This window comes from Pollachius pollachius (genome assembly GCF_949987615.1).
Source record: "Pollachius pollachius genome assembly, chromosome: 10".
NCBI classification, from domain to species: domain Eukaryota; kingdom Metazoa; phylum Chordata; class Actinopteri; order Gadiformes; family Gadidae; genus Pollachius; species Pollachius pollachius.
The window spans coordinates 5,174,196-5,426,841 of record NC_136943.1 but is presented as its reverse complement, the minus strand read 5'-3'; the positions used below and the strand labels follow the sequence as shown (position 1 = coordinate 5,426,841).

The 252,646-nt window shown below is 42.9% G+C and overlaps 28 protein-coding genes, 1 long non-coding RNA gene and 2 pseudogenes across 31 annotated transcripts; 30 read left to right on the top strand and 1 right to left on the bottom strand.

Annotated features, from left to right (window-relative positions):
* Window positions 1-13,049: 13,049 nt before the first annotated feature.
* On the bottom strand, window positions 13,050-14,239 carry LOC307081291. Its single transcript, XR_013812137.1, has 3 exons — window positions 14,109-14,239; window positions 13,352-13,992; window positions 13,050-13,249 (listed from the first exon to the last, which is right to left on the bottom strand). It is a non-coding gene; the product is annotated as an uncharacterized lncRNA (long non-coding RNA).
* Window positions 14,240-18,200: 3,961 nt separating this feature from the next.
* Window positions 18,201-24,262, top strand: LOC307081619 (protocadherin alpha-3-like; the record flags this gene model as incomplete). Its single annotated transcript, XM_079744867.1, has 3 exons — window positions 18,201-18,590; window positions 22,094-24,031; window positions 24,176-24,262. 3 exons carry the CDS (start codon window positions 18,201-18,203, stop codon window positions 24,260-24,262), a joined length of 2,415 nt encoding a protein of 804 aa, XP_079600993.1.
* A 780-nt stretch (window positions 24,263-25,042) lies between these two features.
* LOC307081618 (protocadherin beta-15-like) lies at window positions 25,043-30,762 on the top strand (the record flags this gene model as incomplete). Its single annotated transcript, XM_079744866.1, has 2 exons — window positions 25,043-25,720; window positions 29,023-30,762. 2 exons carry the CDS (start codon window positions 25,043-25,045, stop codon window positions 30,760-30,762), a joined length of 2,418 nt encoding a protein of 805 aa, XP_079600992.1.
* A 571-nt stretch (window positions 30,763-31,333) lies between these two features.
* LOC307081617 (protocadherin alpha-8-like) lies at window positions 31,334-33,646 on the top strand (the record flags this gene model as incomplete). The annotated part of the gene is made up of 1 exon (XM_079744865.1): window positions 31,334-33,646. One exon carries the CDS (start codon window positions 31,334-31,336, stop codon window positions 33,644-33,646), a length of 2,313 nt encoding a protein of 770 aa, XP_079600991.1.
* An 824-nt stretch (window positions 33,647-34,470) lies between these two features.
* Window positions 34,471-117,558, top strand: LOC307081616 (protocadherin alpha-10-like; the record flags this gene model as incomplete). The annotated part of the gene is made up of 4 exons (XM_079744864.1): window positions 34,471-34,549; window positions 35,432-35,956; window positions 114,781-115,469; window positions 117,448-117,558. The coding sequence occupies 4 exons, from the start codon at window positions 34,471-34,473 to the stop codon at window positions 117,556-117,558; spliced, it is 1,404 nt and encodes a 467-aa protein (XP_079600990.1).
* LOC307081547 (protocadherin alpha-3-like) lies at window positions 37,998-40,492 on the top strand (the record flags this gene model as incomplete). Its single annotated transcript, XM_079744800.1, has 2 exons — window positions 37,998-40,333; window positions 40,474-40,492. The coding sequence occupies 2 exons, from the start codon at window positions 37,998-38,000 to the stop codon at window positions 40,490-40,492; spliced, it is 2,355 nt and encodes a 784-aa protein (XP_079600926.1).
* Window positions 41,285-43,645, top strand: LOC307081545 (protocadherin alpha-8-like; the record flags this gene model as incomplete). Its single annotated transcript, XM_079744798.1, has 1 exon — window positions 41,285-43,645. The coding sequence occupies one exon, from the start codon at window positions 41,285-41,287 to the stop codon at window positions 43,643-43,645; it is 2,361 nt and encodes a 786-aa protein (XP_079600924.1).
* Window positions 44,639-53,590, top strand: LOC307081544 (protocadherin beta-15-like; the record flags this gene model as incomplete). The annotated part of the gene is made up of 7 exons (XM_079744797.1): window positions 44,639-45,938; window positions 49,257-50,348; window positions 51,285-51,437; window positions 52,248-52,381; window positions 52,622-52,981; window positions 53,099-53,299; window positions 53,513-53,590. The coding sequence occupies 7 exons, from the start codon at window positions 44,639-44,641 to the stop codon at window positions 53,588-53,590; spliced, it is 3,318 nt and encodes a 1,105-aa protein (XP_079600923.1).
* Window positions 54,239-57,137, top strand: LOC307081543 (protocadherin alpha-3-like; the record flags this gene model as incomplete). Its single annotated transcript, XM_079744796.1, has 2 exons — window positions 54,239-56,637; window positions 57,110-57,137. 2 exons carry the CDS (start codon window positions 54,239-54,241, stop codon window positions 57,135-57,137), a joined length of 2,427 nt encoding a protein of 808 aa, XP_079600922.1.
* Window positions 57,243-59,636, top strand: LOC307081542 (protocadherin alpha-3-like; the record flags this gene model as incomplete). The annotated part of the gene is made up of 1 exon (XM_079744795.1): window positions 57,243-59,636. The coding sequence occupies one exon, from the start codon at window positions 57,243-57,245 to the stop codon at window positions 59,634-59,636; it is 2,394 nt and encodes a 797-aa protein (XP_079600921.1).
* Window positions 60,537-69,257, top strand: LOC307081541 (protocadherin alpha-3-like; the record flags this gene model as incomplete). Its single annotated transcript, XM_079744794.1, has 3 exons — window positions 60,537-62,897; window positions 68,657-68,749; window positions 69,246-69,257. 3 exons carry the CDS (start codon window positions 60,537-60,539, stop codon window positions 69,255-69,257), a joined length of 2,466 nt encoding a protein of 821 aa, XP_079600920.1.
* LOC307081540 (protocadherin alpha-3-like) lies at window positions 69,448-75,239 on the top strand (the record flags this gene model as incomplete). The annotated part of the gene is made up of 3 exons (XM_079744793.1): window positions 69,448-69,618; window positions 72,627-74,747; window positions 75,195-75,239. The coding sequence occupies 3 exons, from the start codon at window positions 69,448-69,450 to the stop codon at window positions 75,237-75,239; spliced, it is 2,337 nt and encodes a 778-aa protein (XP_079600919.1).
* On the top strand, window positions 75,469-77,847 carry LOC307081539 (protocadherin alpha-2-like; the record flags this gene model as incomplete). The annotated part of the gene is made up of 1 exon (XM_079744792.1): window positions 75,469-77,847. One exon carries the CDS (start codon window positions 75,469-75,471, stop codon window positions 77,845-77,847), a length of 2,379 nt encoding a protein of 792 aa, XP_079600918.1.
* Window positions 78,473-84,394, top strand: LOC307081538 (protocadherin alpha-3-like; the record flags this gene model as incomplete). The annotated part of the gene is made up of 3 exons (XM_079744791.1): window positions 78,473-80,764; window positions 83,608-83,769; window positions 84,377-84,394. 3 exons carry the CDS (start codon window positions 78,473-78,475, stop codon window positions 84,392-84,394), a joined length of 2,472 nt encoding a protein of 823 aa, XP_079600917.1.
* On the top strand, window positions 84,470-90,161 carry LOC307081537 (protocadherin alpha-8-like; the record flags this gene model as incomplete). The annotated part of the gene is made up of 3 exons (XM_079744790.1): window positions 84,470-84,910; window positions 87,765-89,651; window positions 90,105-90,161. 3 exons carry the CDS (start codon window positions 84,470-84,472, stop codon window positions 90,159-90,161), a joined length of 2,385 nt encoding a protein of 794 aa, XP_079600916.1.
* Window positions 90,339-93,110, top strand: LOC307081536 (protocadherin alpha-8-like; the record flags this gene model as incomplete). Its single annotated transcript, XM_079744789.1, has 2 exons — window positions 90,339-92,743; window positions 93,077-93,110. The coding sequence occupies 2 exons, from the start codon at window positions 90,339-90,341 to the stop codon at window positions 93,108-93,110; spliced, it is 2,439 nt and encodes an 812-aa protein (XP_079600915.1).
* Window positions 117,559-118,179: 621 nt separating the features above from the next.
* Window positions 118,180-120,854, top strand: LOC307081615 (protocadherin alpha-3-like; the record flags this gene model as incomplete). Its single annotated transcript, XM_079744863.1, has 2 exons — window positions 118,180-120,594; window positions 120,849-120,854. 2 exons carry the CDS (start codon window positions 118,180-118,182, stop codon window positions 120,852-120,854), a joined length of 2,421 nt encoding a protein of 806 aa, XP_079600989.1.
* A 1,092-nt stretch (window positions 120,855-121,946) lies between these two features.
* On the top strand, window positions 121,947-124,358 carry LOC307081614 (protocadherin alpha-3-like; the record flags this gene model as incomplete). The annotated part of the gene is made up of 1 exon (XM_079744862.1): window positions 121,947-124,358. One exon carries the CDS (start codon window positions 121,947-121,949, stop codon window positions 124,356-124,358), a length of 2,412 nt encoding a protein of 803 aa, XP_079600988.1.
* Window positions 124,359-125,213: 855 nt separating this feature from the next.
* On the top strand, window positions 125,214-127,767 carry LOC307081285 (protocadherin alpha-2-like; the record flags this gene model as incomplete). The annotated part of the gene is made up of 1 exon (XM_079744397.1): window positions 125,214-127,767. The coding sequence occupies exon 1, from the start codon at window positions 125,368-125,370 to the stop codon at window positions 127,765-127,767; it is 2,400 nt and encodes a 799-aa protein (XP_079600523.1). The 5' UTR covers window positions 125,214-125,367.
* A 799-nt stretch (window positions 127,768-128,566) lies between these two features.
* LOC307081613 (protocadherin alpha-2-like) lies at window positions 128,567-142,165 on the top strand (the record flags this gene model as incomplete). Its single annotated transcript, XM_079744861.1, has 3 exons — window positions 128,567-128,633; window positions 129,286-129,656; window positions 140,222-142,165. 3 exons carry the CDS (start codon window positions 128,567-128,569, stop codon window positions 142,163-142,165), a joined length of 2,382 nt encoding a protein of 793 aa, XP_079600987.1.
* Window positions 130,194-135,009, top strand: LOC307081535 (protocadherin alpha-10-like; the record flags this gene model as incomplete). Its single annotated transcript, XM_079744788.1, has 2 exons — window positions 130,194-130,280; window positions 133,693-135,009. The coding sequence occupies 2 exons, from the start codon at window positions 130,194-130,196 to the stop codon at window positions 135,007-135,009; spliced, it is 1,404 nt and encodes a 467-aa protein (XP_079600914.1).
* LOC307081534 (protocadherin alpha-2-like) lies at window positions 135,822-139,616 on the top strand (annotated as a pseudogene). Its single transcript has 3 exons — window positions 135,822-135,844; window positions 136,210-138,743; window positions 139,581-139,616. The product of its transcript is annotated as a protocadherin alpha-2-like (transcript).
* Window positions 142,166-143,595: 1,430 nt separating the features above from the next.
* LOC307081612 (uncharacterized protein) lies at window positions 143,596-152,071 on the top strand (the record flags this gene model as incomplete). Its single annotated transcript, XM_079744860.1, has 3 exons — window positions 143,596-143,994; window positions 147,086-149,065; window positions 149,759-152,071. The coding sequence occupies 3 exons, from the start codon at window positions 143,596-143,598 to the stop codon at window positions 152,069-152,071; spliced, it is 4,692 nt and encodes a 1,563-aa protein (XP_079600986.1).
* A 1,757-nt stretch (window positions 152,072-153,828) lies between these two features.
* Window positions 153,829-169,363, top strand: LOC307081610 (uncharacterized protein; the record flags this gene model as incomplete). Its single annotated transcript, XM_079744858.1, has 8 exons — window positions 153,829-153,857; window positions 154,131-154,378; window positions 155,153-155,674; window positions 156,588-157,120; window positions 160,813-160,966; window positions 161,774-162,582; window positions 163,686-163,898; window positions 167,585-169,363. 8 exons carry the CDS (start codon window positions 153,829-153,831, stop codon window positions 169,361-169,363), a joined length of 4,287 nt encoding a protein of 1,428 aa, XP_079600984.1.
* Window positions 169,364-170,459: 1,096 nt separating this feature from the next.
* On the top strand, window positions 170,460-176,209 carry LOC307081609 (protocadherin alpha-3-like; the record flags this gene model as incomplete). The annotated part of the gene is made up of 3 exons (XM_079744857.1): window positions 170,460-170,825; window positions 174,238-175,893; window positions 176,195-176,209. The coding sequence occupies 3 exons, from the start codon at window positions 170,460-170,462 to the stop codon at window positions 176,207-176,209; spliced, it is 2,037 nt and encodes a 678-aa protein (XP_079600983.1).
* Window positions 176,210-176,795: 586 nt separating this feature from the next.
* Window positions 176,796-188,558, top strand: LOC307081608 (protocadherin Fat 4-like; annotated as a pseudogene). Its single transcript has 5 exons — window positions 176,796-179,171; window positions 179,857-180,176; window positions 183,424-185,402; window positions 185,614-185,617; window positions 186,199-188,558. The product of its transcript is annotated as a protocadherin Fat 4-like (transcript).
* A 9,575-nt stretch (window positions 188,559-198,133) lies between these two features.
* Window positions 198,134-216,252, top strand: pcdh2ac (protocadherin 2 alpha c; the record flags this gene model as incomplete). Its single annotated transcript, XM_079744378.1, has 4 exons — window positions 198,134-200,722; window positions 204,336-204,400; window positions 207,288-207,373; window positions 215,378-216,252. 4 exons carry the CDS (start codon window positions 198,134-198,136, stop codon window positions 215,686-215,688), a joined length of 3,051 nt encoding a protein of 1,016 aa, XP_079600504.1. The 3' UTR covers window positions 215,689-216,252.
* Window positions 216,253-226,174: 9,922 nt separating this feature from the next.
* On the top strand, window positions 226,175-228,553 carry LOC307081607 (protocadherin beta-15-like; the record flags this gene model as incomplete). Its single annotated transcript, XM_079744856.1, has 1 exon — window positions 226,175-228,553. The coding sequence occupies exon 1, from the start codon at window positions 226,181-226,183 to the stop codon at window positions 228,551-228,553; it is 2,373 nt and encodes a 790-aa protein (XP_079600982.1). The 5' UTR covers window positions 226,175-226,180.
* Window positions 228,554-230,535: 1,982 nt separating this feature from the next.
* On the top strand, window positions 230,536-232,878 carry LOC307081606 (protocadherin gamma-A11-like; the record flags this gene model as incomplete). The annotated part of the gene is made up of 1 exon (XM_079744855.1): window positions 230,536-232,878. One exon carries the CDS (start codon window positions 230,536-230,538, stop codon window positions 232,876-232,878), a length of 2,343 nt encoding a protein of 780 aa, XP_079600981.1.
* A 976-nt stretch (window positions 232,879-233,854) lies between these two features.
* Window positions 233,855-240,655, top strand: LOC307081605 (protocadherin gamma-A11-like; the record flags this gene model as incomplete). The annotated part of the gene is made up of 2 exons (XM_079744854.1): window positions 233,855-234,851; window positions 239,286-240,655. Exons 1-2 carry the CDS (start codon window positions 233,879-233,881, stop codon window positions 240,653-240,655), a joined length of 2,343 nt encoding a protein of 780 aa, XP_079600980.1. The 5' UTR covers window positions 233,855-233,878.
* Window positions 240,656-242,492: 1,837 nt separating this feature from the next.
* Window positions 242,493-249,932, top strand: LOC307081604 (protocadherin gamma-A12-like; the record flags this gene model as incomplete). Its single annotated transcript, XM_079744853.1, has 4 exons — window positions 242,493-242,580; window positions 242,821-243,080; window positions 248,634-249,455; window positions 249,897-249,932. The coding sequence occupies 4 exons, from the start codon at window positions 242,493-242,495 to the stop codon at window positions 249,930-249,932; spliced, it is 1,206 nt and encodes a 401-aa protein (XP_079600979.1).
* Between the last annotated feature and the right edge of the window lie 2,714 nt (window positions 249,933-252,646).

Genomic DNA, 252,646 nt, shown 5'->3' with positions numbered 1-252,646 from the left:
TAGGTCACAAAGCTACACTAATGAAGCATAATAATAAGACATGGCAGCGTGGCTGATAATTTAACTATAATGATTACTTATTATTGGCCACATACTCTATGTTTAGGGCCAGCATTAGACAAACAGGTAATGTATTTGCAAGGCAAACAGTTTATCCTTTTAACAGCCACATATTATTATACATTGTCTGTTTGTTTTTATTTAACCAAATAGCGCTATCTGTTTATGAGAAAAATTGCGTGTTGCCCTTAACTCTATAACTTGATACAGAAACAGATATTTTTTGATATGTCTGAAGGAAGAGAGAAAGAGAAAGATACAAGGCCCATGTCTTATGTAGCTTATCAAATGTCCTTCCTTTCTGGTTTGACCACTGTTTCAGCATAGTGGGCAGTAAACATGGAGTGTTTACCCAATGGTTATATACTGCGGTTTGCAGTTTCCTAGAGGCTTGCAAAATGCTCATTCTCCTCCACCTTCATCTGACCCATATAAAAAGACTGCATCCCCTCAGCTACTCTGAGCCAGGGAGAGGCTGATTCACTGGTTCCTAGCACAGTGGAGCAGCACCTCGCAGCAGCACAGTAACACAAGCACCAGCTGGCCAGAACAAGCAGGCAGCCACCACGGCACCAGGGCCGAGAAGGCATCAACTGCTGCCTCTCTGGGGACGGGCGGCTTTTTATTATATTGTGAGGAAATAAATATAGATTTTTTTTTTGTATTGCTATGAATTAATTATGTGTGTGTCAATACTTTAATAAAGCTTTCAAATCAACACATTCGTTTGCTGATGGGAAATATAAATAGGATAAAGGTATAGTATAGACTAATGGATAACAATATAAATTGGTAATACAGCGATAATAGCTTTGCTTTCCATGTGTATGCTAAAGGATATAGCATCCATTAGAATTCAAAAATGGCGATGGCACATGTGCAGTTTGAACAATGGATGAGGCTGATTTGGTCTATTAGAAACAGCCGGGTACCCCTCCCCTCGCCTACCCTTCCCTGCTTACAGCACCATGGAGAGGGGCCTGCCTCTCGAGCGCCGTTGCCAAGGAAACAAGACGTCTGCTCGCTGCAGTCCGTGGCGTGGTCTGAAGCAGCCTGTCATTGGATCTTCTGACAAGGAACAGAGCACAAGCCCAACACTGTACATCCTGGTGTTTGCTAATAAGGGCATAACCATTGATTAATGTACGTATATCACGTAACAAATGTAGGCCTATCACATTATTTTTTGGAAGAATTAGACGTAGCCGTATATGGAAAAAGCAGTAGGGTAGACGTGTCTATTTTTTTGTATTTATCAATGACATATTGATGAAGTGAGTAAAAATGTCTCATTTTAATTATTCAATAAAATATTTGGAATATTACGTAGAGCTGTCAGTGCCCCACAAGGGGCACTGATTCGCATAGACCGCTTTGTTTTACTAAAAAAAAAAGAGACGAAGAAAAAAGAACTACGTCATCGTACACAAGGATAGTTATTCACCATTTATTCGCATGATGTCGCTGTCCACTCTTGCAAAGGGCATGGAGAGCAGGACAACCCACCCAACTATTAACAACGCAAAGGGTTCTTCCTGCTAGCCGCTTTGGTGTAGATGTGTGTACTATCATAATATATAATATAATATAACACAATACAATGTAATGTAATATAATAAACTATTTTATTATATAATAGTCCTATAATATTAATAATAATACAAAGTGTACAAATAATTATTATGATAATGATACAAATAATCAAAACGTTATAATATAAATAATAATAATTGCAATAATATACTTCATATTTGACTATTATGGAATAATATCACATAGGCCCCTAGATATAAATCACATAATAGTATAGTAATAGTAATACAAGCTATGGTTCACGGCTAAAGTGACGCAAGGAAGCGCTGCTTAACGACAGATTCTGAAGCTTACCGGCGGTGCCTTTTTCGGCGACAGCTACCACCCCTCAAGACGCGTCAGATGTGTGCGATTCAACACAATAGCGATGAAGTGGCATTCGATGATTTAGGGTGAATGTTTGGATGTATCCCCTGATAAGAAAATGGGTCAACACTTTTAAGAATTCTGTTTTCTGCATTCAGTTATTGTATTCGCACGTCCGTGGGAAATGATGGGACCGCTCTACTCCAAACGATGGTTGCTTGGGTCGAGGAATATATTCTGCCTTGTTCTGCTGCTTGAGCTTCAACTGAAAGGAATATCAGCTCAAATTCGATATTCAATCCAGGAAGAACTTCACGTCGGGACATCGGTTATTAATCTAGCCAAGGATCTCAGATTAGATATTGGAAGAATATCAGAAAGAAATCTCTGCATCGTGTCTGGAACAAAGCAAGAGCTATTTGAGGTAAAGCAAAGAGATGGCGCTTTCTTAATCAACCACAGGATAGACATGGAGGAATTGTGCGGCCAGACCGTCCCGTGTCTCATAACCCTAAAGGCCGTGACTGAAAACCCTTTGGAAATGCACCAAGTATTAATTGATGTAATTGACGTAAACGACAACTCACCAACATTTCTCGAAACAAACCATACATTAGAAATATTAGAGTCGGTTACGGTCGGGGCTCGATTTCAAGTGGAAGGAGCCCACGACCCCGATGTTGGTTTGAATTCTTTGCAATTGTATAAATTGAATAATAACCTATATTTCCGGCTAGAGATCGAGGAATTTGGGGAGGATGGAAAGGTTCCATTTCTAATATTACAATGACCATTGGACAGAGAGCAAATCGCTCAGCACAGTTTAATTTTAACAGCTATAGATGGAGGAAAACCACCGAAATCTGGAAACCTTAATATCACGGTCATTATTTCTGACGTTAATGACAATTCCCCGGTGTGCGGCAAACAGAAATACACTGTCACAATGAAGGAGAACGCAGCACCGGGCACGTTTCTGATAGGTATCAACGCTAATGATTCAGATTCCGGTGTAAACGGCGAAATTGAATATTCTTTGCGGACTAGATTCAGGGGATTAACATTTCAGCCCTTTGATTTGAACAGTGGAACCGGCGAGCTAACGGTAAAGGGTGGTCTAGATTATGAACAAAAGCAGGTATACGAGATGAAAGTCCTGGCCACGGATAAAGGGGCGGGGTCTCTCTCGACTCACTGTAACGTCATAGTCAAGGTGGAAGACGAGAACGATAACCCCCCCGAGATAGACATAACGTCCATATCCAGTCAAATTCGTGAGAATGCGCCCCCCGGCTCAGTAGTGGCTCTCATGGCCGTCACAGACCTCGACTCCGGGGTGAACGGACAGGTGGTCTGTGCTGTACCCACGCACTTAACCTTTGACCTGAAGCAGTCCCCCGATGGACAATCATACTCTCTCGTCACCAAGGACTCCCTAGATAAGGAGTCTTCACACTCGTATGACATCACCATAACCGCGAGGGATTTGGGGAGTCCGGCTCTTTCCTCTACCAAAGTGATTAAGGTGAATGTGCAGGATGTTAACGATAACCTTCCGTCGTTCGCACGAAACCCGTATACCTTCTACGTTGTTGAAAACAACAAGCCCGGGATGTCCATCTTCTCAGTGAGCGCCTCCAATGAGGATGAGGGGGATAATGCTGCGATTTCATACTCGCTCGACCGTAAAAGTTCCGGCCCCAGCATCAGTTCCTTTCTTAATATAAATGATGCGAATGGGTCGATATATGCACTTAAGAAATTTGACTTTGAAACCCAAAAGACATTCCAGTTCCACGTCATTGCCACAGATGCTGGGAACCCGCCACTGAGCAGCAACGTCACAGTCACAGTGTGCGTGTACATTTTGGATCAGAACGACAACGCGCCAGTTATCTTACATCCGGTCAGCTCTAACGGTTCTGCTGAAGGAGTAGAGGAGGTTCCCCCCAATGTTCCTGCAGGCCACCTGGTGACTAAAGTGAGAGCCTACGATGCTGATATAGGATACAACGGCTGGCTGTTATTCTCACTACAGGAAGTGAGTGACCACAGTCTCTTTGGTTTGGACCGCTATACTGGACGGATAAGAACACTGCGCTCATTCACAGAGACAGACGAGGCTCAACATAAACTGGTCATACTGGTCAAAGACAATGGGAACGTGTCACTCTCAGCAACAGCTACTGTGGTTGTCAAGCTGGTGGAGCCCAAAGAGGCCATTTCAGCTTCTGATGTGAAATGTGCAGCAGCTGACCAGGGCGAAAATGATATTCCATTTTATCTGATTATAACTTTGGGCTCTGTTTCAACTCTTTTTCTTATCAGTATTATTGTGCTGATTGCAATGCAGTGCTCTAAAACCACGGACGTAACCTCCAAGTATTTACCAGAAACCAACTACGACGGAACTCTGTGTCACAGCATCCAGTACAGATCTGGAGAGAAACACTACATGTTAGTTGGACCCAGAATGAGTATAGGATCTGCTATAGTCCCGGGGAGCAATGGGAACACTCTAGTGGTCCCTGACAGGAGACGTACCCTCGAAGAGGTATGCACAGTGTCTTAAGTTTATTAATAATTCAACAGAATAAATTTGTTTAACCAAAGTTATAATCGATGTTTGGATCTTATGGCACTTTCCAACCATCCAATTTTTGTTTTCGTGTTTATCTATCCATCTATTTATGTATATATATATATATATATATATATATATATATATATATATATATATATATATATATATATATATATCGATCTGTATGAAACTACTATCTATCTATCTATATATATATATATATATATATATATATATATATATATATATATATATATAAAGAATTGCCTATACGTGCATCTGGTTTTAACGACACAGGGTGTCATTGTGACATAGCTTTTGTCTGTCGTGTGGTAGGCCGAGCCCATTTCTGAGTTATTTCTTTCATTGTAACCGGAGACATAGCCGACGTTCACGCAATGTGACCGAGCGCTGGAATATACTACATCATCAACCACCGATAGCCTTTCTAAACATGGATATTAAAATAACCGTTGTTTGACTGCACAAATAGCGCCGCTTTCTGTGTTTTTTCTTCGAGGAGCAACTATATTTCCATGTATTGATGAGAGACTGAGGACAAAGACGCAGAATGAGGTGCGGGTGGTTATCTGGCGTTTTGCTTCTGTGCTTTGTGGAGCTGATTTGGGCCCAACTAAGATACTCGATTGCAGAACAAGGCAGAGTCGGGGCTGTGGTTGGTAATGTCGCCAAGGATTTGGGACTAGATATCAGTACTTTGGTTAGCCGACGGTTCCGTATCGTTTCTGGGACGAACCACGGCCTATTTAATCTTAATCTGAACAATGGCATCTTGCATGTTGAGAAGAAGATCGACCGCGAAGAGCTCTGTGAGACAAACGCATGCGTTATAAATCTCAAAGTCGTCGTTGAAAATCCTTTGGAAATACACTACGTTGCTGTGGAAATAACGGATGTCAACGACCATTCTCCCACTTTTCCGGACACTGAGCAGCATTTGGAAATCCCAGAGCATATTCCTCCAGGTACTCGCTTCCAAATCCATGCGGCTCGGGACCCAGATGTTGGCATAAATGCAGTCTGTTTCTACCGACTAAGCACAAATGACCTTTTTGATGTTGACGTTACAGATAGTGAAGAGGACAAGATTCCGTTTCTAGTGTTGAAAAAGCCATTAGATAGAGAGAACCAGGCAGAACATTTCTTAGTGCTGACGGCTCTTGATGGGGGAAATCCTTCCAAAAGTGGGAAACTCAACTTGACTATAACCGTTTTAGACACCAACGATAATCGCCCTATATTTAGTCAAGATACATATACTGTCTCGTTAGTTGAAAATGCCCCTTTTGGTACTCTCTTGGTCAAATTAAACGCCACAGATTTGGATTTGGGTTTGAATAGTGAAATTGAATACAGCTTTGGCAAAACGCAAAAGAAAAAAGTGCTCGACACCTTTTCGTTGGACAGAATTACAGGCGAGATTCGAGTGAAAGGAACCGTGGACTTTGAGGACACGGAGATTTATAGAGTGGGCCTCCAGGCTTCCGATAAAGGCCAGCCACCCTGGAACGCAGAAGGGAGAGTTATTATTAAAATCAAAGATGTGAACGACAATAATCCAGATATTGAAATCACGTCCCTGTCAAACATTGTCCCCGAGGATGTAAAAGCAGGCAGTGTGATTGCACTCATCAGCGTGACGGACCGGGATGCCGGTGTTAACGGGAAAGTAAAGTGTACAATCTCACAAAACGTGCCGTTTGATTTGACCCCTTCAATTCAGGACAATATGTATTCTCTGGTCGTAAAGGGACAGCTGGACCGAGAACTGAAGTCCGATTATGAAATTACAATAACAGCTACTGATTGCGGTCAGCCGCCACTTTCCGCTGTAAAGTATTTAAGTATTCACGTATCAGATGTGAACGATAATGCTCCAAAGTTTATCCGTAGCCCAATAGAACTGTACCTAGTGGAGAACAACATCCCCAGTGCCTCGATATTCTCCGTCAGTGCATTTGATAACGATCTGAATGAAAATGCGGCCATTTCGTATAAAATTGTAAGGGGAGATGGGCCCAAGAATGAAATAGCCTCTTTCTTGAATATAAATAACGATAATGGCCAGATTTCTGCAATGAAAAGTTTTGACTTTGAATCTTTAAAGTCGTTCCAATTCAAAGTGGTTGCTATCGATTCTGGAACCCCGCCCCTAAGCGGCAACGTCACCATTAACACGTTTATCCTGGACCAGAACGACAATGCCCCGGTCATTATGTATCCCGTGAGTAGTAACGGGACTGCTGAAGGGATTGAAGAAGTTCCCCGCAATGTTCCTGCAGGCCACCTGGTGACTAAAGTGAGAGCCTACGATGCTGATATAGGATACAACGGCTGGTTGCTATTTTCATTATTGGAAGTTACAGACCACAGTCTCTTTGGTTTGGACCGCTATACTGGACGGATAAGAACACTGCGCTCGTTCACAGAGACAGACCTTGTCGAACATAAACTGGTCATACTGGTCAAAGACAATGGGAACGTGTCTCTCTCAGCAACAGCTACGGTGGTTGTCAAGCTCGTGGAGCCCAAAGAGGCCATTTCAGCTTCTGATGTGAAAGGTTCAGCACAACATAACGACGAGGACAATTTATCTTTTTATCTTATCATTACTTTGAGCTCGGTCTCTGCCCTTTTTTTAATCAGTATAATCGTGCTGATTGCAATGCAATGCTCCAAAACCACGGACGTATCCTCCAAGTATTTACCAGAAACAAACTATGATGGAACTCTGTGTCACAGCATCCAGTACAGATCTGGAGAGAAACGCTACATGTTAGTTGGACCCAGAATGAGTATTGGATCTACTATAGTCCCGGGGAGCAATGGGAACACTCTGGTGGTCCCTGACAGAAGAAGTACATCTGCAGAGGTAAGAAATAACTTACATGTGTAATTTACATTATCTATTGTATTATAAAAAATAATGAATATAAATAAATACATTCATATTTTTGTTGAATATTAAAATAAATGTGTATAGAGTTTATATTTAGGAATATATATGTTACATTTATTGTGTCAGATCCTTCTTTCTGGTTAAGGAGTCAAACTATCGGATACGACGCAGCACTCTCCATGGTGCTGAATCAACGTGGTTTCTATTGAACCGCGTTATATGCTCATGTCAGTGTTTATTTTTAAATGTACAAATGTGCCTTATTTCCATTGGGTGGCAGTGCAAACTCGTTAAACAGAACCCTAGGTTAAGCCCGGCCCCTGACGAACATAATGATTTGTGGCTTGGTAAGGAGGAAAGTGTTTCTTAAATCAGTGTTGATTTCACTCCAGTATATCTAAGGAAACGTATGTATTTTGGCGGCGTCGGCGACTCTGTTCTGGATGTAGCCTCACTTCAACCCTTGTTGTGACCGTTGGACCTGGTAGACAAAGAAGGAAAATGGAGTATTGGTCGTTTGTCTTGCGCTTTTCTTTGCTGGTGTGCTGCAGCACGGAACACGTTTCAGCTCAAATCAAATATTTCATCACAGAGGATGTAAAAACTGGTTCCGTTGTTGGAAATGTTGCAATAGATTTAGGACTTGAAATCGGCGTGCTTAAGGACAGACGGTTTAGAATAGTTTCAGGATCGAATGACGCTCTCTTTGATATCAACCAGGACAATGGGGTCCTGTACGTTCATAAGCATGTCGACAGAGAGGAGCTATGTAGGTCCGTGTACTTTGCGGCCAATGGATTTTCGTTTTGAAATGAGAAAACCAAAATCGGGAAACGAGCTGTTTCCCGATTACCATATAGAGATAGGAAAACAAAATTCCGAATATGACCCATTTTCCGAATTTTGTTTTGATAATAGAAAACGGAAAACGGTAAAACGACCAGTTATCTGATTTTCTTTGATGTGCTTAAACATGGACATCGGGAATTAAAATACTGCGTGGAAATCTTCTTTCTCAATTTTGCGAAGATTTTGTGTTGTGACCCGGAAGTTGCTCTCACAAGCTTAACCGTTACATTTAATTAAGCATGGAATGGAAATGGAGAGCTTCATATTGTTTCGCGGACCCAAACGGCTGACTATGAAGCAAGAGGACATGTCTACAGACAGAATTTGCAGGATTTTTCAGGTGATGTTACTTTTCAACTTATAATTGACACTTTTATCCATTGCAAAAAAAATGCTCACACAGTTCACAACGCCTTAGATTGGTGGCATGTCATTCTACGACAGGTAGAATGAGTTAATGTTAGCATAGCCGCGGCTATTTTTTGAGCGCAAAATAGTTTTTTGACTTCCCACATGCAATTTTACAAACGTTAACATTAACATTTTGATTTTAACATTAACTCATTTGTTGGAGAGACTAGTGATGTACTAGTAGTGGTAATAATACTAGTTGACATGACATAACTGTTTAGGGATGTTCTCTCAACTAGATTGATTTGTTAGCATAGTTCACTAAATATCTAACTGCCAGGGCTCGCAAATATCTAGCCACTCCTTCATCCACGATGCCGTGTGAAAGACGTTGTTGTCACTTGTCAGTCACAGGACACATGGTGCTAAAGAAGCCGTCAGCTTTACTGTCAGGGAATGTGAACAAGGTAGTTTGCCACACCAGCTGGCGAAAGGAAGACTAAATTGTGTCATGGTGTGGTCAATGGTTGTTTGACAATAAAGATACATTTTCAACCATCCACTAAAACAATAGCTAAGAAGCCCAAATCATTTCTGTTTGATTTGAAAAGATAAGAAACATTTGTATTCAACCAAACAATAGCTAAAAAGCCCGAATTCTTTTTGGGATGATGATATATTAATGTTCCATATGGAAAAGCAAAGAGAACTGCTAAAGACTTGGCGCTCTGAGATTCTTCTGAACAAACTTCTGAAGAGTGCGTTACAAATAAAATTAATTATTATTATTATTATTAAAGAACTGCTGAGTTGCAGCACCATTGTTTTAGTTTTTCATTAATGAAAAAAGAAAACATGTTCAATGTATTTTGTCTTTTGTCATGCTTAATATACAGAGAAAATCGGTAATATGTGATAAATCATGATTAATCCACAGATTAATCCACACTTTTTTTTTTAATCATTTCACAGCCCTAATATATATATGAATTGTTTTAAGTATGTTGACCTGTGATGTATATTTGTTATGGAAACACGGGATTAGCATTAGTATTTGTACTATTTAATTACAATGTTTTTTAATCCTTTATGGTATTTTTCATTTAATTCTATTAAACAGGTCAGTTGCAGCAGTCTTTATATCACGGACGACTCCAACACGGCAATATTTCCAGAGCCAGCAGGCCATTTTTCCATAATTAATCTAACTAATCGCAGTCATTATGAGGTCCACGGCGATGCAGAGCACCTTCCACCCGCTGCTGGTGCTCCTGCTTTTGGGTTCATGCGCCGACCCTCACTGGCTTCTGCTTCTGCCACATCTTTTTCTGCGTCTGGTTTTTCCACTGAAACACCACCACCACCACCACGAGCTGGAAGTCCACGAGGTAGTGGAGCTAGCTTGTTCCAGGGAAGATCATTCCAAAGGTTACTTGTTAAATATGTAACTGATCTCTGCTGCTAAAATCTCGTCCTATAATATATAAATATCATTTTAGGCCCATAGGTGTGATTTTAAGACGGTCTGATTTATCCCCAGGACAATCCATCTGGCAGAAATTGTTAATGAGAAACTCAGTCCTTCCAGGACAGTAGTTGTGCGCTTTTTGGAAGCTGAGGCCTGCGTTGAACGAATTTCGGTCAAAGTTCAAGATGCCGTGGGCTCTGATAAGCCTATTACCTTGACGGACACCCAAGGAAACGAAATAATGGACTCTGAGGGCACAAGAAGTAAGATGTATGATCAGAAACTTGCTTCTAATTTGTGATTTCTAATAAACCTTAATGTTGATTTTAAAGGAGTCATTGATTGCAAAAAACAAATTTACCTTGTCACAGTTGATTAACGACAGTTCAGTGGGTAAAATGTACGTACAATGAACCCTTAAAGTCCATTGACACTTCTTTCATATGCAAATCTCACAATTAAAAACCGGTAGGTATGTAAAGCAGGATTTGCTAAGAAGATGTATCTGAAAAGGTGCTGTTCTGACCCTTTGTTCATTAAAACCGCAAGCTGTAGTACTATGTTGTTTCTAACGTATCCTCCCTGTTTCTATTATCGGTAGATGTGATGGTTTAGTTTATTGGCAATGTGGCTAACGTTATTTCATGTCCCTGACTGTGTTTCATTCAAATAAATAACACGTGTTTGTATACAGCCCAACCAATGTTACATACCCTATTCGGAGACCGTAAGGAACCGTGTGAAATACCCCCAAAAAGTCAATGACCCCTTTTAAAAACAGAAGTGAAGTTAATGTTTTCTGACTTCTTAGGTTCCCAGTTCTGGAAACAGAACTCAAGAAAAATATATGCTGTGCCTGAAAGTGACTTTGTGGAGTTTCAGAATGGGAGAAGAGCTAAAACAAGGTAATACAACATTTGATCTGTAGGCAAATTCATATATGAACTAAAACTTCCTGAAGGAAATACCAGTGTAATGCAAAAGTTAAGAAAGGAAAAAGAAAAGAAAGTAGAGTGGAAGAATAATTATTATTTGAACTTAATTTGGTCTGCTTTTTTGAGTGATGATCATGAATGAAGTCATTATGATTCAATTATATGACAACAATGTGTCATAGGTTGACGCTTTTACAGAGTAAAATAAAGATGTATAAAATATTCAGAAAGATATTCAAACATTTGTTCATATGCACCATTTTAAAAAAATCTTTAATCCTTTCTTTTCTGTTCATACATTTAAGTCGAAGGGATGGAGATTCAAGCCTGCAGAAGGTCCTTGGACGTGTTGACCAGCTGAAGCAAGCCGCCGGGAGTCTCCAAGAGGTCACTAATTCAATCAACCAGCAGTCTCAGCTGGCCAAGTCTCAAAAGGAGGAGATCATGGCAAATGTCGGTTTGCAGCCCTTAAAGGAAGCCTTTGCATGTCTTGTGTGTAAAGGTACGTGTAAGATATGTAACAGTAGGTCATTCTACAGTACAAAACATAGCCGCCTGCCACCCTCAAGCACTGCGCTGACCAGCTGTCACGGGTGTTCATCGCCATCTTCAACATTCACTCGGCGATAAAACACACTTCTGATTGCTTACAGTTAATTTCCTTCTATATTGCAGCTAACAATTAAATGTTATTTTCTGCATCAATTTATAATATATATTTTTTTAATCTTGCAGTTGTAATGGCAGATCCCATGTTTGCCACATGCTGTGAATCGATAATTGGATGTCGTACCTGTGTGGAGCTGTGGTTAGTCACATCAGACCACTGCTTGAAATGCAGGGCAGGAGACTTTGAAAATAAAATACATGAAGTGAAGGGTCTCTCTGCTGCCTTGTCACTTTTCAAGGAGAGAATAATTGAATAGATTTGATTTGATAGATAATTGTTTGTTATTGTTTGTTATGTTTGCATTACTGGAACTACCTCAGTTTGTTTGTTGGATGTTATTATGGGTACATGACCAGAAAGATGTTGTTTGTTGTAATGTTTATATTGTGTGTGACCGTTTTAAAAAAAAAAAAAAAGAAGAAAAAAAAGACAACTTCCACTTTATCATTGTTGTAATAAAATGTTATTTTTGGTATACTGCTTCTTCATTGACCATTGCAGGTCACTGTGTAACAGGTCGCACATGTCTTGAGGTGATATCAATCAGAGACCTCACCGCATTTTTAAAAGGGCCATAGTTATGGTTAACCACATTTTGGTAGAGGGATAGCAAATCAAAGAGAGAACCAAACTCAGTTTCAGTCCATTGTTGGGCTTCTTCAGAGGGGAAAGGATCACTTCCATAAATGGATTCTCTTTTCAAGGCTGATCCCATTTCCTGCTGATACAGGTCAGCTGCAACTGCACCGACTGGCAGAAGGTCCTCAGAAAGTTTTGCAGGACACCCTTCTTTAGCCAGTTCGTTTGGTAAGAAGACAAGACAGTAAAGTGAGTAGTGAGATTAAAGGGGTTACACTTGTGGGGAGGTAATCATTTTGCCAATGATGTTTTGACTTGTTATTTTAGTTGTCTTTCACAGCATATTGGAGTTGACAATAATGACTAAGCTTCATTCAGATGAGGGTCATTCCTACAAAATTCACCCAATGTAAATGCCCTCAAATTAAAGATGAATGTCTGTGCTTTGAGCATGTATTCATTTACATTCAACTCCAAACCTGTAGAAGTCACCTAAAATAGCAAGAACATGGTCAATGTCCAAAAAACTTGATTCTAACTAATAACATGTTTTACTAATTGAATCTGCCCCTCTACAGTAAGTACTGGATTTGCAGTGTTGCAATTTGAGCTACACATTTGTGAATCCATTTCAGATTGAACTCTACAATAGAACATCAAAATTAATTTACACTGCTTTATTAGCAAGTTATGCCTGTAATACAGCCAGCAAAATGAAATTAATCATACCTGGGATCCTGTGTGCATTCCATGCCTGTACGACATTTGTGATGCCAATCCTAGCCAGCTGGCATGTCAGGTTTGACACACAATACCTGGATGTGTTGTCCTCCATGTCCAGTTCCTCCTGGTCCACCAGCTGTACCAGAGCTGTCTTCAAAGGGTAGTTGACTCAAGCATTCACCTCCGACCACATTCTCTCTATCACATGGTTCTGTGCAGGTTATAAGGATAGTGTCAGTCTGCATGCCCTCATTAGAAATACGCCTCAATGGCAAGAAACCAGGATTCATTTTTAACAACACATTTATTTTACCCTTGTAGAAGGTGTCTGAAGGTAGGGCTGCCTTTGAGTATTGTGTCGATGTTCTGCCAGTTTTTCCTGGATGAATAAAGCCAGATATAATTCTTTCCCACAGTCAACTCTGACCTGGTCCCATAGTCCATAGGAAAGAACAGCAGGCCTGAAGATAAATCACCGACAAACATAAAATATACATAAACAGCATCAGTCTCTTAGCCATGGCCAGCTAAAGTGACAATTACATTTTTTTGTCAAAATTGGAATGATATCAATAATAGTAAAACTGGAAAATGAACTAAGAAACTGGAAGAGGGAAAAAGTTTTTTGTTTTTTCCAAATTAATTATTTCCATATTACAAATCTAGGTTTTAACCTTTTTTAATGTACTTGTTCAAGTCTGGGTCCTCCTAAGGAGACAACTTTGGGTTCCACCTTACAAAGTCTGTGAAGTTAATTTACCAGTACACTTCCTCATAAATCACGATGTTGTTCTTTATTGGCATGGTGGAGTGACCGACCACCTTCTTGCTGAAACCATCGATAGCCATAACATGAGTCACTCCAAACATAACAAGCTTCTCATTCTGATCTACATGCAGCTTGTGACCCATGTATTCTGCATTGTAGGGTATGGGGTTCAGATTCCGGGCACCCTAAAATATAAGAATTACATTATAATAAAAACTCAATAATCTTTCATTCGTATGATTAGAATCTCAACACGTATGTTCTATTGAAATGTAGAAAACACAATGCTATTTGACCTTACCTGCTGTCTTGCAATGTGGTAGGGTTGATGAATACTTCTCAACACATTGCCCACTCTGCCTTCAGAAGCTTTAACCCCTTTTGCGGATAGATATCCAGTCATCATTTTTCGACCAAAAGACGATCCAGTCTGGGGGGGGGGGGGGGGGGGGGGGGGGGGGGGGGGGGGGGGGGGGTAGGTATGATGTTTGGCATACATAATATATATACATATTATAAAACAATTGGGTTCTATCGAGTTATTAAGCTGTTTCTGATTGGACGAGAGACGTTCCATGAGTTGGAATATCCCAGGACATCCCAACTCGGACTTTCACAGCTAATAATAAATCACTCTGCGATGATATTCTAAAGCGCGTTGATGATAACTGTTAGTTCTTGTAATTCCAAACCAAGACGTTGACTGGAACTATTTTTTGTTGCGGAGAAACAATGGTGAAATTAACATTTTTTAAATCAATAACTTCGTGTTGAAATGTTAATTGGTTGAATATAAAATTGTTTTATAAAAGCAATATAGTACTCGTGCGAGTGGGGTAGGTAAGGGATATTGTTACCTTCTGTTACCTACGGCCGAACACCACCCGTGGGAATATCCCTTACCTACCCCACTCGCAGCCTACTATATTGCTTAAATATATATATTTAATTATAAATAATAAATCATCTTAGTTTAAATGTAAATTTTATGCTAAATGTTACATTTGATAATAATGTGATTAAGACGTGCATTTTTTAAAAATACAGAAATATTTTCTGTTGATTAACAACCAACGTGTTTATGAATTAAATCCAAAAATTGCATTAGCACCAGTCAGATGCCCGACTTTGCCTATAACTGTGGTCAGCTTTTTATGTAAGAGTAGCATTCCTTTGTATGTTTTACAAAAGCGGTAATCGTGAAAGGTGGATGATAAAAAAAAAACCTACCTCGAGAGTACCTTCAGCGACTTCAACTTCAAGTTGACTATCAGGGCAGAAGTCCCTGACAAGCCCCTGCTCAGCACACCACCTCCGCACATTCCTCTCGGAAAACCCCCGTGTAGTTCCAAACTGGGTGCATAACGCAGTGGCGATATCCCCACAGGACATTCCATTATTTCGGTGTTCTGAAATAAAACCTGCTTATTCGTGCAATGCCATTTTGAGGTGCGTCTCAAGGATGTCTGGCTCCAAATTAAATACACCGCCAACTACTGATAGCTTGGCTCCAAATTAAATACACCGCCAACTACTGATAGCTTCCGGGTCACAACACAAAAATCTTCGCAAAATTGAGAAAGAAGATTTCCACGCAGTATTTTAATTCCCGATGTCCATGTTTAAGCACATCAAAGAAAATCAGAAAACTGGTTGTTTTACCGTTTTCCGTTTTCTATTATCAAAACAAAATTCGGAAAATGGGTCATTTTCGGATTTTTGTTTTCCTATCTCTATTTGGTAATCGGGAAACAGCTTGTTTCCCGATTTTGGTTTTCTCATTTCAAAACGAAAATCAATTGGCCGCAAAGTACACCGACCTATGTAGTAGAAATGCTGTTTGTTCGATCAACCTAAAAATCATGGTTGAGAACCCTTTGGAAATACATTACGTTGGCGTCGATATTACGGATATAAATGATAATGCGCCCAAATTCCAAGAGGATGATAAACTACTGGAAATATCCGAGTCCACCAGCCCCGGTAAGCGTTTCCAGTTGCCAACGGCTCGTGATCGGGACGCTGGCTCAAACACCGTGCACGCATATAAACTAACCCAGAACGAACATTTTAATTTGCAAATACGAGAAAGAGGAGACGACAAGATACCGTTTTTGGTTTTGCAAAAGGCTCTAGATAGGGAAAAACAGTCCGTGCACACATTGATCCTCACCGCTATTGATGGCGGGGTTCGTCCCAAATCAGGAACGCTGAACGTCACAATCACAGTGCTTGATTCAAATGACAACCCTCCCGTATTCAGCCAAGAGGTGTACACCGCAACCATACCGGAAAATGTTGAGTATGGAACCATTGTTTTAAAGGTGAATGCAACCGACGAAGACGAGGGGGCAAATGGAGATGTACAATACTTTTTTGGAAGTGAACTTGACTCCCAGATGTATGACACATTTGAATTGGACACACTAACAGGTGAAATTCGTATAACTGGTCATGTTGATTTTGAGAATGCCGAAGTGTATAAACTAGACCTCCATGCCTCGGATAAAGGACAACCACCAATGAGTACGGACTGCAGGGTTATCATCAAAGTACTGGATGTTAACGATAACAAACCTGATATAGAGGTCACATCCCTGTCAAGCGTTGTCTCAGAGGGCTCAAAACCAGGTGCAGTCGTTTCTTTGATCAGTATTACCGATGAAGACGTAGGAAATAACGGCAGAGTTGTATGCAGTCTATCAGAAAATGTGCCATTTGAGTTAAAGCCCTCATTTCAAGAAAATTTGTATTCGTTAGTAACAAAACAGAGGCTGGATAGAGAATCCGTCTCGGAATACGACATCACAATAACAGCGACTGACTCTGGCGAACCCGCCCTGTCCACGTTCAAAACTTTACACATTCAGGTGTCGGATGTAAACGATTATAGTCCGGAATTCCCACACGATACAGTGGATGTTTACCTGTTTGAAAATAATGTCGCCGGCACTTCGATTTTCTTCGTTAGCGCTTTCGATAAGGATTTAAATGAAAATGCTGCATTATCTTATAGTTTGGTTAGAGGAGAACGGAAACTGGAAGATGTATCATCCTTCTTGAATGTTATTTCGGAAAACGGTCACATTTCTGCGCTCAAAAGTTTTGACTTCGAGAAGTTGAAAACATTTCAGTTCCAAGTTCTCGCTGCGGATTCTGGGACGCCATCACTCAGTAGCCAAGTTACGGTGAACGTGTTTCTTCGGGACCAGAACGACAACCCTCCAGTTATCTTACATCCGGTCAGCTCTAACGGTTCTGCTGAAGGAGTAGAGGAGGTTCCTCGCAATGTTCCTGCAGGCCACCTGGTGACTAAAGTGAGAGCCTACGATGCTGATATAGGATACAACGGCTGGCTGTTATTCTCACTACAGGAAGTGAGTGACCACAGTCTCTTTGGTTTGGACCGCTATACTGGACGGATAAGAACACTGCGCTCATTCACAGAGACTGACGAGGCTCAACATAAACTGGTCATACTGGTCAAAGACAATGGGAACGTGTCACTCTCAGCAACAGCTACTGTGATTGTCAAGCTCGTGGAACCCAAAGAGGCCATTTCTGCCGCTGATGTGAAAAGTGTTACAAATAATGATAATGACACCAATGTAACTTAATATTTGATGATAACTTTAGCAACAGTTTCAACTCTTTTTGTCTTCAGCATCATTGTGCTGATTGCAATGCAGTGCTCTAAAACCACGGACGTATCCTCCAAGTATTTACCAGAAACCAACTATGATGGAACTCTGTGTCACAGCATCCAGTACAGATCTGGAGAGAAACGCTACATGTTAGTTGGACCCAGAATGAGTATAGGATCTACTATAGTCCCGGGGAGCAATGGGAACACTCTAGTGGTCCCTGACAGGAGGAGTACATCTGTAGAGGTAAGAAATGTTTAACTATATATATGTTGCTTACTATATATTTATTTCCATATACTAACATGGGTTCATAGATCTGCATTGTTTGGTAAAGGACTTGAATTGAAGTCTTTCTCACACTGAGGGTTTGGCGTTTTTGTGTTAGCTGTCCATGGCGCTGAATACTGTTTTTCACAGGCCGAAATAATAATCATAAATTACACATCATAATTGGAAGGTATTCGTTGTATGAGACGTAGTCCTACATGGAGCGGCCCACAGGGTGTCAGTGTTACATTATTCGGTCTGCCAGGCTGTGAGAGAGGCTCAGCCATTAACGAAGCTCATTGTTAGTCCCCTGTTGGAGGATGAACAGGCAAGTGAGGCGCTAATGCGAGTTTTCTATCGTAACCTTTTTATACTTTAATGTGGAGTACATGCTGGATGATGTGATTTTTGAGGATTGTTTCTTCCATGATCGAATTTAACTTATTGGACGTCCATCTTTAAGGGAATATAGTGGCAAAATGGTTCCTTTGTCAGGCCTTCATATTTTCGTTGTTCTGTTATTTTTTGGTGCGCTTGCTTCAGCTCAAATACGATACTCCACGCCAGAAGAGGCTAAAGTGGGATCTGTTATTGGGAATGTAGCCAAGGATTTAGGGCTTGATCCAACGACTTTGAAGGAAAGGCGATTCCGCATCGTGGCTGGAACTAAAGATTCGCTATTTGAGGTAAACCAGAACAATGGTGCTCTGTACAATACTCAGAAGGTGGACCGAGAAGACATTTGCGAACACAGCGGTGCGTGTTTAGTGGAGCTCAAAATTGTTATTGAAAATCCACTTGAAATTCACTACATAAGCGTGGAAGTAACAGATAGAAATGACAACGCACCCATGTTTCCGGAGAAAGAAAAGGTGATCGAGATCGCAGAAAGCACTCTGCAGGGGGCGAGATTTCAACTGGCAGGGGCCCACGATCCAGACGTCGGAATTAATTCGGTACAACGTTATCTTCTGAGTCAGGACGATCATTTTCAACTCGAAATTAGAGATAGGGGAGAAGACAAAATTCCGTTTTTGGTCTTGCAGCGGCAATTGGACAGGGAGCAGAGAACGAATTACAGCCTGGTTCTTACAGCTGTAGACGGAGGAAAACCGCATAAATCGGCACATCTCAATGTTACTATACTAGTTCTTGATAACAATGACAATAGACCAATATTTTCTCGAGAGGTTTATTCAGTTATGTTACGAGAAAATGTTGACATTGGTACTGTTGTAATAAAGGTAAAGGCAAATGATTTAGACGAGGGGACGAATGGGCAGGTTGAGTATGCATTTGGAACTGACAGTACCGCTAAAATAGTAGAACTATTTTCCTTAGATAAAATAACTGGAGAAATTCTAGTCAAAGGAAAGATTGACTATGAGACAATGGATGTTTATAAAATAGATATCCAAGCCTCTGACAAAGGCCAGCCTCCAATGACAACAGATTGTAGAGTTATAATAAAAATAGAAGACGTTAATGACAATAAACCAGCGATAGAAGTGACGTCGATTTCTGACAGCGTGCCGGAAGATTCAAAACAAGGGACAGTCATTTACCTTGTAAGTGTCACTGATATTGATTCTGGACTGAATGGAAAAGTGATATGTAGTCTGAACGAAAATGTACCATTTGAATTGAAACCGTCATATAAGGATAACATGTACTCATTGGTTGTCAAAGAGAAGTTGGACAGAGAAACCATGTCCCGTTATGACGTCACATTAACGGCTACCGACTGTGGTCAGCCCCCTCTCTCCACTTTTAAATCTCTGAGCGTTAAGATTTCTGACGTAAACGACAACAGCCCCGAGTTCGCACAAAATCCTCTGGAGTTATATTTACTGGAAAATAACGCTCCCAGTACCTCTATATTTTCAGTCAGTGCATTCGATAAAGATTTAAACGAAAACGCTGCGATAATCTACCAAACAGTTAGAGGGGATGGAAGTCGGAATGACATGTCATCTTTCCTAAATATTAATTCGGATAATGGCCACATTTCTGCGATGAAAAGCTTTGACTTTGAAACGTTAAAGAAATTTCAGTTCCAAGTTGTGGCCCTAGACTCTGGAAGTCCCCCACTAAGAAGCAACGTCACAGTCAACGTATTTATTCTGGACCAGAACGACAACCCTCCGGTTATCTTACATCCGCTCAGCTCTAACGGTTCTGCTGAAGGAGTAGAGGAGGTTCCTCGCAATGTTCCTGCAGGCCACCTGGTGACTAAAGTGAGAGCCTACGATGCTGATATAGGATACAACGGCTGGCTGTTATTCTCACTACAGGAAGTGAGTGACCACAGTCTCTTTGGTTTGGACCGCTATACTGGACGGATAAGAACACTGCGCTCATTCACAGAGACAGACGAGGCTCAACATAAACTGGTCATACTGGTCAAAGATAATGGGAACGTGTCACTCTCAGCAACAGCTACTGTGGTTGTCAAGCTGGTGGAGCCCAAAGAGGCCATTTCAACTTCTGATGTGAAAAGTGCAGCAGCGGACATTGGTGATAGTGGGGTGACATTTTATTTAATGATAACTCTGGCTTCAGTTTCAACTCTTTTTCTTATCAGTATTTTTGTGCTGATTGCAATGCAGTGCTCTAAAACCACGGATGTATCCTCCAAGTATTTACCAGAAACCAACTATGACGGAACTCTGTGTCACAGCATCCAGTACCGATCTGGAGAGAAACGCTACATGTTAGTTGGACCCAGAATGAGTATAGGATCTACTATAGTCCCGGGGAGCAATGGGAACACTCTAGTGGTCCCTGACAGGAGGAGTACATCTGCAGAGGTAATTAATGTTTAACTATATATATGTTGCTTACTATATATTTATTTCCATATACTAACATGGGTTCATAGATCTGCATTGTTTGGTAAAGGACTTGAATTGAAGTCTTTCTCACACTGAGGGTTTGGCGTTTTTGTGTTAGCTGTCCATGGCGCTGAATACTGTTTTTCACTGGCCGAAATAATAATCATAAATTACACATCATAATTGAAAGGTATTCGTTGTGTGAGACGTAGTCCTACATGGAGCGGCACACAGGGTGTCAGTGTTACATTATTCGGTCTGCCAGGCTGTGAGAGAGGCTCAGCCATTAACGAAGCTCATTGTTAGTCCCCTGTTGGAGGATGAACAGGCAAGCGAGGCGCTAATGCGAGTTTTCTATCGTAACCTTTTTATACTTTAATGTGGAGTACATGCTGGATGATGTGATTTTTGAGGATTGTTTCTTCCATGATCGAATTTAATTTATTGGACGTCCATCTTTAAGGGAATATAGTGGCAAAATGGTTCCTTTGTCAGGCATTCATATTTTCGTTGTTCTATATATATTTTTTTGCGAACAATTTATAACTACAGTTTCGTAATGCATCGTGATCTTTGGAAAAGTTGAAATACATGTTTATTAGGGATTCAATTTAACGAATTTGCATAAAAATGCCAGATAGAAGTTACTAGTCAAGGTAATACAACTATTACTAATAGTTAGGCCTTTAACAAATGAATACAAAAAAATACAAAAATTACTATAGACCTCTTAAATGATATTATGGGCCTGCTTGGAGAGGGCTTGTAATGAAGTGAAAATATTGGCTTGCAAAATGAAGATGAATCGGATTATTAATTTGTTGCATTGCCTAACTATGTCACCAGAAAGGCATATGAAAATTAACAGGAGTCATCGTTTGTTAAAGGTGAAACAATTTCACCTCTGGGTGTCAGTATGCCACCACGAAGGCTCTGCACGATTCCGTTCCTCCCATCGCCTTTTGTTTGAGAACGGCATAGAGGAGAGGTTGGAGTCAGAACGGATTCGGAAGGACGAGGTGCGCTTTATTTTACCATGTTGGACCTGGCGTTTTGATCTGAAAGCTTTGCACCGCAATCTTTTTAGCTATAGATGCTCGTTGTTTTTTCATCTAAACATGGGGAGTAAATACCTCGTACAAAATACTATCTTTGTTCGGCCTGTTTTCTATTGGTCCCTCCTATTGCTATTTTTCCAAGAAAAGGCTTCTGCTCAGTTAAGATACTCTATTCCAGAAGAAGTAAAACATGGATCTGTCGTTGGGAATATTGCAAAAGATCTTGGCATTGACATAGCTTCTTTGATTGATCGCCGCTTCCGAATTATGTCGACTTCTATGGATTCTCTTTTTGGCGTGAATCAGAACAATGGAGACTTGATCGTGAATGGGAAAATCGACAGGGAAGAGTTGTGCAGTGAGGACAGCGCTTGTCAATTGGAGCTAAAGATTGTTGTTGAAAATCCGCTTGAAATCCACTATCTAGTCATAGAAATTACGGACGTTAATGATAACTCCCCTCGTTTTCCTGAAAATGAGCAAACGTTTGAAATAGGCGAGCAAACGTCCCCGGGAATGAAATATAAACTACAAGCTGCTCGTGATCCTGACGCCGGAATAAACTCAGTTCGCACATATACATTGACGTCTAACGATCACTTTGAAATAGATGTGCGGCAAAGTGATGACGATAAAATACCATTCTTAGTTTTGAAGAAGGCATTAGACAGAGAGCAAATAAGCGAGCACATGCTGATTTTAACAGCCATTGATGGAGGTAAGCCTCGCAGATCTGGTACTCTCAATGTGTCAGTCATTGTGCATGACACTAATGATAACCGCCCTGTTTTCAGTCAAGATACATACCATGTAACAATGCAAGAAAATGTTCCAATTGGAACTGAAATTATAAAAGTAACAGCAATAGACAAAGATGAAGGGGTCAATGGGGAGATAGAGTATAGCCTTGGGAAAGCCTTGCACAGAAATATCTATGACATTTTCGAACTGAATAGTTTAAGTGGAGAAATTAAAGTGAAAGGAGGAGTGGATTTTGAAAAAGCAGTGGTTTATAAGATAGATGTGCAAGCCTCAGATAGAGGGACCCCACCACTATCATCCGAGTGCAGGGTAATCATAAAGGTACAAGACCTGAATGATAATCCACCAACTATAGAAGTTACATCCCTCTCAAACACAGTGCCAGAAGACACCAAACCTGGCACAGGTATTTCCTTGATTAGCGTGTCGGATAAGGACTCTGGTGTGAATGGTAAAATAATTTTAAGCCTCACCAAAGACCTTCCCTTTGAACTGAAACCCACCTATAAAGACAACGTCTATTCCGTTGTCACTAAGGGCTTGCTGGATCGAGAGACGGTGTCTCATTATGATATAACAATCACCGCGGCAGACTGTGGGGACCCTCCGTTGTTAGCCTCCAAGACCCTCGGGGTTCAGATAGCGGATGTGAATGATAACAGTCCGTCTTTCCTAAAGAATCCAGTAGAGTTGTATCTAGTAGAGAACAACGCAGTGCTAGCCTCCATATTCTCAGTGAGTGCTTCTGACCGGGATCTGAATGAAAATGCAGCCATAACGTATCATATTCTCAGACAAGGGGGTCCCAAAGATATGGCCTCATTCCTCAATGTGAACTCAGATAACGGACAGATTTCTGCACTGAAAACATTTGACTTTGAGTCTCTAAAAACATTCACATTTAAAATAGTGGCCTCTGACTCTGGAACGCCAGCGTTGAGCAGCAACGTGACAGTGAACGTGTTTCTTCTGGATCAGAACGACAACCCTCCGGTTATCTTACATCCGGTCAGCTCTAACGGTTCTGCTGAAGGAGTAGAGGAGGTTCCTCGCAATGTTCCTGCAGGCCACCTGGTGACTAAAGTGAGAGCCTACGATGCTGATATAGGATACAACGGCTGGCTGTTATTCTCACTACAGGAAGTGAGTGACCACAGTCTCTTTGGTTTGGACCGTTATACTGGACGGATAAGAACACTGCGCTCATTCACAGAGACAGACGAGGCTCAACATAAACTGGTCATACTGGTCAAAGACAATGGGAACGTGTCACTCTCAGCAACAGCTACTGTGGTTGTCAAGCTGGTGGAGCCCAAAGAGGCCATTTCAGCTTCTGATGTGAAAAGTGCAGTTACTGACATTGGGGATAGTAGCGTGATATTTTATTTAATGATAACTCTTGCTTCAGTTTCAACTCTTTTTCTCATCAGTATTATTGTGCTGATTGCAATGCAGTGCTCTAAAACCACGGACGTATCCTCAAAGTATTTACCAGAAACCAACTACGACGGAACTCTGTGTCACAGCATCCAGTACAGATCTGGAGAGAAACGCTACATGTTAGTTGGACCCAGAATGAGTATAGGATCTACTATAGTCCCGGGGATCAATGGGAACACTCTAGTGGTCCCTGACAGGAGGAGTACATCTACAGAGGTAAGATTCATTTCAGTCTTTAGTGTTTTACTTTTGCCAGGAAAGTACGTTTTGAACATGAACATTTTAATTGAATTGTAACTTCCCTATGGTTAATATATTGATGGGTGTCTATGTTCCAAATGTGATACGCATTCAACTCAGAATCCTATCCTTGTCTTGTCGCTGTCCATGGTGCTTGAAGAGACCGCTGCCGTCCATGATGTCCATGCGGTATTGCGGTTCTGCTAAATGCTTGTTAATAAGTGGTTTGAGTGTTCTGCTAAATTTTAAAGCTTTTCTTCCTCAGTAAAATAACTTCACAGTGTGCTTTGCGGGTATGGATCGTGGTTCATAAACCTTGGCTTCAGAAATTTCCTCCAAACTGCATTAATTGTTAAAAGGATATACTTAAATATATTTCATCCACTCCAATGTACAGTTTGATTAAGAAAAACACAAAAACATATTATTCATCAAGATTATTTTTTTAATATGGGAAATATATTATTTCCTTTTATATCAAAATACATGTTGTATCAAAATAATAGTAAACATGTGATTATAAATTGAATAATTATACATTAATTATGAATTTTAATATTCATATTATTATGCATATTCTTCTTCTTCTTCTTCTTCTTCTTCTTCTTCTTCTTCTTCTTATTATTATTATTATTATTATAGGCCTACAATTATGAGTCGTAGTAGCTGCACCAGTATTGTCTGAATATATACGAATCACGAGTCTCTGTTACCCAATGTTAGAATGGCGTTGCACGTGAACGATCACTGGGTGTCAGTATACGAGTACAAATGTAGTTTTCGACATAACCCTTTGTTAAAAAGAGGGGTCCACCCCTCTGCTGCGCCTGCACGGACTAGGTGGAAATAGGAGCCGATGGCTAAGGTTCAATCTGACGGTGGAAATATTATCATAACCTACTAGAGATCGAGTGGACTATTTTTTCGTTGATCTCATATATCCTCGATTCACCTTTGACGGTGTTCAAAAGGAAGGATTGGAACATTATGGAGAAAAATGAACACCCGGCAAGCATTGCTTATGCCGTCGGTTTTCTCTTACTTTTGTTGTGCAACGTTTCGGCGCAGATCCGCTATTCCATAACCGAGGAAGTCAAAAAAGGAACGGTGGTTGGTAATATCGCAAAGGATTTGGGACTGGATACGAATTCATTGAAGGAGAGAGGATGTCGAATCGTGCCCGGGTCTACGGAGTCTCTGTTCCAGGTCAACCAGCACGATGGTTTATTGTACGTCAAGGAAATCATTGACAGGGAGGCCGTGTGCGAACGAACCATTCCGTGCTTGATCAATCTGAAAACTGTTCTGGAAAATCCTCTTGAGATTCATTATGTTGTTGTCGAGGTGCTAGACGTGAACGATCACTCTCCCAGCTTCTCGGAGAAGGAGGCTCGTTTAGAGGTTTCTGAATCCAGTCAGCCAGGATTACGAATTCAACTCCAGGCCGCTCGAGACTCGGACGTTGGTCAATTTACAGTTCAAGAATATAAACTGAGCCACAACGACCACTTCCGTTTAGAAATTAAAGATCGTGGAAAAGACGGGAAAATACCCGTGTTGAATCTGCTAAGGCCGCTCGATAGGGAAACAAAGGCCAGTCATAGATTACTTCTTACTGCCATCGATGGAGGAAAACCCCCGAGATCAGGTTCAGTGCAAATCCAAGTGGATGTTTTAGATGTTAATGATAATATGCCAATTTTTACCAAAGAAGTTTATGCTGTTAATTTGAATGAAAATTCCCCTATAGGCACCACCGTAATACAAATAAATGCCACAGATATAGACCAGGGATCGAACGGAGAAATCCTCTATTCTTTCGGTAATAACGTGGACCGCTCAATACTAGAGCTTTTTCATATAGATCTAAATACAGGTGAAATTATTGTGCAGGGTTTACTAGATTTCGAAATGGCAGAGAGCTATGACATTGATATAAAGGCATCAGATAAGGGACCGGCTCCTTTCAAGACAGACAAAAGTGTATTGGTTAATATTGTTGATTTGAACGATAATGTGCCAGAAATAGAAGTAACTTCGTTTTCAAGGGCAGTTTCGGAAGATGCTCGACTAGGAACGACTGTTGCATTAATAAGCGTGAATGATCTAGATTCTGGGCTTAACGGCAAAGTCGTTTGCTCTTTAAGTGATGACATTCCTTTCACGTTATCACCTTCTACTCAAGACAAAATGTATTCGTTGGTCACGAAAGCCCCTTTAGACAGAGAGAAGCAGTCTGGATACAATGTTAGAATTATTGCCAGCGACTCAGGAGTGCCAATGCTATCTTCAGAAAAAAATATACACATTGTTGTATCAGATGTAAACGACAATAGTCCTACATTCCCATTAAGCCATTACACATTCTATATCACTGAAAACAACAACCCAAGTGCTTCCCTTTTTTCAGTCAGAGCCTCTGACCCAGATGAAGATTCAAATTCCCTCATTTCATATCATATACCAAGAGAGGAACGGGACCATTCGTCCTTTCTTAACATCAACCATGAAAGCGGCGTTATAGTGGCCCATAAAAGCTTTGATTTTGAAACTCTTAAAACGTTCCCATTTCATGTTGTTGCCACGGATGGGGGAACTAACTCACGAAGCAGCAACGTCACTGTTCATGTGTTCATTCTGGATGATAATGACAATCCTCCGGTTATCTTACATCCGGTCAGCTCTAACGGTTCTGCTGAGGGAGTGGAGGAGGTTCCTCGCAATGTTCCTGCAGGCCACCTGGTGACTAAAGTGAGAGCCTACGATGCTGATATAGGATACAACGGCTGGATGTTATTCTCACTACTGGAAGTGAGTGACCACAGTCTCTTTGGTTTGGACCGCTATACTGGACGGATAAGAACACTGCGCTCATTCACCGAGACAGACGAGGCTCAACACAAACTGGTCATACTGGTCAAGGACAATGGGAACGTGTCACTCTCAGCAACAGCTACTGTGGTTGTCAAGCTGGTGGAGCCCAAAGAGGCCATTTCAGCTTCTGATGTGAAAAGTGTTTCAAAGGCAGACGATGAGAGCAATGTCACTTTTTATCTGATGATTACTCTGGGCTCTGTCTCCGCTCTCTTCATCGCCAGCATCATCGTGTTGGTTGTAATGCAATGCTCCAAACCAAGGGAACTTAGTGCTGCCAAGTATTTACAAGAAACAAACTATGATGGAACTCTGTGTCACAGCATCCAGTACAGATCTGGAGAGAAACGCTACATGTTAGTTGGACCCAGAATGAGTATAGGATCTACTATAGTCCCTGGGAGCAATGGAAACACTCTAGTGGTCCCTGAGAGGAGGAGTACATCTACAGAGGTAAGATCAATGAGATATTGAATTGTTTGATTGTGTTGCTTATTTTGATAAAGGGAATAATTAAACCCAAAATGAGTATAGCATCTAAAATAGCAACAATATAGGGCAGCAATTGGAATACTTTGTGGTTTCACAGACCAGACATGGTTCTGAAGGGCTAAGAAGACTGTTGTCTTTATCATCATCATATCAATGCTGCAAAACCTCACCATTTAAAACTTTGAACATTCATACGTTCATTTCGGTAATTTGTTTTTTCGTTTTAAATAATCAGAACGGCACACTCCACGGTCCTGATGAAGGTCTTTCTGCTATATATCGATATAGCTATACATCTATACATTTATAGAATTATACATATTTTTTCTATCTATCCATGTATCTATCTATCTTTAGATCTATATTTTTGTAACAACAAGGGGGAATGACTCACGCATGCCTATAATGCATTACCGTGCTCTCCGTGGTACTGTTTTCAAATGCCATCTGGTTAAGTCGGTATCTATATGCTGCCGTCTATGCTTTTTCTAAAGGCATTCCCCCAATACGATTCTTGTTCACATTTACAAAGCCATGTCAATATTTGGTGCCACATGTACCCATACTTGGGGATATTCAGAGAGCGTTTCCGTTGTCTCACGGGCCGCTGCAGTCTGTCTGGTGGTCGTGGGATGGCAGTGTAGCCAGCAAATGAAAACACGGGGTCTCATCACAGCCTCTCGTCATTCATAGCCGCCCACCCCCTTGCCATTCTGTAGTTGTTTCGGTCGAAGCATTCGTTCGTGTGATCTAGGCTATTTATTTGAATGAAAAACAACAGCCGTAAAAAAAAAAGAAGATAAAGATAATTTGACAGAATCGTTTGAATTCAGGAATATGGTGGATACCACTCATTCGAGGGATCGGTTTTAGTTCTAGGACTTTGGACTACATTAGATTGTATTAATCGAACGATGGAACAAAGACGACGGGAGCCATGGAGGCTGCTCCGGCGCCTCGATGCTTTTTTGGTCACGTTGGTTTTTATTTTTCATACTGCCTCTGCACAGGTTCGGTATTCCATATCCGAGGATATTAAACGAGGAAGCATTGTGGGAAACGTCGCGAAGGACCTTGGACTTGATGTAGCTATCTTAAAGGACAGAGGATTCCGTATCGTTTCTGGCTCGAACGAACCGCATTTTGAGATCAACCAGAAAGACGGCAATTTGTATGTGAGCCAGGCTGTGGACCGGGAGAGGATGTGTGAGCGGAGCAGTGTTTGTCTCGTCAATCTGAAAACCGTTCTAGAGAACCCCCTGGAAATACACTACGTGTCAGTGGAGGTGGTGGATGTAAATGACCATGCTCCCGTTTTTTCAGAGAAAGTCCAACGTCTTGAAATATCTGAATCTGTATTACCAGGTGCTAAATTTACATTACAGGCTGCACATGACCAAGATGTTGGGTCATATTCTGTCCAACATTACAAACTGAACCAAAATGAACATTTTCGTTTGGAGATCAGGGATAGAGGGAAGGACGGTAAAATACCTATTCTCAATCTGCAGAAGCCACTCGATAGAGAGTCAATGAGTAGTCACAGATTACTGCTAACGGCTTTGGATGGAGGAAAACCTCCAAAATCCGGTACTGTACAGATTATAGTGAACGTACTAGACGTTAATGACAATTACCCCGTTTTTACTAAAGATAGCTACTCCGTTATGTTGAGTGAAAACTCGCCTATTGGCACCACCGTGTTACAAGTAAATGCAACGGATCTAGATGAAGGATCCAACGGTGAAGTAATTTATTCGTTTGCTAATCATGTCAACGAACAAATCCGCAAAGTATTTGAAGTTGACGCCAACAAAGGATTCATAATTGTAAAAGACGTGATAGACTTTGAGACAGACGACAGCTACGAGATTGATATACAGGCGTCGGACAGAGGATCCGCTACACTTAAAACAGACAAAAGCGTATTGGTAAAAATAGTTGATCTTAATGATAATGCACCCGAGATAGAAGTGACATCCTTTTCCACTGCTCTCCCCGAGGATTCCAGAATTGGAACCACGGTAGCATTGATCAGTGTAAGTGACAAAGACTCCGGTCTGAATGGAAAAGTAGTTTGTTCTATGACGGCAGGTTTGCCTTTTACAATAATGCCATCGTCCCAGGAAAACATGTATTCTGTCGTTACCAAGAGCACCCTGGATAGAGAGAAGCGATCCCAATACGACTTAACAATTATGGCTAAAGACACCGGTGAGCCAGCACTCACGGCTGACAGGAAGATTAGTGTTCTTATATCAGATGTGAACGATAACCATCCGGAGTTTATATTCAGCAAATACGATTTTTATATCAGTGAAAATAACGTAGCGGGAGCTCCAATGTTTTCAGTCAAAGCGGTTGATTCAGATGAGGGTAGCAATGCGCTTGTTTCTTATCGCATTCTCAAACCTGAAGGTGACATTAACAAACTGGCCTCTTTTTTAAATATAAACCCGGAAAATGGCGAGATATTAGCTCTGAAGTCTTTTGATTTCGAAGTGGAGAAAACATTCCAGTTCAAGGTGTGTGCCTCGGATTCTGGAACTCCGTCGCTGAGCAGCAACGCCACAGTCAACGTGTTCATTCTGGATCAGAACGACAACGCGCCCGTTATCTTGTACCCGACCAGCACCAACGGTTCCGCAGAAGGTGTGGAGGATATTCCACGCAACGTGAACGCGGGTCACTTAGTCTCCAAAGTTAGAGCTTATGACGCCGACATTGGATATAACGGATGGTTATTATTTTCCATACAACAAATCACTGACCACAGTCTCTTTGGTTTGGACCGCTATACTGGACGGATAAGAACACTGCGCTCATTCACAGAGACAGACGAGGCTCAACATAAACTGGTCATACTGGTCAAAGACAATGGGAACGTGTCCCTCTCAGCAACAGCTACTGTGATTGTCAAACTGGTGGAGCCCAAAGAGGCAATTTCAGCTTCTGATGTCAAAAGTGCAGCGGCAGACATTGGGGATAGTGGAGTGACATTTTATTTAATGATAACTCTGGCGTCAGTTTCCACTCTTTTTCTTATCAGTATTATTGTGCTGATTGCAATGCAGTGCTCTAAAACCACGGACGTATCCTCCAAGTATTTACCAGAAACAAACTATGACGGAACTCTGTGTCACAGCATCCAGTACAGATCTGGAGAGAAACGTTACATGTTAGTTGGACCCAGAATGAGTATAGGATCTACTATAGTCCCGGGGAGCAATGGGAACACTCTAGTGGTCCCTGACAGGAGGAGTACATCTGCAGAGGTAAGAACGATCAAATATTTAATTGTTCGATTTTTTTGCTTATTTTGCTCACAACAACAACATTAAATCCGGTCAAACGAAAACAAGCTTTTTCCACATTACACCTTCTTTGTCATGGTTTATGTCGACAAATTGTTTTGAAATAGCGTCACATATATTTTCTTATCAACCGAAAATAGTTATCTATATTTTAGTTAATTCTACGAAGATGTGTGTTCATTAAAACAACTAATTGTATTTAGTGTTTTGATTGTCTTTGTCTCAGTGCTTACCACACAGTTAAGGCTTACATATTTCCACTTCAGGAAGTGCTGGCAATGTTTCTCTGAATCGTTTGGTGTCAGTATAGATTTAGAAAATATCGTATTTTGAACGACCACCCTCTGCCTGTAAGCCCGCCTCCATAACCCATTTCGTTTACAATATCAGTGAAGCAGCAGCTTTCCCTGGATACTACTACATTGTAATTACACGATAATTGTGGACAACATCTAAGCTTTTCAAATGGCAAAATGAGAATCGATTCAATTCCATTATAGTTTTCTCCCACTTTGTATTTTTTACATTTTTTTGTTAAATCATGGAACAAAGAGGGTGTGTAGCCGCGCGCCTCAGACAATGGCGATGGCTCGTCTGCATGCTTCTGCTGTTATGGACCGTGGCCTCCGCGCAAATACGATATTCCATTTCGGAGGAGGTCAAAGAAGGGACCGTGGTTGGAAATATAGCCAAGGATTTGGGACTCGATACGAAAACACTGAAACACAGAGCGTTTCGTATTGTGACTGGTTCTACGGACACACTGTTTCGAGTAAATCTGGAAGACGGAATATTGTATGTCGATCGACAATTAGACCGAGAGGAGATATGTGGACAGATCAGCGCTTGTGTGATCAACTTGAAAACCGTTTTAGAATCCCCACTTGAAATCCATTACGTATCGGTAGAGATTCTGGACGTGAACGACCATTCCCCCACCTTCCCGGAGAAAGAGAAGAGATTAGAAATCTTTGAGTCAGCGCTACCCGGCGCTCGGTTTCCACTGCAGGCGGCCCATGATCTGGACAGTGGCGTTCACTCTATCAAACAATATAAACTCAGCTCTAATGAACATTTTCGTTTAGAGGTGAACGATAGAGGGGAAGATGGCCTGATCCCTATATTACATTTACTGAAACAGTTAGATAGAGAAAGTATGGGAAGCCATAAATTACTGCTTACTGCTATGGACGGAGGAAAACCTCCTCGATCAGGGGCTATTGATATTCTTGTTGACGTTTTGGATGTGAATGACAATTGGCCCATTTTCACAAAAGACTCGTATACCGCAGAATTACAAGAGAATTCTCCTATTGGTACGACAGTTTTACAAGTAAACGCCACAGACCTCGACCTAGGATTGAACGGGGAAGTGGGTTATGCATATGGTAGCAACGTCAAAGAAAAGATACGGAATCTTTTTGATGTAGATATTAATACAGGTGAGATCGTTGTGAAAGGAGTCATTGATTATGAAGAAAAAGATAGATATCAGATTGATATACAAGCATCTGACAAAGGAAGTATTCCTTTGACAACTGACAAAAGTGTAATTATTAAAATAGTAGACTTAAACGACAATGCCCCAGAGATTGAATTAACGTCATTTTCTAGCACGATACCAGAGGACTCCCGACAAGGAACCACAGTGGCTTTGATCAGCGTTAACGACCGGGATTCAGGGGTCAATGGGAAAGTGTTTTGTTCTATTAAGAACAAAGTCCCATTCGAATTGACCACATCGTTGCAGGATAACATGTACTCGGTGGTCACCAAATCCGTCTTAGACAGAGAGAGAGAGTCTCACTATGACATTGCAATCATGGCCAAGGATGGAGGGGATCAGTCATTATCATCAGAAAAAAACATTAGAATTGATGTGTCAGATGTGAATGACAACAGCCCCAATTTTTTAATCAGCCCTTATACATTCTATGTTCCTGAAAATAATAACCCAGGAGCATTGGTATTTTCGGTAAGGGCCTCTGACCGCGATATAGGAGACAACGCTCTAATTTCATATAGCATTTTCAAAGACGAAGTTCAACATAACAAGCTCACCTCCACTCTAAACATAATTCCTGAAAGCGGAGACATTTTTGCACTTAGAAGCTTTGACTTTGAAAGTGTAAAAACCTTCAAATTTCAAGTGATTGCCCGAGACTCTGGAAGTCATCCACTTAGCAAAAACGTCACTGTGACTGTGTTCGTCTTGGACCAGAACGACAACCCTCCAGTTATCTTACATCCCATCAGCTCTAATGGTTCTGCTGAAGGAGTAGAGGAGGTTCCTCGCAATGTTCCTGCAGGCCACCTGGTGACTAAAGTGAGAGCGTATGATGCTGATATAGGATACAACGGCTGGCTGCTGTTCTCACTACAGGAAGTGAGTGACCACAGTCTCTTTGGTTTGGACCGCTATACTGGACGGATAAGAACACTGCGCTCATTCACAGAGACAGACAAGGCTCAACATAAACTGGTCATACTGGTCAAAGACAATGGGAACGTGTCACTCTCAGCAACAGCTACAGTGGTTGTCAAGCTGGTTGAGCCCAAAGAGGCCATTTCAGCTTCTGATTTGAAAAGTGCAGTGACTGACATTGGGGATAGTGGAGTGACATTTTATTTAATGATAACTCTGGCATCAGTTTCAACTCTTTTTCTTATCAGTATTATTGTGCTGATTGCAATGCAGTGCTCTAAAACCACGGATGTATCCTCCAAGTATTTACCAGAAACAAACTACGATGGAACTCTGTGTCACAGCATCCAGTACCGATCTGGAGAGAAACGCTACATGTTAGTTGGACCCAGAATGAGTATAGGATCTACTATAGTCCCTGGGAGCAATGGAAACACTCTAGTGGTCCCTGACAGGAGGAGTACATCTGCTGAGGTAAGGGGATAATAATTAACTATTGTTTTGTAATATATCATGATTTTGGGAAGGTTTATAAATCTATTAGATATTATATAAAATATAATTGAAATAAAACGCCCAAGTATTTCTTCAGAATATTCCAGCAAACGAATAATGGCGTTATTGGTAATATTACTAATGATTCGTCCTACAAATGATGAGATCGATATTTAGGCATCAAACAAATGAGGCCTTTTGAAGGACTACTACAAATATTATTGATATTGTAAGCATGCTTGTGTGGGTTATTTTAATGCAATGCACATTGCTAAGGGTTAGGAAAAAGAAGACATCGTCAATCATTTGACAGCTGTATCACCAGATAGACATCCGTGATTCAACCAAGAATATTGTTTTGCAATGCGGGACAATTGCCCCTCAAGAGGTCAGTGTTACACCAGGAGCACGTAGAACGATTCCCATCCTCCCATCGGCTTTTGTTTGAGAACGGAATAGAGGAGAGGTTTGAGTCAGAACGGATTGGGAAGGACAAGGTGCGGTTTATTTTAATATGTTGGACCTGGCGTTTTGAACGGAAAGCTTTGTACCGCAATGTTTTTAGTTATAGATGCTTGTTGTTTTTTCATCTAAACATGGGGGGTAAATCACTCGGACAAAATACTACCTTTGTTAGGCCGGTTTTCTATTGGTCCCTCCTATGGCTGTTTTTCCAAGAACAGGTTTCGGCTCAATTAAGATACTCTATTCCAGAAGAAGTAAAACATGGATCTGTCGTTGGGAATATTGCAAAGGATCTTGGCATCGATATCTCGTCTTTGATTGATCGCCGCTTTCGAATTGTGTCAACGACTATGGATTCTCTTTTTGGCGTAAATCAGAACAATGGAGACTTGATCGTCAATGGGAAAATTGACAGAGAAGAGCTGTGTCGTGGGGACAGCGCTTGTCTAATGGAGCTTAAGATTGTCGTTGAAAATCCTCTTGAAATCCAGTATCTAGTCATAGAAATTACTGATGTTAATGATAACTCCCCTCGTTTTCCGGAAAATGAGCAAACGTTTGAAATAGGAGAACATACGTCTACGGGAATGAGATTTAAACTCCAAGCTGCTCGTGATCCTGACGCCGGAATAAACTCAGTACGCACATATACATTGACGTCTAACGATCACTTTGAAATAGATGTGCGGCAAAGTGATGACGATAAAATACCATTCCTAGTTTTGAAGAAGGCGTTAGACAGAGAGCAAATGAGCGAACACATGCTGGTTTTAACAGCCATTGACGGAGGTAAGCCTCGCAGATCTGGTACTCTGAATGTTTCCATTATCGTCCTTGATATTAATGATAACCGCCCTGTTTTCAGTCAGGATACCTATCATGTTACAATCAAAGAAAATGTTCAAATTGGATCTTCTGTCATATCAGTGACTGCAATAGACCGAGATGAAGGGGTTAATGGTGAGATAGAATATAGTTTTGGCAAAACCTTGAGCCGAATCGTTTATGATATTTTCGAACTGAATAGCTTAAGTGGAGAAATTAAAGTGAAAGGAGGTGTGGATTTTGAGGAAGCAGAGGTTTATAAGATAGATGTGCAAGCCTCTGATAAAGGGACACCACCATCTTCAACCGAGTGCAGGGTCATCATAAAGATACAAGACCTGAATGATAATCCACCAACTATAGAAGTTACATCCCTCTCAAACACAGTGCCAGAAGACACCAAACCTGGCACAGGTATTTCCTTGATTAGCGTGTCAGATAAGGACTCAGGTGTGAATGGTAAAATAATTTTAAGCCTCACCAAAGACCTTCCCTTTGAACTGAAACCCACCTATAAAGACAACGTCTATTCTATTGTCACTAAGGGCTTGCTGGATCGAGAGACGGTGTCTCATTATGATATAACGATCACCGCGGCAGACTGTGGGGACCCTCCGTTGTTAGCCTCCAAGACCCTCGGGGTTCAGATAGCGGATGTGAATGATAACAGTCCGTCTTTCCTAAAGAATCCAGTAGAGTTGTATCTAGTAGAGAACAACGCAGTGCTAGCCTCCATATTCTCAGTGAGCGCTTCTGACCGGGATCTGAATGAAAATGCAGCCATAACGTATCATATTCTCAGACAAGGGGGTCCCAAAGATATGGCCTCATTCCTCAATGTGAACTCAGATAACGGACAGATTTCTGCACTGAAAACATTTGACTTTGAGTCTCTAAAAACGTTCACATTTAAAATAGTGGCCTCTGACTCTGGAACGCCAGCATTGAGCAGTAATGTTTCGGTGAACGTGTTTCTTCTGGACCAGAACGACAATCCTCCGGTTATCTTACATCCGGTCAGCTCTAACGGTTCTGCTGAAGGAGTAGAGGAGGTTCCTCGCAATGTTCCTGCAGGCCACCTGGTGACTAAAGTGAGAGCCTACGATGCTGATATAGGATACAACGGCTGGCTGTTATTTTCACTACTGGAAGTGAGTGACCACAGTCTCTTTAGTTTGGACCGCTATACTGGACGGATAAGAACACTGCGCTCATTCACAGAGACAGACGAGGCTCAACACAAACTGGTCATACTGGTCAAAGACAATGGGAACGTGTCACTCTCAGCAACAGCTACTGTGGTTGTCAAGCTGGTGGAGCCCAAAGAGGCCATTTCAACTTCTGATGTGAAAAGTGCAGTGACTGACATCGGGGATAGTGGGCTGACATTTTATTTAATGATAACTCTGGCTTCAGTTTCAACTCTTTTTCTCATCAGTATTATTGTGCTGATTGCAATGCAGTGCTCTAAAACCACAGACGTATCCTCCAAGTATTTACCAGAAACGAACTATGATGGAACTCTGTGTCACAGCATCCAGTACCGATCTGGAGAGAAACGCTACATGTTAGTTGGACCCAGAATGAGTATAGGATCTACTATAGTCCCGGGGAGCAATGGGAACACTCTGGTGGTCCCTGACAGGAGGAGTACATCTGCAGAGGTAAGCAATAACATAAATGTGTAATTTACTTAATTCATCGTTGCTTGCCTTTGAATATAATCCAATATTTATTCATAAAGCATAAAAAGTATCACAATGTCTAAGTTGTTTTCCTTCACATCTACAAAGTATTGTTTTAAAAAAGCTTTCTAACACTTAGGCTACTGAAAGTGTATTACATTTCTAAAAATGTGGAATCCAATTCAATAGATGTCTAATAGGAGATGTGTTTTCTTTTGTTGCTATTAAGACATGCATCTTCGTACACCTGCACACTTTATACGTTATAATTCCTTACTGGAGGTATCACCTTTTCAACGTCATGCCTGTCCGTGGAGGTGGTGGTGACGATGGCGCAGGTGGAGGTGGTGGTTAAGGGGGTGGTGGTGTAGGAACAAGAGGTGGTGGTGGTGGTGATGATGGTGGAGGTGGTTGTTAAAGGGTGACGGTGTTGGTGGTTGAGGTGGTGGTTGTGGTGATGGTGGTGGTGGTGGTTGTTAAAGGGTGACGGTGTTGGTGGTTGAGGTGGTGGTGGTGGTGATGGTAGTGGAGGTGGTTGTTAAAGGGTGACGTTGTTGGTGGTTGAGTGGGTGGTGGTTGTGGTGATGGTGGTGGAGGTGGTTGTTAAAGGGTGACGTTGTTGGTGGTTGAGTGGGTGGTGGTTGTGGTGATGGTGGTGGAGGTGGTTGTTAAAGGGTGACGGTGTTGGTGGTTGAGTGGGTGGTGGTGTTGGTGTTGGACGGAGGGGGGGATAATGGTGAAGGTAGGATGCAGGTTCACCAGTCTCACATTTAAAGATACTTGTTATTGCGACTGGATGCTTCTAATAATTAGGAAATACACCTTTTTAATTTAGATTTTGTCCATTCATGTTCAATTGAACATGCTGTGTTTCAATGTCACAACAACATGATATACTTATGAATTTATACACCGTTTATTCAGCTTGAGGTTCTCTATGTTATCCCCAAAATTTGGTAGCCATAGCATACATACTGTTGTGGTGCAATGAGTTTTCTGTAACAATCACTTTGACCGCGAGTGAAAGGATGTATTTTACTTTAACATCGCGAGGTGGCACTGCTCTACTCTATAAACCTTGCTCAGTTTGGTCATCATTGGGAGGAGACCGTCTCTCCCGTGTTCAGCGATACACAATGCTGTGATTACAGGGGTAGCAGCCTACTCTGAATGTTAAAACTGTGTAGAGTAGGCCTTTATCACCGCCCTTGTTGCAGCTGTGCTGGATCTAACCTAATCGGGATATAAATGCACTGGTTTTAAATATACGTTTTCGGTATTCGTGATTCAATTGCATTATGGAACAAAAAGGACATCATCCATGGCGACAAAGAAGACCGTTTGCATTCTTTGTCTTCGCGTTCACGATGCTTCTTGCGGAGACATCTGGCCAGATAAAATATTCTATATTTGAAGAAATTAAAGAAGGGACCGCAGTTGGGAATATCGCTAAGGACCTCGGACTGGATCGGAACATGTTGAAACAGAGGAGATTTCGCATTGTATCGAGTGCTACCGAGACCCTTTTCCTGGTTAATCAAAACGATGGCATTCTATATGTGAACCAGAGCATAGATCGCGAGAAAATATGCGACCGGGCCAGTGTGTGTTTGATCAACCTCAAAAGCGTGCTGGAAAACCCTCTTGAGATCCATTATGTCGCAGTGGACGTGTTGGATGTAAACGACCACTCGCCGCTTTTTCCAGAGGAAGACAAACGAATAGAGATTTCAGAGTCGACCCTACCAGGAGCAAGGTTCCAATTACACGCTGCCCGGGACCCAGATGGGGGGATACATTCTGTACAACATTATATGCTCAGTGCAAATAATCATTTTAGGTTGGAGGTCAAAGATCGCGGGAAGGACGGTAAAGTCCCTATTTTGTATTTGCAAAGCCCACTTGACAGAGAAAAATCTAGTTTTCATAAACTATTACTTACGGCAACGGACGGTGGGAAGCCTGCCAGGTCAGGGACGGTTGAAATACACATTGATGTTTTAGATGTGAACGATAATATGCCTGTTTTTACAAAAGACGTGTATTCTGCGACTTTAAACGAAAACTCCCCGATTGGCACCACTGTCCTACAAGTAAATGCCACGGATTTAGATGAAGGGTTGAACGGCGAAGTTATATATTCGTTTGGTAACGTCAATGATAACGTGCGAGAAGTGTTCGCCGTTGATCAGATGACAGGTGACATAACAGTGAAAGGAATTATAGACTATGAAATTGAGGACAGTTATGAGATTGATATTCAAGCATCTGACAGGGGATCTGTACCATTCAGAACGGATAAAAGCGTCAGCATTCAGGTCGTGGACCTAAATGACAATGCACCAGAAATTGACGTGACATCGTTGTCTAACACAATTTCCGAAGATTCTAGACCAGGAACCACGGTAGCATTAATAAGCATAACGGATTTAGATTCCGGAATCAACGGAAAAGTTACGAGCCTTGTAAGCGGCGATGTGCCTTTCACACTCGCACCTTCCATTCAGGACAACATGTACGCGGTGGTCACAAAGTCCCCGCTGGACAGAGAGAAGCAGCCCTTCTACGACTTAACAATAGTGGCCAAAGACGCAGGGAATCCACGCTTGTCCTCTGAGCTTACATTAACAATCGCTGTCTCAGACGTCAATGATAACAAACCTGAATTTTCCCGAAACCTTTATACGTTCTACCTTAATGAGAATAACGCCCAGGGGACATCGTTGTTTTCCGTGACGGCGACGGATCGTGACGAAGGAGAAAACGCGCGTATTACGTACCATATCATAAGAGACGATAGCCCTGACAGTAAGATAACACCAATTCTAAACATTAACCCCGAAAATGGAGATATACAGGCGCTTCAATGTTTCGATTTTGAAAAACTGAAAATGTTCAAATTCGACGTTCTTGCCTCGGACGGGGGGATCCCAAGAATGAACAGCAACGTCACAGTCAACGTGTTCATTTTGGATCAGAACGACAACGCTCCGGTCATCTTGTATCCACTCAGCTCCAATGGTTCTGCTGAGGGCGTGGAGGAGACGGCGCGTAATATGAAAGCAGGCCACCTGGTGACTAAAGTGAGAGCCTATGATGCCGATGTGGGATATAACGGCTGGCTGTTATTCTCTTTCGAGTTGGTTACGGACCACAGTCTCTTTGGTTTGGACCGCTATACGGGACGGATAAGAACACTGCGCTCATTCACCGAGACAGACGAGGCTCAACATAAACTTGTCATACTGGTCAAAGACAATGGGAACGTGTCACTCTCAGCAACAGCTACTGTGGTTGTCAAGCTGGTGGAGCCCAAAGAGGCCATTTCAGCTTCTGATGAGAAAAGTCTTTCAAAGGCAGACGATGAGAGCAATGTCACTTTTTATCTGATGATAACTCTGGGCTCTGTCTCTGCTCTCTTCATCGCCAGCATCATCGTGTTGGTTGTGATGCAGTGCTCCAAACCAATGGAACTTAGTGCTGCCAAGTATTTACAAGAAACAAACTATGACGGAACTCTGTGTCACAGCATCCAGTACAGATCTGGAGAGAAACGCTACATGTTAGTTGGACCCAGAATGAGTATAGGATCTACTATAGTCCCGGGGAGCAATGGGAACACTCTAGTGGTCCCTGACAGGAGGAGTACATCTACAGAGGTAAGATTAACTTCAGTCTTCAGTGTTTTACATTTGCCAGGAAAGTACGTTTTTAACATGAACATTTTAATTGAATTGTAACTTCCTTATGGTTACTATATTGATGGGAGTCTGTGTTCCAAATGTGATACGCATTCAACTCAGAATCCTATCCTTATCTTGTCGCTGTCCATGGTGCTTGAAGAGACCGCTGCCGTCCGTGATGTCCAAGCGGTATTGCGGTTCTGCTAAATGCTTGTTAATAAATTTAGAGGTTTGAGTGTTCTACTAAATTAGAACACTTTTCTTCCTCAGTAAAAAAACTTCCTAGGGTGCTTTGCGGGTATGGATCGTCGTTCTTAAACCTCTTGGCTTCAGAAGACTCACCTCCAAACTGCATTAATTGTTAAGAGGATATGCTTGAATATTTCATCCATTCCAATGTACTGTTTGATTAAGAAAAACACAAAAACACATTATTTATTAAGATTATTTTTTATTATGGGATATACATTATTTCCTATTATATCAAAATGCATGTATCACAATAATAGTAAACATGTGATTATAAATTAAATCATTATACATTAATTATGAATATTATTATGCATATTATTATTATTATTATTATTATTATTATTATTATTATTATTATTAATAATAATATTATAGGCCTACAATTATGAGTCGTAGTAGCTGCACCAGTATTGTCTGAATATATACGAATCACGAGTCTCTGTTACCCAATGTTAGGATGGCGTTGCACGTGAACGATCACTGGGTGTCAGTATACGAGTACAAATGTAGTTTTCGACATAACCCTTTGTTAGAAAGAGGGGTCCACCTCTCTGCTGCCCCTGCACGGACTAGGTGGAAATAGGAGCCGATGGCTAGGGTTCAGTCTGACGGTGGAAGTATTTTCATAACCTACTAGAGATCGAGTGGACTATTTTTTCGTTGATCTCATATATCCTCGATTCACCTTTGACGGTGTTCAAACGGAAGGATTGAACATTATGGAGAAAAATGAACACCCGGCAAGCATCGCTTATGCTGTCGGTTTTCTCTTACTTTTGTTGTGCAACGTTTCGGCGCAGATCCGCTATTCCATAACCGAGGAAGTCAAAAAAGGAACGGTGGTTGGTAATATCGCAAAGGATTTGGGACTAGATACTAATTCATTGAAGGAGAGAGGATGTCGAATCGTGCCCGGGTCTACGGAGTCTCTGTTCCAGGTCAACCAGCACGATGGTTTATTGTACGTCGAGGAAATCATTGACAGAGAGGCCGTGTGCGAACGAACCATTCCGTGTTTGATCAATCTGAAAACTGTTCTGGAAAATCCTCTTGAGATTCATTATGTTGTTGTCGAGGTGCTAGACGTGAACGATCACTCTCCCAGCTTCTCGGAGAAGGAGGCTCGTTTAGAGGTTTCTGAATCCAGTCAGCAAGGATTACGAATTCAACTCCAGGCCGCTCGAGACTCGGACGTGGGTCAGTTTACAGTTCAAGAATATAAACTGAGCCACAACGAACACTTCCGTTTAGAAATTAAAGATCGGGGAAAAGACGGGAAAATACCCGTGTTGAATCTGCTAAGGCCGCTTGATAGGGAAACAAAGGCCAGTCATAGATTACTTCTTACTGCCATCGATGGAGGAAAACCGCCGAGATCAGGTTCAGTGCAAATCCTAGTGGATGTTTTAGATATAAATGATAATATGCCCGTTTTTACCAAAGAAGTTTATGCTGTTCATTTGAATGAAAATTCCCCTATGGGCACAACAGTGATACAAATAAATGCCACGGATTTAGACGAAGGATCGAACGGAGAAATCCTGTATTCTTTCGGTAATAACGTGGACAGCAAAATATTAGAGCTTTTCCGTATAATTCCAACAACAGGTGAAATTATTGTGCAGGGTTTACTAGATTTCGAAAAGGCAGAGAGCTATGACATTGATGTACAGGCTTCAGATAAAGGATCGCATCCTTTCAAGACAGACAAAAGTGTATTGGTTAATATTGTTGATTTGAACGATAATGTGCCAGAAGTAGAAGTAACCTCCTTTTCAAGGGCAGTTTCGGAGGATGCTCGAATAGGAACGACTGTTGCATTGATTAGCGTGAATGATCTAGATTCTGGTATTAATGGAAAGGTTGTTTGCTCATTAAGTGACGATATTCCTTTCACGTTATCACCTTCTACACAGGACAAAATGTATTCGTTGGTCACAAAATCCCCTTTAGACAGAGAGAAGCAGCCAGGATACAATGTTAAAATTATGGCCAGTGACTCAGGTGTGCCAATGCTATCTTCAGAAAAATATATACATATTGTAGTATCAGATGTAAACGACAACAGTCCTATATTCCCATTAAGCCATTACACATTCTATATAACTGAAAACAACAACCCAAGTGCTTCACTTTTTTCAGTCAGGGCCTCCGACCCAGACGAAGATTCAAATTCCCTCATTTCATATAATATACCAAGAGTGGAACGGGACCATTCATCCTTTCTTAACATAAACCATGAAAGCGGCGTTATAGTGGCCCACAAAAGCTTTGATTTTGAAACTCTGAAAACATTCCAATTTCATGTTGTTGCCACAGATGGGGGAACTAACTCACGAAGCAGCAACGTCACAGTCCACGTGTTTATTCTGGATGAAAATGACAACCCACCGGTTATCTTACATCCGGTCAGCTCTAACGGTTCTGCTGAAGGAGTAGAGGAGGTTCCTCGCAATGTTCCTGCAGGTCACCTGGTGACTAAAGTGAGAGCCTACGATGCTGATATAGGATACAACGGCTGGCTGTTATTCTCACTACTGGAAGTGAGTGACCACAGTCTCTTTGGTTTGGACCGCTATACGGGACGGATAAGAACATTGCGCTCATTCACAGAGACAGACGAGGCTCAACATAAACTGGTAATACTGGTCAAAGACAATGGGAACGTGTCACTCTCAGCAACAGCTACTGTGGTTGTCAAGCTGGTGGAGCCCAAAGAGGCCATTTCAGCTTCTGATGTGAAAAGTGTTTCAAAGGCAGACGGTGAGAGCAATGTCACTTTTTATCTGATGATAACTCTGGGCTCTGTCTCCGCTCTTTTCATCGCCAGCATCATCGTGTTGGTTGTGATGCAGTGCTCCAAACCAAGGGAACTTAGTGCTGCCAAGTATTTACAAGAAACAAACTATGACGGAACTCTGTGTCACAGCATCCAGTACAGATCTGGAGAGAAACGCTACATGTTAGTTGGACCCAGAATGAGTATAGGATCTACTATAGTCCCGGGGAGCAATGGGAACACTCTTGTGGTCCCTGACAGGAGGAGTACATCTACAGAGGTAAGATCAATGAGATATTGAATTGTTTGATTGTGTTGCTTATTTTGATGACGAGAATAATTAAACCCAAAATGAGTAGAGCATATAATATAGCAATAATATAGGGCAGCATTGGGAATACTCTTGTGGTTTCACAGACCAGACATGCTTCTGAAGTGCTAAGAAGACTGTTGTTGTTACCATCATCATATCAATTCTGCAAAAACCTCAACATTTAAAACTTTGAAAATTCATAGGTTCATTTTGGTACTTTGTTTTTTCGTTTTGAATAATCACAACGGCACTCTCCATCGCCCTGACGAAGGTCTTTCTGCTATATATCGATACATCTACCTATATATACACACATATATATATATATATATATATATATAATTATACATACTTTTTCTATCTATCCATGTTTCTATCTATCTATAGATCTATATTTATGTATGTAGAAGTTTCTTTATATTCTTGAGTTTTGAAGACTCACCCATGCCTATAATGCATAACCGGGCTCTCCGTAGTACTGTTTTTGAAGGCCATCTATTTCAGTCGGTATCTATATGCTGCAGTCTATGCTTTATCAATAGGCATTCCCCCGGTACGAGCCATGTAAACATTTAACACTTTTATACATATCACGAGTGTGTTAAAGGCATGTAAATATTTGGTGCCACATGTAGCCATTCAATATTTTGAATATTCATACAGTGTTTCCGTTGTCTCACGGGCCGCTGCAGTCTGTCTGGTGGTCGTGGGATGGCAGTGTAGCCAGCAAATGAAAACACGGGGTCTCATCACAGCCTCTCGTCATTCATAGCCGCCCACCCCCTTGCCATTCTGTAGTTGTTTCGGTCGAAGCATTCGTTCGTGTGATCTAGGCTATTTATTTGAATGAAAAACAACAGCCGTTTTTTAAGATAATTTGACAGAATCGTTTGAATTCAGGAATATGGTGGATACCACTCATTCGAGGGATCGGTTTTAGTTCTAGGACTTTGGACTACATTAGATTGTATTAATCGAACGATGGAACAAAGACGATGGGAGCCATGGAGGCTGCTCTGGCGCCTCGATGCTTTTTTGGTCACGTTGGTTTTTATTTTTCATACTGCCTCTGCACAGGTTCGGTATTCCATATCCGAGGATATTAAACGAGGGAGCATTGTGGGAAACGTCGCGAAGGACCTTGGACTTGATGTAGCTATCTTAAAGGAGAGAGGATTCCGTATCGTTTCTGGCTCGAACGAACCGCATTTTGAGATCAACCAGAAAGACGGCAATTTGTATGTGAGCCTGGCTGTGGACCGGGAGAGGATGTGTGAGCGGAGCAGTGTTTGTCTCGTCAATCTGAAAACCGTTCTAGAGAACCCCCTGGAAATACACTACGTGTCAGTGGAGGTGATGGATGTAAATGACCATGCTCCCGTTTTTTCAGAGAAAGTCAAACGTCTTGAAATATCTGAGTCTGTATTGCCAGGTGCGAAATTTCCATTACAGGCTGCGCAGGACCAAGATGTTGGGTTGTATTCTGTCCAACATTACAAACTGAACCAAAATGAACATTTTCGTTTGGAGATCAGGGATAGAGGGAAGGACGGTAAAATACCTATTCTCAATCTGCAGAAGCCACTCGATAGAGAGTCAATGAGTAGTCACATATTACTGCTAACAGCTTTGGATGGAGGAAAACCTCCAAAATCCGGTACTGTACAGATTATAGTGAAAGTACTAGACGTTAATGACAATTACCCCGTTTTTACTAAAGACAGCTACTCCGTTTTGTTGAGTGAAAACTCGCCTATTGGCACCACCGTGTTACAAGTAAATGCAACGGATCTAGATGAAGGATCCAACGGTGAAGTAATTTATTCGTTCGGTAATAATGTCAACGATCCAATCCGAAAAGTATTTGAAGTTGACGCCAACAAAGGATTCGTAATTGTGAAAGATGTGATTGATTTTGAGACAGAAGACAGCTACGAGATTGATATACAGGCGTCGGACAGAGGATCCGCTCCCCTTACGACCGACAAAAGCGTGGTGGTTAAAATAGTTGATCTTAATGATAATGCACCGGAGATTGAAGTGACATCCTTTTCCACGGCTCTCCCCGAGGATTCCAGAATCGGAACCACGGTAGCATTGATCAGTGTAAGCGACAAAGACTCCGGTCTGAATGGAAAAGTAGTTTGTTCTATGACGGCAGGTTTGCCTTTTACAATAATGCCATCGTCCCAGGAAAACATGTACTCTGTCGTTACCAAGAGCGCCATGGATAGAGAGAAGCGATCCCAATACGACGTGACAATTGCGGCTAAAGACACCGGTGAGCCAGCACTGACAGCTGAGAAGACGATTAGTGTTCTTATATCAGATGTGAACGATAACCATCCAGAGTTTATAGTCACTAAATACGATTTTTATATCAGTGAAAATAACGTAGCGGGAGCTCCAATGTTTTCAGTCAAAGCGGTTGATTTAGACGAGGGTAACAATGCGCTTGTTTCTTATCGCATTCTCAAACCTGAAGGCGACATTAACAAACTGGCCACATTTTTAAATATAAACCCGGAAAATGGCGAGATATTAGCTTTGAAGTCTTTTGATTTCGAAGTGGCAAAAACATTCCAGTTCAAGGTGTGTGCCTCGGATTCTGGAACTCCGTCGCTGAGCAGCAACGCCACAGTCAACGTGTTCATTCTGGATCAGAACGACAACGCGCCCGTTATCTTGTACCCGACCAGCACCAACGGTTCCGCAGAAGGTGTGGAGGATATTCCACGCAACGTGAACGCGGGTCACTTAGTCTCCAAAGTTAGAGCTTATGACGCCGACATTGGATATAACGGATGGTTATTATTTTCCATACAACAAATCACTGACCACAGTCTCTTTGGTTTGGACCGCTATACTGGACGGATAAGAACACTGCGCTCATTCACAGAGACGGACGAGGATCAACATAAATTGGTCATACTGGTCAAAGACAATGGGAACGTGTCACTCTCAGCAACAGCTACTGTGGTTGTCAAGCTGGTGGAGCCCAAAGAGGCCATTTCAGCTTCTGATGTGAAAAGTGCAGCGGCAGACATTGGGGATAGTGGCGTGACATTTTATTTAATGATAACTCTGGCTTCAGTTTCAACTCTTTTTCTCATCAGTATTATTGTGCTGATTGCAATGCAGTGCTCTAAAACCACGGACGTATCCTCCAAGTATTTACCAGAAACAAACTATGACGGAACTCTGTGTCACAGCATCCAGTACAGATCTGGAGAGAAACGCTACATGTTAGTTGGACCCAGAATGAGTATAGGATCTACTATAGTCCCGGGGAGCAATGGGAACACTCTAGTGGTCCCTGACAGGAGGAGTACATCTGCTGAGGTAAGAAACGACAATTACACACATTTTTTTGAGTACAGTTCTCCACTAACCTTTTGGAAGACTGCCTCATCAATTATTCGTCATTTGATTTTAAGTTGTTCTCAGTTTTAATTCCAAGTGACTTCGTATATATATTTTTGTTCTTGTGGAAACTCCCAGAAGAATCAACGCTGTCAAGGGTTCTGAAAAATACTTATTAGATAATTAGTTACTTGATTGTTCATGCAACTATGGTGTGAATGTATGGTTATCCATTTTCTAACCACGTTAAAGGATATATATATATATATATATACAGGGTGCGATTTGCCGGTGGGGATGGTGGGGATTATCCCCCCCTCTGGTTTACACGTCCTACCCTCTGCTGAATTATTTTTATCCTCGGTGGGGATAAAAATTATCCCCCCCACCCAAAGTATTTTCACCATTACATCGTAATAATTAACAACCAAAATACACAGGGTCCGTCTTCATTTTGAAACATTTTAAAATGTTTCTCAAAATGATCCCCCCCTCTGTTTTTTTCACAAATCGCACCCTGTATATATATATATATATATATATATATATATATATTTTTTTTTTATTATTTTTTTTTGATGAGTTTGAGTTGTTTTCACTGGGTTTTTTCTCCATTATTATTCGATACACATTGTAAAAGTCTCTGACCTGCAATAATATTGAGCATCACTTGGTGTCAGTAAGAAGCCAGATAACGGTTCTGCAGAGTGTTTGCCACAGATGACAAGCCCATCCTTGTTCAAGTCGAGGTTTTGGAGTGCGCTCAACCATTGTGCGGTAACGGCGTTTGAGGAATAACTAGAATCCGTACAGCTCCTAAATATTTGTTTGATAATTGCCTATAGGCCTACTTCTTTTCGAACTACCATGATAGCAAAGGATATTCAGGCTATGGAATATATGTTTTAGATTGAATTTGTCGTCTACTATTCAATCGCAATGGAACAAAGAGGACGGCGGACGTGGAGGAAGCGATGGCTGTGGCTTTCCTGTTTTTTCGCTATGGTTGCCTTTAAAAGCGTTTCTTTCGCTCAGATACGATATTCCATCGCTGAGGAGGTTAAAGAAGGGACTATTGTTGGACACATCGCTAAGGATTTAGGACTCGACAAGAGCACATTGAGAAGCAGAGGCTACCGTATTGTCCACGGCTCGACGGAGCCACTATTCCAGGTTAATCAAGACGATGGCATTTTGTATGTGAACAGGAAAATAGACAGGGAGGAGGTATGCGAAAGAAGCAAAGCCTGTGTAATTGAACTGAAAACTGCTTTGGAGAACCCACTAGAGGTCCATTATGTAGCGGTGGAAGTGTTGGATGTGAACGACAACGCGCCAATCTTTACCGAAAATGAGCAATTGGAGATTTTTGAATCTGCGTTAGCAGGGGCGCGATTTCAGTTGCAAGGAGCACGTGACAGCGACAGTGGATTATTATCTGTTCAGCAGTATAAAATAAGTCAGAATGAATATTTTCGACTGGAGGTAAAAGATCGTGGAGAAAACCGTAAAATTCCGATTTTAATTCTTCACAAGTCATTGGATAGAGAATCAGCAACAACCCATCATTTACTTCTGACCGCGATTGATGGAGGTAAACCTCCGAAATCTGGTGAAATGAAAATAACCATACAGGTTCATGACGTGAATGATAATGCCCCAGTCTTCACCAAAGAATCCTATTCTTTACAATTAAATGAAAATACTGTCATAGGGACTATAATTATGCAAGTTAATGCAACAGATCTTGATGAAGGTTCAAATGGTGAAGTTGTGTATTCATTCAGTAATAACCTGGATGGAGAGGTGAGGACACATTTTGACTTGAATGCAAATACAGGAGAACTAAGAGTAATAGAGAACCTAGACTTTGAAGAACGTAACAGATATGAGATCGATATCCAGGCATCAGACAAAGGGGCAGTTAAATTGACAACTGATAAAACAGTGATTATTGATATAATTGACGTCAATGACAATGCTCCCGAGATAGAAGTGACATCCTTTTCAAAAACCCTCCCAGAAGATTCTAAGTCAGGGACAAAAGTGGCTGTCATAACAGTAAAGGACCCAGACTCCGGTATCAACGGAAAGGTGCTGTGTTTTTTGAGCCAAGAAGTTCCGTTTTCACTGACTCCATCTGTACAGAATAACATGTTCTCCATAGTAACCAAAACCCCTTTAGATCGAGAGAAAAAATCTCAATACAATGTTACAATCATTGCTAAAGACGCAGGTGAGCCATCCTTGTCCTCTGAAAAGACTATCCAGATCGATATATCAGATGTGAACGACAACAGCCCCCAGTTTCTACTGAGTCCCTATACTTTCTATCTTACTGAGAACAATTCTCCTGGAGACTCCATATTCAAGGTGCAGGCGACTGATCAAGACGAAGGGAATAACGCGCTTATTTCCTACCATATTTTTAGGGGCGGAGACAATTTGTTATCTTCCTTTTTAAACATTAACCCTGTAACCGGAGATATCTCGGCTTTAAAGAGTTTTGACTTTGAAAAATTGAAAACGTTTAGATTCAACGTTGTGGCAACAGACTCTGGAAGTCCGTCTTTAAGCAGTAACGTTTCGGTGAACGTGTTTCTTCTGGACCAGAATGACAACCCTCCAGTTATCTTATATCCGGTCAGCTCTAACGGTTCTGCTGAAGGAGTAGAGGAGGTTCCTCGCAATGTTCCTGCAGGCCACCTGGTGACTAAAGTGAGAGCCTACGATGCTGATATAGGATACAACGGCTGGCTGTTATTCTCACTACAGGAAGTGAGTGACCACAGACTCTTTGGTTTGGACCGCTATACTGGACGGATAAGAACCCTGCGCTCATTCACAGAGACAGACGAGGCTCAACATAAACTGGTCATTCTGGTCAAAGACAATGGGAACGTGTCCCTCTCAGCAACAGCCACTGTGGTTGTCAAGCTGGTGGAGCCCAAAGAGGCCATTTCAACTTCTGATGTGAAAAGTGCAGTGACTGACATCGGGGATAGTGGCGTGACATTTTATTTAATGATAACTCTGGCTTCAGTTTCAACTCTTTTTCTCATCAGTATTGTTGTGCTGTTCGCAATGCAGTGCTCTAAAACCACGGATGTATCCTCCAAGTATTTACCAGAAACCAACTATGATGGAACTCTGTGTCACAGCATCCAGTACAGATCTGGAGAGAAACGCTACATGTTAGTTGGACCCAGAATGAGTATAGGATCTACTATAGTCCCGGGGAGCAATGGGAACACTCTAGTGGTCCCTGACAGGAGGAGCACATCTGCAGAGGTAAGAACCGTTTATTTTGGAAGGTCCCCCCCTTACAGTTTGGTTGACTGTATCATTCATCATTTGTCGTTTAATATCAGTTGTATTTGAAGTTAATTTCAAGATACATACAATAGTTACATTTGTTTGTGTGGAAACTCCAAGAAGAATCAATGCTGTCCATGGATCTGAAAATAAGTAGTTGTGATTATTGATGACTTGATTGTTCCTGCTATAATCGCACGATTAAAAAGTGTGCACTTTATCCATTTCCTAAATATTTAAAGGAAATACTATTATGAGAACAACAAATTAAATGAGTTTGAGTTTTAAACAGATTTTGATTCATTATAATTAGTAAAAGTCTATACCCTGCAATGAAATTGAGCATCACATGGTGTCAGTAAGAAGCCGGATAACGGTTCTACAGCCTGTTAGCCACGGCTGATAAGCCCATCCTTGTTCACGTCGAGATTTTAGAGTGTGCAAAACCATTGTGCGGGAGCGGCTTTCAGGAATAACTAGGCACCGCTCAGCTTCTAAACATTTGTTGGATAATAGCATATACATTTTTTTTAAACTACGATGGTGGTAGAGGATATCCTGTTTGTGGAATATATATTTTAGATTGAAGTTGTCATCTGCATTTCTCTCGCAATGGAACAAAGAGGACGGTGGACGTGGAGGGAGCGATGGCTGTGGCTTTCCTGTTTTTTCGCTATGGTTGCCTTTAGAAGCGTTTCTTTCGCTCAGATACGATATTCCATCGCTGAGGAGGTTAAAGAAGGGACTGTTGTTGGACACATCGCTAAGGATTTAGGACTCGACAAGAGCACGTTGAGAAACAGAGGCTATCGTATTGTCCACGGCTCGACGGAGCCCCTATTTCAGGTTAACCAAGACGATGGCATTTTGTATGTGAACCGGAAAATAGACAGGGAGGAGGTATGCGACAGAAGCAAAGCCTGTGTAATTGAACTTAAAACTGTTCTAGAGAACCCATTGGAGGTTCATTATGTAGCGGTGGAAGTGTTGGACAAGAACGACAACGCGCCCATCTTCCCCGAAAAGGAAAAAATAATCGAGGTTTTGGAGTCTGCGTTACCGGGAGCACGATTTCAAATACACGCAGCGCACGACGGGGACAGTGGGTTATTATCTGTTCAGCAGTATAAATTAAGTCCTAATGAACATTTTCGGTTGGAGGTTAAAGATCGTGGTGTAGATAGAAAGACTCCATTTTTAATCCTCCAAAAGTTACTCGATAGAGAATCAGTTAATACCCATAATTTACTTCTGACTGCTATCGATGGAGGTAAACCTCCTAAGTCCGGAGAAATGAAAATAACAGTAGTAGTAGTTGATGTCAATGATAATCACCCCGTCTTCATCAAGGACTCTTACTCTGTTCAGCTGCAGGAAAACACTGCTATAGGCACTACTATAATACAAGTTAATGCAACAGACCTGGATGATGGTGCTAATGGCGAAGTTGTTTATTCATTTAGTGATGATGTTCACGGAAATGTGGGGGAATATTTTGCTTTAAATGCAATAACAGGGGAATTGAAAATTTCAGGAATCATCGATTTTGAAGAGAGTAACAGATATGAGATTGACATCCAGGCATCAGACAAAGGGGCAGTTCCATTAACAATGGATAAAAGTGTTATAATTGATATAATTGACATGAATGACAATGCACCCAAGATAGAAGTAATGTCATATTCCAAAGCCCTTCCTGAGGATTCTAAGTCAGGGACAACAGTGGCTGTCATTACAGTAAAGGACTCAGACTCCGGTATCAACGGAAAGGTGCTATGTTTTATAAACCAAGATGTTCCGTTTACACTGACTCCATCTGTTCAGCATAACATGTTTTCCATAGTAACCAAAACCCCTTTAGATCGAGAGAAACAATCTCAATATGATGTTACAATCATCGCTAACGATGCAGGTGAGCCATCCTTGTCCTCTGAAAAGACTATCCGGATCGATATATCTGATGTGAACGACAACAGCCCCCAGTTTCTACTGAGTCCCATCTTCTATCTTACGGAGAACAATTCTCCTGGAGACTCCATATTCAAGGTGCAGGCGACTGATCAAGACGAAGGGAATAACGCAATTATTTCCTACCATATATTTAGGGGCGGAGATAATCTGATATCTTCCTTTTTAAACATTAACCCTGTAAATGGAGATATCTCGGCTTTGAAGAGTTTTGATTTTGAAAAATTAAAAACGTTTCGATTCCACGTTGTGGCAGCAGACTCTGGAAGTCCGTCTTTAAGCAGTAACGTTTCGGTGAACGTGTTTCTTCTTGACCAGAACGACAACCCTCCAGTTATCTTACATCCGGTCAGCTCTAACGGTTCTGCTGAAGGAGTAGAGGAGGTTCCTCGCAATGTTCCTGCAGGCCACCTGGTGACTAAAGTGAGAGCCTACGATGCTGATATAGGATACAACGGCTGGCTGTTATTCTCACTACAGGAAGTGAGTGACCACAGTCTCTTTGGTTTGGACCGCTATACTGGACGGATAAGAACACTGCGCTCATTCACAGAGACAGATGAGGCTCAACATAAACTGGTCATACTGGTCAAAGACAATGGGAACGTGTCACTCTCAGCAACAGCTACTGTGGTTGTCAAGCTGGTGGAGCCCAAAGAGGCCATTGCAGCTTCTGATGTGAAAAGTGCAGCGACTGACATTGGGGATAGTGGCGTGACATTTTATTTAATGATAACTCTGGCTTCAGTTTCAACTCTTTTTCTCATCAGCATTATTGTGCTGATTGCAATGCAGTGCTCTAAAACCACGGACGTGTCCTCCAAGTATTTACCAGAAACAAACTATGATGGAACTCTGTGTCACAGCATCCAGTACCGATCTGGAGAGAAACGCTACATGTTAGTTGGACCCAGAATGAGTATAGGATCTACTATAGTCCCGGGGAGCAATGGGAACACTCTGGTGGTCCCTGACAGGAGGAGTACATCTGCAGAGGTAAGGCCAGTATTCGGATTACTATTTTTGACTGCATGATATTGCACTGACATTAACTAAAGTAAAATACATGAAACTCTCAGGAAGGCTTAGATTTGCTAGAACTGACCACGGTACTTCAAAAGTCCTCATTGCTTATTCCTTTTGAAAGATATTATTCAACCAACACAATATGCGTATAGTGTCTTTGCGGGTGTGAGTATTTCGTGAAAGTATGGATTATCAGTCAAGCTTAGACGTTGGTTGTTTGAGCTGTCCGTGGTGCTGAAACTGCAAACTGCCATGGTTTAGGCATGGCATTTGATAGCGTTCTGACGAGATAACGAAAATGAATGGCAACGATACTGATAATGGCCACACATAATAACACTAAGAATAGGCCTACCAAAAATATTAATTTATAATAATAAAAGCAATAATACAAATTAGCATTATGTTATTTTTGCTATTATAATTATTATTAATGTTATAATTATCATGATTATTGGTTTGATTCTTATTATTGTTTATAATGTAATTATAGTTTGCAATATATTTATTATTATTGTTATTATTACAATAATTATACAATAATAATACTTACCTAATATAAGCCTTGAAATTGTCGTGTTATTTTGAAAATAACGAAATGTTGATCATGAGAGAACGACAGTTATCCTATCCTGACGTTTGGTGTCAGTAGTGTCTCGAGGCGTCCCTCTGAGTTCTGTTTCGTCATCGACATTGAGGTCCGCCCCCGAATAGCAGTTCTGTCCTCAGTCAGTCTACGTGTTAGTCTACGGTGGAAAAAGACGTTTTAAGACGTTTTTCTATCATAGTAATCGAGATGGGAAGGACATACTTTCGACTACCTCGGATTTGACACAGTGCATATTTTCTACAAGTCAATTATAGGCCGTTTATAGAAGGACCCGTCTTTGTATTTAGTAGGCTACAACCATGGAACAAAGAGGACGCGAGGCGTCGAGACAGCGATGGTGGTGGCTTGTGTTGCTCGCTGTGCTGAACCTTTTGAGGAGTGGGGCTTTAGCACAGATCCGCTATTCTGTGTATGAGGAGATGGACGAGGGAACGGTCGTTGGGAATATAGCGAAGGATCTGGGCCTTGATAAGAGCACGTTGAATTCCAGAGGATATCGTATTGTTGTGGGAACAAACGAACCCCTTTTTCAGGTCAACACAAATGATGGAATATTGTATGTGAGCAGGAAAATCGACAGAGAGGAGGTGTGTGAACGAATCAATCATTGCTTGATCAACCTGAAAACCGTACTTGAAAATCCTTTGGAGATCCATTATGTGTCCGTGGAAATACTCGATGTAAATGATCACTCTCCAAGTTTTCTCGAAAAAGAGAAAAACCTTGAGATTTCGGAGTCTGCGCTCCCGGGAGCAAGATTACAGCTCCAAGCGGCGCGCGATCCCGACGGAGGACCGTTTTCTGTTCAGGGGTATAAACTCAGCCACAACGAACACTTCCGAGTGGAAGTCAAGGATAGAGGAGAAGACCGCAAAGTGCCCTTTTTAGTTCTGCAAAAGCAGTTAGACAGAGAAAGTGTTGCGAAACACAGGCTTATGTTGACAGCGTTTGATGGAGGAAAACCGGCTAAATCAGGCGCTATAGAAATCAATGTTGATGTGCTCGATGTAAATGATAACTCGCCTGTATTTCAAAAAGACGTTTATTCTACCACACTTATCGAAAATGCTTATTTTGGAACGATAGTGATCCAGGTAAATGCCACTGACTTAGATGGAGATGCGAACGCTGAAGTACGGTATTCATTCGGCAACGAAGTCGACGAAAAATTAACGGAACTTTTCAGTGTGGATTCACTTACAGGCGAAATACGAGTAGTAGGTCTGATAGACTTTGAGAAAAGCAAGAGTTATGAGATTGATATTCAGGCTTCTGACAAGGGGCCAGTTCCTTTAAGCGCTGACAAAAGTGTAATAATAACCATAATCGACGTTAATGACAACGCACCAGTAATAGAAGTGACGTCATTTTCTAGCACCGTTCCGGAGGACGCACGCATCGGAACCACGGTGGCTCTTATCAGCGTGAGTGACCTGGACTCGGGGGTGAACGGGAAAGTGATCTGCAGCATCACGGAGGACGTCCCGTTCACCCTGTCTGGGTCTCTACAGGACAACATGTACGCCCTCGTCACAAAGACCAAGCTGGACAGAGAACACATGTCTCGATATCACGTCACAGTCGTAGCGAGAGACGCAGGTGTTCCATCTTTGTCGTCTGAAAAGACCATAAGCGTTCTTGTGTCTGACGTGAATGATAATTATCCGGAATTTTCACTCAGCCCCTACAACTTTTATATTACTGAAAATAACGCTGCGGGTGGCTCTGTTTTCTCGGTGAAGGCCTCGGATCGTGATGAAGGCGATAATGCTCTCATTTCCTATCAAATCCTGAGAGACGGAGGCGAGAGAAGTAAGATAGCGTCGTTTCTGAACATTATCCCAGAAAGTGGTGACATTTTAGCGCTAAAGAGCCTCGACTTCGAGACATTGAAAACATTTAACCTTAAAGTCGTGGCCACCGATTCCGGCTCACCCTCTTTAAGCAGAAATGTCAGCATTAACGTGTTCGTTTTGGATCAAAACGACAACACCCCTGTTATCTTGTATCCTGTAAACGCTAATGGCTCTGCAGAAGGTGTGGAGGAGGTTCCCCGTAACGTCCACGCGGGTCACCTGGTGACTAAAGTGAGAGCCTACGATGCTGATATAGGATACAACGGCTGGCTGCTATTCTCACTACAGGAAGTGAGTGACCACAGTCTCTTTGGTTTGGACCGCTATACTGGACGGATAAGAACACTGCGCTCATTCACAGAGACAGACGAGGCTCAACATAAACTGGTAATACTGGTCAAAGACAATGGAAACGTGTCCCTCTCAGCAACAGCTACTGTGGTTGTCAAGCTGGTGGAGCCCAAAGAGGCCATTTCAACTTCTGATGTGAAAAGTGCAGCGACTGACATTGGGGATAGTGGCGTGACATTTTATTTAATGATAACTCTGGCTTCCGTTTCAACTCTTTTCCTCATCAGTATTATTGTGCTGATTGCAATGCAGTGCTCTAAAACCACGGACGTATCATCCAAGTATTTACCAGAAACAAACTATGATGGAACTCTGTGTCACAGCATCCAGTACAGATCTGGAGAGAAACGCTACATGTTAGTTGGACCCAGAATGAGTATAGGATCTACTATAGTCCCGGGGAGCAATGGGAACACTCTGGTGGTCCCTGACAGGAGGAGTACATCCGCAGAGGTAAGAAACGACAATCACACACATTTTATTGAGTCAGGGTCTCCTCTAAAAGTTTTGTCAACTGCATCATCCATAATTTGTTATTTAATTTCAGCCGTATTCAATGTTAGTTCCAAGTTACTTTCTATATTCATTTTCGTTTGTATTTAAACTCCAGGGAACAAACGCGCTGTCCATGTTGTAGAAAAATACATATTTGATAATTAATCATTTGATTGTTCATGCAATTGAAACATGTACACGTTATCCATGTTTAAAATCGTTGAAAGTTCATATTATTTTGAGAAATATAATTGGAATTAGTTTAAGTTTTTTTAACAGGCATTGTTTCATTATAATTCCATACAATTTGTTAAAGTCTATACCCTGCAATAATATTTAGAATCACGTGGTGTCAGTAAGCAGCCGGATAACGGTTCTGCAGCCTGTGGGCCACAGCTGATAAGCCCATCCTTCTTCACCTCGAAATTTTGGAGTGCGCTAAACCATTGTGCGGGAACGGCGTTTGAGGAATGAAAAGGACCCGCACCACTTCTAATTATTTTGTGGATAATACTATTTTCAAAGATCGTTTGTGGAATAGGACAGTCTGGTTGTGGAATATCTGTTTTAGATTGACGTCGACGCCTACATTTCTCGCGCAATGGAACAAAGAGGACGGCAGGCGTGGAGGGAGCGATGGCTGTGGCTTTCCTGTTTTTTCGCAATGGTTGCCTTTAAAAGCGTTTCTTTGGCTCAGATACGATATTCCATAGCTGAGGAGGTTAAAGATGGGACTGTTGTTGGACACATCGCTAAGGATTTAGGACTCGACAAAAGCACATTGAGAAACAGAGGCTATCGTATTGTCCACGGGTCGACGGAGCCACTATTCCAGGTTAACCAAGACGATGGCATTTTGTATGTGAACCGGAAAATAGACAGGGAGGAGATATGCGAGAGAAGCAAAGCCTGTGTAATAGAACTGAAAACCGCTGTGGAGAACCCGTTAGAGGTCCATTATGTAGCGGTGGAAGTGCTGGATGTAAACGACCACGCTCCGAGCTTCCCCGAAAAGAAAAAAACGTTAGACATTTCTGAATCTGCGTTACCAGGAGCCCGATTTCAACTACACGCCGCGCACGATGGGGACAGTGGCTTATTATCTGTTCAGCAATATAAGTTAAGTCCTAATGAACATTTTCGTTTGGAGGTTAAAGATCGTGGTGAAGATAGGAAGACTCCAATTTTAATTCTACAAAAATCACTAGATAGAGAATCTGTTAAAATACATAATTTACTACTGACTGCTGTCGATGGAGGTAAACCCCCAAAGTCTGGTGAAATGAAAATAACAGTAGTAGTAGTTGATGTCAACGATAACCACCCAGTCTTTACCAAGGAGTCTTACTCTCTGCAGCTGCAGGAAAACACTGCTATAGGAACCACTATTATACAAGTTAATGCAACAGATATGGATGATGGTGCTAATGGAGAAGTTGTGTATTCATTCAGTGATGATGTGCACGGAAAAGTGCGGGAATATTTTGATTTAAATTTAAAAACTGGGGAAATAACAGTGTCAGGAAACTTAGATTTTGAAGAACGGAACAGATATGAAATCGACATCCAGGCATCAGATAAAGGGCCAGCTACATTGACAACAGACAAAAGTGTGATTATTAATATCATTGACGTCAATGACAATGCACCCGAGATTGAAGTGACGTCTTTTTCAAAAACCCTTCCAGAAGATTCTAAGTCAGGGACAACAGTGGCTGTAATTACAGTAAAGGATTCAGACTCCGGTATCAACGGAAAGGTGCTATGTTTTATTAACCAAGATGTTCCGTTTACACTTACTCAATCTGTTCAGAATAACATGTTCTCTATAGTTACCAAAACACCTTTAGATCGAGAGAAACAATCTCAATACGATGTTACAATCATCGCTAAAGACGCAGGTGAGCCATCCTTGTCCTCTGAAAAGACTATCCGGATCGATATATCAGATGTGAACGACAACAGCCCCCAGTTTCTACTGAGTCCCTATACTTTCTATCTACCTGAGAACAATTCTCCTGGAGACTCCATATTCAAAGTACAGGCGACTGATCAAGACGAAGGGAATAACGCGCTTATTTCCTACCATATCTTTAGGGGTGGAGACAATCTGTTATCTTCCTTTTTAAACATTAACCCTGTAAACGGAGACATCTTGGCTTTAAAGAGTTTTGACTTCGAAAAATTCAAAAAATTTAGATTCAACGTTTTGGCAACAGACTCTGGAAGTCCGTCTTTAAGCAGCAACGTGTCAGTGAACGTGTTTCTTCTGGATCAGAACGACAACTCTCCAGTTATCTTACATCCGGTCAGCTCTAACGGTTCTGCTGAAGGAGTAGAGGAGGTTCCTCGCAATGTTCCTGCAGGCCACCTGGTGACTAAAGTGAGAGCCTACGATGCTGATATAGGATACAACGGCTGGCTGTTATTCTCACTACAGGAAGTGAGTGACCACAGTCTCTTTGGTTTGGACCGCTATACTGGACGGATAAGAACACAACGCTCATTCACCGAGACAGACGAGGCTCAACATAAACTGGTCATACTGGTCAAAGACAATGGGAACTTGTCACTCTCAGCAACAGCTACTGTGGTTGTCAAGCTGGTGGAGCCCAAAGAGGCCATTTCAGCTTCTGATGTGAAAAGTGCAGCGACTGACATTGGGGATAGTGGCGTGACATTTTATTTAATGATAACTTTGGCTTCAGTATCAACTCTTTTTCTCATCAGTATTATTGTGCTTATTGCAATGCAGTGCTCTAAAACCACGGACGTATCCTCCAAGTATTTACCTGAAACGAACTATGATGGAACTCTGTGTCACAGCATCCAGTACAGATCTGGAGAGAAACGCTACATGTTAGTTGGACCCAGAATGAGTATAGGATCTACTATAGTCCCGGGGAGCAATGGAAACACTCTAGTTGTCCCTGACAGGAGGAGTACATCTGCAGAGGTAAGGCCAGTATTCGGATTACTATTTTTGACTGCATGAAATTGCACTGACATTAACTAAAGTAAAAAACATGAAACTCTCAGGAAGGCTTAGATTTGCTAGAACTGACCACGGTACTTCAAAAGTCCTCATTGCTTATTCCTTTTGAAAGATATTATTCAACCAACACAATATGCGTATAGTGTCTATGCGGGTGTGAGTATTACGTGAAAGTATGGATTTTCAGTCAAGCTTAGACGTTGGTCGTTTGAGCTGTCCGCGGTGCTGAAACTGCAGACTGCCTTGGTTTAGGCATGGCACTTGATAGCGTTCTGACGAGATTACGAAAATGAATGGCAACGATACTGATAATGGCCACACATAATAACACTAAGAATAGGCCTACCAAAAATATTAATTTATAATAATAAAAACAATAATAAAAATTAGCATTATGTTATTTTTGCTATTATCATTATTATTAATGTTATAATTACCATGATTATTGGTTTGATTCTTATTAATATTTATAATATAATCATAGTTTGCATTATATCTATTATTATTGTTATTATTACAATAATTATACAATAATAATACTTACCCAATATAAGCCTTGAAATTGTCGTGTTATTTTGAAAATAACGAAATGTTGATCATGAGAGAACGACAGTTATCCTATCCTGACGTTTGGTGTCAGTAGTGTCTCGAGGCGTCCCTCTGAGTTCTGTTTCGTCATCGACATTGAGGTCCGCCCCCGAATAGCAGTTCTGTCCTCAGTCAGTCTACGTGTTAGTCTGCGGTGGAAAAATACGTTTTTAGACGTTTTTCTATCATAGTAATCGTGATGGGAAGGACATACTTTCGACTACCTCGGATTTGACACAGTGCATATTTTCTACAAGTCAATTATAGGCCGTTTATAGAAGGACCCGTCTTTGAATTTAGTAGGCTACAACCATGGAACAAAGAGGACGCGAGGCGTGGAGACAGCGATGGTGGTGGCTTGTGTTGCTCGCTGTGCTGAAGCTTTTGGGGAGTGGGGCTTTAGCACAGATCCGCTATTCTGTGTATGAGGAGATGGACGAGGGAACGGTCGTTGGGAATATAGCGAAGGATCTGGGCCTGGATAAGAGCACATTGAATTCCAGAGGATATCGTATTGTGGTGGGAACAAACGACCCCCGTTTTCAGGTCAATACAAATGATGGAATATTGTATGTGAGCAGGAAAATCGACAGAGAGGAGGTGTGTGAACGAATCAATCATTGCTTGATCAACCTGAAAACCGTACTTGAAAATCCTTTGGAGATCCATTATGTGTCCGTGGAAATACTCGATGTAAATGATCACTCTCCAAGTTTTCTCGAAAAAGAGAAAAACCTTGAGATTTCGGAGTCTGCGCTCCCGGGAGCAAGATTACAGCTCCAAGCGGCGCGCGACCCCGACGGAGGACCGTTTTCTGTTCAGGGGTATAAACTCAGCCACAACGAACACTTCCGAGTGGAAGTCAAGGATAGAGGAGGAGACCGCAAAGTGCCCTTTTTAGTTCTGCAAAAGCAGTTAGACAGAGAAAGTGTTGCGAAACACAGGCTTATGTTGACAGCGTTTGATGGAGGAAAACCGGCTAAATCAGGCGCTATAGTAATCAATGTTGATGTGCTCGATGTAAATGATAACTCTCCTGTATTTCAAAAAGACGTTTATTCTACCACACTTATCGAAAATGCTTCTATTGGAACGATAGTGATCCAGGTAAATGCCACTGATTTAGATGGAGATGCGAACGCTGAAGTACGGTATTCATTCGGCAACGAAGTAGACGAAAAATTAACGGAACTTTTCAGTGTGGATTCACTTACAGGCGAAATACGAGTAGAAGGTCTGATAGACTTTGAGAAAAGCAAGAGTTATGAGATTGATATTCAGGCTTCTGACAAGGGGCAGGTTCCTTTAAGCGCTGACAAAAGTGTTATAATAACCATAATCGACGTTAATGACAACGCACCAGCAATAGAAGTGACGTCATTTTCTAGCACCGTTCCGGAGGACGCACGCATCGGAACCACGGTGGCTCTTATCAGCGTAAGTGACCTGGACTCGGGGGTGAACGGGAAAGTGATCTGCAGCATCACGGAGGACGTCCCGTTCACTCTGTCTGCGTCTCTACAGGACAACATGTACGCCCTCGTCACAAAGACCAAGCTGGACAGAGAACAAAGGTCTCGATATCACGTCACAGTCGTGGCGAGAGACGCAGGTGTTCCATCTTTGTCGTCTGAAAAGACCATAAGCGTTCTTGTGTCTGACGTGAATGATAATTATCCGGAATTTTCACTCAGCCCCTACAACTTTTATATTACTGAAAATAACGCTGCGGGTGGCTCTGTTTTCTCGGTGAAGGCCTCGGATCGTGATGAAGGCGATAATGCTCTCATTTCCTATAAAATCTTGAGAGAGGGAGGCGAGAGAAGTAAGATTGCGTCGTTTCTGAACATTATCCCAGAAAGTGGCGATATTTTAGCGCTAAAGAGCCTCGACTTCGAGACATTGAAAACATTTAACCTTAATGTCTTGGCCACCGATTCCGGCTCACCCTCTTTAAGCAGAAATGTCAGCATTAACGTGTTCGTTTTGGATCAAAACGACAACACCCCTGTTATCTTGTATCCTGTAAACGCTAATGGCTCTGCAGAAGGTCTGGAGGAGGTTCCCCGTAACGTCCACGCGGGTCACCAGGTGACTAAAGTGAGAGCCTACGATGCTGATATAGGATACAACGGCTGGCTGCTATTCTCACTACAGGAAGTGAGTGACCACAGTCTCTTTGGTTTGGACCGCTATACTGGACGGATAAGAACACTGCGCTCATTCACAGAGACAGACGAGGCTCAACATAAACTGGTCATACTTGTCAAAGACAATGGTAACGTGTCACTCTCAGCAACAGCTACTGTGGTTGTCAAGCTGGTGGAGCCCAAAGAGGCCATTTCAGCTTCTGATGTGAAAAGTGCACCGACTGACATTGGGGATAGTGGCGTGACATTTTATTTAATGATAACTCTGGCTTCCGTTTCAACTCTTTTCCTCATCAGTATTATTGTGCTGATTGCAATGCAGTGCTCTAAAACCACGGACGTATCATCCAAGTATTTACCAGAAACAAACTATGATGGAACTCTGTGTCACAGCATCCAGTACAGATCTGGAGAGAAACGCTACATGTTAGTTGGACCCAGAATGAGTATAGGATCTACTATAGTCCCGGGGAGCAATGGGAACACTCTGGTGGTCCCTGACAGGAGGAGTACATCTGCAGAGGTAAGCTAAATCAAATATGACGAAACAAATTTAGGGATTTTAAAGTATTACAATTGTGTTTGATGCTGTGCTGCAAAATGTTTCATATTCTCTCTATATACTGATGGCTGTCATTTGTCCTGAAAAACATTTGGACATATATGGACCACATTGCGATGTATTTTGCTTCTCATGCTTTCAATTAATTCGTTTTTTTAACTCTCTGCCCCTCTGCCAAATACGTAAATCCGTGCATTGGTAGTGCAATAAATAATCCTATCAGTGGGTGTCAGTATATAACAAGTAGATCATGTTTCGTGTAGCTGTTCCCAGCAGCCGATAGTCCCACCGATTGATGGTTTGGATATTCCTTGCAGTCACAAAATCGTTGCTTTCGGCATGCAAGCAAGACCTAGTCTCCATAGAATCTCTCTTCCTTTTTTTAATTAAAAAAGGATTTTGTCAAGGACAATGTTGACCTTCTTGTGATTGTACAATACATTTTGCCGGGATTTGAATTTTCTGGTTTCGCTCACAATGGAACAAAGAGCACCGCAGCCGCGGAGGGAGAAATGGCGATGGGTCGTCTTTATGCTCTCCACGTTCGCTCTTCGGAACGTTGCTTCAACAGATATTAAATATTCTATCGCCGAAGAGGTAAAAGAAGGGACGCTTGTTGGAAATATAGCTAAGGATTTAGGGCTCGATGTACACACACTGAAGGGCAGAGGATATCGCATCGTCTCTGGATCCACAGATTCTCCGTTTCATTTGAATCCGGACGAAGGCATATTGTATGTCTCCCGAAAAATTGACAGAGAGGAGCTATGTGAACGTATCAAGGTTTGTTTGATCGAATTGAAAACCGTCTTGGAGAATCCGCTTGAGATCCACTATATAGCAGTGGAGGTTTTGGATGTAAACGACCACGCTCCCGGCTTTCCTGAAAAGGAGAAGTTGTTAGAGATTTCTGAATCTGCTTTACCGGGAACACGATTTCAGTTGCAAGCTGCACGTGACGCCGACAGTGGATTATTATCCGTGCAACAGTATAAAATAAGTCAGACTGAACATTTTCGTTTGGAGGTTAAAGACCGCGGTGAGAACCGCAAAACGCCGATTTTAATTCTCCAGAAGCAGCTGGATAGAGAATCAGTTAAAAACTATGCCCTACTTCTGACAGCAATTGATGGAGGTAAACCTCCAAAGACAGGTGACATGAAAATAAATATTGATGTATCTGATGTCAATGATAACCCACCTGTGTTTACGAAGGAAGCATACTCCTTACAACTAAATGAAAATACCCCGATAGGTACTACTATTATGCAAGTTAATGCAACAGACCTGGACGATGGTGTTAATGCAGAAGTCGTATACTCGTTTGGTAATGATGTCGATGGAGATGTGCGTGAATATTTTAGTCTGAATTCATTGACAGGACAAATAACCATTTCGGGAATTCTCGATTTTGAAGAGCGTAACAGATATGACATTGATATCCAGGCATCAGACAAAGGGGTAAATGCATTGACAACCGACAAAAGTGTCATTATTAATATAATTGACCTTAACGACAATGCACCCGAGATAGAAGTGACGTCTTTTTCCAAAGCCCTTCCAGAAGATTCTAAACCTGGAACAACAGTGGCATTAATCACAGTAAAAGACCTAGACTCAGGTGTAAATGGAAAAGTAATGTGTTCTATAAAACAAGATGCTCCATTTACACTTACTCCAGCTTCAAAAAATAATATGTATTCTGTAGTAACGAAAACCCATATAGATCGCGAAAATAAATCACAATACGATCTGATTATATCTGCCAAAGACGCAGGTGAGCCATCCTTGTCCTCTGAAAAGACTATCCGGATCGATATATCAGATGTGAACGACAACAGCCCCCAGTTTCTACTGAGTCCCTATACTTTCTATCTTACTGAGAACAATTCTCCTGGAGACTCCATATTCAAAGTGCAGGCGACTGATCAAGACGAAGGGAATAACGGACTTATCTCCTACCATATTTTTAGGGGCGGAGACAATTTGTTATCTTCCTTTCTCAACATTAACCCTGTAAACGGAGATATCTCGACTTTAAAGAGTTTTGATTTTGAAAAGCTTAAAACGTTTAGATTCCACGTTGCAGCAACAGACTCTGGAAGTCCATCTTTAAGCAGTAACGTTTCGGTGAACGTGTTTCTTCTGGACAAGAACGACAACCCTCCAGTTATCTTACATCCGGTCAGCTCTAACGGTTCTGCTGAAGGAGTAGAGGAGGTTCCTCGCAATGTTCCTGCAGGCCACCTGGTGACTAAAGTGAGAGCCTACGATGCTGATATAGGATACAACGGCTGGCTGTTATTCTCCCTACAGGAAGTGAGTGACCACAGTCTCTTTGGTTTGGACCGCTATACTGGACGGATAAGAACACTGCGCTCATTCACAGAGACTGACGAGGCTCAACATAAACTGGTCATACTGGTCAAAGACAATGGGAACGTGTCACTTTCAGCAACAGCGACTGTGGTTGTCAAGCTCGTGGAACCCAAAGAGGCCGTTTCAGCTTCTGATGTGAAAAGTGCATCGACTGACATTGGGGATAGTGGCGTGACATTTTATTTAATGATAACTCTGGCGTCAGTTTCAACCCTTTTTTTTATCAGTATTATTGTGCTGGTTGCAATGCAGTGCACAAAAACCACGGACGTATCCTCCAAGTACTTACCAGAAACAAACTATGACGGAACTCTGTGTCACAGCATCCAGTACAGATCTGGAGAGAAACGGTACATGTTAGTTGGACCCAGAATGAGTATAGGATCTACTAAAGTCCCGGGGAGCAATGGGAACACTTTAGTGGTTCCTGACAGAAGGAGTACAACTGAGGTAAGAAACGACAATCACACACATTTATTGAGTCAGGTTCTCACCTCATCGTTTAGTCGATTGTATCATCCATCGATCGTCATTTAATGTCAGCCATATTCAAAGTTAATTCCGAGTTGCTTACTGAATTTATTTTCGTTACTGTGAAAGCCCCCCGTGGTGCTAAAAATACATATTTGATAATAAATATTTGATTGCAACTATCGTGCGATTCAAAAAACGTATACGTTACCCATTTATGAATATTTTAAAGGATATATTATTTTGAGAAAAATACTTAAATCAGTGTGTGTAGTTTTAACAGGTTTTGTTTCATTATAATAAATACTCTTTGTAAAAGTCTATACCCTGCAATAATATTGAACATCACTTGGCGTCAGTGAGAAGCCGGATAACAGTTACGCAGCATGTTGGTCACAGATGATAAGCCCATCCTTGTTCACGTCGAGATTTTGGGAAACGCTAAACCATTGTGCAGGAGTGGCGTTAGAGGAATAACTAGTATCCGCACTGCTTCTAAATATTTGTTAGATAATATCCTATGCATTTTTCATGCTGGGATGGTGACAGAGGAACATTTTGTGGAATATATGTTTTAGATTGACGTTGTCGTCTACATTTTTCTCGCAATGGAACAAAGAGGACAGCGGACGTTGAGGGAGCGATGGTTGTGGCTTTCCTGTTTTTTCGCTATGGTTGCCTTTAGAAGCGTTTCTTTGGCTCAAATACGATATTCCATCCCTGAGGAGGTTAAAGAAGGGACTGTTGTTGGACACATCGCTAAGGATTTAGGACTCGACAAGAGCACGTTGAGAAACAGAGGCTATCGTATTGTCCACGGCTCGACGGAGCCCCTATTCCAGGTTAATCAAGACGATGGCATATTGTATGTGAACCGGAAAATAGACAGGGAGGAGGTATGCGAGAGAAGCAAAGTCTGTGTAATAGAACTGAAAACATTTCTGGAGAACCCCCTAGAGGTCCATTATGTAGCGGTGGAAGTGTTGGATAATAACGACAACGCTCCCAGCTTCCCTGAAAAGGAAAAGAAAATCGAAATTTCTGAATCTGCGTTACCAGGAGCTCGATTTCAAATACACGCCGCGCATGATAGGGACAGTGGATTATTATCTGTTCAGCAGTACAAATTGAGCCCTAATGAACATTTTCGGTTGGAGGTTAAAGATCGTGGTGAAGATAGGAAGACTCCAATTTTAATCCTCCAAAAGTTACTAGATAGAGAATTAGTTAAAACCCATTCTTTACAACTGACTGCTATCGATGGAGGTAAACCTCCTCAGTCCGGAGAAATTAAAATAACAGTAGTAGTAGGTGATGTTAACGATAATCACCCCGTCTTTACCAAGGACTCTTACTCTGTGCAGCTGCAGGAGAACACTGCTATAGGCACTACTATTATACAAGTAAATGCAACTGACCTGGATGATGGTGCCAATGGAGAGGTTGTGTATTCATTTAGTGATGATGTGCACGGAAAAGTGCGGGAATATTTTGATTTAAATGTTAAAACTGGGGAAATAACAGTGTCAGGAATCTTAGATTTTGAAGAGAAAAACAGATATGAGATTGACATCCAGGCATCAGACAAAGGGGCGATTGCATTTACAACCGATAAAAGTGTGATTATCAATATCATTGACGTGAACGACAATGCACCCGAGATAGAAGTAAATTCATATTCCAAAGCCCTTCCAGAAGATTCGAAGTCAGGGACAACAGTGGCTGTCATTACAGTAAAGGACTCAGACTCCGGTGTCAACGGAAAGGTGCTCTGTTTTATAAATCAAGATGTTCCGTTTACACTGACTCCATCAATACAGAATAACATGTTCTCTATAGTTACCAAAACACCTTTAGATCGAGAGAAACAATCTCAACACGATGTTACAATCATCGCTAAAGACGCAGGTGAGCCATCCTTGTCCACTGAAAAGACAATCAGGATCGAAATATCAGATGTTAACGACAACAGCCCAGAGTTTCTACTGAGCCCCTATACTTTCTATCTTACTGAGAACAATTCTCCTGGGGACTCCATATTCAAAGTGCAGGCGACTGATCAGGACGAAGGGAATAACGCACTAATTTCCTACCATATCTTTAGGGGCGGAGACAATCTGTTATCTTCCTTTTTAAACATTAACCCTGTTACTGGAGATATCTCGGCTTTAAAGAGTTTTGACTTTGAAAAATTGAAAACGTTTAGATTCCACGTCATTGCAACAGACTCTGGAAGTCCGTCTTTAAGCAGTAACGTTTCGGTGAACGTGTTTCTTCTGGACCAGAACGACAACCCTCCAGTTATCTTAAATCCGGTCAGCTCTAACGGTTCTGCTGAAGGAGTAGTGGAGGTTCCTCGCAATGTTCCTGCAGGCCACCTGTTGACTAAAGTGAGAGCCTACGATGCTGATATAGGATACAACGGCTGGCTGTTATTCTCACTACAGGAAGTGATTGACCACAGTCTCTTTGGTTTGGACCGCTATACTGGACGGATAAGAACAGTGCGCTCATTCACAGAGACGGACGAGGCTCAACATAAACTGGTCATACTGGTCAAAGACAATGGAAACGTGTCCCTCTCAGCAACAGCTACTGTGGTTGTCAAGCTTGTGGAGCCCAAAGAGGCCATTTCAGCTTCTGATTTGAAAAGTGCAGCAACTGACATTGGGGATAGTTGGGTGACATTTTATTTAATGATAACTCTGGCTTCAGTTTCAACTCTTTTTCTCATCAGTATTATTGGGTTGATTGCAATGCAGTGCTCTAAAACCACGGACGTATCCTCCAAGTATTTACCAGAAACAAACTATGACGGAACTCTGTGTCACAGCATCCAGTACAGATCTGGAGAGAAGCGCTACATGTTAGTTGGACCCAGAATGAGTATAGGATCTACTATAGTCCCGGGAAGCAATGGAAACACTCTAGTGGTCCCTGACAGGAGGAGTACATCTGCGGAGGTAAGAAGCGACAATAGCACTTTTTTGTGACAGGTACTCCCCTAACATTTTGGTCGACTGTATCTTCCATGATTTGTCATTTTAATTCAGCCTTATTCAAAGTAAATGACAATTTAGTTACTTCATTTATTTTCGCCCTTGTTGAAATTCGCAGAAAAAAATTACCCTTTCCGAGGTGCTGAAAACTATTTGATAATTAATAATATGATCGTCATGCAACTATTGTGCCACTATGACATGTGCACGTTATGAATTTTCCAAACATTTTAAACGATATATTATTTTGAGAAAAATTATTTTAATCAGTTGTAGTTGTTTTAAAAGGTTTTGTTTCATTAGAATTCGATACACTTTGTATAAGTCTTTGCCCTGCAATAACATAGAGCATCATGTGGTGTCAGTAAGAAGCCGGATTACAGTTCACAGCTCGTAAGCCCATCCTTGTTCACTTCGAGATTTTGGAGTGCGCTCACCCATTGTGCGGGATTGGCGTTAGAGGAATAACTAGGAACCGCACTGATTATAAATATTTGTTGGAAAATATCCTATACATTTTTCATACTGGAATGGTGACAAAGGATATTCTTGTGGAACATATGTCTTAGATTGACGTTGTTGCCTACATTTCTCTCGCAATGGATCAAAGAGGACGTCAGACGTGGAGGACGCGATGGCTGTGGCTTTCCTGTCTTTTCGGTATGGTTGCCTTTCAAAGCGTTTCCTTCGCTCAGATACGATATTCCATCTCTGAAGAAGTTAAAGAAGGGACTGTCGTTGGACACATCGCTAAGGATTTAGGACTCGACAAGAGCAAATTGAGAAACAGAGGCTATCGTATAGTCCACGGCTCGACGGAGCCCCTATTCCAGGTTAATCAAGACGATGGCATTTTGTATGTGAACCGGAAAATAGACAGGGAGGAGGTATGCGAGAGAAGCAAAGCCTGTGTAATAGAACTGAAAACCGCTCTGGAGAACCCGCTAGAGGTCCATTATGTAGCGGTGGAAGTGGTGGATGTGAACGACCACGCTCCCAGCTTCCCCGAAAAGGGAAAAACGTTGGAAATGTATGAGTCTGCGTTACCAGGAGCTCGATTTCAACTACACGCCGCGCACGATGGGGACAGTGGCTTATTATCTGTTCAGCAATATAAATTAAGTCCTAATGAACATTTTCGTTTGGAGGTTAAAGATCGTGGTGAAGATAGGAAGACTCCAATTTTAATTCTACAAAAATCACTAGATAGAGAATCAGTCAAAACACACAATTTATTATTGACTGCTGTCGATGGAGGTAAACCCCCAAAGTCGGGAGAAATGAAAATAACAGTAGTAGTAGGTGATGTTAACGATAACCATCCAGTCTTTACCAAGGACTCTTACTTTGTGCAGCTGCCGGAAAACACGGCTATAGGTACTACTATTATTCAAGTTAATGCAACGGATCTGGATGATGGTGCTAATGGAGAGGTTGTGTATTCCTTTAGTGATGTAGTGCACGGAAAAGTGCGGGAATATTTTGATTTAAGTGTTAAAACTGGGGAAATAACAGTGTCAGGAATCATAGATTTTGAAGAACGGAACAGATATGAAATCGACCTCCAGGCATCAGACAAAGGGGCCATTGCATTTGCAACAGACACAAGCGTGATTATTAATATAATTGACGTGAACGACAATGCACCCGAGATAGAAGTGACGTCCTTTTCCAAAGCCCTTCCAGAAGATTCTAAGTCAGGGAGAACAGTGGCTGTGATTACAGTAAAGGATTCAGACTCCGGTGTCAACGGAAAGGTGCTATGTGTTATAAACCAAGATGTTCCATTTACACTGACTCCATCTGTACAGAATAACATGTTCTCCATAGTAACAAAAACACCTTTAGATAGAGAAAAACAATCTCAATACGATGTTACAATCATCGCTAAAGACGCAGGTGAGCCATCCTTGTCCTCTGAAAAGACTATCCGGATCGATATATCAGATGTGAACGACAACAGCCCCCAGTTTCTACTGAGTCCCTATACTCTCTATCTTACTGAGAACAATTCTCCTGGAGACTCCATATTCAAAGTGCAGGCCACTGATCAAGACGAAGGGAATAACGCGCTTATTTCCTACCATATATTTAGGGGCGGAGCGAATGTATTATCTTCATTTTTAAACATTAACCCTGTAAACGGAGAAATTTCGGCTTTAAAGAGTTTTGATTTTGAAAAATTAAAAACGTTTAGATTCCACGTTGTGGCAACAGACTCTGGAAGTCCGTCTTTAAGCAGTAATGTTTCGGTGAACGTGTTTCTTCTGGATCAGAACGACAACCCTCCAGTTATCTTACATCCGGTCAGCTCTAACGGTTCTGCTGAAGGAGTAGAGGAGGTTCCTCGCAATGTTCCTGCAGGCCACCTGGTGACTAAAGTGAGAGCCTACGATGCTGATACAGGATACAACGGCTGGCTGTTATTCTCACTACAGGAAGTGAGTGACCACAGTCTCTTTGGTTTGGACCGCTATACTGGACGGATAAGAACACTGCGATCATTCACAGAGACAGACGAGACTCAACATAAACTGGTCATACTTGTCAAAGACAATGGAAACGTGTCCCTCTCGGCAACAGCTACTGTGGTTGTCACGCTTGTGGAGCCCAAAGAGGCCATTTCAGCTTCTGATGTGAAAAGTGCAGCGACTGACATTGGGGATAGTGGCGTGACATTTTATTTAATGATAACTCTGGCTTCAGTTTCAACTCTTTTTCTCATCAGTATTATTGTGCTGATTGCAATGCAGTGCTCTAAAACCACGGACGTATCCTCCAAGTATTTACCAGAAACAAACTACGATGGAACTCTGTGTCACAGCATCCAGTACAGATCTGGAGAGAAACGCTACATGTTAGTTGGACCCAGAATGAGTATAGGATCTACTATAGTCCCGGGGAGCAATGGGAACACTCTGGTGGTCCCTGACAGGAGGAGTACATCTGCAGAGGTAAGAAACGACACCACAAACATTTTATTGTGTCAGCTTCTCCCCTAACAGTTTGGTCGGCTGCATCATCCATCATTTGTCCTTTCATTTGAGCCGTATTCAAAGTTAATTCCAAATTGCTTACTATTTTTATTTGTGTTCTTGTGGAAACTCCCAAATCAGAAAAATCAACGATGTCCATGGTGCTGGAAAATACAGATTTGATATATAATTATTTGACTGTCCATGCAACTATCGTGCGATTGAGACATGTGCACGTTATCCATTTCCTTCATATTTGAAAGAATTATATATTTTGGGAAAAAATAATAGTTTGAGTGGTTTTAACAGGTTTTGTTTCATTATAATTCGATACACTTTGTAAAAGCCTATACCCAGCAATACTGTTGAGCATCACGTGGTGTCAGTAGGAAGCCGGATAACGGTTCTGCAGCGTGTTGGCCACAGCTGATAAGCCCATCCTTATTCATGTCGACAATTTGGTGTGTGCTCAACCATTGTGCGGTAGCGGCGTTTGAGGAATTACTAAGATCCCCACTCCTTCTAAATATTTATTGGATAATGCTGGTTTCCGAGGAATGATTACGAAATAGGATAATGAGGTTTTGGAATATATTTTTTAGATTTACGTTGTCATCTACATTTCTCTCGCAATGGAACAAAGAGGAGGGCGGACGTGGAGGGAGCGATGGCTTTGGCTTTCCTGTTTTTTCGCTATGGTTGCCTTTAGAAGCGTTTCCTTCGCTCAGATACGATATTCCATCCCTGAGGAGGTTAAAGAAGGGACTGTTGTTGGACACATCGCTAAGGATTTAGGACTCGACAAGAGCACATTGAGAAACAGAGGCTATCGTATAGTCCACGGTTTGACGGAGCCCCTATTCCAGGTTAATCAAGATGATGGCATTTTGTATGTGAACCGGAAAATAGACCGGGAGGAGGTATGCGAGAGAAGCAAAGCCTGTGTAATTGAACTGAAAACTGTTCTGGAGAACCCACTAGAGGTCCATGATGTAGCAGTGGAAGTCTTGGATGTGAACGACCACGCTCCAGGCTTTCCCGAAAAAGAAAAAAAAATAGAAATCTCTGAAACTGCGTTACCAGGAGCTCGATTTCAACTACACGCCGCGCACGATGGGGACAGTGGATTATTATCTGTTCAGCAGTATAAGTTGAGCCCTAATGCACATTTTCGTTTAGAGGTTAAAGATCGCGGTGAAGATAGGAAGACGCCAATTTTAATCCTCCAAAAGTTACTAGATAGAGAATCAGTTAAAGCACATAATTTACTTTTGACTGCTATAGACGGAGGTAAACCCCCAAAGTCGGGAGAAATGAAAATAACGGTAGTAGTAGGTGATGTTAACGATAACCACCCAGTCTTTACCAGGGAGTCTTACTCTGTGCAGCTGCAGGAAAACACTGCTATAGGGACTACTATTATACAAGTTAATGCAACTGACCTTGATGATGGTGCCAATGGAGAAGTTGTGTATTCATTTAGTGATGATGTTCACGGAAAAGTGTGGGAATATTTTGATTTAAATGTTAAAACTGGGGAAATAACAGTGTCAGGAATCTTAGATTTCGAAGAGAAAAACCGATATGAGATTGACATCCAGGCATCAGACAAAGGGGCGATTGCATTTACAACCGATAAAAGTGTGATTATCAATATCATTGACGTGAACGACAACGCACCCGAGATAAAAGTAATGTCATATTCCAAAGCCCTTCTAGAAGATTCTAAGTCAGGGACAACAGTGGCTGTAATTACAGTAAAGGACTCAGACTCCGGTATCAATGGAAAGGTGGTATGTTTTATAAACCAAGATGTTCCGTTCACACTGAGTCCATCTGTACAGAATAACATGTTCTCCGTAGTCACCAAAACACCTTTAGATCGAGAGAAACAATCTCAATACAACGTTACAATCATCGCTAAAGACGCAGGTGAGCCATCCTTGTCCTCTGAAAAGACTATCCGGATCGAAATATCAGATGTGAACGACAACAGCCCCCAGTTTCTTCTGAGTCCCTATACTTTCTATCTTACTGAGAACAATTCTCCTGGAGACTCCATATTCAAAGTGCAGGCGGCTGATCAAGACGAAGGGAATAACGGACTTATTTCCTACCATATCTTTAGGGGCGAAGACAATCTTTTATCCTCCTTTTTAAACATTAACCCTGTAAATGGAGATATCTCGGCTTTGAAGAGTTTTGACTATGAAAAATTGAAAACGTTTAGATTCCACGCTATTGCAACAGACTCTGGAAGTCCGTCTTTAAGCAGTAACGTTTCGGTGAACGTGTTTCTTCTGGACCAGAACGACAACCCTCCAGTTATCTTACATCCGGTCAGCTCTAACGGTTCTGCTGAAGGAGTAGAGGAGGTTCCTCGCAATGTTCCTGCAGGCCACCTGGTGACTAAAGTGAGAGCCTACGATGCTGATATAGGATACAACGGCTGGCTGTTATTCTCACTACAGGAAGTGAGTGACCACAGTCTCTTTGGTTTGGACCGCTATACTGGACGGATAAGAACACTGCGCTCATTCACAGAGACAGACGAGGCTCAACATAAACTGGTCATACTGGTCAAAGACAATGGGAACGTGTCCCTCTCTGCAACAGCTACTGTGGTTGTCAAGCTGGTGGAGCACAAAGAGGCCACTTCAGCATCTGATGTGAAAAGTGCAGCGACTGACATTGGGGATAGTGGCGTGACATTTTATTTAATGATAACTCTGGCTTCAGTTTCAACTCTTTTTCTTATCAGTATTATTGTGCTGATTGCAATGCAGTGCTCTAAAACCACGGACGTATCCTCCAAGTATTTACCAGAAACGAATTATGATGGAACTCTGTGTCACAGCATCCAGTACAGATCTGGAGAGAAACGCTACATGTTAGTTGGACCCAGAATGAGTATAGGATCTACTATAGTCCCGGGGAGCAATGGGAACACTCTGGTGGTCCCTGACAGGAGGAGTACATCTGCAGAGGTAAGAAACGACAGTAACACACATTTTATTGAGTCAGGTTCTCCCCTAACAGTTTGATCGACTGTATCAGCCATCATTTGTCATTTAATTTGAGCCGTATTCAAAGTTAATGACAAGTTACTTACTTTATTTATTTTCGTTCTTGTTGAAACTCCCAGAAGAATCAACGCTGTCCATGGAGCTGGAAAATACATATTTGATAATCAATTATTTCATTGCCAATGCAGCTATTGTGCGCGGGAAACTTGTGCACGTTATCCCTTCTCTAAATATTTTAAAGGAAATAATATCTTTTGAACATCATTTAAATTAGTTTTAGTGGTTTTAACAGGTTGTGTTTCATTACATTTCGATACAATTTGCATAAGTATGTGACCTGCAATAACATTTGGATCACGTGGTGTCGGTAAGAGGCCGGATAACGAATCCTCATCGTGTTGGCGACAGCTGATAAGCCCAGCCTTTTCCACGTCGAGGTTTGGAGTGCGCTAAACCATTGTGCGGTAGCGGCTTTTGCAGAATAACTTGGCCCTGCACAGCTTCTAAATATATGTTGGATAATAGCCGAAACTGCTTTTCAAACTAGGATGGTGGCAAAGGATATTCTGTTTTTGGATAATACGTTTTAGATTACGTCGTCGTCTACATTTTTCTCGCAATGGAACAAAGAGGAGGGCGGACGTGGAGGGAGCGATGGCTTTGGCTTTCCTGTTTTTTCGCTATGGTTGCCTTTAGAAGCGTTTCTTTGGCTCAGATACGCTATTCCATCGCTGAGGAGGTTAAAGAAGGGACTGTTGTTGGACACATCGCTAAAGATTTAGGACTCGACAAGAGCACATTGAGAAACAGAGGCTATCGTATAGTCCAAGGCTCTAAGGAGCCCCTATTCCAGGTTAATCAAGACGATGGTATTTTGTACGTGAACCGGAAAATAGACAGGGAGGAGGTATGCGAGAGAAGCAAAGCCTGTGTAATTGAACTGAAAACTGCTCTGGAGAATCCGCTAGAGGTCCATTATGTAGCGGTGGAAGTGCTGGATGTGAACGACCACGCTCCCAGCTTCCCTGAAAATGAAAAATTGTTAGAGATTTTGGAATCTGCGCTACCAGGAGTTCGATTTCAGTTGCAGGCTGCGCGTGACGCCGACAGCGGATTATTATCTGTTCAGCAGTATAAAATAAGGCAGAATGAATATTTTCGTTTGGAGGTTAAAGATCGTGGCGAAAACCGTAAAACACCCATTTTAATTCTTCAAAAGCCACTTGATAGAGAATCAGTTAAAACCCATAACATCCTTCTGATTGCTACCGATGGAGGTAAACCTCCTAAGTCTGGTGAAATGCAAATTACAGTAGAAGTAGTGGATGTAAACGATAACCACCCGGTCTTTACCAAGGAATCTTACTCTGTGGAGCTGCTGGAAAACACTGCTATAGGCACTACTGTTATACAAGTAAATGCAACAGACCTGGATGAAGGTTCTAATGGTGAAGTTGTGTATTCGTTTGGTAATGATGTGGATGGAGAGGTCCAGGCATATTTCACCTTAAATTCATTAACTGGAGAACTAAAAGTGTCAGGAATAGTAGATTTTGAAGAGCGTAACAGATATGAGATTGACATCCAGGCATCAGACAAAGGGGCAGGTACTCTGACAACGGATAAAAGTGTGATTATAAATATCAATGACGTAAACGACAATGCACCTGAGATAGAAGTGACGTCATATTCCAAATCCCTTCCGGAAGATTCTAAGTTGGGGACAACAGTGGCTGTCATTACAGTGAAGGACTCAGACTCCGGTATCAACGGAAAGGTGCTATGTTTTATAAATCAGGATGTTCCGTTTACACTGAATCCATCTGTACAGAATAACATGTTCTCCATAATAACCAGAACACCTTTAGATCGAGAGAAACAACTGCAATACGATGTTACAATCATTGCTAAAGACGCAGGAGATCCATCCTTGTCCTCTGAAAAGACTATCCGGATCGATTTATCAGATGTGAACGACAACAGCCCCCAGTTTCAACTGAGTCCCTATACTTTCTATCTTACTGAGAACAATTCTCCTGGAGACTCCATATTCAAAGTGCAGGCCACTGATCAAGACGAAGGTGATAACGCGCTTATTTCCTACCATATCTTTAGGGGCGGAGACAATCTGTTAACTTCCTTTTTAAACATTAACCCTGTAAACGGAGATATTTCGGCTTTAAAGAGTTTTGACTTTGAAAAATTAAAAACGTTTAGATTCCACGTTGTGGCAACAGACTCTGGAAGTCCGTCTTTAAGCAGTAACGTTTCGGTGAACGTGTTTCTTCTGGATCAGAACGACAACCCTCCAGTTATCTTACATCCGGTCAGCTCTAACGGTTCTGCTGAAGGAGTAGAGGAGGTTCCTCGCAATGTTCCTGCAGGCCACCTGGTGACTAAAGTGAGAGCCTACGATGCTGATATAGGATACAACGGCTGGCTGTTATTCTCACTACAGGAAGTGAGTGACCACAGTCTCTTTGGTTTGGACCGCTATACTGGACGAATAAGAACACTGCGCTCATTCACCGAGACGGACGAGGCTCAACATAAACTGGTCATACTGGTCAAAGACAATGGGAACGTGTCACTCTCAGCAACAGCTACTGTGGTTGTCAAGCTGGTGGAGCCCACAGAGGCCATTTCAGCTTCTGATGTGAAAAGTGCAGTGACTGAAATTGGGGATAGTAGCGTGACATTTTATTTAATGATAACTCTGGCTTCAGTTTCAACTCTTTTTCTCATCAGTATTATTGTGTTGATTGCAATGCAGTGCTCTAAAACCACAGACGTATCCTCCAAGTATTTACCAGAAACAAACTATGACGGAACTCTGTGTCACAGCATCCAGTACAGATCTGGAGAGAAACGCTACATGTTAGTTGGACCCAGAATGAGTATAGGATCTACTATAGTCCCGGGGAGCAATGGAAACACTCTAGTGGTCCCTGACAGGAGGAGTACATCTGCGGAGGTAAGAAATGACAATCACACACATTTATTGAGTCTGATACTCCCCTTACAGTTTGGTCGACGTTATCATCCATCATTTGTCATTTAATTTCAGCCGCAATCAAAGTCAATTCCATGTTACTTATTTTCGTTCTCGTGGAATCTCCCAGAAGAATCAACGCTGTCCATGGTTCTGAAAAATAAATGTTTGATTGTGAATAACTTGATGGGTCCTGCTACTATCATGCAATTAGAACATTTGCACATCGTCCATTTCTACATATTTCATTGATTACTTTCAATTACAAAAAAACATTTTAAAAGAGTTTGAGTCAATTAACAGGTTTTGTTTCTTTATAATTCCATGCATTTTTGCAAAAGTCTATACCCTGCAATAACATTGAGCATCACGTGGTGTCAGTAAGAAGCCGGAAAACGGTTCTGCAGCGTGTTGGCCAACGCTGATAAGCCCATCCTCGTTCAAAGCGAGATTTTGAAGTGCAGTAAACCATTGTGCGTTTCGGTATTTGATGAATAACAGGATCTCCACGGCTTCTAAATATTTGTTGGATTAAAGCTTATACTTTTTTCATCCCACGATGGTGGCAAAGGGTATTCTGTTGGCGGAATACATATTTTAGATTTACGCTGTCGTCTACATTTCATTCGCAATGGAACAAAGAGGACGGCGGACGTGGAGGGAGCGATGGCTTTGGCTTTCCTGTTTTTTTGCAATGGTTGCTTTTAGAAGCGTTTCTTTGGCTCAGATACGATATTCCATCGCTGAGGAGGTTAAAGAAGGAACTGTTGTTGGACACATCGCTAAGGATTTAGGACTCGACACGAGCACATTGAGAAACAGAGGCTATCGTATTGTCCACGGCTCGACGGAGCCCCTATTCCAGGTTAATCAAGACGATGGCGTTCTGTATGTGAATCGGAAAATAGACAGGGAGGAGGTATGCGAGAGAAGCAAAGCCTGTGTAATAGATCTGAAAACTGTTCTAGAGAACCCGCTAGAGGTCCATTATGTAGCGGTGGAAGTGTTGGACAAGAACGACAACGCGCCCATCTTCCCCGAAAACGAAAAAAAAATCGAGATTTCTGAATCTGCGTTACCAGGAGCTCGATTTCAAATACACGCCGCGCACGATGGGGACAGTGGATTATTATCTGTTCAGCAGTATAAGTTGAGCCCTAATGAACATTTTCGCTTGGAAGTTAAAGATCGTGGTGAAGATAGGAAGACGCCAATTTTAATCCTCCAAAAGTTACTAGATAGAGAATCAGTTAAAACACATAATTTACTTTTGACTGCTATAGACGGAGGTAAACCCCCAAAGTTGGGAGAAATGAAAATAACAGTAGTAGTAGTTGATGTTAATGATAATCACCCCGTCTTCACCAAGGACTCTTACTCTGCGCAGCTGCAGGAAAACACTGCTATAGGAACCACTATTATACAAGTTAATGCAACGGATCTGGATGATGGTGCTAATGGAGAGGTTGTGTATTCATTCAGTGATGATGTGCACGGAAAAGTCAGGGAATATTTTGAATTAAATACAATAACAGGGGAATTAAAAGTTTGCGGAATCTTAGATTTTGAAGAGCGTAACAGATATGAGATTGACATCCAGGCATCAGACAAAGGGGCAGTTGCATTTACAACTGATAAAAGTGTGATTATTAATATAATTGATGTGAACGACAACGCACCCGAGATAGAAGTAATGTCATATTCCAAATCCCTTCCAGAAGATTCAAAGTCAGGGACAACAGTGGCTGTAATTACAGTAAAGGACTCAGACTCCGGTATCAACGGAAAGGTGCTATGTTTTATAAACCAAGATGTTCCGTTTACACTGACTCCATCCGTGCAGAATAACATGTTCTCCGTAGTTACTAAAACAGCTTTAGATCGAGAGAAACAACCATATTACGATGTAACAATCATCGCTAAAGATGCAGGTGAGCCATCCTTGTCCTCTGAAAAGACTATCCAGATCGTAATATCTGATGTGAACGACAACAGCCCCCAGTTTCAACTGAGTCCCTATACTTTCTATCTTACTGAGAACAATTCTCCTGGAGACTCCATATTCAAAGTACAGGCGACTGATCAAGACGAAGGGAATAATGCGCTTATTTCCTACCATATATTTAGGGGCGGAGACAATCTGTTATCTTCCTTTCTAAACATTAACCCTGTAAACGGAGACATCTCGGCTTTAAAGAGTTTTGACTTTGAAAAATTCAAAACTTTTAGATTCAACGTTTTGGCAACAGACTCTGGAAGTCCGTCTTTAAGCAGCAACGTTTCGGTGAACGTGTTTCTTCTGGATCAGAACGACAACCCTCCAGTTATCTTACATCCGGTCAGCTCTAACGGTTCTGCTGAGGGGGTAGAGGATGTTCCTCGCAATGTTCCTGCAGGCCACCTGGTGACTAAAGTGAGAGCCTACGATGTTGATATAGGATATAACGGCTGGCTGTTATTCTCACTACAGGAAGTGAGTGACCACAGTCTCTTTGGTTTGGACCGCTATACTGGACGGATAAGAACACTGCGCTCATTCACAGAGGCGGACGAGGCTCAACATAAACTGGTCATACTGGTCAAAGACAATGGGAACGTGTCACTCTCAGCAACAGCTACTGTGGTTGTCAAGCTGGTGGAGCCCAAAGAGGCCATTTCAGCTTCTGATGTGAATAGTGCAGTGACTGACATTGGGGATAGCGGCCTGACATTTTATTTAGTGATAACTCTGGCTTCAGTTTCAACTCTTTTCCTCATCAGTATTATTGTGCTGATTGCAATGCAGTGCTCTAAAACCACGGACGTATCCTCCAAGTATTTACCAGAAACAAACTACGATGGAACTCTTTGTCACAGCATCCAGTACAGATCTGGAGAGAAACGCTACATGTTAGTTGGACCCAGAATGAGTATAGGATCTACTATAGTCCCGGGGAGCAATGGGAACACTCTAGTGGTCCCTGACAGGAGGAGTACCTCTGCTGAGGTAAGAAACGACGATTACACTGTATTGTGTCAGGTTCTCACCTAACAGTTTGGTCGACTGTGTATTCCTCCATTAGTTATTTTTTTTCAGCCGAAATCAATGTTTTTTTCTAGTTACTTGCTATATTTATTTTCGTTCTCGTGGAAACTGCCAGAAAAATCAAAGCTGTACGTGGTGCTGAAAAATACATAACTTATCAATCATTATTTGATAAATGCAAATAATAAGCGAATAAAGCATTTGCAGGTTATCCATTTTCTAATTTAAAGTATACATTATTATAAGAACAATAGTTGATATGAGTTTGAGTTGTTTTAACATATTTTGTTTCATTATAATTCAATTCATTTTGTAAAAATCTACGACCTGTAGTAACATTAAGCATCACGTGGTGTCAGTAGGAAGCCGGATAACGGTTTTGCAGCGTGTTGCCCACAGCTGATAAGCCCATCCTTGTTCACGTCAAGGTTTTGGATTGCGCTACACCATTGTGCGATTGCGGCGTTTGAGGAATAACTAGGCTCCGCCCGGATTCTAAATATTTGTTTGATAATAGTCTTTATTTTTTCCAAACTATGATGATGGCAAAGGATATACTGGCTGTGGATTATATGCTATAGATTGACGTTGTCGTCTACATTTCTCTCGCAATGGAACAAAGAGGACGGCGGACGTGGAGGGAGCGATGGCTTTGGCTTTCCTGTTTTTTCGCTATGGTTGCCTTTAGAAGCGTTTCTTTGGCTCAGATACGTTATTCAATCGCTGAGGAGGTTAAAGAAGGGACTGTTGTTGGACACATCGCTAAGGATTTGGGACTCGACAAGAGCACATTGAGAAACAGAGGCTATCGTATTGTCCACGGCTCGACGGAGCCACTATTCCAGGTTAACCAAGACGATGGCATTTTGTATGTGAACCGGAAAATAGACAGGGAGGAGGTATGCGAGAGAAGCAAAGCCTGTGTAATAGAACTGAAGACTTTTCTGGAGAACCCGTTAGAGGTCCATTATGTAGCGGTGGAAGTGGTAGATGTGAACGACCACGCTCCCAGCTTCCCTGAAATGGAAAAAACGTTCGAGATTTCCGAATCTGTGTTACCAGGAGCGCGATTTCTCTTACAAGGTGCGCAGGATTCTGACAGTGGCTTATTATCTGTTCAGCAGTATAAAATAAGTCATAATGAATACTTTCGTTTAGAGGTGAAAGATCGCGGGGAAAACCGGAAGACTCCAATTTTAATTATCCAAAAGCCACTGGACAGAGAATCAGTTAAAACCCATAATTTACTTCTGACCGCGACTGATGGTGGTAAACCTCCTAAGTCTGGCGAAATGAAAATTGCTATTCATGTATCCGACGTCAATGATAACCCACCTGTCTTCACTAAGGATTCATATGCCTTACAAATAAATGAAAATACCGTGATTGGTACTACTATTATACAAGTGAATGCAACAGATCCCGATGAAGGTTTAAATAGCGAGGTTGTGTATTCGTTTGGTAATGACGTCGATGGAGAGGCACGTTCACATTTTAACTTGAATCCATCAACAGGGGAAATAACGGTGGTAGAGATGTTGGATTTTGAGGAGCGTAACAGATATGAGATTGACATACAGGCATCAGACAAAGGGGCAGCTACACTGACAACAGACAAAAGTGTCATTATTAATATTATTGACGTCAACGACAATGCACCTGGGATAGAAGTAAATTCATATTCCAAAGCCCTTCCGGAAAATTCCAAGTCAGGGACAACAGTGGCTGTCATTACAGTAAAGGACTCAGACTCCGGTATCAACGGAAAGGTGCTATGTTTTATAAACCAAGATGTTCCGTTTACACTGACTCCATCTGTTCAGAATAACATGTTCTCCGTAGTAACCAAAACACATTTAGATCGAGAGAAACATTCTCAATACGATGTTACAATCATCGCTAAAGACGCAGGAGAGCCATCACTGTCCTCTGAAACGACTATCCGGATAGATATATCAGATGTGAACGACAACCGCCCCCAGTTTCTTCTGAGTCCCTATACTTTCTATCTTACTGAGAACAATTCTCCTGGAGACTCCATATTCAAAGTGCAGGCCACTGATCAAGACGAAGGGGATAACGCGCTTATTTCCTACCATATCTTTAGGGGCGGAGACAATCTGTTATCTTCCTTTTTAAACATTAACCCTGTAAATGGAGATATCTCGGCTTTAAAGAGTTTTGACTTTGAAAAATTGAAAACGTTTAGATTCCACGTTATGGCAAGAGACTCTGGAAGTCCGTCTTTAAGCAGTAACGTTTCGGTGAACGTGTTTCTTCTGGATCAGAACGACAACCCTCCAGTTATCTTACATCCGGTCAGCTCTAACGGTTCTGCTGAAGGAGTAGAGGAGGTTCCTCGCAATGTTCCTGCAGGCCACCTGGTGACTAAAGTGAGAGCCTACGATGCTGATATAGGATACAATGGCTGGCTGTTATTCTCACTACAGGAAGTGAGTGACCACAGTCTCTTTGGTTTGGACCGCTATACTGGACGGATAAGAACATTGCGCTCATTCACAGAGACAGACGAGGCTCAACATAAACTGTTCATACTGGTCAAAGACAATGGGAACGTGTCCCTCTCAGCAACAGCTACTGTGGTTGTCAAGCTGGTGGAGCCCAAAGAGGCCATTTCAGCTTCTGATGTGAAAAGTGCAGCGACTGACATTGGGGATAGTGGAGTGACATTTTATTTAATGATTACTCTGGCTTCAGTTTCAACTCTTTTTCTCATCAGTATTATTGTGCTGATTGCAATGCAGTGCTCTAAAACCACGGACGTATCCACCAAGTATTTACCAGAAACAAACTATGATGGAACTCTGTGTCACAGCATCCAGTACAGATCTGGAGAGAAACGCTACATGTTAGTTGGACCCAGAGTGAGTATTGGATCTACTATAGTCCCGGGTAGCAATGGGAACACTCTCGTGGTCCCTGACAGGAGGAGTACATCCGCGGAGGTAAGAAACGACAGTCGCACATTTTTTGAGTCCCTAACACTTTGGTCGACTGTATGATCCATGATTTGTCATTCAGCCTTATTCAAAGTAAATGACAATTTAGTTCCTTCATTTATTTTTGCCCTTGTGAAAATTCGCAGACAAATGTACCCTTTCCGAGGTGCTGAAAACTCTTTGACAATTATTAATATGATCGTCATGCAACTATTGTGGCACTATGACATGTGCATCATATCAATTTTCCAAATATTTTAAAGGATATATTATTTTGAGAAAAAATATTTAAATCAGTTTCAGTTGTTTTAAAAAACGTTTTGTTTCATTAGAATTTGATACACTTTGTAAAAGTCTTTGCCCTTCAATAACATAGAGCATCACATGGTGTCAGTAAGAAGCCGGATGACAGTAAGGCAGCGTGTTGGCCACAGCTGATAAGCCCATCCTTGTTCACGTCAAGATTTTGGAGTGCGCTCAAATATTGTGCGGGAGTGGCGTTAGAGTAATAACTACGATCCGCACTGCTTATAAATATTTGTTGGATAATATCCCATACATTTTTTATACTGGGATGGTGACAAAGGATATTCTTGTGGAATGTATTTTTTAGATTGACGTTGTCGTCTAAATTTCTCTCGCAATGGAACAAAGAGGACGGCGGACGTGGAGGGAGCGATGGCTTTGGCTTTCTTGTTTCTTCGCTATGGGTGCCTTTAGAAGCGTTTCTTTCGCTCAGATACGATATTCCATCGCTGAAGAGGTTAAAGAAGGGACTGTTGTTGGACACATCGCTAAAGATTTAGGACTCGACAAGACCACATTGAGGGACAGAGGCTATCGTATTGTCCACGGCTCGACGGAGCCCCTATTCCAGGTTAATCAAGACGATGGCATTTTGTATGTGAACCGGAAAATAGACAGGGAGGAGGTATGCGAGAGAAGCAAAGCCTGTGTAATAGAACTGAAAACATTTCTGGAGAACCCGCTAGAGGTCCATTATGTAGCGGTGGAAGTTCTGGATGTGAACGACCATGCTCCCAGCTTCCCCGAAAATGAAAAAATGTTAGAGATTTCTGAATCTGCGTTACCAGGGGCGCGTTTTCAGTTGCAAGCTGCGCGTGACGCCGACAGCGGATTATTATCTGTTCAGCAGTATACGATAAGTCAGAGTGGACATTTTCGTTTGGAGACAAAAGATCGTGGCGAAAACCGTAAAACACCCATTTTAATAATTCAAAAGTCACTTGATAGAGAATCAGTTAAAACTCATAATTTACTACTGACTGCTATCGATGGAGGTAAACCTCCAAAGTCTGGTCAAATGAAAATATCAGTGGTCGTAGTTGATGTGAACGATAACCATCCAGTCTTTACCAAGGAGTCTTACTCTGTGCAGCTGCAGGAAAACACCGCCATAGGCACTACTATTACACAAGTTAATGCAACCGACCTGGATGATAGTGCTAATGGAGAAGTTGTGTATTCATTCGGTAATGATGTTGATAGAGAAGTGCAGGAACATTTTGAATTAAATTCATTAAATGGAGAATTGACAGTGTCAGGAATCTTAGACTTTGAAGAGCGTAACATATATGAGATTGACATCCAAGCATCAGACAAAGGGCCAACACCATTAACAAGTGACAAGAGTGTCATAATTAATATCATTGATGTCAACGACAACGCACCTGAGATAGAAGTAAATTCATATTCAAAAGCCCTTCCAGAAGATTCCAAGTCAGGGACAACAGTGGCTGTCATTACAGTAAAGGACTCAGACTCCGGTATCAACGGAAAGGTGCTATGTTTTATAAACCAAGATGTTCCGTTTACACTGAGTCCATCTGTACAGAATAACATGTTCTCCGTAGTAACCAAAACACCTTTAGATCGAGAGAAACAATCTCAATACGACGTTACAATCATCGCTAAAGACGCAGGGGAGCCATCCTTGTCCTCTGAAAAGACTATCCGGATCGATATATCAGATGTGAACGACAACAGCCCCCAGTTTCTACTGAGTCCCTATACTTTCTATCTTACTGAGAACAATTCTCCTGGAGACTCCATATTCAAAGTGCAGGCCACTGATCAAGACGAAGGGGATAACGCGCTTATTTCCTACCATATCTTTAGGGGCGGAGACAATCTTTTATCTTCCATTTTAAACATTAACACTGTAAATGGAGATGTCTCGGCTTTGAAGAGTTTTGATTTTGAAAAATTAAAAACGTTTAGATTCCACGTTGTGGCGACAGACTCTGGAAGTCCGTCTTTAAGCAGTAACGTTTCGGTGAACGTGTTTCTTCTGGACCAGAACGACAACCCTCCAGTTATCTTACATCCGGTCAGCTCTAACGGTTCTGCTGAAGGAGTAGAGGAGGTTCCTCGCAATGTTCCTGCAGGCCACCTGGTGACTAAAGTGAGAGCCTACGATGCTGATATAGGATACAACGGCTGGTTGTTATTCTCACTACAGGAAGTGAGTGACCACAGTCTCTTTGGTTTGGACCGCTATACTGGACGGATAAGAACACTGCGCTCATTCACAGGGACAGACGAGGCTCAACATAAACTGGTCGTACTGGTCAAAGACAATGGGAACGTATCGCTCTCAGCAACAGTGACTGTGGTTGTCAAGCTGGTGGAGCCCAAAGAGGCCATTTCAGCTACTGATGTGAAAAGTGCAGCGACTGACATTGGGGATAGTGGAGTGACATTTTATTTAATGATAACTCTGACTTCAGTTTCAACTCTTTTTCTCATCAGTATTGTTGTGCTGATTGCAATGCAGTGCTCTAAAACCACGGACGTTTCCTCCAAGTATTTACCAGAAACTAACTATGACGGAACTCTGTGTCACAGCATCCAGTACAGATCTGGAGAGAAACGCTACATGTTAGTTGGACCCAGAATGAGTATAGGATCTACTATAGTCCCGGGGAGCAATGGGAACACTCTAGTGGTCCCTGACAGGAGGAGCACATCTGTTGAGGTAAGATTGCTGACCTGTGATTTTAAATCAATATTTCAAACGTACGTATTGGATTGATTTTCATTTGTGGCTCATTTTTGCACGGTGACAGTCTTGGTTTCTCTCTCAATGTTCGTCAACGCTTGACGTCTTAATGACTTAAAGCCGCTGTCCGTGGTACTGAAGTAAGACGTGCAACTACTATCTATTCAGGTCCACAAATTTGATAATTTGTTAAACACAATAAGACGAGTAGTGGAGAGGCTCATTGTACTTTATATTATTCACCAAAGGGTCGCATGGTGTCACTGTACAAGAGGAGGGGCGACGCCAGCATTCATTCCAGTCGTTGAATTGTGCGCCCACCCCTTAAAAGGCGTATTGTTTCGATGAGGGCAGAATGATATCTGATAGTACGAGCAACAGTAGGACTATAATCTTACATTTTACCGTTTGTTGAGCATATTCATTTTCACGTGTATGGCTATATGGACCACAACAGCGGCTAATATTCTATTGAAGGAGTTTGTGCCGTCTGTCCGTCATGGAACAAAGAAAGCGCGAGCTGTGGATTGCCTTCGTGTTTACGGTGATTATTTTGTGGAGTACGACATCGGCACAAATACGATATTCCATTTCTGAGGAAGTGAATGAAGGAACTGTCGTTGGGAATGTGGCCAAGGATTTAGGGCTGGATAAGAGCACATTAAAAGAAAGGAAATATCGCATCGTTTCTGGTTCTTCCGATCCACTTTTCTACGTGAATCAAGTCGATGGCGTTTTGTATGTGAATCGCAAGATCGACAGGGAAGAGGTATGCGAGAGGACTAGTGCGTGTTTAATCAATCTGAAAACGGTGCTCGAGAATCCACTGGAGGTGCATTATGTTGGGGTGGAGGTGGTGGATGTGAACGACCATTCGCCAAGCTTTCCAGAGAAAGAGAAAACGTTAGAGATTTCCGAGTCTGTTCTACCTGGAGCGCGCTTTCAGCTGCAGGCGTCACGGGATCCAGACGGTGGTCAGTTTTCTGTCGAAAAATATAAACTGAGCCATAATGATCATTTCCGTTTGGAAGTGAAAGATAAGGGAGAAGATGGCAAAATACCAATATTAGTTTTACAAAAGTCGTTAGATAGAGAAGTGGAAATAAGTCATGCATTGTTGCTGACCGCTTTGGACGGGGGAAAACCACCGAAATCTGGTGAAATGAGAATTCGAGTGGATGTACTGGATGTCAATGACAATACCCCGGTTTTTTCTAAAGATGTTTATTCGGTGCTTCTCAATGAAAACGCGCCGATCGGCAGTACAGTAATTCAAGTAAATGCAAGTGATTTAGATGACGGTCCAAACGGAGAGGTAATTTATTCATTTGGAAACAGTGTGAATAACAGACTATTCAAGCTCTTTGATATTAATCAGCTAACAGGTGAAATAATTGTAAAAGGCCTCATTGACTATGAACACAAGGACAAATATGAAATTGAAATACAAGCATCGGATAAAGGGCTTGCGCCCCTCACCTCAGAGAAGAGCGTCATTATTAAAATAGTTGACGTAAACGACAATGCGCCAGAGATTGAGGTGACATCATTCTCCAGCGCCATTGCTGAGGATTCCAGGCCGGGGACCACAGTCGCCCTCATAAGTGTGATTGATTCTGACTCCGGCCTCAACGGGAAAGTGACTTGTTCCATTAGAGAAATTACCCCTTTCACCTTATCCCCCTCCTTAGAAGAAAACATGTATTCGTTAGTGACCAAGTCGCTGCTCGATAGAGAGAAGCAGGCACATTACGACCTAACGATAGTCGCAAGGGATGCGGGCAAGCCTGCCCTATCATCCGAAAAGTCAATGAGCGTTGTCGTGTCGGATGTGAATGACAACAGTCCAGAGTTCTCACGGAGTCCGTATACGTTTTATCTAACTGAGAATAACGGCCCGGGCGCTTCCATATTCAACGTAGGGGCCATTGATCGAGACGAGAACGAAAACGCAGCAATTTCATTTCACATCGGGAGGGCAGGCCGTGAAGACGATAAGCTGGTGTCTTTTCTAAATATAAATTCGCAAAATGGGGATGTTTCGGCATTAAAAAGCTTTGATTTCGAAACGTCGAAGACATTTAACTTTCAAGTTATTGCAACAGATTCTGGAAGGCCGCCACTGAGTAGCAACGTCACCGTTAATGTGTGCATCCTGGACCAGAACGACAACACTCCCGTCATCCTGTATCCCCCCAGTACTAACGGCACAAGCGAGGGGGAGGTGGAGATTCCCCGTAACGTCCACACGGGTCACCTGGTGACTAAAGTGAGAGCCTACGATGCTGATATAGGGTACAATGGCTGGCTATTATTCTCACTACAGGAAGTGCGTGACCACAGTCTCTTTGGTTTGGACCGCTATACTGGACGGATAAGAACACTGCGCTCATTCACAGAGACAGACGAGGCTCAACATAAACTGGTGATACTGGTCAAAGACAATGGGAACGTGTCACTCTCAGCAACAGCTACTGTGGTTGTCAAGCTCGTGGAGCCCAAAGATGCCATTTCAGCTTCTGATGTGAAAAGTTCAGCTACGATTGATAACGACAATAATCTATCGTTTTATCTCATAATAACATTGGGCTCAGTTTCTGTGCTTTTTATCCTCAGTATTATCGTACTGATAGCCATGCAGTGCTCGAAATCTACAGACTGCTCTTCAAAGTTTATACAAGAGCCGAACTATGATGGAACTCTGTGTCACAGCATCCAGTACAGATCTGGAGAGAAACGCTACATGTTAGTTGGACCCAGAATGAGTATAGGATCTGCTATAGTCCCGGGGAGCAATGGGAACACTCTCGTGGTCCCTGACAGGAGGAGTACATCTACAGAGGTAAGAACATTAATGGCGATGCGTGTGTGTGTGTGTGTGTGTGTGTGTGTGTGTGTGTGTGTAGGTGTGTGTGTGTGTGTGTGTGTGTGTGTGTGTGTGTGTGTGTGTGTGTGTGTGTGTGTGTGTGTGTGTGTATGCGCTCGTGTACGTGTGTGTGTGTGTGTGTGTGTGTGTGTGTGTGTGTGTCATTGCTCGTCGTATGGTATAATAGTTAATTTGGGGCACCCTCAAGAGTTACCTTCAATAAACAAAGAATACTCAAGCAAATATATGAAGAAATGAATACCCTATACCCACCGACCAGGTAGCGTAACCAGGCACTGGACATAAAAAATATAATAATGGCAGGGCATCGTTCCATCGGTCTTATTCGCGCGTAAAATGTGTGACAGACACCTGTATCGTGCAATGAAACGGGAGATCGCGTGATGTCAGCGCGCATGTGCCATGACGTTTTTGTACCCATTGCATCAATAGGACTATATCAAAGTAGAACCCTGGCCAGTCAGTATCGTGCCTCATGTCTACAGTTAAAGCTGAGTTTGAGTTGTAGGAGTACAGTCACATTAAGGACAACATCTATTGGCGTTCCTCAGGACATACACGCGTTGTGTATCTGGACTATATGATGGATTTTTGTTTAGATTGTGTGGGGTTTTAACATAGCCTACGAAGCATTTGTTCGTGTGGATGATTCCTTATTTCAGCAGCATGGCAATATCGCGACACCAAGCATGGCGGGAGCAACTCGCCACGATTATCGCTGTATTCGTTCTGTTCTGGAACGTCACCTCCGGACAAATCAGATATTCCATCACCGAAGAACTCAAGGGGGGCACGCTGGTTGGTAACGTAGCGAAGGACCTAGGGCTGGATGTCAGTTCGTTAAAGGTCCGGGGTTTTCGTATCGCGTCTGGCCCCAACGACGCCTTGTTTCAGCTAAACCAGAATGGTGGTGTTTTATATACCAACAAACAAATAGACCGGGAAGAGGTGTGCGGAAGAAGCAATACGTGTGTGATCAACTTAAAAACCGTGCTTGAGAACCCACTGGAGATCCATTATGTCACAGTTGAGGTGCTAGATGTGAACGACCACAGCCCCAGCTTTCCAGAGAAGGAAACGCTGTTGGAGATTTTCGAGTCGGCCTTACCGGGGGAACGATTTCAACTGCGCCCTGCGCGAGATCCAGACAGCGGTTTGAATTCAATCCATCAATACAAACTCAGCCAGAATGATCATTTTCGTTTAGAGGTTAAGGATAGGGGCAACGATGGTAAAATTCCCGTTTTGCATTTACACAAATCGCTTGATAGAGAAACTGCCAGACGTCATCAATTAACGCTGTCTGCCAGCGATGGAGGAAAACCTCCACGTTCAGGGTCCACAGTAATATTTGTAGAAGTTTTGGATGCAAATGACAATATGCCAGTGTTCACTAAAGAATCATATTCAGCCATGCTAAAGGAAAATTCACCTATTGGCACAACAGTGATTCATGTGAACGCCACGGATTTCGACGACGGTCTGAACGGAGAGGTATTCTATTCACTAGGAAACAATGTCAACAGCAAATTGCTGGAGCTTTTCGACATAAACACCAATACAGGCGAAGTAACTGTGAAGGGCTTGATCGATTTCGAACAAACGGATCGTTATGAGATCGATATCAGGGCATCGGACAGGGGGGTCATTCCTTTAAAAGCAGACACGAGCGTCGTCATAAAGGTTGTTGACGTAAACGACAACACACCTGAAATAGAGGTAACCTCTTTTTTAAACGCCATTCCAGAGGATTCTAAAACCGGAACTACCGTCGCACTCATCACACTCAGTGACTTGGATTCTGGTTTAAACGGGAAAGTCCTCTGCTCGATAAAAGAGAACGTGCCTTTCACGTTAACGCCCTCCTTACAGGATAACATGTATTCCGTCGTCACCAAATCGTTGCTGGACAGAGAGCATCAGTCTTATTATGAGGTCACAGTGGTGGTAAAAGACGGTGGTTCTCCCGCGCTCTCCTCCCTGAAGACCATAGCCATCGTTGTGTCTGACGTCAACGATAACGGCCCTGTGTTTTCACACAGCCCGTACACATTTTACATGAGTGAGAACAATGCTCCGGGCGCCGCTATATTCTCGGTGATGGCCTCAGACCGAGATAAAGGTGATAATGCTGTGGTCTCCTATCATATTCCAAGAGAGGGAAGAGATGAAAACAAACTTGCATCCTATCTTAATATCAACCATGAGACTGGAGAGATATTGGCAGTGAAAAGTTTTGACTTTGAAAAATTGAAAACGTTTAGATTCCACGTTGTGGCAGCAGACTCTGGAAGTCCGTCTTTAAGCAGTAACGTGTCAGTGAACGTGTTTCTTCTGGACCAGAACGACAACCCTCCAGTTATATTACATCCGGTCAGCTCTAACGGTTCTGCTGAAGGAGTAGAGGAGGTTCCTCGCAATGTTCCTGCAGGCCACCTGGTGACTAAAGTGAGAGCCTACGATGCTGATATAGGATACAACGGCTGGCTGTTATTTTCCCTACAGGAAGTGAGTGACCACAGTCTCTTTAGTTTGGACCGCTATACTGGACGGATAAGAACACTGCGCTCATTCACAGAGACGGACGAGGCTCAACATAAACTGGTCATACTGGTCAAAGACAATGGGAACGTGTCACTCTCAGCAACAGCTACTGTGGTCGTCAAGCTGGTGGAGCCCAAAGAGGCCATTTCAGCTTCTGATGTGAAAAGTGCAGCGACTGACATTGGGGATAGTGGCGTGACATTTTATTTAATGATAACTCTGGCTTCAGTTTCAACTCTTTTCCTCATCAGTATTATTGTGCTGATTGCAATGCAGTGCTCTAAAACCACGGACGTATCCTCAAAGTATTTACCAGAAACAAACTATGATGGAACTCTGTGTCACAGCATCCAGTACAGATCTGGAGAGAAACGCTACATGTTAGTTGGACCCAGAATGAGTATAGGATCTACTATAGTCCCGGGGAGCAATGGGAACACTCTGGTTCTCCCTGATAGAAGGTCTGCAGCTGGAGAGGTAAGACAAGGCCACTCAGAATGTCTGAACACAATTGTCCCAGCAGTTGGGTTAGTCTGAATATTAATTATCTGATTCATTTGTGCAATGATTGGGTTGAAACCTGAATACAGGTTTTGTTATTCTTGTGTCTTGATATGTTAAAACAAGTCAACCAAGTCTTAATTTACATACCACTGTTTCAAACTCAAATAAATAAATGTCCTGTGGAGAATGGCAGAATATATATATATATATATATATATATATATATATATATATATATATATATATATGGGGGGTTTTATTACCACATTTAGTGTCCACTCACAGGCCTTATGAATGACCTGCTGAGCTGTCTTCAGGCTGTGTACTGGTTAGCTCTCTGTGTTTCTGGTTCCCAGCCTGGCAAAGACCACACTGGGGCACTGTCACTAAGTGAGGCGTTATCTGATGGGGCGGTTCTGTGTGCTCTCCCGGGGCTCTCATATAGGTCTCCTCCTGGTTCATGTACCCCTCCTGGGTTAAAGGAGGTGACATGGTGAAAGCAGTGACTACCATCCTCCATGTAGAACATAGTGATGCTTCCAAGCTCACTTCTGAACTACTGAGGAAAATAGATGTCATTAACGAGCCATTGATAATAACAAACACCGTGTTACGTATCATCACATTTATTGTGATCACTATTGATCCCTATTCAAACCCATTTGCTTGTTATGATAGTGTATCTTTTTATTTCATGTTGTCTCTTTGCCTTTGTGTTGTTTCAAGTTTGTAGGACTAAGTCTTGATGTCACTAGGGGTCTGGGTGTTGTAATAAATGAAGTGAAAGTGAGCAGCTACAGATAATATCCAGTAACCTGAGCTGACAGTGCTCTCGTGCTTTGGGCTGATGGACTGTAGATGAGACCTGCATCCATGTTCTCTCTCTCTCTCTCTCTCTACTAGTATAGTAGATTGCTCTTATACCATCCATACACTAGTAGAGTGGATTGCTCTACTTCTCTCTTACCAGTCCATACAGTAGTGCAGTGGATTGCTCTACCACTCTATCTGTGCATTGGATCTCTCGACTACTGTACAACCAGTCTATACACTAGTGCAGTGCAGCGATATGTTATTTATTTATTTATTTCATTGCCACATCTGTTCTCTCCCTTCCTTTGTCTCTGCTCTGGTGTTGCAGTGTTGGCATTTCCTGAGAGAGCCTTTGACTCCTGCTTGGTTGAGCCCCGACTTGTACCGATAATGTGCATGAGCATTATAATTGGCAGAACAGGCCTCTATTTGTTGTTCCCTTTAAGCCTCCCTTCGTACTTCATTAAGATAATAAACCATTCAACTGAACATCGAAGGCAGACCCCTCTGAATAACTGTGCTCCCCCTGCATTATGTGCACAGCACATTTGAATGGATGCAGCGTGTTGCCTATAGCAACACACCGGCGTATCCCCCTCTATAAATGCGCTGGTTTCCATTGTAGGCGCGTGCTGCCAGCGGTCCTAGCAACAGCCACAGAGAGAGGCGGGGAGGGAGGGAGGAACGGATGGAGAGATCAGCCGAGAGTGGGGGGAGGGGATGTCTTTGCCATGGCTCCTGTGTAGCCGTTTCACAGGATTTCGTTAAAAATTGTAGCTATTGGAAAATGACACATGGGGTGTCATTCTGTCAGTGAAGTCCTCATCCCAAGTCGTCCAACAGATGGAGCAGACATATATAGTAGGCGAGAGAAAACACGCTTGAGCTGAGCTCCTAATGAGATTCATTTCACACTCCTATCGATTGTCTATTCCCCTCAACATCTGGGTCACCCGCTCACTGCTTGCCTATGAGAAAACCTAACAGAGAATAGTGTGCAACATCGTCCTATTGTCTTTCACTCCTTCCCTCTTCATAGATGGCTCATAGCAGGATGCGGGGATTGTGTCTGAAGTGTATGCCTGATCCCGGAGACATAGGGCTACTATGCTAGCTGGAGAGAGATAAGCCAATGATGAACTAAATACAAAACCACAAACCCTTCTATCGATCTCTGCAATGTTGTTCAGAACCACAGTGTGCTAATCCGTCACACTGTTTTGTGTGACAGATTGTGTGAGAGAGTGCGTGCGTGTGTGCAAAGCTGTGTCAAAGCTGCCCTCGGACAGCCGACCAGTCCATATGAGATCCACTGCAGTGATTAAACAATCGCATTAAAGCTAACAAGTCATGTTGGGCCCTGAGTGGATCGTGTTCTTCTGTCCACTCTCCGTTCCGACTCTCTCTACCTGACTCATGTACCTACTCTACCTAGCTTTGTGTTAGCACTCTCTAGAATGCTTGGTTGCTTTTTTTTTCTTCTGCTCTTTGACACATGCAGTAGGCATATTGAGTGAGGCGTTGTCAATGTTATATATTTTTAAACAGTGTGATCATGGATCTAATTTACACAGTTCCACGCTCCTGTTGTATTTTTGACGTGGCTGCCTCGAGCCTTCTGGTTTGGATGTGGGAGGAGGACGCTTGGTTTAGCTTAGCAGTGCAATTGTGTTAGCATGCCATGTGTCTGCATAGGTTGAGGCTCACAGCTGAGTGCTCCTTGTAACTCTGGCTTCACCCTGGGTTGCTTTGGTAGAAGTGTGTTATCCGTGACTATAATAAATAGGAAATGATTGTGGAAGGACTGATCAAACGGACACACTTTTAAGTGTGACTTCCTGTAATTCGTCTAGAAATTACTGTTATGCATGGCAGATTTAATGCGTGCATGCACACTTGTAGACAATTACACACACACACACACACACACACACACACACACACACACACACAAGCACACACACACACACACACGTCTCTTGAAGCAGATATGCTCTTGGATTCCATTTTCCTTTCTTTCATTCTGTTTCACTCAGAGACTAGCCCCTGGTCAGTCTCTCTCTCTTCATCTCTGTGTGCGTGTGTCTCCCCCCTCCTCTCTCTCTCAGCATTTGCCCTAATTTTGTGTTAAGACCGTTCTTTCATCCATTCCCACTGCCTCCCTATCTTTCTACTCCCTCTTTTCTGCAGCATGCGTAGCCTTATCTATAGAATGGCTCTTTCATTGGGCACAAAAATACTATTGACCATTTATACCACATGCTCCCGTGACCTATTTCCTGTTCTGTCTCTCCTCGGTTCCGTAATGTGTTTCTCTGATTAGCCAAAGTGCTTTTCGAGAAGCTGATTTTGTGTGTCTCTCTCCCTCCCTCCCCCACACCTCATCCTGATATCGTTCTCCATTTGCTCCCTCTTCAGTCTCCCTCTACAGCTCCCTCATCTCTGATCCCCCCTCCCCCATCTCTCTCCTCCTTGCCCGCTCTTCGTCGTCTAGTAGCTCCACCACATAGACTCATTTCCTCTTCCGACTGCAATCCTAATCAAGCCTCTCTGGCACACGGAGACACTGACCTCCATGTGCACACTCGGAGGTTAGAACAGTCTGAGGTGTGTTCGCTCTCGTGCTGTAGATGAGCCTTCTCTCTCTCTCTCTCTCTCTCTCTCTCTCTCTCTCTCTCTCTCTCTCTCTCTCTCTCTCTCTCTCTCTCGCTGGGCTGTGTGCTGCAGTAGGAGCTGTGAGCTGTTGTGTGTCAGTGGGGCACATGCTCAGTGTTGCCCGGGCTTTGTTGTCAAGTGGGGTATGGCAGTTCTCGCACAACGAGGTCAACTCTGTGATGCTAATCTAATTCAGACACAGCAGCTCAAAGCCAAAACCTCCACTAGCTCAACGTTCCGACGGCTACATGTGTGTGTGTGTGTGTGTGTGTGTGTGTGTGCATGATCAAATGGATAAAACCTCACTAGCACGCACATGGGGGGTCACTTTCACCGAAGCAGGAATGGACACACAAAGACGCATACACACATACGCATCTTTCACCTTGGTCAGCATAATATATGTAATAGCCTCTTACAAAGAGGGGACATGATAGAGAGTCTGTGTCTGCATCTGCTTTCTCTCCATTTTCAGAAGAAACATAAGGCACAAACTGGAACGAATCATCTCTGGTTGCCTGAGGGCACCGGGACAACCAAACAACATCCAAACACCAAACAACTAAATGATTATCTATTCTATCGCTCACAATTATGTCACAGCACAATAAGGCTAATTCCATATTAGTTCCTCTGTATTTGGTGAACGGGTCGGGACAGGGCAGGAAAAAACAAGTTGAGATGTCTTTTTATGTATGGGCCGATTCAAATTTTAAAAGCTGAACCAAGACCATTGTTGTTTGGAAACGGAAAATGTAACCCTTATCTACGTGCGGTTATGTTTTGTGCTGGATTGTTTTGGTGCTGCATTTGGCCTGTCCCAATATGCTTTTTCATGAATTTATTTAATGGCATGCCTTGCAATTTAGGCATTTTGCAAGGTCTTTAAGGGTATTTTAGTGTCAGACTGGCATCAGCTGTGATGCAGTGGAAAATAGACTCAAATATTAGCCATCTCATTTGTGTGTATGTCTGAGTGAGAGATATAGAGAAAGGCTAATGAGAAAATGTGAGACCTGGCCTAACACTTTCTGTTCATCTTACAATGCATCACTTGGGATGCATGCCTAGCTAACCATGTGTAACTTGTGTACCCGGTGAAAAATTACCTGCAAGCTGAATCTGCATTTGAAAATTCCATGATGCAGTATGCCATTATGAGTATACACGTTAATATCTTGAATTCTTGTTAGTCCTTTATTTTATATCCCATGTCTTATATAATCATAAATATCATAATTATTAGAATTTCTTTTTTTTAATGTTGCTATTATCTTATCTCATATTTCTACAACCAATTGGTGATTCATGGACTGATGTTATCAGAATGACCAATGGCATTATAGAAAACCTATAGCATCCTACGAGTGACCTCCTTCTCCCTGTATCTCCTCTCTGAACTACCCCTTCGACCCACTGGGTTTCAACACACTCACAACACAGAGTGCTCTAGTGTATATAGTTCCTGCTAGCATATTATATGCTTACATGCTGGTGGCTAACTGTACTCTAGTATTACACAGCATTGATAGGATAGCTGAATTGTTGACACATTTAGGAACTTGTGGAAAACGTATATTATCTAGGGCTAGGCTGACGGGGCCTTCTGTATTGTTAAGTTGGTGCCATTTAATGGCATGGCTAGCATGAAAACAATTGCTAATTAAGAGCATAGCCTATGAACATAATGATGGGCAAGGCTATCAGAGCAGTACAGATGCTAGGTTCCTGTGTGTACTAACCCCGCTAATTGTGAGTCGCTTCTCTCTACTTCCACTTTCATAGCTTGTACTGCCTGCTTTGCGATCCTAACAGTGGTTCCAAACATATTTGAAATGAAATATATGAAGACTTGACGCAATCGACCTGAGGGTGGATTCATTCCTTTCAAACTTAGTGCTGTGGCAAATACTGATATCTCAGCTTACTCCACAGCATTTGGAAGATTACAAACACACACACAGCCGAACACACACACACGCAGCCACATGCACATACACAGTCACACACACACACACACACACACACACACACACACACACACACACACACACACACACACACACACACACACACACACAGAGCGGTTTGCAAAAACAATTCAGATTCTTGCTGACTTTGCTTGTGAGGTTTTCCTCTGCATAAAACATCCGAATGAGTGTGTCACTGTGCAGGTGTGAGTGTGCCAAGGTGCTAAAGCACCTCCTCTGGGCATCCCATCCTGCTTCTGTGTTATCTGGGAATCGGGTAGTTCTGCTTATTGTAGAGGTCATTGACTGCAGCCACTGCGGCAAGAGCTGCCAGTGTATCCGTTGGCCCAGCAGACTCTAATGGGATGGTTCGTGTGACTAAAGACCGACTGCAGAGGCAGAGCGTGCCATAGTAGGGCGGGTAACAATGGAATAGTACCGATGGTGCAATATTTCAGGAACACAATGTATTTTATTGCTGTGATGTTTATATATATATAATCGCTGACCTTCAATTTAATTTCCAGAGAAGTCCTCTTATATCACACTATATATCCCTTGGATAGCTGCTATTTGATTATAAACACATACAAGATAGTGATTGGTAATTCAATAAAACTGGTCTAGATAGAATTGGTGCCACACACTCATGATCTTTTTTTAAATCTTTAACTATTAAGAAGAGAATAGGAACAAATTTGAGAAGTAATTTCTGCCAAGTCATTTGGCGGGATTATTGTGTTTTAAGGCTGAGCCGTAGAGAAGAGTAGGTGTTTGACTGTCGTGGAATATTTTAGACTGGTTTTCACAGTAGGAATCAGACCCGGTTTTGCAAAGGTGATGTTGAACCATGCTTGCATGTGACTTCAGTGCAGAACCCCTGAATTGGACATTTCTGTGGGTTTCTCAAGATGTGTACCTCAGTGGGTCCTTTCTCTTTTCAATTATGTAAAATCCTCATCACCCTGTCTCTATCTGCACCTCTCTTCCATTTATAACTATCTATGTCTGTCTATATCTGTCGTAATCTCTCTCTATTTCCGTCTCTGTCCTTATATCAGAATCTCTGTCCTTATTTCTTTATCTCCATTCTCCTCCATCTCTCTTTCCTTATCAAACCTCTTCATGCAGATTCTCTCTCTCTTCAGCCTCCCTGGAGTGAGTAGCTCTGACCTGACAATCGCTAATCTCCATCCCAGAACGCTATCCAAGTCCCTGGGTTGAGTGTGTCTTGGTCTACTGCTTCACTGCATAGTACATGTATGAATGGGCCAATCCTCCACTATATCAAGGCCGTGCCTCTCTGAGCTATCGACTCACAGCACTGAAATCAAATCAGGGTCAGTAACAAAGCGGTTTCCCCAGGGTGCTGGCCTGGTCTATTTGAGCAAATAACTTTAAAATGCTGAGCAAATCTATAAGAAAGTGTTTATCTTTTCACATCTTTTTTTATGAAGAGATAAACTGACCAGAACATTTCCATTCATGGTACACGCAGAGGGCTTGCCCGAGATGATGTTGCTGGTACCCGGGATCATAGACCGGTCATTTGAGCTTGTTGTGCAGCTCAGTCAGTGTATTTATAGGGTGAGCATCTTTCCTCTCAGTCATCAACAGGGATGTGGACATATGTAGCCATACGCAGCTCTGCTTAAGCATCTGCGCTGCTCAAGCCCCGACAGATGCTGCTGTACTTAAGATCATGACCGTGTGCAGTGTTGAACTGACTGCAGGGGTCACCGCCAGGCCCCGGCTGAGACAGGAAGCTGTGGAAAGGAGGACAGCCCGTATGGTCGGATGCCTACTTGATGCTCCGTCCGGTGGTTAGGTTGAAACCACCGAGAGAAATCTCGTCTACTTCAAGATAGTTATTACTGAGGTCGTGAGAACCTCCGTCAGAGGCAGATGTTTGGGAACATCAAGTTCTTTTCTGAATAAGAGGATTGCCTTTCCCAACTAGTATCCGTGGCAGAGCTCACAGCAGGGGGTCCAGGCTGAAATACGACCACCGTTGCCATGCACTTGACTCTGGGATGCGAGAAGCTAAATTCAGCCTGGGACGACTCGAGTCTGCAGGCCTGCAGGACTCCAGTCCCTGGTGGAAATGTGCCCGTTTCTAGGGCATGTTGGGGAATTGCTCAGTTTGGATTGCAGGGGACTTTGTAAGCCTGTCACAGATGAAAGACCTAGGTCTAGGCTTCCCGAGATCACCTAGGCTATATATTATAACTTGCATGCAAACAAATACAAAGAGGTGTCAAAAGACTGCTGACCTATCTTGTTCTTCACATGTATGTTCTTGTTTTAAATTATCTGGGCTGTGTTTGGTGGCTGGACATTCTTTCATCTACGGTATCTGATTTATATTTTTACCTTTGTGTAATATGCCCAGCATTGTATATTATATTGAGGGTTAAACAGGCCTGGATAGTCTGAAAGAATGTATTTATTTGCCCTTTGATGTGACCTTATTTGTTACCCTCCTCACTGTAATGTTTTTCTGCCCCCTCTGGAGAAATCTAAACTCAATGAGTAACATAAGACTGTCCTCTCCCCTCCCCCTCTTCTCACCCACACCAGCCCCAAACAACCCCCACCCCTATAGAGATGAACACCTGGAGCTACAGGGGAAGGCCGACATAGTAGCAAGCTGAAGCTCGTCTCTTGTTTGTGTTGACCCGGTAGGTACTCTTAGCTGCATTCACAGATCCACAAATACGAGCATAGGCTGCAGATTTTGATGTACAACTTTCATTGGACCTAAGTTAATGCTAAAAGTCGAAACACAGTAGCTTTTGTTGTTTTTAAGTGCGAAGTATCCATATGACACTGGATACTTTGGAGTCCATGCAATACAATTAGTTCTACACTCAAATGAGGTCTATTGCACATGCAGCTTTAACATTAACATCACCATGACTGTGTGTTTATTTCCCAGTCCAACATGGAATGAGGAGAGAGAGATGGAGGACAAACGATGAAGAAGATGATTAATGGCGGAGGAGCAAATGGCACTCCATGTGCTTTAGAGCCGGTGTCATTATCATCACATTCAAGTGATCAACACATATGGACATTGTGTGCAACAGAAACAAATGTGAATAGTAATAGTTATTGATATTTAAAAAAAAAACAAGTGTATCGGAAACTCTTTCAGTTGTCTTTCCTAGTTGCATATCTGCAGGCTTCATTGTAAACTTAGATTACTGATGCATGCATTGTTGTGTAAGTGTGCCAATAAATGCAAAGTGCTTAGTTCAAAGGATGTATCATACAATGAATACATGACATTGCATGATCAGTGTAGTTTATAGTATTGTGGAAAAAAAAAACGACTGTAATGGAGTGATGTGCGGTGGAGTGGCGCAGGTGTTGGTCAGTGGTCGTGGTAATTGTTTCAGATTAGGTTAGAGGTAGCGGTTAACAGTATGCATTTAGGTGAACACACCTGGCCTGTTGTACCTAGTATCTGTCGTCAAGTCAAACTCCACTTTTACAGTGTACTTAAGGGGTGGATATCATTTTATTTGTCCTGCATAACATTATCCATTCAACATGCATTCTACCTGCTGCACATGTATATACTGCTAACTCTTCCAGTCAGTGCTTTAAATCTGCGGAAATAGTAAATATTGTGTCAAAATATAGCCTTGAACTGTTTTCTGTATATATATATATATATCTTTTCTACTGTGTTTTAATCCTCTCTGTGTCAAATCCACATTCCCTGTGTTTCCCAGCGTAACAAGCATGGTTCTCCGGACCACTAATGATCATGTCTGTGCCGTTCAGCCAGAGAGTTCATGTTTGTCAACCGTTTTATCTTATTATGGCATGTCCACTGAATGTTCTCTATTCTGTGTATTTTCATTGATTTATTTAGTGCAAGAGAAAACATTTCTAGAAAAAAAAAACATTTTTTGGAACATTGTATTACAATCGAACAAATACAAATAAAAATGCCATGTTTAAACCTCCCTGTAATCTGTAGCCAGTTAGTCCTGGAGGGTTAGTCATCCCGCACACATGGAGCTTTCTGAAGCCTTGTTTTGTCCAAAAGCGAGTCTGCCTTGCACACGGGGTCCATCTGTCCTCATAACGAAATAACAAGTGGAATCAGACATTGGGGATGTCTGTAGTCACGCTAGCGTTGTGGATGTTTGAATCTATTCAGAGATGCTAATGTGATGGCCCATCAGCCACACGTGACTGGGTGAGTGCGTGAGTAAGTGCGTGAGTGATTGAGACACAGAGAGAGAACGACAGAGAGAGAGAGCGACAGAGAGAGAGAGCTCTGTGATCAGTATCTCTCTTTGCTACCAGACTGCATCTTATCCCGTTGGTGTCGTCTATGAATTAAACAGGGAGATAGGAGTGCGTAAGAAGTGCTGCACCACTGTTCGCCTGGATGAGTCACAGACACAGCCTCCCTCCCTCTTCCTCTCTCCCCTCCCCTCTTTGCTCCAGCAACCCACACCAACCACCCAAAGTCTATTTCCACCCCACCTGTTCTTTGTCTCCTTCTCCACTCACGCTTGATCGGTTGCTCTGCCTCCTTATGTCTGCAGAGCTTAAGAGTTTTACCTGCATCCTCATGCTCCCCTCTTATCGTATCACTGTGTTCTTTATCTCTCTTCCTCACACAAAGGAGGTCGTTCTCCCGCTCTCTCCTTCCCTTGCCACCTCCCACACTTCCAGCTTCTCCCCTGCTTTCGAGACCCTCTCTTGTGCCCCCCTCTGTTTCTTGTCGTCAGTGCAGGCTGGTAGAAAATGGCTGAAAACGTTCTACTCCTCCTCCCTGCTGGTAAACAGCTTCTTAATCCAGTATCACACTTTAACTTTTTTTTACATACATTTTTTCTTGCATGAATTGCATATAAAGAGCTTCACAGGTTATCTTCAGAGACTAAGTGAATTTGGTATCCTTCATCGTTCAGCTGAATGGAAAAACAGCTTTCTGTGACTGCAGATGGTCAGTTAGAATAGGGACGATGTTTGAGCTCTGTGTGCTATTTGGAGAGGTTTGAACATTATTTCTATAGTTAGTTTGCGTCCCTAAATGAGTGTGTGTCTGAGTTTGTGTGTGTGTATAGACTAAGAAACAGAGAGAGCGAGAGAGAGAGACAGCAAGAGCGAGAGAAAGAGAGAGAGAGAGAGATGGAAAGAGAGAGGGTGTGCACATGGATGCAAGTCTCATCTACAGTCCATCAGCCCACAGCACAACCGGGGGTCTGAATGTGTCGCACTCTGTGTGTGCGTCACAGTGAGTTCCCATAAATGTCAACCCCTACATTCAGCTCAGAGCAGTGTGTCATGGCCCATAACGAGACCACACACTGGGCTGTGTATGGTTGTGTGTATGTGAGCTGCACCAAATACACCTCAAGATTCCCCTCCGCAGATACGCAGGAGCACATCACCGATGCAGTGTCCTGGAGGATTCAAATCAAGGAACAAGAGGCAGCTTTGCAGACTGCAGACCAGTGGACATTAGCATGCCCGCTCCCATGGGGAGGAGTTGGCTCTGGCTGGCTTGGCTGTCCCTCCATAAGATTAGTCCTTGACTGAATTACAACCTTGTTTACGCCCATGACACCACCATAATCCCGTCCTCTCCGGTCTACTTGGTTTCTCCATAAAACTTGCAGTGAGTGGCTTGAGGGATTGTGTCCCACTGAAGACTTTCTGTGACCTTGCTTTTTTAAAATCAGAACGTCAGAAGTTTGTCTCTCGTCTGTAAAAGTATTTACAGAACTTAACCTTGTAACTTTCCCCCGAGCTTCATCCTCCCATTCTCTCTGAGCCTGTCTGGTTTGCCGGGATTAGAGCATCCGCTAACAGTGTGTAAGGGGATCATTCTATTTCTCTGTGCCCGTCTAATGCGATTAGAGGGCGTCTTAATAACGCTAGGGAGAGTATAGCTTTGTCAAAACAGCAGGTGCAGAGGGTTATAAAATGGGACGCTTCCAGCATCATCAACTCAGAGGAGGCTGGTTTGGCCCTCCTTCAGACCCTATATATAGGATATGAACGCCGATCTGTTGAGCACTATCTCTGCGTGCGATGATTTCATTGCAGCCCACTGTAACTGCGTCTCATCAATTTCTTGCCTCAGTGACTATACTGCCTTTCACTGTGTCCCTCTCTTGCTGACCCTGCAGGCCGAAGAACACACGCTAATCATTTGATCATGTGAGGATGAAGCTGTGATCAAGCTTCCTCCATAATCCATAATAAGTGTTCATAATCACCAAAGGTTGTCCGTAAAGATAGACCACGTCTGACTAGGTTAGGGTTAGGGTAAACGAGATCACGCATCACGAGAGTTCAAAGGTCATTAATGTTATGGTCAATGTTTAAAGAGATTCTTTCCTCAAACCTTTAACACCCCGGTCATGAGTGGGTGAACACACACGTACGTACACAGACACCCACACACACACACGGTAAACGGGTTCATCTATTAATACAGAGTGAGCACATCTCGCCCCCCGAGACTATAAATAGATGATGTCTCCTCTTCTACCAGAGAGACGTACCATGTCTCTGATGAGCTTTAGACGCTGATGAGAGTAGAAGGCTCGGTCTGGTTCTCAAAGGGCCCAAGTAGCCCGCTTTGCCTTCTTTATAAATAGTACAAGATGATGTTCAAATGTTACTTTTCTCTTTACTTTTTCCTGCATAAAAAACATAGAACAACCTCAGAAAAGCTTGACTCCAACCACTGCCTCCGTGCTTTGAGTCTCTGCAGACCAGCAGTTCTATTATTCAGGCCCGCTTCTGAGGAAGTGGGCCAAGGCCTGGTGAATCAGGGGCGGACCTGCCGAGCACTGCACTGCACTTTACCGCGTCGCATGCTGAAAAGTCAGCGGCGCATGGCAATGGGAAGAGGGTTAAAAATAGGTATGACACAATGCTGCTGTCCCACGCTGCCCCTCGCCTGTATAGGCACTGACCTTTAATGTCTCGGATTAAAGAAACCTAAATCAGCTCTAAAAAAGTGTGGGTGATGAGCAGGCTTATGATTACACCATCTGACCAGGATCATTGTGTTGTTAAGCTTGTGTAGATCACTGTCTACTGAAACTCACTAAAAATTTACACTTGAAGTGTTCATGTGTCTGCTTTAAGGCTGTCGCGATATTCATCAGACTAATTTGACAAAAGAATCCTTCCCTGGATCTCTCCATTTCTTTATCTTCCTGCTGTGAGGCGCAGTGTAAATGTGTATTCCAGCTGTATGCTGGTGGGCTAGGAATGTTAGCACACAATCACAGATGCGTCATCATCCCATTTTTTTTTCTTTTTCATTTCCGTGGGCAGGTGAGATATGCCACAGACAGCCAATGTGTCCTGTAATAATCCTGTTGTGAATGTGCTCAGGTGAAATTGAAACGGAACAAATGTATTGTTTTCCTCTCACTCGTGCAAGGAGGTGCACGTGTGTGCGTGCACGTTTACGCGCTCCCCCCCGCTACTGCAAAGCAGCTCTCAATAGCGCCATAAAACAAAGAGCCGGGAGAAACGAGAAAAACAATCTCCCCCTTGTGGCGAAATCTGGTAGTAAACCAGCCACTCCTTTTTGTTTTGTGTCAATGCATTCAATTATTTAGCATGCGCCGACTCCATATACTACGTGTTACAGTATTGACTAATAACGCTCTTGTGAATCTTTAACTTTATTGATCCTACACAGTGTGGGCCATCACATTCTGTGTCAAAAACACTCCTCAGCCACAATACAAATCCAGGTTCGCCTCTCTCCTCTGATTTATACTTAATGCTACACAAAAAATGGTTTGGCCGTGCCTGTGTATTTGAGAGCATGTGTGTGAGGAATAGTACATTAATTTATTTATTCATTTATTTATGTATTTATGGCTATAGACGTTATATTTTTTCAGGTACATTATGTTGTAATACGTTTGTATCCACAACACCCCGGAGTTTCAGCAGTGAATACACACAGGACTGTGTTTGCTCTCCACTGGCCTTGTTTATCATGTCTTTCTGCCAGCCTGGTCCTGTCCTTGGCAGATGCTCACAGTGTTTATAGAAGACAGGGAGGGGGGTATCGCCATGGATACCGGAGGAGAGGTAGTGAATCAATTATGATGGAGATCCCTTTTACTCAAATCAAGCAGCTCCCCAGGGAGGAGCGAATCCATCGGACATTGGCTTTTTGTTGCTAGGCAAAATGTGGAGCCAACCGGTTGCGCGGTCGCTGCCTTGCTGAATTTAGGTGTCCAATCAGGGAGCGCTATGCTGCCTTTGTTGTTTCCGTATCACAATACATCAGCCAAAGTATTCATCAGAAATGGTTGATCTGGTTTCATACGCTGCAGTGGTTGTGTCTGCTACAGTTCATCCGGGTTATCTGCGGTGTGTTGGTCTAGCACAGCTCCTTTTCAATTGCTTTATATAGGTACAGAACATATACGTATATATATATACATGTATACATATATATATATATATATATATATATATATATATATATATATATATAAATATGTATATTTACACACATCTTTATAAATATATATATATATATATATATATATATATATATGTATTATATTATATTAATATAATATATATTATATTATTATTATAATGCATTATAACCACACAAACAAATATGGACAGATAAAAGGGATAGCTAGACACAAATAAAGACACATTCACGCAGGCATATTAATCCCTGTTAGTGATGTAGGTGCCCCTTTCCTGAGTGAGACAGAGAGCTTTCTGTGTGTCATCCATAAAATACAGACATGTCAAATGGCATGCCGTTATTCAGAGGCCTTTGTCTCGTGTGGTAAAGGGCTGAGCTACTGAGCGGCGAATCAACAGAGAGCACTGCTGATCAGACCACTGCCTGTTACTCATGCCATCCCTCTACAAACGTAGTATGACTCAAACACATCCCTACTTAATACCTAATACCCACGTCGTCAATGAATTTCTAGGTTACGGTTTGGCTTTCGGGAAAAACCGTCCCGCAATCATGCCAATAATATTTGTGATCTGGAAAGCGCCTTTCAATAATCCCTAAGTGCTAATGCCGAATGACTCTGTATTGCAAGTTGATAGACCAGAACCAAAAATCCCTGTCATCACTGATATTAACACAGCTCCACCATCTTGCTGCCTGTATTTCACATGATAACCAATCAACTTGGTTGATAAGACTTTGCAGTAAGTCTTAAGTCTTTAAGTCACCATGTCTGCAATGAGTCCAGTTGGTGATGAGAGGACTGACATCATGTCTGAGTCTATCTGGGGAGTATAGCTGCAGGGAGACATGCAGATGACACAGGGAAACCTTTATTTGTGTCAAGCTGTCCAGCTATTAAGTAGAGATGTGTTTGAGTCATACTACGTTTGTGAAGGGACGGCATGAGTAACAGGCAGTGGTCTGATCAGCAGTGCTCTCTGTTGAATCGCTGCTCAGTAGCTCAGCCCTTTACCGCACGAGACAAAGGCATCTGAATATCATCATGCTGTTTTACATGTCTGTATTTTACAGTAGAGTAGCTAATTGTATGCCCCCTCCACCCCAGGGCATTGTGCAATCATGTTCCAAGTGAGTGAACATTGAGTTGGTCTGGCTCCAATGTTATCTCAGAATCATCTGTGTGCGTGTGTGTGTGTGTGTGTGTGTGAATGTGTGTTTGTGTGTCTGTGTGTGTCTATGTGTCTTTGTGTGTGTCTGTGTGTGTGTTTGTGTGTGTCTGTTTGTGTCTGTGTGTGTCTGTGTGTTTGCCTGCGTGCATTGTGCGTGTGCGTCTGTGTGTGTGTCTCTGTATGTGTGTGTTCGTGCGTGTGTGGTGCGTGCGTGTCTGTGTGTGTCTGTGTGTGTCTGTGTCTGTATGTGTCTGTGTGTGTCTGTGTGTGTGTGTGTGTGTGTGTGTGTGACCATGTTTGTGTGTATTCAGTATTTCCAGGCCCTTGTTTTCCTCCAGGTCCGTGTTCTGTGACTCTAGACCCGCCCATGTCTGTCCTACTGCAGAACTGGTGGAGACTCAGATTTGGACATAAATGATGAAGTGCTTGCCTGCTTAAATACTGAACACAACTGCTGTCTCCATATCCTCCAGCTATCAGGATTAATTTTAGTATGCGTGTGTCATTACGCACACCGGCCTCGAATCTGTTGTGCGTCTACGGGAGTGCGCACACTTATTCAGTGCCAATGTGTTTGGTTCTGATTCAATATGTGATTGGATAAATGCGCAGACTCCAATAAAAGGAAAATCCTCACGGATGTTAAGACAATAAATTGCAAGGGGAGAAATATTTCACACTGCACACATCCAATGTTGCATGTTCAAGCCTTACCCTCATTAATAATGATAGAATTTCCCCTGCTATTTTTACCTCTTCCTCTCTTGCCAGAGGCTTATCCCCTTTCCTCACCCACTCCTTCCTGCAACCTAGATTCATGTTCCACCTTCCCCTTTCAATTCATACAACCCCTCTACACTTCTCTCCTTACACACTCTATCCCGCTATATCTCTGTATCGCCCTACATCTCTGGTCCATTTGATTAGCTATTTAATATGCCCGCCCTCCGTCCTCTCTCACTCATTCACTTCCTGTATCCCCATCATTAGCCTGCTACGAACATATTAGGGTGTGGTTCCTCTAGTGCTGCACACAGGCTCTGGTGCAGCAGCTGTTGAGATAAGAACTTAGGGGCTTGGGGGGGGGGGGGGGGGGGGGGGGGGGGGGCGGGGGACTGCATACAATGTCTGGTTGCTTTGGGCCCTAGTCCCTTATACAGCACTATTGGTGATATTGTTCTGCACCTGAACCCTAAGTGGCAGGACACTAGGAGGAGGGGATACAGGAGGGCCAAGGGGCTCACATTGGGGGAAAGGGGAGGAGAGAGGCTCTGCTTTAAGCCATATATTTCACATTGCGGCAGGGCTCTTCACGCTGGTGTCTGCTGCCCTCTCTTGTCCTATTGGCTGGAGCTACACTTCCTCAAGCCAAGTGTGACGTCACCACCCGCCGACAGGAGGAAGTGGGGTGAGGGAGAGAAGAGGCAGGGAGGGGGAGAGGGCGTGGTCTCTAGAGCTCTGCTTCTAGATGGTAAAAGGCAGCCAGGCATGGCACAGGGAGAAGGTCAGCCTCTGCATGAGGTCTGTTTGTGTGTGTGTGTGTGTGTGTGTGTGTGTGTGTGTGTGTGTGTTTGCGTAGGCAAGTGTGTGAGGGGGTGGTGTAGAGAAGCAGACACTGCTGTTAAAGTAGATCTGTCACAGCAAATATGCTGCTGCAGAGAAACATTACCAATGCATGAGCAGCCATGCTGCTCTGTGTGTGTGTGTGTGTGTGTGTGTGTGTGTGTGTGTGTGTGTGTGTGTGTGTGTGTGTGTGTGTGTGTGTGTGTGTGTGTGTATTAACTGCAGCAGATAGCATCTCTCCCTGAGTAGGAGAGCAGGAGATGGAAACACAACAGCAGATGTTTTACCTTCAAACGTGTCTCCCGAAAAAATTCAAATAAAGACCAGCCGTGTATAACAGTGTGTGTGTTTTTTTCATGCTTGTGTCTATGTGTGCTTCTGCATGCATGTGCATACTCACAACACCCCCACCCTGAAGAGAAGGTTACCATGGAGACGAGAGAGAGAGAGAGAGAGAGAGAGAGAGAGAGAGAGAGAGGGGGGGTGGGGGCTGTAAAGAAGGAGAGGGGTGAGTAATGTAGGGAGGGAGAGGGGGAGAAAGGGGTGGTGGGTTCACCTCCTAGCATGTTCCACAGATGCCCCTCCCCCACCGGTGCTCTCACACACACACACACACGCACACACACTAGGTACAGTACACACCCTTGGAAAGGCATGGCAACGTCGCCATTCAAAATGGAAGCCTCATTAACAACCTTGTGTTAGGCCAACGAGTACAGAGGCTGTATTCACGTAACATGTATGGTATTTGTGGCTCCAATTTGATCTATGATCTTCACAATCACAATTCACAATTGGGATCACCCCAACATGTTATTTCTCTCTCTTTTCCTTGCTCACTCTCGGACAATCAATCTCTCTCTCTCTCTCTCTCTCTCTCTCTCTCTCTCTCTCTCTCTCTCTCTCTCTCTCTCTCTCTCTCTCTCTCTCTCTCTCTCTCTGCGCACGCACACACGCACACACACACACGCACTTCTCTTGATTCGTTCCATTTTTACACACTTTATTAATATAATGTGTAAACCTCAGAAAGACTCAGAGATACATGTGTATTTAACCACTGGATTACTAATGCACCACTTAATTTATGCTCAGCGACACTAAATGCTGTGTATATTTACCCACAATTTATTCCCTATTAATTATGCACCACACTCAATTATCATAGCCTCTGGAATTGAGCCCTGCATTGGAGCATGTGGTTATTCACAAATTAAACAAGGCCTGAAATTTGTGGCTTTGTTTGGTTGTTTTTGCCAGAGAAAAGTGTATATATATATATATAATTATTATTATATTACATATTTATTTTGATGAGGGATATACATCTACTAGATCAAGGTAGCCCTATTTATGAAATACATTCCAGTGTATTATCATAATCATATAGCGCCCTTTGTTTTAAAGAGTGATTGGCATGACTATTGTGGTAAACCAAACAGTGTTGCCAAAGCATTACAGTGCTACAAATATTATGTATAATAACGAAAGAGAACGTCAGAACAATATGTACACATAACAACCTATAATAATATATCATAACTTACAGATGTACATATTTACATATAGAAATAATAGTAATATTATAGTAAAATTAAATGAATGTAAAGAGAAGCTACATAAAACACATTATAGGTTACAAATAATCATTAAAATAAAACAAAATAAAGTATCAAGTATCAAGTTTATTATAGCCATTTCAACAATATAGAAAATACAGTTGATAGGGATGTGTTTTGGTATGCTCACATGTATCACACAGCAACAATAACAACACAACATAACAAGACAAAAAGCCAAAAAAGGCACATAAATATTTCAAAAAGCTTTATTGGCATGACTATTTTGGTTAACCAAACCAGTGTTGCCAAAGCATTACAGTATCACAAATATTACGTAGAACAAAAGAAAACGTCGCCAATTCAATGACAAGGTAAACTATTTTCCTAAATGGCCAAAAACCACGTGGCTTTATTGTTAAACTAATGGAAGATGACACATTGCGTGCAGCGTGATAGCACTTTCAATATGAATGGGAGAAGCTGCTGTAGCGAAAAGTTTGTCCTGCCTAATATGTTAAACTGTCCTTTCTCCTCTAGCCCATGGGGATTGGTCTCTCTCTCTCTCTCTCTCTCTCTCTCTCTCTCTCTCTCTCTCTCTCTCTCTCTCTCTCTCTCTCTCTCTCTCTCCCCAGTCGGGTGAGTGTGCCTGACTCACTGTATGTTTACTTCTCCCCAGGGCTGGGAATCAATGAAACAACCTCCATCAGCACCCGCACATGTGGGTCAAGCGGTGATTGAATGGACTTGTTGTGGATATAGGGTGCAGATTGATTGGTCGGTGGCATAGTTTGGTGCTGGATTGTACCACACACACAAAACACACGTAACTGGGCTAGGGACTGGAGGGGTGGCAGGAGTGGTATCTAGCAGCATGGGGATGAAGGAATGCCCGAGTACACGTCCGGGAGTAGTATAGTAGCCTTGGTCTGTAGAGTCCAGTCATTTGATTATACCGCCCTGCAGTTTGTGTGTATGTGTGTGTGTGTGTGTGTGTGTGTGTGTGTGTGTGTGTGTGTGTGTGTGTGTGTGTGTTTTGAGCTCTCTAAAGGAGAGCCAGAGAGAGCCAGAGAGAGCGAAACATTTTGCTCACTGTTCATTGTGGCCCATTGTAATACATTACGGAAACGTCAGGCGATTCCAATCCTAGATTATCTTCTTAGCTTTTATGGTTATTGGGATTTAGGGCAATTCTGTGTGTGTGTGTGTGTGTGTGTGTGTGTGTGTGTGTGTGTGTGTGTGTGTGTGTGTGTGTGTGTATACGTGCACGTGTTTGTGATTGAGTGAGTGAGTGAGTGAGTGAGTGAGTGAGTGAGTGAGTGAGTGAGAGACTGTGTGTATGGCTGTGTGTGTGTGTGTGTGTGTGGGGGGGGTGCTTATGTCTCAGGATACCGTTATTATTAATATTTTCTAATCATGTTACCATATGAAAATAGGGCAGGGGGTTCTGCACCTATCACATAATCCAGGGATTACAGAGCAGAGGGCGTTCGTAAAATCATCACACAGACAGACAGACAGACAGACAGACAGACAGACAGACAGACAGACAGACAGACAGACAGACAGACAGACAGACAAGTGGGCTGTAGTCAGGCTTGTTATAGCATGCTCTGTAATGAATGCGTTCTATTGCCGGTGACACACAGATAGTGCTGTCCGTGGTTCTGAAATACGACAATGAGGCATTTTGCTTTCCACGGATGAGCAATATTTGAGGGAAATACATTAAATGGCCTCATTATCATGTCGTCAGAGTCTATCTTAAACTAAATTAATAATGTTGTATGGTAATGAAAAACGATGACACAATACTGAATATAAATATAATGCATTAATGTTTCTCTATCATTGGATGTGGCTATTTCTGAAAACAGCACATGGGAAGCTTAAAAGGCTACAGTGTGCCTCCACATGCGTTGCTGTGCCACGTAGTGTCGCTGTGGATCTACTTAAACCGAGAGGACGCCTTAGCTTGTCTAGGCCCCTCCTTTTGTCAGACTGGCTGGGACATTTATACATGCATTGTTACAAAGAGAAGAAGGATGAGTGAAGGAGGGTGGTAGAAGCAAGGAAAATCAATATTTACAGATTATTTCAACTGATATATTGGCCATGCACTATACACTTTTTTTTACAATTTGGATACATTTTCACTGAAACAAGGAATTGTTATGGATCGTGTTGAATGCAGACAGACATATTTGTGGCTTCAGCTTTTGTTCATCCTGCTGGGATTGATCTCGGGTGCGGTGGTCGGGCAGCTGTCGTATTCGGTCTCAGAGGAGGTAAACCGAGGGACTACGGTTGGAAATCTCGCTAAGGATCTGAACCTAAACCTCCAAGAGCTGGAGTCACGCATGTTCCAGGTGGTTATTGGATCGAAGAGGAAATATTTCGAGGTCAATCTCAAGACGGGTGTTCTCTTTGTCAATGAGAGGATAGACAGAGAGGAGTTGTGCGCTGAGGAACCGAAATGTACAGTGAGTGTAGAAGCCGTCATAAACAACCCATTGAAGCTCTTCCGTATCGAAGTAGACATTTTAGATGCAAATGACAATGGCCCATTGTTTACAGAACCATTGCAAAATTTAGATATAGCAGAAAGCACGTTACCAGGAGTGAGATTTGCCTTATCTGAGGCGACCGATGCAGATGTTGGGAAGAATGGAGTCAATACGTATAAATTAAGCCCAAATGAATATTTCACCTTGGCAGTGCATAAAGCAGAATCGGCGGTGTCGGCCGAATTAGTTTTACAGAAAGGTCTTGACAGAGAAAAGCAAGCTGTAATAAACCTAACACTAACTGCTTTTGATGGGGGTACACCCGCAAAATCTGGTAATTCGCTGATTATTATTCATGTCCTAGATATAAACGACAATCTTCCAATATTCAGCAAATCTCTATACAAGACTCAAATAGCTGAGAACTCGCGCCCAGGTACAACCGTAATGGCAGTAAACGCCACGGACGCAGACGAAGGCGATAATAGTGAGATCGTATATTCTCTCAGAAGCAAAGATCAAGACCGCGTGCTTGACATTTTTCAAATTGACCCCGACACGGGCGTTATTACGTTGAAAGGAAACCTTGACTTTGAGGCAAAAAAGTCTTTTGAGATACGCGTCGAGGCCAGAGACAAAGGCCAGCCGCCGATGTCCGCTCATAGTAAAGTGCTCGTAGAAGTCATGGACGTGAATGACAACGCGCCTCAAATTACAGTGACGTCATTACTAGACAGGGTCAAAGAGGACGCCCCAGTGGGCACAGCGATTGCTCTGGTGTCTGTCTCCGATAAAGACGGAGGACGTAATGGTGAAGTGAAGTGTGACGTCACGAAAAATATTCCTTTTAAATTGGAATCCAATTACAAAAACTATTACTCGTTGGTTGTTGCCGGGCCACTAGACAGGGAGAGCGCCTCCCAGTATAACGTCACAATCACGGCTAACGACGAAGGGATTCCGCGTCAGTACAGCCGAAGCTTTATTAACGTTTATGTTTCCGATGTTAACGACAACGCTCCGCGCTTCTCAGAGCCCTCGGTTCGCATATATGTGAAGGAAAACAGCCCAATAGGATCCACCATTAAATCGATATCTGCAGTTGATGCGGACGTCGGTGAAAACGGCCTCTTGAGCTATTCAGTTCTAAACAGCAATAGGAATGCAATGCCGCTGTCTTCAATGATTAACGTGAATCCACACACGGGAGAAATCACCAACCTTCAGTCTTTTAATTATGAGGAGCTCAAAACGTTTCAGTTTAAAGCTAAGGCCACAGACTCTGGAGTTCCTCCCCTCAGCGGTAACGTGACAGTCAATGTTTTTATCCTGGATGAGAATGACAACAGTCCCGGGATATTAGCCCCCTATTCTGAACACGGCTCCGTTAACAGTGAGAACATTCCCTACTCTGCTGAAGCGGGATACTATGTGGCTAAAATCAGGGCCGTAGACGCAGACTCTGGTTACAATGCACTGCTTTCTTATCACATCTCTGAACCCAAGGGAACCAATCTCTTTCGGATCGGAACCAGCACCGGTGAAATCAGGACTAAGAGAAGGATGAGTGACAATGATCTGAAAACTCACCCGTTGGTGGTGTTGGTTTGTGATAACGGAGAGCCCTCCCTGACAGCTACTGTGTCTATTGATGTCGTTGTGGTTGAAAACACAGGAGACCTTCAGACTCAGTTCAGACACGTGCCGCCAAAGGAGGGCAGCTTCTCTGCTTTAAACCTGTATTTGCTGATCGCCATTGCGTCGGTGTCAGTGATCTTTCTACTGAGTCTCATCAGTTTAATAGCAGTCAAATGCCACCGGACAGACAACAGTTTCAGCAGGTACAGCGCCCCAATGATCACCACCCACCCTGACGGGAGCTGGTCTTACTCTAAATCTACTCAGCAGTATGACGTGTGTTTCAGCTCAGACACACTGAAGAGTGACGTAGTAGTGTTCCCTCCTCAATTCCCGCCTGTTGATGGAGAACTGATCAGTATAAATGGAGGAGATACTTTAAGCAGGACTCAGACTTTGCCCAATCACGAGAAGGTAAGAATCAAACACATACTACAAATCACAACTGTTGCATGCTTGAAAAAGTGCAATTCTCACCAGAGTTTCCGCTTACAAAAGTTTTTTCCGCTATTAAGCAAATGCAATTACATAATTTCTAGTCTCTTTTCTAAACCTCCTCTCATCAATGTTGCTCATGAAAGCCCACAACATGACTTTGACCATGTATTGGTTTTGAGTCAAGCTTTCTATGGTTAATATTTTTGTATAATGAATACGATGCCTTGAAGGCATTTTCCTCTTGGTATACCAATCACATGTAAAAGACAGGAATAATATAACCTAAAGTGCTTAAGTCATTAGTCACCTAGGATTGATTATCTTTAAAGAGGTGTTGGCTGACAATACTTCGCTGTATATGGTAATGAATAAAACCTATACTTTAGTTAAGTGAAAAGAAGATAATACTTAATGTAAAACACAAAAATGTTGGCCAATTGCACGACGGAAACATAGTTTTTCCAAATAGGGCATGCAATCGTTTCGTACGGATAGAAACGTGCATTGCCTGTTTGCTGTTTAGTTCATGTATATGAGAACAGTCTCATTAATAATGAATGCACAGAAAATGATTCACAAATGTATTTTGTGATTTATATATAAATGACTCTCTTGTCACAAATTCATTTCAAAGCACACACAAATGGATATCGGTATGTATAAATGTAAAATAAATCCATAAAGAAAAATAAGTTTCACAAACACATTTCTGATCCACACACAAATGTGTCTTGTTTTAAACAAATGTAATATAAATCCATAAATATATTAATAAAAAAAATATTTGCAGTTTTCATAAAAAATGTATTTTGATGTTATTACATTTATATACAAACTGTTAAACTTGAATTAACAAGACGCTTTTCATTTGTGAACTTGTTTACATTTGTGCGTGAACTGGTCTGTATTTATATGTGGATTTTTGAGACTCTCCTGACATGACTGGATTCACAAATGCATTTTTTTCAACAAGGAACTCTCTGTAGCCAATCAGATGCATCCCTCGTTTTCAGCCAATCACATGACTGCTGTCCCGACCTCTGAAGAATAAGTCCAGCCTCCGAGCCTCCCGGTTCCCTCGGTCAAAAGTCTAGGGGAAATAATGGTTTTGTTGAATGATCGTACATAACAATCTCTAGGTGGCGAAGAAGTAAAAGCTGCGTCACGTTTTGAACTACACACTTTTTCCATCTAGTTTCGACTGGGTTTGGGATTGTCGGTACGTTAAAGTAGTAAACGGCACCGACAATCTAAAAACCCAGTCACTGCAGTCATGTGATTGGCCGAAAACGAGGGAGGCATCTGATTGGCTACAGATAGTTCCTTATTGAAGAAAAATGCATTTGTTAATCCAGCCACGTCAGGAGTGTCTCAAAAATCCACATATAAATACAGACCAGTTCACACACAAATGACAAGAAGTTCACAAATGAAAAGCGGCTTGTAAATTCAAGTTTAATAGTTTGTATATAAATGTAACAACATCCAAATAAATTTTGATGGAAATTGCAAATATTTTTAAATTCATATATTTATGGATTTTTATTACATTTATTTAAAACAAGACACATTTGTGTGTGGATCAGAAATGTGTTTGTGAAACCTATTTTTGTTTATGGATTTATTTTACATTTATACATGCCGATATCCATGTGTGTGTGCATTGAAATGTATTTGTGAGAAGAGAGTAATTTATATATAAATCACAAAATACATTTGTGAATCCTTCTCTGTGCATTCATAATTAATGAGACTGTTCTGACCCCATACATGTATGTCTGACAACTTAGTAGTTACGACGTTGATTGTCACAAGATTACTTTGGTTTGCGAATTCATTTGCGATTGCAGTGTTACAAGCATGGCCAAGACAAAGCTGCTATACGATAAAGTTGTCTTTCGACTGGATAGAGACATGTGATACGTTCCCAACGCATCCGCGTTGTATTTTATAGACGCTATCCATGGTCCTGAACATGCGGGGCCTGAATATGCTGGTCCTGAACGAGCTGCATGTGTTCTGTCTGCTGCTGCAGGGGGACGTGGTTCCACTCAAACAACAGTGAGGTTTGTGGAACATTGGAGATGTTACCGTCCATGATGTGCCATCGGATGAAATGGTGGTTATTTTGAAGCCTAATCATTGCAGTTAGTTTCCAGTCTGTTAGCAGTGCACTTTGAAACAATGAGCTATCTGCGAAAATAGCCTTATCCCTGTAGTTCTATACATTTCAAATACTGTGGGTCTGGCCACTTGGTAATCTTTTTCGTGCTGCATTTGATTGGTTGGCATTGGACAGCATTGAGAAGAATCAAATAGTATAAATGGTTATTTGCTTCCCGTTCGTATCGTTTCTTCGTTTCGTTGGAAATGGCTAATTTCGCAACGTTTGGAATGACAGCTGTGAATGTTTGACGCACTTCTATCAGGTGACCAGAGGGGGGCATTATAGACCACGACATTGAAATAATTGGAACGTAGGGCTGAGGCCACTCCCGGCTCACGACGACTCTCTGGGCTTTGTTACCAGAAACGCAGAAGGAGAATGAACTGCAAGGCATCCATCGTTTCACTATAAATAATAAGAAGGGCATGTACACTCGTTGGATTTACCATATTTTCCTGGATTATTTTGGAGCATTTCTCTAATTTTGACATATTGGCCGTGTCGGACTCGCATGGTACTATGTCTGTATCTATTCGAAGGGGCTCCGTTGGAATACACATAGCGCTTGTGTTACTGGATTTGTGTTGTACAGCAGCGTACGGGCAGCTCTCCTACTCCGTCTCTGAAGAGGCAAACCCCGGGACGTCTGTTGGAAACCTCGTGAAGGATCTGCACCTCAACCTGCAGGAATTGGATTCGCGTAGATTTCAGATTGTCACCAGTTCAAAGAAACGACATTTCGAGGTGGATCTAAAGACTGGAGTTCTCTTTGTCAAAGAACGGATCGACAGGGAGGAGCTGTGCGCCAAAGCTAGAAAATGCACCGTAAACGTTGAGGCAGTTATCAACGATCCTCTAGAACTTCATCGATTAGAAGTGAACGTTTTAGACATTAATGATAACTCACCGTTTTTCACAGAGATGTTGCAGTCTCTTAACATCGCCGAGAGTACTTTCCCAGGACAAAAATTCGGCCTTGTAGAGGCATCGGATTTAGACATTGGCAAGAACAGCGTGAATACATACAAGCTCAGTCCTACTGATTATTTTTCGCTGGATGTTTATAAAGGGGGAGACAGTCCGTCTGCCGAGTTAGTTCTGCAGAAGGCGCTAGACCGAGAGAAACAGGCTCTGATAAAGCTCACGTTGACCGCAATTGACGGAGGAAATCCTCCTAAATCAGGAACGTCACAAATAATTATTAATGTTTTAGACAACAATGATAATTCTCCAGTATTCAGTAAATCACTGTACAAAATACAAATTATAGAAAATGTGCCTTCAGGAACCACAGTAGTCATCCTCGAAGCAACAGACGCAGATGAAGGTGTTAATGGCGAAATTGAATATTCACTCAGGAGTAAAGGCCAGGATCTTATTTTAGATTTATTTGATATTGATTCTAAAAGCGGTGCAATTACAATCAAAGGTCCAATAGACTTTGAACAAAACTCTGCGTTTGAGATCCACGCGCAGGCCAGTGACAGAGGCCAGCCTCCGATGTCAGCTCACTGTAAAGTACTCGTAGAGGTAGTGGACCTCAACGACAACGCTCCGGAGATCACCGTGACGTCACTCATGAACGCAGTGAAAGAGGACGCTAAAATAGGTACCGCTATTGCTCTGGTTACCGTACTTGACAAAGACGATGGAATAAACGGTGTGTTAAAAGCGGTTATCGCCAATGATCCACCATTTAAACTTCAGAAGAACTACAACAACTATTATTCCTTAGTGGTTAACGGACCTCTGGACAGGGAGACCGTCTCCCAGTACACCGTTACTATTATAGCCACTGATGAAGGGTCCCCGCCTCTCTCGGGCACTGCCGTCGTCACTGTTCACGTATCGGACATCAACGACAACGAGCCCCGCTTCACGGAGCCCGTGCTGAACGTGTACGTCAGAGAAAACGGGCCGGTGGGGGTCATTGTTAAGACGGTTTCTGCAGTTGACGCTGACGTCGATCAAAACGGTCAAGTGAAGTATTCGTTTCTGCCGAGCAGTAGTTCAGCTGTGCCGCTTTCTTCAATGTTGAATATTAATTCAGAAACTGGAGATGTTTTAACCCTTCAATCATTTAACTATGAGGAATTAAAAACCTTTCAGTTTAAAGTTCAGGCCACAGACTCAGGAGTTCCTCCGCTTAGCAGTAACGCCACTGTTAACGTTTTTATCCTGGATGAGAATGACAACAGTCCTGGGATTATAGCCCCCTATTCTGAACACGGCTCCGTTAACAGTGAGAACATTCCCTACTCTGCTGAAGCGGGATACTTTGTGGCTAAAATCAGGGCTGTAGACACAGACTCTGGTTACAATGCACTGCTTTCTTACCACATCTCTGAACCCAAAGGAACCAATCTCTTTCGGATCGGAACCAGCACCGGTGAAATCAGGACTAAGAGACGGATGAGTGACAATGACCTGAAAACTCACCCGTTGGTGGTGTTGGTTTGTGATAACGGGGATCCCTCCCTGACAGCTACTGTGTCTATTGATGTCGTTGTGGTTGAAAACACAGGAGACCTTCAGACTCAGTTCAGACACGTGCCGCTAAAGGAGGACAGCTTCTCTGCTTTAAACCTGTATTTGCTGATCGCCATTGCGTCGGTGTCTGTGATTTTTCTACTGAGTCTCGTCAGTTTAATAGCAGTCAAATGCCACCGGACAGACAACAGTTTCAGCAGGTACAGCGCCCCAATGATCACCACCCACCCTGACGGGAGCTGGTCTTACTCTAAATCTACTCAGCAGTATGACGTGTGTTTCAGCTCAGACACACTGAAGAGTGACGTAGTAGTGTTCCCTCCTCAATTCCCGCCTGTTGATGGAGAACTGATCAGTATAAACGGAGGAGACACTTTAAGCAGGACTCAGACTTTGCCCAATCACGAGAAGGTAAGAATCAAACACATCAAACTCTTACCAAAAGTTTTTCCGCTATTAAGCAAATGCATTTACAGTCCTTTTTCTCAACTACCCCTCATCAATGATGACCATGAAAGCCCTGAAAATGACCTTGAACATGTATTCGTTTTGACGTCAAGCTTTCAGCAGTTAATCTATTTGTATAATGAATGCCATGCATTGAAGGTATATTTCTTTTGGTAGACCAATCACATGTAAAATACAGAAATAATATAACCTAATGTGTTGAACTGGCTATTATGTAATTTTTCACCTAGGGTTGATCATCTTTAAAGTGGTGTTGGCTTACAATAATTCGCTGTATGTGGTAATGAATACAACCTGTATTATAGTTCTGTGAAAATTAAGAGAATACTTCATGTAAAACACTAAAACATTGGCCAATTGCACTACGGAAAAATAGTTATTGCAAATAGGGCAGGCAATCGTTTTGTACGGATAGTAACTTGCAATGCCTGTTAGTTCATGTGTCAGGTAACTTTGTCGTTACTACGTTGTTTGTTGCAAGATAACTTTAGTTTGCGAATTCAGTAGTAGTAGTAGTGTTCCCTCCTCAATTCCCTCCTGTTGATGGAGAACTGATCAGTATAAACTGAGGAGACACTCACGTCATAACATTCGACTGGGCATTTTTACTTTTCTCATGATCTAAACTGTTTTACAGCAAATGTCAAACCATCAATTACATGTAATTCTAAGGTTTACTGCATTATAAGACTTTTTTCTTTAACACATTGTCAATGATTTGTTATTATTGAGTAAACAAGGCTCCTTTATCAATGGCTATGGTAACCAATAGATGGACCGCTGTCCTTGGTTCTGAAATGGGATTCAATAGGCTTGTAACCGCGTTCCTCTAGACTGGAATGATTCATCCTCACAATGGAAAGCAATAATTTGCTGTTCATAATTTACTCGCTGGAGGCATGTAACTTATTCATCAAATATCAGAGTTTAAGCAATTATTTTTTGCATTTTTCCATTTTTTGTCCGATTTCATAGTGTTACATTTTGATGGTCAGTACACAGTTAATCTAGTATTACAAGAGAATGGAACAAATTCCATTCTCGTTTGTTTTGGAAAATTGAGTGTACCTGCGTCAAGTGTCCACAAGGGGACATTGTAGACCATAACATTTTGACGACTAGATCTACGTGAAACTCTACCCAGGTCTGAGAAACGACTGCGTTTCTCTGGGCTTTGTTCCAAAGGCGAGCAGAAGGATAAAGAGAATTGCGGCCGTTATGTTGGCAGTGCTCCTGATTATACATCTATATTTGAGGGACGACTTCTCCTGGAATAACGGGATTAAAGCGATATTTCGACCCATTCTCTGTTCGTTTCGGATGGAATTATGTCACTGCCCATGAGGAAAATGAGTTATATTTGGATATATCTGGTGGTTACGCTTGTCGGATGCTTTTGGGAAACGGTATGCGGGCAGCTTTCCTATTCGGTGTCCGAGGAGATAAAACCGGGCGCTTCTGTTGGAAATATTGCTAAGGATCTAAACCTCAACATTCAGGATCTGGAATCCCGTACGTTTCAACTCGTTTCTGGCTCAAAGCGAAAATACTTCGAGGTGAATCTCAAAACTGGTTCTCTGTTTGTCAATGAAAGAATCGACCGTGAGGAGCTCTGTGCAAAGGCTACAAAATGCACCGTAAACATAGAGGCCGTGATCAATAGTCCATTGAAATTGTATCATTTAGAGGTCAACATTGTAGATCAAAATGATAATGCACCCTTTTTCGTAGAAAATGTACAATCCCTCGACATCCCAGAAAGTACTCTAACCGGAGCCAAATTTGCACTTATTGAAGCATCTGATTTGGACGTAGGTAAAAACAGTGTGAGTACATACACGCTCAGTCCGAATGATTACTTTATTTTGGAAATACATAAAGGAGGTAAGAGTGTGTCCGCCGAGTTAGTGCTGCAGAAGGCGTTAGATCGGGAGAAAGAGGCCCTTATTAAGCTCACACTGACAGCAGTTGACGGGGGAAATCCTCCCAGATCAGGAACATCACTGATCGTTATTAACGTTTTAGATATTAATGATAACCGCCCACTTTTCAGTAATTCACTGTTCAAAACGCGGATTTTGGAAAACTTGCCTCCTGGAACTAAAATAATTATATTAAATGCAACAGACGCAGATGAAGGTGTGAATAGTGATATTGAATACTCACTAAGAAGTAAAGGCCAGGATGACATATTTGATTTATTTGATATTGATTCTAAAAGCGGCGCAATTTCGATCAAAGGTCCAATAGACTTTGAAATGAATTCCGCGTTTGAGATCCACGCGCAGGCCAGTGACAGAGGCCAGCCTCCAATGTCAGCTCACTGTAAAGTACTCGTAGAGGTAGTGGACCTCAATGACAATGCTCCGGAGATCACCGTGACGTCATTGATGGATACAGTAAAGGAAGACGCTAAAATAGGCACCGCTATTGCTCTGGTCTCTGTTCTCGACAAAGACGATGGAAAGTACAGCGTAGTTAGGGTTGTGATCACCAACGACGTGCCATTCAAGTTGGAAACCAACTATAAAAACTATTACTCGCTGGTAGTTAACGGGCTCATCGACAGAGAGACGATTTCTCATCACAAGGTGAATATCGTAGCAACTGATGAAGGGACCCCACCTCTTTCCAGCTCCACCGTTGTCACAGTGCACGTGGCTGACGTCAACGACAACGAGCCCCGTTTCACGGAGACTCTGATGAACGTTTATGTCAAAGAGAATAGCCATGTAGGTGTTATTATTAAAACCGCGTCGGCAATTGACGTTGACGTGGGACAAAACGGTCAGATAAGTTACTCACTTTTGACAAACAGTGTTTCCTCACTACCTCTCTCTACAATGGTCAATATTAATTCAGAAACTGGCGATATTATCAGTCGCCAATCTTTCGACTACGAAGAGTTAAAAACGTTTCAATTCAAAGTTAAGGGCACGGACTCCGGTATTCCTCCCCTCAGCAGTAACGTGACAGTCAACGTTTTTATCCTGGATGAGAATGACAACAGTCCCGGGATATTAGCCCCCTATTCTGAACACGGCTCCGTTAACAGTGAGAACATTCCCTACTCTGCTGAAGCGGGATACTTTGTGGCTAAAATCAGGGCCGTAGACGCAGACTCTGGTTACAATGCACTGCTGTCTTATCACATCTCTGAACCCAAAGGAACCAATCTCTTTCGGATTGGAACCAGCACCGGTGAAATCAGGACTAAGAGACGGATGAGTGACAATGACCTGAAAACTCACCCGTTGGTGGTGTTGGTTTGTGATAACGGGGAGCCCTCCCTGACAGCTACTGTGTCTATTGATGTCGTTGTGGTTGAAAACGCCGGAGACCTTCAGACTCAGTTCAGACACGTGCCGCTAAAGGAGGACAGCTTCTCTGCTTTAAACCTGTATTTGCTGATCGCCATTGCGTCGGTGTCAGTGATCTTTCTACTGAGTCTCGTCAGTTTAATAGCAGTCAAATGCCACCGGACAGACAACAGTTTCAGCAGGTACAGCGCCCCAATGATCACCACCCACCCTGACGGGAGCTGGTCTTACTCTAAATCTACTCAGCAGTATGACGTGTGTTTCAGCTCAGACACACTGAAGAGTGACGTAGTAGTGTTCCCTCCTCAATTCCCCCCTGTTGATGGAGAACTGATCAGCATAAATGAAGGAGACACTTCAAGCAGGACTCAGACTTTGCCCAATCACGAGAAGGTAAGACACATGAACGTTCATATTTGATTATTCTGTTGATTTGCACTTACTGTCTGTATTGGATCATCCTAATCCAAAACTACTTTATGCTGTCCCTGCTGAAACAATACTTTAAAGACTATTAAACAAATGCAGCAAATTATTCTATCTATTCTATAGATAGATGAACACATATTATGCGTTTGATAATGTTGAAATTATTATTGCATTATAAGCACAGGGTAGCCTACTCTTGCAATTTGAGTCACTTATTTAGCGTTTCTTCACACATTGCATACAAACACACCAGTCTACAACGGCTACCAAATTAAATAATTATTAACAAATGATAATAATAATAATCATCTTCATGATCACAAAACTTCTGATTATTATTGTTGTTTGTATTAAGAAGGTATTATAGAGATATTGTTGTTTCGTAAACGGTTGGCACGTTACTTCTAGTCATGAACAAATACGTCAATGTGCCATTACATTTTTTGTGGGCACATTTGCTTCCAAAATAAATAGCCATGGGAGAATTGACATTAGCATAGTTTAGCAAAAAGATTACTGTGACATTTTCCACCCATCCCCGTTATTATTAATCCTAAATGAATGGTTAACAAAGTAAACAAAATATCAAGATGCTTTCTTTCTGAAATTATTTCAAGTCAAAAGCCAAATAACTGACGTTAAATGTAATAAAGAACCAATTATGTTCCTTAATTAACACATAATAATGTAGGTTACAAGGAACAAAAAAAGTATTCATGTTTTCCACATGGTTGGTTACATTAACATTATAGCCCATTGTCAGATAGCTTTTTATGAACCTTTATTTCCTCATGACGGACACGTGGTGTCGCTTGAGACCGTGGTAAAATATAGAGGCAGAAGACTCCTCCTCTGTTTAACCTAAGTCGTCAGTCTGTAGTGCTTTCTGGTCCAGGAAACATTCGGATGAAGTCGTAGGAGAAGGGTTGGACCGTGGCATAAAACTGGATATTCCTTATATTTCGTGGATCGAGGATTTATCTCTTTTGATATTTCGGCGATGGCTGCATTGGGACGATACGATCATGTGTGGATTGTACTCTCCGTTCTGCTTTTTTTCTGTGAATGGTCCGTTGCACAGATATCCTACTCTGTTTCCGAAGAGGTGGACAAAGGAACCGTAGTCGGGAACCTCGCCAAAGATTTAAACCTCATTCTCCAGCAATTACAATCCAGGAATCTTGAAATCAATTCGGGTTACAATATTCAGTATTTTCAGGTTGATTTGCAAAGTGGATTTCTATGTGTTAACGAGAGGATAGACCGAGAGGAGCTTTGTCCTAACACGGTAAAGTGCTCTTTAAACGTAGAGGCCATGTTAAGTCATCCACGAGATCTTCGTAGAATAGAAATTGATATTCTCGATGTAAATGATAATTCACCATATTTTATGGATGAGGTTAAGATAATTGATCTGACTGAGTCCTCATATCCCGGGGAAAGGTATCCATTGCCAACTGCTCATGATGTGGATATAGGTAAAAACTCTGTAAAGGCGTATAAATTGACCCATAACGAACATTTTTCTTTAGATGTTCAAAGCAGTGGAGACAGCAGTCTTTCTGCTGAGTTGGTTTTGCAAAAATCATTAGACAGAGAGAAACAGGCCGTAATCACACTGACTCTGACCGCTGTAGACGGGGGTAAACCTCCCAGATCAGGGACATTGCAAATAACCGTTAACGTAATGGACGTGAATGACAACAGTCCCGTGTTTAGTCAATCTCTCTACAAAGCGCAGATTGTTGAGAATGCTGAAATAGGAGCCACGTTATTAACTCTCAGCGCTACTGACTTGGATGACGGTGTAAATAGTGAGCTTGTCTACTCGTTTGCAGCAAAGGGGCGCGTTGACCCCAGTGATACATTCTCCCTCAACGAAGAGACCGGTGTTATCACAATAAAATCTAACATTGATTTTGAGGAAAATAAAGCTTACGATATTCGTGTCCAAGCAAAAGATAAAGGTACGCCTCCTCGTATTGGACATGGCAAGATTTTGGTCGAGGTGATCGATATAAATGATAATTTACCGGAAATAATTGTCTCATCTCTTATGAATCAGGTTAAAGAAGACGCTGAATTAGGTACAGTCGTGGCCTTGGTAACTGTGACAGATAGAGACGGAGGCAAAAATGGACATGCAAATTGTAGAATTACTGGCTCTGTTCCTTTTAAACTGAAGTCAAACTATAAGAATTACTACTCTTTGTTGGTTGACGGTGATCTTGATAGAGAGAGCGTTTCTCAGTATGACGTCACCATCACAGCTACGGACGAGGGGTCTCCACCCCTCTCTAGTACCAATGTGATCACCGTCCAGGTTTCTGATGTTAATGACAATCCACCGCGTTTTCCTCATCCGGTCATAAATGTTTATGTGAAAGAAAACAGCCCGACGGATAGAGTCATTCATACAGTAACCGCTACTGACGCAGATTTAGGCAACAATGCAAAAGTAACGTACACTATAATTAATGACGTGTCCATGCCTGTGTTATCAATGGTTAATATCAACTCAGAGACTGGCGAATTAGTTTGCCTTCAGTCTTTTAATTATGAAGAAAAAAAAACATTTCAGTTCAAAGTTAAAGGCATCGATTCTGGAGCACCTTCACTGAGCAGTAACGCCACTGTTAACGTTTTCATCCTGGATGAGAATGACAACAGTCCCGGGATATTAGCCCCCTATTCTGAACACGGCTCCGTTAACAGTGAGAACATTCCCTACTCTGCTGAAGCGGGATACTTTGCGGCTAAAATCAGGGCCGTAGACGCCGACTCTGGTTACAATGCACTGCTTTCTTATCACATCTCTGAACCCAAAGGAACCAATCTCTTTCGGATCGGAACCAGCACCGGTGAAATCAGGACTAAGAGAAGGATGAGTGACAATGACCTGAAAACTCACCCGTTGGTGGTGTTGGTTTGTGATACCGGAGAGCCCTCCCTGACAGCTACTTTGTCTCTTGATGTCGTTGTGGTTGAAAACACAGGAGACCTTCAGACTCAGTTCAGACACGTGCCGCTAAAGGAGGACAGCTTATCTGCTTTAAACCTGTATTTGCTGATTGCCATTGCGTCGGTGTCAGTGATCTTTCTACTGAGTCTCGTCAGTTTAATAGCAGTCAAATGCCACCGGACAGACAACAGTTTCAGCAGGTACAGCGCCCCAATGATCACCACCCACCCTGATGGGAGCTGGTCTTACTCTAAATCTACTCAGCAGTATGACGTGTGTTTCAGCTCAGACACACTGAAGAGTGACGTAGTAGTGTTCCCTCCTCAATTCCCGCCTGTTGATGGAGAACTGATCAGTATAAATGGAGGAGACACTTTAAGCAGAACTCAGACTTTGCCCAATCACGAGAAGGTAAGAATAAAACACATCATATTATAAGTCACAAATTTTGCACGTTTAAAAAAGTGCCTTTCACCCTTGAGTTTCCTCTAACAAAAGTTTTTCCCAAATTGAACAAATGCAGTTATAGAAATTCTTGTATCTTTTCTCAAATACCCCTCATCAATGATGACCATGAAAGCCCTGAACATGACCTGGAACATGTATTTGTTATGATTTCAAGCTTTCTACTGTGATTCTATTTGTTAATGAATACCATGCCTTGAAGTTATTTTCCCCTTGGAACACCAATCGACAGAAATAATATAACCTAATGTGTTGAACTGGCTATAATGTAATTTGTCACCTAGGGTTGATCATTTTTGAAGTGGTGTTGGCTGACAATAATTCGCTGTATGTGGTAATGAATACAACCTGTATTATATTATATTGCTGTGAAAATGAAGAGAATACTTAATGTAAAATACTTACATATTGGCCAATTGTACTTCGGAAAAATAGTTGCATAATTGCATAATAATTGCAAATAGGACATGCAATCGTTTTTTTTCCGGATAGTAACGTGCATTGCCTGTTCGCTGAATAGTTAATGTAGTTTCAGGAAACTAAGTAGTTACTACGTTGTTTATTGCAACATACTTTGGTTTGCGAATTCATTGCGATTGCAGTGTTACAAACATGGGCAACAAGAAGCTGTGATATGATAAAGCTTTCTTTCGATTACCCATAGACATGTTATACGTTCCCAACACATCCCAGTTAATGCTTAGGTACCGCTGTCCATGGTTCTGAACATGAGGGTCCTGAACTTGCCGAACCTGAACCAGTGGGTCGGAGTATGCTTGTCCTGAACCAGCTGCATGCGTTCTGTCTGCTGCTGGGGACGTGGTTCAACTCAAACAACAGTTAGGTTTGAGAAACAGTGGAGATTTAACCTTCCATGATCGGCCATTTCATAACATGGTTGTTTGCTTAAAGCCTCACATTTGACTGGGTTTTCAGTCTGTTAGCTGCTCAGTTTTAAACGATTAGCATTCAGAATATTTCTGTATGGCGACGTGGCAATCTATTCTGTGTTGCATTTTGTTGTTTGGTATTGGAAATCACTGGGAAAAATACATTAATATTGATTTGCTTCCTCTTGGAATCGTGTCTTTGTTTTTTTGGAAATGGCTAATTTGGCAACGTTTAGTGTGACAGCTGTGAAGGTTCGATGCACTTCTATCAGGTGACCAGAGGGGGGCATTATAGACCACAACATTGAACGAATTGTAACGTAGGGCTGAGGCCACTCCCCGGCTCACGACGACTCTCTGGGCTTTGTTACCAGAAATGCAGAAGGAGAATGAACTGCAAGGCATCCATCGTTTCACTATAAATAATAAGAAGGGCATGTAGACTCGTTGGATTTACTCTCTTTTCCTGGATTACTTTGGAGGATTTACCGGATTTTTAGTTATCGTTTGTCCGTGTCAGATGGTACAATGACTGTATCTATTCGAAGGGGCTCTGTTGGAATACACATAGCGCTTGTGTTACTGGATTTGTGTTGTACAGCAGCGTACGGGCAGCTCTCCTACTCTGTCTCTGAAGAGGCAAACCCCGGGACGTCTGTTGGAAACCTCGCGAAGGATCTGAACCTCAACCTGCAGGAATTGGATTCGCGTAGATTTCAGATTGTCACCGGTTCAAAGAAAAGGCATTTCGATGTAGATTTAAAGACTGGTGTTCTCTTTGTCAAAGAACCGATCGACAGGGAGGAGCTGTGCCCCAAAGCAAGAAAATGCACCATAAACGTGGAGGCAGTTATCAACGATCCTCTAGAACTTCATCGATTAGAAGTGAATGTTTTAGACATTAATGATAACGCACCGTTTTTCACAGAGATGTTACAGTCTATTAACATCGCCGAGAGTACTTTCCCAGGAGTAAAATTCGGCCTTGTAGAGGCATCGGATTTAGACATTGGCAATAACGGCGTGAATACGTACAAGCTCAGTGCGAATGATCATTTTTCGTTGGATATTCATAAAGGGGGAGACAGTCCGTCTGCTGAGTTAGTTCTTCAGAAGGCGCTAGACCGAGAGAAACAGGCTCTGATAAAGCTCACGTTGACTGCAGTAGACGGAGGAAATCCTCCTAAATCAGGGACGTCACAAATCATTATTAATGTTTTAGACAACAATGATAATCCTCCAATATTCAGTAAATCACTGTACAAAACACAAATTATAGAAAATGTGCCTACAGGAACAACAGTAGTCATCGTCGAAGCAACAGACTCAGATGAAGGTGTAAATGGCGAAATCGAATATTCTCTGAGGCGTAAAGGCCAGGATCATATTTTAAATTTATTTGATATTGATTCAAAAAGCGGTGCAATTACAATCAAAGGTCCAATAGACTTTGAACAAAACCCTGCATTTGAGATCCACGCGCAGGCCAGTGACAGAGGCCAGCCTCCGATGTCAGCTCACTGTAAAGTACTCGTAGAGGTAGTGGACCTCAACGACAACGCTCCGGAGATCACCGTGACGTCACTCATGAACGCAGTGAAAGAGGACGCTAAAATAGGCACCGCTATTGCTCTGGTGACCGTCTTTGACAAAGACGATGGAATAAACGGTGTGGTAAAAGTGGTTATCGCCAATGATCCACCATTTAAACTTCAGACGAACTACAAAAACTATTATTCCTTAGCGGTTAACGGACCTCTGGACAGGGAGACCGTCTCCCAGTACACGGTGACTATTATAGCCACTGATGAAGGGTCCCCGCCTCTCTCGGGCACTGCCGTCGTCACCGTTTACGTTTCGGACGTCAACGACAACGAGCCCCGCTTCACGGAGCCCGTGCTGAACGTGTACGTCAGAGAGAACGGGCCGGTGGGGGTCGTTGTTAAGACGGTTTCTGCAGTTGACGCTGACGTCGATCAAAACGGTCAAGTGAAGTATTCGTTTTTGCCGAGCAGTGGTTCACCTTTGCCACTTTCTTCAATGATGAATATTAATTCAGAAACTGGAGAGGTTTCATCCCTTCAATCGTTTAACTATGAGGAATTAAAATCGTTTCAGTTTAAAGTTCAGGCCACGGACTCTGGAGTCCCTCCCCTCAGCAGTAACGTGACTGTTAACGTTTGTATCCTGGATGAGAATGACAACAGTCCCGGGATTCTACCCCCCTATTCTGAACACGGCTCCGTTAACAGTGAGAACATTCCCTACTCTGCTGAAGCGGGATACTTCGTCGCTAAAATCAGGGCCGTAGACGCAGACTCTGGTTACAATGCACTGCTTTCTTATCACATCTCTGAACACAAAGGAACCAATCTCTTTCGGATCGGAACCAGCACCGGTGAAATCAGGACTAAGAGACGGATGAGTGACAATGACCTGAAAACTCACCCGTTGGTGGTGTTGGTTTGTGATAACGGAGAGCCCTCCCTGACAGCTACTGTGTCTATTGATGTCGTTGTGGTTGAAAACACAGGAGACCTTCAGACTCAGTTCAGACACGTGCCGCAAAAGGAGGACAGCTTCTCTGCTTTAAACCTGTATTTGCTGATCGCCATTGCGTCGGTGTCTGTGATTTTTCTACTGAGTCTCGTCAGTTTAATAGCAGTCAAATGCCACCGGACAGACAACAGTTTCAGCAGGTACAGCGCCCCAATGATCACCACCCACCCTGACGGGAGCTGGTCTTACTCTAAATCTACTCAGCAGTATGACGTGTGTTTCAGCTCAGACACACTGAAGAGTGACGTAGTAGTTTTCCCTCCTCAATTCCCGCCTGTTGACGGAGAACTGATCAGTTTAAACGGAGGAGACACTTTAAGCAGAACTCAGACTTTGCCCAATCACGAGAAGGTAAGACACATAAACGTTCATGTTTAATTATTCTGGTGATTTGCACTTACTGTTTGTATTGGATTACCCTCATCTGAAACTACGTTATGCTATACATGGGGCTGAAACAATACCTTAAAGATTTAGCTATCACACAAATGCAGCTATTTTTTATATCTATTATATTTGATAATGAGGAGTGTTATACACATGAACACATATTATGCGTTCTATAATGTTGAATGTATTACTGCATTATAAGCACAGGGTAGCCAACTGTTGCAATTTGAGTCACTTATTTAGTGTTGCTTCACACAGTGCATACAGACACAACAGTCTACAAAGGCTACAAAATAAAATAATTATTAACAATAGTAATAATCATATTCATGATCACAAAACTTTTCGTTGGTATCATAGAGGTATTATAGAGGTGTTGTTGTTTCGTAAAAGTTTGACACGGTACTTCAAGTCATGAACAACAAATAGGCCTACATCAATGTTCCATTACATAGCCATGTTAGAATTTGCATTACCATAGTTTAGAAAAAGATTACACTGACATTTTCCACACATCCACGTTATTATTAATCCTAAATGAATGGTTAACAAAGTAAACAATATATCAATATGCTGTCTTTCTGGAAGATGTTCAAGTGAAAAGCCAATCGATTGACTGTAAGTATAATAAAGAACCAACGTTAGATTTCTTATATTCCTCCATTTTTATAACACATAATATTATTGGTTACATTGAACAAAAAAATATTATTTTTTCCATATGGTTGGTTACATTAACATTATAGCCCGTTGTCAGATACCTTTTTATGAACCTTTATTTTCTCATGACTGACACGTGGTGTCGCTTGAGACCGTGGCAAAATATAGAGGCAAAATACTCCTCCTCTGTTTAACCAACGGCGTCAGTCTGTAGAGCGTTGTGGTCCAGGAAACATTCGGATGAAATCGTATCAGAACGGTTGGAGCGTGAACTAACATTGGATATTCCGAATGTTTCGTAGATAAAGGATTTATCTCTTTTGATATTTCGGCGATGGCTGCTTGGCAACGATACGATCATGTGTGGATTGTACTTTCCGTTCTGCTTTGTTTCTGTGATTGGTCCGTTGCACAGATATCCTACTCTGTTTCCGAAGAGGTGGACAAAGGAACCGTAGTCGGGAACCTCGCCAAAGATTTAAACCTCAATCCTCAACAATTGCAAACCAGGAATCTTGAAATCAATTCTGGTTACAAAATGCAGTATTTTCAGGCTGATTTGAAAAGTGGATTTCTATATGTTAACGAGAGGATAGACCGAGAGGAGCTTTGTCCTAACACGGTAAAGTGTTCTTTAAACGTAGAGGCCATGTTGAGTCATCCGCGAGATCTTCGCAGAATAGAAATTGATATTCTCGATGTAAATGACAATTCTCCATTGTTTTCGGAAGAAGTAAAGATAATTGATATGACTGAATCCTCATATCCTGGTGAGAGGTATCCATTGCCGTTTGCTCGCGATAGTGACACAGGTAGTAACTCGGTAAAGACTTACAAATTGAGCACAAATGAATATTTCTCCTTAGATGTTCAAAATAGCGAGAAACAGAGTCTTTCTGCTGAGTTGGTGTTGCAGAAAGCATTAGATCGAGAGAAACAGGCCGTAATCACACTGACTCTGACCGCTGTAGACGGGGGTAAACCTCCCAGATCAGGGACATTGCAAATAACCGTTAACGTAATGGATGTGAATGACAACAGTCCCGTGTTTAGTCAATCTCTCTACAAAGTGCAGATTATTGAAAACGCTGAAATAGGAGCCACGTTATTAGCACTTAGCGCTACTGACTTGGATGACGGTGTAAATAGTGATATTATCTATTCGTTTACAGGACAGGGACATAAAGACAGCGGTGAACCCTTCATACTTAATCATGAGACTGGTGTCATCACAGTTAAATCCCAAATAAATTTCGAAGAAAATGAAGCTTATGAGATTCGTGTACAAGCGAGAGATAAAGGCACTCCTCCTCGTATTGCTCATGGTAAGGTTTTGGTAGAGGTCATCGATATAAATGATAATTCTCCAGAGATAATTGTCTCATCTCTCATGAATCAGGTTAAAGAAGACGCTGAATTAGGTACAGTAGTGGCCTTGGTGACTGTGACTGATCGAGACGGAGGAAAAAATGGACATGCAAATTGTATAATTGCTGGCTCTGTTCCTTTCAAACTGAAGTTAAACTATAAGAATTATTACTCTTTGTTGGTTGACGGTGCTCTTGATAGAGAGAGTGTTTCTCAGTATGACGTCACTATTACAGCAACGGACGACGGGACTCCACCTCTCTCTAGTACCAATGTGATCACCGTCCACGTTTCTGATGTTAATGACAATCCACCGCGTTTTCCTCACCCTGTCATAAATATTTATGTGAAAGAAAACAGCCCGACGGATCGAGTCATTCATACAGTGTCCGCTACTGATGCAGATGTAGGTGAAAATGCAAAAGTAACATTCGCTATAATTAATTACGTGTCCTTTCCCGTGTTATCGACGGTTAATATCAACGCGGAGACTGGCGAAATAGTTTGCCTTCAGTCTTTTAATTATGAAGAAAAAAAAACATTTCAGTTTAAAGTTCAAGCCACGGACTCTGGAGTTCCCCCGCTAAGCAGTAACGTTACTGTTAACGTTTTTATCCTGGATGAGAATGACAACAGTCCCGGGATTTTAGCCCCCTATTCTGAACACGGCTCCGTTAACAGTGAGAACATTCCCTACTCTGCTGATGCAGGATACTTTGTGGCTAAAATCAGGGCCGTAGACGCAGATTCGGGTTACAATGCACTGCTTTCTTATCACATCTCTGAACCCAAAGGAACCAATATTTTTCGGATCGGAACCAGCTCTGGTGAAATCAGGACTAAGAGACGGATGAGTGACAACGACCTGAAAACTCACCCGTTGGTGGTGTTGGTTTGTGATGACGGAGAGCCCTCCCTGACAGCTACTGTGTCTATTGATGTTGTTGTGGTTGAAAACACAGGAGACCATCAGACTCAGTTCAGACACGTGCCGCTAAAGGAGGACAGCTTCTCTGCTTTAAACCTGTATTTGCTGATCGCCATTGCGTCAGTGTCAGTGATCTTTCTACTGAGTCTCATCAGTTTAATAGCAGTCAAATGCCACCGGACAGACAACAGTTTCAGCAGGTACAGCGCCCCAATGATCACCACCCATCCTGACGGGAGCTGGTCTTACTCTAAATCTACCCAGCAGTATGACGTGTGTTTCAGCTCAGACACACTGAAGAGTGACGTAGTAGTGTTCCCTCCTCAATTCCCGCCTGTTGATGGAGAACTGATAAGTATAAACGGAGGAGACACTTTAAGCAGAACGCAGACTTTGCCCAATCACGAGAAGGTATGTTAAGTGCTAATCAGCCACACGTTTCATTTCATTTTAAGGTTGAATATAATATATTACTCCTGTCTTTGCAATGTAATTATGCTTTTATGATGCCACTTTGAGGAGCAAGTGGATTCTGTGACGTAATATTATGTCCTGAATAAGAAAACATCCTGTAATTATTTAGCTTCCTCTATGAAAGAGTTGTTGCTTAGTTTGGGTAAGCATGTATACTTTTCTTCTTCCCATTTTGGTCAATGTAAAACAATTCCCGACTGTTGATGGATAACTAATCAGTATAAATTATAACCGGAGGAGACACTTTAAGCAGAACTCTGACTTTAACAACTACAGAGAAGGTAAGACATATAAACCTTCACGTTTTATTTTGCTGGTGATTTGAACATACTGTTTGTATCGGATCATCCTCTTCTGAAATTACGTTATGCTGTCCATGGTGCTAAAACAATACTTTGAAGACATGGCTGTTGGCTAAATGCAAAGCTTTCTTCTATCTATCCTGTTTGATAATGCGAAGTGTACACACAAACAAATATTATTGGTTTTAAATTGTTGAATGTATTACTGCATTATTAGCATAGGCTACTGTTGCAATTTGAATTGCTTGTTTAGGGATCTTTCACACGGTACATACAAACACAGCTGTCTACAATGGCGACCAAATAATATAATGATTAATAATCATAATCACGATAATTGTCATGACTATCTTTGTTATGGTATTAGAAGTATTGTTATTTTGTTAACTGTAGACACGTTACTCTTAGTTGTAAACAGCAAAAACGTAAATGTGTCGTTCCATTGTTGATGTGCCTATGTGCTTCCACGATAGGCATTGGCAAGTATAGGCATTAAACAAAATATTACTAAGACATGTGCCACAAAATCCCGTTGTTATCAATCCTTAGTTAATGTTTAACAGAGTAAACAACCTATGAAGATGCTGTCTTTGCGAAAAAAATTCAAATTAAAAGCCAATTGACTGACGTTAAATATGATGTTGAACAAACGTTAGCTCACCTCTGTTCCTATATTTGTATAATATATAATGTTATAGGTTACACGAAAAAAAAAAGTATTATTTCCTTCGATATAGGGTTCGGCACATTAACTTAACAAACCGTTGCAATTTTTTTTTTTCTGAAACTGTATTTGTTCATAACAGACACGTAGTGTCGCTGGAGACCGTGGTAAAACATGAAGGCGGAAGACTCCTCCTCTGTTTCACCAACGGTGTCAATCTATACTGGTTTGTGGTACGATTACGTTCGGATGAAGTCGAAGCGAGAGGGGTTGTACCGTGGACTAACGTTGGATATTCCTCATGTTTCGTGGATCGAGGATTTGTCTCTTTTGATATTTTGACGATGGCTGCTTGGAATCAATTCAATAATGTGTGGATTGTACTGTCCGTTCTGCTTTGTTTCTGTGAATGGTCCATTGCACACATATCCTACTCTGTTTCCGAAGAGGTGGACAAAGGAACCGTAGTCGGGAACCTCGCCAAAGATTTGAACCTCAATCTCCAGCAATTGCAATCCAGGAATCTTGAAATCCATTCGGGTTACAAAATGCAGTATTTTCAGGCTGAGTTGAAAAGTGGATTTCTAAAGGTTAACGAGAGGATAGACCGAGAGGAGCTTTGTCCTAACACGGTAAAGTGCTCTATAAACGTAGAGGCCATGTTGAGTCAACCGCAAGATCTTCGCAGAATAGTAATTGATATTCTCGATGTGAATGATCATTTCCCATCTTTTATAGAGGAGGTTAAGATAATCGAAATGCCCGAGTCGTCCTATCCCGGAGAGAGATATCCTTTGCCTACTGCTCATGACGCAGACACAGGCAGTAACTCATTAAAGACTTACATATTGAGCCAAAATGAACATTTCTCATTAGATGTTCAAAGCAGCGAAGACGGTCTGTCTGCTGAGTTGGTGTTGCAGAAATCCTTTGACCGAGAGAAACAGGCCGTAGTCACGCTGACTCTGACCGCTGTAGACGGTGGTAAACCTCCCAGATCGGGTACATTGCAAATAATTGTTAACGTTATTGATGTAAATGACAATGCCCCTTTGTTCAGTCAATCGCTCTACAAAGTGAAGATTGTTGAAAATGCTGAAATAGGAGCCACGTTATTTACTCTCAGCGCTACTGACTTGGATGACGGTGTAAATAGTGAGCTTGTCTACTGGTTTGCAGCAAAGGGGCGCGTAGACCCCAGTGATAAATTCTCCCTAAACGAAGAGACCGGTGTTATCACAGTAAAATCAAAAATTGACTTTGAAGAGAAACAAGCTTACGATATTCGCGTCCAAGCAAGAGATAAAGGTACACCTCCTCGTATTGCTCATGGCAAGATTTTAGTCGAAGTCATCGATGTAAACGATAATACACCAGAAATAGTTGTATCATCTCTCATGAATCAGGTTAAAGAAGACGCTGAATTAGGTACAGTCGTGGCTTTGGTGACTGTGACAGATAGAGACGGAGGCAAAAATGGGCATGCAAATTGTAGAATAACTGGCTCCGTGCCTTTCAAATTAAAGTTAAACTATGATAATTATTACTCTCTACTGGTTGACGGTGCTCTTGATAGAGAGAGCGTTTCTCAGTATGACGTCACCATCACAGCTACGGACGAGGGGTCTCCACCTCTCTCTAGTACCAATGTGATCACCGTCCACGTTTCTGATGTTAATGACAATCCACCGCGTTTTCCTCATCCGGTCATAAATATTTATGTAAAAGAAAACAGCCCGACGGATAAAGTCATTCATACAGTAACCGCTACTGATGCAGATGTAGGTGAAAATGCAAAAGTAACGTACGCTATAATTAATAACGTGTCAGTGCCTGTGTTATCAATGGTTAATATCAATCCCGATACCGGCGAAGTAGTTTGCCTTCAGTCTTTTAATTATGAAGAGAGAAAAACATTTCAGTTCAAAGTTCAGACCACCGATTCTGGAGTTCCTTCACTGAGCAGTAACGCCACTGTTAACGTTTTCATCCTGGATGAGAATGACAACAGTCCCGGGATTTTAGCCCCCTATTCTGAACATGGCTCCGTTAACAGTGAGAACATTCCCTACTCTGCTGAAGCGGGATACTTTGTGGCTAAAATCAGGGCCGTAGACGCAGACTCTGGTTACAATGCACTGCTTTCTTATCACATCTCTGAACCCAAAGGAACCAATCTCTTTCGGATCGGAACCAGCACCGGTGAAATCAGGACTAAGAGACGGATGAGTGACAATGACCTGAAAACTCACCCGTTGGTGGTGTTGGTTTGTGATAACGGAGAGCCCTCCCTGACAGCTACTGTGTCTCTTGATGTCGTTGTGGTTGAAAACACAGGAGACCTTCAGACTCAGTTCAGACACGTGCCGCTAAAGGAGGACAGCTTCTCTGCTTTAAACCTGTATTTGCTGATCGCCATTGCGTCGGTGTCAGTGATCTTTCTACTGAGTCTCATCAGTTTAATAGCAGTCAAATGCCACCGGACAGACAACAGTTTCAGCAGGTACAGCGCCCCAATGATCACCACCCACCCTGACGGGAGCTGGTCTTACTCTAAATCTACTCAGCAGTATGACGTGTGTTTCAGCTCAGACACACTGAAGAGTGACGTAGTAGTGTTCCCTCCTCAATTCCCGCCTGTTGATGGAGAACTGATCAGTATAAACGGAGGAGACACTTTAAGCAGAACTCGGACTTTACCAAATACAGGGAAGGTAAGAAACATAAACGTTCACATTTGATTATGCTGGTGATTTGCACCTACTATCTGTATTGGATCATGCAAATCTGATACTATGTTATGCTGTCCATTGTGCTGAAACAATACTTTATAGTCTCAGCTGTTAAACAAATGCAGCTATTTCTTCTGTGTATTCTATTTGATAATGAGGAGCGTTTCATGAACACATATTATCAGTTTGATAATGTTGATTTACTGCATTATTAGCCTAGGGCAGCCTACTGTTGCAATTCTAGTCACTTGTTCAGCGTTTCTTCACACGGTGAATACAAACCCACCAGTCTACTACGGCTTCCGAATAAAATAATTATTAACAATAATAATAATCATATTCATAATCACTATAATTTTCATGATTATTATGGTATTATAGATGTGTTGCTATTTCGTAAACGGTTGACACGTTACGTCATAAACAACTAATACGTCAATATGCAATTACATTTTTGATGGGCATATTTTTTTCCAAAATAAATAGTTAGAGATAATATACATTAGCATAGTTTAGAAAAAAGATTACTCTGACATTTGCAGCACATTATTATTAATCCAAAATGAATGGTTAACAAAGTAAACAAACAGTCAAAATATGCTGTCTTTGTGAATTTCTTTCAAATCAAAAGCCAATTGACTGACGTTAAATATAATAAAGAACCAACGTTAGCTCACTTATGTTCCTATATTTTGATAACAAATAATATTACAGGTCACATGGAACAAAAAATATTATTTTTTTCCACATGGTTGGTCACATTAACATTAAAGCCAGTTGTCAGCTACCTTTTTATGAACCTTTATTTTCTCATAACAGACATGTGGTGTCGCTGGAGACCGTGGTAAAATATAGAGGCATAAGACTCCTACTCTGTTTCACCAACGGCGTCAGTCTGTAGTGCTTTGTGGTACGAGGAAACAGTCGGATGAAGTCGTAGCAGAAGGCTTTGACCGTGGCATACAACTTGATATTCCTCATGTTTCGTGGATCGAGGATTTACCCATTTTGATATTTTGGCGATGGCTGCTTGGCAACGATACGATCATGTGTGGATTGTACTTTCCGTTCTGATTTTTTTCTGTGAATGGTCCGTTGCACAGATATCCTACTCTGTTTCCGAAGAGGTGGACAAAGGAACCGTTGTCGGGAACCTCGCCAAAGATTTAAACCTCAATATTCAACAATTGCAATCCAGGAATCTTGAAATCAATTCTGGTTACAAATTGCAGTATTTCCAGGCTGATTTGAAAAGTGGATTTGTATATGTTAGCGAGAGGATAGACCGAGAGGAGCTTTGTCCTAACACGGTAAAGTGCTCTTTAAACGTAGAAGCCACGTTGAGTCATCCTCGAGATCTTCGCAGAATAGAAATTGATATTATTGATGTAAATGATAATTCACCATCGTTTATGGAGGAGGAAAAGATAATCGATATGTATGAGTCCACATATCCAGGGGAGAGATATCCATTACCAACAGCTCATGACTCAGACATAGGAAGTAACTCAGTAAAGACTTACAAATTGAGCCAAAATGAGCATTTCTCTTTAGATGTTCAAAGCAGCGAGAAACAGAGTCTTTCAGCTGAGTTGGTGTTGCAGAAATCCTTAGACCGAGAGAAACAGGCCGTAGTCACCCTGACTCTGACCGCTGTAGACGGTGGTAAACCTCCCAGATCGGGGACATTGCAAATAATAGTGAACGTTATTGATGTAAATGACAATCCTCCTTTATTTAGTCAATCTTTATACAAGGCACAGATTGTTGAAAGTGCTGCAATTGGAACTACAGTCCTGACGTTAAGCGCTTCTGACTTGGATGACGGGGTGAATAGTGAGCTTGTCTACTCGTTTGCACCGAAGGGGCGGGTAGACCCCAGTGATAAATTCTCCCTTAACGAAGAAACTGGTGTTATCACATTACGATCAAACATTGACTTTGAGGAAAATCAAGCTTATGAGATTCGTGTACAAGCGAGAGATAAAGGCACTCCTCCTCGTATTGCACATGGTAAGGTTTTGGTAGAGGTGACCGACATGAATGATAATTCACCAGAAATAATTGTTTCATCTCTCATGAATCAGGTTAGAGAAGACGCTGAATTAGGTACAGTCGTGGCCTTGGTGACTGTGACTGATAAAGACGGAGGAAAAAATGGACATGCAGATTGTATAATTACTGGCTCTGTGCCTTTCAAACTCAAGTTAAACTATAAGAATTACTACTCTTTGTTGGTTGACGGTGCTCTTGATAGAGAGAGCGTTTCTCAGTATGACGTCACCATCACAGCTACGGACGAGGGGTCTCCACCTCTCTCTAGTACCAATGTGATCACCGTCCAGGTTTCTGATGTTAATGACAATCCACCGCGTTTTCCTCGTCCGGTCATAAATGTTTATGTAAAAGAAAACAGCCCGACGGACAAAGTCATTCATACAGTAACCGCTACTGATGCAGATGTAGGCGAAAATGCAAAAGTAACTTTCGCTATAATTAATAACGCGTCCTTTCCCGTGTTATCGATGGTTAATATCAACTCGGAGACTGGCGAAATAGTTTGCCTTCAATCTTTTGATTATGAAGAAAAAAAAACATTTCAGTTCAAAGCTCAGGCCAAGGACTCCGGAGTTCCCCCGCTAAGCAGTAACGTGACTGTTAACGTTTGTATCCTGGATGAGAATGACAACAGTCCCGGGATTTTAGCCCCCTATTCTGAACACGGCTCCGTTAACAGTGAGAACATTCCCTACTCTGCTGAAGCGGGATACTTTGTGGCTAAAATCAGGGCCGTAGACGCAGACTCGGGTTACAATGCACTGCTTTCTTATCACATCTCTGAACCCAAAGGAACCAATCTCTTTCGGATCGGAACCAGCAACGGTGAAATCAGGACTAAGAGACGGATGAGTGACAATGACCTGAAAACTCACCCGTTGGTGGTGTTGGTTTGTGATAACGGAGAGCCCTCCCTGACAGCTACTGTGTCTATTGATGTCGTTGTGGTTGAAAACACAGGAGACCTTCAGACTCAGTTCAGACACGTGCCGCTAAAGGAGGACAGCATCTCTGCTTTAAACCTGTATTTGCTGATCGCCATTGCATCGGTGTCAGTGATCTTTCTACTGAGTCTCATCAGTTTAATAGCAGTCAAATGCCACCGGACAGACAACAGTTTCAGCAGGTACAGCGCCCCAATGATCACCACCCACGCTGACGGGAGCTGGTCTTACTCTAAATCTACTCAGCAGTATGACGTGTGTTTCAGCTCAGACACACTGAGGAGTGACGTAGTAGTGCTCCCTCCTCAATTCCCGCCTGTTGATGGAGAACTGATCAGTATAAATGGAGGAGAAACTTTAAGCAGAACTCAGACTTTGCCCAATCACGAGAAGGTATGTTAAGTGCTAATCAGCCACATTTTTCATTTTATTTAAAAGGTTAAATATAATATATTTGTCCTGTCTTTGTAATGTTTTTTCGCTTTTGTGATGCCACCTTGAGGAGCAAGTAGAGGGATTCTGTGACGTAAAATTATGTCCTGATCAAGAAACATCCTGTATTTATTTTGCTTGCTGTCTGAAAGAATTGCTGTTCTTAGCCTGTGACCCTTGGATTACAATTGCGTTTCTGTGATGGTAGGCTTTGATGTATGTCTTGTTTTGGTTAGCATATATGCTTTTCATTATCCCATTTTGCTCAATGCAAAACAATTCCCGCCTGTTGATGGAGAACTGATTAGTATAAACGGAGGAGAGACTTTAAGCAGAACTCTGACTTTACCAAATACAGAGAAGGTAAGACATATAAATCTTCATGTTTGATTATGCTGGTGATTTGCACTTACTTTTTGTATTGGACCATCCTCATCCGAAATTACGTTATGCCGTCCATGGTGCTGAAACAATACTTTGAAGACTTGGCTGTGGGACAAATGTAGCTCTTTTTTCTATCTGTTCTGTTTGATAATGAGAAGTGTAGCCTACTACACACAAACAAATATAATTGGTTCTATATTGTTGAATGTACTGCATTATTAGCATAGGCTACTGTGGCAATTTTAGTCGCTCGTTTAGGAATCTTTCACACGGTGCAAAAAAACACTGCTGTCTACAACGACGACCGAATAATATAATTATTAATAATCATAATCACAATACTTTTCATGATTATTATTGTCATGGTATTAGAGGTATTGTTATTTCGTTAACTGTTTACACGTTGCTTTTAGTTGGGAACAGCAAAAACGTCAATGTGCCGTTATATCTTTTATGTGCCATTGCCTTCCCAAATGACTAGGCATTGCTGAGTGAACATTAGCATCAGACTTAATATTAGTAAGCCATGTGCCACAAATTCTCGTTGTTATCTATATCCAATCCTGACTGAATGGTTAACAAAGTAAGCAACCTATGAAGATGCTGTCTTTGTGAATATTTTTCAAATTAAAAGCCAATTGACAAATGAAATGTGAAAAAGAATAAATGTTTGCTCAGCTCTGTTCGCATAATATATAATATTATAGGTTACACGAAACAAATAAGTTGTATTTTCTTCCATAGGGTTCGGCATATTAACTTTATAGACCGTTGCCAAAAATTTTTTTAAGAAATTGTATTTGTTCATAACAGACAGGTGGTGTCGCTGGAGACCGTGGTAAAACATGAAGGCGGGAGTCTCCTCCTCTGTTTCACCAACGGCGTCTGTCTGTAGTGCTTTGTGGTACAGGAAACAATCGGATGCAGTCGTAGCGAGAAGGGTTGGACCGTGGAATAACACTGGATATTCCTCATGTTTCGTGGATTGAGGATTTGTCTCTTTTAATATTTTAGCGATGGCTGCTTCGCAACGATACGATCATGTGTGGATTGTACTGTCCATTTTGCTTTGTTTCTGTGAATGGTCCGTTGCACAAATATCCTACTCTGTTTCCGAAGAGTCGGACAAAGGAACCGTAGTCGGGAACCTCGCCAAAGATTTAAACCTCAATCTTCAACAATTGCAATCCAGGAATATTGAAATCCATTCAGGCTACAAAATTCAGTATTTCCAGGCTGATTTGAAAAGTGGATTTCTGAACGTTAACGAGAGGATAGACCGAGAGGAGCTTTGTCCTAATACGGTAAAGTGCTCTTTAAACGTAGAGGCCATGTTGAGTCATCCGCAAGACCTTCGCAGAATAGAAATTGATATTCTCGATGTAAATGACAATTCACCTTCTTTTATTGAGGAGGTTAAGATAATCGAAATGTCCGAGTCTGCATTTTCTGGGGACAGGTATCCGTTGCCGACTGCTCATGACGCAGACACAGGCAGTAACTCACTAAAGACCTACAAATTGAGTGCAAATGAATATTTTTCTTTGGATGTTCAAAGCAGTGAAGACGGTCTGTCTGCTGAGTTGGTGCTGCAGAAAGCATTAGATCGAGAGAAACAGGCCTTAATCACACTGACTCTTACCGCTGTTGACGGTGGTAAACCTCCCAGATCGGGGACATTGGAAATAAATATTGATGTTATTGATGTAAATGACAATGCACCACTATTCAGTCAAACTCTTTACAAAGCGCAGATTCTCGAAAATGCTGAAATTGGAGCCACGTTATTAACCCTGAGCGCTACTGACTTTGATGACGGTGTGAATAGTGAGCTTGTCTACTCTTTTGCAGCAAAGGGGCGGGTAAACCCCAGTGATAAATTCTCCCTTAATGAAGAGACCGGTGTTATTACAGTAAGATCAAACATTGACTTTGAAGAGAAACAAGCTTACGATATCCGCGTCCAAGCAAAAGATAAAGGAACTCCTCCTCGTTTTGTACATGGCAAGGTTTTAGTCGAGGTGATCGATATAAATGATAATTCACCAGAAATAGTTGTCTCATCTCTCATTAATCAGGTTAAAGAAGACGCTGAATTTGGTACAGTAGTGGCTTTGGTTACTGTGACAGACAGAGACGGAGGGAAAAATGGACATGCAAATTGTAGAATAACTGTCTCTGTTCCTTTTAAACTGAAGTCAAACTATAAGAATTACTACTCTTTGTTGGTTGACGGTGCTCTTGATAGAGAGAGCGTTTCTCAGTATGACGTCACCATCACAGCTACGGACGAGGGGTCTCCACCTCTCTCTAGTACCAATGTGATCACCGTCCAGGTTTCTGATGTTAATGACAATCCACCGCGTTTTCCTCATCCGGTCATTAATGTTTATGTAAAAGAAAACAGCCCGACGGATCAAATCATTCATACAGTAACCGCTACTGATGCAGATTTAGGCGACAATGCAAAAGTAACATACTCAATAATTAATGACGTGTCCATGCCTGTGTTATCAATGGTTAATATCAACTCAGAAACTGGTGAAATAGTTTGCCTTCAGTCTTTTAATTATGAAGAGAGAAAAACAATTCACTTCAAAGTTAAGGGCATAGATTCTGGAGTTCCTTCACTGAGCAGCAACGCCACTGTTAACGTTTTCATCCTGGATGAGAATGACAACAGTCCCGGGATTTTAGCCCCCTATTCTGAACACGGCTCCGTTAACAGTGAGAACATTCCCTACTCTGCTGAAGCGGGATACTTTGTGGCTAAAATCAGGGCCGTAGACGCAGACTCTGGTTACAATGCACTGCTTTCTTATCACATCTCTGAACCCAAAGGAACCAATCTCTTTCGGATCGGAACCAGCACCGGTGAAATCAGGACTAAGAGACGGATGAGTGACAATGACCTAAAAACTCACCCGTTGGTGGTGTTGGTTTGTGATAACGGAGAGCCCTCCCTGACAGCTACTGTGTCTATTGATGTCGTTGTGGTTGAAAACACAGGAGACCTTCAGACTCAGTTCAGACACGTGCCGCTAAAGGAGGACAGCTTCTCTGCTTTAAACCTGTATTTGCTGATCGCCATTGCGTCGGTGTCAGTGATCTTTCTACTGAGTCTCGTCAGTTTAATAGCAGTCAAATGCCACCGGACAGACAACAGTTTCAGCAGGTACAGCGCCCCAATGATCACCACCCACCCTGACGGGAGCTGGTCTTACTCTAAATCTACTCAGCAGTATGACGTGTGTTTCAGCTCAGACACACTGAAGAGTGACGTAGTAGTGTTCCCTCCTCAATTCCCGCCTGTTGATGGAGAACTGATCAGTATAAATGGAGGAGACACTTTAAGCAGAACTCAGACTTTGCCCAATCACGAGAAGGTATGTAAATTGCTATTCAGTCACACTTTTCATTCAATTTAAAAGGTTAAATATAAGATATTTGTACTGTCAATGCAATGTTTTTTCGCTTTTGTGATGCCACTTCGAGGAGCAAGTAGAATGATCCTGTGACATAATATTATGTCCTGATCAAGAAATATCCTGTATGTATTTAGCTTGCTCTTTAAAAGAGTCGTGATACACTTTGAAAATCATACAATTTCCACCAATAGGCGCTGAGCCTGTGATGCTTGGATTACAATTGCTTTTCTGCGATTGTAGGCTTTGATGGATGTCTAGTTTGGGTAAGCCTATATGCTTCTAGACTTTATCCCATTTTTCCTAATGAAAAACGGGATCCTTTATGTCACGTAATTGAATCATACACTTGTATCTACTGGAAATTGTGTGTGTGTGTGTGTGTGCGTGGGCGTGTGTGTGTGTGCGTGGGCGTGTGTGTGTGTGCGTGCGTGCGTGCGTGTGTCACCATTCAACGGGTGGTGGCGGCAGAGACCAAAGAAGCCGTAGTGTTGCCCCTTGAAACGCCCCCATACTGCGTTTTGATTGGACAGCATCACAAGCTAGTAAATGTGGCTAGATCACACAGATGATGCCATTGCTAGAGGTGTTCAAGCGCTCAAATAGATCTCTATGACGGCCCAAACCATACCAAAACGAACGGACATTATAAGTTTTAGATGCCCTCCAAATATCAGTAGTTATGATGGCCATAGCGGGGAGGGAATATTTTTGGATCCGATTCTTTGTCTTGCTTTGTTTTTGTCACTGCAGTACAGCTCAGATTTCTTACTCTATTTCGGAGGAGATGAACAAAGGGACGACAATCGGAAATCTCGCAAAGGATTTAAAACTGAATCTGAATGCTTTGGAGTCCAGAGAACTCCGCATTTTATCGGAGTACAGTAGAAGATACCTCGATGTGGATTTAAGGACTGGTAACCTTTTAGTCGCCGACAGAATAGACAGAGAGGAGCGTTGCAACGAGCTGGAGAAGTGTTCGCTTAAAATACAGGCATTGTTGAGCAATCCAGTTAACATGCATCGCATTGAAATTCATATCCTAGATATAAATGATAATGCACCCGCTTTCGAGGAGAAAACGTTTGTTTTTAACATCTCTGAGTCGATATCACTGGGAGAGCGATATTTACTTCCAATAGCATTCGACGCAGATATAGGGAGTAATTCGGTTAAGGGCTACAAGCTAAGCCAAAATGAACATTTCTCCATCGACGTACAGAGTGGCGAAGAGCAAAGCGTGTCCGCTGAGCTGGTGTTGCAGAAAGCTTTAGATCGGGAGAAACAGTCGGTTATCACACTCACTTTAAACGCCATAGACGGAGGAAAACCTATTAAAACGGGGACAATACAGCTAGTAATTAATGTGATAGATGTGAACGATAACACGCCCAAGTTTAGCAAATCGTTGTATAAGGCGAGGGTGAATGAAAATGCTTTAAATGGAACGAGGGTTATACAACTAAATGCGTCAGATCTGGACGAAGGAGTCAACGGTGAGCTCCTGTATTCTTTCATTAAACGGGGTAGTGTAGATCCTTCCTCTGTATTTGATATCAATGCAAATACAGGGGAAATCAAAGTTAACGGCATCTTGGATTTCGAAAAGATGCCTGCATACGATATCAGAGTTCAGGTTAAAGATCAAGGTTATATGTCTCGTAGTGCTCATAGTAAACTACTTATAGAATTAATTGATGTTAATGACAATGCACCGGAGACATCGATCACTTCCCTTAGGAACCCGGTGAAAGAAAGCGCGGAAAGGGGAACCGTGATTGCTCTGGTAACCGTAAGCGATAAGGACAGTGGGGTGAATGGCCTCACTACCTGCACGCTAGCGGGTGTTGTTCCCTTTAAGCTGGAAACGAACTATAAAAACGACTATTCTTTAGTGGTAGATGGGGCTCTGGACAGAGAGACGGCTGCACAGTATAACGTCACCATCTCGTCCAGCGATAGCGGGGACCCGCCTCTCTCCACCAGCAGTTATTTGATGGTGTATGTTTCTGATGTTAATGACAACGCGCCGCACTTCGCGGATCCCTTTTTGAATGTGTATGTGACGGAGAATAGTGACGCAGGTACCGTAGTCTATAGAGTAAATGCTATGGATTTGGATTCGGAGGATAACGCAAGAATAACCTATTCGTTAATAAGCAGTCTCTCTCCTAACATTCCAGTGTTATCAGCTGTGAATATAAACTCCGAGACTGGTGATATTGTCACATTGCAGTCTTTTAATTATGAAGACATAAAGATGTTCAGCTTCAAAGCGCAGGCCACAGACTCTGGTGATCCTCAACTCAGTAGCAACGTTACAGTCAATGTTTTTATCCTGGATGAGAATGACAACAGTCCCGGGATTTTAGACCCCTATTCTGAACATGGCTCCGTTAACAGTGAGAACATTCCCTACTCTGCTGAAGCGGGATACTTTGTGGCTAAAATCAGGGCCGTAGACGCAGACTCTGGTTACAATGCACTGCTTTCTTATCACATCTCTGAACCCAAAGGAACCAATCTCTTTCGGATCGGAACCAGCACCGGTGAAATCAGGACTAAGAGACGGATGAGTGACAATGACCTGAAAACTCACCCGTTGGTGGTGTTGGTTTGTGATAACGGAGAGCCCTCCCTGACAGCTACTGTGTCTATTGATGTCGTTGTGGTTGAAAAAACAGGAGACCTTCCGACTCAGTTCAGACACGTGCCGCTAAAGGAGGACAGCTTCTCTGCTTTAAACCTGTATTTGCTGATCGCCATTGCGTCGGTGTCAGTGATCTTTCTACTGAGTCTCGTCAGTTTAATAGCAGTCAAATGCCACCGGACAGACAACAGTTTCAGCAGGTACAGCGCCCCAATGATCACCACTCACCCTGACGGGAGCTGGTCTTACTCTAAATCTACTCAGCAGTATGACGTGTGTTTCAGCTCAGACACACTGAAGAGTGACGTAGTAGTGTTCCCTCCTCAATTCCCGCCTGTTGATGGAGAACTGATCAGTATAAACGGAGGAGACACTTTAAGCAGAACTCAAACGTTACCCAACAAAGACAAGGTATGTGATATCGGAGCAATGTGTATGTGTATTTCTGTACATGCATCACTGAATAGTTTAATATATTTGTGGGCTGATCTTGAAACACAGTGTACCTCACATTTGACTTAAAAGGACATTTTTGCATGCATAACATTCACAAGAGCAATGTGCATGATAACTTTAAACTACACCCATCCATGATAGCAATATACCTCTCCATGGTGCTGATTCGCTTATCTTGAAGAACATTTTCAACCACATTTTGTTATTCATTATAGACGAACTGCAACGTTTTAATTGACTTTGTTACGTTTACAAGCTGTCAGTCATAATTATGAAGGAATATTCATGAACAAAAAAAAGATTAATGAATACATCCTCTTCCGTCTCATCGAACACTCGGTGTCGCTCGAGACCGTGGAAATCCATGGATGGCCTCCGTCTAAAACTCCTCCCTTTTGTAAACGTCGGTAATCCACCATTTGTGTCGGGACAGTATGCAAAGCGCTTGTGTATTTGCAGCCGCAGAGCTGAATGGATGTTACGTCGGGTGAACCACATGTAGGACGGACCGATCCATTACACTGGATTTAAATGGTGGTTGTGATTTAACATTTTTCTCGGACAACGATGCCTTTTCGAGAACAAAGAGGATATGTTTGGGCTCATCTCGTTGTATTGCTTTGTTTCGTTGGCCGGTCTGACACTCAGATATCGTATTCAGTTTCAGAGGATGCGAACAAAGGCACCGTAGTTGGGAATCTCGTGAAGGATTTAAACCTTAATGTGCAGGAATTGGCGTCAAGGGATCTTCACATTGTGTCTGGATACAGTAAGACATATTTCAACGCGGACATACGGACCGGCAACCTCTTTGTTGATCACAGGATAGACAGGGAAGAGCTGTGTCCGAACACTGCCAAATGTTCCCTCAGAATACAAGCTGTGTTAAACAATCCCGTCACTGCACACCGCATTGAAGTCAATGTTTTAGACATTAATGACAACTCGCCAACATTTGCTGAAAAGTCGTACAATGTTAACATTTCAGAATCATTACCAACCGGAGAACGTTTTCTTCTTCCTCTAGCAGTTGATGCTGATATAGGCAGTAACTCTGTGAAGACATACAGACTGAGTCAGAATGAATATTTCTCCCTCGATGTACAGAACGGAGGGAAGCATGGTGTTTCTGCGGAGTTGTTGTTACAGAAAGCATTAGATCGAGAGAAAGTACCGGTTATTAATCTTATTCTGACCGCGTTGGACGGAGGGAAGCCTCCTAAATCAGGAACAATACAAATAACAGTGAATGTTATTGACGTAAACGATAACTCACCCATTTTCAACAAATCATTGTATAAAGTGAATGTTGCTGAAAATGCACTGGTTGGAACACTAGTGATACAGCTAAATGCAAGCGATATAGATGAAGGACTGAATAGTAAGCTTTTGTATTCCCTCATTAAACGAGGTAACATCGACAAATCAGATAGGCCTACATTTCGTATTGATTCGGAAACGGGGAAGTTAACAGTTGAGGGACGTTTAGATTATGAGGACACACCTGCTTATGAAGTACGAGTACAAGCAGTTGACCAGGGAAATCCGCCTCGCAGCGCACATGCTAAACTATTGATTGAGATCAATGACGTAAACGATAATTCTCCGGAAATATCGGTGACGTCACTGATGTCCCCCGTGAAGGAAGACGCAGTAATGGGGACCATTGTTGCCTTGTTGACAGTGAGTGACAACGACGGTGGACAGAATGGCATGACAAACTGTAAAATTTTAGGATACGTTCCTTTTCAATTAAAGTCAAATTACAAAAATGATTATTCATTAGTCGTAAATTCCCATCTAGACAGGGAGAGCGCCGGCTTTTACGACGTCACAGTTGAAGCCGTGGATGACGGGACGCCGCCTCTGTCCAGCACCACCGTCATTAGCATACAAATCGCTGATGTAAATGACAACGCACCCGTGTTTCACGAGCCAGTGATTAATGTGTATGTTAAGGAAAACAGTAAGGTCGGAGCCATGATCAACACTATTAAAGCATATGATCCTGATTTAGAGGAGAATGCCAGATTAGTTTACAGATTGGTAGAAAACCAACCAAGAATTGTTCCTATTTCATCCCTTGTTAATATTAATTCAGAAACAGGAGAAATTGTCAACCTTCAGTCTTTCAATTTTGAAGAATTTAAAACGTTCAGCTTTAAAGTTCAGGCCACCGACTCTGGGGTTCCTCCCCTGAGCAGCAACGCAACTGTCAATGTTTTTATCCTGGATGAGAATGACAACAGTCCCAGGATTTTAGCCCCCTATTCTGAACACGGCTCTGTTAACAGTGAGAACATTCCCTACTCTGCTGAAGCGGGACACTTTGTGGCTAAAATCAGGGCCGTAGACGCAGACTCTGGTTACAATGCACTGCTTTCTTATCACATCTCTGAACCCAAAGGAACCAATCTCTTTCGGATCGGAACCAGCACCGGTGAAATCAGGACTAAGAGACGGATGAGTGACAATGACCTGAAAACTCACCCGTTGGTGGTGTTGGTTTGTGATAACGGGGAGCCCTCCCTGACAGCTACTGTGTCTATTGATGTCGTTGTGGTTGAAAACACAGGAGACCTTCAGACTCAGTTCAGACACGTGCCGCTAAAGGAGGACAGCTTCTCTGCTTTAAACCTGTATTTGCTGATCGCCATTGCGTCGGTGTCAGTGATCTTTCTACTGAGTGTCATCAGTTTAATAGCAGTCAAATGCCAACGGACAGACAACAGTTTCAGCAGGTACAGCGCCCCAATGATCACCACCCACCCTGACGGGAGCTGGTCTTACTCTAAATCTACTCAGCAGTATGACGTGTGTTTCAGCTCAGACACACTGAAGAGTGACGTAGTAGTGTTCCCTCCTCAATTCCCACCTGTTGATGGAGAACTGATCAGTATAAATGGAGGAGACACTTTAAGCAGAACTCAGACTTTGCCCAATCACGAGAAGGTATGTTAAGTGCTAATCAGCCACATTTTTCATTTCATTTAAAGTTTCAATATATATTTCGCCTTTGTTTGCAATGTTATTTCACTTTTGATGCCACTTTGAGGAGCAAGAAGAGGGATTCTGTGACGTAATATTATGTCCTGATCAAGAAAACATCCTGTATTTGTTGACCTTGCTCTATGAAAGAGTTGTTGCTCTTAGCCTGTGAGCTTGGATTACAATTGCTTTTCGGTGATGGTAGGCTTTGATGGATGTCTAGTTTGGGTTAGCATATGCTTTTCATTATCCCATTTTGCTCAATACAAAACAATTCCCGCCCGTTGATGGAGAACTGATCAGTATAAACGGAGGAGACACTTTGAGCAGAACTCTGCCCTTACCAAATATAGAGTTGGTAGGACATGTACACGTTCACGTTTGATTATGCTAATGATTTGCACTTAATATTTGTATTGGATCACCCTCATCTGAAATTACGTTACGCTGTCAATGGTGCTGAAACAATACTTTGAAGGCTTGTTTGTTGGACAAATGTAGCTCTTTCTTCTATATATTCTGTTTGATTATGAGAAGTGTACAAATAAACAAATAATTTTGGTTTTATATTGTTGAATGTATTACTGCATTATTTGCATAGGCTACTGTTGCAATTTGAGTTGCTTGTTTAGGGATCTTTCACACGACACCTACAAAAGCAGCTATCTACAACGGCGACCAAATAATATAATTATTAATAATCATAATAACAATACTTTTGATGATTGTTATTGATATGGTATTAGAGGTATTGCTATTTCGTTAACACGTCACTTTTAGTTGTGTACAGAAAAATACGTAAATGTGCCGTTACACTTTTGATGGGCCTATTTGCTTCCAATATAGGCAATGAAGGATCCTTGGTGAATGGTTAACAAAGTAAACAACCTATCAAGATGCTGTCTTTGTGAATATTTTTGAAATTAAAAGCCAATTGACTGACGTTAAATATGATTAAGAACCAACGTTTGCTCAGCTCTGTTCCTACATGTGTATAATATATAATACAATAGGTTAAACAAAAAAGTTATATTTTCTTCCATAGTGTTCGGCACATTAACTTTATAGACCATTGCCGAATAAATTGTTATGAAATTGTATTTGTTCATGACAGACATGTGGCGTCACTGGAGACCGTGGTGAAACAGAGCATGAAGACTCCTCCTCTGTTTCACCGACGGCGTCTGTCTGTAGTGCTTTGTGGTGCCCGGAAACATTCGGATGAAGTCGTAGCGAGTAGTGTTGGACCGTGGAATAACATTGGATATTCCTCATGTTTCGTGGATCGAGGATTTGTCTCTTTTGATATTTTGGCGATGGCTGCTTGGCAACGATACGATCATGTGTGGATATTACTCTCCATTTTGCTTTGTTTCTGTGAATGGTCCATTGCACAAATATCCTACTCTGTTTCCGAAGAGGTGGACAAAGGAACCGTAGTCGGGAACCTCGCCAAAGATTTAAACCTCAATCTCCAGCAATTGCAATCCAGGAATCTTGAAATCCATTCAGGTTACAAAATGCAGTATTTTCAGGCTGATTTGAAAAGTGGATATCTAAACGTTAACGAGAGGATAGACCGAGAGGAGCTTTGTCCTAACACGGTAAAGTGCTCTTTAAACGTAGAGGCCATGTTGAGTCATCCGCGGGATCTTCGCAGAATAGTAATTGATATTCTCGATGTAAATGATAATTCACCATCGTTTATGGAGGAGGTTAAGGTAATCGAAATGTCAGAGTTATCATTTTCTGGGGACAGGTATCCGTTGCCGATTGGTCATGACACAGACACAGGCAGTAACTCACTAAAGACTTACAAATTGAGCACAAATGAATATTTCTCATTAGATGTTCAAAGCAGCGAGGACGGTCTGTCTGCTGAGTTGGTGTTGCAGAAATCCTTAGACCGAGAGAAACAGGCCGTAGTCACGCTGACTCTGACCGCTGTAGACGGTGGTAAACCTCCCAGATCAGGGACATTGCAAATAATTGTGAACGTTATTGATGTAAATGACAATGCCCCTTTGTTCAGTCAATCTCTCTACAAAGCGAAGATTGTTGAAAATGCTGAAATAGGAGCAACGTTATTAACTCTCAGCGCTACTGACCTGGATGACGGGGTGAATAGTGAGCTTGTCTACTCGTTTGCAGCAAAGGGGCGCGTAGACCCCAGTGATAAATTCTCCCTCAACGAAGAGACCGGTGTTATCACAGTAAAATCAAACATTGACTTTGAAGAAAAACAAGCGTACGATATTCGCGTCCAAGCAAGAGATAAAGGTACACCTCCTCGTATTGCTCATGGCAAGATTTTAGTCGAAGTCATCGATGTAAACGATAATACACCAGAAATAGTTGTATCATCTCTCCTGAATCAGGTTAAAGAAGACGCTGAATTAGGTACAGTCGTGGCTTTGGTCACTGTGACAGATAGAGACGGAGGCAAAAATGGGCATGCAAATTATAGAATAACTGGCTCTGTGCCTTTCAAATTAAAGTTAAACTATGATAATTATTACTCTCTACTGGTTGACGGTGCTCTTGATAGAGAGAGCGTTTCTCAGTATGACGTCACCATCACAGCTACGGACGAGGGGTCTCCACCTCTCTCTAGTACCAATGTGATCACCGTCCACGTTTCTGATGTTAACGACAATCCACCGAGGTTTCGTCATCCGGTCATAAATGTTTATGTAAAAGAAAACAGCCCGACGGATCAAGTCATTCATACAGTAACCGCTTCTGATGCAGATGTAGGAGAAAATGCAAAAGTAACGTATGCTATAATTAATAACGTGTCAGTGCCTGTGTTGTCAATGGTTAATATCAATCCCGATACCGGCGAAATAGTTTGCCTTCAGTCTTTTAATTATGAAGAGAGAAAAACATTTCAGTTCAAAGTTCAGACCACCGATTCTGGAGTCCCTTCACTGAGCAGTAACGCCACTGTTAACGTTTTCATCCTGGATGAGAATGACAACAGTCCCGGGATTTTAGCCCCCTATTCTGAACACGGCTCCGTTAACAGTGAGAACATTCCCTACTCTGCTGAAGCGGGGTACTTTGTGGCTAAAATCAGGGCCGTAGACGCAGACTCTGGTTACAATGCACTGCTTTCTTATCACATCTCTGAACCCAAGGGATCCAACCTCTTTCGGATCGGAACCAGCACCGGTGAAATCAGGACTAAGAGACGGATGAGTGAAAATGACCTGAACACTCACCCGTTGGTGGTGTTGGTTTGTGATAACGGAGAGCCCTCCCTGACAGCTACTGTGTCTCTTGATGTCGTTGTGGTTGAAAACACAGGAGACCTTCAGACTCAGTTCAGACACGTGCCGCTAAAGGAGGACAGCTTCTCTGCTTTAAACCTGTATTTGCTGATCGCCACTGCGTCGGTGTCAGTGATCTTTCTACTGAGTCTCATCAGTTTAATAGCAGTCAAATGCCACCGGACAGACAACAGTTTCAGCAGGTACAGCGCCCCAATGATCACCACCCACCCTGACGGGAGCTGGTCTTACTCTAAATCTACTCAGCAGTATGACGTGTGTTTCAGCTCAGACACACTGAAGAGTGACGTAGTAGTGTTCCCTCCTCAATTCCCGCCTCTTGATGGAGAACTGATCAGTATAAACGGAGGAGACACTTTAAGCAGAACTCAGACTTTACCCAATCACGAGAAGGTATGTTACGTGCCACACTTTTCATTTAATTTAAAGGTTGAATATAATACATTTGCCATGTCTTCGCAATGTTATTTTGCTTTTGTGATGCCACTTTGAAGCGCAAGTAGAGGGATTTTGTGACGTTATATTATGTCCTGATCTAGAAATATCCTGTATGTATTTTGCTTGCTCTTTGAAAGTGTTGTGATACACTTTGACAATGATGAGATGTAGATAGGTTCTGAGCCTGCTATGCTTGGATTACAATTGCTTTTCTGTGATGGTAGGCTTTGATTGATGTGTAGTTTGGGTAAGCTAATGCTTGTAGACTTCATCCCATTTTGCCCTAATGCAAAACGGGATCATTTATGTCACATACTTGCATCACATACTTCAATCTACTGGCAATCGTGTGTGTGTGTGTGTGCGTGTGTAATTGTGTGTGTGTGTGTGTGTGTGTGTGTGTGTGTGTGTGTGTGTGTGTGTGTGTGTGTGTGTGTGTGTGTGTGTGCCCATTCATCGGGTGATGGCGCCAGAGACCGGAGAAGCTAGTGTTGCGCCTTGAAACGCCCCCTTACTGCTTGTTAATTGGACAGCGTCACAAGCTAGTAAATGTAGCCAGACCACACATATAATGGCATTGCTAGTGGAGTTGAAGCGCTCACATAGATCTCTATGACGGACCATACCATACCAAAACGAACGGACATAATAAGTTATATATGCCCTCCGAATATCAGTAGTTATGGGGGCCATAGCGGGCAGGGAATATTTTCGGATTCGATTCTTTGTCTTGCTTTGTTTTTGTCACTGCGGTACAGCTCAGATTTCTTACTCTATTTCGGAGGAGATGAACAAAGGAACGACTGTGGGAAATCTTGCAAAGGATTTACAACTGAACCTCAATGCTTTGGAGTCCAGAGAACTCCGAATTGTATCGGAGTACATTAGAATATACTTCGATGTGGATTTAAGGACTGGAAACCTTTTGGTCGCCGACAGAATAGACAGAGAGGATGTTTGCAACGAGCTGGAGAAATGTTCGCTTAAAATTCAGGCTTTGTTGAGCAATCCAGTTAACATGCATCGCATTGAAATTCATATCCTAGATATAAATGATAATGCACCCGCTTTCGAGGAGAAAACGTCTGTTTTCAACATCTCTGAGTCGATATCACTGGGAGAGCGATATTTACTTCCAATAGCATTCGACGCAGACATAGGTAGTAACGCGGTTAAGGGCTACAAGCTAAGCCAGAATGAACATTTCTCCCTCGACGTACAGAGTGGCGAAGAACAAAGCGTGTCCGCTGAGCTGGTGTTGCAGAAAGCTTTAGATCGGGAGAAACAGTCGGTTATCACACTCACTTTAACAGCAGTAGACGGAGGAAAACCTTTCAAAAAGGGGACAATGCAGCTAATAATTAATGTGATTGATGTGAACGATAACACGCCCGTGTTTAGTAAGTCGTTGTATAAGGCGAGGGTGAATGAAAATGCTTCAAATGGAACGAGGGTTATACAACTAAACGCGTCAGATCCGGACGAAGGAGTCAACGGTGAGCTCCTGTATTCTTTCATTAAACGGGGTAGTGTAGATCCTTCCTCTGTATTTGATATCAATGCAAATACAGGGGAAATCAAAGTTAACGGCATCTTGGATTACGAAAAGATACCTGCATACGACATAAGAGTCCAGGTCAGAGATAAAGGCCCTGGATCTCGCAGTGTTCATAGTAAACTACTGATAGAGGTGGTAGACGCCAATGACAACGCACCGGAGGTATCGATCACTTCCCTTAGGAACCCGGTGAAAGAAAGCGCGGAAAGGGGAACCGTGATTGCTCTGGTAACCGTAAGCGATAAGGACAGTGGGGTGAATGGCCTCACCACCTGCACGCTAGCGGGTGTTCTTCCCTTCAAGCTGCAAACAAACTATAAAAACGACTATTCTTTAGTGGTAGACGGGGCTCTGGACAGAGAGACGGCTACACAGTATAACGTCACCATCTCGTCCAGCGATAGCGGGGACCCGCCTCTCTCCACCAGCAGTTATTTAATGGTGTATGTTTCTGATGTTAATGACAACGCGCCGCACTTCGCGGATCCCGTTTTGAATGTGTATGTGAAGGAGAATAGTGACGTAGGTACTGTAGTCTATAGAGTAAATGCTATGGATTTGGATTCGGAGGATAACGCCATTATAACCTATTCGTTAATAAGCAGTCACTCTCCTAACATTCCAGTGTTATCAGCTGTGAATATAAACTCCGAGACTGGTGATATTGTCACATTGCAGTCTTTTAATTATGAAGACATAAAGATGTTCAGCTTCAAAGCACAGGCCACAGACTCTGGTGATCCTCAACTCAGTAGCAACGTTACAGTCAACTTCTTTATCCTGGATGAGAATGACAACAGTCCCGGGATTTTAGCCCCCTATTCTGAACACGGCTCCGTTAACAGTGAGAACATTCCCTACTCTGCTGAAGCGGGATACTTTGTGGCTAAAATCAGGGCCGTAGACGCAGACTCCGGTTTCAATGCACTGCTTTCTTATCACATCTCTGAACCCAAAGGAACCAATCTCTTTCGGATCGGAACCAGCACCGGTGAAATCAGGACTAAGAGACGGATGAGTGACAATGACCTGAAAACTCACCCGTTGGTGGTGTTGGTTTGTGATAACGGAGAGCCCTCCCTGACTGCTACTGTGTCTATTGATGTCGTTGTGGTTGAAAACACAGGAGACCTTCAGACTCAGTTCAGACATGTACCACTAAAAGAGGACAGCTTTTCTGCTTTAAACCTGTATTTGCTGATCGCCATTGCGTCGGTGTCAGTGATCTTTCTACTGAGTCTCATCAGTTTAATAGCAGTCAAATGCCACCGGACAGACAACAGTTTCAGCAGGTACAGCGCCCCAATGATCACCACCCACCCTGACGGGAGCTGGTCTTACTCGAAATCTACTCAGCAGTATGACGTGTGTTTCAGCTCAGACACACTGAAGAGTGACGTAGTAGTGTTCCCTCCTCAATTCCCGCCTGTTGATGGAGAACTGATCAGTATAAACGGAGGGGACACTTATGGCATGACTCAGACATTACCAAACAAAGACAAGGTAAGAATATGATATAGTAGTCTTTCATATATTGTAGTTGTTCATTTGTTCATGTTTGACAATTGTTCCATCGTTGGCCGTTCATCTACAGCTCAGGCCTTGTTGTGATACATGGTACGTCTCTGTCCAACGTGCTGAAAGCGTTCGTGTGAAACATTAGCTCTATAGGGTAAATATATTCCAGAAGTTCTTCAACCTCAAAACATATGTTTGAACGTGAGGTGATTATTACATTACGTTCGAATATAATTCGTTTAGGATATAATAACTAATACGTATGTTTTATTTTGTACATTCTAAGCATGTTTCAGCCTAATATATAGCTACATTTATATTTAGGCCTATGTCAATACATATTTTACCCCAACCCAGTCTCACGGAAATACGTGAACTTGTCACGTCATTTAATTTATCTATTCATTCGTGATCTGGGACACGTCATTTAATTTTTTTCGTGCCAAAAAGCCCAAATTTCAAACTCATGTACATAATGTCCCTAGGCCTAGAGATAATTTATTGTTTATTTTTCTCATTTTTTTCAAGATTTTACAACTCAAACACAGAAAAAAATTGTGTCGAAACTAACAATATGACAGCTTTTGGCCTCCCGTTTCTACTTTCACCTTTGATTCTGAGAAATTGTGACAATTCACGGATATATTTAATGCAGGTGGGCTGCTCTGTAGGCAAACCGCGACGGAAAAAAGGTAGCTGCTTCATCACTTCTTTTTAGAATTGTAGGCCTATGTCTTAACGTTTATTTTAGCTAGCCATCTATTGTCTTGTTCATTTGTAGGCTATGTGAATGAAAGTCCGCGTCGATGCCTCAGTGTCGCGAGCGGATGTTGCCATGAAATTTGTGCTTTTTTGGCACAAAAAAATGAAATGACGTGTCCCAGATCACGAATGAATAGAATAAATGACGTGACAGTATCGTATTTCCGTGAGACTGGGTTGTTAACCCCAAACCTTAACCCATCGCCTAACCTCTTTATAACATCGTTGGCAGGTATCTTATAGATTTACAAAGTTCATGTTTTTAATTATCAACGTTTCCCAAAGTGTATACTCCGAGTCCACGGGAATTAAGCACACGGTGTCGCTCGAGACCGTGGGATACATCGCTGTGGTCATTTCAAAGCCCCTCCTCTCGGACGAGGATTCAAATACGTCACAGTGTGTAGCAAGTCCTCATTTGATTCGAATGTTGATGGTAGTGCAGCGCTCTATGGGATGGTCATTTGATGGATTATTACGCGTTTTGCGGAATTTATGTGAACATTTTTTGATTCCGGTCCCGTTCGATGACAGAGATGGGCCGTGGCGATCGCAGAGGAAGCGTTTGGATTGTTCCTCTTCTCGTGCTTTGTCTATTTGAGTGTTCTGTCGCTCTGCTGTCCTATACCGTTTCCGAGGAGGCAGACAAAGGCACAGCTGTTGGAAATCTCGCAAAGGATTTAAATATAAATGTACGCGAACTGGAATCAAGGGGTCTTCAGATCGTATCTGGTCATAGTAAGAAACATTTCAATGCAAATCTAAAAACGGGAGCTTTGATGGTTAGCGAGAGAATCGACCGTGAAGAGCTTTGCCCGCACTTGGCCAAATGTATTTTAAAATTACAAGCTTTATTAAGCAATCCGAGAAATATTTACCGAATAGAAGTTAGTGTTTTAGATATAAATGACAACGGGCCCGTTTTTCTGGAACAAAACCATGCATTTAACATCTCTGAATCATCTATGACCGGAGAAAGATACCCTCTCCCAGCTGCGATCGACCCAGACGTAGGCAGCAATTCAGTGCATAACTACAAACTAAACCAAAACGATTATTTCTCTCTAGATGTACAGGGCAGTGGAGAGGTGAGCGTTTCTGCTGAGCTAGTTCTCAAAAAAGCCCTAGACCGCGAACATGAGCAAGTCATTAAGCTTACACTGACTGCTATCGACGGAGGAAAACCTGTTAAAACTGGGACATTGCAGATCACTGTTCATGTAATAGACGCAAACGACAATGTGCCTGCGTTTGGTAAAACACTCTACAAGGTACGTGTTACCGAGAGCGTACCGGCAGGTGCAACTGTTATTAAATTGGAAGCCACAGATTTAGACGAAGGGTCAAATGCCGAAATTATATACAGCTTCATGAAACGTGGAAATGTAAACTCCTATGATAAATTCAATATCGACGCGTTCAGTGGAGAAGTCACGGTCAAAGAGAGTTTGGATCACGAGACAAACGCAGCGTACGAGCTCCGTGTACAGGCTACGGATAAAGGTGCTTCCCCTCGCAGCGGTTATTCTAAACTGCTCGTGGAGGTTGTCGATGTGAACGATAACGCCCCAGAAATATCAATTACGTCGGTAAACAGTCCTCTCAAAGAGGATGCCGAGAGAGGCACGGTTGTTGCTTTAATTAATGTGTTGGACAAAGACAGTGGAAAAAATGGACAAACTAATTGTAGAATCATTGGTTCTGTGCCATTTTCTCTCAAGCTGAACTACAAAAATGAATACTCGATGATCGTTGATGGGGCTCTTGACCGAGAAATCACGAATAAATACAATATAACCATCGCCGCGACAGACGAAGGGATCCCAACCCTCTCTAGCACCAGCCTTGTTGTCGTTCAACTTTCTGACGTTAATGACAACCCGCCTCGCTTCAGAGAACCCGTTTACAATGTTTATGTCAAAGAGAATGATCGTGTAGGCGTTGTCATTTACAAAGTGACAGCATTCGACCCTGACGTCAATGAAAATGCGCAAATAACGTATTCATTACAAGCTCTCTTGACAAGAAATTTACAAATATCATCCCTTGTTAATATTAATTCAGAAACAGGCGACATTCTTAGCCTTCGTTCTTTCAATTTTGAAGAGTTTAAAACATTCAGCTTTAAGGTCCAGGCCACGGACTCTGGAGCCCTCACGCTTAACAGTAACGTGACTGTTAACGTTTTTATCCTGGATGAGAATGACAACAGTCCCGGGATTTTAGCCCCCTATTCTGAACACGGCTCCGTTAACAGTGAGAACATTCCCTACTCTGCTGAAGCGGGATACTTTGTGGCTAAAATCAGGGCCGTAGACGCAGACTCTGGTTACAATGCACTGCTTTCTTATCACATCTCTGAACCCAAAGGAACCAATCTCTTTCGGATCGGAACCAGCACCGGTGAAATCAGGACTAAGAGACGGATGAGTGACAATGACCTGAAAACTCACCCGTTGGTGGTGTTGGTTTGTGATAACGGAGAGCCCTCCCTGACAGCTACTGTGTCTATTGATGTCGTTGTGGTTGAAACCACAGGAGACCTTCAGACTCAGTTCAGACACGTGTCGCTAAAGGAGGACAGCTTCTCTGCTTTAAACCTGTATTTGCTGATCGCCATTGCGTCGGTGTCAGTGATCTTTCTATTGAGTCTCATCAGTTTAATAGCAGTCAAATGCCACCGGACAGACAACAGTTTCAGCAGGTACAGCGCCCCAATGATCACCACCCACCCTGACGGGAGCTGGTCTTACTCTAAATCTACTCAGCAGTATGACGTGTGTTTCAGCTCAGACACACTGAAGAGTGACGTAGTAGTGTTCCCTCCTCAATTCCCGCCTGTTGACGGAGAACTGATCAGTATAAACGGAGGAGACACTTTAAGCAGGACTCAGACTTTACCCAATCACGAGAAGGTATGTTAAGTGCCACACTTTTCATTTAATTTAAAGGTTGAATATAATACATTTGCCATGTCTTCGCAATGTTATTTTGCTTTTGTGATGCCACTTTGAAGGGCAAGTAGATGGTTTTTGTGACGTTGTATTATGTCCTGATCTAGAATTATCCTGTATGTATTTAGCTTGTCTTTGAAAGTGTAGTGACACACTTTGACAATGATAAGATGTCAATAGGTTCTGAGCCTGTTATGCTTGGATTACAATTGCTTTTCTGTGATGGTAGGCTTTGATTGATGTCTAGTTTGGTTAAGCTAATGCTTGTAGACTTCATCCCATTTTGCCTAATGCAAAAAGGGATCATTAATGTCACATAATTGCATCATATACTTCTATCTACTGGCAATCGTGTGTGTGTGTGTGTGTGTGTCTTTGTGTGTGTGTATGTGTGTGTGTGTGTGTGTGTGTGTGTGTGTGTGTGTGTGTGTGTGACCATTCAACGGGTGGTGGCGCCAGAGCCCGGATAAGCTAGTGATGCGCCTTGAAACGCCCCCTGACTGCTTGTTGATTGGACAGCGTCACAAGCTAGTAAATGTAGCCAGACCACACATATAATGGCATTGCTAGTGGAGTTGAAGCGCTCACATAGATCTCTATGACGGACCATACCATACCAATACGAACGGATATTATAAGTTATATATCCCCTCCGAATATCAGTAGTTATGGGGGCCATAGCACGGAGGGAATATTTTTGGATTCAATTCTTTATCTTGCTTTGTTTTTGTCACTGCGGTACAGCTCAGATTTCTTACTCTATTTTGGAGGAGATGAAGAAAGGAACGACTGTGGGAAATCTTGCAAAGGATTTACAACTGAATCTGAATGCTTTGGAGTCCAGAGAACTCCAAATTGTATCGGAGTACAGTAGAATATACTTTGATGTGGATTTATGGACTGGAAACCTTTTGGTCGCCGACAGAATAGACAGAGAGGATGTTTGCAACGAGCTGGAGAAATGTTCGCTTAAAATTCAGGCTTTGTTGAGTAATCCAGTTAACGTCCATCGCATTGAAATTCATATCCTAGATATAAATGATAATGCACCCACTTTCGAGGAGAAAACGTCTGTTTTCAACATTTCTGAGTTGATATCATTGGGAGTGCGATATTTACTTCCAATAGCATTTGACGCAGACATAGTGAGTAACGCGGTTAAGGGCTACAAGTTAAGCCAGAATGAACATTTCTCCCTCGACGTACAGAGTGGCGAAGAGCAAAGCGTGTCTGCTGAGCTGGTGTTGCAGAAAGCTTTAGATCGGGAGAAACAGTCGGTTATCACACTCACTTTAACCGCAGTAGACGGAGGAAAACCTTTCAAAAAGGGGACAATGCAGCTAATAATTAATGTGATTGATGTGAACGATAACACGCCCGTGTTTAGTAAGTCGTTGTATAAGGCGAGGGTGAATGAAAATGCTTCAAATGGAACGAGGGTTATACAACTAAACGCATCAGATCTGGACGAAGGAGTCAACGGTGAGCTGCTGTTTTCTTTCATTAAACGGGGTAGTGTAGATCCTTCCACTGTATTTGATATCAATGCAAATACAGGGGAAATCAAAGTTAACGGCATCTTGGATTACGAAAAGATACCTGCATACGACATAAGAGTCCAGGTCAGAGATAAAGGCCCTGGATCTCGCAGTGTTCATAGTAAACTACTGATAGAGGTGGTAGACGCCAATGACAACGCACCGGAGGTATCGATCACTTCCCTTAAGAACCCTGTGAAAGAAAGCGCGGAAAGGGGAACTGTGATTGCTCTGGTAACCGTAAGCGATAAGGACAGTGGGGTGAATGGCCTCACCACCTGCACGCTAGCGGGTGTTCTTCCCTTTAAGCTGGAAACAAACTATAAAAACGACTTTTCTTTAGTGGTAGACGGGGTTCTGGACAGAGAGACGGCTACACAGTATAACGTCACCATCTCGTCCAGCGATGGCGGGGACCCGCCTCTCTCCACCAGCAGTTATTTGATGGTGTATGTTTGTGATGTTAATGACAACGCTCCACACTTTGCGGATCCCTTTTTGAATGTGTATGTGAAGGAGAATAGTGACGTAGGTACCGTAGTCTATAGAGTAAATGCTATGGATTTGGATTCTGAGGATAATGCAAGAATAACCTATTTGTTAATAAGCAGAATCTCCCCTAACATTCCAGTGTTATCAGCTGTGAATATAAACTCCGAGACTGGTGATATTGTCATATTGCAGTCTTGTAATTATGAAGACATAAAGATGTTCAGCTTCAAAGCGCAGGCCACAGACTCTAGTGATCCTCAACTCAGTAGCAACTTTACAGTCAACTTCTTTATCCTGGATGAGAATGACAACAGTCCCGGGATTTTAGCCCCCTATTCTGAACACAGCTCCGTTAACAGTGAGAACATTCCCTACTCTGCTGAAGCGGGATACTTTGTGGCTAAAATCAGGGCCTTAGACGCAGACTCCAGTTACAATGCACTGCTTTCTTATCACATCTCTGAACCCCAAGGAACCGATCTCTTTCGGATCGGAACCAGCACCGGTGAAATCAGGACTAAGAGACGGATGAGTGACAATGACCTGAAAACTCACCCGTTTGTGGTGTCGGTTTGTGATATCGGAGAGCCCTCCCTGACTGCTACTGTGTCTATTGATGTCGTTGTGGTTGAAAACACAGGAGACCTTCAGACTTAGTTCAGACACGTGCCGCTAAAGGAGGACAGCTTCTCTGCTTTAAACCTGTATTTGCTGATCGCCATTGTGTCGGTGTCAGTGATCTTTCTACTGAGTCTCATCAGTTTAATAGCAGTCAAATGCCACCGGACAGACAACAGTTTCAGCAGGTACAGCGCCCCAATGATCACCACCCACCCTGACGGGAGCTGGTCTTACTCTAAATCTACTCAGCAGTATGACGTGTTTTTCAGCTCAGACACACTGAAGAGTGACGTAGTAGTGTTCCCTCCTCAATTCCCGCCTGTTGATGGAGAACTGATCAGTATAAACGGAGGGGACACTTATGGCATGACTCAGACATTACCAAACAAAGACAAGGTAAGAATATGATATAGTAGTCTTTCATATAGTGTAGTTGTTCATTTGTTCATGTTTGACAAGTGTTCCATAGTTGGCCGTTTATCTACAGCGCAGGCCTTGTTGTGATACATGGTACGTCTCTGTCCAAGGTGCTGAAAGCGGTCGTGTGAAACATTAGTTCTATAGGGTAAATATATTCCAGAAGTTCTTCAACCTCAAAACATATGTTTGAACGTGAGGTGATTATTACATTACATTCGAATATAATTCGATTATTATATAATAAATAATATGTATGTTTTATTTTGTACATTCTAAGCACGTTTCAGCCTAATATATAGCTACATTTATATTTAGGCCTATGTCAATACATACTTTACCCCAACCCAGTCTCACGGAAATACGTGAACTTGTCACGTCATTTAATTTATTCATTCGTGATCTGGGACACGTCATTAATTTTTTTTCGTGCCAAAAAAGCCCAAATTTCAAACTCATGTACATAACGTCCCTAGGCCTAGAGATAATTTATTGTTTATTTTTCTCATTTTTTTCAAGATTTTACAACTCAAACACAGAAACATTGTCTGTGAAAACTAACAATATGGCAGCTTTTGGCCACCCGTTTCTACTTTCACCTTTGATTCTGAGAAATTGTGACAATTCACGGATATATTTAATGCAGGTGGGCTGCTCTGTAAGCGCGACGGACAAAAAGGTAGCTGCTTAATCTCTTCTTTTTAGAATTGTAGGTCGATGTCTTAACGTTTATTTTAGTTAGCCATCTATTGTCTTGTTTATTTGTAGGCTGTGTGAATGAAAGTCCGCGTCGATGCCTCAGTGTCGCGAGCGGACGTAGCCATGAAATTTGTGCTTTTTTGGCACAAAAAAAATGAAATGACGTGTCCCAGATCACGAATGAATAGAATGAATGACGTGACAGTGTCGTATTTCCGTGTGACTGGGTTGTTTAACCCAAACCTTAACCCATCGCCTAACCTCTTTATAACACCGTTGGCAGGTATCTTATAGATTTACAAAGTTCATGTTTTTAATTATCAACGTTTCCCAAAGTGTAGACTCCGCGTCCACGGGAATTAAGCACACGGTGTCGCTCGAGACCGTGGGATACATCGCTGTGGTCATTTCAAAGCCCCTCCTCTCGGACGAGGATTCAAATACGTCACAGTGTGTAGCAAGTCCTCATTTGATTCGAATGTAGATGGTAGTGCAGCGCTCTATGGGATGGTCATTTGATGGATTATTACGCGTTTTGTGGAATCGATGTGAATATTTTTTGATTCCGGTCCCGTTCGATGACAGAGATGGGCCGTGGCGATCGCAGAGGAAGCGTTTGGATTGTTCCTCTTCTCGTGCTTTGTCTATTTGAGTGTTCTGTCGCTCTGCTATCCTATACCGTTTCCGAGGAGGCAGACAAAGGCACAGCTGTTGGAAATCTCGCAAAGGATTTAAATATAAATGTACGCGAACTTGAATCAAGGGGTGTTCAGATCGTATCTGGTCATAGTAAGAAACATTTCGATGCAAATTTAAAAACGGGAGCTTTGATGGTTAGCGAGAGAATCGACCGTGAAGAGCTTTGTCCGCACTTGGCCAAATGTATTTTAAAAATACAAGCTGTATTAAGCAATCCGAGGAATATTTACCGAATAGAAGTTACTGTTTTGGATATAAATGACAACGGGCCCGTTTTTCTGGAACAAAACCACGCATTTAACATCTCTGAATTATCTTCGACAGGAGAAAGATACCCCCTCCCAGCTGCGATCGACCCAGACGTAGGCAGCAATTCAGTGCATAACTACAAACTAAACCAAAACGATTATTTCTCTCTCGATGTACAGGGCAGTGGAGAGGAGACCGTGTCTGCTGAGTTAGTTCTCAAAAACGCCCTAGACCGCGAACACGAGCAAGTCATTAAGCTTACACTGACCGCTATCGACGGAGGAAAACCTGTTAAATCAGGCACTTTGAAAATTACCGTGAACATAATAGACGTCAACGATAATACTCCTGCTTTTGGAAAAATGCTTTATAAGATACGTGTTAACGAAAGCGTACCGGCAGGTACAACTATTATTCAGTTGGACGCCACAGATTTGGACGAAGGGTCAAATGCCGAAATTATATACAGCTTCATGAAACGTGGAAATGTAAAGTCCAATGAAAAATTCAATATCGATGCGTTCAGTGGAGAAGTCACGGTCAAAGAGAGCTTGGATCACGAGACAAACGCAGCGTACGAGCTCCGTGTACAGGCTACGGATAAAGGTGCTTCCCCTCGCAGCGGTTATTCTAAACTGCTCGTGGAGGTTGTCGATGTGAACGATAACGCACCAGAAATATCAATTACGTCGGTAAACAGTCCTCTCAAAGAGGATGCCGAGAGAGGCACAGTTGTTGCTTTAATTAATGTGTTGGACAAAGACAGTGGAAAAAATGGACAAACTAATTGTAGAATCATTGGTTCTGTGCCATTTTCGCTTAAGCTGAACTACAAAAATGAGTACTCAATGATCGTTAATGGGACTCTTGACCGAGAAATCACGAATAAATACAATATAACCATCGCCGCGACAGACGAAGGGATCCCACCCCTCTTTAGCACCAGCCTTGTTATCGTTCAACTTTCTGACGTGAATGACAACCCGCCTCGCTTCAGAGAACCAGTTTACAATGTTTATGTCAAAGAGAATGATCGTGTAGGCGTTGCCATTTACAAAGTGACAGCATTCGACCCTGACGTCAATGAAAATGCGCAAATAACGTATTCATTACAAGCTATCCAGACAAGAAATGTTCAAATATCATCCCTTGTTAATATTAATTCAGAAACAGGCAACATTGTCAGCCTTCAGTCTTTCAATTTTGAAGAGTTTAAAACATTCAGTTTCAAGGTTCAGGCCACAGACTCTGGGGTTCCTCCACTGAGCAGCAACGTGACTGTTAACGTTTTTATCCTGGATGAGAATGACAACAGTCCCGGGATTTTAGCCCCCTATTCTGAACACGGCTCCGTTAACAGTGAGAACATTCCCTACTCTGCTGAAGCGGGATACTTTGTGGCTAAAATCAGGGCCGTAGACGCAGACTCTGGTTACAATGCACTGCTTTCTTATCACATCTCTGAACCCAAAGGAACCAATCTCTTTCGGATCGGAACCAGCACCGGTGAAATCAGGACTAAGAGACGGATGACTGACAATGACCTGAAAACTCACCCGTTGGTGGTGTTGGTTTGTGATAACGGAGAGCCCTCCCTGACTGCTACTGTGTCTATTGATGTCGTTGTGGTCGAAAACACAGGAGACCTTCAGACTCAGTTCAGACACGTGCCGCTAAAGGAGGACAGCTTCTCTGCTTTAAACCTGTATTTGCTGATCGCCATTGCGTCGGTGTCAGTGATCTTTCTATTGAGTCTCATCAGTTTAATAGCAGTCAAATGCCACCGGACAGACAACAGTTTCAGCAGGTACAGCGCCCCAATGATCACCACCCACCCTGACGGGAGCTGGTCTTACTCTAAATCTACTCAGCAGTATGACGTGTGTTTCAGCTCAGACACACTGAAGAGTGACGTAGTAGTGTTCCCTCCTCAATTCCCGCCTGTTGACGGAGAACTGATCAGTATAAACGGAGGAGACACTTTAAGCAGGACTCAGACTTTACCCAATCACGAGAAGGTATGTTAAGTGCCACACTTTTCATTTAATTTAAAGGTTGAATATAATACATTTGCCATGTCTTCGCAATGTAATTTTGCATTTGTGATGTCACTTTGAAGGGCAAGTAGATGGTTTTTGTGACGTTATATTATGTCCTGATCTAGAATTATCCTGTATGTATTTAGCTTGCTCTTTGAAAGTGTTGTGATACACTTTGACAATGATAAGATGTCAATAGGTTCTGAGCCTGTTATGCTTGGATTACAATTGCTTTTCTGTGATGGTAGGCTTTGATTGATGTGTAGTTTGGTTAAGCTAATGCTTTTAGACTTCATCCCATTTTGCCGAATGCAAAAAGGGATCATTAATGTCATATAATTGCATCATATACTTCTATCTACTGGCAATCGTGTGTGTGTGTGTGTCTTTGTGTGTGTGTATGTGTGTGTGTGTGTGTGTGTGTGTGTGTGTGTGTGTGTGTGTGTGTGTGTGTGTGTGTGTGTGTGTGTGTGTGACCATTCAACGGGTGGTGGCGCCAGAGCCCGGATAAGCTAGTGTTGCGCCTTGAAACGCCCCTGACTGCTTGTTGATTGGACAGCGTCACAAGCTAGTAAATGTAGCCAGACCACACATATAATGGCATTGCTAGTGGAGTTGAAGCGCTCACATAGATCTCTATGACGGACCATACCATACCAATAAGAACTTATATTATAAGTTATATATCCCCTCCGAATATCAGTAGTTATGGGGGCCATAGCACGGAGGGAATATTTTTGGATTCAATTCTTTATCTTGCTTTGTTTTTGTCACTGCGGTACAGCTCAGATTTCTTACTCTATTTTGGAGGAGATGAAGAAAGGAACAACTGTGGGAAATCTTGCAAAGGATTTACAACTGAATCTGAATGCTTTGGAGTCCAGAGAACTCCAAATTGTATCGGAGTACAGTAGAATATACTTTGATGTGGATTTATGGACTGGAAACCTTTTGGTCGCCGACAGAATAGACAGAGAGGATGTTTGCAACGAGCTGGAGAAATGTTTGCTTAAAATTCAGGCTTTGTTGAGCAATCCAGTTAACGTCCATCGCATTGAAATTCATATCCTAGATATAAATGATAATGCACCCACTTTCGAGGAGAAAACGTCTGTTTTTTAACATTTCTGAGTTGATATCATTGGGAGAGCGATATTTACTTCCAATAGCATTTGACACAGACATAGTGAGTAACGCGGTTAAGGGCTACAAGTTAAGCCAGAATGAACATTTCTCCCACGACGTACAGAGTGGCGAAGAGCAAAACGTGTCCGCTGAGCTGGTGTTGCAGAAAGCTTTAGATCGGGAGAAACAGTCGGTTATCACACTCACTTTAACCGCAGTAGACGGAGGAAAACCATTCAAAAAGGGGACAATGCAGCTAATAATTAATGTGATTGATGTGAACGATAACACGCCCGTGTTTAGTAAGTCGTTGTATAAGGCGAGGGTGAATGAAAATGCTTCAAATGGAACGAGGCTTATACAACTAAACGCATCAGATCTGGACAAAGGAGTCAACGGTGAGCTCCTGTATTCTTTCATTAAACGGGGTAGTGTAGATCCTTCCACTGTATTTGATATCAATGCAAATACAGGGGAAATCAAAGTTAACGGCATCTTGGATTACGAAAAGATACCTGCATACGACATAAGAGTCCAGGTCAGAGATAAAGGCCCTGGATCTCGCAGTGTTCATAGTAAACTACTGATAGAGGTGGTAGACGCCAATGACAACGCACCGGAGGTATCGATCACTTCCCTTAGGAACCCTGTGAAAGAAAGCGCGGAAAGGGGAACTGTGATTGCTCTGGTAACCGTAAGCGATAAGGACATTGGGATGAATGGCCTCACCACCTGCACGCTAGCGGGTGTTCTTCCCTTTAAGCTGGCAACGAACTATAAAAACGACTTTTCTTTAGTGGTAGACGGGGTTCTGGACAGAGAGACGGCTACACAGTATAACGTCACCATCTCGTCCAGCGATGGCGGGGACCCGCCTCTCTCCACCAGCAGTTATTTGATGGTGTATGTTTCTGATGTTAATGACAACGCGCCGCACTTTGTGGATCCCTTTTTGAATGTGTATGTGAAGGAGAATAGTGACGTAGGTACCGTAGTCTATAGAGTAAATGCTATGAATTTGGATTCGGAGTATAACGCAAGAATAACCTATTTGTTAATAAGCAGTCTCTCCACTAACATTCCAGTGTTATCAGCTGTGAATATAAACTCCGAGACTGGTGATATTGTCACATTGCAGTCTTTTAATTATGAAGACATAAAGATGTTCAGCTTCAAAGCGCAGGTCACAGACTCTAGTGATCCTCAACTCAGTAGCAACGTTAGTCAACTTCTTTATCCTGGATGAGAATGACAACAGTCCCGGGATTTTAGCCCCCTATTCTGAACACGGCTCCGTTAACAGTGAGAACATTCCCTACTCTGCTGAAGCGGGATACTTTGTGGCTAAAATCAGGGCCTTAGACGCAGACTCCGGTTACAATGCACTGCTTTCTTATCACATCTCTGAACCCAAAGGAACCAATCTCTTTCGGATCGGAACCAGCACCGGTGAAATCAGGACTAAGAGACGGATGAGTGACAATGACCTGAAAACTCACCCGTTTGTGGTGTTGGTTTGTGATAACAGAGAGCCCTCCCTGACTGCTACTGTGTCTATTGATGTCGTTGTGGTTGAAAACACAGTTGACCTTCAGACTCAGTTCAGACACGTGCCTCTAAAGGAGGACAGCTTCTCTGCTTTAAACCTGTATTTGCTGATCGCCATTGCGTCGGTGTCAGTGATCTTTCTACTGAGTCTCATCAGTTTAATAGCAGTCAAATGCCACCGGACAGACAACAGTTTCAGCAGGTACAGCGCCCCAATGATCACCACCCACCCTGACGGGAGCTGGTCTTACTCTAAATCTACTCAGCAGTATGACGTGTGTTTCAGCTCAGACACACTGAAGAGTGACGTAGTAGTGTTCCCTCCTCAATTCCCGCCTGTTGATGGAGAACTGATCAGTATAAACGGAGAAGACACTTTAAGCAGGACTCAGACTTTGCCCAATCACGAGAAGGTAAGATATATATGCCATCATATTGACTCTTCAACTATTTGTTGAACAACATAATAATCATTTTTGTTTGAAGCCTAAAGCCTAAAGCCTGTGTCTGGTCTTGCCCTCTTGAGCACATACTTCTTCTGTGACTGGAGATCTTGTTTCAATAGTTAAACAACATCCTAAACATGTGTTAAATAGGCTGTTCCACCCATGAGTCATTTATCGTGTTACTTTCATGATATTCTCTCTATTTAATGCATCTCTCTTCTATTACATTGAAATCACTCCTGCTGTGGACATAGAGGTATGTCACTTAGTGCAGGAGCCAGGAATGAATGAACATAAGGAATGAATGAACATAATATTAATAAGCTCTTTGATGGCTACCATTTTTGGTATTGTTATTCGTGAGGTCAGTTATTTTTTTTTTATTATTGTGGTATTCAAAGTGTTATATTGATGGGTCACATGGTTATGGGCAGTGACATCATAGTTAATATGAAGCACCTGTTCAAGGGAGAGTGAATTGGTCGCTGATTTTGGTCTACCTTAACTAAAACACATTGTTTACGTTCTAATAAGTTGATTATTTTCCTTAATAAAAGTTACTTAAACGTATTTTGGGGATCTCAGCTAATCTAGCAACCAGGCCCAATCTCAGCCTCTCAGTGACTTTGAGTTTGTTTCCTGTAGTCGCTACACTCAGTATTGATTGTTATTTGTTCTCATGTTAAACTTTGACAACAATTCTTCAGTTGTTTTTTTCTAGATAACAGTACAATTGACCAAAAATAACAGTACTGGTATTTATTTCCGTTTTATATGAATTACTGTATCTTTACATGTGTTCTTAGAACTGACGCCTGGTGTCGCTAGTGACCGGTTTTCTTCATAGCAGACTCCTCCTCTGCTGAAAAGTAGGCCTACCCAGCGATGCTTTGAGAGGAGAAAGGCGAGTGGCGATGAGATGCTGACGACAGCGCTTGGAGTAGTGGTCTATACTATTTCCCCGGACAGGTGTTGTTTTGAAATATGTATTTATTCGGTTTGACTTCGGTCGTAACAGCGATGGAGGGCCGAGGAATAGCAGTCACGTTTTGGATACAAATGGTCGCTTTGCTTTGTTCGTTTTACGCGTCATCAGCTCAGCTTTCCTACTCGGTCTCCGAGGAAGTGGACAAAGGCACGGTTGTGGGGAATCTGGCCAAGGATTTAAATATCAACCTTCAAGAACTGGAATACAGGGAAACACGGATCACATCAGGAAACGCTAAGTCTTATTTTGACGTGGATTTGAAAACCGGTGCTCTTTCCGTTATTGATAGAATAGATCGAGAGCAGCTTTGCCAGAATAACTTGAAATGTTCTTTGAATATAGAGGCAACATTAAGCCATCCTGCGCATTTACATCGAATAGAAATTCAGGTTGTGGATGTGAATGATAATGCACCACATTTTGAAGAAGAGGTAAAGGCATTACATGTTTCGGAGTCCTCTTTCACTGGTGAACGGTATCTGCTCCCTATAGCCAACGATCCAGATATAGGCAGTAACTCGATAAAGAGCTATAAACTGAGCCCAAATGAATATTTTTCACTAGATGTGCAAAGTGTGGAAGAGGAAAGTATTTCTCCTGAGTTGATTTTGCAGAAACCTTTAGACAGGGAAAAGCAGGCGACTGTCCATCTGACATTATCTGCTTTCGATGGAGGGAAGCCTTCACGATCGGGGTCGTTACAAATAATCGTTCACGTCAATGATGTGAATGACAACAATCCCGTATTTAGTGAGTCGTTATACAGGACTCGGGTCCCTGAAAACGCTCCGTTTCAGACATCCATATTAACTATAACTGCTACGGATTTAGATGAAGGTATAAACGGTGAAATTATATACTCGTTTATCGAGAGGGGAAAATTTAACCCTGGGGTTTTGCTGTATATTAATTCACAAACAGGAGAAATAACGGTAAAGGGGGACCTCGATTTTGAGAAAAACCGTGCTTATGACATTCGTATTCAAGCAAAAGACAAAGGCACACCTTCTCGTAGTGTGCACGGCAAAGTGCTATTGGAAGTAATCGACGTAAATGACAACATTCCGGAGATCATAATCACGTCTCTTATGAGTCCAGTAAAAGAGGATGCTCAAATAGGGACGGTCGTCGCTCTGGTTACCGTGAATGATAAAGATGTCGGAAATAATGGTCTAACTAATTGTAAAATAATAGGATCTGTGCCATTTAAATTAAAACAAAACTACAAAAATTATTATTCCTTGATTGTGGATGGGCCTCTCGATAGAGAGCATGCCTCTGAGTATAGCATCACCATCATAGCCAGTGATGAAGGGAGCCCGCCTCTCTCGAGCACCAGTGTTATCGCTGTGCACGTTTCTGACGTGAATGACAACGCGCCTCGATTCCCAGATCCAGTCATTAGTGTTTATGTGAAGGAGAACAGTCCAGTTGGAGCTACTATCTACACCATCAGTGCAGTGGACCCCGATACAGATGAAAATGCAAAAGTATCATACACACTGTTAGGGATTTCATCGAAAAGTACTCAGATTTCATCAGTTGTTAACATCAACTCAGTGACGGGAGATATTGTCAGTCAGCAATCCTTTAACTTTGAAGAGGTTAAAACGTTTCAAATCAAAGTCAACGCCACCGATGATGGAGTTCCTCCCCTCAGCAGTAACGTGACAGTGAACGTTTTCATCCTGGATGAGAATGACAACAGTCCCGGGATTTTAGCCCCATATTCTGAACACGGCTCCGTTAACAGTGAGAACATTCCCTACTCTGCTGAAGCGGGATACTTTGTGGCTAAAATCAGGGCCGTAGACGCAGACTCTGGTTACAATGCACTGCTTTCTTATCATATCTCTGAACCCAAAGGAACCGATCTCTTTCGGATCGGAACCAGCACCGGTGAAATCAGGACTAAGAGACGGATGAGTGACAATGACCTGAAAACTCACCCGTTGGTGGTGTTGGTTTGTGATAACGGAGAGCCCTCCCTGACTGCTACTGTGTCTATTGATGTCGTTGTGGTTGAAAACACAGGAGACCTTCAGACTCAGTTCCGACACGTGCCGCCAAAGGAGGACAGCTTCTCTGCTTTAAACCTGTATTTGCTGATCGCCATTGTGTCGGTGTCAGTGATCTTTCTACTGAGTCTCATCAGTTTGATAGCAGTCAAATGCCACCGGACAGACAACAGTTTCAGCAGGTACAGCGCCCCAATGATCACCACCCACCCTGATGGGAGCTGGTCTTACTCTAAATCTACTCAGCAGTATGACGTGTGTTTTAGCTCAGACACACTGAAGAGTGATGTAGTAGTGTTCCCTCCACAATTCCCGCCTGTTGACGGAGAACTGATCAATATAAACGGAGGAGACACATTAAGCAGAACTCAGACCTTACCAAATAAAGATAAGGTAAGATTTCCATGAGATGCTTTTAAATACAACAGATAAATGTATGTTCTCATTGCACTTTGTTTCAATATTCAATAATTCCCTTTTTTATGCAGCAAACGTTAATATTTATGTATACACATGACAATGATATTGATACATGTTTCACTTTTTGTGTTAATGGGCATACCTCTTAACATAAAAGTGGTGTTTAAATGAAATGGATAAAATACAAAAACGTTAGGCTTGTATCAGCTGACAATGCGTCGTATTGCTACCCGCACCATCTCGTTATTTAAATGTGAACATCTTTACATGCCAGGGGCTGAGGTTGTAGATCAGTATTCGGAGCTGTGGGATCTCATGAGGTATAATGATGAAGGTAAACGAGGGAGCTGCCGCTCTGCGCGCGTCCACAGAAAAAACGCTCTCCCTGGTACCGGATGTGAGACGTCATGTGATTCCACCATGATGGCTGTTTTCAGGATTTTCTTGTTGTTGCATATTTCAATCAATTTTTTTAGACCGCCTACGTGAAAAAATATTAATTGCAGATTCCCCAACACAATATATGGTCATCCTTGTCTGCCTTAATATTAGCTCATACGTGGGTTGTATCTGGACCTTGACAATAGAAAAAATCACTTGCATTGAAATCATTGCGATTTAAGCTTGGACATTATATGGACAGTTGATGTCGCTATGGAGAACTCTCAGACCCACAGAGTGTCGTCAGTAAGATAACCAGACTCCTCCTCTGTATGACGGGGCGGCCGTGGTCCACTACAGCTTTGTGTAGGGAAACACAAATGATGAGGAAGCAGCGAGGGAACGGCTGTGCACTATAAACAGCTATCTAGACTTAAACGTTTGTGTATCTTAATGCGTATGTTGTTGATATCCGGATTCATTGTGGCTTAGAAATGGAATACCGATTCGGATGTACATCGCTTTGGATACAAGTATGTGCTTTACTGTTTTTCACCGACTGGTCGGGAGCCCAGCTTTCCTATTCTGTACTCGAGGAGGTAGACAAAGGCTCCGTTGTGGGAATACCTCGCTATGGATTTAAACATTGACCTCAAAGATTTGGAATACAGAGAATTGCGGGTTTTGCCAGGACACTCAAAGAATTATTTTGGAGTTGATTTAAAAAACGGTGCGCTTTATGTTGGCGAAAGAATAGATCGCGAAGAGCTCTGTCCTAGCCTGGTAAAATGCTCGTTGAATGTAGAGGCTATGTTGAGCAATCCGGTGCATTTGCATCGCTTAGAGGTTAACATTGTGGATATTAATGATAACGCTCCATTTTTCCGTGAAAAGCTAAGGATATTAAACATTTCGGAATCCTCTTCTTCTGGTGAAAGATATCTACTCCCAATGGCCAAGGATGCAGATACAGGCAGCAACTCTATTAAGATCTACAGACTGAGCCAGAATGAACATTTCTCTATGGATGTACAGAGCGGGGAGGACCAGGGTGTTTCCGCAGATTTAGTGTTGCAGAAAGCTTTAGACAGAGAAAAGCAGTCCGTCATCAACCTTGTTTTAACCGCTTTCGACGGAGGAAAGCCACATAAATCAGGGACTCTAAAAATTGTTGTTAACATTATGGATGTGAATGATAACACTCCCATATTCAGCCAAACTCTTTCCAAGGCCCAGGTAAATGAAAACGCTCCCCCTCAGACTTCCATATTAACAATATCTGCGTCAGATTTAGACGAGGGAATAAACGGCGATATGATATACTCGTTTATCGTAAGGGGGGATTTTAATCCAGACCAGATATTTTCGATTAATTCACAGACAGGGGAAATAATAGTAAAAGGCAAACTCGACTTTGAGATAAAGCTTATGACATTTGTGTACAGGCGAAAGACAAAGGCACGCCGTCTCGTAGTGTGCACGGCAAAGTGCTGGTGGAAGTAACCGACGTAAATGACAACATTCCGGAGATTATCATCACGTCTCTTATGAGCCCTGTAAGAGAGGATGCTCAGATAGGGACGGTGGTCGCTCTGGTTACGGTGAATGATAAAGATGGAGGTAGTAACGGTATCACTAATTGCAATATATTAGGTTCGGTGCCATTTAAATTAAAACTAAACTACAAAAATTATTATTCATTAATTGTGGATGAGCCACTCGATAGAGAGCATGCCTCTGAGTATAGCATCACCATCATAGCCTGTGTTGAAGGGAGCCCGCCTCTCTCGAGCACCAGTGTTATCGCTGTCCACGTTTCTGACGTGAATGACAACGCGCCTCGATTCCCAGATCCAGTCATTTGTGTTTATGTGAAGGAGAATAGTCCAGTGGGAGCTACTATCTACACCATCAATGCAGTGGACCCCGATACAGATGATAATGCAAAAGTATCATACACACTGTTAGGGATTTCATCGGAAAGTACTCAGATTTCATCCGTTGTTGACATCAACTCAGTGACGGGAGATATATTCAGTCAGCAATACTTTAACTTTGAAGAGGTTAAAACGTTTCAAATCAAGGTCAAAGCCACCGATGATGGAGTTCCTCCCCTCAGCAGTAACGTAACAGTGAACGTCTTTATCCTGGATTAGAATGACAACAGTCCCGGGATATTAGCCCCCTATTCTGAACACGGCTCCGTTAACAGTGAGAACATTCCCTACTCTGCTGAAGCTGGATACTTTGTGGCTAAAATCAGGGCCGTAGACGCAGACTCTGGTTACAATGAACTGCTTTCTTATAGCATCTCTGAACCCAAAGGAACCAATCTCTTTCGGATCGGAACTGGCACCGGTGAAATCAGGACTAAGAGACGGATGAGTGACAATGACCTGAAAACTCACCCGTTGGTGGTGTTGGTTTGTGATAAAGGAGAGCCCTCCCTGACAGCTACTGTGTCTATTGATGTCGTTGTGGTTGAAAACACAGGAGACCTTCAGACTCAGTTCAGACACGTGCCGCTAAAGGAGGACAGCTTCTGTGCTTTAAACCTGTATTTGCTGATCGCCATTGCGTTGGTGTCAGTGACCTTTCTACTGAGTCTCATCAGTTTAATAGCAGTCAAATGCCACCGGACAGACAACAGTTTCAGCAGGTACAGCGCCCCAATGATCACCACCCACCCTGACGGGAGCTGGTCTTACTCTAAATCTACTCAGCAGTATGACGTGTGTTTCAGCTCAGACACACTGAAGAGTGACGTAGTAGTGTTCCCTCCACAATTCCCGCCTGTTGATGGAGAACTGATCAGTATAAACGGGGGAGACACTTTAAGCAGAACTCAGACCTTACCCAACAAAGACAAGGTATGTGATATTGGAGCAATGTGTCTGTATTTCTGTAAATCCATCACTGAATAGCATAATATATTTCTGGGCTGATCTGGAAACACAGTGTACCTCCCGTTTGACTTAAAAGTACATTTTTGCATAACATACACATGAGCAATGTGCATGATATCTTTAACGAAACCACCCATCCATGATAGCAATAGACCTCTCCATGGTGCTTATTCGCTTATCTTGAAGAACATTTTCAACCATTGCTATTCATTAAAGACGATCTGCAACGTTTTAATTGACTATGTTACGTTAACAAGCTGTCAGTCATAATTATGAAGGAATATTCATGAACAAAAAAAAGATTAATGAATGCATCCTCTTTCGTCTTATTGAACACTCGGTGTCACTCGAGACTGTGGAAATCCATGGATGGCCTCCGTCTAAAACTCCTCCCTTTTGTAAACGTCGGTCATCGACCATTTGTGTCGAGAGAGTATTCAAAGCGCTTGTGTATTTGCAGCCGCGGAGCTGACTGGATATTACGTCGGGTGAACCACGTATAAGACGGATCGATCTGAAACACTGGATATAGATGGTTGTTGTGATTTAATATTTTTCTCGGACAACGATGCCGTTTCGAGAACAAAGAGGATATGTTTGGGCTCATCTCGTTGTATTGCTTTGTCTCGTTTGCCGGTCTGACGCTCAGATATCATACTCCATTTCAGAGGATGCGAACAAAGGCACCGTAGTTGGGAATCTCGCGAAGGATTTAAAACTCAATGTGCAGGAATTGCCGTCAAGGGATCTACGCATTGTTTCTGGATACCGTAAGACATATTTCAACGCGGACTTACGGACTGGCAACCTCTTTGTTGATCACAGTATAGACAGGGAAGAGCTGTGTCCGAACACTGTCAAATGTTCCCTCAGAATACAAGCTGTGTTAAGCAATCCCGTCACTGCACACCGCATTGAAGTCAATGTTTTAGACATTAATGACAACTCGCCAACGTTCGCTGAAAAGTCGTACAATGTTAACATTTCAGAATCCTTAGCAACAGGAGAACGTTTTTTTCTTCCTCTAGCAGTTGATGCAGATATAGGCAGTAACTCTATAAAGACATACAGTCTCAGTTCGAATGAATATTTTTCAATCGATGTACAGAGCGGCGGGCAGCATAGTGTTTCTGCGGAGTTAGTTTTACAGAAAGCGATAGATCGAGAGAAAGAACCGGTTATTACACTTATTCTGACCGCGTTGGACGGCGGGAAACCTCCCAAATCAGGAACGTCTCAAATAACTGTGAATGTAATTGATTCTAATGATAACTCGCCTATTTTCAGCAAGTCACTGTATAAAGTCAGTGTTGCTGAAAATGCACTGGTTGGAACACTAGTGATACAGCTAAATGCAACCGATAAAGATGAAGGACTGAATAGTAAGCTTTTGTATTCCTTCATTAAACGGGGTAATATCGACCAATCAGATACCTTTCGTATTGATTCGGAAACGGGGAAAATAACAGTTGAGGGACGATTAGATTATGAGGACAGACCTGCCTATGAAGTACGGATAAAAGCAGTCGACCAGGGAAATTCGCCTCGCAGCGCTCATGCTAAACTACTGATCGAGATCACTGACGTCAACGATAATTCTCCGGACATATCTGTGACGTCACTGATGTCCCCCGTGAAGGAAGACGCAGAAATGGGGACAATTGTTGCCTTGTTGACAGTGAGTGACAACGACGGGGGACATAATGGCATGACAAACTGTAAACTGTTAGGATCCGTTCCTTTTCAGTTAAAGTCAAATTACAAAAATGATTATTCATTAGTCGTAAATTCCCCTCTAGACAGGGAGAGCGCCGGCTTTTACGACGTCACAGTTGAAGCCGTGGATGACGGGACGCCGCCTCTGTCCAGCACCACCGTCATTAGCATACAAATCGCTGATGTAAATGACAACGCGCCCGTTTTTCACGAGCCAGTGATTAATGTGTATGTTAAGGAAAACAGTAAGGTCGGAGCCATGATCTACACTATTAAAGCATATGATCCTGATTTAGAGGAGAATGCAAGATTAGTTTACACATTGGTAGAAAAACAACCAAGAATTGTTCCAATTTCATCCCTTGTTAATATTAATTCAGAAACAGGAGAAATTGTCAATCTTTGCTCTTTCAATTTTGAAGAGTTTAAAACGTTCACTTTTAAAGTTCAGGCCACCGACACTGGGAATCCTGCCCTTAGCAGCAACGCCACCGTTAATGTTTTCATCCTGGATGAGAATGACAACAGTCCCGGGATTTTAGCTCCCTATTCTGAACACGGCTCCGTTAACAGTGAGAACATTCCCTACTCTGCTGATGCAGGATACTTTGTGGCTAAAATCAGGGCCGTAGACGCAGACTCTGGTTACAATGCACTGCTTTCTTATCACATCTCTGAACCAAAAGGAACCAATCTCTTTCGGATCGGAACCAGCACCGGTGAAATCAGGACTAAGAGACGGATGAGTGACAATGACCTGAAAACTCACCCGTTGGTGGTCTTGGTTTGTGATAACGGAGAGCCCTCCCTAACAGCTACTGTGTCTATTGATGTCGTTGTGGTTGAAAACACAGGAGACCTTCAGACTCAGTTCAGACACGTGCCGCTAAAGGAGGACAGCTTCTCTGCTTTAAACCTGTATTTGCTGATCGCCATTGTGTCGGTGTCAGTGATCTTTCTACTGAGTTTCATCAGTTTGATAGCAGTCAAATGCCACCGGACAGACAACAGTTTCAGCAGGTACAGCGCCCCAATGATCACCACCCACCCTGATGGGAGCTGGTCTTACTCTAAATCTACTCAGCAGTATGATGTGTGTTTCAGCTCAGACACACTGAAGAGTGACGTAGTAGTGTTCCCTCCTCAATTCCCACCTGTTGATGGAGAACTGATCAGTATAAACGGAGGAGACACTTTAAGCAGAACTCAGACCTTACCAAATAAAGACAAGGTAAGATTTCCATGAGTTGGTTTCAAATACTATGAATATGTCCTCATCAAACTTTGTTTCTAGATTCAATAAACCCTTTTTTATCGAGCAAAAGTAAACATTGTTGTATGAACACTTACAATTGTATGATATCTTCCCTTTTGTGTTAGAAATTCTATGTCCAAACACGAATGTAGTTTTTCTTTAAATATGGGATCAATGCAAAACATTTATTCGAACAATAGCAGATGACAGTGTATCGTAACGCTGCTGACACCGTGTCGTTATTTATATGTGAACATCTATACATGCTATTGGTTTAAGTGGTAGATTAGCAATCTGAGCTTTTAGATCACAAGGTATAACTATGAAGGTAAAAGAGGGAGCCGCCGCTCTGCGAGCGTCGACAGTAAGAACGCTGTCCATGATACTGTACATGAGATATTATGTGACTCCGCCATGATGGCTGTTTTCAGGATCCTGTTACATAATGCAATCATTTCTTTAAGACAGTCCACTTGTCAAATTATTAAATGCTGATTCCCCAACATATTTTTTTTTCATCCTTATCTGCCGTTATATGTACTATTTCGTGGGATGTTGCTGGAAAATGTACAAATACATTAATTTCATCGAAATCATTGCGATTTAAGCATAGACATTATATGGACAGATGATGTCGCTATGGAGAACACTCCCAACGAGTTTCATCCGTACGATAACCAGACTCCTCCTCTGTATGACGAGGCGGCCGTGGTCCACTACAGCTTTGTGTAGAGAAACACAAATAATGGGGAAGCAGCGAGGGAAGAGCTGTGCGCTATAAACAGCTATCTAGACTTAAACGTTCGTGTAATGTAATGCGTATGTTGTTGATATCCGACTTCATTGTGGCTTAGAAATGGAATACCGATTCGGATGTACATGGCTTTGGATACAAATATGTGCTTCACTGTTTTTCACCGACTGGTCGGGAGCTCAGCTTTCCTATTCTGTACTCGAGGAGGTAGACAAAGGCTCCGTCGTGGGAAAACTCGCTAAGGATTTAAACATTGACCTCAAAGATTTGGAATACAGAGACTTGCGGGTTTTGCCAGGACACTCAAATAACTATTTTGGAGTTGATTGGAAAACCGGTGCGCTTTATGTTGGCGAAAGAATAGATCGCGAAGAGCTCTGTCCTAGCCTGGTAAAATGCTCGTTGAATGTTGAGGCAATGTCGAGCAATCCGGCGCTTAGAGGTTCACATTGTGGATATTAATGATAACGCGCCATTCTTCCGCGAAAAAGTGCGGATATTAAACATTTCGGAATCAACTTCCACTGGTGAAAGATATCTACTACCAATAGCGAACGATGGAGATACGGGCAGCAACTCTATTAAGAGCTACAGACTGAGCCAGAATGAACATTTCTTGCTGGATGTACAGAGAGGGGAGGACCAGGGTGTATCCGCAGATTTAGTATTGCAAAAAGCTTTAGACCGAGAAAAGCAGTCCGTCATCAACCTTGTTTTAACCGCTTTCGACGGAGGACAGCCACAAAAATCAGGGACTCTAAAAATTAATGTAAACGTAATTGATTTCAATGATAACACTCCCATATTTAGTCAAACTCTTTACAAGGCCCAGGTAAATGAAAACGTTCCACTTCAGACTTCCATATTAACAATATCTGCGTCAGATTTAGACGAAGGGATAAACGCTGAGATTGTATACTCGTTAATCGAAAGGGGAAATTTCAATCCGGAACAGATACTTTCTATTAATTCACGGACAGGGGAAATAACGGTAAAAGGCGAACTTGATTTTGAGAAAAACCCTGCTTATGACATTCGTGTACAGGCGAAAGACAAAGGCACGCCGTCTCGTAGTGTGCACGGCAAAGTGCTGGTGGAAGTAATCGACATAAATGACAACATTCCGGAGATTATCATCACGTCTCTTATGAGCCCAGTAAAAGAGGATGCTCAGTTAGGAACGGTGGTCGCTCTGGTTACCGTGAATGATAAAGATGGCGGAAGTAATGGTCGTACAAATTGCAAAATATTAGGATCGGTGACATTTAAATTAAAACGAAACTACAAAAATTATTATTCATTAATTGTGGATTGGTCTCTCGATAGAGAGCATGCCTCCGAGTATAGCGTCACCATCATAGCCAGTGATGAAGGGAGTCCGCCTCTCTCGAGCACCAGTGTTATCGCTGTGCACGTTTCTGACGTGAATGACAACGCGCCTCGATTCCCAGATCCAGTCATTAGTGTTTATGTGAAGGAGAACAGTCCAGTTGGAGCTACTATCTACACCATCAGTGCAGTGGACCCCGATACAGATGATAATGCAAAAGTATCGTACACGCTGTTAGGGATTTCATCAAAGAGTACTCAGATTTCCTCCATTGTTAACATCAACTCCATGACGGGAGATATTGTCACTCTGCAATCCTTTAACTTCGAAGAAGTTAAAACGTTTCAAATAAAAGTTAAAGTCACCGATGGTGGAGTTCCTCCCATCAGCAGTAACGTTACAGTGAACGTCTTTATACTGGATGAGAATGACAACAGTCCCGGGATTTTAGCCCCCTATTCTGAACACGGCTCCGTTAACAGTGAGAACATTCCCTACTCTGCTGATGCAGGATACTTTGTGGCTAAAATCAGGGCCGTAGACGCAGACTCTGGTTACAATGCACTGCTTTCTTATCACATCTCTGAACCCAAAGGAACCAATCTCTTTCGGATCGGAACCAGCACTGGTGAAATCAGGACTAAGAGACGGATGAGTGACAATGACCTGAAAACTCACCCGTTAGTGGTGTTGGTTTGTGATAACGGAGAGCCCTCCCTGACAGCTACTGTGTCTATTGATGTCGTTGTGGTTGAAAACACAGGAGACCTTCAGACTCAGTTCAGACACGTGCCGCTAAAGGAGGACAGCTTCTCTGCTTTAAACCTGTATTTGCTGATCGCCATTGCGTCGGTGTCAGTGATCTTTCTACTGAGTCTCATCAGTTTAATAGCAGTCAAATGCCACCGGACAGACAACAGTTTCAGCAGGTACAGCGCCCCAATGATCACCACCCACCCTGACGGGAGCTGGTCTTACTCTAAATCTACTCAGCAGTATGACGTGTGTTTCAGCTCAGACACACTGAAGAGTGACGTAGTAGTGTTCCCTCCTCAATTCCCGCCTGTTGATGGAGAGCTGATCTGTATAAACGGAGGAGAAACATTAAGCAGAACTCAGACTTTACCAAATAAAGATAAGGTAAGATTTGACATGCTGAAATTCAGTTGGTTTCATTTGTTGTGATTCTCTTTGGGCACACAATGTAACCAAACCATTTTTATTTTTAAATTTGTGATCGATTCAAGGTCCTGAACTTCGTTTGTACTACATCTCACACATGAAGCTCTGTAGTTGTGCAGTGATAAGGAAGAGGTAACCTCAAAAAAGTGTGTAAAATATCTCCCATTAGGCATGTAACAATGCCTTGACCTTCGCTTGCTTTTGCTTGCTCTGCAATTTTCTCTTCAGTTGCTGACACTCATCCAACCTTTTAGCTCCATTACAGTAGTTTTTCACTCATAAAACAACAAGGCTTGTATAAAAACATTTAAATCCAAGCATAAGGAAGGCTGCTAAATTGTTTAATGTGATTATGCCTGATTAGGACTGTGACGAAACAGTAATGGAAGATATGAATCCCATTAGTGCCAAGTTATCTCCAATTCTTTAGAAGTATTTCACTTTTCTTTATTTCCACAAGTCGCCACTGTCATCTCGTTTGTGGACACACTTTTTTTTATGTCAGTAGCTCCTCCCTTACCGTGCACGAGAGAGCGCAGCCGGCTTTGTTCGCTGGTGAGAATGGACTGACTGTCTGGTGGTGTGTCATGGGTGGTTGGGTTGCGGGACTATATTCAGCAGTACCACTGCGAATTAATGTATCTCTGAAAACTATTCTACCGAAAGGTTATAATCAGGATGCTTCAACAATGGAATATTTTTGCGGTTTTAATTGTTTTTTGTATTTTGCTATTACACGTTCCAAAAATCCAAGCGACACACATTGCGTATACTGTGTCTGAGGAGTCGAAGGCAGGAACTATTGTGGGGAATTTAGCGAAGGATTTGCATCTGGACATCCTACGCTTGGCGTCTCGGGGTTTTCACATCTCTGGACCTAATGCGAGGTATTTCGACATCAATGGAAAGACGGGGGTTCTCCTCGTTAAAGACCGAATAGATCGCGACCAGCTCTGTTCTCGTAACGCGAAGTGTTCTCTAGAATTGGAGGCCATTGCGAACTCCCCGCTGAATCTATATCGCTTTGAGGTTCAAATATTGGATATAAACGACAACGCACCCTTATTTCGGATACCAGAATCATCACTGGATGTATCAGAGTCGTCTCTTCCAGGGGAAAGATTCACACTTCCTCAAGCGTATGACGCGGACGTCGGTAGTTTCTCGGTGAAGGGCTACAAACTCAGTCAGAACGGCCATTTCTCCCTGGATGTACTGAATAGTGGAGAGCACGGCACGTCTGCTGAGTTAGTCCTGCAAAAGGCTTTAGATCGAGAAAAGCAGTCGGTTGTTAAACTAACACTGACCGCAGAAGACGGAGGCAAACCTCCCAGATCTGGAACCTTACAGATCACCGTTAATGTAGAAGATGTTAACGACAATGTCCCCCTCTTTGACAAACCACTATACAAAGCCAAGGTGTTTGAAAACACGCCGCAGGGTACGAGCGTGCTTACAGTACATGCAAATGATTTAGATGAAGGCTTAAATTCTGAAATTGTGTATTCATTTATCAACCACGATAATGATAATATTGTTGACGTATTTGCCATCGATTCGGCGACCGGAGTGATAACAGTAAAAGGTACATTAGATCATGAAAGAAACAATGCAATTGAAATGCGTGTGCAAGCAAAGGACAAAGGATCAACTACAAGAGCTTCACATTGCAAAGTATTGGTCGAAGTCACGGATGTGAATGACAATCCACCAATAATATCTATCACTTCATTAGTAGACACGATCAGGGAAGATGCGTCGCCCGATACAATGGTCGGCCTAATAACTGTAAAAGACAACGACTCCGGTAAAAACGGCATGGTTGATGCAAGGTTAACTGATAATGTACCATTTGTAATAAAAAATACATACAAAAATCATTATTCTTTAGTGGTAGATGGGGCGCTTGACAGAGAAAAGGCCTCAGAATATAATGTCACCATAATTGCGACGGACGAAGGCAATCCGCCCCTTACGAGTACCAGCGTTATCGCCGTACTGATATCTGATGTGAATGACAACCCTCCACATTTTTCAGAATCGATTGTTCATATTTTTGTGAAAGAAAACAGCAACTTTGGTACTGTAATTTATACAATGAAAGCCGATGACGACGATGTCAATGAAAATGCCAAAGTCACGTTTTCTTTATTGGACAACGATAACAAAATTAACCAAATAGCATCGATGTTAAACATTAACTCAGAGACGGGGGACATCGTCAGCCTAAAAAGTTTCAACTATGAAGAGATCACAACGTTTCAATTTAAAGTTCAGGCCACAGACTCTGGAGTTCCCCCCCTCAGCAGTAACGTGACAGTCAATGTTTTCATCCTGGATGAGAATGACAACAGTCCCGGGATTTTAGCCCCCTATTCTGAACACGGCTCCGTTAACAGTGAGAACATTCCCTACTCTGCTGAAGCGGGATACTATGTGGCTAAAATCAGGGCCGTAGACGCAGACTCTGGTTACAATGCATTGCTTTCTTATCACATCTCTGAACCCAAAGCAACCAATCTCTTTCGGATCGGAACCAGCACCGGTGAAATCAGGACTAAGAGACGGATGACTGACAATGACCTGAAAACTCACCCGTTATTGGTGTTGGTTTGTGATAACGGAGAGCCCTCCCTGACTGCTACTGTGTCTATTGATGTCGTTGTGGTCGAAAACACAGGAGACCTTCAGACTCAGTTCAGACACGTGCCGCTAAAGGAGGACAGCTTCTCTGCTTTAAACCTGTATTTGCTGATCGCCATTGCGTCGGTGTCAGTGATCTTTCTACTGAGTCTCATCAGTTTAATAGCAGTCAAATGCCATCGGACAGACAACAGTTTCAGCAGGTACAGCGCCCCGATGATCACCACCCACCCTGACGGGAGCTGGTCTTACTCTAAATCTACTCAGCAGTATGACGTGTGTTTCAGCTCAGACACACTGAAGAGTGACGTAGTAGTGTTCCCTCCTCAATTCCCACATGTTGATGGAGAACTGATCAGTATAAATGGAGGAGACACTTATGGCATGACTCAGACATTACCCAACAAAGACAAGGTATGTTGTCTTGGAAAGCCCACCACTTATTGTTTGTTTATCTGCCATCATATGTGAAAAAAATGAATATAATGCGTCTAAATTACCTTTCTGCGATTGGTATCTGAATTACCTGAATTCAACTGAATTCAACCTTTTTATTGACCATTAGTCCACATGGCTTCGACCCTTGATATCCGTACTTTGAGAGTTTTAAGGGTCATTGGTTTTGCAGACTGTAATCCTTCAGCCTCTATGATGAGCTGTCCATGGTTCTGATAGTGTGGAGGATTCTAGCAAGCTTTCCGCAAGGTTGTTGGGCTGTATTTGTGATTCCAGATGTACTGCAAAAAGTAAGCATTACCTTGTTAAATCCATATGGTTATAAGAATACCGAGGGGGTATTTCAGCTGTCTACTTCCATGTCTGTTGTAGGCTTTACTACTACTACTACTACTACTACTACTACTACTATACGATGATTAGAGGTAGTGGAAGCGGTAGTCCATTACTAGAATAGTAGTAGTATACTACTACTACTACTACTACTACTACTACTACTACTACTACTACTACCACTAATAATAATCAACATATTCCTACATAAATCATAATTGAACTAGTATTCTGCTAATCATAATAACAATACAAATGTTATTGTCTTTTTTATTAACTCAAATTCTAAGCTACTAACTTACCAGCACTACTACATTTTATTTAACCTTTTACTAGATTATAAAACATTGTGCAATTCTCAGTAATAAGGGTTCAGTCATAAAAGCACGCCATGCTGTTCCATTGTCAGTGCAGTGTATCTGTCAGTGGTTAGGGTGTAGTCTCCTCTAGCTTCCATTATCAGTGTTGACTCTGTGTTACTCCCCCTGCCATGCTGGAGCCCTGCTTCTTCTTAGCCTCATGCTTTCTCCCTCTTGTGTTTCTGAGTTCCACTTGATTTTCTTTTTCTTTCTCCTGTTGAGTTTACGTCAAATCATAAAGGCCTATAGCTGTAAAGCATTACTTCCAGGAACTATACATCAATTAATATAAATGAAAAGCACCAAGGCACTACTACATATTTTACGTTGGACATGTAACTGATTTGTGACTATTAGCATTCTTATACGAAGCACATTTGTTGTACAGCACCTAGGTTGCTGGGCTGACTAGGTGAATACACGCGCTCTCTCGTGTGCCGTTTTCCCTTTCTCCTCTGACAAGCCTCTTTCCATCCCCCTCTCCCCGCCCCTCCCCCGCCTCCCTCTGCAAGGGAGCAGCTGAGACCAGTTACTGGGAATTAGCTATGCTCTCTCCAGACATGCTCTCTATTTGCCCCAACACGGTGTAGACATGCATCCATAACTGCACATAAACATATCAATAGCCTATGAAACGGTGCGTGATCGAGCATTATTGTAGGGAATCGTACAGAAATAACCGTGGTACATTTAATTATTTTCTAATACAAATACAGATTAAATATCGCAGCATTTAATGCATTGTACTATAGTTGGTGTTGTATAAATTATGAACTTGAAACATTTGCATTTTATTTAAGAAATGTTTTCTTGATATCGTTTATTATAGAAGTCATTGTTATCCGTCATACTGGCAAGGCTGTGATTCATCGATGCCGTCATTCGGACACCACACCATGACCCTATTTCAGGGAGTGGCCCAGTATAAACACGCATTGCATTATTCAGCCAAAGTCTTCGTTGAGCTCGTTAAATGTGGTGTGTCCCAACCAGCGTTGTTCTGTGTGCTCCTATGAGCTTTGCATACGGCAGGTCGTGGTTTGTGTAAGTGGGTCAGCGCGTGCTTTAAAAATGGCAGCGCGCATCGCTTGACTTGAATGAAAGTGTTGCTGTCATTCGCCACCAGTACGAGGCACAAACTGTTCGATTCTGAATGCCGCGTCGTTCTCTTCTCTGCATATTTCCCCCTAACAATGCTCGGGGCTCTTTCTGTGCGTTTGTGGCTGAAAATAGTGCTGTCTATGCTGCAGCTCTGAAGTCAAAGTCGAGGGGGGAGGGGTCGGTAATTTTCCGCTATGCGCTGCAGCAGCAGGGAGCTTTCAGTACCGGCGAATCTACGCTGAGAGTTCGATTTGGCTCTCCCTCGTCCCCAGCTCTGCAGTTGGGCGGGGCTGATGGTGGCACAAGCATTTCTACTGTCAATCTCAGTTAAGCCGCTATGACCGGAAAAAAATCCCAGGAAATAAGGCAGAGGCTTAACCGTCCCTGCCTCAGGTCACTGTGGGTTGCGTGCGAGCCGTTGTCAAACGGTGGTGATTGGGAAGACGAACAACAACTCAAAGTAGTAGCCTACTGTTATGTGTATAGTTGTGCGGATTTCACGACGGCAAGACGAGTTGGCAAGCGTTACATAAAAAAGCTTTTCGAACCCTGCTGACTTCACTGCCGCAAATGCACTCAATAATTAATTCTCTGCATTAGCCTGCTCGAGGCGGCAGAGTGCTCTGCCGGCTAAGCAGCACTGCATTGACGGAGCAGGGGAAAGGTGACATTTATTGGTGATCATTTCTGATGTAGGCTACACCATTAATTGTTCTACAGTATGTAGTCACAAACAACGAGTAATACACGTTAGGTTCTACAACAACACAAATAAACGGCACGGTTGAATGAGCTTTAATAATTTTCTATTGGTCGCCACAGGAGCTATATATTTTTTCATATTTCTCTCTCCCTCATCTCTGTTGCGGTAGGGGCAGTATGCTGCTATAGGCTCATTTAGCCTGTGTGTGCCCTTGTGTACACTTCCTGTTGTCCACCCCACCACCCCTCCCCTCCCTACAAGGGTGTGTCCTTTGTGAGGTTGGCTCTTCCAGACAAGGTTGCCATGGAGACCATCCTGAGCAGTAATGAAGTAATGTGCTCGTGCGTTTCCAGGGAGCTGCCAGTGTGCACACCCACCCCCATCTCCTACCTCAGTGTGTGATATTACCAGATGGCACTAACGCACATCGCATGATAGTGAGACAAACAGGCACATGTAAGCTTCCCGAGATGACAGCATGAGAAGCTATCCAGCTGAAAGGAAGGGGAGAGAAAGTGAGGTCTTGTAAAAGGAAAGAAATGTGAATATGTGAGAATAAATATTAGGACAAAAATGCATTTAGTACATTCAGCCGAGACCAAGAGTGGAACCAAGAGCCTTAGAAGCAAGCATTAAGCATGAGATAGCAAGAAGAAGAGTGACGAAAGAAAATACACAAATAAAAAACGTTAAATATGTCCCCAGCAGCTGATTGAGAACAGCAGAGGATTAGCATTGGTCACAGATGAAAAGGGACGGATTTATCACCCCACCCTTCCTGTTTCTCCCCAGCTCTCCCCCCCCCCTGTCCCACTGACTTCCAGTTCTCTATTCCAACGCTGTTATGTTTGGTGTGGCTTGGGGATGTTGTTTCTCCCCGTTAGATGGGCTTTGTCATGCTCCAAACAGCGGCTAGCATCCAAAGGCATCCTTTCTCTCTCCCTCTCTCTCTCCCTGTCTCTCTCTCTCTATCTCTCTCTCTCTCCCCCTATCTCTCTCGCTCCCTCTCCGGTGAGGACACAAAGCCAGGGAGCCCTGAGAGGGACGTGTGAGCAAAGCCTGCCTGCTCTGGCCGCGATAGCTTTGTTTGCCAACGCGCTCCGAATCTGCTTTACGTACGCACAGGCAGAGCCCGGAACAGGCGAGGCACTGTTTAACCGACGAAGGGGCTCTCGAGGGAGCCATCTTTCCTTGCGGCTGTTAGGTCCTTCATGCCCTTTAACATGAAAGGGATGGCACGCGGGGAATATGCCAAGTAAGCAGTGTGCCCTCTTCCCTGCTGGGCTACGTGGTAGAGGCATCGAGGTGTTGAGACTGTCTTTGGATTATAAATCTATAGGAGGATGTGATTCATTGTGGTTGTTGCTCAAATGTATTATGCTAGTTATACTTTGATGATAACCCTTTGGGTCTTACAGTTAATTATGATATGAATTCACCCGTTACTGGGACCAGATTATCCCTCCACTATTTGGGATGAATACTCCTAGGTACCTTCATTTAAAAAAGGACTGCAGTAATTCAGGTGTTTTCTTTACTTCTTGTAATCCATGAAAAGAACATGGATTTAGGGTTTACCTTGAATTAACACACACACACACACACACAGTAAATTGTGCGTGGAACGCATTGCACTATGGCACTGGATACCACATGTACTGTTAATACAACAAAAGAGTGTTCACACTTTAAATCAGGACACAGCTGAAGATGATCACACATGTTTTTTGTGTGTCACATCAACACTCACTGTTATAATCAGCTGTAAATCATAACAAAGAACATCACGTGACATAACTTATACTCATTCCCTAATTTGACTCAGGGGGTGTATAGTCTCGTGTGCTGTTGTACCTCTCACTTCTGACAATCTTTCTCCGAGCCCATTAGTTCTTAATTAATGTGTCATAGAAAGCTGAACGTTGTCATTTGGCTTTGAGTGTGGATATGCTGAGTGACGTCTCTCCATCCTCTGTGGACAGGAATGAGTTCACAAGTGTGACAGAAAAACAACTCAATCTTTCCTTGTTTGGATTAAATTCCCTTTCAACATCCTAATTGAAGCTACACGCTCACACTTTAGACATTTGACATTAGCCGTCCTATACAGTACCTATATATCCACAAAGAAAGTGTAACATTAATAACCAGTTTCTTAAAATCTCCAGGGTGGGTTGGCACTAGAACCCGAGGGAATGGTGTGATTACATCAGAGTCTAAAGTGTACAATTTGAGTAGGATTGACATGCGGCACAATCGGTGTGAAGAACATGTCGCATTGAAATGGCCAGCAGACGAGACAAATCAAAAAACAGGACCCATTCAAATGACTGCCGTTATTTAAGAAAACAATTTTCCTAAATAACCACAAACAACGTGGCTTTATTGTTAAACTAATGGAAGATGACACATTGCATATTGCATGATAGCTGTTTCAATAATGGGAGAGGCTGCTGTAGTGAATAGCTTGTCCTGCCTCATCTGTTACACTGTCCTTTCTCCTCTCGCCCCTGGGGGAGCCCATGCTCTTACTATTGCAGCCAAAGCCTGCCCCCCCCCCCCCCATCTCTCTCTCTCTCTCTCTCTCTCTCTCTCTCTCTCTCTCTCTCTCTCTCTCTCTCTCTCTCTCTCTCTCTCTCTCTCTCTCTCTCTCTCTCTCTCTCTCTCTCTCTCTCTCTCTCTCTCTCTCTCTCTCTCTCTCTCAACACGTGGAAGTACCCATATCCACCAATAGAGGGGACAATTTCACAATTTTTGCAGCGTTGGAGAACCATAAGCCAGATAATACTTGTTCCGTTAGTATTAGTAATACATAATCACGTATGGTTTTGTTTGCTTCCACCCTGTTCCAGACATCCTGATGTCACAATATTACCCACGCAGCAGAAGTAGCAATGTGGCTAGTGACGCTGTTTCAGCCAATAATCAAAGTAAAATAAATAATTGTAAAAGAGGTTTACAAATGATTTTTCTATTATATGTGCCAATAAGTTCGGTTTTTAGGCAACACAGACATTGTTATTAGCAACCCGCCTAGTCAAAGCTTGCATGTCCTTCTCTCTAATTCCCTCACTCACAAATATGCCGATTTGATTAGAAAATCTGTCTCCATCACTAGCTACAAATAAATTGAACCTAGACACGGTTCCCTCTTCCACTTAGAATTGCTCACTTGCAAACGTTACATCCACATTTTAACCCTCCCGCCCTGAACTGATTTACATACATTTTTTAAGTATACACATATTTGTATACACACAGTATAACAGATGTCCATCTATAATCAGCGTGCCAGTTCTGGGGTCATCCTCTTTTGATTAAAGCAATGTTAATTTATGTTATATTTGATGAAAGTCACCTCATTATTAATGCTGTCTCGTCTCATTGCCGACTTTATCTTCTTTAGTTACAGGGGTAGATTTGGGAAAGTCAGAGGGCACTAAAAGTGGAAGATATGTTCACACCCTTCACACAAACGTATGTCCCCCTCTGTCATTGGCGTGTGGTTGCCAGGTTTTTATGTTGTGTTTTTACATTTTGACATGTGTGTGTCATTAAAACATTATCTTACCCTCTAATTCAGCATCAGGTCTGTCTGCTTCGCTACAGCTCTCAGTTTTCCCTCTGCATCACAGAAAGCACAGAGGGTCGAGGTCTGCTGCATGTGGCATAGCAGACGCTCATTGGAGAAAATACAAATGGGTTTTATAGTGCCAACGATTACTGTATTAATGAGATTGAGCCTCTGTGAGCAGAGAGTCATGAATATTGTGACCATCTTGCATAATAGATACGCAGAGTGTTAATATTCCGGCAGCAATAAGGTCCTGCCCTGCCGAAGTGGAGTCAGAAATGTTTAACTTACTGACTGTACTTACTTCAGTACCAGCCCCACCAACTGTCTCACACACACACACACACACACACACACACACACCCACACACACACACACACACACACACACACACACACACACAGCTGGTAGTCGGTGTGAAACCCCCTCAGCAGAACACCAGTTTGAGGGGCAGGGGAACTCGAGGAACGAGCTAATTGAGCAAAGGATGAGAACACAACAGGGAAACAGAAAGGAGGAGGGAACTCGGCAGCCAATTACGCCTGTGATATCAGCGCCTGCTGTAGCAGAACGGCCGTCTGTTGTTCCTCAGGTGGATTAGCGGAGATAACTTCATCTGCAGCCCCTTGAGTGAAAACCAAAATAATCCACAGCTCTGTGCCTCGCAGTTAACACTGGAGCAGATGGGCGTCGCCCCAACAGGTAATTCAAACACACAGAGAGAGTCTAAAGGAGAGAGAGGAAGGGATGGAGAATGTGTTAAGACAGAACGAGTAAGATTTTGGAGAACCTGCCTCACAATAAAGGGGCAGTTATTCCAAACAGGGAAATAGCGAGGCAGCTAGATGTGAAAGGCCACCGGGCTAGGTGTAAAACCAGCGGCGTGTGTAATTGACGAGATAACAGGGGCCCTTTTGTTGGTTTCCTCATGCTGCCTCAAAGGTGCAGACGGCCCTGTTGGGGGACCGTGGTAAATGTCAGCACTAGCACGGCCGCTTCATGAAATACTTGCTTGCATCAGTTCAGTAAAAAATAACATTTAGACTTTTCCAAGGCTCAGTGAAGGTGAAAATACACACTGAAAATCATCTACTCATGCAGCCACCAGCTCAACATATGGAGACTTTACATAAGCCTATGCATTCGTTTCGCTAGCGCGTGTGTGTGTGTGTGTGTGTGTGTGTGTGTGTGTGTGTGTGTGTGTGTGTGTCTGTGTGTGTGTGTGTGTGTGTGTGTGTGTGTGTGTGTGTGTGTGTGTGTGTGTGTGTGTGTGTGTGTGTGTGTGTGTGTGCACGTGCGCGTGTTTGTAAAAAGAGGCACTTTGGTATCTCTACTTGTATTCATCTATTGGCACCACCCAGTGACTCACAGTCCACTTCCCTGTCTGGTTGCCAGCTGCAGTCGGCAGCACAGGGCTGGCCGGGCGTGGGTGGAACGAGCTGCCTGTTCTCCGCGGTGAGCACACGGAGACGAGCCAGGAGGCGGACTTGCACCAGCGTGTCGGTTGATTTATGTCAAATGATTTAGAGCAAAAGGGGCTCAGATAAAAATATCAGATAGGCCATGGCGTTGCACGCACACTTTCAAAGACAAAGAGAGCGACATTGAATGTTGGGTCATTGTATTGACAGTTAACTCTATTCGGTTTTGTTTTCATTTCACTCAAGGCTTTAGAACGGCAGGCCGAAACAGAAGCAGTAACCGCAATACAGATGTTCCTGATGATGTCTAACTGGTATCAGGCATGGCACAATGTTTCCTGCACTGTGTTTACCCAGAGGACTGTAAGGTTGTCAAGCAAGCTCTGTTGCCGTCGGAGTATGACCCAACCAAATTGAACAGAATCTAGATTATTGAGGTACATGCGTTCAGAGACTGTAGTAATTACAAAATGAGAAGCAGCCAGGTTATTCACTCAGCTAGGGATGTTGTTTCCTGACCACCTGCGACCATATTTGGCAATTAATGTTATATTTGGGTTGAAATTAAGCTTTGCAATGAATGGGGACATGCATAACCCACCAAATGGCTATTAATGTATTCTAGTAGTGCGGTAATTAGACTAATGCATGACAATGTATCACATTGACTCACTAATGTTACACTGCCGATACAAGTATGTTTAAGTAACATGGAACAAATACAGCTAATTAGACAGTCTTTAGGCTGACATTTGAAGCCTGTAGCACAGAAAATGAATATCTGCTTTGAGATGTGTCTGTCTGAGTGAATGCATGTGTGTCATGTGATCTAACGTGTTTGCTGTTGTCCTTCTGAACTTTAGTATTTTTCTGAAGGGTGGTTAGCCAATATCTGGCTTCCAGGGAGGTTTGTGCCTTCATGAACACAAATGAGAATCTGTGTATCAGAGCATTTAATAATATGAGGCAAAGCACCCCTCACCTTTTTCCCCAATAATTATTCCCTTAAAATAATCCATGCATGTAACACCTATAATCGTCGTAGGCCACTGGAATGTTCACTTGTGGCTTAACAGCTCTTTACCTTAAATAGGATACAGTGAAATGTGGTTTTCGATCCTGTCACATCTTTTGCCACCATCTTGCCTAGGATTTCTCTTGATTTTCTATTTTCTCATTAAAATCGTTTATGAGTGTGCATCTCCAAAATCTTATTTTAAAGGGTTAGTTAGCCCTTCTCCTTAGCCCTACACCTCAATGAAACGACTATTGGGACAGCCCTTCCCTACGCGTGAACGCGCAAAATCGAGTGGGTAGGTCGGGGCAAATTGGGAATGGGCCAAAACTGAAAACAACATTTACCATGTTTACCCTCAGAAACGCGCTGCGCAAATATAATGCTTATTTAAAAAACAGATTATTCATGCATGTATTATTCATACATTATCTGTCTTCTCTAGCAAAAGTGTTACCAGAGAACACAAATAAACGACGGAAAATGATGTCCCATTAGTTATCCTCCATTTTCCCTCCCCCGTGTCACCTTACGGGCTCGGTAAAAAAAAAAGGGCGGTGGCAGTCCATCCTCTCACTGAAAAAATCCGACGCGACCCGAATGCCTCTATCGAAGTCGGTGTTTCTAAAACAGCCTCAACGAATACATACGCAACGCAAATAAAACATAGTTTTATGTCATGAGCCAACGTTTAGTTCACATTTTACGCTTTTAACGGAGGTACTGAGATGTAACCAACACGAACGAGCGGCTCCCCCCTCCCCCGTCGCTCACCGAGAGGAAGAAAGAGGCGAGGGAGCGCGCAGCAGGCAGCACCACGGAGACAGGGAAACAAGAGCCGCGCGCCGAGCAGCGAGAGGAAGAAAAAAAACATAGACCTTACAGACAAAGGAAAACATGGACATGCAAAGACCTTTTCCGTTGAAACAGGCACGTGTACACGAAAGGATTTGTCGGTGGTCCTGCACATATTTGGAATGAACGGACCCTTCTCCCAATGTTAATGAGGCGGGTGAGTGCGCACAGCGAGCTAAAAAGGCGGACAGGTTTCTTTATCCCGTCTGCAAACACTGCCTGCTTGCGATGGCCGTGGCTTCGCGATGCAGTAAGAGCCTAAAGACGAATGTGCCTTTTTATTTATATTTGATGATTTTTGTATTCAGTGGCCTTACAAATGCACAAATACAGTACGCTATTCCGGAGGAGTTGGAGAGCGGTGCTGTGGTCGGTGACATTGTGCGGGACTTGGGTTTAGACCCGCGAACGCTCTCCACACGACGAATGAGAATCACCTCGGACAGTGGACGGAGATATTTCACCATCAATCACAAAAGTGGAAAGCTATTGGTGAGTGAACGCATTGACAGAGAGGCAATTTGTGAATTCGGCGGCACCTGCTTTCGAAACCTGGAAATAGTCGTTGAAAGTCCATTGGAAACGCACAACGTAGCAGTGGAAATCCTTGATGTGAATGATAACGCGCCACAATTCCCCAGAGATGAATATCAACTTGAGGTACCGGAGTCTGCGGTCACTGGCACCCATTTCAGCCTCGAGGGCGCACAGGATGCGGATGACGGTACCAACTCGGTGAAACTGTACCGCCTCAGTCCAAACGACCACCTGGCGCTGGACTCAATCAAACCCCTATCGAACAGTAAGCACATTGAACTCACCCTCAAGAAGCCTTTTGACCGAGAGCATAAGTCTTCTCACCAACTCATCCTATTAGCTGTTGATGGCGGCACACCACAGCGTACTGGCACAGCCAAAATTAACATACGCGTGTTGGACTCCAATGACAACGTTCCCGCCTTCGACAACTCTGTGTACAAAGTGAAACTATCCGAGAACTCCCCCAGGGGGGCCCTGGTGATCCGGTTGAACGCCACGGACCGTGATGAGGGCTCCAACGGGGAGGTGTTCTACTCTTTCAATAGCTACACACCGGAGAGAGTCAGACAGATGTTTTCTCTGGACACCAACACAGGTGAGATCAGGGTGAAGAACAACATTGACTATGAGGAGACCAACTCATATGAGATGTACATCCAGGCCATGGACCGAGGGCCGTCTCCGGTGGCGGTCCATTGCAAGGTGGTGGTGGAGGTCTTGGATGTGAACGACAACATCCCAGATATCGTGCTGTCCTCTCTCTCCAGCCCCGTCCGCGAAGACGCCCGGCCCGACACCGTGGTAGCGCTGATCAGCGTCAACGACCGGGACTCGGGAAAGAACAAACAGGCGACCCTGGAGATCATGCCCGGCCTGCCCTTCAGGATCAAATCCTTCCGCAACCACTACACCGTCGTCACCGCTGCCTTCCTGGACAGGGAGTCGGTCTCGTCCTACAACATCACGGTCATCGCCGTCGACGAAGGCTCTCCGCCTATGTCCTCCCGCATGACGTTCAAAGTGGAGGTGGCGGATGTGAACGACAACCCGCCCCGCTTCGAGCAGACGTCGTACACCGTCTACGTGCCAGAAAACAACGCGCCCAGCGCCTCCCTGTGCGTGGTCAAGGCCTCCGACGAGGACGCCGGAGAGAACGCCCGCATCACCTACACGGTCCTCAACGACAACAACCACGGCATCCCCGTGGCCAGCTACGTCAGCATCAAGCCCGACACGGGTGAGGCCTTCGCCCTGCGGGCCTTCGACTTTGAGAAGCTCCGGGAGTTTCACTTCCAGGTCAAAGCGCAGGACAATGGCGTGCCGCACATGTCCCGCGTCGCCACCATCTACGTTTACATCATGGACCAGAATGACCACCCGCCCAAGATCATGCACCCGCCCGCCAACGGCACGCGCATCACCGAGACGCTGATGAAGAACGCGGAGGCCGGCGTGCTGGTGACCAAGGTGCTGGCCTGGGACGGGGACGCCGGGGAGAACGCCTGGCTGCTGTACGTCCTGGACCCCACCAGCACTGACGTGGACCTCTTCAAGGTGCACGAGCACACGGGCGAGATCCGGACCACGCGGCGCGTCATCGAGGACAACGCCACCTCCTTCACGCTGACGGTGCACGTGCGCGACCACGGCCTGCCGGTGCTCACCTCCACCGCCACCCTGCACGTGCACGTCCTGGAACTGCCGCCCAAGGTGGGGCCCGACCCCAAGCGCGTCACCCGGCCCAGCCGTCGCCTCAGGTTCTCCAACGTCACCCTCTACCTCATCATCGCCCTGAGTGCCACCACCTTCGTCTTCCTTGTCACCATCTTCGTGCTGGCCATCGTGCGTTGCCATGCCTACTGCACCCAGCCCGGCTCCTGCTGCCCCTGCTGCGTGTCCAAGAAGGCCATGGCGGAGGCCCAGTCCTTGGCGGCTGTTTCTGCAGGTGGAGGAGGAGGAGGTGGAGGAGGAGGAGGAGGAGGAGGAGGAGGAGCCACAGGCGGACTGGTGGCAGGACAACCTAACAACAATGTGGCGTTGCGGCGGGACCTCAAGGTAGAGCCTCGCTACATCGAGGTGCGGGGCAACGGTTCCATGACCAAGACGTACTGCTACAAGACGTGTCTGACCGCCACGTCGGGCAGCGACACCTTCATGTTCTACAACACGGGCCGGCCCCACAGCGGGACCTGGGGCTCGGGCTACGTCACCAGTCAGAGTGGACACAGCCAAATGTTTGTAAGGAGACTCAGTATGCCAGATGCCGCCGCCATTCAGGTGTGTGCCATCGGAGATCTGCTTCTTTATTATTATACAGGGGCATATGAATACTATGAGATAGGCCCGCTTGATGTTTATCATTCAATCAGCCGCCATCTGAAGTTAAATAGATCGCTTGAAGCATTAAAGGTATTTCGTTTTTAGTCAAGAATTGGCCGTTTAACATTCCCTCAGTAGTTATTTATACTCTAAATACAGCAACAACAAAAATAATATTCTACTTCTTACAATGTGCTTTGCCTTCAAATAGGTTTCTAAATCATGCTGGTGAATGAATGGATGAATGCATGGGTGGTTGCATAATATTGTGGTTATCAAATATGGTCATGACTTGAAAAAGATTGCAAGAAGGGATGCTGACATTGAAAAGTAGTCTTCCTGGCGGAGCTGTAGGAAGGAAAGATCAAGAGCTTTCACTGAGTGGGAGGGCACACACACTCCATGGAAGTGTCGGCGTAGTTTACCATGGAGCTGTCATATATATATATGATGATTCAGGCTGTCGTATGGAAAATGCCTCGAAATGATCTCGCTCCATCTCTCCCTCCTTCTCACTCTTCACTCTATGCGTCAGCCTGTTAGAATCTCTACAATGCATTCTTCATCGAATCATAGTACAGATCGTCTACACTCTAAGCTTGATTTATGTTGCTATGCTAAAAAGGACATTGGCTACACATATGCTTAGTTTAGATTCAAGCATTTATTTCTTAGTACTTTCCGTATGTTTCTTGTACACACTACTTTTATGTGGCATGCTGTAGGCTTTGTGCCTGCCTGCTATGTCACGTAGTTGTCTGCCCAGCCTGCCTGGGCATCTGGTTTTGGGGTCCCTTATTGGTCTGTCCAGCCTGGCTGGCTCCTGGGTGATGTAGCGGTCTCTCCAGCCTGGCTGGCTCCTAGGTCATGTAGCGGTCTCTCCAGCCTGGCTGGCTCCCAGGTCATGTAGCGGTCTCTCCAGCCTGGCTGGCTCCTAGGTCATGTAGCGGTCTCTCCAGAGTGGCTGGCTCCTAGGTCATGTAGCGGTCTCTCCAGAGTGGCTGGCTCCTAGGTCATGTAGCGGTCTCTCCAGAGTGGCTGGCTCCTGGGTCATGTAGTGCTATGTCCAGCCTGACTTGCTCCTAGGTCATGTAGTGGTCTGCCTGGGCATCAGGTTCTGGGTTCCACTAGTCTAGTGGTCTCTCCAGCCTCCCAGGCAGTCGTTGAGGGAATTAAGACAGCCACATTCAAACAAATCAATGCCTAATGATATGGATGATGTTAACAATATTATTCCGTAAGCCAGCTCTGCAGGGTTATTTATTGCCTTGTTTAAAACGGGGCAAAATAAAACTAAAATCACAAACAAGACGATTAACGTGTAAATACTTGTTCCGTTGTCCGCTGGCAGTCTGCTCATTAAATGCCAGTCATGTTTCTTCTCGCTGTGTGATTATGTGGCAACGGCACGGTCCCCAACACCGCCTGGATTGGTTAGGGGCTGAGCAGGCGGGCGGGGCGATGTGATTGGATAACATGTTGATGGCGAGCACTGTGAGCCCTGTATCCATGCAGGGAGGGGCCACTTAGAGGCAGAGAGGGAGGGAGGGAGTGGGAGGGAGAAAAAAAGACTTGGAAAAGGGAGGGGAGAGGCCAGTGTATTTGCCTTGTTGATTCCCTGATACAGGGAACAATACCCAACCAGACAATAGCCCAGAAGACATGGAGCCCCCCTGGGAGTTCCTTGTTTGCTTGATCCCTCTCCAACCTATTATGTTTAGCCATTTCAAATGAAAAAAAGCCATGTTTTCTGTTTATTTATTTTCAGAGGAATACATGTTGTATTTACATTGCCTTGGTGTGGGAGGCTAGTGTGTTTTTCCTAAATGTCCTAAGTCCTTATCTGCGAGGAATGCAGGCTCTGTGTTCCTTTGGGAATGGGTCTGTTTTGGACATTTCTACAATCCAGATGCTTCCGAAAGCATCTGCATTTGCTAACCATCCGAAGGATGAGCCAACGTGTGCCTACGGCTGCTGTTACGTTGAAGCCAACCAAATGCTTTATCTAGTAAACACTCCTTATCACTATTTGTTTCTGGAACTACAGCTACCGATATCGTTTTGCTAGTTTCTTACATTGTCCGTCACATGGACACCATAGGTCCCTGCTGGCTGTGAGTAATGACAGAAGACACACCAGGCTTTTCTCATTAGGCCACAGATATTGGATTTCAAAGCTGATGAAAGTCCGCTACAGATCCGACGAGGTCGATTCCACTTCCACAGCGGGCAAACATGGTAGATGTTAATGGTTCTCATTATGGACTACGTTGGACCAAGATGAAGTAGTGTTCTGTCTCACAGTGAGCCACAGGGTCAGAATGAATGCAAATATAAGCTCACTTGGTCCCTGCGGTTGAACAAGGGCTCATTTAATTCCGCTCTGAAATTGCATGTAGTGGATTCATCCAGCATCGCGTCCATCCATTGACCACATCCATCGGTCAGCTTCAGCCCCTGTCCAGCAGAGCACCACCACGATATATCTCCTTTCAGGCATTAGAGTCTCACTCTGCACAGTGAAAAATACTCTACATAGCCAGCAGACAGGCCGATGCATTATGTGGAGGCAATTCTCCCTCTACTTGGCTCTATGTTATGTGATGCAGATGTCACAATGAGTGTGTGACCAGGTGCAGAGCTGGTGCAGTTTAGCTGGTATCTCACCCCCCATCCATCTGCTCCCCCCTTCACCACCTGTGTCCTTGAGAGGAAATAGAAAACAAGGGATGGGGTTTGAGGAGGGGGTGGGTGTGGCAATGAGGAGGGAGCACTGCACGGTTACCATGGTGAGACCTGTCAGACCCAGCCAGGCGAGCCGCCTGGCTGGGCCACGCAAGGATTTGAAACGAGGCAAGGATGATGAAATGAGGGAGAGGGAGCATAAGAGCCAAGGGGGTGAGGGGTGAGTACAGAGAGGCAGCACATTAGGTGGGTTCCGGAGCTGGCATCGGTACTGTAAATGAAGCCATTAGTGCAACAGTACCTCAAAATCATCCTGTTGGCTCGGCAGATTCTTTCGACGAAGGCGTCCCTCTCATTTTGAAAGCATAATGGAAAATAGCAGGGATGCATTGAGAGAGCGGAGGAGAGGGAGATGGAGCAGCTGCAGCCTCTAATGGAGTCCATAAGCACTTTTATCGCAGCCAGGTCGCCATGGTAACACAACAGGCATGATTGGGCAGAAGAGCCCCACCTGGGACGGGGGAAGAGAGAGTATGAGTCTGTGTGTGTGAAGAGAGACGGGGTCACCGGGCCACGGGGCAGAGCGTCTTCAAAGTCATTCTCTCTCCAGGGGTCGGGGGCGGGGGGGGGTGTTGGCAGGCTTTAACTCATCACCATGTTTCCCTCCACAGACCCACGGCAAGCTGTCAACATCCTCACGTCTGTGTCTATGTGTGTGTGGGCAAAGGCGTGTGCGTGTGTGTGTGTGTGTGTGTGCACGCTGTACACTTTTCTACCATCACTTTTTAATGAGAAGGTATTGAATGAGTTTTCTTTTCCCCTGAAACGGGGGATCTCTTCAGTGGTACTTAAGACTACAATCCTTCTCCGTTTCTCTGTGTTGCAGCCCAGGGCACCTAATGCAGACTGGCGGTATTCAGCCTCCCTGAGAGCCGGAGGTGTAATGCAGAGGTAAGCACGCAAATCCCCGTTTGTATTTTGCCGCAGTAGTCGTCCAGAACTGTTGGCCCTAGTTCACCCGAGTCCTATCGTTGTCCATGATGTTATTATTATTTTATTAGTATGTGGTGTTAAAAGGCACATTTGCTGTACAATTCCTCCCTCTGTTTTACATACATTCTGTCACAAAAGACAAAATAACTGCTCAGTGTACAATTATTATTATTATTATGATAAACTGCACAAATCATGATATCACAGTGTTGAGATCAGAACATGTTTTTCATCTCAAAACGAGCATTGGAAAGCGTAGTGGTTGGGCGAGCACATTTAACAAGCGGGGAGTAAAGAGGACATGCTGCTCTTCATTGCCCAAGGAGGGGGGGCTTTAACAGATGGGCAGCGATGGTCTGAGAGGAAGTGGTCAGGTACACAGCAACTCCACATTCCTGTGTGTGTTGTAGCGGGGTGGGGTGGGGGGGGGGGGGGGGCATGGGGCAAGTTCCCCATGAGCCAATGAGCCTTATACCTGTCGTGAGGTTAGTGAGGCCCCGGCCCGAACCAGGGGCCTCGTTAAAGCTGATAGGGGCCCGGTTAACGAGCTGTGGCAGGCCTAGCATGATGGAGCCAGCCAAGTGAATGAAATAAACCCCACTGTTAAGAGGCAGTTTAATGGTACTGTACCACCAACACACCCATGATACACACACACCACACACACACACACACACACACAGGCCGGTGATGTCATGCATATTGACGATGGCTAGCCAACCAGTCCCTTTTGTCCAGGCAAAACTTAAGTAGGTCATCTGTCATTTCCCCTTGTGTTATACATGTACAGATACACACACACACACACACACACACACACACACACACACACAAAGCCCACAGTATATCCGAACTGCTGTGGCAGAGGAGATGAAGAGCTTGATAGATGACACAATGCACCACACTGTCTCAGCATCTGTCCTGGTCTAGACTGCAGTCTACATTGACTGGCCACATCCTATGAGCTTTGTTTGATTCATAGAGTAAAAAAATCATGCATTAATCTGTACAAGTAACCATGTACAACCTACGTGTGTGTGTGTGTGTGTGTGTGTGTGTGTGTGTGTGTGTGTGTGTGTGTGTGTGTGTGTGTGTGTGTGTGTGTGTGTGTGTGTCAAATAAATATGAGTGCACAGCATCCGAGTGTCATTAGTGTTACAGTCCCTTATAATTACAGCAGGGCTTAATGAGGGTTAATATGCTTGGCTGAATCACTCAAATGTATTAAGTCGGTTTCCGTCAGATGTCAGCACTGAAGTGTTTTCAACTTCCTCCAACCCCCTCAGAACTCCATTACCAGCCTGGGGTGTCCGCTCACATGCTTATAGACTCTGGTATGATTAGAGTTTGTTGAAAGGGTTTATAGGGGATTTTAGAAACCAAAGCCTGAATCATCATAAGTCATACTCCAAAAGAAGAAGAGATTTGAAATGCCTGACCATTTGATTCACAAAACATTGGTGGTGGGTAGCATGGCTCCGTTCCCACCCTCATCACTGCAACGAGCAACAAACCGAAATGTGTGGGGAACAACCATCTGGAGAGGGCATGTGGGGTTGGGACGGTAAAGCGGAGAGGGGAGAGGAAGGATCGAAGCAGCATGTTATTTGTCCCGTGTTTGACATGAATAATTAATGAGAGCATCTCTACGACCTCAGTGCATTGGAAGCACTTAAAATGGCCTCCATCGTCTCATCACAACCCTATTATACTCCGTAACGACGATGAGACACACAGAGATCAGTGGGCTCACGTGTGCAACACGTTCTTAGTCATATGACATGGAACATTTAACAGTGTGAAAACCGGCGAGGAGATGATGCAGATGATGCACTGAGAAGGGGTGGGGGCGGGAGAGAGCAGGGATGGAATAGGAGCCGGGGGGATGGGGAGCAATCTGTGGTTGTCTGACCTTGGGAAGACACACACGCACACGCGCACACACACACACACACACACACACTAGGGTTTCATGTTTCACTACCCTTCGTATCACCTCCCTAACTGGCTCTTTTTTTAATCATCTTTCTTTCACGACAGCCAATCGATTTAAATCACAGAGTAATGGAATTGATTCAATGGTGCTTGCGTTGTGCGTGTTATTTTAGAATCTCCTTCTTTGAGGGAGAGACAATGATTTGAATGAAAACAGCCAGCCAACCAACAGTGCTCTTCTAACCCTAACAGACGTATAAGCTTTCGGAGACCTGGTTCCGAATTGGGGGGACAGGGAGTGCAGAGGCAGATTAAAATGAAACAGTAACAGGCTGGGGTTGAGATTGAGGGCTAAACCCCTGGGTTATATAATCGTACTAGCAGATTTACGTCCAGTCAATCTTTGGGGCATGTTCTAAGTAGTTCACGTGGACATGCACACATGCACCAAAACAAGCATGATCACTCACTCAGACACACACAAACACACCCCTCACCAGTATCCAGGTCCTTAAGAAATAAAAGAGAAAAGGGACCATTGGGAAAAGGGGTGCTCATAGCACCTCAGGTTGTAAATGCAGTAAGCCATCTTGGCTTTGGTTGTTTTTGAAATTGCACTGGCCTCCAGTGAGCAATAACATCTGTAATCTCTACACCAGAGAATGGTATGAACACGCAGGGTGATAATCTTAATCCTCATCTCAAATTGCCACCCGTTGCTCTTCACGCTGTCATCCTCACTATCAGAGTTTAATTTGGTAATGCTGTTCATCATCTGACTGACCATGTTGGGAGCATTGAGCTTTTGATGGGACTTTGAAAATGATGAGGTTTGCGGTGTTGTTCGTGCAGTCTGATAGGAGGGTTGCGGTGTGTAACCAGTCGTGTTTGTGTGGCTGTCTGTTTCCAGCTCGGTGCACATGGAGGAGTCTGCGGTGATGCAGGGAGCCCAGGGGGTCCTGGTCCAGAACTGGCCAACAGTGTCCAGTGCTGCCGGTAAGTTCACTGACTGACCTGATTTGGACCCAACACACACACACACACACACTAAACCCTACCTGACATGAACCAAAACACAACCAGTGCCTTTTGTGGGCAGTTGCAATGAACCGATAATTCAAAGAAGAATTGTTCATTTTCAATAGACACGCCACATACCATGCCTCAGATAGGGGCCGCTCTATAACAGGGGCAGCTTCTGAGTTCAGCTGTAATCGTTTTGACATCTTCTAAAAGCTGTATCAGACCAGAGGGATGTAATATCGCCATGGAATAGAAAGATAGCGAATATGAAGCCACGGTCTACGTTTGTCACTACCGTGATGTGCTGTGAGGAGAGGAAATGGCAGCTGTTGCGTAGGCGTAGATGGCTATCTGGGCGCTCTGCAACAGGAAGGCGGACAAGGCAAAGAGAGTTATCGAGGAGGACGGACATAGTGTACAGTTTATTTGGATTATCTCCAGAGATTATGAGCACAAAAAGGTCATAAGGGAATAAATCAGACGATCCCTCTATCATTAGATGAGTCAGCAAAGTACGACTCTCCCAACACACTGAACCGCTCGGCTGTGTCCTCCTTCTGACCATAAATAACCTGGGCCGCCTATACTAGATGTGCGTCTTGGCTCTGAGCAGCGGAACGGTACACTGTCTCCAGACCAGGCCATAACATGAAGGGGCCAAACAATACATGCAAAGCACGCCAAGTGAACAGACAACCTGGCTGGTTCTGGAAGGTCAGCCGACCTGCTAGGAGACACTAAGAAAGTTAGCCTGTGCTGGGAGACGCTAGGGAAGCTAGCCTGCGTTGGGAGACACTAGGGAAGCTAGCCTGCGTTGGGAGACGCTAGGGAAGCTAGCCTGTGTTGGGAGACACTAGGGAAGCTAGCCTGTGTTGGGAGACCAGGAAAGCTAGCCTGTGTTGGGAGACGCTACGGTAGCTAGCCTGTGTTGGGAGACGCTAGGGAAGACAGCCTGTGCTGGAAGACAGTAGGGAAGCTAGCCTGTGTTGGGAGACCAGGGAAGCTAGCCTGTGTTGGGAGACGAAAAGGGCGGGACAGAGGGGTGGACAATGTGGGCGAGGATGACAACTGCAATTACAGTTCAGGAAAAAGAAAAAGGCCATATTGTGGCACTTACAGCTGCCCATGTGACCCGGTTGATGTGCTCTTGTGTACAGGAGGCAAGGGGCCGACAACCTGACAAACTGCCCAAACACTCCCTAATGGTCTTTTCAGATCCACCGTAATGCCAACACACACACACACACACACACACACACACACACACACACACACACACACATATGCACTTACTCAGCCATCGATTTCCTGCCTATAGGCTGAGAACTGTCAGGCTGCAGGTGCTTGAACATACCGGGGTAGAGAGAGGGGGACGGGTAGTGATATATAGAGAGATTTACAGCTGTATTAAGGAAGAGAGTGGTGGAGGTACTGGGAATCTGTGTACGCATCAGGCTAGCTGTTCTGCTCTAGCTGATATAGCAATACAAATCGTAGGAATAAACTTGCTGAAGATTGCTTCCCCATCACAAAAATAAACCCATTTGCCCAACGTCTAAAACGGTTGAGGACTTCAATGTATCTGTGTTCATGGTTATAGAAGTAACACTTCTATGTATAGTAAGTAACACGATGGAACAGATGGAAGACGATAGCACAGGCGATGGAGCAGGTTCAGATTCCTGTTTTGTACCTGGCTGTGAGCCTGCTACAAACCAGCTTCAGCAGGCAACGCCCCGGTTCCTTTTCCTCTGGTTCAAAATGCTGCGGCACCGCTCTCTGTACACGTGCACGGAGGCATGGGGCTGTTTTGGGTTGCTGTGATTTATTGTGTGTGTGGATTTATTGTGTGTGCGTGTGCTGCAGCGGCCGTGGCAGATGGAGCGCAGTGCACGCCCAGATTAACAGACTTACATTAACAGAATCAGGGTCTCTCTCTCTCTCTCTCTCTCTCTCTCTCTCTCTCTCTCTCTCTCTCTCTCTCTCTCTCTCTCTCTCTCTCTCTCTCTCTCTCTCTCTCTCTCTCTCTCTCTCACAATCTCGACACTTAGTGCAGTGCACACTGGTGAGGAGGGAAGAGAAACAAAGGCAGGAAAAGAGAGAAACCAGCCAGGGATAACATGGTGATCGGTCCAGAAACGTGATGGATGAAGAGGCCAGTGAGGATAGGTGAGGCAGATGTTGAAAGAGAGAGAGTTGTTGAGGAAGGGTTATGGTGCTGTTGCTAGGGCAGAATGGCTGAAGCAAACACGAGAGAGAGAGAGAGAGCTGCATTATTCTCCATCAGCAACAGCATTGTCACCCTGACTCCCATGTCCTACTGCTTCACTGGAGGATGTAGTTTCCACGGCAACCATTCATGGCCATACAGATTGGCTAGCGAGAGAGAGAGAGAGAGAGAGGGGTGTTGGGTGTGTGGAGAGGGAGAGAGAGAGATGGAGCATGGATGAAAAATGGGATGCTTGGACAGGCATGAGGCACTGGGAGAGGGGGGTACAAGCATATGGCCCAGTACTGAAAGATAGGGGCCACTCGGGAAATCATTAGAAGAGGTTTGGAAATGAATGCAAAATTTAAACAAAACAAAACAGTGTATACTGAATAGGGAAGTGAAGAAACTTGATGTAGCTAGAGGGGGCGTATGGAACACTGTTCATGTGTACGTTTGGAAACCGTAAGCACCGATGTGAGAGACTTTTCAACATGCAACACTCAAAGGGATGAAGGTGTATAGCACATTAGAGATTGGACGGGGCGAGAGCTAGGGAATCTGTGTTAGAAGGAGAGAGGGAAGGACAACGACCCACATACATCTCGGCTGTGCTTTACTGCAGGGGTGGAAGTATTTTCATCAATGGCCTATCTGCACTATAATTACATTCAACAATAAACACACACATTGACATGGATTGATTGCGATCAATTCAAACCTTTTATTGTCCACCACATCATGTACTCAAAATGAGGACCTACATTTAAAGGTGACATGCTAAGAGAAGCTACTGCATTAAAAGTGGAGATTCTGGAAATATCCAGACAAAGTAAGCTCCAGCAAAAACCTGAGGCCGGAGGTACTCAGGTGCCTGCAGAACTTTGTTAAGCGGACCAGCAAACCGCATCATTTGTCGAGATACAGCCGTTTAACAGGGTTTTCATGACTCCACCTGACCAGAACATTGACTGTTAGTTTTTGAAAGGCCCAAATATAGTAAAAACATTTCACCCTTAAGATGTTGTATCCGGGAGACGTTGAGTCCAAACTACCAGATACATCGATCATCTGTAGGGTATGCAGGAGTACCTGTTTTCAGGTACTGGGAGCCCATCGATAAGACGATAGAGGAAAAGAAAGGACACTAATGTTGAAACATAATAAGCCAAATCTCTCCTGATTTATCTCTACCCTGACAGTTTAGCAGGAACAGCCACTGAAACATTGCATTACATTTTTTCAATTGATCTATCAGGGACAGCAATGCAGTCAATACACAAATGCAGCGATATTGATGAAGTTGACGTCTGTACTGTACGTCTGAGGGTGTGAGCGTGAGTGTTCTGTCAATAAGGAAAAGCCTTAACGTTAAATTTGCCAATTGGCTTATATTAAAACATGTTCAGATACCCTTCCACTCTTCCTTCTTGACTCTCGCCCTCTCCGTCTCTGTGCCTTGGCAGAATGAATCCTCTCATCGACTAATGACTAGATGCTTGCCATTAAAAACCACCCTACTGATTAAGTGATGCTAGGTGTCTCTTAGCACATAGACACATTAACTCATTAACACTCATCCACGTTAATATAGATACCGATACTTCAACGAACACTTGGCAGACTCTCTCATAGTGAGGCTGATCAGGGTGAAGCTAGAGGGATAGATGGCCTCCGTCACCTGTCAGCTGACTCTTATGGGATCTCACACACACACACACACACACACAAAAGCAATGTCTTACCACCAACAGTGAGGAAATATATAGAGATATGAAAACCAACTTCCTTATGAAAAAACAGGGACATACACACACAATTAGAATTTCCGTATTTCTGGATAAAGGGGTGGGGCTCCAGTTGAGTATTTCCGATAATCTGTCACTGAATACGCTGAATATAGAAGAAAAGCACTTGACTCTTGAGTTCTTCTACTGACAATCCCACTCCTCTTTCCCCATTGTCTTTTAGTGATAGGGATCATGTTTCCCATGCACAACCGTGCGTACCTCCTAACCACCCTTCCTCCTCCTCCTCCTCCTCCTCCTCCTTCTCCCCGGTCTTGTTATGTAACGCTGCAGTGCGCTTCACTGCGCTTCCCCTGGACCAGCCGATGGCAGGGCCAGACGAGGGGATGAATGCAGAACTAGACATGGGAAAGTGGAGCTGCTAGCATTAAAGTGGCTGTGGATACAAACCTTGAATAGTACAGATGAGTGGAGAACCCAGCTTAAAACCACACACACACACACACACACAAACACACACACACACACACACACACACACACACACACACGAACAAAGATTTAGACTTGCCAAAAGATTGAACTCCAGGCGAGGAGCAGTGAGGGTTAGAATAGGGCTACAACAATGAAAACTCCCTAAGTAAAGCTGATGGATGATTGTGACGTTCATTGATACAAAATGCAAGATAAGGGATAGAATGAGATGCACAGGATGCAGGCGATTGACAGCGGCGTAAGCAGCTCACACAGAGAAAACGTTTAAGTGAGGTCCACTGGAAACTAAGATCACCATGAAAAACAAGTTGACCATGTGACAATAAGTGATCGCTGATTGCAAATCAATTGAACGTTACCATAACCGTTGTTCGACTCACTGAGGACGGGCGTTTTGCCTCTCACGCCACATTAGACGAAAAGGTCAGCAGGAGTCGAGACGTGCAGGCAGAGCAGCAGAAGACGATGAGCAGAGACATTGTGTGAGAAGGAGAGGAGAAAGATTTTGCTCTGCAACAGCCATCGACAAATCAGACAGAAGCAGTGACTGCGTGGGTCTCAGCATCGAGCTATAGGCGTTGGCCTTTATTGTTTCAGTCCTGAAGGGAAGGAAATGGCGAGATATAAGCGGTGATAAAGGGCAAATGTGGAACACGATATAAATAAGACGAAGATGAACAGCAAGATGCAGTCTCATTCACATGCAACAGCCTAGCAAAAGGCTCTTGACTTTTGGGCACAAATACGAAGGTTCATAAAAAGGAGTTTTCAAAGGGATAGGACAGAGTTTCAGAGTGATCTATTCTGTTAGACCGTATTTTGACAGTGGAACAGTATTTCACAGTGTGTCCCATTCAGCAGTTTCCCTCGCCCGACCCACAGCTCTAATGCATTTGACCCGGCTGCATTAGGGAGCAACCTCGCTGACCTCTCTCCAGACATGACTCAGGACACGACTCACAGGGACTGCTGCGGGTGCCCAACCTACCAACACCCCACCCCCCCCCCCCCAAGATGCTGCAGACAGTAAATTACAGAGAGGCCAAATCAGACCGTTGGAGAGTAGAGTCACTTTGCAGCCACAGTACTGTGCAGAGTGCAATGGCGTTGTCTACCTCGTCCACTTGAGTGTAATCACCCTGATTAGAACGTCAGCTGAGGACGTGTTTGACACTGGCTATCCCCATGTTGGAGGAAGCAGGAAGGTAGTGTGGCCCCACTTCCTGCGCTGCCACATCCTTATCTCCTCTGCTCTATCGTCTCTTGTCAAAGCCAATCTGATTCTCCTTCAGCCATGTGTCACAGCCGGTGAATGCCAAAGAGACTTTTTTGCAGATGGAATCTGGTATTTTTCCATTGCATACGCTGTATAACTTAGCAACCGGGGCCATTTTGTGTCCTTTTTAAAAAGACTGAACGAGAATCAAAACATGAAAGAAGTCCATTCTTGGTTCAGCTCGTCACACTCACACTCGATACTGCCCAGGGTGATGGCAAGGTTATGTCTCTTAAAATGCCGCCATGCACCACTGGAGCTCCCGCTACCTCAGATGCCTCATCCGCTACCCTGCAGACACCTACTATTATTATTATTATCTATTAGCAGACATCATATAGGTTTCAGATTTAAGTCTTATTTAAAAAAATATTATAAATTAATAGATCAATTTCAAGCAAAGGGAACAAATCCAACAAAGACAAAGAAAAGACGGTGTGCGTATCTCAATTTCCCCTAATAGTTTGCTAGAAATAACCGACCTGTTCTTATGACTTAGCTCCACTACTGTTTTCCAATACAGACATACCGTATTTAGCAGGTAACGTGGTTATAGGTGTAATAGCGGTCAGCGCAATCTATAATTTCAGACAGAAAGGCGGGTGTGTGTATATAGTGGCGAGGGGAAGTGGAATGGGTCAGACCAGGGGAACATGAAGTGAGACAGAGTCTTCTGGGCCCTGGGTATCACACGGGCACCGCTCCGTCAGCCAGACACCGCTCCTTCTGGTTGGGTGGACACCCGTTCAATTCATCTCCCTTTCGGACATAACTCAGGATAAAAGAGGCAAAGAAATAAATCGTGAGCGTCTCAGGGACATGCACCAAGTAGGTCAGTGCTGGGAGGAAGCCAGCAACGTGATTGGGTGGGTTGGGCTGGTTGCATGTGGAACTTTGTTGTTGAAGTTACCAAGTCTATCTCAGAGCACCAAATACATTATTAATTAATGTATTTGTTTAGAATGAGAGAATGGTCTCTCTCTCTCTCTCTCTCTCTCTCTCTCTCTCTCTCTCTCTCTCTCTCTCTCTCTCTCTCTCTCTCTCTCTCTCTCTCTCTCTCTCTCTCTCTCTCTCTCTCTCTCCAATGACTTGATAATACAGCTGCCACAAAATAACTCTACAATCTATTTAATACGGCGTGATTTGTGGCTGCCACTCCCCATCTCCCCCTGACATGATGGATTGGTCTGGAGAGACATGGAGGGTGTGGGGTCTCTGGTTCTGAGGAGATTGAGGGGCCGGTGGCGGAGTGGGGCCAGACATCGCTCTGTAATGGATTCGTAAGATGGAGAGCTAATAGATTAGAGTGTAGTGTGGAGCAGGCAGCATCACACCTGCGCTGTGGACAACTCCGGGCGATCCACCTGCGTGATGGCAGGAGGGTACACGCAGTGAGACGTAAAAATAAACACAATGTGTGTCCTTGAGCAATGAGAAAGACACACACACACACACACACACACACACACACACGCACACACAGAGTAACGCACTGCACCATTTTGTTGACCTGATCTGCATTCAGCAATCGGCTGTCTGATTGTGATGGAGGTCCACATTTCTTTTAATATCCGAACCTATGAAAATCGTTGCCATTAAAGTGCCAACATCGTGAACAATGAAATTAATATCACATATCACAATATCACATATCACATATCACAATATCACAACTCACATTATGGTGACTGGTTTGGTTCCCTCCCGACATGGTGTTTTAGCTAGCATTTAGGATACTTTTTATTTACTTTCTACAGCCATGTTCATCCGCTTGTTTATGTGATTGGCTGGGTTGACCTGCTGGTACTTAATAACTTACATAGAAGGGTTATACTTCAAGAGTTATTACCGCTTGGAAGAAGAAAAATATATGTTTTTCAGTACAAATTCAACAAAATCAGATCTCTGCATATGACCCGTCACTAGCAGGAGCAGTGGGCAGCCTAGCGACCAACTCCAGGTCTACTGCTGGTGCCTTGATCAAAGGCACTGGCAGGACTATTAAATAGGTCATATAATATTTGTTTTCCGGTGCTTTGAAACAACACTGGCAGATGTCCCACCGACTATCGTGCCAGTCCCTACAGCGTCGTCAGAACTATATCGCTCGATCGTAGGTAGATCGTACCTAATATAGACCGGACCTTTTAATGATGCATTGCAGTAGAATGACCCAGCGCACAGATGAGGTGTAGAACGACTAACTAAAGGCTCATGTTTTAACACCCCTCCGCCTTGCTTCTCCACCAGACGGTGACGGGGGAGAGGTGTCCCCCCCGATGGGAGCAGGGGTGGACAGCAACAGCTGGCACTTCCGCTACGGTCCTCCGGGGGTCCCCGGCGGTCCCCCGCAGCACCTGAAACCCGGCGAGGTGCCCCCCGAGGCCTTCATCATCCCCGGCTCCCCGGCCATCATCTCCATCAGGCAGAACCAGGGCGGAGAGGACGACAAGAGCGACTTCATCACCTTCGGCAAGAAGGAGGAGGCCAAGAAGAAGAAGAAGAAGAAGAAGGAGAAGAAGGACAAGAAGGACAAGGGCAAGGACGACGGCGATGACTAGAGGCGTGGGCGGGGGGGACGCGTCACCTGGGGGAAGGGCTGTTGTTAAAACAGAGGTACCAACTCATGATCCACCGGCAGGGGGGAAAGAAAGATAAGAAAAAATACAAATCACTACAGTTCTACAGGTTTCCCCCGGTTCTACTGTATCACATAGACACATCCCTTAATACTTAAGATCTCGGCCTCTATTATCTACTGCTGGCAATCCAACCCTAACCGAGATTTACGTTAGTGCCGCTCCTGTCTCGAGGAAAATGAATAATCGCGCATGGCTTGAAATTCAACAGATTTAACCAGGGCTACCGGCCGTCCACCTTGATGTAATCGACTTGCTATGCCCTCCACTGCTGGGAGTTTTGCCTTTTCACTCAGTGGGCATGTTGGCACCTCTGTATTACCTCCGCCCTCCGCCCCAACCATGATGTACAAACACTGCTCTTTGAGATGAAAGCGTATTCCTTGTATCAACAGCAACGACCACAACATGCTTCGTGCCAGCCATGAAAAACGACAGAAACGAAAAAAAAATACGTCAGGAGCAAAAGAAAAAGAAAGGCAGGCAGATGACACGCATTTATGAACGATGCAATGTGATTTCGAAGCGGGACACACACTACTTGTAAATAGCACGGGAGAGAGAGTCACTTAGGCAGAGGCTTATATCGACACTGCTGCCACTTTCTGAAGTGTACCACAAAAGTATACTCTTGGAAGGCTAGGAAGACACACACACACACACACACACACACACACGAGTGCACAAACAGTGCGACATACACACACACATGCACACATTTATATCTAGACACACCAGACACCTGATATTATGTCCAACTCGGCGTGAACGCTCTGGAGACCTATGAAGAGAGATGTGAAAAGGAGACAACAAACCCAATTCCGACTAACACCACTTACGAGATACGCTTCAAAATAAGACACTGCAAGTTCCTTGCCCTGCACAGTCTCCGTGGCAGTGTGCTCGTGTGCTCTCTCAGGGTGGAAGCAGTGCCGACCCCCCAGGGGGCCACTGCTCCTCAGTCCGTCCGCCCGACGGCTCTGAAAGGACACGGAGAGGAGCACACCTCAGCCTGAACCCCGCTTCACGCATCGGTGGGCTGGGGAGACGCAGGCGGACCTCCTGCGGAGCCTTGGGGAGCGGAGCCCCCGCCGAGCTGGCCCTGTGTGAAGGGCACTCTGTGGAAGACCTGGTGAAACGCTTTTGATATGCCTTCCCCCCCCCCCCCCCCACAGCCACTCTGCTACACCCTGATGCTCTGAATGTTTGGCAGCGACCCGCCCTCGCCTGGCTACCTTGACATCACCAGTGATCCTTACCCCCCCCCCCCTCTAGCTACAGCAACATCCCGTCACCCAGCCTTCTCCCCGTCCTCCCTCCTGCATCCTGCCCGACCTCCACCCCCATCCTCCCACCAACGGCCTACTTTATGTGATGGTGAAACGTGTGAACTTGATCTCTGCTAACTCGTTTTCAGTGAACAGCCACGATTTCCTACTTCCTCTCTTTTCTATAGCTTTAAATACAACGCTTCTGCTTGCCCCCCCCCCCCCCCCACCCCGTCCTGCCGTTACCTGGGTGATGATTGCATATTGACGGTGGGGCGCTGGTTATAATACCCTGTCAACCTAACTCAACCCTAGCTCCACCCACCCCTACCCCGCTCCAACTCCCGGCCCCTGCTGGGGGTCTCGAGGAGGGCCTTCTGAGAACATTGTGGTGTGCTGGGAACACGGCATGGAGTGATGTGGACGGGGCCCCGGGGTCGGTATTGGAGGCCATTCATTGTTTTGTCTTTGTCAGACGTCCCTCTCAAGTGCAAAGTGGTCAGCGCTTTTAGCCTCGTCAATGCTGAGGACCAGCGCTCCTTCCCTGTTCGTGTAGACACGGATGAGAGGGGACCAGATGGGATAGGGCTTCCTTAAGGCCAGGGTGGAGATCCTGATTTAGGTGGTGGGGAGGGTGCTATGGGCTGGCCCTCCTCCTCTCATGTACCACAATGTAGACCTTTATTTTGGCGCCTGATTGATTCCTTTCGGATTGTTGCTTAAAACAAAATTAAAGTCGGTCGTGATGTGTAGGCTTTTATATATACACGCCCTAATTGTAGCGTACTCTGTTAATAGAAACGTCTAGATCACTCAATGCAAAACACCTGTAAAATACACGCAAGCGTCCAGGGGTCTCCACCCTGAAGCCTATCCTGTCAACCCCTCTCGGGAGACTTTGAAACAGGGGGGGCCGATAGGAGAAATGGGCGTTACCCCATTCTGGGGTCACTTCCTGTACCCCATCATCCCACCATCCCCCTGCCTGTATGTTCTGCAAGCCAACCCCCCCGCCTTCCCACCCCACAATGTTTTATGGCTCAGTATGACGTCACTCCACTAAGTGGCTGCTGCATGTACTGCTCTCAAAGTAAAAAAACACAAAACTATATAGAGAAATATATATATAAATAAATAGATGGCTATGATTTTATGATTCTTTTTGTATGATGATCTGACTTCATGACTCACACAGGAGACCTGTGTATGTATAACCTCTGCCTCTGCCAAACATCTCCTACCTAGTACTCTCCTACACACCCCACAGACCGTGGCGTTGTTTGTTAACTAAACCTTGTTAGATATTTGTAAATGCTGTAGTGTGAAATATTTGCTCCTGAGCCCTTATTCTTTTTGTTCCCTTTTCCCCCAAATATGAGTTACGTTTTTTTTGCAAATGAGAAGAGAAGAAAAGAAAAAAAACAATCACTCTTTTGTGTCTGGCTTTGACATGACGATCTTACTAACACTGTTATATTGTAACTGAACTATGTATGATCTCCTCCCCTTACAGCCTACTTTAAAAAGGACAAAATTAAAAAAAAAAGACAAAAACAAAACAATGTACAAAAAAATATACATATATGTAGTGTATGCTTGTATTTAGTAAGCATTTGGGCTGTCATTCTTTCCTAATGTATGGTGGTGACAAAATGGTGGTAATGTGCTGGACCCAAATGGATCAGCACAGATCTGTTGTAAAACCTTTTTTCACCCACTCATCAACTGTGACGGTGAAGTAGTAAATCCATTTTATTTTTGGCTTTTTTTTTTTATTTGGTCTAAATGGATACCGTGATAATGTGTTCTGTTTCTAAAATCACTAATAAAGTTTTCTTTCTAAAAATGAGTATTGGAATTGTTGCATTTGAACACATCATAATGGAAAGTCATAAACCATACATTCATATAACATAAAGATAATTGCTAATGGATCGGATATTGGTTTAGAATCTCATTTGGGCTTGGGTTTGATTCAGGGAATAAATCCCACATTTATCTATAATACATTTAACTACGTGCTGAATATCGTTGTTATCTCGAAGCAATCGTAATGAGAGAAAATGTTAACCTCATGGCTGTAGTTGGGGGGGGGGGGAGGGGGGGGGGGGGGGGGGGAGAAATACACAGGGCAGAGATGGCAGGGCCGGGCGCTGGCCTTGAAGAGGGGAGCAGGAGTGCATCTCTGCACGGCAGTGAGAGCAGACCAGTCAGGCCCATCTCGAGCTCCAGGCTCTGTGCTGTCTCACATGCCAACACTCCACACTGTCTCACCCCGATGTCCCTCACACCCCCACGCTCACAGAACTGACAAGGAGTCAGAAAAGCTCAGGCCACTCAGACAGAGAGGGAGAGAGAGGGAGTGAAGAGAGTGGGCGAGAGACCTGCGTATCCTATTGATCGAGCTGTGTCTGTGTGCCACAGTCATGGTCACATATTGCCCAGAGTGTCCCCAGGGAACGGAAGATTTCCAACCCCACATTTATTTAATTTAATGGAGTGGCGCTGGCAGGGGAGATTGATTCTAGCCCCAGTGGGAAGGTTGTTCTCCGGAACAAAATAACAAATATAAAGGAGGCATCCATCATGCTGGCCTAGTTATGAACAAATGTCCCTGCTCATTAGTACTTCAACTCGTCAGCCCTTCAAACGTCCACATTATAAAATATCACCTACTATGAGAACGTAATGAACTATTTATAGGAATGTGTGAAACAAAGCATTTTCACAGCATGATTCAAATGAGCTGACGTGTCGATCCCTCAATGAATATTGTAAAAGGAAAGAGGATGTGATCTGAAACCTCACAAAGCGTTCAAATTACCAATTACTTTGTATGTATTGTAGGGGTTTCCAACAAAGACAAAATAAATAAATCGAGGTTGTGGCAAATGTTATTCGCTTATCAAATGTGATTTGTTGTAAAATGTCTGTCACAAATGTGTTAATGGTATATTTAGTACTCAAAATAGTACATTGCCCTCCCTTGGTTTGAGTCATGCTCCCAGGCGGGCTGGAGAAAGGCAGGCACAAGAGTTCAAGGGTTCACATAGTTATTTTACCTGGCTATATGCCCCCTTCCCAAGAGACGGACAAAAGGTTTCCATGGTTACAATTTGTAGAGGATGGGTTTCTATGGTAACAGACCTATACTCTTAAAACAGAGGTGGCTAGTGGAGACGGGTTGGTGTGAATTCTTTCCTGTATTAATTTCAACAAATAACAATTTTTCTCACTATGTAATTAATAATCTAGGCATGTTTAGTTATTATTAAGCCTTAACTGGCCTGAACTGACAGATAACCTACAAGCTAACAGACCAGACAAGCAATACTTGAATAATACCTTTATTTTTTTTGCACCTTTGAAAAAAAGTGCTTGGGGAATTAGCATGAAACAAATAAAGGACACAGTGAAAATAAATCATGCAACAAGAGCACTGTCCATGTGCAGTTGTGTCCAGATGTCGTGGAGTAGCACACACTGCTGTACAGACATCGTAGAACCAGAGCTATAGAGCTGGGGTTGTACAGAGAAGTAAGGACCTGGGCCCGATACATGACTGAGTACTACCAATCTGCTGAGGCAAGCATACATGGCCACTTTGTGAACTGACGGATGAAGGACAGATTAATATGTGTAATAAATCCAACTTTTTGCCAACGGAAGTGCCAAGACTTATTTTTATGAGAGCCATGGGGTTCAAGGCAGTTAATGAAAATATTGAAGGACTGCAGGGTCTCTCTCACAAACACACATGCACAAACACACACACACTTTACTGGATAGTTTTAGCATAGGCAATTATCAATACACAGTTATAATAACGACAAAGTAAACCTTTAACATCTTGAGTCGTAAATGTTGCTGTTAGCGATAAAAGCTGCACTTGTGAAGTGTAGCCATCGAAGAGGCAGCTAAAGTCTCCAGATGCAGACTGTGCCAGCCGAGGACTGTAATCAAGAGACATGCCAGTGGTTTGGGTTGTAGTTGCTGAGTGATGTAAAGAATGTCTGTATATTTATGTTGTTTACTCAGGAGACACGTTCACACAAAGATTTACACCGCCAAACACTTGAAAAGTCTGTAGCCCATTAAGAACTAACACATATATGTCCGTCACTTCCATTAGCATGCCTGCCTGTCAAATTCATCATGTCTACTATGTATGTATTTCCTTATGCAACACACTTTTCTAGTTTTCAGCCAAACACTTTAACACAGTTTTCATGAAAAGCAATGAATATGTATGGGCTGACTGAATGTGGCAGCAGTAACATATGAAATAGACACACGAGTTATTCACCTGACAACTGAAGGTCAGATGCTCTTTGAGCAGCCCATGTTGACATGCGAGATGTCTCAAACAGAACATGCAGAGCATTAGATGTCTTTCGATGCATTAGATGATATTATTACTGGACTCCCATGCACCAGCATAGTGATCCTACTGCTTTGACCTCATAGACGGATGGTTCACGTCGCTAAAAAGCGTTTTTGGAGCGAGTGATCCTGCAGTACACTGTTCCTGAACGTTAATGTCACTATGATGATTATCATTTAACAGGTGGCACTATTTCAGTATTGTAGCCATAGATATGCAGGGACATAATTTAGTACTGGTGACGCATGTGACGCCAAGACGGACATGTGCTTATGACTCGAACATGGATGACCTCAAGCTTGATGCTGGACGCCTCGATCCTGACCTTCTGCAACGAGCCCGAATCAAGGAGCTAAGGAAGTGACACGGTTCCACTGCTTTCGTTTTGTTATCACATGTGATCCCCTACTGTGATTGTGCGCTCTTATTTTGGTGAGCAAATGCCTCAACTACACATATGCACTTTTTTCCGTCACAATATTGGCTTCCCAAATAGTTAAGGAAGGTGACCGGATGCCTGTCTCATTTAGCAAACCTGTAAGTTGCTCAGCTTTTGTATTTATTATGACTGAGTGTTACTCATTAGACACACACGAATTGCAAAGTTAAATCGTTCAAAGAATGTATTTTATATGAAACAATTCAGCCGCTCAAAGTATACAGCTACAGAAAATGACAATTCTATAAAACATAATGCATGAATGAGTTATTTTTGGGGAATTAATCGTAGGGCTATGTCCTGTCTATACCTCATGTTGTCATGGCTGTTAAAGATCAAGGTCAATGGGATTTGTGCTTCAGCTCCATAAATAGAAGCCACTAAAGAGGCTGTATGTTGCTGCAGGGGAGGAGGATTGGGCTGGCGGCCCTGCCTTTCCCATGGGCCACAGAGCAGGAGGCGGCTCCAGCTACCACTGCTCTAATCTTCCTGCAGGTAGCACTAGTTCTAATAAGATTTCATGTGAGCTAATAAGGCAGTGTTTAACGCCACATTCACTGCTGAATATTTCATCCTTTTTCTTATTCGCTTATCAATAATAATTTGTTTTGCATTTTACATTTTTCATTAAAATGTTTTCTTTATGAAAATGCTTGCTTCTAAGAAAGCAGATGGACCCTTCGGGAAGAGCAGGTAATCAATTACCTGAGCTATGATGAAAAGGCTGTATGGCTAACTGGTTTAATATATGGCATTTAAGAGTAAAAACTGAGCATGGCAGAAAAGCTCCTGCAGCAAAAATTCTCCTCAAATTACCGTCAAAAACTGGGGTTAAGACAAACCTCTGAAGCGCCCCCTTCTGTCGGCAGGCTCCCAGGCACACGTGCTCAACCTCTATCTGCACAATGGTGGCACGTTTGCAGCATGTCGATGGATTCAGCCAATGGCAAATGTCCACCTTGGCCTTCATCTTTAAACCTGTAGAGGACAGACAGTCACCAATGAAATCTTTACAGCACCTTTTGAAAAGGCACCATCTGGCTCTCTGTAGCATTTAGTATTCACTTCACTAGATGGTATAACATGTTACATATTATAGTGTGCATTGACAGTTGAATAACCTGCTGTCACTGAACTGCTGTCCCAAGTGATTTGTATTTCATGTTTATTTTTTGCATGTTTTATTATGTTGATTCGCTCCATGCAGCCATGGAGCGATTCTATTTTAAGGTACACATATAGGCCTACCTACTACGTGTTTACCTACACACTGTATATGTCCTCCACACTACTCATCATACAAGTTTATAATGACAGTTTGCTCTGCTTTCAATTATTGCTTCTTATACAAGATACAATTGCAATGCACATTCAGTGATTAATATAACCAATTTTGCACTTTAAATGTTTGTTTATTGTTAAAAAACGATATTAGGCAATATAAGTGTATTACTAATAATACATAATAATAAGTCATTATAATGTAGGAGTTTGTTGACATGGTAAAATTTGAATGCTTTCAACTATGTCGTCACAATTAATCAGGAGTTCAATAGAACACAGAATCAAATTACTTCACAATGCTATCCCAGTTCTTCCAAAACTAACAATGTCATATTGCAATTGTGGTGTTGCAGAATCCTCCTGGATCCCCCTAGTGCCCACTCTGTAAAAAGACTAAAGGCACCGCCCAGTTAAACAGATAAGCAAAACAATATCCACAGCAGAGGAAACATCATACAGCCATATTCTGTTATTATCATAGTGAGTATAAAAAATATATATAATAATCCGACTAATCATTCCTGGAATGAATGAGAACTAGAATAGTGTTTACGGTGCTACAAAACATAGGCCTACACGTGTGGTATTAGTGAGACACTGCAATTGTCATGTCATCTTATTTCATACTGTGTGGGACTCACAACACAATATGCAGATGTTTGGCTGCCAACTTTGGAAACACACGTGTTATGAAGGCTTCATAACAAGGAAAGGTTCGGATTAATCGGGGAAGTTTAATATTTTGTCAGAATAAGAATATATAGGTCTACAATGAAAATAAATAATTGAGTGGCGGTCGTATTTTAGGATTGCTGAAACAATCCTGTGCCTTTAAAATAAACAACAATTCCCGTTTCATAGCAAATACACCTTACATATGTGTCTGCACAATGGGGTGAAAGAACAAACATGAAAACCAGGATTCTTTTTTTTTATTACTCTTTGCTAAGGATGGTGGCCCAGTGTGGTAAAGCCAAGGCGCTCTCTGCTGGCAAGAGTTGGAAAGTGCATTTTAAATTGCATTAAAAAGCCTATTTCAACATGCTAAACCCTATTGGTTGAACTCCGCACACACACACACACACACACACACACACACACACACACACACACACAGAGATAGTTTGAGCAAGGCAATTATCGATAGGTAATTGGAGGGCAATTATCGTATTAAGTAATTGGAGTAAGCCTACATGGCTAGCAAGAGACACAGGTTCACTGTTAGCAATACGGTAAAAAACAGCAAACAGAAACAGATTGAATCACACACTGCATCTCGTTCCAGCAACTTAATCCATTCATTACCCCATCTAAAAAGCCCATATTGAACGACACGCATAAGAGATAGAAAATGATATATTATAAACTAAACAAATGACAGACAATGGATACCTAACATGGGGGACAAATAGTGACTTATTGCACAATGAGAACGATCATATAAAAGAAAATCTGATAACTATTGTACAATATAACTATTAGGAGATAACTATTGTACAATTTCACAAAATGTGTGCACGTGAAGCTGTGCGTTCCGTTTGGAACTCAGGAAACCACCAGCTGTGTGGCCCGGTCTTAAATCAATCATCAAACGTTGGCCTATTTAAATAAAGACGTGTCCAAATGTGTGATCTGTATGGCACCTGTTTGCTCGTGGATTGTAGGTTCCATTTCAGCATCACAACGGCATTAAACACTTCCATGGCCTTTTCAGCGATAACAAAGTTTAAAGAGAGCGTACTACTTCTTCTTCTTTGAGTTAGTTAGTATTTTGGCGAGAAAAAATTACGTTTTCTGTGCATTATCGCCACCGTTTGACCCGGAGTAATAATAGATCGAAAACAAAAAATCAACCAAACTATCTAGCCGTATACTCTAAATTAAATTATGCATATTCTTTATATGTTTGGCTGTAAATATATTGTCTCTATGGTGGATGGTCGACGAAATATTTATATCAAACTAATTTATTCCCCGTCATTTGTCAGTGCTCCTTTAAAACTGTCGATTATCTATATTCGGAACATTCCAAAAATATGTATTCCACTGTTTCAGTCAGGTGACGATTATCACAGCTCCCGTGTGGATGCTGCTTTAGAATAAATATAATAAAAATAAAAATACAACATAGCCTGATTGTGGCAAGAGTAAATTCCCCATGAATCTGAGCCGACCAAAGTAAGGAGTGGGCTTCCCCTGTAACGCTAGACCTATGACCACCATCTCCCTGGTTCACTCTAGATTACTGACCGCATACTGGAGAACATTGCCGTCTACATTTTATATTTATGCTGCCTCCAGAATTGAACAGAACTGACAACACATGCACACGCACTTACACAGATAGAAGGATGTTTGCGTGCGTTATTTTCTAATAAGATGTAGCCTTTACATTATTATTTAAATGATCTAATGCATGTGTTTAAAAGTCTGACCCTTTATGCGTTGACGATGAGCATGGTTTTAGCATGATAAACAACCTATCAAATCGGATATATTATTATATATTACATATCAATATGTGTTGTTATATTTTATTATTTGTTATTATGTTAGCCCTTAATGTGCTGTTGCATATAATGCCCGATCCTTGAAGTTAAGATGGGACGAAATACATGAACGGCGGGCGCTCTCCATGGTGCTGGAGCGGCCCGCATTCAGTCCGTCGTGTCCTATTACATTTTGTGATTATGAATTATGAGTAGCATTATAAGGCATGGATCACCGGATGCTCCACACCGTCTGACACCCGGTGTCACGTGTTTAGCCCATGCATATCGCTCCAATAACGCATTGGCAGTATAATGTCATGTCATACCAAAGAACACCGCTTAGTGTCCCTGTTTACTATGCTAGAACTGGGAGCTTAATTTATTACTCCATCTTTGTGTCTCCACCCACTCTAGTCGAGACTCTTTTACTAAACTTGACTCCGAAGCAACATTGAAATAGTTTTCTGTTTTGGTGGTCTGCCTAAACTCGTCATATATAGGCCTATTCAGATATTTTTGTATTTATTTGTGACGGGATTTCTCAACAATGCGGAACAACGTATTTATATCAATGTTATTGAGTTGCGGTCTGATTCTACCGACATTGCATTCTGCTACGGGTGAATTGAGCTATTCTTTTCCCGAGGAAATGAAAAAGGGATCTGTTATTGGAAATATTGCTCAAGACCTCGGCCTGGATAGAGGCAGATTGGCTGCTCGAAAGGCACATTTTGACACTGAGGAGAACAAAATGCAATGCTTTGACATTAACGTGAACAATGGGGATTTGTCCGTTGCGCACAGGATTGATAGAGAATCACTTTGCGGAAAGAAACCTTCATGCGTTCTGCAATTGGAACTTGTTTTGGAAAACCCTTTGGAACTACAACGCATTAGTCTTCATGTTCAAGATATTAATGACAACTCCCCGCAATTTCAAAAGGACGTAAGGAAAATGGAAATACATGAATCTACTCACAAAGGAGCTCACTTTTCATTAGACGAAGCGCACGATGCTGACATCGGTGAGAATGCCATTAAGAGCTACTCTTTACAAAGCAATGACCATTTTGTGTTGAATATTGAAACACAACAAGGCGGACGAAAGCATTGCGAGTTAGTGCTTGAAAAGGAATTAGACCGTGAAGCCGAACAAGAGATGCATCTGCTTCTGATGGTGGTGGATGGCGGTTCTCCTCAGAGATCAGCCACCGTAAGCATTATCATCGCTGTGCTAGATGCAAATGATAACGCCCCGGTGTTCAGTCAGGCCGTCTACAAAGCCATTCTACCAGAGAATTCTCCTCTTGACACTATAGTCATAACGGTGAGTGCTTCTGATGCCGACGAAGGAGTTAACGGTGAAGTAATGTATGAACTGAATCACGTCTCAGAAAACAGTAACGTATTTTCCCTTAACCAAAAATCTGGTGAAGTGCGAGTCATTTCACCAATCGACTATGAACAAGAGTCCAACTATGAAATTCGAATCAGTGCAAAAGATGGCTTTGGCCTAGCTTCATTCTGCACGTTGATCATTGAAATAGCGGATGTGAATGACAACACCCCTGTCGTCGCTCTAAAATCCCTGGTCAACCCCATAGAAGAGAATGTCCTCCCTGGTACGGAGGTAGGTATCATTACCGTTCAGGATAGAGACTCTGGTATTAATCGACAGGTGAAGCTTTCCATTCAGCCACACGCTCCTTTCAAGCTTGTTCCTTCCATCAAAAACTACTATTCAATAGTGACTACCGGCGAACTGGACCGGGAAACGATGGCCGACTATGACATCACAATCACGGCAACAGACGAGGGGTCTCCGCCTCTGTCTTCTTCAAAAGCAATCCAACTCTCCGTCGCTGACGTCAACGACAACCCGCCTGTGTTTGAGGGAAAGTCCTACAGCGTGTATGTGGCGGAAAATAACCAACAGGGTTCCACTTTATGCTCGGTCACAGCCAGAGATCCAGACTGGAGACAAAACGGCAAGGTCCTGTATTCCCTCTTACCAAGTGATGTGAATGGTTACCCGGTGTCTTCCTTTCTATCCCTCAGTGGAGACACAGGGAGAATTCACACCGTTAGGTCATTCGACTACGAACAGTTTAGGAGCTTTAAAGTCTATGTAATGGCACGAGACAACGGATCTCCTCCGCTCAGCAGCAACGTGACTGTGAGTGTCTTCATAACGGATGTAAACGACAACACTCCTCAGATACTTTACCCCGCCCAAGAGGGAAACTCCTTCATGAATGAACTGGTACCCAAATCAACACACGCAGGTGCCTTGGTCTCCAAGGTGCTAGCCGTTGATGGGGACTCTGGACAGAACGCCTGGCTGTCCTATCAGATCATTAAATCCACTGATCCTGGACTTTTTACTATCGGTCTGCACAGTGGGGAGATCAGGACCAAGCGAGACATTTCTGATTCTGATAACACGAAACAAAATATTGTGATCATGGTTAAAGACAACGGACAGCCCTCCCTCTCGACCACCTGTTCCGTGTCCTTACTGATTTCGGACAACTTGGCCGATGTCCCAGAGCTGAAAAACATGCAGTCCTTCGACGACAACAGCTCCAAACTGACTTCTTATCTCATTATCGCCTTGGTGTCGGTGTCCACCTTCTTCATCGCCTTCATCGTCATCGTCCTTGGCGTGAGGTTTTGCCGCAGACGAAAGCCAGGGCCGCTTTTTGACCGAGCAGTGGCCATACCCAGCATCTACTTACCCCCCAACTACGCCGAGGTGGACACCAGCGGGACGCTACGCAGCACCTACAACTACGACACCTACCTGACCACGGGGTCGAGAACCAGTGACTTTAGGTTTGTGAGTTCTTACACGGACAACACGCTGCCGGCTGGCCCGACCCTGGTCATGACTCCAGAGGATTTTGAGAGTCTGAGTTAAAACCAAACTTACCCTGGGGTTTAGTGCTGAGTATTATGCAAGGAGATGTTAAGTCCTTCTGTGTGTGTATTGTTGTATGTATGCCTTGTATTATTGTTCATGACGGCCTCGTTCATATGAAATGTACGCGCTATGGGATCTTGCTACCCCAAATGTGAAACAAAGATGTTGATTGTAAATGCAGATTCATCTATTCATATAATATTCATGATACATTTTTTTCTTATTACTATTAATATTAGAGTTATTTGAGTATATTTTAGGGTTATATTATATTGATACTGTTAGAGGTAGTTCTACTGTTTTTATTTTTTATTTGTTTTATTATGATCACAGTTTCAAGTTTCAACATGTATTACTAAATTGTGTTAGCGTGTTCTTGTTTTCTGAACCATAATTGTGTTAAATTTCAATGAAAGCATGTTGACTGTAGTTGTTTATCTTTCTCAGCTTATCGTTTCTCAATCTTCTGGCTTTTAGGTGATCATTGTAGTTTGACAGGTTATGCAATAAAATCGTTGAGAAGAAAGTTACATTGTGAAATGTGTTCAATGCGTTGCCATGCCAATGATTGTTGCTGAAACAAACACAGAATCTGTCTGTAGCACTGCATATATTTACATGTAACTAGGGCTAGATTCTAGGTTTTTTTTAGGAGCAGTATGTGACTGAATGAATTATGACACACCAAGACTGATAAGTAACCTTGAACTGTGGTTCATTTATGTAGAAACAAAATGGTGAATCCATACATCAGAGATATTACAATTACACATTTCGGCATATAAACCATATAAACCAAAAAAAGGAATAAATCTAATATGTAAAAAAAATAAACTACACCAGCATTATGGTGGACAGGAGGGTGGTCTTGCAGCATGAAATTCTACGGCTCGAAGATGTCTTTTACAGGTAGCTCGCCATCTTGTTCTTTTCTCGGTTCCACCACACGATCTCCACCTCATAAGAAAAACCCGGCCGAGTCCTCCAACGAATAACAAGAGTCCCGTGAAACAATCCAAAAAAACAAAACGAAAAGTGAGGCCCAATGCTCCCCAAAACCTTGCTTTGTTTCCTCTTTTCTCTATCCTCTTTTGACTCTTTATTCTATTCTCTTCATTCTATTCTCCTTCTACTTCGCTTTCCGTCTGTGTCGCTAGTTTTTACCCGCAGAAAAACTGCCTCGTACTCGTTCCTCTCTCTCTTCCACTCGCTCGCCCAATCACTCGCAAGTGATGCTACTTCGCTCTGATTGGTTGACTACGGCTGCACTTGCAAAAAGGGGTATTACACTAAATATATATATACATATATACATCATATCATATATCACTATATTATTATAATACTATAATATTATAATATATATATTATTTATAAGTATATTATCAACTTTCCATTTCTTTAGGTCAGTTAACCTGGGTTACATGTCCATTAGGCTTATTCGTTTTTAACCATGAAACGGCTCAATTGAATCAAAATGAAAATATATAAGGATTGGGTGATCATTAAGCTATGCCATGTTTCATTTTATTTAAGACTATTCGGTATTTGATTTCAATTTCAATTCTTATTTTAATTGCAATCAATGTTTAAAGTATCAATTTTACTAATTATGTTTCATAATTATGTGTCATTTTGCGAGATGGCCCAAATATTCCTGATGCATGTTTCAAGAAGGTGTAAAGACAACACATATTCTCATCGTGTTGCTGTATACCAGTATAGGACGAGTGGAACGCACCCATTAGGATCATACCACCTTGGCGTTTCTCTTTGCATCCTGTCTTTCATGGGAATTCCTTTAGGCTACATAAGGTTCATTGTTTGTTTAGCACCGAGGAAACCAAGAGTTGGATTACCGTGATATTGAATCATATTCAAGGAATATAAGTGCTAAAGGTATCGACGTTTTGAGGATGGGGGACAAAGGATTCTTGTCCCATGGAATTCTTTATCGCTTGGCTTTTTTGGTTCAAACGATGAGCATTGTGTATGGAGATTTTAGTTTTTCTACTCCGGAGGAGATTAAACACGGATATGTGATCGGAAATATAGCCAAGGATATTGGCCTTGATATCAGCATACTATCATATCGAAAGGCCCGAGTGGATTGGAATGGAAATCGCAAAAAATATGTTGAGATTGATCCGACTACTGCGAATTTAATCACATCGCAGAGAATAGATCGAGAAAGTCTTTGTGGGAAGAAAGCTTCTTGCATCCTAAAGATGGACCTCGTTTTGGAAAATCCTTTAGAGCTTCAGCATGTAACGATACAGATTATGGATGTAAATGATAACACACCACAATTTAAATCGGATACGATCGAATTAGACATACGGGAGTCCGCAGAGAAAGGGACGCGTTTCTCTATCGAAGAGGCCCGGGACGCAGATATTGGTCAGAACTCAGTTCAAAGGTACAATCTACAGAAGAATGAGCATTTTTCTCTAGCTGTTGATAACAACCAGGTCGATCTTGTGCTTGAGGGAAGACTTGACAGAGAGAAACAGAAAGAAATGAGCATTATTCTCACTGCTTTAGATGGGGGTTCTCCTCAGAGATCAGGTACAGTAGTTATACACGTCACTGTGTTGGACGCTAACGATAACGCCCCGGTGTTTAGTCAGGCTGTTTATAGAACCAATCTGCTTGAAAACTCTCCTTTAGATATCGTAGTAATCACAGTGAGTGCCACTGATGCAGATGAAGGAATAAACGGACAACTAACGTATGATTTTGGGAATGTTTTGGAGGAAGATGAAAAAATATTTTCAATAAATCATAAAACAGGCGAAATAAGACTAATTGGCGAACCTGATTTTGAAGAAGTAAATTCTTTCGAATTAGGAATAAAAGCAAAAGATGGATTAGGGCTCACGTCATACTCCAAAGTTATTGTAGATATTATTGATTTGAATGACAACAGTCCAATGATACTTATTAAGTCTCTCACTAACCCAATACCTGAGAATATTCCAGATGGCACAGAGGTGGGAATTGTTAATGTTCAAGATAGGGACTCTGAGAAGAACGGGCAGGTCCAGTGCTCCATTCCACAGGACGTACCGTTTAAATTGATCCCCTCCATCAAAAACTATTTTTCACTCGTGACAGCGGGCCACCTGGACCGTGAAATAGTAAGGGATTACAACGTAACCATCACAGCGACTGATGGGGGCTCTCCACCTCGATCTACCTCTAAATTGGTTCTGCTATCTGTGGCAGACATCAATGACAACCCTCCTGCATTCCAGGAACAGTCGTACACAGCCATCATGACTGAAAATAACAAACCCGGCTCAAGTTTGTCATCCGTCGAGGCCCGAGACCCAGACTGGAGACAAAACGGCACCGTTACCTATTCTATTCTACCTGGCAATGTCAACGGTGCCCCGGTGTCTTCCTATTTTTCCGTTAGCGGAGACACCGGCGTCATCCACGCTGTGAGGTCGTTTGATTATGAACAGTTTAGGAGCTTTAAAGTCTATGTTATGGCACGAGACAACGGTTCTCCTCCGCTAAGCAGCAACGTGACTGTGAGTGTTTCCATAACGGATGTAAATGACAACACTCCTCAGATACTTTACCCCGCCCCAGAGGGAAACTCTTTCATGACTGAACTGGTACCCAAAGCTGCACAAGGAGGTTCTCTGGTTTCCAAGGTGATAGCAGTTGATGGGGACTCTGGACAGAACGCCTGGCTGTCCTATCATATCATTAAGTCCACTGATCCGGGACTATTTGTTATCGGTCTGCACAGTGGTGAAATCAGAACAAAGCGAGACATTACAGAATCTGACAACACAAAACAGAATCTCGTTATCGCAGTGAAAGATAACGGCCAGCCAACTTTATCAGCCACCTGTGCGGTGCATTTACTATTTTCCGATAATTTAGCGGACGTCTCAGAATTGAAAGAGACATATTCTGAGGTCAACGGCTCCAAACTGACGTCCTATCTGATCATCGCCCTGGTGTCTGTCTCCACCTTCTTCATCACCTTCATCGTGGTGGTGCTGGGCGTGAGGTTCTGTCGGAGGAGGAAGCCCCGCCTGTTGTTTGATGGAGCGGTCACCATCCCCGGAGCCTATCTGTCGCCACACTGCGCGGAGCTGGACGGCACGGGAACCGTAAGGAGCATGTGCAACTACGACACCTACCTGACGACGGGATCCAGAACCAGCGACTTCAAGTTCGCCCATTCTTATAACGACTGCACCCTCCCCGCTGACCACACTTTGAAAAAAGTGTCTGCAGATTTTACCGAGGCGTTTCAAGACAACGAGGAGATCTGTGAGGTAGGACTCCTTCATATTTGACGAACTGAGTATTGGAATGTTCGTCCTTGTTTATTTTGCTCTATTGATTCAGGATACACCTGTGGCGTTGATCAGGAGCTCCAGGTGATTTGAATGCACACAGATCAGTTTTGTTGCTGAGCTTAATTTTGGATTGGACTCATGTTGGCCGTGGATTTATTGAATTGTTTTATTTGGTTTCAACATATTTTAAGTACATTTGAAGTACATTTGGTTTATTACAGATCGATCTCCAACAGCTTCCCTACATATGAGTTCATAATGGTATTAGCTACTTTGGTAGGTATTAGTTTTAGTTCAGCATTCGTTTAATCATGTATTCCTGTCTTGAGGGTACATTTTACAATAACACGTTGATTAAATTGTATGGCTCATGAACCAAATGGAAAACGAGATTTCTGAAATATAATATTATTCTGAACATGGCAGTCAGGCACTTAATATGTTAAAGTAAAATACATGTTGGTGATTTAGAAATGGAAAAGGGGCCTATGTTTTTTTTAATAGGCACAGCCTAATTTCATACTAGTGCATACAGGGTACTGAATATGTGTAAACAACAACAAAGTAGTATATCCAATTTCCCACTGGCCAAGTAGGTTTCGTCATTGTATGCCACATTAATGAAGCGTTCTAACTTGTCAAGCCGATTAGTGTTTAGGCCTATTGTTTTAGTGCAATGTCTATTCAATGCTCCTCATGTCGCTGTCCACCAACGTAGAAAGAGATGAGGGAAAAACGAGTGCTTTTTCTCTCCACCCACACAGACTAACAAAGACAGGCCAAGAGACTGCAGTAAACGCCGTGCATTTATGCCGCGTTATGTATATTTGCTTGTTCGCTTATTGTTTTATACAGTTTAGGTAGGTAGCTTTGTCGTTCCGTTTTCATGATGGGATATAAAGGAGGATTATTGGTGGGCTTTGTCCTAAATTTTGCTTTCATTTTCCCAACAATATATTTTGCGCACGGGGATATAAGCTACACGATCACAGAGGAAATGAAACGAGGAATGGTTATTGGGAATATTGGAAAAGACCTTGGTTTGGACGTGAACGAATTGACCGCTCGGAAGGCTCGGATCGACACGAAAGGAACCAGCAAGCCATACTGCGAGATAACCGTGAATAAAGGGGAGTTGATCATAGCCGAACGGATAGACAGGGAGGCGCTTTGTGGAAAGAAACCCTCGTGTGTTTTAAAAATGGAGCTTGTATTGGAGGTGCCGTTGGAACTGCATCGCGTCAGTCTTCATGTCCAAGATATAAATGACAATCCCCCGCTGTTCCAAAACGACATCATTAAAATGGAAATACGTGAATCGACAGCCAAAGGGGCTCGTTTTTCTTTGGACGGAGCACACGATGCGGATATAGGAGACAATGCTGTGCAGGGATACGTTTTACAAACAAATGAGCATTTTATTTTAAACTTTGAAACCAAGTCTGGCGCACGAAAGCACTGCGAACTAATCTTAGAGAAAGAGTTAGATCGGGAAAACCACCAACACATTGATTTGCTTCTCACGGCGGTGGATGGTGGCTCCCCCCAGAGATCAGGTACTGTAGCCATCCACGTCACGGTGCTGGATGCTAATGACAACACCCCGGTGTTTAGTCAGGCCGCGTATAAAGCCAGTATTCCAGAAAACGCTCCTTTAGACACTATAGTAGTTGTAGTTCGTGCTTCTGATGCAGATGAAGGGGTTAATGGTGAGGTGACATACGGCCTCGATCACATCTCAGATAGCGGTAATGTGTTTTCTCTAGATTCAAAAAGCGGCGAGGTGAGAGTTATTGGGTCTATAGATTATGAAGAAGAGTCATCATATGAAATTCAAATCAGCGCAAAAGATGGCCTTGGATTAGCCTCGTACTCCACGTTGATGATCGATGTGACTGACGTCAACGACAACGCGCCTGAGATCTATCTGAAATCTCTGACCAACCCAATAGCAGAGGACGTCCTCCCCGGTACCGAGGTGGGAATAATTAACGTCCACGATGAAGACTCAGACAGTAACCGACAAGTGCGCTGTTCGATTGAGCAAAGCGTACCCTTCAAACTGGTACCATCCATTAAAAACTATTATTCTCTCGTAACTACTGACAAACTGGACCGGGAGCTGGTCACCAACTACACTGTTACAGTCCTCGCCACGGACGAGGGCTCGCCCCCAATGACGTCCACCAAGACTTTTCACCTTTCTGTAGCGGACGTTAACGACAACCCGCCGGTGTTCGCTGAGCAAGCATACAAGGCCTACGTTTCAGAAAATAACAAACGTGGCTCTACCCTATGTTCGGTGACAGCTCAAGACCCAGACTGGAGACAAAACGGAACTGTCTTTTTTTCTCTTTTACCTGGTGCAATCAACGGTGCCCCGGTTTCTTCGTTTTTGTCCATTATCGGAGACACCGGCGTAATACAAGTTGTTAAATCGTTTGATTATGAACAGTTCAGGAGCTTTACGTTCGGTGTGAATGTCAGGGACAACGGATCCCCTCCGCTCAGTAGCAACGTGACTGTCAGCGTTTTTATCACGGATCTAAATGACAACACTCCTCAGATCCTGTATCCCGCCTCAGAGGGGAACTCTTTCATGACTGAACTGGTTCCCAAATCTTCACACGGAGGTGCCTTGGTTTCCAAGGTGATAGCGGTTGATGGGGACTCTGGACAGAACGCCTGGCTGTCCTATCAGATCATTAAATCCACTGTTCCGGGACTTTTCAAAATCGATCTGCACAGTGGGGAGATCAGGACCCAGCGAGACATTTCCGAGACTGATAACATGAAACACAATCTTATTGTGGCAGTGAAAGATAACGGACAGCCCAGCCATTCGGTCACGTGTACCATCTATCTACTGATTTCTGATAATCTCTCTGAGGTTCCGGAGCTAAAAGACTTGTCCTATGACGACAACAATTCCCAACTGACATTCTATCTGATAATCGCTCTGGTGCTGGTCTCCATGCTTTTGCTGACTTTCATTATAATTATCCTGGGTGTCCGTTTCTGTCACAAGACGAAGCCACGGATGATTTTTGACGGCGCAGTTGCAATTCCCGGCGCATATCTCCCGAGTTACGCAGAGGGTGACGGAACAGAGACAATGCGGAGCGCCTACAACTATGACGGTTATCTAACTACAGGGTCTCGAACCAGTGATTTTAAATTCGTCACATCCTACAACGACGCCACGCTGCCTGCCGACCTGACAATGAGGAAATCTGATTTTGGGGATATGTTTGGAGATTCAGAAGGGTCACCAGAGGTAGGACAACCACCCAAACATTTTTCATGTAGCCTATAATGAGTGTGGATATTCTGAAGGAAAACAATTGTGTACGCTTACGGTGTGCTGCAAAGTATAGTGTTGATGATATTTTATTACACTCCCGGAATGTGTAGGGACATGGTCGATGCATTACTTTTATACTTTTTTTTTGTTTTGTATATAGGCATATTGTCCACATTAATTGTGGCGCAATTCATAATTGGTTGAAGTGGCATACGATATTGGGCTGGGATTTTTAATCTGGGGTACTACAAATCAGAGATGTGGACTCGAGTCACATGACTTGGACTCGAGTCAGACTCGAGTGATGATTTTGATGACTTCAAACTCGAATTGACAAAATTACGCATGATTTGCGACTCGACTTAGACTTGACTGCTATTGATTTGAGACTTGACTCGGACTTTGCCTCTTTGACTTGTAATGACTCGACATGTCCTGAGTCAAAAACATTTATTGTTTTAGATATCTAACCTATAGTTCCCGCCTAGAGGGCTAGACACCCAAGACGCATTCACTTCCGAAAGGTGAAAAAAAACAGCGAGCGAAGACAAATCTACACTTCAATGATATCAAAACGAAATGTCGATATCGTTTATACTTTATTCAGAATAACAGTTTTAGTTTCATATCAGCTGCGTTTTGAGTTGGTCCCATTGAAGCCGTATGGCCAGCCTCTGACACTTAAGACATCGTAACTAAATCATTGTTCAACCATTCGTTCAAAAAATATAACAAATCTACACACTCGTATCTTCAATAATATCTAAACTGAATTTCGATATCATTTATGCTTTCTTCAGAATCACAGTTTAAGTTTCATATTGGCTTCGTTTCAGTTGGTCTCATTGATTTACGTTGACGCTGGAGGTGAGGACGTTCAGCAGTGTTGCCAGATTGAGCGTTTTTTACCGACCTCTTGGCCTACGATTTGAGGATTTCGGCGCATGCGCATATCATAACACATTTGAAGACAGAAACAATGAATATATTATAACTGTATTGATAAGAAATGACTGTACATTAGAGTGATATGTTGAAATTATGAACAATAGCCTAATAATGACATTATTAAGTAAAAATACATGGTTACTTGTTCAAGACTTGAAAAAGTTTGGGACTTGGACTTGGACTCGGCTTGGCTTTGGTGTGACTTTGACTTGGACTCGACTTGCCTTTCCCTGTCTTGACTTGGGACTCGACTCGGACTTGACTGCTAAGACTTGGGACTTGCTTGGGACTTGCCAAACAGTGACTTTGTCCAATCTCTGCTACAAATACCAAAAAACATCAGTACACGTGAACCGACATCGAGTTACTCCGGGTTTCTTAATGCCACTGTCCATGGTGCTGAGGTTTCAATACATCGTAAAACAATATCCTGTCTCTAACACAAATATATAAAACAAAACAATATCATGGAAATAACGTGGTAGGCAAATCAAATCAAGCATTTCATTTTTGTTATCAGACAATTTTAAAGCATAATTATAATTATAATAATCGTAAATATAATTATAATAATATTTTTTTATATATACAATACTACTACTACTTCTAATAATAATAAGAAGAATAGGAATAGGAATAAGATATAAGATATAGAATAACATATTATAATATTATATTTGTTACTCTTTTATTTTATATTATCTTCCTATCATTATTATTGTTATTATTTTCACTATATTTTATATTTGTACTAATAATGTTGTCAAAATGATCCTGTATGATCCTGACTATCAAAATATTTTATATAAATGTTAAATTAAATGTATAACTTGCCAAAATATTAATACTTTGGGAATATAGTTAGTTCATATATTAATCAAATCTGCAAGAACATAAATATACTCTTCGTGTCGCTGTTGACCAGCATAGGAAGAGGGCGCGTCGACTCACATCGCCCCTTGTTCTTTTTTCCTCCAAAAATAAGCTTGCGACCGGGAGTATAGACTACCTCAGTAGTCGATACACATTTCATTACGTTTTATTATTTGAAGAAAGCTCTGTTCATTGATCAAACTATCGGCGACTTGGTTGGGTAACGAAATGGAAGACAAAGGATTATCTTCGCTGTTGATGTTCTACGGCCTTGTTATCTTTATTCATACGGATATCGTTCATGGCGACCTAAGCTATTCAATTCCAGAGGAACTTAAACGTGGGTCTGTTATTGGAAACATAGCCAAGGATCTCAGCCTCGGGGTGGGGAGACTCATGTCTAGAAAGGCCCGTGTTGATGCTGAAGGTAATCGAAAAATGTACTGTGATATAAATCTAGCGACCGGGGATCTGATTGCGGCGGAGAGAATCGACAGAGATAGCCTTTGTGGGAAGAAAGCGTCTTGCGTCATAAAGGTGGATCTGGTGTTGGAAAATCCCTTGGAGCTTCAACGTGTCACTTTGCACATTCAAGACGTCAACGACAATTCGCCACAATTTAAAGCTGATTCGATTGAGATGGAAATACATGAGTTAGCAGACAAAGGCACCCGTTTCTCAATAGAGGAGGCCCATGATTCAGATACGGGCCAAAATTCGGTTCAAAAGTACGATCTCCAAAAGAATGACAATTTTGTTTTAGTGGTCGATAACAACATGGTGGAGCTCGTACTAGAGAACAAACTAGACCGAGAGAAACAACAAGAATTACATTTGCTTCTCACGGCCTTTGATGGGGGTTCTCCTCAGAGATCAGGTACTGTAGTAATACATGTCACTGTGCTAGACTCTAACGATAACGCCCCAATGTTTAGCCAGGCCTTGTATAAAACGAGTTTGCCTGAGAACTCCCCCCTGGATACAGTAGTAGTTACAGTAAGTGCTACTGATGCCGATGAGGGGATACATGGAGAAGTGAGCTTTGACTTTGGTCATGTTTCAAATGACGATGAGCAAATATTTTCAATTGATCACAAAAGTGGGGAAATAAAGCTTATTGGTGCAATTGATTACGAAGAAACAAATAATTATGAACTACGGGTTAAAGCAAAAGACGCTTTAGGCCTCACTTCTTATTGCAAAGTCACCATCGATATCAGTGATGTAAATGACAACAGTCCTAGAATATTCCTGAAATCTCTGAACAGTCCACTTCCAGAAGACGTGTCACCGGGCACAGAGATAGGGATTATAAATGTCCAGGATAGAGACTCGGAAAACAACGGCCAGGTCCGATGCTCCATTCAACAAAACGTTCCCTTTAAGCTTGTTCCCTCCATCAAAAACTACTATTCCCTGGTAACAACAAACCATCTGGACCGTGAAACCACATCTGACTACAATATCACCATCACTGCCACGGATGAAGGCTTCCCTCCTCTGACCTCCTCCCAGGGTGTCCAGTTGTCCATTGCAGACGTGAATGACAATGCACCTGTGTTTGAGAAGGATGACTACAAATCCTATGTTACTGAAAACAACAAGCAAGGTTCCACGCTCTGTTCTGTCGCTGCTCGTGACCCCGACTGGAGGCAAAACGGCACTGTGGTGTACTCCCTTCTGACGGGCCAAGTCCACGGCAGCCCGGCGTCGTCCTATCTGTCCGTTAACGGAGACACGGGGGTCATCCACGCTGTGAGATCGTTTGATTACGAACAGTTTAGGAGCTTTAAGGTCCAGGTGATGGCCAGAGACAACGGCTCTCCTCCGCTCAGCAGCAACGTGACGGTCAGTGTCTACATAACGGATGAAAATGACAACACTCCTCAGATACTTTACCCCGCTATCGATAGTAACACCTTAATGACTGAGCTGGTTCCTAGATCAGCTCAGGGAGATTCGCTCATGTCTAAAGTGATAGCTGTGGATGCAGACTCAGGTCAGAACGCCTGGCTGTCCTATCAGATCATTAAATCTACTGATCCGGGACTTTTCAAAATCGATCTGCACAGTGGGGAGATCAGGACCCAGCGAGACATTTCTGAATCGGACAGCATGAAACAGAACCTTGTGGTGGTGGTTAAGGATAACGGACAGCCAGCTCTATCAGCCACATGCACAATGCATTTGCTTATTTTTGATAACTTGGCTGAAGTACCCGAACTGAAGGATATGGCTTATGAAGATAGCAGTTCTAAATTAACATCTTATCTGATCATCGCGCTGGTATCCGTCTCCACCTTTTTCCTGACTTTCATTATTATCATTCTGGCATTGAGGTTTTGTCGGAGGAGAAAGCCCAGACTGTTATTTGATGGAGCGGTTGCTATTCCCAGCTCTTATCTCCCTCCAAACTACGCAGATGTGGACGGCACTGGAACTTTACGCAGCACATATAATTATGATGCGTATTTAACCACTGGATCTAGAACAAGTGACTTTAAATTTGCCACGTCTTACAATGAAAACACACTGCTTGCAGACCAGACCCTGAGAAAAAATCCAACAGACTTTGAAGAAGTGTTTGGAGACCTTGATGTTTCCCCTGAGGTAGGCACTCCCATTTTAAACACATTCATGTCTAACTGATATGCTGCAAAGCCTAGCCCACTCTAAATGCTCCATTATTTCACTTGGCTTATCATCAGGTCTAGTTATAATATTGGATCAGAGAAGTAATATATAATGGCCTCTAAAGTGAATGCACTAACATATATGTGGCTTTAGATGAATGCTCTTTTTATTTTAACAAGTTTGTCTGTTGGAAGTCTGTTAATGGCTCTTACTTAGTCATGTCTCTCATTTAGTATCTTGCTCAATTGTTGGAATTTGAATCCCTATTTCTAGCATTAGAAGGTTGCATAACGTATATAATAATATAATTTTACTTGCGTTAATTGTTTCATTGGAATAGCAGTTGCTTGTATGCTGAGAGTTGATTGTTCAGCAAATCAGCAATGTGTTCAGTAATGTGTAAAGTGTTTTGTATTGGATCTCTAACGGATGGATGTGTGTGTGGATTACCTTTTGCTCCTTCATCACCAGTTGGTTGTGTTGATGAGGTGACATCTAGTTTCTTCTTCATATTCACCTTATTTATTTATGAATAATTCGGTTATTTAGTTCATGAGATAACTTTGAATGAATGTGTTGTACAAAATCGGTTTTAACAATGTAGTTGTGCTCATTCTCGACTGGCTCTGTGTTGTACAGCTTGTTATAACGAACAGATACTCCTAGTGTCGCTGTTCACCGTGGTAGACCTATAAAGACGGCCTCCCTCTCCCTCTTCACACAAGAGAAGCATACCTTTTTACAAACAGCAACAAAAACGGTCAATAGATGCGACTTCTCTTCGAATATTATTTAGCAGACCCCACTGCAAATGTTAAATTGGATGAGCCTCTATACTATACCTAGAGGCTTTGTGTTACTTTGTTTCAAGATGGAATGGGAGAGATCCTTCTTTGCAGCCTTTGTCTTCTGCATCCTCGCACTGCAATCTGCCTATGGAGATATCAGCTATTCTGTCCCGGAGGAAATGAAACAAGGAACCGTTATCGGCAATATTGCACGAGATCTTGGAATGGATGTGCGTACACTTTCCACTCGAAAAGCTCGGATTGACGTTGAGAGAAACCGAAAAAGGTATTGCGAGATAAACATTTCAAAAGGCGAATTGATTGTTGCTGACAGAATTGACAGAGAATCGCTGTGTGGCAGGAAGGCTTTGTGTATTGTGAAACTGGAGCTAGTGTTGGAAAACCCACTTGAGCTACATCGTATTAGTCTGCATATACAAGATATTAATGACAATGACCCGGTGTTTAAAAAAGATCTTATCAAAATGGAAATCCAAGAATCGACAGACAAAGGAGCTCGCTTTTCATTAGACGAAGCGCATGATTCTGATATTGGAGAGAATGCTGTAAAGAGCTACTCTTTGCAGATAAACGATAATTTTGTTTTAAATGTTGAGACAAAATCAGACGGGCGAAAATACTGTGAATTAGTTTTGGAAAAGGAATTAGATCGGGAAACTCAGCATGAAATCGATCTAATTCTCACGGCCCTGGATGGAGGTTCTCCTCAGAGATCAGGCACTGTAGCCTTACACGTCACAGTGCTGGATGCTAATGATAACGCCCCGGTGTTTAGCGATGACCTCCATAAAGCCAGTCTACCTGAAGACTCTCCTCTGGACGCTGTGGTCGTGACCGTTAGCGCGACGGATGCGGACGAAGGACTTCACGGGGAAGTTGTGTACGAACTCGATCACGTCTCAGGGAATCATAATGTGTTTTCACTTGATCGGAAAACGGGGGAACTGAGAGTTAATGCGCATTTGGATTTTGAGGAAGAGACTTCATATGAAATTCGAGTTAGCGCAAAAGATGGACTTGGACTGGCATCTTACGCAACGGTAATGATTGACGTGACTGATGTCAATGACAACGCACCTGAGATTTTTCTGAAATCCTTGACTGATTCTATACCTGAAAACGTGCCACCAGGTACGCAGGTTGGCATCTTCAACGTGCAAGATGCGGACTCTGACAATAACCGCAATGTTCGATGTTACATTCAGCAAAACGTTCCTTTTAATTTGGTTCCATCACTTAAAAACTACTATTCGCTGGTGACTGCTGGAGAACTAGACCGTGAACAGCTGTCCAATTACAACATTACAATTACTGCAACTGACGACGGTTCTCCCTCTCTATCGTCGTCCAAAAGCTTTCTATTATCTATAGCTGATATCAACGACAACCCCCCTGCCTTTGAGAAGCAGGCTTATAGTGTCTATGTGACGGAAAATAACCAACCTGGCAGTAGTTTATGTTCAGTGTCAGCTCGTGACCCAGACTGGAGACAGAACGGCACACTCATTTATTCAATTTTGCCTGGTGAGGTGAACGGTATTCAGCTGTCTTCTTATCTAACGGTTAATGGAGACACCGGGACCATCCAAGCCCTGAGGTCGTTTGATTATGAACAGTTTAGAAGCTTTAAGGTCCAAATAATGGCCAGAGACAACGGTTCTCCGCCTCTTAGCAGCAACGTAACCCTTAGTGTATACATAAGTGATGTGAACGACAATCCCCCTCTGATACTTTACCCCACGCCGGGCATTAACTCTCTCATGACTGAACTAATTCCCAAATCAGCCGCTGGGGGGTCATTGGTGTCTAAGGTGATAGCCGTCGACTCGGACTCTGGTCAGAACGCGTGGCTGTCTTTTCACATCATCAATTCAACAGACCCAGGACTGTTTTTGATTGGTCTACACAGCGGAGAAATCAGGATGCAGCGCGATGTTTCTGAGCAAGAAAGCACTAAACAAACCCTTATCGTGGCAGTAAAGGACCACGGACAGCCCCCTCTTTCAGCCACCTGTTCCATGTACCTGCTTATATCTGATAACTTGGCCGAAGTCCCAGAACTGAAAGATATGACCCATGAAGATGGTTCAACATTAACCTCGTATCTGATCATAGCTCTTGTGTCTGTCTCGACCTTTTTCTTTACTTTCCTCATTATTATTCTTGGTGTGAGGTATTGTCGCAGAAGGAAGCCAATGCCGTTGTTTGACAGCGCCGTGGCCATACCCAGCGGATACTTCCCTCCTAGTTACGGGGAGGTGGACGTCACGGGGACTTTACGCAGCGCTTGCAATTATGATGGATACATGACGACAGGATCAAGAACTAGTGACTTTAAGTTTGTGAGTTCTTACAACCAAAACACGCTACCTGCGGATCAGACACTGGTGAAATCTCCAACCGACTTCGATGAAGCATTCAGTGACTCCGACGGGTCGTCCCAGGTAGGTCACGCCGATAACTAACAATAGGGGTTATGCGGAGCGCCCAGCGTTCGAACCGGAAAACAGGTGTAAACGGGTCTAATCATTTCCGCTTTTCACTTCCGTACACTGGTTGACTGCAGCGGTAGGTGATCTCCTGGTAACTTCTAAGTTTCGCTTTAGTGTATTCTATTTAGTATTTAGTTTTCTATTTCGTGTGATTAAAATTTAATTTTAACATTTGTGAAATTAAAATTTCACAAATGTTAAAATGTTAAAATACCAGAAACGGCAACATCTGAACAGCAGTTTTTGTTGTGTGCCGATCTGTTCTGTGTCGGGGAAATTTAACTCTAGCGTAAGTTTCCACCAGTTTCCAAAGGATGAGTCAGTTAGGGCGATATGGGTCCGAAACATTAGCAAAGTCCTCGTATGTGTCCTCAATGCATAGCAGCCCAATATCAAAAGGGTGCCCATGCACACCCTTGGAGAGTGTACTTCTATGAAACAAAGTGGTAAAGGTAATATTCTACTATGAAAAGGTTCCAATTATAAAAGTAAAATATGTGGTATGCATAGTCTAATGGTTTCAGTAACTGCTCGTGACCTCCAAATACAGTGATATTGTTACAAATCATAACCTGCTGTGCCCCAGCTAATGTTTACATGTATGACCTCAGTGACTACACCTCACCTGATTCCTCCTTCCATGCACCTGTAAAGCCTGGGTCTTGTAACAATCATGCTGTTTACAGGCCCGGGTTTTACTCCCTTATGAAGTAAAGAGTCGCCATTATATTACGCTGCACCTCTAATGCTTCTAACCTTAGATCACTATACTTTATTTTAGCAAATTACTATTTTATTGCAGCACACATAGCCTAACTATTACATACATATTATACAGTGTATTTGCCTCAACCCTTACTGCAGTTCTGGGCTTGTGCCATTGTTGTTCCATTTCTGTACAGGCATGAACAGGGGGGACAACCTGGATATTGAGCTCGGAGTAATGAGCTGTCTGAAAGAGCAGTGCAGCAGTGTGATTGCATACTGCTGTGCCAGCTTTGCATGAACACTGACTTGAGGTCATGATGACGGGATCTGAATCACGAAGCACTATCTGTATACAATACACAAAGAGACAATTGGACAATTGGACAATATAAACATATATTGCTCAGTACTGGAATGCCTGCCACTACAGGGTGTCAATAGTTGCAAGTAGTAGCAATTGCAAAAGGGGAGGAAACACATATATATAGCTTTCGAATGTAATGTCATGGCAAGTGTCCTAATGATGTTATCGGTATAGTGTGTGTGTGTTTAGTATACAAAAATTGTTAACCATACGAGTAGAGGTATACCAAATATGTGTAGATAGAAATATTTACTGTCAATCAACTTTGCACAAATTACCTTCTTTCACTAACAGGTAGACTATAGCCATTTATCAAGTGTCTCAGAAGAATGTGTTGTATTTGTGAATATGGTGTTTACATAGTTGAGAACATGCTGGTGGCCAAATGAAAGCAGTTGCAGTGTAAATATATTCATTCTGAGAGGCTTGATGAACGCATTCTGTACAGTCATTGAACTGAAACAGACAATTTAACAAACCCATCCCTGAACATAGCCTACGCTCAAGCTGTGTAGTTTTTCATTCTTCTGCATGGACCTGTGACAAGCTGCTCTGACAGTGACAGTACCTCTCAACCTGTCTTTGTTTGAAACTGGTGGAAAAAAAGATACAGCATCATTTCATTCATCACAGTTGTCTTTATACAAATCAATGTTTTAGAAATCTGAAACACCTGCCAGAACGGTAGCAGCTAGTCGACATTAAACCTAGCAGCTATCCTAGTAGAGTCTACTAGGATAGTAGTGTCTGGTCTTATGCGTCTACTAGACACATACGACCAGCGTACCACGTCGACAAAGACCAGCTTAACCACACAGGACATCGTAGTAATTATACTGTTGGTAGTATAAACCCATCGCTAAAATGCAGTCTTCATCTGATTGTCTTAATTGTCTGTGAGCAAAAATACTGCTAAACTAACTGATAGCATACAAGTACACAACTAGGCTACTTACAGTTAACTAACGCTAACGAGCGCTATTAGCAAAAGCTACAAATGTAAATACCTTCATAATTATGAATAAATGAGGAGGCGTAAAACTTAAATCCCTTGTCTAACAGAGTCCCCGGGGCTCTGGACGTCCGTTTGGCAATACTGTGCACATCGCTAATAGTTGTTCGGGGTAGCTCCTGTAAACACCGGCTGTAGAAGGTCGCCATAATAAACTCAGCTTATTGAGCAGCGGACGACCGGAAGCCAAGACCACTGTTTTGTAGAACCCGGAAGAATGTTGCGCATAAGGCCTATTGTATTGCGTTATATTAACAATCAGAATTTGTTGCCACATATTTGTGTGTGTGAAGGATGTGTTTTTTATAGGCCTAATTGTATTCTTAAATACGAAATAATGTCGTATCTGTTTTTTTATATTATTATTAATATTAAAGACATTCATATTCATTTTGTTATCGTATTTGATATTTTTATATTTGCCATAATTGAGGCCTATATTGTGGCGTCAACTCCTGCGCCGAACAATAAGCCAAGTGTGAGAGTATATTATGAAGCAATTAAGTCAATTAATAAACCTCTTATATTAAACTACACACATTGCGCAAATAGGGCCACTTTAAATCAATGTAGTCCTATGTTGATCAGCAACATACGTTTTGGAATTTAGAAACCAATGCAATCAATTATGGAATGGCCTAGTTCAACCAATGTATGTTGCTTGTTGAAGTAAGCAAATTTATTTAGTGATTGGGGCCTACGAGATTGAACTAGGTCGGATCTTTTGAAGGTTGTTTTCTGGTTACTTCTCTAGTGGTTGATCTTTCAGTTGTAATTTCTGTAACGACCGAGTCGTGGCTCACCGTGTCGCTGTTCACCAGCGGAATGAGATTCCGTGTCCTGCTAGCCATGTTGTCCTAAGTACCTTTTTTTGAGGTCTGTTCTTCAGATAGACAAGAGTTGTGGTACGGTTTACCAGCATAGTCGGGACTGGATTTACCCATGGACAAAATCGTGGTCGTTTATAAGAACGGATTTACATCTAGTTGCAGATAAATCTGCGGCCCACAACCGGGATTCTGTCATAATGTGGGACAAAGGATTTGGATTCCTTGGCCTGCTTCGCAGCGTCCTTCTCTTTACCCTGGCCTGGGACTACATTTATGGAGACGTGAATTATTCGATTGTGGAGGAGCACAAACCTGGATTCGTTATTGGAAATATTGGCAAGGATCTCGGTTTAGATGTGAAACGACTCTCGTCTCGAAAGGCACGGATTGATAGCGAGGGGAACCGTAAACGCTATTGTGACATTAATAGCAACGGTGATTTGATTGTTGCTGAGCGAATGGACAGAGAAGAGCTTTGTGGTGATAAGACTCAGTGTAACGTTCGTTTTGAATTAGTTTTGGAAGGACCGTTGGAGATGCACCATGTGTCCCTTGAAATACAAGATATCAATGATAACGCACCTAAATTCTCCAAGGAATTGGTCAAGTTAGAGATAAGTGAATCTGCAGTTAAAGGAGCCCGTTTTCCTATTATTGCGGCGAATGACGCAGACATAAAGGAAAACGGCGTTCAAGGCTACACCCTGCAAAGAAATAACCATTTCGATTTAAAAATCAGTACAAATCAGGATGGTGGTAAATATGGAGAATTGGTATTGTACAGAGAACTAGACCGCGAGGAACAGCAGGAGATGACATTTGAGCTTACAGCGCTGGACGGCGGTAGTCCGCAGAGATCCGGCAGCATTACTATTCACGTCACCGTATTGGATGCGAATGATAACGCCCCATTGTTTAGTCAGGCTGTCTATAGAGTGAGTCTGCCTGAAAACTCAGCTCTAGACAAGGTAGTGACCGAAGTGATTGCTTCTGACGCAGACGAAGGACTAAATGGAGAGGTGTCTTATGAATTTGGTCGTATATCCGATTTGGCCGCCAAGTTATTCAATCTTAATCAGAAAACGGGGTTAATAACAGTGAAGGGCTCTATCGATTTTGAAGAAGAAACAACATATGAAATGCGAATAGAAGCAAAGGATGGTTATGGCCTCACCTCAAATGCAAAAGTTATTATAGATGTCATAGATGTTAATGACAATGCACCGCTGATATATCTTAAATCTCTGACCAATCCAGTACCAGAAAACGTGCCCCCTGGTACTGAAGTCGGCATCATTAATGTGCAGGATAGAGATTCAGAGATTAACAGACAAGTCCACTGTTCAATTCAGCAAAAGGTTCCCTTTAAACTGATTCCCTCAATCAAAAACTATTATACACTGGTGACCACGGAACCGCTGGACCGCGAACTAGTCCCTGAATACAACATCACAGTCCGCGTTGCCGACGAGGGCTCTCCACCCCTGACCTCCTCCAAACACATTCACCTCACCGTGGGGGACATTAACGACAACCCACCTGTGTTTACGGAGCAGTCGTACAACGCCTACCTGGTGGAAAAAAAAACACCTGGCCATAGGTTGTGCTCTCTCGCAGCACATGACCCAGACTGGAGACAAAACGGTACAGTGGTGTATTCTCTTGTAGCGGGTCAAGTCAACGGCAGCCCGGTGTCGTCCTATTTTTCCGTTAACGGAGACACCGGGGACATCCACACTTTGAGGTCGTTTGATTACGAACAGTTTAGGAGCTTTGAGTTCAAGGTGATGGCCAGAGACAATGGTTCTCCTCCGCTCAGCAGCAACGTGACTGTGAGTGTCTTCATAACGGATGTGAATGACAACACTCCTCAGATACTTTACCCTGTCATCGATGGTAACTCCTTTATGACTGAGCTGATTCCAAGATCAGCTCAGGGAGGTTCTCTGGTTTCCAAGGTGATAGCAGTTGATGGGGACTCTGGACAGAACGCCTGGCTGTCCTATCAGATCATTAAGTCCACTGATCCGGGACTTTTCAAAATCGATCTGCACAGTGGGGAGATCAGGACCCAGCGAGACATTTCCGAGACTGACACCATGAAGCAGAACATTGTAGTCGCTGTAAAGGATAACGGTCAACCGACTTTATCTGCCACATGTACCATGCACCTGATTATCTCTGATAACTTGTCTGAAGTACCCGAACTGAAGGATATGGCTTATGAAGACAGCAGTTCTAAATTAACATCTTATCTGATCATCGCGCTGGTATCCGTCTCCACCTTTTTCCTGACTTTCATTATTATCATTCTGGGATTGAGGTTTTGTCGGAGGAGAAAGCCCAGACTGTTATTTGATGGAGCGGTTGCTATTCCCAGCTCTTATCTCCCTCCAAACTATGCAGACGTGGACGGCACTGGAACTTTACGCAGCACATATAATTACGATGGATATCTGACAACTGGATCTAGAACCAGCGACTTCAAGTTTGTCAGCGGTTACAATGACAACACACTGCCTGCAGACCAGACCCTGACCCTGAGAAAATCTTCAACTGACTTTGATGAAGCCTTTCAAAACACGGATGAAATTACAGAGGTAGGGCAGCTTTTATGATTATTACTTTTATTATTATTAATAGAAATGTCTTTATTGTCGAGTTAGCGTTCGTGGCTGGAGGGTCACGGTTCATGTTTAGGTCCACAACGGAGACTACGCTGCTTTTGTTGCCCCAAAGTAACCTGAAAATCCCTGAGGGACCACATTTTGTGTGTGTTTACAATCATGGATCTTATAACTATATTCAAGTAAAATCCTGTAAGACATTCAAGGTGTGACCTGTAGGCATACTGAGGCAGCAAGGATTATTGGTACAAAATATATAGGCGTCAAAATTGACTTTATGCATAGACTGTATAGCAGACTTAACCGTGGTCTAAAACTGGTAATATGCTCTATGTATTTATAAACACTGAATAGCATCTAATTAGGTTGATCCACTTTTCTAAAATATGGTTTTGTGTCCTTTTACTCGCTCAGTTTCAAGTCCGATCTCTAACCATGGAGCTGAAATGAGAAGGAAACACGAGCCAAACTCCTGGAAATAAGCCTCCTGTGTGCAAAGAATCAAATATACAAAAACAATAACAGCAGATATAAAGACGTGTAGTTACGGTGTCACTGGTTATTATTAGGGTTTCATAATATATATTATTTTTATTTATATTATGTTTATTGTTGTATCATTTGAGTTTTTGTTTAAAGTTGTATATTGGCCCAGCTCTTCTGTAGTATTTAAGTTATACTCATAGTGTCGCTGTCTGCCTGTATTATCTAGCCTGCCAAACCCTAGTCTAGAGCGCCACAAAACTCAACCATCTCTTTTTGTTAAGTTTGTGGGTTTAATCTAGAGCTACACCTCCGTGGAAGAATCTGAATCATTTCCGAACTAGCTTGTCCTTGACCATATGTTGAGGCTTGTACATTTTACCGTGAGCTTGAAGGTAATTCCTTTTGCAATTTGAAACATGGGGACATCTATAAAAATGAAGCTGAAAGGATTATCACCCTTCTTTTTTCTGACACTGCCAGTAGGCCTCGTCTTCGGAGACATGTCCTTTTCCTTTCCAGAAGAGATGGAATGCGAATCGGTGATCAGAAATATTGCCAAGGATTTAGGGCTTGATGTCAGAAAATTATCTGCTCGAAAGGCCTGTATCGACGCCGAGGGCAACAACAAACTCTATTGTGGGTCCAGACCGCATTAGAGCTGGTCCTGATTGAAAATAACTACACCTACACTCTTCAAATCTGGACTAGATTATCATAGTAAACCTATACATTATTAAAAACATAGTTTCAGATTTGTGAAACCTTTTCCCTATTTGTGAAAATGCAATAAAGACACATTTCAACGCTTTTTTGTGGTCCAGAGCACATTAGAACTGGTCCTGATTAAAAACCACTACACCTACACTCTTCAAATCTGGACTACATTATTACAGTGAGGCTATATTTATATGATGGCCTTGAAGAAGGCAAGAAGCCCGGAAGAGGAGATCCTGTCATCAAAGAGACGACCATCCAAAAAAAACTTGGGGCTAACTCCCGTGTTGGCCACATTGTTATGGTCAGAGTAAGTTTGAACAACTAATTCAGGAAATAGAAAGCCTTAACTTCTCAAAATAATCTAAGTCCTGCATGCCATCAATAAGCCACCGATAAAAATCAATGCAAATCTTCTTCTGCTTTAGGACAAAGCAGCAGAAGCTGTTGAAGCCAGGCGCATTCAGAATGAAGAGCTGGTGGAATTAATTGTGAACAACGGCGTAGATGAAAGACTCCCGCAATCCCATTTCTTTATCTCATGAAACAGAATTTATGTAATATCTCTGTGTGAGCCAAATCGAATGTACTTATGTGTTGTTTCACTGTGTGGGCATTGGGTGGCACTCTGCTCTTACCTGAACGCAGGTGTATAGGTAGGAAGACACTATAGTTTGATAGGGTAGGTATAACTGCTCCCAAACGTATTATGACAGATTAACGTTTTTTTCTTCCTTAATTGGTTCCAGCAACGTCACTGTGAAAAACAAAATAAATACACAAACAGAAATACAAAGTACGCAAATACAAAAACATATTGTAAATCTAAAAAAATAAACAAACATAGCGTGTGCGCATGATGTCATCGTTCAGGAGAGTTAGCTTTCACATCGTTTTGTCATTTTTCCATCCTCTCTTCAGCACCGCCGGCTTTTTATTATCCAACAGGTTTCCTTCCACCTTTCAAGCGTGAATCAGTTACAACACGTGACATTAATTACCTCCAATTGAGATGGCAAAAAAGCGCTATTGCATTTTCACAAAAAGAAAAAAGGTTTCACAAATCTGAAACATTTTTTTATATAATATATAGCCTCACTGTGATAATGTAGTCCAAATTTGAAGAGTCTAGGTCAGGGGTTTTCAAAGTATGAGAGAGTGAGCCTCCCCTCAGAGAACAAATTTCAGCTGAGCTAAATCCGTGTTTTAAAAGATCTTATAATTATTTTACACATTTTAAACATCTCTGATCATATTATTTTGAAACATTTTAAACATATTTTTGAAACATTCTAAACATCTTTGTGTTTTTAAACACATTTAACACATTTTAACATCTTTATCTAAGTATGTGCTTAACGTTTTTGAAATACATTTGAACATCTTAATCTGTAAAGTGCCAGTTTAGCCTCCTTTTTAGCTCACCTCAACTTTAGTGGGAGCAATGAGTTTGCGTAGCTGTGTCCGAAATCGTTCCCCATCACGGATATAGTGCACTATATAGGGTGCTCGCCATTTTGTAGTGGTGTTCGAATTCTCAGTGGTAAATTTCACGCACTATAAAGTGGACTTAAAATACCCAAAATTTGAGTGAACATACGATGTTCCCTACATGTTACTCCCGTAAATCCCAATGTAATGCAGTCGTGTTTTTTTCCGGAGGAGAAGTAGAAGCTTCTCAACAATTTATTTGGGATTTAACATAGAAAATGTAACATTCAAAATGAATTAAAAAAAACCTTGATCAACGTCAATTCAACATCAATACAACCTCCAGCTTTCCTCGTGGGTGCCCGGTTTGTTTACATGATGTGGGCGCATCTGTCTGCGTCACACAAATACCCGGCGCATTTACTGACGCAAATTACGTTAGAAATGTTCAGCGTAGTGTCTGAATTCTCGTTTGTTCGTTCCCTATATAGTGCACTATATCATAAACACTATATAGGGAATAGTGAGTGAGT